This window comes from Hevea brasiliensis, chromosome 2 (assembly GCF_030052815.1).
Source record: "Hevea brasiliensis isolate MT/VB/25A 57/8 chromosome 2, ASM3005281v1, whole genome shotgun sequence".
NCBI lineage: Eukaryota > Viridiplantae > Streptophyta > Magnoliopsida > Malpighiales > Euphorbiaceae > Hevea > Hevea brasiliensis.
In genome coordinates this window covers 122,262,758-122,490,222 of record NC_079494.1, presented here as the reverse complement: position 1 = coordinate 122,490,222, position 227,465 = coordinate 122,262,758, and the positions used below count along the sequence as shown (strand labels likewise).

The following is a 227,465-nucleotide window of genomic DNA, read 5'->3' as shown; positions in this document are numbered from 1 at the left end:
TACTCAAGCTCGGACTTCCACTTAATAACCAAATCGAGGGTCCCAGCGAATTACTCAAGCCGTGACTACCCCTCGAAGGATCGGGTCCCAGCGAATTACTCAAGCCGTGACTACCCCGTCCTATCCATAGTCCACACCACATCACACGCACGCCAACGCACGCACACTGCTCCAAATTACCACAACAACATCCATGGCACATCAACAGTTATGAATGTAACATAAATCGTGCCTAGAGTTTAACTACATAAATATATGCATATAAGTGATGCATGGGCATGCTTGAACATATAATAATATCGAAATTACAATTAAAATTAATATTCTACTCACAGACTTGACGATGGTCATTGAGGCGGCTGGGCGGAGGAAGAAGGCTGTCCCGGCTCACCTGATAATTTTATTACAATCATTTAATAAATTTGACTCAATACAAACAAAGAAAAAGACCAATATGTCCTAAGTTGTGCCGAAAATCCGGCAGAGTCTCCCCTATACCTAGGACCTACCCAACCTGCAAAATGGCTCAAAACACACTTCTATATTCACAATCCATATATCCACAGTTCAATCATATCACACAGCCCCTCCTGGGCCCATCAAATCAGTCATCCATCACAATACGCAAAATTTCAATTTAGTCCTTATTATTGATTATTTTTGCAAAAACTGGCCAAATCAGCTCTAAAAATTCCAAAACTTTGCCCCGCGGTCCTTAGCAATATTACTAAGCTATTGCAAGAAGAATCATAATTTTCTAAGCTACCACGAATATTTTATGGATTTTTAATCTTATTTAAGCACTAGAAAATTATGAAAAAGCAAGGTTCGGGTTTACCTTTGCCGATTCCGACTTCGGGAACGCGCTCGGGACGTCTAACAATGGGGGGCTAGCCAAAACCTCGGTCCAATTCGGAGACTTTTCCGAATCGGTCTCAGATGGCGGAAATTCACGATCCGACAACCGCCGAATTTCCGCGAATTGAGGATACCTACACGAAGCCCAATAATAATATATAAAAATCAGGGGTGTTACATTCTTCCCCCCTTACAGAAAATTCGTCCTCGAATTTTACACAAGGCAGAATAAAGTACATGATTACACATTGAACAGATAAGGGTACTTGCTACGCATGTCCCGTTCTGACTCCCAGGTGCACTCTTCCACTGACTGGCTCCTCCACAAAACCTTAACCATAGGGATCTGTTTTGATCTTAGCTGTCTCACTTGGTAGTCCACTATGGCTACAGGTTGCTCCTCAAATGTCAAGTTCTCTTTTAGCTCTATTACATCTGGTTGTAGTACATGAGAAGGATCTGGAATGTATTTCCTGAGCATGGAGATGTGAAACACGGGATGAACGTGAGAAAGGTTGGGTGGTAGCTCCAACCGGTAGAAAACTGCTCCAACTCTATTAGTAACCTCAAAAGGTCCAATATACCGAGGTGCCAACTTGCCCTTCTTTCCAAATCTCATGACTCCCTTCATTGGAGAAATCTTCAGGAATACATAGTCGCCCACTGCAAACTCTACATCCCTCCGTCTGGGGTCTGCATAACTCTTCTGCCTACTGAAAGCTGTTTTCAGTCGTTCCCTGATTAAAGGAACTATCTCTGAAGTGTACTGCACTAGGTCTACATCATGCACCTTCGCTTCCCCCATTTCCGTCCAACACAGAGGAGACCTACACTTTCTTCCATATAGTGCCTCATAGGGTGCCATCCTTATGCTGGAATGGTAACTGTTGTTGTAGGCAAATTCCACCAAAGCTAGCTGCTCATCCCATTGACCTCCAAAATCCAAGACACTCATGCGAAGCATGTCTTCCAGTGTTTGGATTGTCCTTTCGGACTGTCTGCATGCGAGGGTGGAAAGTCAGATCTGAAGTTCAACTGTGTGCCAAGTGCCTCCTGCAACTTTCTCCAAAACCGAGAAGTGAACTGGGGCCCTCTGTCAGATATTATGGAAGCTGGAACTCCATGCAATCTGACTATTTCTCGAATGTAGAGCCGGGCATACTGTGCCACAGAGTATGTAGTCTTTACAGGTAAGAAGTGAGCTGATTTGGTCAAGCGGTCTACAATTACCCATATCGAATCATATCCTCGCGTGGTACGAGGCAACCTAGTCACAAAATCCATAGTGATCATTTCCCACTTCCATTCTGGGATAGGGAGCTCTTGCAGCTTCCCTGACGGTCTCTGGTGTTCAAACTTCACCTTCTGACAAGTCAAGCACTTGGACACAAAGTCTGTTATGTCTCTCTTCATGCCATTCCACCAATAGCTATCTTTCACATCATGGTACATCTTGGTGGAACTCGGTGACATCAGCATGGTGTAGTGTGCCTCTCGCATGATTTCATTCCTGAGGTTGTCCACATCGGGCACACATATCCTAGAACCTTGCACTAGGGCGCCATCATTGGCAAATCCAAACTCACCACCTTCACCTTGCTGTACTCTTTCTATAATCTTCATCAATTGTTGGTCTCTGTGCTGGGAAACTCTAACTCTGTCCCTCAAGTCTGGCCTCACTGAAAAGTGAGCCAACAATACCCCCTCGTCTGAAAGATCTAGGATTAAACCTTGATCCATCAATTCATGTACTTCCTGAATCAACGGTCTCTTCTCTGCTGAAATGTGCGCCAAACTGCCAGAAGATTTCCTGCTCAAAGCATCTGCCACAACATTGGCCTTCCCAGGGTGGTACTGGATGGTGCAATCATAGTCTTTCAGAAGCTCCATCCATCTCCTCTGTCTCAAGTTTAAATCCCTCTGCTGGAAGATGTACTTCAAACTCTTGTGGTCGGTGTATATCTCACACACTTCACCATACAGGTAGTGTCTCCAGATCTTTAGTGCAAAGATTACAGCCGCCATTTCCAAATCATGGGTGGGGTAGTTCTGTTCATGCCTCTTCAGCTGCCTTGAAGCATAAGCCACTACCTTTCCATTCCGCATCAAAACACACCCTAGGCCAACTCTAGAGGTGTCACAGTACACGGTGTATCATTCACCGCTCATAGGTAGTGTTAACACAGGGGCAGTGGTTAGACACTCCTTATCCTCGTCATTATAACTGACTCTATCAAGCTCTCTTCCTGTCCTTTGCATCTTATCCACTTCCCTTTTCCTATTTTTGGTATTGTTGGTATCTTTTCAACCTGCTGTACTTATTCCTTAATTTTAGTCCTATCTCATCCTTACACCTTTTCCTTCAAAGATGTCTATCCCATCATCAACTTTAACTTTCTTTTTATTTCTTAGTCTTATCTTGATTACTAGTTCCATTACTTCGAAAATTCTAACCTTACGGCTTACTCCTGCCAGCACATTCTTCACCTTTTGTAACACTTATAATTAACCATAGAAAATTCGTTTTTGTAACCCCTTTTCCAACTTAACTATCAGAACATTATCATTCCCTACCAGCCTTAGTAGGAAATTGCTCATCCTGGATGGATAGGAGCTCCAGAAACTATAAGTTCCACCTGAACTAACACGGCTGTGGGAAATGTGTGTCATGCCTTAATTCTAAATAAGATACTTCACGTGTTTATTCTCTTTAATATAATCACATATACTGCCCACAACTTTCCAAACTTCAACCTCAAATTACCCATTAGCAATAATTTCATCTATTGAAACTCATCCACAATTAGTATTTCCTCTAGCTCATAGTTTAAAACAGTTGCAAGCCTTAGTAGCTAACTCAATTTAACTCCTGTCATTACTCTGATCGTCCTTTCATACTTAACACTAGGTATGCACTTACTGTCATTCTCATATCAGGAAATTGTATATGAATTGGTGCCTATCAAAATCTCAAATAACTAGGTCTCCTTGCCTCAGTCTCTGCTCCTTATATAACGCTCTGGAATAAAAAACACGAGCTAAACTTGAAAAGAAAGAAAAATATCCTCTATATTCAACTACGCCCGATTGTCCATATAATAATGTTTAACCTATGTTTCTTAGTTTTTCTCTTCAAATTTCATCATCTCCTAGCACAATTGTGCTCTACCTATAAGGTATCATCTGCATGAACCCTTTACTATACCATCGTCCTTCCTGACATAATATTTTATAATTTATTAACTTTACTTATACTCGACCTATGATTCATATCTATCATCGTTTATATTGTGCCCTTAACCCTTGTTGAATCCTGAAAGATTTCTCTCGCTAATAGATTCTTCAAACACTAATTCCACCCTTATCTATGGTCATTAATTTGATCCTTAAACTTTCTAGTGATTTATTACCATCCATACTTGTCACTTTTTATTCTACCCTCATCGTTGCTCATCGTTATTAAGGCCACCGCAAAGTGATTCTGTGATCACACTAAAAATGTTTGCACGACATTCATAACGAACCTCTAACTACCTTCTCACTATCTCAAAAGTCTAACCTAAAACCTATGTGTCATTATCTATCATTCTTTCCTCTCATCATACCTATTTGATCCCTTAGACTGACTTTTATTCAACTTACTGCTTACTAACTTCTCTTTCTCTACCTATTTAGGTAGTCCGCAATACCATCGCACACCTTCTAACATTTACTCATTATTATTGTATTCCATACCTCCATCACTTTTCTCACTAATGTGGTCCCATTTTGGGTTTTCCATCCTTGTTATTCTCCTTGCCAAGAATAACACTTAGCCTATCCTATATCTTAACTTTGTTCCTTTTATTATGCGCTCTTTAGGTTGTCCTTTCATTTATTTCCTTTGTCTTACCCAAAATAGAACTTGACTATTCTATCCCTGGTTCCATTCTTTTTCCTAACATAATAGCAGTACTTGCTAACTATATCTTTCAGAGTCTCTATCGCGTTATCATATGTCTGTGCTACTCAGATTTGGTCCTTTGACCACTCTAGCTAGTACTTCCACTAGCATTTAGATTATATTGCATCTGCAATCAATTGTCCAAACTTTCATTCTGCACTTTCTTTATCCATTGGCCTTCTGTGATTTATCTTCGCTAATTTATTACTCTTAACACTATTATAATTAGATTATACTATTGTTTTGAATAATTTGAAATTAGAAAGGAACTCAGCAAATTACAGTCATACTTTTATTGTATGATCTCTATTCTTATCCTTTAGCTTACATAATACCCTTACTACCTCGAGAACTAATTTTGCAGTAATTTTATTATTATTATTATTATTATTATTATTTTCCATGTTTACTCAACTAGCCAAAACTTAAGATTCCGGGCACCCAAACCTGTCATCCAATTCAAAGGATTTACATCCATCATGATCTGATTATATATGATTCCTATAATGGAACTTGTATCCTCTCCAGGATACCCGAGCCAACTACTCTCTACCACACTCTACAGTCCCATCTGGGACACTATTCCATAAGTCATCATTATCAGTAATAACCTTCGATCCATTCTGAAAAGATAGGACTATATCCTAACTTGCTGCAACAAGGTACTACATCTACCACCTTGCCAGAACCATGTCAAGTTAATGACTCTTTTATCATATCATAGCTCTATAAATCATCAATTCATAGTTTCGACCTTCTCTAGGTAGTAGAGTTGTACTTTATTCCATACTGATACACACAAGGTATACTATTCTCACTCTATAAGTGTCACCTTTACTTTGCAACTAGTCCGAAACTTCTGGTCCGATGGCAACTCTTGATGTAACTCTAGCTCATGTCAGTAATCGAGTCACTGACTCTAGTTATCACCCTACTGTGACCTTTCAATCTTCGAACGAGAGACTCTTAACTAAGAGTTCCCAACTCCTCTGCAAATACAGAACTCGCTCGCATAATCTGTACCAAAACAAGCCATCTCAAACACCCACATTAGGGAGCACCATGGGCATGCACGCAGCTCTACACAATAATCTCATGTCGATCAGAATCTGCAGCTACAGAGCAGACATCGAGAACATTGTATAGTTACTACGATACGTCCTGACAGACTAGGTCTCCTAATTTCTTATCTCTCCTGAATCTTCTATTATCACAAACTTATTCTGACTGGGTCATCTACTAATGATTGCCAGTAGTGGTATCCTCATCCTTATCTAGGGCAACTGTACTTTTAAGACTCACTTTTATGTACTCGTGCCTTACACGAAATGGACACACCATTTAAACTCATACTGACAAAAATATAACATTTCTTGGAGTACGTATCCTCATGATAGACCTCACATGTCTACTAACTCTATTTCACATTTCTGTGTACTCCACGAAAATCAAGACACTAACTGAGGTAATCTTATATTTCCCGAGGTATAACGTAGAATTTAGAAACAAAGAATTACAGAAAAAGACGAAACAGAATCCTATACTTCGCATGTGACTCCTAGTAGACTCTTCCCAACACTTAGATAATTTTTCCCTATGAATCTGGAGCCTAAGCTCTGATACCACATCTGTCACGACCCAACCTATGGGCCGGACTAAGACTAGACTGGCCAGCCTAAAGCCTCTGAGGCCCGTAGTAAGCCTAACTGTTCATTTACCCAATTCTAAGGCCCATTGGGCCCAATTTCAAGAAAACAAACGGACAGAGTCCGGCCATAAAATGGACTTTCCAACGGGGAGTTTTTGACTCACCCGACCTGTAAACACAATATATAGTCATTTGGGGAGCTCAGCTCACCCTCCACATACTCATCAACATAAAAATAAATGGGAGCTCAGCTCCTCATCCAATCCATCAAACATGCATAGCATATTAAGTTTCTGAGTCCCAAAATAATAATTTAATTTAGACCCAAATCAAATAAACATTTCTAACACATGCGGAAATTCTAAGATTTAACCAGTTTACACAAACATTAATAAGTGCCCTGCGAGGGAGAAAGCAGGTTAACCTCAAAGAAATATCCTCCTGTGGCTCAGAAATTTTTTGAACAGAGTGAGCGTTCGACTCAGAGAGTAAAATATCAATTTTAACCATAATCCCTATAACTATCTAAAACTAATGCACCCTGTAGAATGAAATGCAACATCAGCAATAAATTCACATCATAGCATCAAAAAGGTAATTTGGAGCACTCACACACCCTGTAGTATCAATCATAACATATGGGAGCTGATCCCCTATACAGCTCTCTTAAATCCAACCTGGTGCCAGCGAATTACTCAAGCTCGGACTTCCACTTAATAACCAAATCGAGGGTCCCAGCGAATTACTCAAGCCGTGACTACCCCTCGAAGGATCGGTCTCAGCGAATTACTCAAGCCGTGACTACCCCGTCCTATCCATAGTCCACACCACATCACACGCACGCCAACGCACGCACACTGCTCCAAATTACCACAACAACATCCATGGCACATCAACAGTTTAACTACATAAATATATGCATATAAGTGATGCATGGGCATGCTTGAACATATAATAATATCGAAATTACAATTAAAATTAATATTCTACTCACAGACTTGACGGTGGTCACTGAGGCGGCTGGGCGGAGGAAGAAGGCTGTCCCGGCTCACCTGACAATTTTATTACAATCATTTAATAAATTTGACTCAATACAAACAAAGAAAAAGACCAATACGTCCTAAGTCGTGCCGAAAATCCGGCAGAGTCTCCCCTATACCTAGGACCTACCCAACCTGCAAAATGGCTCAAAACACACTTCTATATTCACAATCCATATATCCACAGTTCAATCATATCACATAGCCCCTCCTGGGCCCATCAAATCAGTCATCCATCACAATACGCAAAATTTCAATTTAGTCCTTATTATTGATATTTTTGCAAAAACTACCCAAATCAGCTCTAAAAATTTCAAAACTTTGCCCCGCGGTCCTTAGCAATATTACTAAGCTATTGCAAGAAGAATCATAATTTTCTAAGCTTACCACGAATATTTTATGGATTTTTAATCCTATTTAAGCACTAGAAAATTATGAAAAAGCAAGGTTCGGGTTTACCTTTGCCGATTCCGACTTCGGGAACGCGCTCGGGACGTCTGACAATGGGGGGCTAGCCAAAACCTCGGTCCAATTCGGAGACTTTTCCAGAATCGGTCTCAGATGGAAATTCACAGATCCGGACAACTGTCGAATTTCCGCGAATTGAGGATACCTACACGAAGCCCAATAATAATATATAAAAAATCAGGGGTGTTACATATATGTATAGTTTAGTTTAAGATTAACTAATATTGATAATATAATATTTATTATTGGCTTATAAATATTATATACTTATTATAATACATAAAATAAAATATAACTTGATAATTGAAAAAATTAATTATAGAATCTAGTTACAAAAGAAGACAATAAAAATAATATAGTTTTTAAAAAAAGGAAATTAATTAACCCTTTTAAGAAAAGCCTAATACTATTTTTATGGTAATAGGTTTGGTATATAAAAATAATGTATATGTGTAATAATTAAATAATTTAAAACAATTAAAATTTAAATAAAATTTGAAATGAGACATGTAAATATTCATTTTTCTTAAAAATATATGTATACATTAATTAACTTAATCTATTATAATATAGATTAAAATTTTATGATGCATGAAAATTTTATTTACTTTATATTTATATTTTTGGAGTCAAGATAACTAATTAAAAGTAAATTAAATTAATAATTTTAAATTTGAAATAAAAAGCAAATTAAATTAACACATGCAAAATAGAGGGAAAAAGAGAGAGAATTTTGTAAATAGAGAAAAAAAAAAAAAAAAAAAGAAGATGTGAAAGGTAAAAGAAGAAATTCCAGTGGAGGAAGGGTAAGGCCTAGCAATCACTATAATACTTAGTTTCTTAAATTGCAGCAAATATCCAAACTCAAAAGAAAGAGAATCTTCAAAATGTAATATGTAAATCTAGAAAGGGCAAAACAACACTTTTATTGTTCCTCCTCATGAATAGTAAAAGTGCTGTCTCTTTTAGTATATATAATAATTCCATTCCTAAAAAAAAGCAAAATTACTATTTACTTTCTTAATTTTAATAAAATTATTTCATATTCTTATTTTTTAAAAATATATTAATTAATTCATATTTTTATTTCATTTACTTTAAACTTCATCTAAGTTTAAATTAATATTTTCCATTAATTAATATATTTATAAGAGAAATTATTAATATGCAAATTAAATAGTTTAAGACTTGAATATAAAAGATTATATAATTTTATTTTTTTTAAATAAAATTTAAATAATACTTAAAATATAAGAGATATAATAATATGTTAGAAAGAAAGTAAAGTAAGATTTTTAAATTAAAGTTTTTTTATCGTTGCTAAACTTTCATAATTAATGTTTGAAAGGGATTGAAAGCTTTTTTTATTATTATTATTTTTATGTTATGTTTGAATTGAGGATTTGACTTTATGAGTTTGAATTTAAATTAAATAATTATTTATGAGTATGCTTTACATTTGTCTTTATTAAAGATTTTATGTAACAAAAAATGTTCAAAAATGGATTTAAATTTGGTTTAAATTTCATGTGTTCATAATAAGTTTAAAAACTAAAAGTTTTAAAATAATTATTTTCATAGAAATTATTTTTATTAGCCAAATAAAATATTTAAAATTTAAATCCTAAATTTTAAAAGCAACTTTGGAATATTTCAAAGATTTGGTAAGTTAAAAAATATAGATTGTTGGAAATTTTTAATGTAGCAAAAGAATATGCTGGAAGCGTGATCACTTCTTTAGTTTGTAGAAGCTCTATTTGCCTCTGATATTCTATGAGTCTCTTCCTTTTTACGTATGGCATTCAAACTTGTTTTTATTAATAATCAATATTATCTTTTCTTTAAAAATTTCAAAAATCTCACTTTGAAAATTACAAACTCTTTGAAACACAATTTTATGATTTTTAAACTTTAGTAAAACTGTCGTTACTTTAGAAAACTTAAATAGTAAAAAATAATTAAGAAGGTAATCTCATTAAAAATAAAGAAACTGTTATAAATTTATATTTATGATGGATGTCCATTTGTATTTTCGATAAATCCATTTATTTTTTCCGTAAATCTATTTAATAAACTATTTAATATTATGTTTCTTAGGATGTAAGTTGTACACTATAAATAAGGTTTTCTTAACCCTATAGTGATTATCTTTCTGGATTCATTTTTCATCTATATAATGAAATTCTCTTCATTCTCTCTTTATATGTTCTAGTCTTTTATTGTTGTTATTTTATAACACATTATCAGCACGAGTTTCTAGCCTCAACCATACATAGGTTTCATGTTTTATTCTCTATGATTTGAAAAGTAGTAAGGCTGGTCAATGGGATAGCTAGAAATATTGTTATCCAAATTAAAATATTATTAAAAGTGCTTTGAGGTAATTTTATTATTGATCTTTTATCAATAATAATTGTTTCTTTATTTCTAACCTTGAATTCTTTATGATAATGTGTCAAATTTGTCAAAATTTGAATTTATGACTTTTGATATTATGGTTAAGAACTATTTGTCATGGATATTATATATTGAAATTCATTCAATAGTATTTCTTTCACTATTATTATTTTTATAAAAGTTAAATATCTTACAACAAAAGACTCACTTGAACTCTAAAAGAGTTTGCAAAAAAAATATAAACATCAAAAAGTGGTATAAGTTAAATATTACATAGTAAAATATTCACTTGAACTCTGGAAGAGTTTGTTGAATATAACTCAATTATAAATAAGTTATCAATTAAAATTATGTAGAGAACAGATTATTTATAATAGAGAACAAATTATTGATCAGGATATGCTAGACAAAACATTTTTAATTTTTCATGCCTCAAATATGTTCCTGTAGTAGTAATACCATGAAAATGGTTTTAAGAAAAACTTTCAATTAATTTATGTCATTTTTGGCAAAACAAAATAATAAAGTTAGTATTGAAAAAGATATCACAACTAGAAGTGGCATAATATTATTGAAAAATCATGAAACTCGTCCATCTGGTTATGCTCCATTCCCTAAATTGAATGCGATAACATTAAATAAAATTTGTGAACATGGTCGTGGCTATGGAAGTGAGTATAGTTGAAATCGACATTTTTTCCACAATCGTGGTAGTCATAATAATTAATATTTTAACTATAATATTACATCTTACTACCATAAGTGGTGGATATGTCTTACTACTAGAAGTGGCAAATAGTGAGAAATGTCAGACACACTATAAGTGGTAAAATTGTGATAAAAGAAATAAAAAAAACAAGGAAAATAAATATTATGCTATGCATAATGATTTTGATCATGATTAAGTTGAAACAACACATTTAGATGTTGATTTTCCCTAAAGGAAATGTACAATACATTTAGATATTAATTTTTCCCTGGAGGAAATATTGACCATATGGTTAATAATGAAAATATTTAAGAATAAACAATTCTTAGGTTTTATTGTTTTATATTACATACTTGTATTATGGTCTTAGAATTTATATAAAATGTTATTTTTACATTAATTTGTTTCCATACATTATTTTATGAGCTTTCTTATTATATTTGTATTTCTCTTGTTTATGAAGAAAATATGCTATCAATGATAAAGATATATGTCTAGCAGATAATATCAATATAATATTTGATAGTTCAAAATTAATTCAAGGCTCTAGAAGATCTATGATCTATAAGAGCTAATATATTATTACCCAGAGGGATCAATGACGCCTTATTCTCTCATAAATTTCAAAAAAATTTACTAAGTTTTAAAGATATACGATTTAACGGATATCATATAGAGTATATTTGTATTACCGTTATTATTTCTGTGGAAGAAATGTTTGTTAGAAAAATTACCATCTTTGTCCTCTAGATCATACTATACAAAATTGTTATGATTGAAACATATACTTGATGTGGCCCAACCGCAAGTGCACGGGTCGTACAAGTAATACAGTAAAGATATCGTTCCCACGAGGAGTTGTGTTAATGATTGAATTTTTGATATAAAAAGTTGAGTAAATTGAAATATTTTTGAAATTAAAGTAATGAATTGATGGGTATTGAGAATGTGAAATCTATATGTGCAAAATTAATATTCTATTCAACAATGTATTAATTAAACTAAAATTGCATCAAATTGAAATAAGCAAGTTGAAATATGGCAAGATTAAAAATGGCAAGTAATTAAATTCGATTAGAAATTAACAATGGTAAAAAAGCGATTCCGAAGTTCGGGATTTCATATTCGAGCTATTTTGGGATTTTAAATTGGTTATCCAATCTTGTGAAACTTATGGTTTTAAGGAGATTAATTCTTAAATCCTTTGAATACCCTTTCGAGTGAGACAAAGAGTGCCTTAATCAAACTAATCCTACTTTCGTGGAGTTAGAATTAATTAAGACCCATTAAGTTCTTTAATTAATCTGTGAATCCTCTTAATCCTTAGTCTATTTCTAGATCTAAGTTAATTAAGTCCAATTCCTTGATTATCTATCACAAGGCCTTCTCCTTTCGGTGCTTCAACCATGGATTAAGAACATTACTTAATGGGATCCTACACTAAGCATGTCATTAAGTACACAAGAAATGAATAAAACTCATTAAGACCACAAAATATGGATTATTCAATCAAAATCCACAAAATATCTCAAATATTACAACCCTTACTCCAGAATCAAAATAAAACTACTCACTATCCATAATACTTACAAGATATATTGAGTTTAAATGGAAATAAAGCTTTAATCTAAGCTAAGGAATAAGAAATTAAACACTAGAAATGTAGAAAAATGTAAGGAAAGAAAGAAATCTGCAAATCTTAGTTGAAAATGGTGTGGAAGGTGAAAGTGACTCTTCAAATTCTGCCTCCCTTCTTCTTTCCTTTTCTGCTCCTTGTCTCCCCCCTCTAAAATGGGAAAATGAGACTATTTATAGCATTTTTCTGACATGGAGCCCTAAAATGGTATGTTCTAGGAGGAATTATTTGAGGGAATCTCCTGCCAGCTCATTAATGAACTCTTTATGGGACTGCATAAGTTATGCAGTCCCTTATGCGCTTACTGAGTCACTTATGCGAAACTTCATGACTTGGTGCATAGGTTATGCACAATTCCGTGAAGGTGCATAAGGGAGGCGAGAATGTGCATAAGCTATGCAGTCTCCTTATGCACATTTCGGCTGGTTCTGGAACAGTGATCTTTCTCCTTATGCAGATCTGCATAGCTTATACGGCAAGTTATGCACAGTTTGGTTAATGCATATTTCAGCTTGAAAACCTGTTTTTGACATCTTTGGCTGTAGAAGACACTCCTCAATTGCAAAATTCTCTTCAGTCCTTCAAAAACACCATTTTTCCTACAAAACAAAGTAAAAATTACAAATTAATGCAAAATTGACAACTATGAAAAACTAACTAATTAACTAATGAAATTAGCTAAAAATGACTAATAATCAAATAAAAATGGTTATAAAATTAGACCTAAATGACTATGCAAAATGTATGCATCAATACTATTGTAAACCTGAAGTTTACTAATCAAACTGACTTTATTGTTTGGCATGACCGGTTGGGCCATCTTGGATCAATTATGATGTGAAAAATTACCAATTCATGTGGTCATTTATTAAAAATCCAAAAGATTCTTTAATTCATTAAATTCCCATGTGCTGCTTGTTTTTAAGAAAAATTAATTATTAGGCCATCACCAATTAAAATTGGATTTGAATCTCTTGTATTTTTAGAATGTGTTCAGGGTGATATATGTGAATCTATACATCCACCATGTGGACCATTTAAATATTTTATAGTTTTAATTGATGCATCAATTAGATGGTCACATGTGTGTTTACTATTATCTTGCAATTTGGCATTTGCAAGATTGTTTGCACAAATAATTTGCTTGCGAGCACATTTTTCTGATTATCTAATTAAGACAATCCGTCTTGATAATGTTGGTAAATTTTCATCTTAGACTTTTAAAGATTATTGCATGTCGATTGGAATAGTTATTGATCATCCCATAACTTATGTTCACACACCAAATGGTCTGGCAAAATCATTTATTAAATGATTGTAATTGATTACAAGGCCATTACTTATAAGAATAAAGCTCTTAGTTTCTGTTTTTGAGACATATTATTATGCATGTAACAACATTTATACGCATCAGGCCAACATCTTATCATAAGTTATCCCCTTTATACTTGGTTTTGGGTCATAAACCAAATATTTCTCATCTAAGAATTTTTGATGTGCAGTATATGTTCAAATTGCTCCGCCACAATGCATTAAGATGGGTCCTCAAAGGAGGTTGAGAATATATGTTAGGTATGAGTCTCCATCTATAATTAAATATTTTGAGCCTTTGACAGGAGATTTTTTTATGGCCAAATTTGTCGATGTCACTTTGATGAATCAATTTTCTCGACATTAGGGAGAGAAAATAAGTAGCTGGATAAGTAAGTTACTTGGCAAGAATTATCATTATCATATTTTGATCCTCGTACAAGGAAATGTGAATTAGAAGTTCAAAAGATAATTAATTTGTAAAATATTGCCAATAAATTGCTAGATGCAATCACTGACCTAATGAGAGTGACTAAATCTCATATACCAGTTGCTAATATTCTTATTAGAATTGAAGTATCTGAAGGATAAACTGCACAAACTACCTATCTACAGCACGCCTGAAGCATGGTAGACCTATTAGTTCCAAGAATAAAAATCCTCAAAATGAAAAAGGAGTAAGATTTCAAGATAGTCAAAACCCCAATGACTAGCAAAGAAGACTCAATAAGAGAACCTAGATATGACTAATAAATGTTTAAAAGAAATTCAGGTACCTGAAAGTAATGAAAATGAAGATATCTCAATAAATTATGTCATGTCAGGACAAAGATGGAATCGATATGCAACAAACGTCAACAATATTTTTATATAATGTAGTGCTCAATATTGTGAAAGAAGATAAGGATCATAAACCTAAGTCTATAGAAAAATGCAAACGTAGAAATGATTGGCCAAAATGGACTAATGTCATCAAGGTAGAATTATATTTAGTTAAGAAACGTAAGTTTTTAGACTTGCAGTCAGGACACTAGAAGATGTCCAACCAATGGGATATAAATAGATTTGTGCAAAAATGAAATAAGAAAATTGAAATTGTGAGATATAAAGCATGTTTTGTTGTACTAGCGACTCCCACTATGATCATTATGTGTATGATACTAAATATAGCTAGAATAATTACATTAATAGTTGCATTGATGGTTATCTTTGCTCACTAATCTGTATTGATAGTTATATTTTAAGTGGCAGTAACAATTACAACGAAAGTCGCATTTATAGTTACATTTGTGGTGAAAGTGGAAATAGTAGTGAAAGCAAGAGTTCCAGTCTAAGAACTAGCACAAGTGGTAGCAATTTAATTATAAGATAAAATTCTAATGATTAACTATGAGGATATATATTTTCCTATAGTGGATGCAATTACGTTTCAATATTTACTTAGTCTGGCAATTCATGAAAACTTTGAAATGTGTTTAATGAATGTAGTGACTGCCTATTTATATAGCTCACTTTATAAAGATATCTATATCAAAATCCCTAAAGGATTCAAGTTGCCTGAACCACAAAAATCAAATTCTTGATAACTTTATTCAATTAAATTATATAGAGCTCCATATGGATTACAACAATCTGGATGTATGTGTTATAATCGCCCTAGTGAATATTTATTGAAATAAGGCTATAAAATGATCATATATGTCCATTGGGATATGAATTTCTCATTGTTACAATTTATATTGATAATTTAAACATTATTACTCCTGAAGAGCTTTTCAAAAATGTAGAATTTTTGAAAAAAGAATTTCAGATGAAAGACTTTAAGAAGATAAAGTTTTATCTCGATCTACAGATTAAGCATTGCAAAAAATGACATCTTTTCCATCAATTAACTTATATAACTACGGTATTAAAACAATTTTACATGCATAAAGCCTATTCATCAAGTTTATCAATGGTTGCGAGGTCACTTGATAAGATAAAGAACCATTTCTGACTTTAAGGGAATGATGAGAAACTCCTTGGTCCTGAAATACTATATCTTAGTGCAATAGATGAATTAATATATCTTGCTAGTCATACTCGACCTAATATAACTTTTTCTATAAATTTATTAGCAATATATAGTTTTGTTCTAACCCGAAGACATTAGAATGGTGTTAAGCATATATTTCATTATGTTCAAGGTACAATATATATGAGTTATTAACATGTTACAACCAGATTTGGTTGGTTATGCAGATGCAGGTTATTTATCTGATCCAAATAATAATTGATCTTAAACAAGCTATATATTTACATATGAAGATACAGTTATTTGATGGTGTTCTACAAAAATAAATTATATCTGATACTTCTTCTAATTATGCAGAAATTTTAACATCTTATGAAACAAGCAAAGAATATGTCTAGTTGAAATATTAATAATTCAACATATTCGAAGTACATGTAATCTATCTGCCAAAAAGGAAGTTCTAATCATTTCTTTATGAAGATAAGACTGCATGATAAATCAATTCAAGAAATGATAAATTAAAGGAGAAAGGACAAAAATATATTTCTCCATAATTCTTCTTACTCATGATCTTCAAAAGAATAATGAAATTAATATTCAATAAATTCACTTAAGAGATAATCTTGCTGATCTACTCACCAAAGCACTTTCAACTGCAAGTTTCTAAAAATTGGTGAATAACATTGGGATGAAAAGGCTTAAAAATCTCAAGAGACGTTTTCATGAGGGAGAGTTAATATGCAATATATTCTTTTTCTTTCTTGCTGTAATTTTTTTTCCACTGGGTTTCTCAATTAAAGTTTTTAATGAGATAATATTCATTGCATATTTTATAAAAGAATAATATACTCTTTTTCTTTCACTAAAATTTTTTTTTCTACTGGGTTTTTGCCTGGTAAGGTTTTAATTAGGCATATTCTTTATGAAATGGACATCCAATCAGAAAGTGTTATAAATCCACATTTATAGTGGATATCCATTTGTTTTTAATCCATTTATCTTTTTCGTAAATTTATTTAATAGACTATTTAGTATTATATCTCTTAGAATATAATTTAATTCTATAAATAGGATTTTCTTGATTATCTTTTTAAATTTATTTTTCATCCATGTAATGAAATCCCCTATTTTCTCTAAGCTATATATTCTTGTCCTTTATTGTTATTTTATAACAGAAGCTAAATAATCATTTAAAAAAAGGAGGTGCGCTGGCGCGCTAAAGGGAGGATGGAAGAATAGCTGAAGTCGAAGTGCAGTTTCATTGATAAATCTTGAATTGAAGCAATGGCTTTCAGATTGTTTCCCAGAGAAAACATGGGGAAAGAAGGTATCAGAGAAGGTGATTTCGCTATGCAATTCTCTTCTCAAGAAAGTAAAGCCACAGTCTTGGTCTCATTTATCGTTTCCTCTCCTTCTCAAGGTCTCTTTACCCTAAATTATTTTCTCTTGTTTCCTTACTGCAATGGAGCATTTGCCTTGTATGATTCGAAATTTCAATTTTATTTCCAAATTTTGATTCATTTTGTTGTGTAATAGATTTTGTTGTCGCTGATGCTTCAAAAATTTCCATTCATTGGGTCCAGATGCTCAAATGCCAAGTGTTGTTGAGGTCTAATTTCGATTGTTGTTGCTTCCATTTCTGTTTGAGAAGTTGTTTCCTTAGGAACGGGGACAAAATGCATTGGGCGCTCGCAATTGAGCACGCAGGGTGACATTGTTAATGTTTCACACGCTAAGATTTTTGCCCGAAGAGCTTTGATGAGGTTCAAAATCCTTTTTTTGTTTATATATTTTGTTGCAGCTTATTATATGAAGCGCATACTTTGTTTTGCTTGTTGGTATTCTTCATGACTTGTATATATATCCCCTCTATTTGAATTAGCATTTGTCTGTCTCATGCTTATTTTACTGGCAGCCTGATGCCATTGTTTGATTGTGTTTCACTGTTAGAATTTAGCTGATATGGCCTTTCAAGATTATAGATGAAGCTATTATTGCCTCCCTCTCTAAGTGCCTGCATGTGCATGTGCTTTGAAATTGAACTAGGTTCTTCTATTCAGAGATTCAACTCCTCGCCAATATTTTAAATAAGCATGGAAATGATAATGGAGGCAAACAACTGCAAAGTGATGATGTCCGAAACCACCTTTCCTATTTGGAACAAGATAGTTCTAGTCAAGGAAAATTCAAACTGAGATCAGGTTGGCAATGATATCTGTACATGTCGCAGCTGCCATGTAATTCTTCATGATATTAGTCTGTTTTATTTAAAAATAAATGAATCCTGTTTGTGTTGATTAGATTTTAGTTTATATCTTTACAATGTTTTGTGGCTTTATTATCTTTTACTCAGTCTTTGTAGGTGGAGATGCTTCTGTTAATTCACCCTTTTTGTCTTTGAGAAACACCTTCCAAAGAGAAGGGGATTCATCATTGCCTCTGGGCAAGCTTGATGGTTCCATAAGTGAGCTTTTTGGGGCTTCAGAAGAGAATAATTGTACACAAGGATCTTAAATGGATTTCACCTTCTCCTTTCCCAGTTTTCGTCCCTCCTAAATAATGTTGTTTCTTCTTTAGCATATTCATTCTGTGGTGAATACTGGGACTAGCCAGGCAGTTTCTTTTAGCCTTTTCTTTTAATATACATATTTTCCCTCCTTTTTGTTAGGTCTACTATTTTTTCTTATCATCTGTCACATGCTATTTTAGCCATCTTATTTGGTCTTAATATCAGCAATCTTTGAATTTACTTTTAGTGTGTACATTTTCAGCCAATGGTTCGCAACACAATTGCATGGTTCAGAGAAAGCCTGGTCATGGTGGCACAACAATTTCGGTTAGCTGCTCTGACAAAATCACTCATTGGAATGTTCTTGGCGTTCAAGGTTCATTATTTACTATAAATATTACTCAAAATAGGTTTTTCTTTTTTCTAGGATAAATAATTTATTTCAATTTGTTCGAAGATGGGTAAGACACATGCTTATTATATATTGGTGTAGTCATGTTCATGAAAGGAGACAATCACGGACTGCTTAGATTTTATGTGCATGGCCCATCATCATGCACATGGCATGTGCTGATCTTTTTGACTTTACAAAATATACTATGGAAAGTTGATAGGAAATGCCATTGGATTAATTAACAGGTTTTCCATTCTCTTATTTCAGGAGCTTTGCTTTCCTACTTTCTACAACCTGTTTATCTTTCCTTGATCACCGTTGGACAATCATCCAACATTTTTGAACGTATTCCTTTGTAGAACCACCTGCAAAGATCTTTGTATGATCGTATCTTGCCATTATCAAATAAATTGATTGTTCCATTCAAAGTAAACAAGGTCCATGAAGTACATGGTATCTTAAATGAATGGAAATTTAGCAGGATTTTTTTTTTTTTTTTTCCGAGGCGCTACTTGCAGCCACTTTTTTTGTGTAGCTTCTGTGCCACCCAAAGAATTTCAGCATGCTGATACTGCTCTAGCCACTTTAACATGCAGGTAAATCAATTTTTGTGTTCTCATAGATAAATTGTTTTATTACTTATTACTTGTCACAGAATTCTTTGTGCTTTAATCCATGGGTACTCTGTATGTTGGAATAAGTCTGGTTTGCGTGAAGTTGTTCTTGGGACCACAGGGAGAAAACAAGGCACCATTTCTGCATCTACTGAGTCATCTCTGTGCAAGTAAGCTAACAAGTATGCCCCAAGAAATTTCGTCAGTGGCATTTGCAATTCACAGTTTTTTTTTTTTATCATTATTATTATAAGATAATCTTTCTTTTTGGTTTCAGAAGGGGATTATACCAACATAAAAGCCCTACCAAAATGATTTGTTATCAAGAACTCAAGGTTATTTGTTACTTGCATAGTATTCTTTCTTGACTTGTTTGAGAAGATAAATTATGGAAATATTTATTTCTTAATCTTTTGCCTACCATTTAATGCTGTCATTATTAATGCGGTAAACATTTGGTTTGACTGACATAGTTCGAGTTTCTACTAGTTCTTCATTTCATATTGGTCAAACTGTAGACAAGTTCTATACCCTAATTGTTTTACAGAATCAGCCAGTATAATGTGGTCTTGTGGTTTTACTGAGAACTGTATTTTGGAAAAAAAAAATACTAGCTGAATTTAGTTTCTGGTGCAAAACAATAATATAAAATTTTGGTTCTTTTTCCTTAATACAGTAAGGCCTAAAATAACTTGAAAGGAAGTAGTATAAAAAAATTTACTATTTTTAGATGTTGATGTGGAATTGATTTCAAACAGAGCTAAATGACAAAAAATTATCCATATAGCCAACCACTATTAGTTTGAGGTTAAGTAATAGTTTTTGTTGTTCCTAGGACAATAAGAATGATATGCAATGTAATGATATGGTATGGCAGCATCTCCCTCTCTTCAGCTCACTGCCAGATCTGTCAGTTGAGGCCTTTGCGCAGCATCATTTGCGCATTAGCCTATCTATTATAAGGGGCCTTTGGGGTACATGTATGAATGGACAATTTTAATATTCATGCTTTTTCTGTACTAACCATGGGGATTACCTTATTGCTAACTGTGAGTGCATAGAACATTGCTCTTACTAATATAGAGTGGTTAATTTCTTTGCAGAATGGTGTTGAGGCATACAGTTTAACTTTAAAAACTTATAAAGGAAGAACACCTTTTAACAATTGGCCATCAAAACCACTGGACTTGGAGGCCTTCTCCATTTTGAGGTAGCAAGGTATATGATATTGAAGCTTTGATGTTTTGTATACAACTTCACCATGTCTCAACCTTTTATTTATTTGTTTATTTTGAATTGCCATGTGTCAGCCAATTGACTTGTAGTTAGCAGGCTGATTGCATTGAATTATGAACCATCAATGCTCCTGCATTTGGGCAGACCAACGACAATCATATGATTATACTCCATGAAGTGGAAGGCTGTTTTTCGAACTGCTGCAGCTCCATTTATACCACTTATTGGATTCTAACAATCCTTACAAGACATCCTGGAAGGCACTGCGTTAAAATCTGTAATCACTGAGGGAGCTTTTGGGGGGAGGCGTGGGAGGGCAGAGGGGTGCCATGGCCCCCCTAGCTGGATAAAAAAACAAAATTTACTCATATTTTTATGAAAAAAATTATAAATATATATAAATACATGTTAAAATTTCCTTTCATATATATTGTCTTTAATGTATGACATTTTTTAATTTTGAGAATGATAATGTATGAAAAATTAAGAGAGAGCGGCAGGCAAATTTTCCTTGTATTTTGCTCTTCGATCGGTTACCGGCTGCCTCCTTTAGGCCGCTAAGGATTGCTGACACGATATAAATCGTTACCATTGATGGCAAGATAGGAAGAACTGTTAGCTGCTGCAACCTTCAAGCAGCCTTCTTATTAGTAGACCTGGGCCAGTGGGCGCTGCAAACTTCAAGCAGCCTTCTTATTAGTAGACCTGGGCCAATGGGAACTGCCTTGTTTCGGTTCATGATGAAGGAAGGCTCTAAATCAAACCGAAGGTCTCTAATTTAGCGATTTTAATTTGGTTTTGATTTAATTTGAATAAAATATATTTTTCCTTTTTCTTGTGCAAGCTTACAGGCAGCAGTCACTTGATTGGAATTTATTTGGTATTATTGTTTAAATTGTTATTAAAATTATAATAATTGGATATTATTAAAAATTAATTTTAAATTACAATTTATATGTTATGATTATAAAAATTTTTAAAAATTTTTTTAATAATATTTAAAATTATATTTTTCAAAAAAAAAAACTTTAAAATAATTTAAATATTTTTAAAATTATTTTATGATCATATCTAAAATATTTTTTTAAAAAATAAGTTGAAACGTTCTTAATCCATGGACGAGTCATGACTCATGGGTCCTGTGTGTCTTGCTACTCAAGTTTTATGTTCTGGCAAATTATATAACATATTCACTGTATTAAAAAAAAAAAAAAGTGTATCATATAATGATAAAAAAATTATTAATATTTAAATTTAAAAAGATAGAATCCGAAGGTGTATATGTAGGAGAGTAAACAATAATTTTCTCTAAATATTGCTACATTTAGGGTTTCAAAAACTATATGCATATGTGTAGACCCTTAATTTGTGATGAGTATGTGCATTGAGGTCGTGGGAAACCCGATGATGAAAAATTATATAACTGTAAGATATAATTGAAGGCATGGAGCTGAATTATTAATTCCGTGGCATGATCTTGAAAAAATAAAAATAATAATAAAGTTTTGGGGAAATTAATTTAATTAAATTTAAATAAAATTTTATTTTGTTTAAATTTAATATGGGTAGTTCTTAAATGGATCTAATTAAGTTTAATTGGGCTCTATGGGCCTAAGAAAGCCTAGTTAGGAATTTTAAATGGGACCCATTTAATTATTTTTTTTAAAAAATTTAAAATAATAAAATATCTCTCTCCTCCTTGGCCCCACTCTCTTCCTCACTCCCTATTGGTGCTTTCCATTTTTTCCTGTCTTCCTATTGGTTGAAACACCTCACCCATATCCCAGTCTTATTCGACTCGCAATCACAGTTGTTTAAGTCATCTAAACTTTATCACCCTAAGACTCCAAATCCTACCACACCTCTTCCTCATTCCCTATTGGTGCCTTCCATTTTTTTCTGCCTTCCTATTGGTTGAAACACCTCACCCATATCACGCCTTATTCGAATTGCAATTGTAGTTGTTCAAGTCATCTAAACTTTATCATCCTAAGACTCCAAACCCTATCACACCTCTTTCCCAAAACCCTATAAATACCCTACTAGAGAAGAGAAGAAGGGGATGATGGGAGGAAAGAGGAAGAGAAAATTCAGAGCTATAAGAAATTTAGAGATATTCAAGACTCTTTGAGTTCTTCCTTATTTTTTCTTTTCTTCAAGAAGATTTTCATACAAGATTTCTAGAAGGTCATTTTTTATTGTTTTCTTTTCAAGATCTATGCCACACAATATTTTAATTCTATGCTCTTTGTCTTCAATTTATTTTATATGTTCATATAGATCATGTAATCATGTTTAATTTGAGGGGATACACAACTCTGCACATGTTTAGTTTCTGTCTCTCGTATTTTTATTATTTTTCTTTATATTCTGAATCTGTAAAAAATTTGTAAAAATTATATTCATATTCTACACGAAATTCCATTAATTTTAGGCTCAAGAATCACTAAAAAAGCTTTAATATTTTGTAAGTTATGGTTGTTTGAAGTTAGGGTTCCTGTAAAATCTGATTTGCTGGATATCCGACTTGTGGAGCCCATATCTCCCTTGTTCCTTAATATTTTTGTGCAAATCTAGTGTCTAAAATTAACTTCAGAATCTTATGAATCTTTTCCAATTGGTTTTGCATTCATATCTTTTGTGGTTAATGAGTTATGAATTTTACAAAAAAGTAGTACAATTCTGTCACTTAGAAGAGTTACGATTTATGTAGATCATTCGGCTAGGGTTTTGTTTGATTTATAAATTTTATGTCATTGTATGATATGTAGGCTATCTTCTGTAATTTTTTTATGATTTTTAGGCATGTTTAACTATTTTTAAAAAATCGAATTTCTTGCTACTGTTAATCTGCCAGAATTTAAAAATTGTATATTTATGCATGTTCTTATATTTTCTTAGGTTTTAATTGATATTTGATCTATTTTCTATATTCTTTTAATTCAAGAAGTGTTATAAAGTGTTTGGATCATGTTAGAAGACTTAGACCATTAGGTAGTTGTAACTAATTAGGAATCTTAACCCTTTAGGAGACTAGAGTTAGAATCCAATGTAAATTGTTATTAATATTTTCTTTATTTCTTTTATTTTCTTTAGTTTCTTTATTTTTTATTACAAACAAAATTGGTAAGTAGCCCAAAGGTAAGTACCAAAGAGGGCATTTGCGTGGAGCTTATATGGAGCTAAACGGGAGTAAGCCCAGTATATCAATGCCATACTAGAAGAGAATACCATTTATAAACTGTAGCTTGCCCCAATGGCAATCGCATTTACCATGATTAAGTAGCTCTAAGACTTCTTGAATAACCATTGGCATGAAACTGTAGTAATAATAGAACTTTTATTTGGTAAATTAAAATTAACTTTGTTTTTAATTTAACTGACTTTTGCATGTAATTAATTTAAATAAATACTTTGTAAATTAAAATTAATCTTGTTTGTAAATTAAACTAATATTGGCATGTAAAATAAATTTAATTTAATACTTGGTAATTGTAAAATAAATTTGCATGTTAGAAATCTTTATTAGGTTGTGATTGTTTGGGACTTATGTAATATTAGAATAAATTACACATGTACATAATTAACTTAGTTCAATTATCCTTAAGGTAACTTGGTGAAAATTAATTAATTAGGTTAAATAGAAACATAGGGTTATTTGAAATTGAATTTGTTTGTAAATTAAATTCCCAATAATAAATTAATTTTAGTCATCTGGTAAATATCATTTAAATAATTAGCAACCCCATAGATAGGAATTACTTGTGCATGAAAATTGTGTGTAAACAACAACCCTTTTTGTGAATTACTTGCGTGTGTAGGATTAGAATTGCATTTTTTAGGATAAAGTTTAATAAAGGAATAATAAACAAGACTTCTAGAAACATTAGTAGAGGACTGGCACTCGAATTAACGAGGTTAGACCAGGCGTAAGGGGTGCCTAACACCTTCCCCTTACGCACCCACTATCCCGAACCTAGACATTGGGCTATGGTAATGATGGTTGTGGAAACTCTGCAAGGAGTAAGTTGCCATCCATGACCCTCGGAAGAAACACAATATGTCCCGGTTATTACCCGGGTGGCGACTCCTGTCTATCTATGCCTTTGTGGCATAAATCCTTAGTACCGTGGTAGTGTTATGGGAAGACGGTACTTACCAGTGGTTTGATTCTATTAGGATTGTATGAAGTGCATGTCTAGCAAATATTATCTAAGGAGGTGATACTTAAGTGAGACTATTGTTACTTCACCATTTTTCCATGCATTACCCGTGCATTTTATATAATTGTAGGGATGATATTTCGCCTCACGCCCCACCTCCCACAGTTTGGCGACTCCACTGGGGACTAAATGGATAGTTACTCCAACATGTTTCTATTAGTCTAATATTATTCCTCTGTTAAACTTTTTGCATTGCACTACACTATCACAAGGATTACCCTTACCCTTTTAGCCCCGTTAGTACTAGCCAAGGAGACCATGGTTCTACTCGAGCTATGACGAATTGGTGAATGCTAGCACCCCATGCCCGTACCTTCGAGTATATAAAAGAGCCACAGCTCCGGCCGTTGTGCTTAATGGACAAGCTCTCGCATGGGTGACCCTTTTCCTACCCAATAAAGCCCATGAGCCATAGATTTCAACCCTAGGTACCCCGTAGATTTTTGTTGTGCTGGATTCATGTCCTTACTGTTCAAACCATAAGTTCTAGTGGTAGTTGAAATGAACCTAGGCCTATGCATAGGCCCAATGTGTGTATAGGCCCAAGTCCATTTCAAAACCTATGTTAAGCAAGAGGATGCTTACTTATGGTTAAACTTTAAGGATATAAATCCTTTGTTTGTGAGGGAAGGATCGTCCTGGACCATCCCCTGTTGGTGTGTCCAGTGTACCGTAGCCTAGGATAGAATTTTTTCTTACCCTGCACGTGAGAGTTGAAGGTATAAGGAGGCGAAGATTCAGTTCTTGAGATTTTTTTTTGTCTTTGGTTTTAATTTTGTCTTTGGTCCAATTTTAGTTCAGTTTATATGGTCTGGTTTTGGTTTAGTTTTGGTTCTATTGGTATGGTTCAGTTTTGGTTTTGTAAAAGTAAAGGCAAAAAAAAAAAAAAAAAAAGAAAAAAAGAAAAAAAATGGTTCATTCATGCATTGCATTCATGTACATAGTATGCTTAGGTTAACTCTTAAATCCTATTTTTTTTTAGCAAACATAGCCTCAAAACACACCAAAGAGACTTCCAATTAGGTCACTTGGGTTAGGGAATGGAAGAAACTAGTAAGGATTTCTCCTGCACTACTTAAGATGGAAAAAACTATGGCCGTGCTTGATGAAATATTGAATGCCAAGATGTTTGAGCTAGAAGAGACAATTGTGGTCAACTTTAGAAAGAGGCCCCGAGGTAGGCCAATTAAGTGGCATTAAAGTTATTGAGGTTCAAATTGTGTCTCACACCCCAAGGAGATTTTTTCCAAATCAGCCAACCCTTATCCTAAGTTTTGGAGCGTCTCAAAGTTCAAGACCTCCTCTGACTCTTAGCACCTGCACCACTACCAAATCCACTCCCACCTAGCTATGATATCAACCAATGTTGCCGGTTCTACCAAGCCCACAATCATGACACCGACTGATGCTTTCAACTTAAGCATGATATCTAAGACCTAATTGATGCCAAAATGATAATTGACCCAGAAAATCAACCCAAAAGCCCCATGCCTAGCTAAAATTTCCACCTACACAAGGTCTCTACATGATCTCCATCACCCCAAAAAACCCTAACAGAATTATTAACTTTATCCAACCCATCCAAAAGCCCAATGAACTTATCCAACCCATCCAAAAGCCCAATGAACTTATCCAACCCATTAAAAAGCCCAGTGAACCTATCCAACCCATCTAAAAGCTCAATGAACCTCAGTCTATAATGGTTGTTGACATTTGTGATAATTCTAGCTATGATGAGGGTCCTTTAGATGTTTGGACCAATTTTGATGAGGAGGTAGTTGCATTACAACTAGATGGTTTAGTTCCACTAGTGTCTGATTTTCAAGTTGTCGAGATCTATAAAAACTAGATGGATCTAAAAGTGGCTACTATGAAGAAAGGGATGGAGTTTTTTCTTAGCACAGGCTTAGAAGAAAGTATAGATGGTCTGGTGACTTTTCTTAAGATGATGGGGCAGATCACGAGTCATGGTTTAGGCTATGAGCTAACAGAAGAGGAAGAAGAGCTAAAGCCTCCTAAGTTCTTGAAAGAGGGGGCAATTACCTTGACATATGATTAGGGGTTACCACATGTGAAATAGCTAAAGCGTAAAATCAGCACCACGATCCGAGGATGCATGAAAATCCAAACACCTAAAGCTACACCCCTATGATTGAGTCTATCTTTGGTAATCCTCAAAGTAGAGAAATTGATGTTTACAATACAGACGTACTTGATAAATATTTCGAGTCCAAGAACAAAAACATTCCCAAATTCTTCCGCTACTTGTTTGATGTTTATTCTAATGGGCATATGCATGGCATTCATGATCATTTAGAATCTATTTTTGTTAATGCATCAAAATCGATCTCTATTAATTTGGGTACACCAAATAATCCTAAAGACATTAAGTTAGCTGAAGATTTAACCCAAGAAGAAAGAGATAAATTTATAGCCTTGTTAACAAAGTACCAAGAAGCACATGCCTCGAGCTTAAAATCAGATGGCCGATTCCCAAGCCACGCTGGTGTCGCTATAGGAAAAGAGTGATCAAAAGTTGACTTAGCCAGTTATCCTAATGAGGAGTAAAATTTTATGCTATGAAGGATTAGTAGTAGCACATGTGGACCTAGAGTGAGAAGGAAAATGATATGAAGACATAAGGAGGTCTCTGGAAGTGAGAGAATACTCGCAATAAGCCTACAAAAGAGATAGAGTAACAATTCATGGATTAGCCACTCAACTTACTTTAGCTGGGGGGCAATTCTACAAACTCTTATGTGTGATAGAAAAACAGGCTGAGCAAATAATAAAAGAAATACTTGCAGGAAATGTGTGGTCCCCATATGAATGGAAATGTTCTAGTTGGGAAAAAATGTTCGAAACATATAAGGATTGGCCTGAAAAACTCCCTTATGTTCTTTAAGAGTATCGTAGTATTACAAGGACATCCACGAGGGCAACCCCATTCTCTTTAGTGTATGGGATTAAAGTAGTGCTATCCATTAAGCAAGAGGTCAAATCCTTAAGAGTGATGCTAGAAGCTAAGATCCTAGAAAATGAGTGAGCCTATAAGAAGAACTAGCTTTGATTGATGAAAAGAGGATGCGAGCCTTGTATCATATGCAGGCTTATCAAAGGAAGATAACTAGAGCCTTTAATAAGAAGGTGAAGCCGAGAAAGATCAAAGAGGGAGATATGGTTGTGAAACAAACTCGGCCCATCCCTTTTGATCCGAGAGGAAAGTTTAAGCCAAACTGGGATGGTCCACACATAGTCAAAAAGATCTTGCTACTGTAAGAATATCAGACCTGGATGGGATGAATTTCAAGAACCAGTCAATTTAGACAGGCTTAAATGGTACTTTGTGTGAGACAGTTCGCTAAGTCAAAACCTGCAAAAGGCGGTCTAGGCAAAAGTAAGGGTCAAAGAAAAAAGAACGAAAGAAAAAAAAAAGAAAAAGAAAAAAGAAAAGAAAAGAAAAGAAAAAAAAGTGCTAGATTGAAAACCTACAAAAGGCAGTCTAAGCAAAAGGAGAGATGAGAGAAGATCTGGATGGAAAACCTGAAAAGGCCATTCGGCAGGTTATAAAGCTTATTTATAACTTTAGAAGGTTAGAAATTTAGCAAAACTAAATGTAAGAGGGAGTAATGGTGTACCTGAATAAATAAAGAAGTTTTTATTGCATTAACCAAGAATATGTTTTATTTAATTATGATTGTGAATGTTTGTGTCTTGAGGGATACATCAAAAGATTAAGTAATTGAACTGCATTGTTTTGATTTAACCTATTGTCTTGTGAGCATGATAGAATAGGTGCTTGATATGAATATCCTGGTGATTGTCTAATTTCAAAGAAAAAAAAAAGAGAAAAAGAACAAGAAAAGAAAAGAAAAAAGAGAGCTCGCTAAGTGGAAAACCCGAAAGGGCCGCTTAGGCAAAAGTTAGAGCAAGCCTGCTGAGATGAAAACCGAAAAAGGCATTTCAGGCAAAAGTTAGGGCACAGAGAATGGAGTTCATGGAAGAGAAATGAGTTAAGGAAGAAACCATAGGGGGAGAGAAGAAAAAGAAAAATCAGAGGGAAATTGTATTGTGACCTTAAGGAAGTCTTTTTAGTGAATGGTTTTTCTCAAAAATTTTGAGGCTAAAAGAAAGTTTTTGCAAAAGAGATCCCTCAGAGGACTATGTTTTTTATAGAATCTCCAATAAAATTTGCATTCTCATGATAGGAAATAGCATACAGGAAGCACAAAAATCAGAGAGAATTTTGAGACCAAGTTATCCCAATTTTTTTCAAATCACGAATTAGATATTTTTTGGTAAGTCCTTAGACGTTGTTTAGGGCGCACGACATAGTTGTGTAAGGCGTAGAAGAACACGCATCAACATGTCACCTGTAGGTGTGTAAGGCGTAGAAGAACATGCATCACCACAGTTTCAAGTGTCGAACTACGAGTGGATCTGATTCTTCCTCAGGATAGCGAGGGGGATACGTAGGTAGTTTAGGATCATGGTCCTAAATACGAACCCACAATATTTCATGACGATGTTTTTTGGTAAGTCCTTAGACGTTGTTTAGGCACATGGCATAGTTGTGTAAGGCGTGAAGAACACGCATCAACATGTCACCGTAGGTGTGTAAGGCATAGAATAACATGCATCACCACGCTTCAAGTGTCGAACTACGAGTGGGTCTGATTCTTCCTCAGGATAATGAGGGGGATACGTAGGTAGTTTAGGACTGCGGTCCTAAATACGAATCCACAATATTTCAAATCACACAGTTGCCATTGTCAAGAGACCATAGCTAGTCTCATGACACAGAGTGTATCGACAGAGCAAGATGCACTCAATTTTCACATGACACAGTTATCACTGTTATGAGACAGTAGCTAGTCTCATGACGCAAAGTGTATCGACAGAGCAAGATACACTCATTTTTCACATGACACAGTTATTACTGTTATGAGACCGTAGCTAGTCTCATAACATAGAGTATATCGACCGAGCAAGATATACTTGATCCTCATAGCCAATGTTTCATAGTTATTAGATTTTTGAGTTTCACTTTGACGAAACTTGAGCAATGCTTTCGCATTGATTTCAACTTTCGCCAAAGTGGGGGGCAAACTGTAGACCCTTAATTTGTGATGAGTATGTGCATTGAGGTCGTGGGAAACCCGATGATGAAAAATTATATAACTGTAAGATATAATTGAAGGCATGGAGCTGAATTATTAATTCCGTGGCATGATCTTGAAAAAATAAAAATAATAATAAAGTTTTGGGGAAATTAATTTAATTAAATTTAAATAAAATTTTATTTTGTTTAAATTTAATATGGGTAGTTCTTAAATGGATCTAATTAAGTTTAATTGGGCTCTATGGGCCTAAGAAAGCCTAGTTAGGAATTTTAAATGGGACCCATTTAATTATTTTTTTAAAAAATTTAAAATAATAAAATATCTCTCTCCTCCTTGGCCCCACTCTCTTCCTCACTCCCTATTGGTGCTTTCCATTTTTTCCTGTCTTCCTATTGGTTGAAACACCTCACCCATATCCCAGTCTTATTCGAATTCTGCAATCACAGTTGTTTAAGTCATCTAAACTTTATCACCCTAAGACTCTAAATCCTACCACACCTCTTCCTCATTCCCTATTGGTGCCTTCCATTTTTTTTCTGTCTTCCTATTGGTTGAAACACCTCACCCATATCACAGTCTTATTCGAATTCTGCAATTGTAGTTGTTCAAGTCATCTAAACTTTATCATCCTAAGACTCCAAACCCTATCACACCTCTTTCCCAAAACCCTATAAATACCCTACTAGAGAAGAGAAGAAGGGGATGATGGGAGGAAAGAGGAAGAGAAAATTCAGAGCTATAAGAAATTTAGAGATATTCAAGACTCTTTGAGTTCTTCCTTATTTTTTCTTTTCTTCAAGAAGATTTTCATACAAGATTTCTAGAAGGTCATTTTTTATTGTTTTCTTTTCAAGATCTATGCCACACAATATTTTAATTCTATGCTCTTTGTCTTCAATTTATTTTATATGTTCATATAGATCATGTTATCTTGTTTAATTTGAGTTGATACACAACTCTGGACTTGTTTAGTTTGTGTCTCTCGTATTTTTATTATTTTTCTTTATATTCTGAATCTGTAAAAAATTTGTAAAAATTATATTCATATTCTACACGAAATTCCATTAATTTTAGGCTCAAGAATCACTAAAAAAGCTTTAATATTTTGTAAGTTATGGTTGTTTGAAGTTAGGGTTCCTGTAAAATCTGATTTGCTGGATATCCGACTTGTGGAGCCCATATCTCCCTTGTTCCTTAATATTTTTGTGCAAATCTAGTGTCTAAAATTAACTTCAGAATCTTATGAATCTTTTCCAATTGGTTTTGCATTCATATCTTTTGTGGTTAATGAGTTATGAATTTTACAAAAAAGTAGTACAATTCTGTCACTTAGAAGAGTTACGATTTATGTAGATCATTCGGCTAGGGTTTTGTTTGATTTATAAATTTTATGTCATTGTATGATATGTAGGCTATCTTCTGTAATTTTTTTATGATTTTTAGGCATGTTTAACTATTTTTAAAAAATCGAATTTCTTGCTACTGTTAATCTGCCAGAATTTAAAAATTGTATATTTATGCATGTTCTTATATTTTCTTAGGTTTTAATTGATATTTGATCTATTTTCTATATTCTTTTAATTCAAGAAGTGTTATAAAGTGTTTGGATCATGTTAGAAGACTTAGACCATTAGGTAGTTGTAACTAATTAGGAATCTTAACCCTTTAGGAGACTAGAGTTAGAATCCAATGTAAATTGTTATTAATATTTTCTTTATTTCTTTTATTTTCTTTAGTTTCTTTATTTTTTATTACAAACAAAATTGGTAAGTAGCCCAAAGGTAAGTACCAAAGAGGGCATTTGCGTGGAGCTTATATGGAGCTAAACGGGAGTAAGCCAGGGATATCATTGCCATACTAGAAGAGAAGACCCTTTTTTAAGGGTAGCTTGCCCCAATGGCAACTGCATTTACCAACAGTTAAGTAGCTCTAAGACTTCTTGAATAACCATTGGCATGAAACTGTAGTAATAATAGAACTTTTATTTGGTAAATTAAAATTAACTTTGTTTTTAATTTAACTGACTTTTGCATGTAATTAATTTAAATAAATACTTTGTAAATTAAAATTAATCTTGTTTGTAAATTAAACTAATATTGGCATGTAAAATAAATTTAATTTAATACTTGGTAATTGTAAAATAAATTTGCATGTTAGAAATCTTTATTAGGTTGTGATTGTTTGGGACTTATGTAATATTAGAATAAATTACACATGTACATAATTAACTTAGTTCAATTATCCTTAAGGTAACTTGGTGAAAATTAATTAATTAGGTTAAATAGAAACATAGGGTTATTTGAAATTGAATTTGTTTGTAAATTAAATTCCCAATAATAAATTAATTTTAGTCATCCGTAAATATCATTTAAATAATTAGCAACCCCATAGATAGGAATTACTTGTGCATGAAAATTGTGTGTAAACAACAACCCTTTTTGTGAATTACTTGCGTGTGTAGGATTAGAATTGCATTTTTTAGGATAAAGTTTAATAAAGGAATAATAAACAAGACTTCTAGAAACATTAGTAGAGGACTGGCACTCGAATTAACGAGGTTAGACCAGGCGTAAGGGGTGCCTAACACCTTCCCCTTACGTACCCACTATCCCGAACCTAGACATTGGGCTATGGTAATGACGGTTGTGGAAACTCTGCAAGGAGTAAGTTGCCATCCATGACCCTCGGAAGAAACACTGAATATGTCCCGGTTATTACCCGGGTGGCGACTCCTGTCTATCTATGCCTTTGTGGCATAAATCCTTAGTACCGTGGTAGTGTTATGGGAAGACGGTACTTACCAGTGGTTTGATTCTATTAGGATTGTATGAAGTGCATGTCTAGGAAATGCTGTCTAAGGAGGTGGTACTTAAGTGAGACCATTGTGACTCCACCATCTTTCCTAGGCATTACCTGGTGCATTTTATATAATTCTAATGGATGATATTTCGCCTCACGCCCCACCTCCCACAATATGTTTATGAACCGACTGGGGTTGGGTGCAATATAAAAACCAATTAATTTTAACTTGTTATATAAATATAATAATATAATCCTTAGGAGAAATGTAGAATCTTGACAGAATATTATGTCCAATTCATAGTTTTATGTTTATTTTAATTATGTGTAAATTCATTATTTGAAACTAGGTTAAGTAATTAATTATTCATAATTTATTTAAACACAGTTGACGTAAAACAAAGAAAACAATTCACTGCTTAATGATTGTCAATTCATTCATTTTAATAGATATAAATTTGAAATCAAAGTTAATTTAAATTTTTATATTTTCAAATGAATTAAGCTCTAAATTGAGAATTTTTAGACTTAAATTAAGAACAGGTGTATAACAGGCCATTGGCTCGGGAATGCTTATATACATTTTTGACAGAACCTGAACCAACCCGACTCTTTTGTATGAAAGATACATAGATAATTTCCACAACATATATAGAATGTTCTGTCTCTGAATATCACTATCGAAACAATTAATATATATGAACTAATTACATAAATAGAGAGACGTGTGATCTGAGGATTCAACTACGAGCCAGCTTAGCTAGTTTGTCCTTTCTATTTAGCATTGAATTGCTGTGAGTTCGAGCCTTAGGTAATTCAGAAAAAAAAATTTATTGCGGAAAGATATATACCTTGGACCAGACTCAAATAAGTCTGCGCTCCATATTAACTCCGTCTACACACCTAAGGCTAATTCATGTAGATACTTCAAGCTATCGGCATGCTCAGTCCATATATATACAACTGAACTGAACTTGAATGAAACCAGCTTATATACATAGCTTTTCAAGGCACAGAGTATCATGAAGGTGAACAATGAGAAATCTCTACGCAGTTTCTGGCCTGCCAGACATTCCACAGCTACCGGATGGCGACGTCCGATAAACAAAAGAGTTGCAACCACTATTTTATTTGTCTTCTTTATTTTCCTTGCCTTATTCATCGTGGGTTGTTTTGATACTGTAAGTTTTATATAACCCTGATTATATATGTCTCTCTACTTTCCAAGTTACTAATGCAGCTGAGCTGATGCTTTTTCTTTTTAGTATATATTTAGGGTTTTTTCCACTCCAGCACCGAAAAAATCAGAATTCCCATGCACTACAGGAAACCTGACGCAAACCTGTCCAGAAGATTACCCATCAATTCACATCCCCACAAATCCATCAACTGTGACCTGCCCATCCTACTTCCAATGGATCCACGAAGATCTACGGCCTTGGAAAGAGACGGGAATCACGAGTGACATGATCGAACGGGCGCGCCCGACGGCGCATTTTAGGCTTGTGATTGTGAACGGGAAGGCCTATGTAGAGAAGTATACCCAGTCTATACAGACCAGAGATAAGTTCACTCTCTGGGGTATATTGCAGCTCCTAAGGTGGTACCCTGGAAGATTGCCTGATTTGGAACTGATGTTTGATTGCGGTGATAGGCCAGTCGTCCGATCGTCGGACTTTCAAGGCCCAAATGCTAGCCCACCACCGTTGTTCAGATACTGCTCGGACCATCAGAGCTTGGATATTGTGTTCCCTGATTGGTCATTTTGGGGCTGGTAATCATTCTCATCTGCTTCTTTCTATTTGTTTTTCTTTTAATTATATTTTTATATTTTTCTTACAAATTTTAATTTAATAAACTTTAAATAACATAAGGCCAATTTGGTATATCAAGCTATTGGATTTGAGGCCATAAGTAAGTATCTATAAGTCTATTATTGGCTCTACGTACCACAGCTTGGTTGACTAAATAATGGCCCATCGTCATTGATTATCAAATTTGACTCTCTTCCCTTCTTGGAATTTTAAATTTGGACTAATTAATATTACTAACAAAAAACAGTCAATTGATTTTACTTCATCTTTAATATATAAAAAATAGAGGGATATTAAATTTGAGTCTTTTAAATTATCTATTTTAAAATAATTTACTTTTATTAGTGATTACCTTTTATTTTATTGAAATAATAAAATTTATTAATTATTTTAATTATTTTTTTAACGAAATTTTACTGTCCTATAATTTCAACTATTTGATAAAACTCCCAACATGAAGTTCTCATTAAGTTGAATAATTAACAATAAATTAATGAACAGTAAAATTTTTAAATTTTAATTAAAATTAAATAAATAAAAAATTCAGTAATTGGCAGTTCAGTCAGTTGACGTGAAAATGAGCTATGTGTATATATATATATATATATATATAAGCGTTTACTGTTGTAGGGCTGAGATAAATGTAAGGCCGTGGAAAAATGTGTTGAAGGACATAAAAGAAGGTAACAGCAGAACCAAATGGAAGGACAGGGTACCCTATGCTTATTGGAAAGGCAACCCATATGTGGATCCAACAAGACAAGACCTTCTCAAATGCAACGTTTCAGACCAAAACGATTGGAACGCTCGCTTATATGTTCAGGTTTTTTTCGTTAATTTCTTAAATTAAAGAAATGTTTACATATATACACTTCTCTTCGCATAACGTTTGGATTTATATAACTTATTCAATTTTGTGGTATGATCTAATCTGTTTCAGGACTGGGAACAAGAATCTAAACAAGGGTTCAAACAATCAAATCTACAAGATCAATGCACCCATAGGTAAATAAAAAAAATGTATAAATCCACATCCGAATTGCTATGAATGTAAGATATAATATATATGATATAATCTATATATATATGATAAATAAATATACATTTCTGTATCTTAAGTAGTTATTCCTCTAATAATTTACAGATACAAGATTTATATAGAAGGATGGGCGTGGTCTGTGAGCGAGAAATACATATTAGCATGCGATTCCATGACCTTGTATGTGAGGCCACGTTACTATGATTTTTATATAAGAGGCATGCTCCCACTGCAGCATTATTGGCCTATTAGGGATGACGCCAAGTGCAGTTCTCTTAAGTTTTCCGTAGAATGGGGCAACAATCACACTCAACAGGCACACTTTTTACTGAAATCCTCACAATTTTTACCTGATTGATTTTCACATTATCAAGATTATGTTAATGTGTACTTGATTGATTTCTCAGGCACAGGCGATAGGGGAGGCCGCCAGCAACTTCATTCAAGAGGATCTGAAGATGGATTATGTGTATGATTACATGTATCATATACTAAATGAATATGCAAAACTGTTGAAATACAAACCCAGAATACCTCCAGGTGCTGTGGAGCTATGTTCAGAATCAATGGCGTGTGCAGTAAATGGTGTCCAAGGGAAGTTCATGAGGGAGTCTATGGTGGTGTATCCTAGCGATACGAATCCATGCACAATGCCTCCTCCATATGATCCTTCTGCTCTTGCAGAATTTTTGAATAGAAAAGATACATCAATTAGGCAAGTGGAGATGTGGGAAAATGAGTATTGGCAAAAATCTAAATAACTAAGGAGCTTGCATCAAAGCTTTGTTTTTGTCAGGGTGTCTGTCTTCCCTGTCTCCTGTGCGTATGTTCTAACCTATTCAAAAAATAAAAAGTGTACGACACGATTACATAATTGTCCTAAAAATTGAAAAAGTGATACTTGGACAGTTGAATCATTCAGCAGATAGTGATTTTGAAAGATTTCGGAGGGCTTGTTACGCAGATCACTCGTCTTGAAATTAAGTGGGTCGGTCCTTGTGTGAAATGAGGACCACCTAGCTTGTCATGAAGATGGATGATACGAAGAATCCTTATTTCAGGCCTATAGGCAATAAGAGGTGCTGGCAATTACTGCGACGCTGCAAGCTGCAAACAAATAAATCCTTGGATTTTCAGGTATTCCATCGTATTTAAGTAGTGCCCTGCAAGCAAGGGACAAAAGGAAAAGGATTTGTAAGGTTTTGCATTTAACATGAGATGAGAGACGAATCGAAGCTCATTGTCATATGTAACTGCAGGAGCAACTATCCTCGTGGACCAGTAGCCACAGCGAACTACCATACCATGTGAGGCCTCAACATCAAATACTACTGGTAAATGTAGAATCCTCGTTTCCCATCAATTTCTCACCAACAACTGGCAAAAGGCAAGGAACATAAATGAGAGGTAGCGAGTTAGGATATTGTCTTACATGGACTTGGGTCTAGTTTCTCTATTTTTTATTATCCAGCCCATCTAATCCCACCATACTTCTTCAAATTTTTTACAACTCCTAAATGGGCTGCCTAATTTTGAGTTTCGAGATAACTATATCGTATGGAGCAAAGGACATTTTAGTACTTTGTACTTTAATCTTTTGAGTATTTAGGACATATATTTTATTTTATTTTAATTAAAGACTGAAACTTTAGTTCAATTTTTATTGTAAGAATAAATTGCTAATGATATTAAATGATATTGATGTGGCACCCATGCATAATGTGGCACTGACATGGTATGATGTTATGCCCCCATGATGGTGTGATGACATGTCATGCCACATTAAAGTTATATTATATATAGGTGCCACATCAGCGAATTTTATGCCATAATTTATTTTGTCACCTAAGTATAAAAAGGTGAAAGTATATATCCTAAATTTTAAAAATGTAAAAATATATGTCCTTAATTGTAAAAAAAAAAAAAGTAAAATTCAAACCCTAAATACTAAAAGCATAAATTTTGAGAATGTCACGACCCAACCTATGGACCGGACCGGCACTAGGACCTGGGCCAGCCTAAAGCCTCCGAGGCCCGTAGTAAGCCTTAACTATTCATTTACCCAACTCTAAGGCCCATTTGGGCCCAATTTCAAGAAACCAACCGGACAGAGTCCGGCCATAAAATGGACCTACCAACGGGGAGTTTTTGACTCACCCGACCTGTAAAACACAATAAACAATCCATTGGGGAGCTCAGCTCACCCTCCACATACTCATATCATCATAATGATAAATGGGAGCTCAGCTCCCTCATCCAGTCCATCAAACATGCATATAATAATTTTACAGGTCCACAATAATAATTTAGTTTACAGACCCAAATCAAATAAACATTTCTAACACATGCGAAAATTCTAGGAGTAAATAAAATTACACAAATATTGATAAACAACCTGCGAGGAAAGGAAGCAGGTTAACCTCAAAAATATCCTCCTGTGGCCTGGAAAAATATTGAACAGGAGTGAGCGTTCGACTCAGAGAGTAAAATATCAATTTTAACCATAATCTCTATAACTATCTAGAACTAATGCACCCTGTAGAGTGAAATGCAACATCAACAACATTTTCACATCATAACATCAAAAAGGTAATTTGGAGCACTCACGCACTCGTAGCATCAATCATAATATATGGAGCCGATCCTATACACCTCTCTTAAATCCAACTCAGTGCCAGAAGAACTCACTTCGGACTTCCACTTAATAACCAAATCGGGGTCCCAGCGAAGAACTCAAGCCGTGTCTACCCCGAAGGACCGGGTCCCAGCGAAGATCTCAAGCCGTGTCTACTCGTCCTATCCATAGTCCACACCACATCACACGCACGCAAACGCACGCACACTGCTCCAAATTACCACAACAACATCCATGACACGCTAACAGTTATGAATGCAACATATATCGTGCCTAGAGTTTAACTACATAAATATATGCATATAAGTGATGCATGGGCATGCTTGAACATATAATAATATCGAAATTACAATTAAAATTAATATTTTACTCACAGACTTGACGACAATCACTGTGGCGGCTGGGCGGAGGAAGAAGACTGTCCCGGCTCACCTGACAATTTTATTACAATCATTTAATAAATTTGACTCAATACAAACAAAGAAAAAGACCAATACGTCCTAAGTCGTGCCGAAAATCCGGCAGAGTCTCCCCTATACCTAGGACCTACCCAACCTGCAAAAGGGCTCAAAACACACTTCTATATTCACAATCCATATGCCCACAACTCAATCACATCACACAGCCCCTCCTGGGCCCACCAAATCAATCATCCATCACAACATGTAAAATTTCAATTTAGTCCCTATAATTGACCATTTTTGCAAAAACTGCCCAAATAAGCTCTAAAAATTCTAAAACTTTGCCCCGCGGTCCTTAGCAATATTACTAAGCTATTGCAAAAAGAATCATAATTTTCTAAACTACCACGAATATTTTATGGATTTTTAATCCTATTTAAGCACTAGAAAATTACGAAAAAGCAAGGTTCGGGTTTACCTTTGCCAATTCCGACTTCGGAAACGCGCTCGGGACGTCTGACAATGGGGGGCTAGCCAAAACCTCGGTCCAATTCGGAGACTTTTCCGGTAACGGGTCGGTCTGGCCGGAATTTCGCAGACCCGGTCAACTGTCGAATTTCCGCGAATCGAGGATACCTACACGAAGCCCATAACACGGGGGTTAGTACATAAATTTTTCAGAATTTTCTAAGCTCATTAAATGCTCGGAAAAACACTGCGAAGTTCTGTGGGACCTACCGAAAAACGGTGTCGGAGAAATTTGAAATTTATGTCGCCGAAAAGCTCTCGACGAGTGGAGCGTGCTGGTACCCTCGGTTTTCTCGTGGGATTCATGATTTTCGAGAAATCTAGCCCAAAAGTCGAAATGGGCTAAAAACTTCCCGAGCAAAAATTGGACAAACCGCTCGATGGATTTCGGCGTTCTTGGTGTCTATGGAAAGCTCTCGCCGAGTAGATGATTTTAGACATAAGACCCGGTCCAATTGGTGGCCGGATCGGCCTGATTTTGGCCGGGAAGTCCACGATCGCGCTACAGCACGTCCGTTCTAAGGCTTTTTCCTGCGTTCAGCCGCGCCGCCGTGGGGAGGGCCGAGGTGGGCGCCGCGAGGTGGGGACGCAGGGGAGGCGGCGGCGCGGCAAGGGGAGGAGGGAGGAGAGAGAAAAGAGAGAGAGAAGAGGAGAAGGTCGACGCGCGCAGGAGGGAGAAGAAAAAGAGAAGAAGACCGGTCCGAGTCGACCGGTCCGATCCGGTCCGATTCGATTCGGACGATTCGATTCAAGATACAAAATTTTGAATTTTTACTCTGCCTCGGGACAGAAAACGAGGTCCAAAAATTCGAAAAAATTTCAGAAAACTCAGAAAAATACGTAGACTCCAAATATATTTTTAGTTTTGCCACGTGGTCTTTAAATTAATTTTTAAAAATCATCAAAGTTTATATTTTCGAAAAATCGAACCCGATTTTTAAAATCCGAAAAATCTCAAAAAAATTCCTAAAATTTAAATAAAATTAAAATACCAAAAATGCTCATAAATTTAAAATTTTTGGGGTGTTACAGAGAATACATAAAAAAAAATAAGGAAAAATAGAGAGATAATAAAAGACAATGTGAGAGAGAGAGAGTGAGTGAAAGATACATATATATATATATATATATATATATATATATATAGAGAGAGAGAGAGAGAGAGAGAGAGAGAGAGAGAGAGAGAGAGAGACTCTCCTATGCGTCTCTCTTCATCTTTCCCTCTCTCTCTATATCTCTCCCTTTCTCTCTTCCTATTTGTCTCTTTCTCTCCCTCACTATTTAAAACTTTCTTGCTTTTAAATGTATATGGAAAAATAAGGAAAAAGAGAGAAGAATAGGGAGATACAGTGAGAGAAAGAGGGAGAGAGAGAGATGAAGAGAGAAGCATGGGAGAGTCAATCTATCTCTATCACTCTCCATATCTTTCATTCGCTTTCTCTCTCTCTCTCTCTATTTTTTCATGTACTTTTAAAATTTTTACCCTTTTTTTTTTCAATTTAGGTTCACATTTTTATAATTTAGGACATATTTTTTCACCTTTTTATACTTGATGAGAAAATAAATTATGGAATAAAATTTGATGATGTGGCACCCATGTATGACATGGCATGCCACTTATCATCGTATCATGCATGGCGCCACGTCATACATAAGTGCCAGGTTAGCCTGCCACATCATTATCATTTAATATTGTTAATAATTTGTCTTTACAGTAAAAATAAAGTTAAAATTTATGTCATTAATTAAAACAAAACAAAGTACATGCTCTCAATGTTAAAAAGCCAAAGTGCAGCGTACTAAAATGTATTTTGCCCTATCATTAAAAAAAAGTCTCAACTTTAGATATATTAATATTGTTTTAATTATATGTTAATCTCATTAATATTTTTTGTCTTTATATATTAGAATGTAATATCCATCCAATTCATTAATAATATATTATTTAAAATTATATTGAAATTTATATAAAATTATTATTATTATTATTATAATAAATAAAAATTTCATAAGATATGACTTATTTTTTAATATATATATATATAGAGAGAGAGAGAGTATAGACGATCACAATTTTTTTCCTTCGAAAATTTTTTATTTACTGTTTTTCTTTTTTGAATATTTTAATATGACAATTAATTTATAGTTAAAAAATGCAAAAAATATTGAATAGAAAGAAGAAAGAATGGCACACAAACATTTTTACATATTTTTAATTTATTTAAGTTTGAATAAATTCAAACTTAATATTTAATCTTATTAATTAATTATTTGGTTTCAATTTCAGTCTGCTAACTTTCTAACCACCAAAAAGTCCAAAAAATTCAACTGGGTTTCCTCTGAATTGCTTCGACTATTATCCGGTGGCATTCGAAGCTCACGAATCTTCAGACTTGCATGTCCGGATTACTTCCGGTGGATCCATGAAGATCTCCGGCCATGGAAGAGTACAGGAATCCCGAAGGACACGGTAGAAAGAGCTAAAGTTATTGCACATTTTAGACTAGTTATTATTAAGGGCGAGGCATGTGTGGAGACATATCGTAAATCGTTTCAAACAAGAGATTTGTTTACTATATGGGGTATTTTGCAGCTTCTAAGGTTGTACCCTGGCAGGATTCCTGACCTAGAACTTAAGTTTATGTGTGATGACAAACCACTAGTCGTAAAACATGACCACCAAGGATCGAATGCCACATCACCTCCTGCAGTGTTTCAATATTCTGGACGTGAAAGACAGATTGGCAATCATGTTCCCTGATTGGTCCTTTTGGGGTTGGCAATGTATTTTTGTAGTTTGGGCCTTGAGGGGTATGTATTTGGAGTATTTTGGGCTTTTTATGTTGGGCCAGGTAACATTATTGTATTAAATTATATACAGCATTGTTAGCATAAGAATTTATAAACTTCGTCTACAAATATATATAATTGCGATTGGTTATATATATATGAAAAGAAAAGAACAACATATCCTAATTAAACACAATAATTACGATCTACCAAAAAAAAAAAAATACAACAATTACGTTTATTAATAATTCAAGCTCAAGTTGAGACCATCAATCATGATAACAGTAAGGAAAAGGAGAAAGATAGCGAAGAGATAATAATGAGTGATTTCTTTCAACTCAGAGAGCTCGACCTTTCACAGTATCTAAGCTCATCTCACTAGGATTAGTTGCTTGCATCTCAAACTTGAATCCCATCCAATTCCCTCTTGAATCTGTGCTTGGAGCGTGCATAATGCATCTTTTGCCTCACCTTGGACGTGTCAGGAGACCTGCAAGTGGAGAATGCATGCATGTTACTTTTGTTTTAGATGATTAGATTACTCTTAATGAGGAAAATGCTCATTACCATGCGATGAAGAAAATCTTGATTTTCTGGCAATTATCATAAGTTGTAAAATCAAAATGAAGAACAGTTTAATGGCACTCATTGGGAGGCAATGAGTTAGTAAAATCATCATATGATGCTTCGTGGAGTACTTCAAATGGATCCACGAAGATCTCCGGCCGCAGAAGAGTACAGGAATCTCAAAAAACATGGTGGAAATAGCTAAACACGTTGCAGATTTTAGATTAGTTATTATTAAAGGCAAGGCATATGTGGAAACATATCATAAATCGTTTCAAACAAGAGATTTGTTCGCCATATGAGGTATTTTGCAGCTCCTGAGTTTGTACCCTGGCATGGTACCTGTCCTTCGACTTATGTTTTGGTGTGGTGACAGACCGCTAACTGTAAAGCATGCCATGCCTGCTAGAGTGTTTCAATATTCTGGATGTAAAGGTGCATATGGCATCATATTCCCTGACTGGGGTCTTTTGGGGTTGGTAATGTTCTTTTCTTTTCAGTCAAAAAGAATACTTTTATGGGTACCTCCCCTTACCATGTATAATGTTGTGGCAGTGCTGGGATCAATATAAAACCATTGGAATGTATGCTAACGAGACTAATAGAAGGTAGAAAAAAAAAATGGAAGGGTAGGGTGTCCTATGCCTATTGGAAAGGAACCCAACCGTATTGTCAAACAGGGAAGACCTTATGAAGTGAAGGTGGGTTTGTGGTGAATCACAATTCTTATTAATTACTTTGGTGTATACCCTATTATACATAAAAATTTTGATAAGGTATTGCTTATTAAAAAAAAAATTACAACATTAGATATAGAAAGTAAAATCATAATATAGAAAGTTATCTTCCCATTTTTCCCAAACTTAGTATGTACATAATTAATTGAGCATAGTATTGATTATATATATATATATATAGAAAGTAAAATCATAATACTATGCTCAATTAATTATGTACATACTAAGTTTGGGAAAAATGGGAAGATAACTTTCTATATTATGATTTTACTTTCTATATATATATATATATATATAATAGTAATTTTAATTAATAAACTTATATTCTTGATAAATTTTTTAGTTTAAATTATAATTGAGTTTTTTTTAATGAGAAATTTCAATTAGAGTTAAATGAATAAAAAGACACACACATATAGCTCTTTCAAGATTTTCTTTTAAATTAATTCGCGATGCCATCATCATTATCATCATCATCATCGTTATTGAAGAGAGTTAGGGGAAAATTTAAAAGAGTAATTTTATGATATCACTGTGATTTCATACAAGTAAATGTACATGAAATAATAAATTAATGAGTAATTTACATGAAAGTAAACATAATTATTTTCACTTATCTCATCTCTTTATTTTAAATACAATTATACTTTTTTTTTCAAATTTAATAATTATTTCTCCTTATTTGTAAATTATTCATTTATTTGTCATTTTATGTAAATATATGTAAATAGAATGATGGTGATTATATACAATTACTCTATTTAAAGCTGGATAAGGAAAGAGAATAAATATTTAAAGGGTAGAAAATTATATTACATTCTCCCTGACGTTAGTAATTCTGAATATGGAAAGAAATGAAATGGAGATGACAAGTGATTTTCTCTCATAATATTTTATAAATTGTGTTCCAAACAGAGTAGTGATTCAGCACAAACCCACCATTACCAGAAACGACTAATGTCTTTGGTAATATAACCCATCACCAAGACAAATCAAAGGGGAAACCAATCTTTTCTCTTCTTTCTTAATTTCAATGGCAGATAAACTTAAGTCCTTGCATGGGCAACTACGCACTCATTTTTCTACTGCTCATGGAGTTGTCAAGAGATGGGCTTCAGCCACCATCTTCCTTTTCTTCATCGTCCTCCTTGTTGTTGCCTTCATTTTCAGGATTAATGACTACCTTGTAAGTCAATTTCTTTTCTAGCTTAAATATTCCACAATATCTTATATTTAATTAATTAATAAGACCGCTAGAAAGTATAAACAAAAGGGTTTCTTGTCACGTTAAAGATCTTCCAAGAGTTTTCATTCATTCCCAACTTCTTCATGGATCTAGTCTACATCGGCCGAGAATTAGTCATGCAATGAAGGGTAGTTCTTCCTTTTAAGCCATCTCCTTGTTCTTTACTGTAAAAGTAATAAAATATCAGAATATGAAAAATAAAAGATTCGAGATCAATATTTTCCTCCTTTACAGATTAGAATCATATACCTCCTAGCTACATATGAGTCCACTTGGAATTGGAAGTTTAGTCATTTGTTCCTTTCCAACCTTTCCTTTTCCCTTTTCGTCAAACTCTTATCTAGTCTTACCTAGTTTGTAGTTCATCTTAGTGGGCAGAAAGAATACAAGTGCAGAACACTTAAAGATAGGCTTAATTGAAACGCTATTTGGAATCGTTTTTCAATGAATCATACTGATTCAGAATGCTAGAATGTATATAAAAGTTGAGTATAGGCTGCAAAGCTCTTGCATTTACATAGATTTATTAATGGCGTTTTTTCAGTAAAGATAAATAAATTTATTGAATGTTTAATATTTTCTAGAAAATTAAAATATAATTTAAAATTTAATAAAGTGTAAATTAAATAAGAAAACTTTAAATAAAAATATAGCTATTTTAATTAAATAAATTTTATGGGCAAAGATATAGAATTTTAAGGTAATTATATACAAGAAATTATTAATTAACTTAGTGACTATATGTCAAAGATATAAAATTTCATTCAGTCATTTTTATTTTAATATTTTGATACACGTACGGACTACATTCTGGACGGTGCGTTTTGGACGCCATTAGGAGAGGAGGACAAGTTTAGGTAACATTGCACTTAACTCAAATTTATACTATTTATTGAATTAAACGATCACAATTCTTTCACTTAAAAGCTTTTTGATGTGGTGATTTTCTTTGTTGAATATTTTAATATGACAATTAATTTATAGCTAAAAATATAAAAATACTAAATAGAACATGTAAGTTAAAAGAGTGGTACACAAACATATTTATATTTTTTAATTTATTTAATTTTGATTAAATTCAAATTTAACATCAATTACTATAAATATTTAATAGAGAATGTAATTGATTGAGCTAAACTCAGAAACTCACCATTTTTTACTGACTAAGGTATTAAAAAGGAAAATTTGAAAGCTTAAAAAAGGAAGACACCAATTTACATTTTATAGAGTTTTAGTTTCTTCATTTTTTTTTTCTTTGGAGGAAATTCATTTTGATTGATTGAATTTTATTATTATTTTTGACATTATAAGTGGCTAGATATTTTACTTAAAAATTTGATGTAACTTGATTTGATTTTAATTTCTAGATTTTGATTTAATTTTTTCTATTTTATAAATAGTTGTTATTTTTTAGTTTAATACTTTTGAATATCTTAACCAAATACTTGAATAATTTTAAATTTATAATCATGATTATAAATTTTATTTAATAACAACTATCATAAATTTAAATTAAGAGTAAAAACTAATATTAGATCTATGGAGTTTTAACAAATAATATTATTTAATACTCTAGCTAATCGAGTAATTCTCTATTAGAAAGTAAGTTTAATTTATTAATTAGAAGGTTCGATGATATTCGGATGAATCATCGAATGTTTTTTATCACTAACTCTCGTAAGAATAATTAAAATTAATTATTGGATCAAGTGAAATCAATATCCTAACCACTTTTTACTTGGTTGTTTTTAATTACTTTTATTAGTTTACTAGGGAATTGTAGGTACTTTCATTAGTTATTAATAATTTTAATTTATATATATATTTTAATTTTAATATATAAAAATAATATAATATTTTATATTTTTTATTATTATTATTTTAATCTAATTTGATAATCTATATATTAGTAAAATAAACATAATTTTTTTATAATTAAAAGCGATTTCTGTAGTAACTATACTTTACTCACAGTTATTACTAATAATACGTGCACTTGAAACTAGTTTCAAGTTTTTGGATATATATATATATATATATATATATATATTGTTGTACTGCTTATAATTACTCATTGTTTTCCCGATTATTTCTCATCTAATTCGTTTTATTTTTTTTTAATTTCAATTTATTAATTAATTGTTTGGTTTCGATTTCAGTTTGTTAACTTTTTAGCCACCAAACATCCCAAAATGTTGACTGGGTTTCCTTTGATTTGCTCCGATGAAAGCTTAGCGAAAACATGTAAGGCCAATTATTATCCACTGTCATTCGAAGCTCGCGAATCTTCAGACTTTGCATGTCCCGATTACTTTCGATGGATCCACGAAGATCTCCGGCCATGGAAGAGTGCAGGAATCTCGAAGGACATGGTGGAAAGAGCTAAAGATATTGCAGATTTTAGATTAGTTATTATTGAGGGCAAAGTATATGTGGAGATATATCATAAATCGTATCAAACAAGAGATTTTTTCACCATATGGGGTATTTTGCAGCTTCTGAGGTTGTACCCTGGCAGGGTACCTGACCTAGAACTTGTGTTTTCGTGTGGTGACAGACCGCGGATTTTAAAGCAGGACTATCAAGGACCGAATGCTACGTTGCCTCTTGCAATGTTTCAATATTCTGGACATGAAGACGCACTTGGCATCACGTTCCCTGATTGGTCCTTTTGGGGTTGGTAATGTTCTTTTCTTTTCTGTCAAAAAGAATATTTTTATATAGCTAGGTACCTCTCGTTATTATATATAATCTTGTGGCAGGCCTGAGGTCAATATAAGACCATGGGAAAGTATGTTAGCGAGATTAATTGAAGGCAGCAAGAAAAGAAAGTGGAAGGGTAGGGTGCCCTATGCCTATTGGAAAGGGAACCCAGCTGTATCACGAAACAGGGTAGACCTTATGAAGTGCAATCTCTCAGACAAGCATGAATGGAATGCTCGCCTCTATGCACAGGCTAGTTCTCTTGGGGCTTGGTCAATGTCCATATTTCCTTGCACATAAATCCGGATACATTTTCATATGCAGGTAAAAAAACTCCGTATATTGTGTATCTGCAGAACTGGCTTAAGGAAACCGAGCAAGGATTTAAGCATTCAAATTTAGAAGACCAATGCACCCACAGGTATATATGTCAATCAACGATTTTTTTTTCCGCATATATATGTATTTTTAATTGTTTTTGCTTTCTGATGAGATTTGATTTGGTCCTGGAAGATACAAAATTCTTATAGAAGGTTTCGCATGGTCAGTGAGTGACAAGTACATACTATCATGCGATTCCATGACTCTGCTCATAAAACCTGATTACTACGATTTCTTCTTGAGAAGCCTGGTACCTATGCAGCACTATTGGCCTATTAATAGCAGAAACAAGTGCAGAGATATCAAGTTTGCCGTGGAATGGGGCAATAGCCACCCACATAAGGTATCGTAAAACTTACAAGAACTGAACCCAATTGTTATTTTCATATATACTTTACCAAGCCACTGAACTAGTAGTGTATTGCATCTTCAAATTACAGGCACAGACCATTGGAAAGGCAGGAAGCAGATTTATTCAGGAAAATCTGAAAATGGAATACGTTTATGCATACATGTTTCATTTGTTCAGAGAGTACGCAAAACTCTTGAAATTCAAACCTGAAATACCTGCAGGAGGGGTTGAAATTTGCTCAGAATCAATGGCATGCCCGGAGGATGGTGAACGGAGAAAGTTCATGTTGGAGTCAATGGTAAAGTCTCCCAGCGATACACTTCCATGCACCATGCCTTCTCCTTTCGATCCCTCAGCCCTTAACGCCCTTTTTGAGAAGAGTGAAAATATTAAAAGACAAGTAATGATGTGGGAGAAAGAACATTGGGAAAATCTGAGAAAGACGCAATCGAGACCTCGCCATCATTAATCTTGTAAAAACAAAAGGAGGTGGTTTTTCATCGTGTCTTTATTGAGCGCGGGAATCTCCAGGGACATGGTGGAAAGAGCTAAAGAATTTGCAGATTTTAGATCGGTGATTGTAATGGGCGCGAGGCCAGGGCCTATGCGTAGGATGTTAGGGGTATGCACTTTGGACCATTGTGGGCTTTTCATGTTGGGGCAGCTTCTACTAAATTTGTATTCATTTTCTTTTCGCATATTAAAAAAAATGTAAAGGTAAGATCATAAAACATTATCAAAACTACATCTATCATTATTATATTAAATTATATATAACATTGTTTGCATGAGAATTTATAAACTTTGTCTACCAAAATATATAATTGGATCATTGAGGTAAGGAAAAGAAAAGAACAACAATATCCTAATTAAATATAACAATTACGTTCATTAATAATTCAAACTCAAGTTGAGACCATCATTCATTATAAAAGTAAGGAAAAGGAAAAAAATGGCGAAGAAATAATAATGAGTGATTTCTTTGAATTCAGAGAGCTCGGCCTTTCACAATATCCAAGCTCATCTCACTAGGATCAGTTGCTTGCAACTCAACTTGAATCCCATCCAATTCCCTCTTGAATCTATCCTTGGAGCTTGCATAAAGCATCTTTTGCCTCACCTTGGACGTGTCAGGAGACCTGCATATGGAGAGCGCATGCATACTCCTAGTTATGCTTAAACAGAAGTGTTTGTTTCAGATGATTAGATTACTCTTAATGAAGAAAATGCTTACCATGCAATGAAGAAAATCTTGCTTTTCTGGCAATTCTCATTAGTAGTAAAATCAAAATCAAAAACAGCATAACGGCACTCATTGGGAGGCAATGAGTTAGTAAAATCATCATACGATGCTTGGGGACTCCCAAGCTTTTCTACCATCACCTGTTGATTTTTCTCATCGATCTTGAAAACAATGAACCTGTGGTTCCTCTTTGCTTTAAGCTCCAAGAACTTGAGCTTGCACTCGTCATCAACTGCCATTCCAGATGCCGAATTTGCCTATCACCACGTAGTTATTGAGACATGCTTGCATATATATTAACTTAACCGCAAAATGAAAATGCATTTTCTTTTCTGTATTGGATCTTTATAAGATTAATTAATTGCACTGCAATAAAAAATATCAATTGATCTTTTGAATTAGAATAAAGATTCATGTAAGGAATTCAATTGCATGCTTGTAATGGGGACAAAACTGGACATTGCATGAAAATAAAGAGATATAGGTTTCATGAACGTAATTGAGAGAGAGATTTGAGAGCAAACATACCATGTTATCCTGAACTTGGCTATAGACCTATTGCAATGATGAAAGGAAAAGAACAAAGAGAATAGAAAAGGGGTGAAAGAAAGAGATCCCTGGTTTTGATAGGGCATGAGAAAAAGAAAGAGAAGAAAGGCAAGGATTGAGAGATTTTTGTGGGGTAAGCTGATCACGTCCACAGCATTCTTTCAAGTTGCCACGTTATGGGGCATTATATATAGATTTTTCTCCACATTTTAATGGTTAAAATTTTCATTAATTGTGCTGTTGAAATTTTTGCATTAAAATTACCATTTTTCCCAATTTAGGATTTCTCCAATCCTTAGTCTTCCCCATGCTTCGATAGTTAGTTGGGTGATCACTCATCAATTATATGTATCCAACTTACCCTTCTTTTTCTTTAGATGGGGACAATTAAAAAACTTATAAATAGTTATATTTAGATCAATTTTTATTTATTAAAATTATTTTTTTATTTAAATAATTCAAAACAAATAATTATAAAATATTTCTAAACAAAATCAATATAATTAATAAAAAAAAAAAGATCTTAGTCAGCTTCATATAATACCAAATTATTAGTTGTCTATGATGTTAGCATTGTCATTGAATATATAATGGATTTTAATTGATCTCTAAATAATTTTTTTTAAAGAAAATTGTAATCAACAAGACTTTACGGTAATGTCTTCTTCTGCCACCTTGAACAAGATGCAAATTAATTAATAGAATAAAATAAATTAAGCACATCTCATTCCAAATGAGTTTGGCTTCCAATCAATTCTAATTGATTGTTTATGACCTCTTTTATGTCTCTCAGGCATTTAAATATTAATTTTAGTTCCATAAAGGTTAGGTAGGATAGGGCTCGATGGATAATTACACCATTTTTTTTTAATTTTTTCCCCAGTGTTTAATTTTTATAATGAAGCTTTGTTGACTTTGCTAATTTAGTAGGAAGAATTGTGATGTCCCTTTACTCCATCATAATGGTTGAAGGTTCCTATCTTAGCTCTATGCAACCAAGAAGCTTATAGAACCCTGCCTGATTTCCAAGAAACTCCTAATTAGGGGTGGCCACGGTTGAGGAACCGCCGGTTACGGTTGAGGAATCGCCGGTTACGGTTTCTGAACCGCCGATTTAAGTTTAATGAAATCATGAACTTGAACCAAACCGTCAGAGGACGGTTCCTGAACCGCTGATTCAGGTTTAAGCCCCGGTTTAAAATGATTTGAAGAACGATTTGAAAAAGAACGGTTCAAGATAGTTTGAAGGACGGTTTGGAAGCAATTTAGGGATGGTTTAAGGGTAGCTTAGACAAAAAAAAATTAGAGAAAAATTTTATTGATTCAAAATTTAAGTTATATTTGTAAAAATATTTTAATTTTTCTTAGAAATCTTTCAATCAAAATAAAATAAGAAAAAAAAAGAAAATAATTTATTTTTAATAAAAATTTAATAAATAAAGATTTGAATCTGATTAAAAAACTAGAGATGAAATTAATTTTTTTTAAAGAAATTAGCAAAAAGTGTATGAACTTAATTTTGTCTAAATATCCCTTTAGGATTTAGAGGAATAAAAATTTTTAGTTCTATTACTTGCCTTTTTTTAAAAATTATATAATAATTGATAATTAAAAAGTATAAAAGAGAAAAAAAAATTAAAATAGAGGGTATTGGAAATTTTATTGAGGATTTAAAGTAATAACAAAGTAATTGAGATAGTATTGAAAATTTTAGTAAGTATATAAAATAATAAAGTAGGAAAATTGAGAGAGTATTGAAAATTAAAATGAGTGTATAAAATAATTATTTAGAGAATTTGAAAAAAATTGAAAAAATATTAAGAATTGAAGAAAATACATAGAATAGTTATGTAGAGAATTAATGATATATATAAATGAATTAGGAATGAGGTAACATATTTATTGAATTTTTTTTATATTTAAATCGCCGATTTAATCCTGTTTGAAATCGCTAGTTCAATCCAGTTCGGAACCGTCGATTCATGATCCTTAAAAAATATGAACCTGAACCAAACCGCAGAAGGATGGTTTCGGTTCAGTTCGAAGCCGATTCCTGTTTTGATCGATTTTGATCTGATTTTGACCGAATCGATTCCGATTCAAAACCGGACCATAGCCACCCGTACTCCTAATATCAGAGAGAAAATGATCACAATACACACATATTTATGTACACGATCAGAATTATATAAAAATTATTTAAAATCATGAAAATCTAAATTGTTTTAATAAAAAATTAATAATAATAATTAAAAAGTAAAGCAAAATTTCGAACCCTAATCTTTTTATGAAAACATATTTGAGTTAGAGAAAAGAAAAGGATTTTCTTCTTTTTTTTTTTGTCTTTTATAAAATTCCTACTAAATTTTGTGGTTTTTTTTTAAAGCACATTCGAATATTCCAAGTGAATACGTTGGGTCAGCAAAAGAGCGGTCAATTGTAAAAATGAGTGAAGAGAAGCCACGGATTGGCCCTAAGCTCACTATCGACGTGGCGTGGGACCACTTTTGTCTTCGTCTTCGTGCTTGTCACACACCTCACCCTCCGCCTACCTCCTTCCGCTAGTTTTCGTTGATCAAAAGGTTAGCTAGACCGGGCCATGCTGATGCTCCTACCGAATTGATTCCATTTAGAATTAAAATTAAATTAAAATTTATTAACTGTTATATTCGGAAATTATTTTTTATTATTGCCAAAACTTTTTAAATAAAAATAAACAATTAAAATTTTATGCTGATAAATAAGATTATTGATAAATAAAATTTTATTTAATAATATATAAATTACAGATTGACTATAAATTTAACAAAATCTCATCCATGTGTTAGGTGGTCCATTGGAAACCTTGATCATTGAAGTTTGACATTTTCTTAAGGCGTAACTCTTTTGAAAATTGCAGTAATAACCGATCAATTAATCATCAATTTACAGTTAGAAAACCGGTATTTAGCATTTACCCCTTTATAATTAAGAATAAAAAATACAAAAATTAATAAAATAATTAATAAACTATACGGTAATAATGCTAAATTATACTATTAAAATAATAATAATAATATATTAATTTATAATTACGTGATAGGCTAATACGTTGTAAATAGTCCTTGTTCGCGCTGGAGTAGGAAAACAAAACAAGAACGATGGTCGGCAGAGTACAGAGAGACAGAGAGAGAGAGAGAGAGGGACAGTATATTCTTTTTTTATTTTTCTTCGTCAATTTAACTCGTTTTGCACGACTTTGTCTTTCCCTCTGCAGTTTCCATTTCTACCTGGGAACCATCACACGAGCCATCCACTATTCTCAACTTTCATTTCCTCCCTCTTCTCCTTTTCTTCTCCCTCTTCTTTTAAGACTCTGTTTTTAGGGCCTTCGTATCTAGCCCTCTACTTTCTTTCTACACCTCCTCTGCTGAACTCTTCAACCTTAGGAACTGGTGCGTATTCTGTTCTTTCTTTCTTTTTTTTTAAGGATTATCTTTTGTGTACCTGTTGGGTTTATTTCGCTTTAAAAAATGAAAGCTGTTTTGTGTTTGCTTCATGTTTAATACTGGATTTTCTCTTTTTAATTTATCTTTTTTTTTTTAATTTTTTCGAAGGAGGGGTGGGGGTTGGTGTTTGAGGTAACAATCTCTTGATCTTTGAAGAGATGTGAGAAATTTTGGTTTTGTTTGTAAAGCTACATGCTTCATGATTGATTGTTTTTCTGTTTGTTTGGAAAGAAAAGTTCTGCAATTTTTTTTTTCTCTGGAAAAAAAAGGCAGCTAGTAGTAGCATATGTTGCATCTAACGTAAATTTTAGACGATAAAAGCTACCCCAATAAATAAAGCCTCTTTATTATTATTATTTTTTTTCTGGCAAATTTGTATTTTTTCGTTTTCTCTGGGAACTCGAGTTAAATAAAATAAATATAAACAATATATTTCCAGATGGTGGAAATCGTTCTCTGTTTGGTGGCTGCGAAAATCTTCAAAAGTAATAGGTTGATTCCAAAATATTCATGTACTCCTTTTTTGATATTGAGAATATGGGAAAAGAAAATTAAATTGAACAGTTACATCATCTGGAATCTAGAGGAGCAAAAAGACTACATGCCTTTCGTTTGCCTATCTTTTCCTTTTTATTTAGTGATTCATTATTTTGGATAATAAGAAGCTAAAGTCTTGAAGCTTTCTGAAAGAATCATTCTTTCTTTCCTTTTATTTTATTTTTCTCTATTTGCTGAGAAAGTCCATTTTATCAAAAACATCTTCTTTTGGTTCTCTCTCTCTCTCTCTCTCTCTCTCTCTCTCTCTCTCTTTTGGGTTAGAAAGGAGGGCTCTTTCTTTATATCAATTAATATATTTGTGAACTGAAAATAAATTTAGGGGGATTTAGTTTTATAGGGTTTAAGTGATAAATTAAAATTTATATCAACCATCAATGAGATTATTACTTTCTTGCTGACGTTTGATGGAGGAAATGTTTTTGCTAGCCATTTTTTTCTAGATTGTAACTTCAGAAGTTCTCGGTTGAAATGCTGAGCATCTGCATGTTTTCTAATGTACTTGGGATTGTGATTGGTTGTCCTTCATGCTATATCATGTTTCATTTCAGTTTCTGCTGAAATTAATTGAATGCGTTGATTGTAATATATTGGCTTCAAGTCATCTTCACTTAGTTGCAAATTTGCCAATGTTCACTTCTAGTTTACTGCATGTCTTGAATTCAAAGCCCTATACTTAATTATTTTCCCTTTTTCATGAAGGTTGTCAAGTAATTAAATCCAGTGTTGGTGTACGTGGATTAACCTTTTGTGCTACTTTGCGGGTATCATTTATTATTGTTGAACTGTTAATTTCTTCCATTTCAGGTACTAGTTTCCTGCCAATTTCTGGAAGTGGCTATTTAATACTGTTCTTCAATACTCCTTTGTGTGTTTGGTTAAAAATTTTCGATGAGTAATCTCAAGCTAGGAGTGGAGGTTGTAAGTGCTCACGACCTTATGCCCAAAGATGGGCAGGGCTCAGCCAGTGCTTTTGTGGAGCTTCATTTTGATCATCAGAAATTTCGCACCACTACTAAAGAAAAAGATCTTAATCCTGTTTGGAATGAGAATTTCTACTTCAACATCTCTGATCCAAATAACCTATCCAACCTCACTCTTGAAGCCTATGTATACAACCATAGTAAAGAAAACAACTCCAAGTCTTTCCTTGGAAAGGTTCGCCTTACTGGAACCTCATTTGTTCCTTATTCTGATGCTGTTGTTTTGCATTACCCTCTGGAAAAACGAGGCATTTTTTCTCGTGTCAAAGGAGAGCTTGGTTTGAAAGTATTTGTTACTGATAATCCTTCAATAAGATCCTCAAACCCACTTCCTGCAATGGACTCCTCTCTGTCTGCAGATTCACGTTCAACCCAAGCTCAAGCACCAGAACAACAGATTCCAAATTCAGTTCCAAAACTGTTCTCCAGTGGCAAGAATGAGTCAAGGCATACATTTCATCACCTTCCAAACACTAGCCAGCCAATGCCACAACCACAGCAACAGCAACAGCAACATGTCCCCGCAGCAGCCCCCCAGCAAACAATGAATTATGGGACTAATGAGATGAGATCTGAACCTCAGGCTCCAAGAATTGTTCGCATGTTCTCTGATTCATCGTCACAGCCTGTTGACTATGCACTCAAAGAGACTAGTCCTTTCCTTGGAGGGGGGCAAATTGTCGGAGGGCGAGTCATAGGTGGGGACAGGATAGCTAGCACTTACGATCTTGTTGAAAAGATGATGTACCTTTTTGTACGGGTTGTTAAAGCTCGTGATCTTCCCACCAAGGATGTGACCGGGAGCCTTGACCCATATGTTGAAATAAGAGTTGGAAATTACAAAGGAATTACAAAATACTTTGAGAAGCAGCGTAACCCTGAATGGAATGAAGTGTTTGCCTTTGCAAGGGACAGGATGCAATCATCTGTACTGGAAGTTGTTGTTAAGGATAAGGATTTGGTGAAGGACGACTTTGTTGGGATTGTCAGATTTGATATGAATGAGATTCCAACACGGGTCCCACCTGATAGCCCATTGGCACCAGAATGGTATAGGCTTGAAGACAGGAAAGGGGTGAAAGTAAATGGGGAGCTGATGCTTGCTGTCTGGTATGGTACTCAAGCTGATGAAACATTTCCTGATGCTTGGCACTCTGATGCAGTTACACCTACTGATAGTTCGTCCACTATCTCTACACACATACGCTCTAAAGTTTACCATTCTCCAAGACTATGGTATGTTCGTGTCAATGTGATTGAGGCTCAAGACCTGGTTATTCCTGAAAAGAATCGGTTTCCGGATGCTTATGTTAAGGCACAGATAGGTAACCAGGTCTTAAAAACAAGGATAGTCCAAAGTCGGACAATGAACCCAGTATGGAATGAGGATTTAATGTTTGTTGCTGCTGAACCCTTTGAAGATCATCTGATCCTTTCAGTTGAAGATCGTGTTGGCCCCAACAAAGATGAGAGCGTTGGCAAGGTTGTTATACCATTAAACTCTGTTGAGAAGCGTGCTGATGATCGAATTATTCATAGCCGGTGGTTCAACATGGAAAAGTCCGTTTCAGCTGCCATGGATGAGCATCTGGCAAAGAAAGATAAGTTCTCTAGTAGACTCCATCTTCGTGTTGTACTCGATGGAGGTTACCATGTGCTTGATGAGTCAACTCACTACAGTAGTGATCTTCGACCAACAGCAAAGCAGCTTTGGAAGCCATCAATAGGTGTGTTAGAGCTTGGTGTTCTAAATGCTGATGGGCTTCACCCGATGAAAACAAGGGATGGAAAAGGTACATCAGATACATATTGCGTAGCGAAGTATGGTCACAAATGGGTTAGGACACGAACCATTATCAACAGCCTTAGCCCAAAATACAATGAGCAATACACTTGGGAGGTGTACGATCCTGCAACAGTTCTTACTGTGGGAGTTTTTGATAACAGCCAGATTGGTGGTTCAAATGGTAACAGGGACATAAAAATTGGTAAGGTTCGGATACGACTCTCCACTCTAGAAAGTGGCCGCGTTTATACACACTCTTATCCACTACTAGTGCTCCACCCTTCTGGTGTCAAGAAGATGGGCGAATTACATCTGGCAATACGATTTTCATACACATCAATGGCAAACATAATGTTTCTATACGCACGGCCCCTTCTACCAAAGATGCATTATGTAAGGCCATTGACTGTGATGCAGCAGGACATGCTGCGGCACCAAGCTGTCAACATTGTGGCAGCTCGGCTTAGCCGAGCAGAACCCCCTCTTAGGAAAGAAGTTGTTGAGTACATGTCTGATGCAGACTCTCATCTCTGGAGCATGAGGCGGAGCAAGGCAAACTTCTTCAGGCTGATGTCTGTTTTCTCTGGATTGTTTGCTGTTGGAAAATGGTTTGGTGAAGTTTGCATGTGGAAAAATCCAATCACTACAGTTCTAGTACATCTCCTCTTTGTGATGCTTGTGTGTTTTCCAGAACTGATTCTGCCAACGGTGTTTCTCTATATGTTTCTAATAGGACTTTGGAATTATCGTTTCCGAGCAAGATACCCTCCACACATGAATACAAGAATTTCTTGCGCTGATGCAGTACACCCTGATGAGCTTGATGAAGAGTTTGATACATTTCCAACAACACGAAGCCCAGAGATGGTCCGAATGAGGTATGATAGGCTAAGGAGTGTGGCTGGGAGGATCCAGACTGTGGTGGGTGATTTAGCTACCCAAGGGGAGAGAATTCAATCGCTATTAAGTTGGCGGGATCCTCGTGCCACAACCATGTTTGTGACATCCTGTCTTGTGGCTGCCATCTTCTTGTATGCAACACCTTTTCAGGTGCTTGCTCTTGTGGCAGGTTTTTACTTTATGAGACATCCCAGGTTCCGGCATCGGACACCATCAGCACCAATTAATTTCTTCCGCCGTCTGCCAGCCAGGACAGATAGTATGTTGTAAATCAGTAATTGGAGTTTTGTGGCAAAGCCTATCTCACCGGTGTGTCAGATTCTGGTTTTGTTTGGTGATGTTTGTAAAGCTTTGTTGTTTTTATATATTTTCTGTTCGATGAATTCTTTGATGCAAATATATACATACTGGTAAATGAAAGCATCAAACCTGCGTGCATCCTTGGAGTGTAAATTTATTTACATCGCTGAAAAGAGAAAAGATGACACCAGAACAACTTCAACCACATATATTTGAAAAGAATATGCAGAGTTTTGCGGATTATGATTGAGCACATAAAACACACCAATCCTCTGGCATTGATAAACTTGCTTTTTCATGGCTAATTTCTCTGCTGTTTTCTCTGTAGTTTTTGACCATGTCCGGTTAGTAGGTCGGTTTTGAAATTTGATAGCTTTGGTAGGCTATAAATAGAAGCTACAGGTCATTAGCATGTGATGTGGTAGCTTTGTAATGTTGATGAGTTTCTTCTGCTTGTCTTAGTTGAATCAACTTCTTGAACATCAGAAATTAAACATCCTTTTGGATGTTATAGACGCAAAGAAAATGTATAAGCAAACATATATAATAACCTAAATGGTTCTTTCAGCTTGTCATAAAATGTGTGAAACCAAGTTTGATGGGGAAATTCCCTCCACCAAAACATGCTCAATTAAGCAGTAACCATGTTGTTGACGTTGCAGCAACCTCAAGCCTAATCCATGTTATTCTCTCATAATGCGACCCAATTATTATGTATGGTAAATACAAACATTTTATTAAAATAATTTAATTCAAATTCCTTCCTTGTCCTGTAAAAAAGCTAGAAGTGTTTGCATGATACCAAAAATTATTAAAATTAAAAATTTTTAAAAAGGACCAACATGATATGGATAGGAGCATAATGGGGAATCTATAAATAAAAAGTTCTCACGCACATAATAATGCGTTTACATGTATCAATCTAGAAACAGTAAATTATTTACATGAGAAAATTATATTATTGGTGTGTATAGTAGCGTACAAGGATCCTCAAGCATCGGACCATTGAATATCCATTTCTCCCACACTGTCAGGATCAGACACTCCCAAGGCATTCCAGACTGCTTTAGAGGCATCCACAATATTGTTAGGGCAGGGAGGCTGGTAATCATGTTCAGAATCACATCCCATGGTAGAGTCACATTCATCTACTACCTTTGCCTTGACGCTTTTTCCATTTCCATGGATAGTAATATAGTTCAAGCACCTTCTCTTGTTGTCAAACCATCCGGTGGAAAGTGCTACCACCAGCTCTTTATCTGAATGGTATTGATTGTCACACTCTGACCGGCCACCACCATCACCACCAGGTGCAAAACTGTTCACTGTTAGCTTTGCTTTTGTGCGGCTGCTGACCGGTGGTGAACATTTGTAAGTTGTGTAAAGCTTGCCGTCTACACAGCAATCTGAGTCATTTTCTTGGTTGCATTGTCCTGGAGGAGGCTTTCTACCTCTTATCTTGCCGCTAGGCTTGCAGGTCTGAGATTCTGCACTGCTTATGACAATAAAGAGAAGACTAATGAGAAGGATGCTAGAACGAACTTGCTTCTTCATTTTTTTTTTCCACTTTTGCCCTGTTAATCTTTCTATTATATTGTTTTGTGATGATTTGGTGTGAAGAAGATAAATTGGAGTAGGAATTTATATAGAGAGAAGGTACTGAGAGTAGCGATTGTTTAATACGAAATTAGCCAATTAGGACAAGTTTGTGATCTTATCGATTCAAATAATCATGCCATTTACGTTAATCTTAACAAAGTATATGGAAAGCAGTGTCACAACCTGGTATGCATTTGTAAGTATTGGGGGAAAGGTGTAGGCGAAGAATTAAGACAATACAGAGTTCAAACTCAAATAGATGCAGCATTTTAAATGTCATTGGGAATTTAACCATAAACTTACGAGCATCATGTGAAAGGAATGGCTAGAGACAAAATAGAGTTAAAAATGAATATAAAATGTTTATATCATCATATGAAATTGCCATCCACAGTTCTGTCTTTATTGGAAAGTTTCCAAGCATTATGAAGAGATAGAGGCATGGATCATTTATTTTGCACGTTAAACTACTCATTGTGTTGAATCAGTAGGATTATGAGCCAAATAAGAATAAGGAAATTTTATATTTGAAATCAAACAACATCAGGCCGTGACATTTATGTTGATAGTGTAGATAGAAGCAGAACAGGGCAAATTGGTTAAGACTTGGTCATGCGATAAATACCCAGACTTTCATCAAACACTTTCAACACAAAAACAAATAGTAGAAAATAAGCAGGCGATGAAGACCTTTAACCGGACAACTTGTATTTCCCTTGTAGCCATTCTCCTTCTCGCATTCTCTTTACGCGTTGAAGCCCAGCAGTGTCGTCCGAGCGGCAAAATTAGAGGAAAGAAGCCTCCTCCTGGGCACTGCAACACAGAGAATGATTCAGATTGTTGTGTGAAAGGAAAGCTGTACACAACTTACAAATGTTCACCCCCAGTGAGTAGCCACAACAAAGCCTACCTCACTATCAATAGCTTTGAGAAAGGCGGTGATGGCGGCGGCCCATCTGCATGCGACAACCACTACCACTCTGATGACATACCAATCGTGGCTCTATCAACAGGATGGTTCAAGAATAACGGTAGATGCTTCCACAATATAACCATTACTGGCAATGGGCGAAGTGTGGTGGCTATGGTTGTGGATGAGTGCGATTCGACAATGGGATGTGATGAGGAGCATGATTATCAACCTCCATGTTCCAACAACATTGCTGACGGCTCCAAGGCTGTGTGGAAAGCCTTGGGCGTGCCTGAAGAGGACTGGGGTCGTCTTGACACCACCTGGTCTGATGTTTAGTTTCATGCTACATCAAATAACACAAACCTTATATGGTGGAATCCCAATTATATGCTTTGATTTTACGTGTATATGAGCAATACTCTGTTGTTTATGCATAAATATCAATATTTTTCAATTTTTCAACCAAAAATGTGCTTCTTTCAACCTCATCCCATCTTCCATTACATTTTAGCCTCGCATGAAACTTTGACCAACACAAACACCAAACTAATTAAGAATACTAGACTGAGACCTTCCATTCCATTCCTCTTGAGTCTTTAACACATTCATGCTTATTAATGCAACCAAGAAAATTGTGGGATGCGATGAGTAGCACCATTATCACCCTCATGTCCCAATTCCTAATAACGTCGACGCAGATGGGAAAGCATCCTCTTTTGATCTGGCGGACTCGGTCACGGTTCGATTTAAAATCAGAATCATAATTGCTTTAATTTGGAATAAATTTTGACAATTTTTTCTGAATTTATCTAGTTGTAACATTACAGTCTCTCAACTTAAAAATGTAATATAAAATCCTATCAACTTTCAAATTTTACACATAAAATCCCTCTAACCTCTAATTATCAATTTTTTAGTTAGACGCTGACCTGAACAGTTCCAGCATAAAGCTTAGTTAGTATTTTTTTCTCTCTCTCAAACTATGTGTAAATTAAATCATTTTCTCTCTATAGACAGAATAATTTTTCATGTGTAAATAAAATAATTTTATACTTTGTATAAGAGAGGAGAGATAAATGTTGACTAAACACCATGTGTGAGCTATTTACATTAGTTTCTAACTGAAAAATCAGTAATTGAAAGTTAGAGATATTTTATTGTGTAAAATTTGAAAGTTTAGAGGATTTTATGTTACATTTTAAAGTTAAAGAACTGTAGTGTTACTATATAAATTTAAGGACAGTTGTTGAAATTTATCCCTTTAATTTAGAATTGAAATTGATCAAAATTAAAATTTTAAATTAGATCCGAATCGGCAAGTTTCAAACTTAAATTAGATTTGTTTTCTTTTAAAAAAAATGAAAAATTTCAAACATTAAATTTTATCAAAACTGTAATTGAAATTAATTAAGAGACCTGCAGTCTAACGTTAGTCCTCCTAAAAATCACTAATCCTATGTCTCATAGGGAAAAGAAAATTTGTCATTTGCTGTGCTTAATCCTAATAGATTAGTGGTGAATTAGCATAGTCCTTTGCTTTAGTTAATAGTTTGATTTTTCATTTTTCTTTCCAGTTCGTACTTGTTCTGTCCTTCATTTATGAAAAAGTTTTGGTATTGCATATCAATATTATGCAGTCAATCTTTGTGGGGCATTAATATGTAGTTCCATCAGAAGAAAAGAAAATGCAATGAGGGGATACTGTCCAAAGCTTAGAAGACAGGTAATCATCAGTACTATTTTTTACTGTAAAGAGGGGGAAAAATCAGATAAATTTTCACCTCCAGGCGGGCTGCAAGCTCCAACTCTGTCCGTATGAGATGTCTGGCAAAAACAACCAGAGCTAAAATCAAACTTACTGAGCTATCTGGTAGCAAATGGCACGACAATGGCCTGATACCACCATCCGATCATTACCATAAAGCAACAGACAGATTATTTATATAAAAAAAAAAAAAAAAAATCTAATGAACTAGGACCAACAGAGATACTTGCAGGCTAACAATGTTTCTGCCTATTGTATGGATGATGAACTACTTGTCAAGGTGTTTCTAATTGCTTTGTGCCATATTTATGTCCCGCCAATTTTTCAAAAAAGGAAAAATGGTAATATCAACATTGAACTTTTGAATACAAGGAAAACATCGACTGTTATTGAATAGCTTTAAGAAGGGAGGAGATGGCTGTGGTCCATCAGAATGTGACAACAAACACCATTTTAAATTTCTAATGACATACCAATTGTAGCACAATGTACTGGATGGTTCAACGAAAAAGGTAGGTGCTTCCACAGTATCACCCACAGGTAATGGGTGTAGCGTGGCGGCAATAATGGTGGATGAGCGTGAATCAACAATGGGTTGTGATCAACCCCATGATTGTCAACCTCCATGTGACAATAACATTGTTGATGCTTCAAAAGCTGTGTGGAAAGCACTGGGAGTGCCGGAAGATGGCTGGGGTGGTCTGGACAATACATGGTCTGATGATTAATGTGCATTCTTGAGGCTTTTCTCGTCCTTGTTTCTTACCCTATAGATATTCATCCTGTTTGTCAATTTACAGTGGCATGAATTCTGAAACAACAAACCAAAAGTGCAATATGAAGATAAATTCAAATTATGATTAGCTGAACCCTAACAGCATGTCTGTTTCTGAAGTACAGTAATGTCCCTATTGCTTGACATAATAGGATCTCAAACAGCCAGCAAATTAATCTAAGCCACGTAGCTTTGGCTAAAAATCTTACCTTTCACGGCAAAACCCCTTCCAAACTCAATCTCTTAGCTTGAGTATTACAAAATTTGCAATTTTAAATCTCCCTTTCAATGACCATTCAGAGCACCTAAACATCATAGGTTTTGGGAAAGAAGATTGGAAGCAACCATTGCTGCCCACTAACGACTTTTAAATTGTCATTGAACATCCTCCTCTGAAAAATTGATGAGTTAAATACACGACCACTAAAATTCTGAACTAATTGTCATCAAGCTGCAAAATGAGTACAATCCATAGTCTGTCGATGTTAAATGAAGTGAGACATTCACGCTGAGAATCAGCTGACTTCAAACCTCATCACTGAACTTCAGGAGATGAGATTCAAGTGGTGCTGAAAACAGCAGAATATGTACATTACCCATGAAACAATCGACAGAATTTATCATCCACGCATCAAATCAATGTCAACATGCGTGTTGCGCAAATCCACAGGCTGTGAACCAGGCCATAAACCAACTGCAGAGGTTGGAGGAAGATTCTGACTAGGTGGAACACTGGTTGGAGTTACTGGATTCTCAACTGTCTGATGGTCCAAGTCTCTGCCACCTTCTGGACCTTCCCCTTTCTTGTTCTTTGTCTTCGAACCACCCCATAAGAAACTTCCCACTATCACCTGAAGCAATGCATTAACAAGAAATCATCATGGAAGACACTGAATCATGTCTAATTCTACCGTGATTTGAGATTAAATATGCAACAGGAAGAGAAGTGAAATAGTTAAAATTTTTAGGTTTACACTCAAGGAACCTCTTGCCAATTGAAATATTGACATCATTTTAATGTTCATCTAACAAGAAAACTAGATTCAGTTGCTGGCCTATGATCAACAGATTTTTGTAAGTGTATGATCAAGAATGTAAAAGCACACAATACCCTACAGGGCGACAAAAGCAAAAAGTTACCTGAGCAGGGCTTGCTGCAATAAGCATTCCCCCAACTCCTCCACCAATTACCCGACCATCAGGACTAGCAAGAGAGACACTCAGCCCACCAGTTCGATTACGGGAACCGCCATTGTTAGTGACCAAGTAAGAGCCTGACAAACATAAAATCTCAAAGCGGCCCTACACATGCAGAACAAAACAAAAGTTTAGATTTCAATTTCAACTGATGACATACGCACAAAAGCTAGAAAAGAAACATTGAATATTTGAAGGCAAACCAGCCTAAAATCAGGGAGCTAATATCCAACATCTCAATAAATAGATCAGGAGGATACTTTTATTTAAAAAAAAAATAATAATACAGGCAAAGCATTTGATTGGGTCAGCATTCCTGCTGTTATTTGTGAAATGGAGGACGATAGCCTGTCTATATGACTGAGGAAAATAAAACATATTGGTTAATCCAGACAGCATATGATTTAGACACAAGATAAATGTTAATTACGATAAAATTTTTAGTTACAAGCTTCTGAGGACTTGAGCATATATGGGTTTCACCTTACAGGCATAAGATTATGCATCACAGCATTTTTACAACATTATTATTCATTTTGATGTTAAAAAGTTAAACCCAATAATATTAGAAACATCTATAACTGAAAAATAGCCCAAAGATGGAAAGAGGAAAAATCAAATGCTCAAACCTCATATGTTACAGTGCCTCCAGAACTTGATGGCTGGCGAAGAGTCACAGTAGAGACAGCACCATTTGCTGACAAAACGCATATAGCTCTTGGTCCTTGCTGTGAGAAAGACATTATTTTTGTAGCGATGTCCTACAGAGAAGTTAAGCATTTTCAATACAAAAGAAAAATATGATATCAACAAACACACGGGTAAATACAAATTGATGACAGTGGCAGATCTGAAGGGACATTAAGAAACATACCAGGCAAAAACCAATTACTTTTTTTTTATGTTATTTTAATGAACAGTTCACTTGTCTACATTCTATGAATGGATAACAAATTATTCTCTTGGAGTTACTCAAGTTTATCTGATATTACAGCATTCAGAGGAAAAAAAAAATCAATGATCATAACACCATCCGAATGGAGATCCTATTATTTTCCCCTTCAAATATTCTTCTCAGATCTTCTTCCTTAAAATAGATTTTAAGGAATATAACGCAAAACCCTTATCTACAAGCTTAAACTCGTAGATTTAGTAATTTTTTATTCTGGATATAAGAACTTCTCAAGCAAGTGGTCCTAAAGTTCAAATCTTGGGTACTCTCACTCTAATGAAATGTCAGTACAATAGTAGCGGTGGGTCTATACTTTGAGTGTCCAAACACAATGAACATTTGAATGAGAGGACACACACACAGTAAAACCTAATCTTCACCCTCACCTACAAAATGAGCTTTTAACAACAGCATCATTAGAAAATCTTGGCACATCCCATTTATTAGTATATTCATGACACAAAGTCAAAGAACATATTACATCTGCTCAATTCTGCCTTCTTCTGTCATATCTTGTCCAACATAAAGAATTGATTGGAGGAACAACTTTTGGCTATAATTTCAATTAATTTGCATTTACTTTATATGGTACACAAACCGACACAGATTCTTAAGTAAAAACAACATACTTCTCCGACTGCAATGGTGATGATATGAGGAGTAAAGCCCATCCCAGCCGAACCAGACAGCCACTCACCTAGCAAAACAATTAAAATTGCGTCATTTAAACACCAAGAATTACAAATGTAGGAAGAGAAATTTACAAGCAATTACTGTTCTAAGATAAATCTACCAGCTCATCTCAAAAGGCAGCATTATGCTCTCAAACAATTAAAAAGTGAGGGTCTAACAAGTAAAAACCTTCATTAGGTACAAATAAAATAGATTTAAGCAAACAAATCTGTACTTGTACAACCAAAAGAAATCAATAATTAAATACAGCACAGCACATAGATGCATACTTATGATAATGTATGCATAAAACTATCTATGGATGGGCATGCTTGTTACCATGGCTACTTATTAAAGTTTTGTGCAATTAATGGTTCACTACCGTTGACCATGTCTAATTATATATGCTTTTAAGTTGACTTCCCAAACAATCACTTCCTGTTAGCATCTACTGCTTATTCTACCTTGAAATATCAGTTCAACCAATCTAACAGATAATAGATTCTATTTAGGTAAGTTTGCTTTGAATTTCTAGAAAGTGACAGTTTCCGCACATCCTGGTGTGCTCCAAACTTCCAATTGCAATGTCCATTTTAACAAACAAACCGGTTATCTAGTAGCAGTAGAAAGTCGATCAATTGACAATAGAAAAGATGCCTCGTAATGGTTCAGAAAAATTGTACTTGAAAAAATGCACAAAGGAAAATCTGCGATCACAATGCAATAATATTTCCACCAAGCTATAATTAGTTCAATCTGATTCAGCTACAATTCATCATATTCTATGAATATATAACATAGAAAGTGACTTTGCCAAAGAAATCTTACCAAGGGAAGCTAATTGTTGCTTCCTCCCAGTCCCAGGTGGCCGCCCTCTACCCCGCTTCTGTGTTGGGGTTATTGTACCAGGATGTGTAGACAATGGAGGAGATAAAGCCAGTGAAACAGTACCATCTGGCCCATATTTTCGGGGTCTTCCCCTTTTCCTTTTCACAGGCTCACCAGATGGTGGCATCGCAGATGGTGCACCCACACTAACACCATGAGGTGGAATTGCTGTTGAAGTTTCTATAGGTAATGTAGATCCCATCATATTGGCTCCAACATGAGATTGAAATGATACGGTTGAACTAGTTAAAGGATTGATGCCCGATGATAAATTTAAACCAGACTGTGCTCCAGACCCACCCATCCCTCTCTGCATATAGAACGAAGCAGAACCCGATATCGCCATAGCATCCCTTCGATCCATGCATTTACTATACTCAACAGTCTGTTTTAAGCAAATTTGAACCCAATTTTCAATTAACTGCAATATTTAGATTCTCCTATCTTCTCGACACCTCAGTCCAAGGGAAAACTCTGCCAAAATGCAAGAATTTAATACAATGCAACTATGTGACCAGTAATGAACAATCCTTTCTTGTACAGGATATGTCTCAAAATCTCCAACGACTATGAAAAGGCATATAAAACAATTATAAGCATTTTAAAATGGATCACACTCTAAACAAGAAAAATGTGCTTGAAGAAGCTAAGCAAGGCTCCAAAAGACGCATTATTTCACGAATGGAGCACAAGGAGACCATAAAAGCACATTCAAAGTCGCACGCGAGGATCCCGAGATCTATATTTGCAAAAAATACAAAGGAAGCAACACTTAGATTCAAAGAAACTTCGAAGTTACAGAAAAAAGAGCTAGTAAAACTAAGTAGATACGTCAGAAAAAAGAAAAGATAAAAAGATGCAACAAAATCAAAGAAAAACTCATGAATCTTAAGGAAGTAAGAAAGCAAGAGAAGAAAAGAAAAGAGTCGAAAAATAAAAAGCTAGGAACTTAAAAGAAAAGACAAAAATACAAGCTATTTTTACAGCTTACCAAACCAAAACCACAACAAAGAACAAGTAAGGCTTGATATTGCAAAATCTCACCAACTCATCACTCATAAACCTTAAACACCAAGCATCTTCCAAGCCAACGCCAACCCTTGAAGACCAACACAAATTAAAACCATAAGTTTGAGTCAATGCCAGCTAAAAACTCAAACCCAGTTCTCAAAGCAAAGCACACCAAACGAGTTTGGAGTTGAATGACGACACCCTCTTTCTCTCTCAAAGTACCATGCTTGAAAGCTAGAAAGCTAAAAGTAATAACTCACACTAATGAAGGGTGTTAAATTTTCAAAACTCGTTCTCACACACTCTGTAAATCCAACTAATCAAGAAGGCACAGAATTGGGGAGGATTGAAAGGAGACGTGAAGAGACGAATAAAGGTCGTACATCTCTGTTAGGAATTAAGGCAAAAACTGAGAAGGGCACAGAGAGAGAGAGAGAGAGAGAGAGAGAGAGAGGAAGTGGGCGCATGAGGGTGTGAAGTAATTACCTGCTACTTAGAGAGAAAAAAAAAATCTCTTTGACACAAGTCCTTATCGGAATGCATAGTTCTAGGGTAGACCTTTCTCTTTTTTTATCTATTTCTTTCTGTATAACTATAGAGCTGTTTATCTCTCTCCCTCTATCTCTATGATATTACAAAACTAAATAAATAAATAAAGCCTAAAGCTTCATCTCTCTCTCTCTCTCTCTCTCTCTCTGCGCCGTGAGTGATGAATGATGATGATTTGCTTTACTGGGTTTTAGATTAGAGAGAGAGGCAGACAGCAGAGATGCTTACAAACAAACAAAAGCTTGAACAGAAAAAAGAGCTTCTTCTTGGATAATACTGAATTTCTCTTTTTTCATTTTCATATTTAATGAAATATGGCCAACCCTGTTTTCTGTACCAGCTCGTTTATGCCACCACACCCTCTCCAACCACTAACTACGGCGCGTGAACTTCTTCCTGTCTTTCTCTCGAGTCTCGCCGTGCTAATTAAATAAATTTAAAAATTTTTAAATATATATATATAAAAAAAAATTAATAATTGTAATGGATGATTCAAAATGGTTGAGGGTCCACGCGCCAGGGAAATTCGTGGGAAGGATGAGGTGTTTGTTTGCATGTGACTTTTCTCTGTTGCCACTAAAGTCTGCCCCAGTGGCCAGCCGTAGCCCATCCCACCTAAAATATCTAGAACTTGACCTGATATTCTCACCCGCCATTCCCTCTTCTACCGTCACCTGCGCCCGTCCATCATTGGATTACCCTTTATTAATTAAAAATTAAGTTTAATATATTTTAATTAAATTATAAAAAAATATATAATTAAAATATATAAAATTAATATTAAACTAAATAAATTTAATGAGTTATTTCCTCAATAATAATATTAAATAAATCATCCATTTTATTCAAATTTGTTTGAAATTATTTTAAAAATATTTATTAAAAAATTTAAAATTTATTTTTGTAATTTACTTTTTGATTCATAAAGATGTTTTTGAACAAGAGTCGTGGTTGACTTTGATAAGGGAACAATCTATAAATTATTGTAATATGGAATGATGTGTATATTTATATTTAAAAAAGTGGATTATATAGAATAATACTTTAGTATTATTTTAATAAAATTTGGAATTCTTTTATTCCTATTTGCAGACATTCTTGGAAGTACCTTTGGAAACCATGTTGTAATATTTTTATTGTTGTCCATCTCCCTCATGACACTTGACAAAGCCAATGCAATCTTGGTCTGGCTTAGATTATCTCCACACTTTGAGGTGAATAAAAAAATAATGATAATAATTATATTTAAAATTTTAAATTAAATTTTTTTAGTTTAACTTTGTTTTTAATCCGATTCAATTAATAAAAGAGTAGGGACTCAACTTGCATCTGTATTTTCAATTACTAAATTAAATTATACAATTGATAATCCTAAATCATGCAATTTTATTATTATTTATTTATTTTATTTATCATAAGCACATACTTGCTTGCTGTGATGCTGACCTTGCATAAAAAATTGACCTTGACAGAATTATGACCACCAAATTGGTTCCATCTTTGAACCAAATGAGACTGGAAAAGTGCTACCAGACGTGAGGTTGTGGTGCTCACTGGCCTATAATGACAGGAGATTTTAAATTGGATCAGATTCTTTCACATATCTTTTAAAAAAAAGAAAAAAAAAAAAAACCCACATGGACAGGGTTGATTAATATAAGATTTACATCCTTATACGTAAATTGGAATACACGTTTGGATCAATAAAAATTCAAGAGAGCAAAGGGAAGTACATGAAATTAATGATGGCCAAAATTAAGGTCCATTATTAATGACAGAACCATACCTACTTATTTGATATTAAGTGATCAATTAGCTAAACAATTTTTGTTATTAAAGACTTATGACCACTTTGTTTTATGAGTAAAGCAAAATCATGTTGGGCTAAAACAAGTTCCATTTCATGATGGGATAAATGAACCTCTGATGCATAAATCAATGAAAACTGATAGGATACCAATACAATCACCAGCAGAGTTTACAGTGTAATTTATAACAGTAAAAAAGGAAAGAGTATGTGAAATATAATGTGTTTAGAAGGATATCCCAAAACCCAAGAGACACAAAATAGCAAAATTTGACCAGGCCTGCAAATAATTGTCATTCATGGAACCCACTGATGAGGAAGCAAACTGAAGGCACATGTACAAGAGCTGACAAATCTACTAGAATTCAAACCATGTGGAAAAACAGTAACTAAAAAGGCTAACACATAGAATGTAATTAAGGGTTTGATTAGGGTAAGAAAAGCCTCATAATTGAGTTGAAAAAAGATTGATTTCATTTTGACATTCAGACTCTGAAAGTGGGAAAGGAATAAGCGGGATTAAAAGAAAATATAAGAAAAAGACAAAAGAGTTGAAAAGCAAAGATGATGTTGGTTGGTGGAACAACCCTCAACCTATATTTGTTGAGGTGTAACTGTGTTTTTAAGGATAAAACAAGTGTTGTTTTGACTAAGAAACTCTACTTGTTTCTGTGTTTGGAACTCTATCCATGAAGTAAGCTGTGAAGTCACCCTTCAAAATATCAACAATCATTAAATATTTGAATGGATAGGAAAAGGAATCTTATGCAATTGATAATTAATAAACCCCCCTACAAAATATAATTTTTTTAATATATATATATATATTTGTGTAGGTGAATGATAAAATAAATATTTTAATGAGAACAAATGGATAATTAATTGGGTTACTGGGATATGGGATTCGGATACAGAATGGTCCCAGGGATACAATCTGCCAATTGCATATAGGATCATAAATGTGCATCACAGCAATGTAAGCTTGTCACGAAGTGGATGAAAGTGACAAACTCGGAAAAAGCTGGGTTTCATAGCAGATGCAAACCTTCTTCGGCCGCACCACCTCCGTGATCTTCCTGGGCCTAGGACGGCCCATTTGTCATGTAAGAGCTCAGGTGAGCGGCAGCTTCGCCGAGTGTGCGCATGACAGAAATGCAATTCTATGCTAAATCTGGGGAATCCTCCACGATAGCAAAAGGACTAATGGCCCTTCCTGCTGAGAATTTATCATGTCACCATGCAGAGGTGATTTGTGTGGTCCTAAAAAATCATTTACAAGGAACAGTTTGAATAAGCGGGTTAATTTGACTTAGACGAACGGGCAATAACAATACAGGAATGAAGTATGAACTATTTCAACATAATCTGATAAATTGATGCATGGTTCTATTTGGTACAATCATGCATGGTTCTATTTGGTACAATCATGCATGGTTCTTCACCAACTCATCTCAGTATACCTCTTTTCAACTAAGATTTCCTTCTCATGTAACCAAAATCAATATGCACGCATGACAACTATGATCCTCAATTTGTTATAGGAAAGCATATTTTAACTTCCCCCCCTGGGAGACTCCCACTCCTTGATGATTTTGTTTATAATTATGATTTCGGTTAAGAAGCTTTGAACTATAAAAATCAACTAATGAAGTAGAAACAGTAACAACAATCTCATTAGGACTCGTGCTAATTATGGTTAATTGCAATAGGACTCGTCAGCAAAAGTTCTTGATAGCTTTCATGGTCTGTCTTGCACATGATAACCTTCTTAGGGTTTTAAAACCCATTAGTACATCTTATTTAGCCGATGCAGAGAATTGCCAAAGACTCTCCTGAGAAAAAAATAATAGATGGAGTATCATTCAAATGATATACATGTAATGTAAATCATCACAACAATGCACTAATCCTTGTTCCAACCATGAAGTTTCAACTCAATTCAACTAAGCCTTTATCCTATATGGATTCTTTTTCTCCACTCTAAACGATTTTGGATTAAATCATCAGAAATGTATAATGCTTATAGATCATATTGTACTACTCTCCTCCAAGTCAGTTTAGGTCCACCCCTTCTTTTCTTTCTATCCTCTAACCTAATGTGCTCTACTTGTCTAACTGGAGCCTTCATATGTCTACGCTTCACATGACCAAACCACCTCAATCTCACTTCTCTCAACTTATACTCAATTAGCACCACTCCTACTTTTTCTTTAATACTCTCATTACGAACTTTATCTAGTTTAGTATAGCCACTCATCCACCTTCACATTCTCATCTCCGCAACTCTCATCTTAGACACATACGGCTCCTTCATTGCCCAACACTCACTACCATATAACATGACCGGTCGTATGGCTATACAGTAAAATTTTCCTTTCAACTTATTGGGAGTTTAAGCAAATAAAATTTCATCTGCAATAGCCTCCCAAAATTCAAGATCACCCATAAAGCCATGTATAAATAGTGCTAAGAAAGCACTAATTTGATCAAATGTAATTTCCTGATAAAATCATTACCTTGCAAAATATACTTCATGCGATTGACTGTTCTGATATGCTACATAAGAGATGTACTTTTCCTACAAAGTGAATGAAAGATGCTAAAAGCTTCAGGAAATCAACTTTTCATAATGTGTTACAAGCATGAAATAAAACCAAAGTTGGACACAATCTAGTAAACAAACCTAACTATTTAATTGTGCAGTTTACTTTTTTTGATTCAGTTTGCTGAAAGCATATCTTCTCCCCCTGCCATGGCAATTGTATTTATTGGCCAAAGGCAGCAAAATCATAGTGATTTACTGATTTTCATCCCCCATCCTAACATAGATAAGAATTATTTTCTCACCCTAAATAGTCTAGTAGCCATAGTTACTTCTATAAATACATACAATGTCTCAAAGTTCAAAATTTTCCAGCAACCACAAAAGTTTATCTTCATAAGCAAATCAATCAGGAACAACCATGTGAATAAATCAATCAGGAACAACCATGTGAATACCATAGACAATTCTAGATAAAAACTTCCTGTCTAAGTTACAACTTACAAAAAAGCTGTGAATTCAACAGCAATGAAATTCTTTAACTTACCAGCATAACAACATAAACCTAAGACATAAAAATTTGAACTTCATTTGTCAACCTCCATTTGCCTGGGCAGCTTTGGCTTTTGTCAATGCAGTCAATTTGGTCTTCACCTTTTTCTTCCTAAGCAAAAATCCACTTGAACCACTCTTTGTATTGTTTTTACCGACAACCTTAACAACAACTATGCTTGGAAATCAGATCAAAACTTCAAACAATAACAAATATAATTTCATACGATAGAAAATGTCTACTTTAAAAATCAAATGACCAATCACCCCATTTTGAAACTAATCACCAGCACTCAATTTTCATTATTGGAACGCATTAGCCAAAACAATAAATCAACATCTTCAATATCCTAAAATTCCGACTTGTGATAAGACAAATTAACACACTCAATTAACGTAAATTCCAGAAAGATAAAAACCCAGAGTTCAAAAGCGTGACTTTTCTTTCCTCAGCATCTCAGCGAAGCCAAAAACAAAAATCAAAACAGTACAAAGTCTGAAGAGAAAAACACTCACTTTCATCTTATTCTTCTTTTCTTGGTGCTTCTTCTCTTTCTTTTCTTTCAGTTCCTTCCCTTCTATAATTAACCAGAAAAACAACAACAGTAACTACAAATTCAAAGAGCTAAACGAAACATATAATAATACAAACACAGAAAGAGATAGAAGAAGATGCAATTATTTTGAAGCTCGAACTCATGCTGTCTCTTTCTGCGAGCTAAATTGTTCTTAGACATTCCGATTGCTCTATTATCAATAATCGGTTTCGGCTTCGACTCTGGCTCAATTTGTATGTTTTGGGAACGCTTAAACCCGAACCTTACAGAAAGAGAACTCTTTTATTTCACCACTAAGAATTGCGGTGCTAACTTCAGTATCAATAATTTTAATTTATATATATATTTTAAAATTTTAATATATTAAAATAATAAAAATTCTTAAATTTTTATTAATTGTTTTATATTTTATTTTTATTATTTTATTTTCAACATTTTTAATAAAAAATTTATAATAAATATATATATATATATATATAATAAAAGATAACTATTAAATAACTTATAAACTATATATATAATTAAAAGATTAATAATTTAATTATAATTTAAAGTAATTAAATTAATAATTAAAATAAAAAATTTAATAAAAAAAATTACATGATGATATAATAAATAATGTCATGAAATAATATTATGAGAAAATTATAAAATTAAAAAATTACTCACATTAATATACGTAATTATTAATAATTTAAATTTATATAATTTTTAAAATTTTAATTTATAAAATAATATAATGCTTAAAATTTTATTAATTATTTTATGTTTTATTTTTATTTCTTAAATTTTATAATAAAAATTTTATAATAAAAATAAATAAAATTTATTTATTGGTCTAAAAGGGGCTAAGGATTTGCAACGGATAACCAATATTATAAATTTACAAGTCCAGAAAGAGATCACTGCTCTAAAACATATCAAAATGATTACAAATAAAATAAATTCTTAAAAAAGACCATGCTTATGGGGTTATGAACCAAATTAGCATAAAAATAAAACAAATTCAAATGAATTATATCATAAATTCTCAGAATAAATTCAAGCAAATTAAAATATCAAAACAAAAATCTCAATCACAAATACTGATCAAATAGTCAAAACTGGAAATGGATTGGTAAGTGTACCTCGAGTAAATGGAGATGAATATCTTTGAGAACAGCACGCATCTTGAAGTAGCTGCAGTCTTAGATTTGAACATAAACTTCAAGCGCTCTCTTTTTGCCTTTGGGAGGGAGAGAAGCAGCTGTTGGAAGGGGTGACGGTGGCGGTGGCGGTGAAGGCAATGTTGCAACTACTGTTGCCGATGACGATGGTGCAGCATCTGTTGTTGCGAGTTGGGCCTGCGGGTAATGGGTTTGAGTTTGTGTCTGGGTTCGAGTCTTGGGTTGGTGGGTCCTGGACTAGTATTGCTTCTTCAATGACTGTGTTGTGTCTTAATTGGGAATTAGAGAAGATGTAATGAATGTAATAAATAATTAACAGTTTTAGGGCTGTCAGTGATTGGTGAAGAGTTAGGGAGTTGTTTGGTTGTGGTATTACTCTAGACTAGGATTGGGACTGTAAAATATGGTGATTTGCAATTAAATCAATTAAAAATTATAAAATTAATTTTTGATATATTTTTTATTAATAATTTAATCTTTAAAATTTAATTTTGTAATTCTATTAATAAATTATTTAAATTGATACCAATTTTATGAAGTGTTTTTTAATTTAAAATAATTAATTTTTAAATTTTTTTATTAATAAAATAATTTTTAAAATTTTATTTTATTTATAAAATAATCTTTATATCTAAACGTATACTCTTTGTCCCATAGTAGTTTATTTTTTTTGCTTATTAATATTATGCATTAAAGAAGAAAATTTTATTAATTTTAATAATAATTTAATAATATGTATCTTAAAAAATAAAATTTATTATTTTAATTATATTAATTATATATTTTTTTTAATTTATGTGTAAATGGAAAGAAATCTATCTTTTATGGGAAGAGAGCATTTGGGTAACTTTTTATTTTATATTTACGTTATTATATAAAATTGGAACATGTGTAAAAATCTCCTTCACAAACAACGTTGCTTCTACTGACCCATCTAGTCTCAGCTGCCACTGCCTTGTTCATGTTCCATTGTCCATGTCCGTGTTCACCTGGACCATATCCTCTCCCTCCCTTCTCTCCCTCCAAGCTCCAGCCTTAACCGTAATATCCACTGCCAATGTCACCACCCACAACCCCCTTCGAATCTCCACTACCCAAATGCTCACTTTCTCCAACTTTTTCCCCAAAATTGTCCTCAAACTACACCCAACTACCTTTCCCTCCAAACCCCAACGACCCGCCCTTTCCTTCAAAACTCTCTGTTCTCACTCCTCCATCCCACCTGACCCCTCTAAAACCGTAACCCTAATCTCCCTTCTCCGCGCAATCCCAGACTGGGCTGATCGCGTAAAAGAGCGAGGAATGCAGCGGAAGCGCTCTCTTTACACCCACAAGAAATGGGTCGAACACAGAAGTTCCCTTCGCCACATCCGCCACTTACTCTCCAGTCTTCAATCGCGGGTCATATTATCATTAATTCCTCCAGTGATTGCCTTCACTTCAGTGGCTGCCATCATAGCTGTCTATAATTCTGTGGTGGAGATGCATTTATTGCCGGGGCTTTTCCCTCTTTTGAGGGCTTCTTCTCTGCCCTATCAGTTGACAGCTCCGGCATTGGCGCTGTTGCTGGTGTTTAGGACGGAGGCTTCTTATTCGAGATTTGAAGAGGGGAGGAAAGCCTGGACAAAGGTGATTTCGGGTACAAATGATTTTGCCCGGCATGTGATGGCTACGGTTGACAATTCTAAGGATGCTGCCCTTAAAAATGCTCTTTTGCATTATATTATGGCCTTCCCAGTTGCACTTAAGGTCAGTTTCTTTTTTGCCAGAGTACAGGGCTAATTCCTCAGTAGCTTGGCTGGTAATAATAGATGTTCTGCTGAACTAACAGGAGCAATTTAATGTTGAGGGGATCTATAATTATATCGTTAACATTATGACTCGTTTCAGATGCTTATAAAGAACTGAATTTGAATGATGGTCCTGTAATTGTATAGATGCATCATACTTTGAATCTTTATTAGTTAAACATGGGGATGAAAACTTGTTTGAGAGGCCTCTGTGTTTGAGAAATAATGAGTCAGATTCGCTGAAATTCTAATTTAATGAAGTTGGTGCAATAATTCAATGACTGAAAAAGTTTTTATTTGCAGTGCCATGTGATTTATGGTTCAGATATTGTCCGAGACCTCAGGAATTTGGTTGAAGTAGATGATCTAGCAGTGGTACTCAATTCTAGGCATCGGCCTCGCTGCATTATTGAATTCATTTCCCAATGCCTTCAATTGCTCAACTTAGAGGAATCACAGAAAAATCAGCTGGTATTTTCCTTGTCAGCTTGATTGACTGTTTAAAGTTTTTCATTCTGATTGGTGGGGTTTCCATACTGTACACCATTAGCTTTCTCAGCCCTGTTTTATGTTAATTCCAAACTATTGGATCGTGTTATCGGGAATTTTGAAAATAATATCAGGTTAAAATTAGTGGGTTCTTCATTCTTTACTTTGCAACAGAAGGGAACATAACCAGACTCAAGTAATAAAATGAAAGCTGGTGAATCTACCATAGTAATTACCAATAAATAATCTTCCAGCAACACTTTCATCATGGTGCAGGAGTCAAAGATCTCATGTTTGCAGGAAGGAATTGGTGTCTGTGAACAACTCATGGGAATTCCCATTCCACTCTCTTACACTCGCTTGACATCAAGATTTCTGGTCCTTTGGCATCTCACTCTTCCTATAATACTTTGGGATGATTGCCACTGGATTGTGGTCCCCGCAACCTTCATCAGTGCTGCTTCCTTATTCTGCATAGAAGAGGTATGTTTTTTACCCCTCTTTGCTATGAATTGTCTACATTAGTTGTTTTTATATGCTGGCATAGTGTATGTGCGTGAAGCAAATATGCTGTATGATTGACTCTCTCCAATCTCTGCATAACCTATGTGAACATTATTGGAGCCAGAATCTTGATATAGAGGGAATGGGTGTGGTGGGGAGGGGTGATATATCTGGCTTCCCTTTCTTATCAACAATTAGTTCTATATTGTGGTGTCCTTGTTAGATAGGTGCTCCCTTTTCCTTTGTACAAAATTTTAACACTTCATTCTTCTTTTGGCGCATAATTTATTTCCATAGGTTGGTGTTCTGATCGAGGAACCATTTTCAATGTTAGCCCTTGATGAGCTTTGCAGTCAAGTTCACAGTAACATTCAGGAAGCAATTGGAACTGAGAAAGTCATCAAAACACAACTTATTGCAAAAAGAAAGAACTACGCTTGTGAGCACTCAACAAATGGTCGGCCCAACTCATAGGACTCTTTAAGCTTTAAATGCCTGATTCCAGAACTAAATGCCAGTTAACTACTGAGATTTTGTGGAGCTTGCAGTTCTCATCCTCTCTTATAAAAGCCTCACAAAGTAGCTGAGGTGAAGCATTCAAATATATACAGAAAGCATTCTCCTTGGAGAAATCTTCTATCCAATGTATGTTCTGTATATAGAGCAATATCACTGTGGATGTGCTAGTCGTATATAGAAGGAATCGTCAACGGCATTTGCATACGGTGAGGACAGTTGTGGCACTGCAATGGATTATATTATACTGTCCGCCTCCCAGTCCTAGGGGATGATAGGCTTGGAGGAATATGGCTACAAATCCATATTGAAGTGTAAATCATACTGCAGTGCGTGTTTCCAAATTCCTCCACATATCTTGTGAATATTAAATAATAATGTGTCATGTAACATAAACTGAAAAAATGTTTCTTTTCTTGGTCTTACAGAAATGATCCTCTATATATTATACCATTTATTAACATATGGTTATATTTGTGGAACGTCTAATGTAACTTCTTCATAGTTGGGCCAATATGGGCTTAGCTTATATTAGTCTTAGGGTTTATTGGAATTATTGTTGAGATTTGATTTAAAGTTAAATTAACTTGTTACTGTTGTACTGTTTTTTAAAATTATTTAAAATTATGATTTTCTAGAAATATGTTGGTATCATAAGCTTGATGAAATGGAAAAATACAGAACACCAGCCAATGTTGTATTAATCTAAGTTTTTTTAATTCTGTTGTCTTCATCCTCCTCCTATACCTTTCACGGTGCCTTTATGTAAGGTTTTGATACTGGTCATCATTTACCCCGTTTAAATTAACGTAAATGGCATGATTATTTGAATTGAAAAGATCACAAACTTGTCCTAATTTCACATTAAATAACTGCTATTTTCAGTACCTTCTCTCTATATAAAGTCATATGCCAATTCATTTCTCTCACCCCAAACCATCATAAAACAATACAACAGAGATAAAAGAGGAAAACAAAAACATGAAGAATCAAGTTTGCTCCAGCATCCTTCTCCTTAGTCTTCTCTTTCTTGTCATAAGCAGTGCAGAATCTCAGACCTGCAAGCCCAGCGGCAAGATAAGGGCTAGAAAGCCTCCCCCAGGACAATGCAACCAAGAAAACGACTCAGATTGCTGCGAAGATGGCAAGCTTTACACTACTTACAAATGTTCACCGCCAGTGAGCAGCCACACAAAAGCAAAGATAACAGTGAACAGTTTCGAAGCTGGTGGTGATGGGGGTGCACCATCTGAGTGTGATAATAAATTCCATTCAGATAAAGAGCTGGTGGTAGCACTTTCCACAGGATGGTTTGACAACAAGAGTAGGTGCTTGAACTATATTACCATCCATGGAAATGGAAAAAGCGTCAAGGCCAAAGTAGTTGATGAGTGTGACTCCACCATGGGATGTGATTCTGATCATGATTATCAACCTCCTTGCCGTAACAATATTGTGGACGCCTCCAAAGCAGTCTGGAATGCCTTGGGAGTCTCTGACCCTGATGATGTGGGAGAAATGGACATATACTGGACCGATGCTTGAGCAGTTGAGCTTGAGGGATCCCTATATGCTTCTCTAATATAATTCTCATTCTCCATGTACTATTCTCTTGTTTATAGAATGATACATGTATTTTATATTTGTACCATATAAATGCATTATTGTGCCATATTTATAAAGACCCAATTATATATATATATATATATATATATATATATATATATATATATATAAACGTTTCCCGTTTCATTCTCGTTGTGAATTCCAAAAATAACCAATTAGAAATTTCAAAACAGACTTATATTTTTTCATCAGTTTGCCTTGCAGATGTGAGACGCGCTTAAATTATTCATCAAACATACAAGTACAAGAAGTCAGGAACAGAACCTCATCCACCAATAGTGATTGATGCCTGAAATATGATTACTGCTTGCAGTAGGTGAAAAGCAAAGTTTACTGATTTTATGATCTGATATAAAAAGTTTTGTGGATGAAAGGAAGTTTAGTCTCTCTCAATAGCCATTTTTCTGTGTTTCTTGAGCTCTAAAGTCAACAACTAGCATCAGCGCTTCTCTGGTCTTTAGAGGGGCTGCGAAAGAAAAACAAGTGAGAAAAACCATCACTACAAAATCCTTAAACACTGACAGTCAATGGCTTCCAGCTGCTCCATAACTCCTTCACCTACTATTTTCTCAGGAGAAAATTACCAAATGTGAGCAGTGAAAATGAAAGCTTATCTCAAGGCTTTTGATCAATGGGATTTTGTTGAGACAGGCTGGGCACCTCCACCTTAGCCTGATAATCCTTCACTTGCTCAAATCAAAATGCATGGTAAGCAATGTGCAAAAAGGTTCAAGGCTTTAACCTCCATACATTCTGCTGTGTCCAAGAATTATGGCTTGTGAATCAGCTAAAGAGGCTTGGGATGAGCTCAAGGAGGAGTTTTTTTGGAAGGGACAAAACCAGGCATATGCAGACTGAATCTTAGGAGATTAAGAGATACTGAGACTGAAAGATTCTTTTTATGAAGGTGGTTAATGAAAGTGGTTGATGGGGTATGAGTTAATAGACAAAAGAATTATAGAGAAGGCGCTTGCAATTTTACATGAAAGATTTGAACCAAAAATGGAGATAAACACTGTTGGCTGGCTTCAGTTATCCTTGACTCCATTTTGCACATATTTTTACTGGGAGAATAAACACCTCCGAAAAGCTGCTGGAGTTGATAATCTGTATCATCTTCTTTCTGCACTTCATCATTACTTCATTTCTGCAGTAGCGAGGAAGCTAGTCACATTTACTCTGGTCGAGGTGCTTCCATCTGCTCACTGTCATTGTCGACTTGCAATGCTTGTTTCCTGCATAATCTTTCAGGCACTTCTTTTCCAGAGTAGTCATTCTTTTCACTTGCAACCTTCGTCCAAACATTTGGTTCAGCAACAGAGATTCCTTCATTAAACCCTTCCATGCTGAATCGGAACTTCCTTATCTGATAAAGATGCCTCGATTGCCATTGGCCCTTCATTGAGCACCTCCATTGGATGAGTGACTCCACCATGTGATGTGATTCTGATCATGATTCCTTGCCTTGACAATATTGTTGATGCTTCTAAAGCTGTTTTGAATACCTTAGAAGTGTCTGACCCTGATAGTGTGGGAGAAATGGATATATGCTGGTCCGAATGCTTGAGGCATCCGCATACACTACACATCTGTAATTTAATTCATGTAATAATTTAATGTGTATAGGTGGATACATGTACATAAAAGTATTATTATGTGTTTAAACTTCTTATGAAGACTCCCCATTATATTTATCTCCGGGGCAGGTCAATGAATTGCCTGCAAAATAAAGCTTTAATGCCCCAGGCATTAATATGGTGAAGCAACCAAAATAAGGCATAAAAGTGAACATATCTCAAGAAAGTTCTCAGTCCAGCTTGTTGTTAACACATAAGCTGCTATAAAAAAGGGAAAATCTCTTCAGGCATCTGAAAATTTGCAAACATAATATTAAAGCAGCGTGCAATCGTAAATGTAGGGAAGGTCAAATTTGTTGGTTCAGGACCTTTCAGGGCATTATGCTACTGTTTCTCCATGTAAGCAAAGGAATAAGGGAAGCATGAAATAAACCTTTCCATTCTATATTTCTATTCTTGAAGCTCCAAGTGAAATGGAGTACATGGTACGCTCGACATGGGCTCTGCTCGAAAATTTATGTGCTGTCTCCTTGAGTTCAGACAACTTGCACTAAAGATAACCCTCCAATATAATGCTCTGATGTGAGATCCTGGGCTGTAGATTATTTACTTTTAGTCTTTTCTGAACTCTCTTCAAAGCCACAAAAGAACTCCTGGTACTATTTTCAACCCACAATGGCAATACTTCCACCATGACTTTTTGCAACGTATTCTGCTCAATACCATCATTAAGAAGTCCTTCAAGCTCATCAAAACTTCCCCTCAAATCCAGTAAAATGCTGCACAGTCCCCGACGCTTACAATATTCCAAAATTTCATTCAAGCATATCCCATCCAATACCACAGTTTCAATTCCTTTTTGAGCTGTTACTGGTTCGACAGTTGTCTCTTTGTCTGTAAATATAATCATTTTGGATGCTGCTTCTTCCCCTACAGAACGGATTTGGATTGGAGAAGAACGAGAAGCTGCAGTTATGACACAAAGGGGTTGATTGGCACCAGGTTCTTGTGATGTAGGAACTAAAAACTTGTCAATTAATGAGCTAGAAACTATAATTGCATCATATTCCTGTAACAATTTTGAGTAGTATCCACCACACTCTGTGACTCCTTCCCCAAGTTGATTTAAAAGGTGGCCATTGACCGAGAGGGAGTATCTACAATTTAGGCAGATGCCTCGAGTTAAAATACTTCAACAATTATATTAGCTAAGAACAAAGTTAATACCAAAGCAGATCCTCAAAGAAAATAAGGGAAAAAAAATATCCAAGCACTAGCATTAACCAACTAAAAATAGTCTCCTTAATATTGGTTATTCAGGATAAATGATTTGCTTAATACTATCAAAGGGAATATAAGGATACCTGAGCGTAACAAAAGGTTTTCCGGTCAGCATTTGATGGATGTAGGCCTCATTGAGCCTCTTGCACAATTCTTCTTCTACACCTACAACTACATCAATGCCTGCATGTCTCAGTTTATCCACCCCTGTTGAAGCCACAATTGGATTTGGATCAACCATTCCAATTACCACCTTCTTAACTTTGGCTTTAATGAGGGCTTCAGTGCAGGGTGGAGTTCTCCCGTAGTGATTGCATGGCTCTAAGCTCACATAAGCTGTTGCTTTCTCAGCCAAATCTCCAGCATCTCTCAGAGCAAATACCTGAACCAAATTATCTGACAACAGTTTGTCAAGAAAAGACACTGATTTGAAAAGTAGACACCATATTGTACAAGAATAGGAAAGATGCATATTAGTTGCATAAGTCAGCAATTCAAAGGTAGAATATACATTTCAAATCGAATGCTTGCTCTTTCTTCATTTTCAAGCTTAAGCTTCAATGTTTGCTCAAAAGAATGCTAAACACATTTCAAATCGAACAACATCAATAATTTAAATCAGGCAAGAATTACCAATCCCAGAGCTTTTATGAAGGTTATCTGATCACCTAAGGTCGAAAGAAGAAATTTCTTCTAAACACGCCCAGACTCCGTCTTGGGTGCCCTGGATAACAAACTCAATACTCGCAATTTTTAGATCCAACCACTATTAATTGAACATCAGAAAACGAGATTTATCCACAACAAAGAGACACTCAATACATGTAAACGAGACCAAAGATCAAAACAATCAGTCAGATTTAATGGCAAACGAAATGTGGAGACAAAAGGGAAGGAACGTGGGGTTACCTCAGCATGAGGCTGACCAGCTTTTGGGTGGAACCCTTCACCAACAATCTTGCCATCTTTGACAATGACGCAGCCCACCATAGGATTAGGGCTTGTACACCCAATTGCCTTCTTTGCCAGTTCCACACACCTCCTCATATAAAACCCATCGTCTTTACCTTCATCACTACCATCATTTGCTAACACTCCACAACTGATCATAACCAATCCACCATATCTTCTCAAAACACCAAGTGATTTGGATAACCTTTTGACTGAATTGCAACACCCAAATTTGGAATGAAATCTGAACCCAGGAATAGAGAGACCAGGAGCTGGTGCAAAAGATGAGCGCATATGAGAATGTGATAAATTGGGCAGTCCAAGAGTGCGATTTGAGAGTGAAAAATATTGAATTTGCATCTTTGTTTGGAGTACTGAAAGATGAGGATGTGAAATCTTAGCAGATTTTATGGGGGTCTATGTGATTCGCCTCTGAAGGTTTCGTTTAAGATCGGAGCGAAAAAGATAAGAAGCATGTCTGAGCCCGGGTTCGAACCGGGGACCTCTAGTGTGTGAGACTAGCGTGATAACCAACTACACCACCCAGACAATTTGTTTCTTCGGTGCTAAATAAATCTAATATCCGTGTAAGATGCTGAGGGAATGATAGCCGAGTCGGAAAGAAAGGGTTTTGTTGAGATGACCATTGATCTGATAAAGAAGAAGGGAATGCTGCTGTGATGAAATCATGATATAGAGGCATTTATGAATCAAAAGGTACTGCTGGCTCAACATTTCTCTATTACAAATAAGAAAGCTGACAGAAACGATTGTTTTGGTGACAATTGCATGTCCTTTATAATTTTTTTTTTTTGGTTTTGGTCTGAATGTCCATTATAATTCTCCAGTATGCGTTTTGTACAAAGGTCATCAGCTGGGAGATAAAACTTCTACCAGGATATTCAGCACTCACCATTACATTCATAATACAAGAAGAAAAGAGAAGACATTATTTCCATCATAAAAATATAAGTCCACATTTTAAAGAAAAACATGCACTAAATACAGCGATCACTGTATGTTGAGCATATACTATATATTAAACTATTACTCATAACACAGTCGCAACAGCCACCTTTAGTTCTCTCATGTCGCATGATGTCTTCGATACTCTCTAGCTTTAAAATTATCTCTTCAAACGTAGGTCGGCATTCAGGGTTCTTGTGCCAGCACTGTCGAAGAAGCCTTAATGAAGAAAGATAAAGCTTAGTCATGAGCAAATCAAGCAAAGTGGATAACAAATACTAAAAGGTTCAAACAAAGCCATCAACAGAAATAGCTCAATAAAAATTCATAATCATGTAGTTTTTCTTTTCAAATATTAAATGTCAGAGCCGCAGGTCTGAATGTTAGTGAAGGAGACACCTCCATCTCCTAAGAAATTTAGGAACAATATACACACGACGCTCTGCATGCAACTAACCATTGATCGAATCTATTTTCAACAACTCAAGAACGCCTCACAGCTCAACAATAGAGGATATCTTTTATAGCCTTCCCTTGCGATGTAAAGAGGCCATTTTCATCAATTGAGCATGTGACATCTATCTCACAATGGAGCAACCTTCCATTTTATACCAAGGCTTCCCCTCTTACAGCTTCATACTTGGTTCTATCCAGTGGCATGTCTTTGCAAATTAAAAGATCCTAAGTACTGCAATTATCTCAATTAAAACTCACATCTTGATTGGTTCAGGGTACACAAATGAGGATAGGGATGGTCGGGAATCTTCATAAGCCCGCTTGTCCGCAACTTGCTCTGGGAGTTCTGCCCTATTCGACGGTCCCCCTTGGAACATCTACTTACACATGCAAACCAATAACATAAATGAGACTGAAATCAAAACTATCCAAAATAGATTCTAAATATGAATTAAGTAATAAACTATGTGATTTTAATTGGTCCACAAACAAGTCCTGGTATTTAGTGCAACTCTATACCACAAAAATTTCTATTGCTAACAGACAAATTTAACCTCATGTACTATAAGAGCAAAGAAGAAGACATCAACACTCTTCCCATAAGATTCTCGGTGATAAACCTCAGGTGCCATGTAACGATCTGAAAATATCACAAGAGTTTCTAACAATAAGAGAGAAGAACTTTACATGAGAGATCTTTACTTTCAATAACAAAGAATATCTTTACATGAACCCGTTTCGCCAGTCATCTTGTAACCAGCATCCTTTTCCTGTGCAATTTTGCTTAAGCCGAAGTCTGTAACCATAAGGCGTCCTGATTCATCTTGCAGCACATTCCTGAGAGTATTCACATAAAGGACGTGAGATTTCTTTCATTCCATTTATCACTTGCTGCTTCTTCCTCGCATGGGTATGGGTATGCAGGAGCATTATTCAACAAAACAACTATAAAATTCTTATGACTTGATCTACAAAGCGGCGTAATCTACAAAGCAGCATAATCAACAGGAGCAGAAGATTCAGAAAACAATACCTTGCTGTCAAATCCTGGTGTATAATAGGACGTGGTTTGTGTTGATGCAAATAATTCATGCCTCTGCAGAGTCGCATAATTAGTAATTGAGGTTTAGCAAATGAGGCTGATTATAACAACGAACTAGAGGTGGTAATAATTATTAATGTGATATACAACAAGTAATGAAATTCCATTCGATCACCTGTACTCTCAGCGTCACTGGCAAATTCAAGGCAACTTTAGAGGCAAAAAGTGACAATATTATCAGAAGGAATTCAAAATCCTCAAAATTCAAATAAGCCTAAAAATTTAGCTAGTTGTGGAACATTTCCTTTGACAAAAATTCAGAATCATGTAGAGAATCTCTAATTATAACATTATAGAATAAGATAAGTATTCTATAATGAATGTAAGTTCAAAATAAAAATAGGTAGAAAAAAAAGAGCAAGCAATGATCTCTCATTCATACACAAATTCTAATTAATTGGGTTCTCTAATATAAACTGTTAAGCATCATGAGTCACTAAGATTGCACGATGTGAGGATAGGCCACATAGGTAAAACTCATTCTTGAAAATTGACTTACAAGGAGAGAGTACTTAGGGACTTATTAACCTCTCACTAAGGTTATTTCTTAACAATGTGGGATCTTCACAATACCCCATACTTGGAGAATCAATATCCTTATTGATCACGGCTATATAGGTCACGATCACGTTGGTCATAACTAGCACCTTACACATCAGACACCTATCCTTACGCAACGGGCCTAGGCACCACTTAGTGAGTCACCACTCCATAGGCCATCACTCCAAGTGTCGAATCTCGCAAGAGGGGCTAGCTTTGATACTAATTGATATAAATTGTTGAACATCACGAGTTGCTAAGGTTGCATCATATGAGGATAAGCTACCTAAATAGAACTCACTCTTAAAAATCAGTTTGGAAGGAGAGAGTGCTTAGAAACTTATTAACCTCTTATCAAGGTTATTCCTTAGCAACGTGAGATTATAAAAATAGCCCACGCTTAGAGAATCAATGTCCTCATTGGTCACAACCATTTTTGTCACTGTCACGATGGTCACAACTAGCACCATACACATCGAACACCTGTCCTTACACAATAAGCTTAGGCCACCACCCCGTGAGCCACCGCTCCAAGTGTCGGATCCTACAAAATAGAGTTGGCTCTAATACCAATTGATATAAACTATTGAGCACCATAAATTGCTAATGTTGCACCATGTGAGGATAAGCCCCATTGATAGAATTCACCCTTAAAAACCGGTTTGTAAGAGGAGGGTGCCTAGAGATTTATTAACTTATTATCAATGTTATTCCTTAGCAATGGGCCTAGCCATCCTCCTTTGCAAGCCGATTTACAATTCATATCATCTTCATAAAAACAAGCTTTCAAGGAAACACATTCAAGGCATGTCCACTAAATAATGCCAAACCTGCAAAGCAATAAACACAATTTTTAGAACTTTAAAAGTAGGTTTCGAAGTGTGCCTTTTCCAGATACATATTATTCATAGTTACCAAAGCTGCCCCAAATCTTAAAACTGAAGGACCAAGTCGATGGTTACCTGTTAATATAAGTAAAAATATTAATTTTTAATTTTCTAAACTATAGATTTATTTATAGATATCTTAATGGTGTTTTAAAAATTTATATAAAAATTGACTTTATTAAATTTTATAAGCAAATTATTAAATAATACTAAGAAATTGAATAAAATAAATTTATTTTCATAAATTATTTAAACATTTTATTAAGATTTAAAATTTAGAATTATTAATGATGTGTAATATAAGAAATATTCAATTAATTTTAGTTATTATAAAAATAAAAAAAGAATTTTAATATATTTCATATATGATAATTTAATTGAATGATACAATATTAATTCAATTATACCTTAGATGATGGCACATGTCAGAAAGACTCTAATCAAAGTGGCAGAATGTACATAGTCTTCATTGCTCATAATTGTGCGACCTAGGAGCAACCTACTCCCCCCAATTACGGCCTAAATTAACTCATGTGGCCCTTATTAACCACTTTCGCTCTTAAAATGACCACTAGTTAGGGAACGACCCATGGTTACCTAAAACGCGATACCCAGCAGTTCGTGATAGGAGAACGGAAATGCGTTATGTCACTCAATTATTTTTTAGGTATTTCGGGGTTAGCATTTAGATCTATTTGATTTAATTATTAAATATAATTAATAATTATTAGTTAATAGTTGTTATGTTAGTTATTAATTGGTATTGATGATAATTATTTTATATTAAGTGTTTTATAAAATTATATTTAATTGTTATTATTAATATGTAAAATGATTAATAATGGTATATATCATATAATTTATTTAATTTTTAAATAAATATAAAATTATAAATTTATTATATTATATTATTTATTTTATTATTAAATTAAATATATAATTATTAAATTAATATATTATATTATTTAAATAAATATATAATTATTAATCTATTATATTATATTATTTATTTTATTATTAAAATAAGAAAATAATTATTTTTTAAGATAATTAAATAATTTTAAAAATATAAATAAAATAATAAAATCATTATTATTGTTAATAGAAAAATTTATAATTAATTTTAAGCTTTTAGATATAAATAAATATTTTATATTTTATGTTATTAATAAAAAATATTTTAACAAAGTTAAAATAAAATAATAAAAACATTAATAATATTAATTTTTAAATTAAATAAAAAAATTAATATGATCAAAATAAAAAATAAAATTAAATTAGTTATCAGCTGATGAGAATGGGTATCATATCAATTACCCATAAGCTATCAGCTCTATTTTTTTAAACTTGTCATTTAGGTGTCCATTAGTCATCAGTTGCACCCAACAGATAAATCAAACATCTCCTAAGTCGGTTCGCTCCTTTAGGATGCTATATATTTAAATAGTATTTTGAATTCATTAAGTATAAAATGATGATTTTTTATATTTTTTATCATTATCAATTTTTTATTTTGTCTAATTTTTATTTAATTTTATTAATTTTTTATTATCTTACACTTTCCTTTTTGAATGCTAATTTGTAGATTTTTTTTTAATTAATGATAATACTAGCTTGTTACCAAAGTTTTATTATAACACCTTTTTAGAATTAAAATATTAATATTATAAACAGTATAAAAAAGAGTCCTACTTACTTTAAAATTAGGTTTGGAATTATTTGTTCAATTAAAATAAAAAGTATTAATTTTAATATTTAATAAATTTCATAATAAAAAATTTTAATTTTTATTTATAAATCATTCAAATTTAAGTGATATTAAAATTTAATATAAATATTATAAAAAAATAAAAGATATATTAATCAGTTCACTGATTTATCAATATATTTATATTTTATTAATAGATTATAGAAATAATAAATTGTTTACTTTTAAATAAATTAATTAATACTTTATTTTTATAATATTTTTTTTAAAATAATAATAATAATTTATTATATGAAATCATTAATTATCTTAAAAATGGGAATCACAATCTAATATATCAGTTTGTTATTTAAAAAAAAAATAAATTATATTGTATTAATAGAATTCAATAACTGATTTTTTAATCAGATTGCTAGAAGGTTCTAAGCATTTACGTGTTGTTTCCATATCCCATGTAAGTTACTGGTTACAGATGTCTCCTATCCATCATTCTCTTCCTCAAAATCAAATCACGCCTTCTCTTCCTCTTTCTCTGCTTTACATCTCATATCGTCATCTCATCTAAAGATTGCTAGAGAATCTAAGAAAGTATGGATCCATCTTCGTCAAAACTAGATTGCTAGAAGCTTCTACTTTCTTCATTTTAATTATCAGCAATTCAATTTTCAAGTTTCTTATCTTTCAAAATTGTTTTTTTGCTGTTTGGTCTATCAAGAAATTTCTTCTGTTCTTCATGTCCTTTCTCATTTTAAATAGTGATTTATTTAGATTTTTACTTCATGATGATTCTGTTGGTTATAAACTTATGATTCTGTCTCTGTCATTTCGTCACAAGCTCTCCCAGCAATGGCAGAAAGCATTTGGCACCCATAGAAATTGAAACTCACAGCACTGAGAATAAAAACAGAAAAAATCAATCATTTGAAATTTTGAATTATAATTCTTTAAATTCATTGTCTCACTTCTTCTTACATTTGTTTTTCTAATTTTATTTTGTGTTCACAATGACAGAGTGTTGAGTGCATGGGTTCACTAGAATTTGACGATTCAGAATGTGTCTCCTAGCGTTTTGGGATGCAGCTGTCTTGCAATCTGGGACTCGCGATCCAAAACGCGGAACCTAAGAGATGTGAACGAATCTGGTAACTATGGAATGACCTTAGGGTTGCTGAACGATTTCTCTATGGTCAAACGACCTTATCAATGCCACTGAAAAGCTCACCTAAAAGCAATTAATACCAAGGATATGATTTATCCACATCAAGCCAAGAGAACCCCATTAAGAAAGCTAAAGAGATATGACTTATCTCCTTCATTAAACGCACGGAAACCCAAATCCACCCTATGTGCTAGTTATTCACTTTTACAGTTGAGTTCCCAGTGGCTATTATCAATCCTAACCTAGTATACGAACCTAACAATCACTACCGTGCTCAGAAGATTATCCCCTCCCAATAGAAACCTACCTCATGTTGGAGAACCTAGGGATTAAGAGGGACATGTGGCTTGTCCTTATTGGGCAATGAGTCTTATATATACCCTGATAGTCCGAGGTAAGTTTTTTCTTCTTAATGAACCTTTTTATCATTTATTACTCGAATCCACTCTATCTAGATCACATTCTACCCTTATTAACTTAGCTATCGAAGTGCTAACGGGGAAAGTTTCTCTTGGCTGTCTAACCTTGCTTTGTGTTGTAGGTTAGGGAGATCTGAAAAGGGTCACCAAGTATAAAAAATAGGTCGCTAGGAGTCGTTGGGCACATTTAATATACCTACAATATTATTTATCCTTATCTGGATACACATGGATATCATCCGCACTTCCCTGGTTTCATACAACATCACTGACAAAGAATAATTTTATAAGAAAATTATGTAATATATATATATATATATATATATATATATATATATATATATAACCCATGATTTCATGTATCACTTGCAATGTCACACCCAATTTAGCTATCTTAAAAGCTGCATATCTTTTGTAATTGCAAGTGTTACATGAAATCATGGGTTCAAATCTTCAAAATTATTTTTCACCGATTCACCAGGTCAACATGGCAAACTTTAATAATATTGATATTATTGCACAAGAACAGTTAATAACACCATAAAGCTTTTGTTTTATACATTTGCAAAAGATGTCTTGTGAATTTTACTCTAAACCAAAAGTTCTTATTTAGAAATTTCAAGTGATCAATAAATGATCTACCTTGCAATATCTAAAGCATAGGCAACTGCTCTTTGCGGATCAAACCTTCTCTTCTTTTTTGGTATGTCATACAAACTTCCCTAGCAAATTTACATTGGAGGAAAAATCAGCAATGAGATTCTTGTTGACACCAAAATCATGACTTAATATAAATACTTACATTGCGAAGATAATCTGTCAGGAAGATTAAGTGGCCAGAGTGCTTTAGAACACCAAGGAACTGCACTATATTAGGGTGGCGCAACTTTTGCCATAAGCCCAGTTCCTTCAAAAAAGTATGCCTATGAAACAATCACATATAGCAAACAAGACATAAGTACATAATGGTTAAAACAGGCAATATTGTTCTATTAGACTTTTCTCCAAACCTAGCATATCCTTGTGCAGTAACATTGATGCTTTTGTTTTTAAAGTTATTTTTCCTTTTTTCTTCATCTCCCTTAGTGCAATGGTTTTATAATATACTGACTTGAGCAAGACAATTACAAACAGTGAGATGATTTCTTTGGATATAATTTTGTGCATGCTTGTTTGTATCAGAGAGGAGCGGGAGCTTTCTACACAACTCCAGATTCCGGATAATAGGACTCACTTCACTTTCTGATTTGATGCAATGGAGGAGCGAATAGTCTTTGCTGCTACTTTTGTACCACGCCACTTCACTAAATAAACTTCACCATACGCTCCCCGCAAGACTTCATGATTTAAGTGAACAGAATCATCACCAATTAATATAATTAAGTAAAGGCACAACTAACAGAGAAGGTTAAATATCTGAATAAACCTCCTACAGCTCTAACACTAAAAAAGTGGATTTCGGTTGCCTTATGTTTCCTGTATAAATAGAGAAAATCAGAAATTACTTCTCCAATAAGTGTTGCATCATCCACGTCCACTTCACTGTAATCGATCTCATAGCATGGTGTCTGGGAATCAAGTCCTACCTGTCCCAGCCGAAATGACTCTGTTAAACAAGAAAGAACGAAAGAATGATTCAGCCTTTAGATCTGTGCACCTTGCTAACGGATGAATTGATGACATGAACTAACTGAGCAAATATTACTCTCATTTAACCTTTACTAACTATAAGCAAAAGCTATAAACTTACAAAAATTCTCAACTAAAGCATTGCGGATGGAAACTAAATGATCACTAGACACGTAGAAAAACACAGTCACCCTCAGTCTATTTAGCTAATTTCTTCATTAGTCAAGATAAATAGCTATACCAGTGCAAAGTGCTGACAGATATGATATAAAAAACCAATAAAAGGTTAACTTTCAACAAGGATGCTCTGTTGTCATGACCCAAAATTCTGAGCCATGATCGGTGCATAATTTAAGTATTTTTAAATCATGCAAGTCTTATCAGAATATCTTGAATAAATATATTGTCACTTACTAATATCAAAAATAGACAAAATTTAAATAAATAAAATACTGAATAAACATCATAAATATCCCATAAGTAATCTGCAGAGTCTCTACAGATTTCAAATAAAAACTTAAACTGTTCAATAAACTAAACTAATTATTAGCCCGATAAAACATGAATTCGGGCATACCATGAGAACAAATTAAAGATTATCCCTCTCCAGAAAATGGACTGAATATTTAGATCAGCTGCAGAATTTTATTGATCTGAAACAGATAATAGACAGAGAACACGTAGTTTGAGCTAAATGCTTAGTGAATGATAATTATAGCACACAAGGGAATAGGTACAGGCAGATGCTTGATTAATTTTACAATAAATTTTCTATTCAATAAAATCATGCTCATGCTGTCAAAATAATTAATAAAATAATTTTATAAAACATATATATAAAAGAAATTAATTCAATAAAAATTTTATGGTACAGTGCACCAAGGTGTGATGATACTCCACATCACCAAAGGCCAGATGGTAAGCGCGCTATATTAGATAACTTCCTCCTCCTTCACAGATAACAATGCATATGATACTAATGCAAACCATAAACTGCAATGATGCATGACTCGACAATGCAACCTAATACCATGATAGTCCACATGGTGGGGCCAAATAACATAAATAGATACTGGGTACACGTATCAATTCAAAACAGAAAATTAATTTATACAAATCAATCAAAATCAATAAAAAATTTCAGATAGCAAATAATAACTGATAGTGCAATTCTAATAGTTTATTTCAATAATTTCAGAGAGTTAATAAGATTAAATCAATCTCAAATCAATTCAGTGTACCACATCGGTAAATTTTATAATCAAATATCAATCAATATAAATACATTAAATACCTGATCCCGGAATCCTAATGGCTCTAATGCAGAGATAGTTGACAAAATCAATTATTTAATCAAAATCAAAATAAAATTCAATAATAAAATAAAACTCTTGAAAATTACATGTAAAATAATTATTAAAATATTAATTTAAAATTTCATTTAATAACAAACTTAATACTAAGAAATTTTAAAATGGACTAAAACGGTGTCATGTACTATAATTACCACTTATCTGGAACTTCCAAAACAATAGCTAGATTCAATAAAAGAGAGACAATTTCAGCTGACAGAATAAATATTTGAATCTCCTACATACCCAAAATATAAAAGAATAATATCAAATAATAATAAAATAAAATAACTTTAAAATATATATATATATATATAGGATTCGGTGAACAGGGATGGAAAATGTTTCGGTGGACGAACGAACAGGACGGCTCTCCCTCTCTTATATATATATATATATATATATATATATATATATATATATATATATATAAAATCTAAATTGAAAGTTACTATCTCACTGTAATCATGATCAACCCAATTTAATACCAATGGTCAAATAGAAAATAAATTTCTAGAGTAGTTGAAACAAATCAAGGAAAAAAAATGAAATCAAATTCACTCATTATTAAATAAAAAATGAGAATTTTTACCTTAAAAACAGAATCAAAAGTGATGAATAGAGAAATAAAATTTTAGGAATTCTCTGCGCACATCAGATTATAAATCGTAAATTTTTATATATTTTTATATATATATATATGTACATATATAACAATAATTAAAAGATAATGAAAATACTTGTTGAGAGTATTTGGTAGAAAAAAGAAGTGACAAACAAGATTTTGAGAGTAAAGTTTAGCAGAAGAGATAATTAGGGAGTTTTATGTGATCGTAAGATTCCCAATAAATTAAAAGGAAAATTTTACCGTACAGCCATACGATCAGCTATGTTATATGGTAGTGAGTGTTGGGCACTGAAAGAGTCGTATGCATCTAAGATAAGAGTTGCAGAGATGAGAATGTTAAGGTGGATGAGTGGCCATACTAGACTAGATAAAGTCCGTAATGAAAGTATTAGAGAAAAGGTAGGAGTAGTGCCAATTGAAGATAAGTTGAGAGAAGGGAGATTGAGGTGGTTTGGTCATGTGAAGCGTAGACATACGGAGGCTCCAGTTAGACAAGTAGAGCAAATTAGGTTAGAGGATAGAAAGAAAAAAAGGGGTAGACCTAAATTGATTTGGAGGAGAGTAGTACAACATGACTTAGAAGCATTACACATTTCTGAAGATTTAACCCAAAATCGTTCAGAGTGTAAAAAGCGAATCCATATAGCTGACCCCAAATTTTTGAGATAAAAGTTTAGTTGAGTTGAGTTGAGTTATCTCCAAAATCAAATAATAATTTTGAACTTTTGACATTGGTGTGGATGTGGTAACTAGTGAACCCCATACAAGGTGCCGAAGTTCGAGTATCAACCACATAAAATGGAGGTTATGTATAGTGTTAACTGCCTAATCTATATGCTAGATTGTCTTCACCTATAAATTGGCCTTGCACCATACCAATCGCATACATTAGTTGCACGTACCAAAAAAAGCTATTGCAGTACATGCCAACTAAAAGTTAAAAAATTCAAGGATGAATGAACTTACGGTAAGACCCCAACGATCTACAGAATTCACATCAGCACCTTTCTCAAGAAGTAAGACCACAATTTCGGTCCAGCCTTCGCAAGAGGCTAAATGAAGAGCTGTTCTCTTATCATAATCAGCAAAATTGGGTTCAACGCCTTTTTCTAACTCTTGCATCACTCCTATTTTGTCACCCTTACATGAACAATGAAGAAGTCTATATGGGCCTTCTGAGTCGATTGTTTGGGGATGCATCCTCTGTTACACATGCAATCATAAAAAATCATTTATTTGCTTGTAATATAAAGGCAACATGGGAATCACCTATGAACGAAGCACAAGACAGATGCTTCTGCAGAATATAATTTCATGTTTACAAGCCTTATTCTACCCCAAATTTGAATTTTGCGCATAAATGCATAAAGAGTCAATGAAAGATATGAGCATGTCATTAGTTGCATATTGAATTTCTGACATCAAAAATATAAAAGGCCAAATACACCATTTCACATTTGAACTTTACCAAAAAATCTAATGGCACCACCTAAAGTGGAGTTAAGATATCCTTAAGATGTATCCAAACTAGAAAATATGAACTCCAATCGCGATAGGATTTGAAGGTATCTTAGTTTCACTTTATAGAGTTAAAGTATGTCATACAGTTTTTACAGGTTTACAGGAATTGAGGCGTGTGTTTTTTTTTGATAAAGTTCAGGTCAACTTATGTATTCGGCCAATACAAAATATATGTTCAAAATCCAGCCTTCATGAACTTTGCGTACCCATCACACACAAAAGTCTCATGCAAATCTTACGATCAGAGCAAATTCTTAATGGAAAAAAAATCACTGGTTATAATGGAAAGAATGAGTAAACTTAAATTATGCAATCGAATATATATATTTCGTTTTCACATATCCATTCTTTTCTTTGATGCCACTTTGTAGAACAAACAAGCAAATAACCTGCAGAGTCTAGAATTGCCGCATTTCAAATTCAAAAATCGATTTCTCTCAATCCATAAAGGAAAAAAATGCAACAACATTATCTGACCAGAGAAATCAATTAAATAAACAAAATTATGATCAGATTAATCTAAAAAGAAAAAAGAAAAAGAAAAATGATACGTATATTTGTTCTGCTTGATGAAACAGTGAAGTGAAAACAATCTAGCTCGAAATGGATGTGGTGACGGTTAATTACGTTTAGATCAAAATAATTATTATAATAAAAATACAAAATATGTCTTTATCCATTCGGAGTTAATACCAATGTTCATCATTTTGTCCGTCTCTTCCAGAAATTTCATCTACAAATATCGTCACTTAGATTTCTTCGTCTCCAGAGATTGGATTAGGGATTTAGAATCCATTTGGGTGCTGATAAAACGAGAACATTGCAACTAATTAAATTTTCTCAGCAACCAAACATCTCTCTTTCTGAACTTTCCTTTCAATTTCGCAGGATAGAGTCACAGAGAAGCTGGTTTTGGCGGGTCTCAATTGCGGAGTTCGCTTATTAAAAAAGGCAGCGTATGCTACAGTTGGAGCGGCGTCGCATAATTTAATGGGCGGAGATTTCCTTAAAGGTGGACCGTTGGATGGTCCTCCAGATGGTCCAATGGTGATACACAAGAAAAAAGGGTATTCTGGGACCCGCAAGGAGCTCAAATATTTTTCAAAATTCAAAAACCCAAAATGCCCTCCAAAATCAGCACCCATCAACGCCCATCTTCTCTACATTACAGATCCAAACATGGACAAAGAAACCCTAGACACAGCTGTTGGTACTACTCGGGGCCCCGGAGAACCCGAATCCATTCCCGAAGTGGAAGAAGAAGAAGAAGAAGAAGAAGTAGAAGTGGAAGAGTTGGAGAAGCTGGAGTCAGAAGCGAAAGAAATGGCGAAGAGGATTCTCGAATACAGAGCCACTCTTCCGGATCAGCTCAAAGCTACCTTAGCTTCAATTCTTTCTGCCCAGAGACCCGTTCTTCCGGAAATGGATTCCGGGTCGGATTTAGGACCTTTCAGCCAGTGTAATCCAGGTTTGTGCGTTTCTCCGATTCTAGGGTTTCGAGTTTTGTTTTGCGCCTAAGGATGAAAATGAGATTTTGAAGATTTGAGTTTCCCTGGTGTTTTTCTGAATTTTGGCAATTTTGGTGGTTGTTACATTGATTTGGGGCAAAACAAGTTGGATTTTGTTGACACTAGTTAAGAAAGGAAATAGAATTGCATTATTCCTTTGACTGAGTAAAATAAGGTTAGATTATGATCAGTAGAAGCGTTAAAGTCTTTTTGGGTATAGTTTATTTTCTATGGAACTAAAAATCCTTTGCAACAGATTTGTTTCTATTCGCAAAATTCCAATATGGGCAGGAATTATTTACGGATTAGTGGAATTGGTTAGCAAAATAATGGTCGAGTGTGTCACTTAATATATAGTTATGAATATCCAAACATTGATTTGGGCATAATGTGATTGTTCTTCCTTTCCTGGAACTACGTTTGAAGATCAAAACATTGTAATGTGGTTGTTTTATGTCTTGTTTTCTGCTCCATAGCTGAAGGAAAAAAATTTTTAGAAGGGTGTTGTAGCAACTCAATAGAGATAGGAAAGCACATATTTTTAATGTGCTTATGACAGCTGCTTTGCACCTTCAGTCATTGGAATGGCATTGCTAAACACGCTGTAAAAATTTTCCTTCTGTTTGCAAGATTTTATACTTGCATGGGGCTAGTGATGCAAGTGATGGGAATGGAAATAGAAATGAGGTTTATGTTTTTATGACTGATGTCTATGGAACTAAAGATAGTCACAAGGTTGGTGACATTTGATGAAGATGATAAGGGCAATTATATGAAAAGATAAAAATTTGGTTGCTTATTGTTTCAGTAGAATTCTTTTCCTTTATATGGCCTTTTGAAGTACTTTCAATCATGAAGTACTTTCAATCATGAACAACTAGTGTGATTCTATTTGATGATGTTTTCTTTCAATGTTCTAATGGTTTCTATGTCCTAATTGCAATGTTGACCATGCTTTTTATCATACAGGTTTAGGAGAACAGATTAAAGCCAGTAAATCAGCATTGCCAACAGAAGGGGACCAAAAGATTGCTGAGAAAGTTCGTTTATTGAAAGATAAAATTTCCAGCAATATCTCAGCCATGCCTATTGTACTAAAGAGGATGAAAGAATGTATGTCTAAGATTGAGAACCTAGATTCCTATGATGGAATCATACATCCAGCTTTTAAAAATAAAAGGACTAGCTGACCAAGTTTGGTTCATGTGTTGCTCAGATTGACTGATGTAGATTTTTGTACAATGGATCCAAACATCAAGCTGTTGAAAGGAACCCATTCACTGACCAAATATTTGTCACCAAAACCTGGACATGGGGATTTGATGTGTATAATGTGTCATTGATAATATTCTGAAAGCAACTCTCGCACCAACTTAATTATTGATTATGATGTAGGAATATATGATGTTGCATAGGATGTATTAATCTTCTCTCTTTCTTATGGCAAGCAATGTTCTGAAATATTAGAACGATTGAAACTAATTTGAGCATGATGCAACATCTTTTATTTTGAATGAAGGTTATGCATTCGTATAAAATGTTGCTTGCACCTGTTCTACACACTGATTTTTATCCTTGGTTAACTAATTTATACGAGAATGCATGTTAAACACAATTTTCTTTGTGGCAGATATGTCATCCTCTAATTAAACTTTTATCCTTTAACATGTTTTCCACCTAGCTTACAAATTTATCATTTCGCTTAACAGAAAAATTGTTATTTCTTGAAAAAATTTTGAGCTCCTGCGGATCCCAGTATCCCCCACCAGTGTTAATAGAAGGTTGGCAACTTAGCATAAAGAGATTATCTCACAACGATAGCATTTGGACTACCTTATCAAAAAAATGATTCAAGCGCAGGTAATTCATGATGCTAGGCATTTACAGCTGATTACATCATCTTCAGAATTCAATCTGGGTATATAAGAGCTCACCATTGCCCCTTCCATATTTCCAGTTTTCTCAATGCCAAATACCACGGTGCTAAGTCCCTTGCCTATGATGAAGAGAAAGGTGCTAGGCTGCCAGAAATCAAACTTTATTGAATGAAGAGGCAAATCTTGGAGCTATAGGCTATATGATATTTTAGTTATCAATACATAATACTGAAACATGATCAATATGGGTCTTGATAACAGCTGCTACTAAGAAAAATAATTAAAAAAAAAAAGCGAAAATTAAGTAATACTGAATTTACAACAATACTTTCACCACGACTTTCGCAGCAAAGAGGTCCCTTCACAGCTTGGACGCAGTGGTTGGGTTTGGTGCTAAAGCTTTCCTAAGCAGACCCTCTTGCGTCAATGATACAACATGCTGCCCATTAATAAATGAACAACTCAGTTCATAGCCAAAGAGATAGCAACATTTATGATTGCACAAGAAGTTTACACGTGACAGCCACATACCTCCCCCTTTCTATTAAACATTTGGCCGGATACAAAGCCACGTGAGTGGGCAGCAGCAGGACTCTTAATCTGAGACACATTGGAAAAATGAACATTCTGACAAGCTCAAACATTAAAAAAATCATATATAAACTATCCAACGCTTACCACAAATAATATCCAGTCATCAGCTCTAAATGAGCGGTGGAACCACATCCTGAGAGGGAAAAGTCCCAAAAGAAAAGGTTAACTATAGCCATAAGGGAAAATGAACACTTCTCAAGTAACTTCACATCCATCACGTGTCAGTGATACAGGCTCAAGAGAGTTGCATATTTGTCATAGACTTTAAACATTCAAATATCCAAAGTTGTAATAATAAACTGCAGTTAGCAAATAACATGATTCACAAGAGCAACACAAACTGAAGAAAATCCACCCTAAACAAATTGACACATGCTGTAGCTACCACAACCTCTGCTTAAGAGCATTGAAATCAAACTAAAACAGAAATTAATAACCAAGCCAACTAAATCATCCACCTTAAAATCAGCTACTCACACAGCTTTTAGCTTTGAATATCTCAAATCACACAAGGGAAGAAACAAATAAAGTGGTTATGGTCAGTACTTTTAATAAAGTTCTATCATATTCATTCCAATGAATACAAAAATCTCCATCAAATAATGTATTTGTTTCACAATGATATCAATATAAAATCAATTATACTGTTAACAAGATACAGATGCTTACGAGTGGTCTAGACTAACAGAAGTTGTCTTCAAATCCTTAGTGCGGTGGGGATTCATACTGACTTGAAGAAATATAAGATCTGAAGCATATGCTGCTACACATCTGCAAAGACCGTTTGACAAATGCTAAAAGCTAACAAATGATTCAGAAAATCTTAGGATTATCACACTTGATTATGTTGCATGGGCATCCTTTACAATCCAACTTTATCAAGTTCATAGGTCACTCACCTATGCAATGCCTGGTCATCTGAAAGTTTTCCTTTTGCTCTAAACCAGTACCTCAAGCTGTGATAAAATTTGACAAGATGGGAATGTAAAAATGTTAATGCACATAAGAACATAACAAAGGCTCATATTTCTGTTGGCATTAAATATGTGCAGGCTGTTATCAAAGATAAGACTATGCATTAAAATAAATACCTTGGAGGAGATTTTGTCTGATTAGTGTTGGTGTTCGGCTCACAAAACCTTATCTCTATGGGCCAAGGGATGAAATCTTTTGAGGCCACCTTGTTCCGATACCTCCTGAAATAGCCAACTTCAACTGTAATTCAAAATCTTATAATCAATTTATATCAAATCTCCAATAGAGAAATTAGCTTTTCCTCTTATTTTTCAAATCAAGGGAAATCTTCATGATTCATGGAAAAACTTGCATGGCAGTTCTTTGGAAAACAAATTAACCCTTCTACACTTCTACAATCTGCATTCTTTGACGTATGGACACAAATGCTGTGTTTTGACATGCTTCCCCCATGCTGGAGAGACAAGCAGATACTGGAATATTGATGAGACGCATGGCTAAAAATAATTTTTGACACTTCAGTTTATATGCTTGAGGAAAGAACACAAGAATGTAAAACATGCTTTTAATCGAATGAACATGCCAAGAAGTTGAATGCAAAAGGAGGAAGAAATCAACCATATTTCAAGGTATCATACCTTGGAAGACGAGGATCAGTTAGACGTCTCTCTCGCAGCTCGTCCAATGACAGAAGCTGCAATAGATCAGATTTCAATAGCCATTGCAGCAACGGACATGGAATAAACAAAATGATGTAAACAAATTATATTTACCATCTCTGGTTCTGGAACATTTGGCATAGTGACTTCTTGGTGGACAAACCCAAGTTGTTCTTTCTGGAAAATTAACATAAAATTACATTCTTGATATTTTGCAAAAAATCATAAATGGCAACCATGTCAGCAGACTCGGCACATATTTGAGAATGCAGAATATTATGCTCATCTAAAAAAAGTTGAATCAGTTGACTTATCTTACATCAATACTTAAACAACAGATAACAGTAATTCCAACAAAACATTCTTCGGATCCTACACAAATAGAAGGAAAGAGTTTGAACAAATAAAGGATACAGTTTTTCTCTTACTTAGAGAAGAATTATATATGGCCCAACAAAAAATGTGGCAGAGGAACTAGATGAACTTGGAATTAATATAAAATCATATTTGATTTGTCCTATGTCAAAGACCCAACACGCTAATCTATTTGTAAGTCTTTTAAAAAGCAAATGAATATTAACTTTAGCCTAAGGTAAGCTTCTTCAAAGCAAATTCAGGCCAAAAGTTACATGATATCAAAAACTGAACTGCTAGGAAGTGTTTCCAGGAATGTTGATTATATGCAAAAGAATGGAAAACTGCAGAACCTGAAATGAAGCGATCAAAGTAAATACAACGGTCCCTTTTTGTATTGCATTAACTCTTCTGGTGGCAAAGCTTTTCCCATCACGTACACGGTCAACTTCATATAAAATTGGCACTGCAAAAAAATATACACACACACGCGCGCGCGTGTACACCATGTACAAAATTAGACATCACATTCAGTTATTATCAATGGCCATTTTACAAGTGCAAGGCTACTCAAAATGCATGTACTCACTGTTGAAATCCCCAACAAGAAGAAAATATGCATGCAGGCTATGAACAATTTTAAGGCAATCAACAGTTTTTGATGCAGCAGCCAGCGCCTGCACATACCATCGCAAAGTGTAGAGAAGTCAAAACCTAGCTATTTTCTATTGCCACTTGCCAAGTTGAATTACTTGACATGTCATGCAAAAGATGAGCAAAAACAAAACTATTTCTTTTTATAAAAGAAGGAAACTGTAAAGTTTATATATTGTGAAAACATCATTTCCCAACCAAAAAAAGAGGGAATATACTGAATAAAAGGAGAGAAGGAAATGAAGTACTCTAATGAGGAAAAATTCCTTTAAAGCCAAGAGAAAAAAGGCAACTATCTAAAACAAAAGGGCTCCACAATTTTAAAGTGTAGTCACACTTGTGATATTGAGAGAATTCAAAGGAGATAGACTATATTAAAAGCCATTTTCAAATTTGAAAAGGCACTGTGGACAAAAAATTGACAAATCAAAAGGATTTTTTGCAGTTTATGACCATCTCATGACAATATGAGAAACATTAATACCATATAGCTTTATAGAAGAATGTAAAGATGTATGTACCATGAAAAGCCAAGAAATGCATTTATAATTTTTAAGCCTCAGAGGACATTTTGAAGAAGCAACTATATGCATGCCAAAAGATTAGAAGAAAACATTCTGCCATCTGCCTGTGTCTACAAGAAGCCTTAATATGCCAAAGTCTCTTGACAATGTTCACCATTCAACAACACTAAACTGTACTGTCATAAGAGGAAGTGGGAGAAAAGATGATTCAGACCTGCCCAACAAACTGTCCCCCAAAGACCTTTCCAAATTTTGGGGCATCTGGCAAGGTAATCCCCAGGAATAAGTTCACCTTCAAAACAAAAAGAAGGAATGCTAGCATAAATCAGATACAAACTCTTCCTTAGGCCTACCGTGTAAACCACTAGAAATAGGGTGGAGGAGAAAAAGATTCAGCAGGCATAGTTCTTCTAGCATGGATAATCATATGATTATAACACACATTCAGTAAACTAAACTTGATTAATTATGTCCTAGTTACACCTCATTTTTTATCACTGCACAAGAGAAATAGAATGCAAATTAAGAAAAAAAAAATTGTTTGCCTAAAGTCAAGTTGCAACTTTTTAACTGTTCCCATTTTGATCAAACTCAAGAAAACGATTATGGCTAATTTTAAAATATTTCTGGAAAGCTTGGGTCAGCTAAGATCTTCAACTTAAAACCACTACAAGGACAAAATATAGAAGCAAAGCAACATGAGAAGAGTTACTAACAGAAGATGATTTCGAGGACTTGTTGAGGGAGGGCTATAGATGGAAGCAGAGAGCTTCATTAACTTTGGAGCACAATATATGATATGATATGCCTTATCAACTCTACTGCATAACAAGATGCACTAGCGCACAGTGATCAAATTGAATTAAAAAAAAAAAAATCAAACAGCATATTCTAGGAAGCAAAAGCAATCCATAAACAACTTTTCACTAAGAAGCACCAAAAATTAAAATAGAAAAATCCAAAAACAACAGCATGAACATACTTCTATTGGCTCCAAATGCAATATACTCTCCACAAGTGAACATGAGTCTGGAGTCTTATCAGCACTCCACATTGATTTTGGCCGAAGTAAAGTGCAATGTTCATGGGGCAGCAACAAGCACGTCAGCTGTAAACGAACGAAATGTTCAGTATCAGTGTTCACTTCGATCCCATTTTGGGATTAACAAAACACAAGTATAATTTATTTTTGACCACAGATAAAGAAACCCAAAAAGGATAATTCACTGTTGTTTGTGTGCCTCATAAACTGCAAGGGTGGATGCTAAGTAGGCATCCAAATGTAGCTGCAGCTATGGAAATGAGGCTACATATGCAGCAGAGATGCTTAGGTGTACAGAGAAGCAAGTTACAAGAGGTGCAAGTGTTGTGCAAAGGCTACAGATACTAAAGAAGAGAAGGTTAAGAAGAACACGTTCCTTTGACCATGTTTTTAGGACTTTCTGTTAATAGTCGATAGGCTGAAATTTCTGTTGCCGTCATAGCTGTTTATGGCTTTTAGTTAGGAGTTTCCGTTATACATGTTAACGTGCAACATTTTTTTAGCAGATTTCCATGTTTTTCAGTTGCAATATATGTATTTAAGAATGTTTGATTAGAAATTTTGCAGTCTATCTTTCTTGTCTTTGTTTATATTTTAATACTTCTTGAATTCCTTCTGTTAAAACAGCTCTTAATAACCAACATTTAAAAAAAAAAAAAAAGCATTCACAGCAACCTTAGTCAAAGCAATAACATCTGCCTGTTGAATGGAAGCGATGACACCTGCAAAAACAAGTTCATATCATTCTTTCAGGCCAATTGATTAAAAGAAACGATACAGCGTAAGATCGCAACAGATGAAACAAGCTTCTCACCATCACCAAAGTAATCATAGCGTTGCAATTGAAACTCAGGACGAGTGACTTCCTCAGCATGAACTGATCCAGATACTTCAGCCTATATTCAAATCAGGGATCAAATTTCATCCACCACCATATAGAGCAAATTAAAAAAAATATTAAAATAATAATTAAAAAAAAAAACCTCTCCTTCCCAGATGAAATAGATTCCTTCCCCAATCTCTCCCTCACGAACAACATACTGCCCTTTCTCTGCAACGCAAAGCATTGAGATAAATAAAATTGGAGCGAAAACAAGAAATTGAAACAAATAAGAAAAGAAATTCGGAATTACCGTAGCTTTTAACAGTAACGAGTTGGGCAATTTTCTTGAGAGACGAGCTAGGGAGCCTCTGAAGCAAAGGAACAGCACCTAAGAACTCGATCACTGCAAAATCAAATAGCTTTAGCTCCAAAAAGAAAAGAAAAAAAAAAAAGACTTTTAGACGTCTAAGCAGCAAATGACATTTGATTTTGTAAACTCGCCTGATTCGGTGTCCATCGCGGACAGAGAAAAATGAGAAAATCAAGCTTGAACTTTCTCCCTTTCTGTTACAGTGAAGATGTTTTAATGATTCGAAGCTGGATGGATTATGGTATGGGAAGGGAATCTGGTGATCCGATGCGCACGATATGGCGGTGTAGCCAACTAAACAGTAATTTATAAAGAAGAACCGTTGGAGTTTGACGTGTGTAATGCCACATGCAAAATTATATATACTAATTTAATTTAAAAATATGTAATAATAAAATATTTAAATTTTAATTTTTGATATAAATTTTTAAAATTTTTAATTTATAATTTAAATAATATAAAATTTTTTTATAACTTCAATAGCTGATTTTTAAGTTATTTTTATTTATTAGATATTTATTAAATTATCGATGAAAATTTTAATTATTTTTTATTTATTTATTTAATACCTCAAATTTTTAAATAATTATTTTATAAGTAAGTATATGATTTTTGATTGATTTCACAGGCTTAGAAAAGGCAATATGATATTATTGTAATATGAGCCTATGGCCATTGGATGTAGAAGTATTGTTTGAATTGCCTTACAGGTTGAATAGATCCTAGATACAAGAAAAATTTTATCGAATTTTCGGTATAAATTTAGGATGTTTTTGACTCTTTAACTTTCTTGTTTTATTTTAATATTAATAAATTCATATATATATTTATTTAGGTGATTCGAGTCAATCATTCTCCTCCGCTCAGCCGCCTTAATGATCTCCGATTAATATGTGAATAGATATTGATTCTATTTATAATTTTAATATTATTATACATACAATGAATGCTCATGCATTTACTTATAATTATATGTATATAGTTATTATAGACACGCTTTATGTTGCCTTATTATTTGATGAAATTGATATGCCTGTCGCCTTAAGGTAATTTAGAGTTGTGTACGTGTGTCGATGTGCGTGAGGTGTGGTACTAAATATGGGTAGGATAGGCAAATCGGCTTGAGCTAGTCTCGCTTTGAGCCCGATCCTTTTTGTGATAAATCAGGGTGAGTACAACTTTGAGTTGATCTCGCTGACCCTTGCATTTGAATTGTTAAGAGAATGTTCGGCTCGAGTTGATCTCACTGAAGAGAGCTATGTAGGGATCAGCTCTCATATATATATATATATATATATATATATAATTGATATGACACATGAGTGTGTGAGTGCTATAAATTATTCTTTGTGTGAATATTATTTGAATTTAGATGAATATGTCAGTATTTGTTGTATTTTCATAATTAGGGATGCATTAGTCTTAAGTAGTTATAGAAATTATATTTAAAATCAATATCTTATTCTATAAGTCGAATGCTCACTCATGTTCACCCTATTTTTTAGATTACAGGAAGATCTCCTTCTTCTAATTAACCTGTTTTATTTCTCTTATGTCTCTTAGTAGTAATATCAGTATTTTATAGTATTAATTAAAAATCTATAGCTCTGCATGTGCTATAAATATTTTATTTAGCTTGAGACTGTAATAGTATATTTATTTTGAAATTATAAATCTATTATTTATGCATATGTGAAATATATGGGATAAGAGAACTGAGCTCCCATTTGATTAAATTGCTATGTTCAGAATTGTGAGAGTAAGCTAAGCTCCCTAAATTGATATATTTTGAGATTATAAGAGCTAAAAATTTTGAGATAGTTCAATTTTTGACCGGACTCTGTTTGTTTATCTTTTTGAAATTAAACTACAGTGATGGGCATTAGGTTTGGACTTTGAATAGTTAAAGTTACTATAAGTTTTGAGAGTTTTATACTGACCCAAGTCTTAGTAACGGTCTGACCTATAATTTGGGTCGTGACATTTTTACTATTTACATTTCATAGATTGATATTTTAATAACTCAAAACTTATTTACCTGAAGCTAATAATTCATGAAATGTATAAATTTTTTAATTTCATAAATAACACGCCGGTAGAAATAACATAGAAACCCACTATTAAAGGTCACATAGATTTTATGCATAGTGATTAAATATGAATCAAATTAGCCGATTAAACCATTAAACTGATGAACTGACCCTCAAACCGATCCGAGTTTAAAATTTAACAAGATAAAAAAATAATTCAACATAACCTATTTGACCTGATGGTTGAACAGGGGTAAACCTATTGACTGACTGATTCAATTATTTAATAACTTTTCTTTTTTGTGTCGATATGAAGAATTAAACTTAAAACCTCATAAAAAAATCTTTAAAATCAACTAGTATGGAAGTTATATGTTTTTTATTTCAATATGTTCATTTTTTTAATATATACTTAATATTTTATGCATTATATTAATTAAATATTTTTATATAAATTTTAAAAATTATATTAAAATTTATTAAATGTAACTTAATAAATGTTAAAAGTTTTATTTTAAATAATTAAATTTAATTAATTATATTTATTTATATTAATAGATATCATATTTAATTAATTTATATATATTTAATTTATTTTTAATGATTCATTATGTGAACTATTAATTTATTCATTTAGTTAATCGTTAAGTTTAATTTAATTATATTAATTTTAAAAATTTTTATATTATAAATTAAAATTTAATTATTTTATTATTAGATATTTTTAAATTAAGGCATCTATGTATAATTTATCTTAACACAGAATGATAAATAAGGAAGACGGATTTGGCTTTTCCAATCTTATTTTTCACGTTAGCATTGGCTAATCACTTAACCCAACCAAAAAAGGAAAAATGGCCCGACCTACCCATACATAAAATCAAAAGGAGAGCAATGTTCAACACTCACACGTGAGAAAGCTCACCCAACAATCATACTTGAACCATCATTGACTCAATGCCTCCAATCTCGACATTTGATTTTCTGCCGGGTGCACAACCATTATTATAATCCATGTTTAGAAAGAGCAGAGCTACAGTAACGCGGCCGCTGCAGATCTCAACAGCTGCTTCGAAATATTTGGCTCCACGAGTACCTACCAATATTGAATAGGCGCGTTTTAGCAGGCCTTGATTCTTAGCTTGAGTTTTACTACATTGTTTTTTTTAAGCTAGGCTGTTTAGAAACCAGGCCTAAGGCTTATTCTGTAATCTGAATCCTAATTGGATCTCTATGTGTAAGTCCTAAGCCTTTTTATGTAACAAAAATTTTCTCTCACAAAAAGGGATAAAAAAAAAAAAAAAAAAGCGAACGCAGACCACTAGAACTGTGCCAACCTTACAAGTTAAAAAATAATTTTAATAAATTTATTTTAATATTTTTATATTAAATTTAATTTTAAATTCATTTATAATACTTTTTTATTAATTTTTAATTTTTAACAATATTTAATAATAATAATTTTGAATAAATAATTTTATATTTTACTGATATAAAAATTTTGAAAAAAATAAAAATATAAAACGTAATTGTATATTTATTTTTTATTTAAGTCAGTACACACAGTACACGAAAGTTGTTGCGCTGCCCTGCTCACGTTAAATTTGGTTTCACGAGTTGCAAGTGCTTGAGCATTCGTCTGCAAAGGTTTCAAGCGACATAAAAACTACAATACATTTCGCAACCACCTGAACACCCTAATATTGGAGCTGATAGCTACCTTTTTCCTTAAATAATAGACAAACCGCTAATTTTAAAACAATTAATTAAATCAATTTAATATTAAATTTAATATATTTTAATAATAAACATTAAAACAATTTTTTATCAAAATTAGTTAATAATTTTTTCCGGGCCCGAATCACGTATTTTTCAGTCTCAAAAGAAAAGCCTAAATGCATACCAACAGAAACATACAAATAAATGGCCAAATTGATTATCAGTAACTGCAACACAATAACACGCTGAATAAATTCTACAAATAGGCATTAACATTTATGATTAGAGTTGAGGAAGCATAAGGGCAAGGGGCATACAATCCTAACTTTTCCATAGAAGCCTCGTGATAGCAGACAACGAAATTTCAATCCCTGTTATGGTGAAGGCCAGATTCAAAAGAAGGGGGAAAATAAAGAAATTGTTGCTCCAATCAGAAAATCAGAGCAAACTGAGAAGATGTTAGGCGGTAGGTTGACAAATACTAAAACACAAATGAAAATCATTACTCAGAAATCCTTTGCATCTGAGAGAATCAGATTCAATAGTTATCTGCATCATCAGCAGATAATGGATTTCATCAGCACAGAAAAGTATAGAGTTTCTCACATCATTTAGGCCCAATAATAATAATAATTGTAATAAGTCCCAGTGTTCCACCAGGGCCAATTGCATCAACTAATATTTGTGCAACGGAACCCTCAAATAATAACTTTATCATAAAAACAAGATAGATTTAACAACGATGCAAAAATATAACCAAGTCACTACTCAATTCAACTCTATTAGCACATTAGGTTTAGATTCCAAACAATATCAAAACTCTTCAACAATATTTCAAAATGATAAGAGACACCACAAAATAAATATCACTAAATGTTGAACGGAAACTCCAAGAAGACCTGTAGCATCTGGGCTAAGCACTCATTTCTTTTTCTCTCCAGCACCCCCGGCTCTGAAATTGAACAAAGAGACCAATAGAATGTTACAAAACCAGAATGGAGATTGGAAAAGAGAGAAAACCAAAAACAAATTTCCACTAGCATAATGCATTTTCGCCTTTAAGCACAACAAATAATTCAATGCTGCAGTCCATGAACATAGAAAGTAAAATACAAGCCATAGGCCAGCCATTACCTCATTTTCCGTAGAACAGAAGACATCTCCTCACGCTTCTTCTTAGCCCTCTTATGAGTACCCAACTTTCTCTTTGCCAATTTTAGTGCACGCTTATCTTTCCCAACCTTTAGAAGCTCAGTAATCCTCTTCTCATAAGGAGCAAAACCAGCCACTTCCCTGATGAGGTTTCTCACGAAACTGACCCTCTTGCTAGTTCTCTAAAAGAAAATTGCAGAATTATCTTAACTCTTAACATTAAAGGTTACACATGGCACATGAAAACGTTTCTAACTCCAAAATCCAATCAAGAAAAAATGATTAGGTAATTAAAAACAGCTGTGTTATGTGAGTCAATAACTGGATACCAAAAAACGAAAAAAAAAAGGTTAGAAAGCAAAAGAAAGCTAAAGTCGACTGCATGTATGAACCATAGTAAATTAACCCACCCCCTTTCTGTCAGAAGGACGTGGAGCCAATTCCTTCTTTGTCACTACATGTCCTTTATTTTGACCCACAAAAAGGCCAGTATTAGGCTGTTTTGGTGCCATCACCTGTAAACATCAAAAACAAAAACAATTTTAAAATCTAGAAGCAACCTATCAAATTTTCTACACAAATTTCAACTTCAAATGCCACAGGACAATCACAGTATCATGCTAAACAAAACAAAGTTTAATGAAAATATAATGCTAAAGAAATTTAATTGCTCTAGTACATGACTAATAAATAAGCATTTTGAAATGGAGCAGCAGCTTTGAAGTTCCCAAATGCTACAGACAGCAGAGATTTGTTTCCAAAGATCAAAAGTCTGTGTGTTTGGGGATGGGGGGAAAGGGAAAGGGGAGAGAATGAGCAGTGGAACCCACAAATTTGTTTCCGAAGATGTGGGGCCCACAAACACATTTTCTCTTCCACTCCCCTCTAAGCCATATCCCAAACACAGCATAAGAGAGCATTAAAATGAGGAAAAAACAAATAGGCCAACAAGGTTTTCTTCACCAAACTTTTCTTTATTAGCGAAACTTTATATGCGACGTCAGCAACAAAAAAATTTTAATGACACCCACAAGAAATGGTACACATTTATGGATCACAATTTCTATAAGACTTAAAATATGATATCCAAAGATACAATTTTCAAACAAGCTAACTTTAGCATACTTGATCTACTAAATGAGACCCATCATAAGATGAGTTTGATCTTATATAGCTTTAAAATGACATGCAACATGAGAATATCAATTCATACAATTTAAATTGTAAGTTGTATTCCCATGAATTCATGTAACATTAACTATATAGATGAATATAGAAACCCACCATATGATGAGTCCCATTTAATAGATCAATTGTACTAAAATCAGCTCAAGTGTACTATATGCTTAATGTACCCACATGTTTTGCAAGGCCCAAAATACTTGCATACATGGGGTCAAACTAGCACTCACAAAATTGCAAACAAGCGCAAAATCAATGGATCAAATTAATACATTGTCATCGAAAGGAAAGAGCAAAGCGCTTGTCTTTAAGATTACCACCTTAACCCTATCAATAAAAATCTCCCTCAAATCAAGTCCCAAACACATTTTGCTCACACCAGCAGGGCACAGGAACCAACAACATAGTCATAATTCAATATGAATGCTCTGAGAGCTAGAAGACTTAAAGCATGTTCAATGGTCCAAAATACATACAGAATAAATATTGTACAATTACAAGCCATCTTTATAAAGCCATAACATAACAAGCTAACAGCAATCTCTTCATGCATTCTAGGGACATGTATTCACATATTGCAAAATGTATACACGCATATTGTGTGACCATATACGTATGTACAAATCGACAATAACAGCTATATTATGGCTATATTGGACATGCCATGTCAATTCAATAAGAATAACTATGCAACCATAAAAGCCTCACTTGGTGTATCAACTGTAATAGAAATCAAATTGTTTTCTATCCAATTTAATATCACAAGACATGAAGCAAAATAATAATAATAATAATAATAATAATAATAATAATAATAATAATAATAATTCAGGTTTAAAAAAGACAAGCTATATGAGATGGCTCAATCTCAAAAAATTGAATTCACATTTATTATAATTTATATGAGGCTTAGTTTTTCCTCAGCTAAAAATGGCATCAGAGCCTGCCAGCGTGACACTAGAATATGCGCACCAAGCATGAACATTCAATACATAAATCCACAAACTTCCATTACTTCACATGCCTAGCCAGTCAAAATTGGGTTAGTACGATCACAAATACATGGCAGACTACTTCTAAGAGAAAATAACATAGGGAAGGCGTGGAGCATCAACCAAAACTGAATGCAAATGGCAAATGAATCAATCACCACAATATGTTGACAACTTTCAGGCTAACTACAGTCCTAGCTGAAAAGAAAATGTGCTAAATGCCGCAGGGTTAAAGAATTGAAAAGAAGCTAGGATGAAAAACTCAGATTGAAACAATCATAAATTTTGGGGATGTATAGATACTAAATGAAAATCACAAACATTAATAAGCAATAGAACATCAGCCAAAACTAAATGTAAATGACAAATGAATAAATCATCAAAATATGCTGACAATTTACAGGCTAAAAACTACAGTCCATGCTGAAAAGAGCAGGTGTTAAATATCACGGGGTTATATATATAGAAAAGAAGCTAGGATGACAAACTCAGATGAAACAATCATAAATTTGGGGATGGGTACCCTAGTTTTAATTCTGCAAGGACTATGACATGTAAACGAAATTTTGATGGAAATGGAGCTACAGCCTATACTGTTAGCATCTGGCAATACCAGATAAAAGAAACATGGAAGATTTTATTATCAACAAAGTTCCGACATAGCAGGGGGAAAAAGAAACAAAATATATCTATAGTATAATGCTAAAACTACAGCTTCACTAACTCCAATGCAAACGTTGGCAAGTTCGATATTTTCAAATTCAGGTAAAATCCTTTTATTGTACATTTCCTCGTCAGTGTAGCAGAAAGATAATCAAGAAGAATCTAACAATGCATGCAAATTTTCTAGGCTCAATATAAAGCGCATTTTTTACTATAATGAGATGAGAAAGCTTCAAGCAACAGAGAAGGAGTTTTCTTACTCACCAAACTGCTCTGCGGAAGATTTTCCTAGAGAAGCTCCGATAAAAACTGCGAGAAAGAATAAGAAAGTCAGGAAACCTAAAATCACTACAAATAAAAAACACGGCTTCTTAGTGTTTTAGAAATCATACTCAACCTTCAGGAAACAGACAGTGCGGCCAAAAACAACCCTAGGGTTTTTGGTGCGCCGGGGTAGCTGGCTATTTAAAGGAGAAATCCGGGTCGGGTTGGTAAAAGGGCGATCGAGTCGGAGAATCGCCATATAGCCGGGTCAGCATGAACAGTGACGTTCAAGGCATATAAAATTGAACCAATAAGAAGTTGCCACATTCCAATGCAGTAAACGGCTAAACCGTTGAGCTGTTAATTTTAATATAATTTAATTATAAAAATTTAAAATTATCTTTTAATAATATTGAAAATATGATTTTAAAAAGAATTTCAATCTTAAATTTTAAATAAATTAATAAAATTGATATCACACATGCTCCATTGATGTTCCTCTGAAATAGGCTAGAGAGAGAAATCACTTAAGATTAATTTAAATAATTATAATTCAATAATTTTTTTTAGAAATATTATGATTTATGATGATTGTTTATAACAAAACAAAAAAAGTTAACTGGGCTAAGAGTTTCATTGGGGCTGCGCTACTGTTATTGATTGTCAGGCCCAAGGGCTGGTAATAGCAACAGCGGGTCGGCGTCAACCAGAATCCGCCAATGACCGAAGGAGGGACATGGAATTCAGCATTAAATAGAAAAATTCTTGCTTAAATTTAGCTTATCATAAATTAAACATAAATATAATATTCAATAGGCCAACTCGAAAGGGAAGTGGGTTTGAGTTTGACTGACTCTGGTTTTATTCTCTATAAGCTATACTCATCTTTTATGAAAGTTTCTTTTTTTTTTTTTTTTAATGAATATTATCAATAAGGTCGAAAGAACCCAACTTTTGCAGCTCAAATACCCACCACACCCCAACTAAATAGCTTGTCTTCTTCTGATTCCAGATGCTGTTTAGTGTTTTCTAGTACTCTTGAAAGTCAAAATTTTCTTTTCTGTTTCGACTAATCAATTGCTCACGCAACACTATGAGCTTATGATAGTTATCAGTTTTGTGTTTAACTATCACTTGTCTGGACTTCTTTTGAAGGCCCTATATTGTTTCCAATCCCAATTTTTCATTGATCATTACGGTCTTCCTTAGGAAATTCAGTCCAGCTTCAAGCCCAACCGGGATATTTGTTTGCACGAGACATGGATGCTAGCTAATCAGTTACTAAAATAGATAGGATATTTCTCAAATATTTTTGAGCCAGATTTAAATATGATATAATTATATTTGAGGTAAATTTGAGTTTAAAATATAATACAATGAATAGCATTTCTGATATAGAATGAACAGCATTTCTCACTGATTTCTTCTTCCATGGCTTCTTCCCTTTCTTTCTAATTTCTTCTCTGAACTCTCTCATGTCTCTAGATTTCTCTCTTTTTCTCTTGAATCCTATTACTCAACCTCTTCTTCTTTATATCCATCAAGAAAGAAACGACCATAATCAGCATGTATATTGTGAGTAACTGCCTCATTACATTGAACTGTATTACTTCAGTGTCACATTACACTGGATTTTACAGACAAAAAAGAGTAAAATTTAACAATATCTTATTAGGGATGTTTAGCCACAGGCAGCAACCCCTGCATCCATCCATCAATGGGGGTTTTGCAATGACTTCCATTCAATTTAGATTGAATTCTCCGACTGCTTCCCCTGCAATTGTGTATGTAAAACAAATTGTTAACTCATCAATTAAGTTCAAATTTTTGTAAAAATAAGTGCATATGTACACAGTCATTGTAAATTTCAAGAAATTATAGTTCATTTAAAATAGAGGAAAAATATTATGATTTGTTGACTTTACATATTTAACTAGTAGAAAGAGAAGAAACAATGTGCATAAGCACATGCCAAGGGCTATAAAAGAATAATCCATGCCCTCACAGAAACAACCACATGCTTCAGAATTCAGATATATATATATCATTCCCTAACCTCACATGAAGTCTACTCGCTATCACTAGCCAAACACACATGAATTTTTCTTTTCTATTGGGAGCATGCATGTAATTAGTAGCAAACTGCAAGGATGGGAATGATTCTAAATTCACTTCATTCAAACATGCGCGCAAACAAAAGATGTACTATCACAATGGAAGAATAATTGTTCTTCTTCAAAAAATATGCAGATGCAGCAAGATGTAAATGTACTTCTCAATACCTCCAAAAGTAGACACTGTACATCACGCATTCCAAAAGACATTCTTTCCATCAAAATATACTAGAAATGAAATACAAGGGATGATAAGGAGAGAGAGAGAGAGAGAGATTACCATGCATTCTCTTGACAAATCTTTCAAACTCAGTAAAATTTTCCCTCTCCATGAGAACAGGGCTGAGCCTGAGATAGGTAAAAGCTGATAAATGCCTGCCATCTGGATCATGCTGTGGTTTGGCATTTTCTAATATCTTGTTATAACCCTCTCTGTCATAGCAAGGAAGAGCATTCTCACTGGCAACTGGTATGCAAGCATCCCACGCGGCATTCAGTACCTGGAAATTAAAAAGATGTGAGAGAAACTAAATGCGACTTTAACATGGTCCATGTAATAGTTGAGAAGCTGAGATTTTAATCCTCTTTCTCAAAAATATCTTTCAATCATAATCTATCCCAAGGACATCAACCCAAGACATTTTTACGCAAAAGAAATGGAATTTTTGTGAAAAAGATTCCAATGTATGTCCTATTTTTAGCATTATCTTTCTCCGCATTTAACTGAATATATCTGTTAATCCTTTCTCACCAAGGTTAAAAAATTTTACACTAGGAAGAAAAGCAGCAAATAGGCATTTCAGCACATGTTGGTGTTACCTGCCAAACTAATCCCTCAGGATCTGCCAGTGCCTCTGGAAAGTCCTCATGCTGATCCAATGTGCGCATTTCAACACATGTGAAGTTGAGACCAACACCATGCTTACTCAACATTGCTGCAACTGGAGCATAGCCATCACGATTTGAAGGGTTGTAGAACCCAGCAGTCAATTCAGCAGCATGACTAGCTGTTTTGTACCACCAATGAATACCTGATATCTGCTCCTCAACAGCAAATATAGCGAAGGATTATCAGCATAAAAAACTCAACTCAACTCAACTAAGCCTTTATCCTAAAAATTTATTAGGGTCGGCTATATGGATTCTCTTTCTCCACTCTAAACGATTTTGGGTTAAATCCTCAGAAATATTTAATGCTAATAATAAGGAATTAGCATTTCGTTGCAATCCTCATTCCCTGACATCAAAATTACTTTAAACTGAAAAGAACAGAATTCCATGCTAATGTAACCCACCTTTGCAGAAATGCAAGTGCCTTCAAAAGCTAAATTGGCCAGAGCAAGTACACGATCACCATGATCAATTAAAACTCGAGAATACCAATTCAGAAAGAATCTACCATAGTAGCTATCATAATCACCTCCATCACAGAAAAACCTTGTCTCATGTGGTGCAGAATTATAAGAACTTGCATTATCTGGACCTTTAGCCCAAAATGAGTGTCCTCTCACTTCTGCAGCTTTGCTCAGACTCTTCATCAAGTACTTATCATAACACTGAGCTGAAAAGTGTTGCATCAATTCATAGAAAAATGCAATGGTTGTAACAAAAATTATTAAGAAAAAGGAGATGGCAAGACAAAACCATATCTATTAGATTACCTGAAGCAACTAAATATGGGACAACGGCCATCATTTTTTATGTAATATCAATTATCAAACATCCCTACAATTGCAATGATGAAAGCCAATTTATTTACCAGTTAATCAAAAGATACCTGGAATTCACCAATACCAGGATATTTCCACCCATTCTCTGCAGGATATGAGGGATAACGTAACTCTCCACATGGACCTAATCCAACTTCAATCTCAGAGATGATTCCACCCTCAAAAAACTCATCAAATTCTACTCGAAAGCTTCTCATATAGTCAAAGTAAGCCTGCACTTGTTTATCAAAACTAGAAATTTTCAAATTTAAAATCGTCCAATTCCATTTCTAGCTACACACGTAAGGACAAAATATACTATTGACAAAAAGAGGCTTAACAAAGAATCTTGACAGCATAACCTTCAAAAGCCATTGTAAATTAAACAAGTACCATAGAAAAAGTTGTTCTATATAATATAGAGACTACTAGGTGGAATAAGAAGGTGAATTCTGGGTGTAAACATGGACAAATTTTTATAAAGCATGATCACTTTTGCAATATGTTTAAAGTAAAACATGTATGGTTACATGTATTTTCATCTTTGATATGACCGAAATGAATTGCATAAATCTTATATGGCTTAACAAAACAATACCTCAACAGCAGTCCTGCCTTTCAAAACCCGTTCTTTATCAATTCCCCATGTGAGGCATTCAGTATTCCGTCTTCCTTTTCTATCTGTAAAATATATGTCAGGATTGGTCTGACCAATTTCTGTCACCCATTCAGGGAGTGGAATATGTACATTATCACCAACATTGCCTCCACATTTATGAAATGACATAACAACCTGTACCCACATAGAATAAGGAAATATTAATGCAATTAAACATGCATTTCTGTAAAGATAAATAGCAGCAAAATGGGAATGATGCAGAAAAGAAAAAGAAAAAGAAGGAATCATCCAATCTAACTCTAAGGGCAAGGGTAGTGTATGCAAGAACAAGCATATCAACATTGGATATAAATAAGCTCACCTGCAATTTGAGCTTATGTTCACGCACAATCTGAAAGAGTTTCTTGTACCCACTCCAGTTATATACCTGCGGAGCATTACCCTCTACTATTCCCCACCAGCAATCAACCATAACGCCATCAACATTAGCTGATTTCAAGATCTTTAACTCATTTCGAAGACCTTCAGGATCAACCAACTCACAATTCATGTTGATGACACCCAGCTGCCATGCCATTTTCCACCCACCCATCCCCCAAAATATGTTATTAAGACACAAGAACAACTTGTAAAATTATATATTAGCAATTGATAAGCAAGTGGTATCCTCTGAAAATTGGTATTCAACCAATAAAAACAAAACTGAATTACTTGAATTTTAAGGTTCCAAATTTCTTTAAGGACAAACTGAGTTGATACGGAAGATATCCTACTTAAGATGAAAATGTATCCAATAAAACACAATGAAAGAACAATAACAGAAAGAGTAAACTAACAGGTAACATCACGTATACAGGAACATAAGCTGTGCCAGTAAAATCACGCTCTTGCACCTGAGGACGTATGTCTGCATCCTACCAAAAGCACCAAAAATTACTAAATTAAGTATTTCATCTTCCATTAGTTTCGTATGATCAGATTAACATCCCCAGCCACATACAACCAACTTTTCGAACATTTTATCAAACAGTTCGTTAAAAATTTAAATGCTACCGCTTAGAAGCTCCAATAGAAATGTAAATTCATTCAACTGCAAATTGATTATAAAAATGTGATCATACTCTTACCTGCTCGTCTTCAATATCATCCATAGAATCACCAAGAATATGATCATCCTCAGTTCTCAGTCCTCTGTCTCTCACCTTAGCAAAATTTCGAGCCCGAAGAGCACTAAACGACACGATACCACCACTAAAACAGCACAAATTATACTCGGATGAGGAGCCCCGAAATCTACTCATGGAAGCTACAAAGGATTGGGTATGTGATACAGACGAATTCACAATCACATTAAAGGCCACATTGCGAGGCCTCAAGCAGCGTGCGAGCCGAATGGACGAAACCGCCATTTTAAATTCTATCTCGGAGAATAAATTGTAACTTCTTCTTCAAGTTTACAGTGTAGAAATGAGAGGTTTTCACCGTTTATATCTCGGAATGAAGTAGAGAAGTATTCTTTCAAGCGGCGTAGAAAAACTAGGAATTAGGATGCTTTTTTCTATTTCTATTCGGTTCCTTTTATTTATTGTTTTTTTCCTTTCTCCCGAATCCTGCCGGCAAAATTTCCCCCAGTTTATGGGGAACCAAACAGATGGAATGCAATGGAGAGGAGACACTGGCGGGGAAAGGAACCCCGTGACCAGTTTATGGATCCGAGACCACGCAGATTAAAGGGAAAAATCTGGAGCATTTTTGCCTAGGTGGAATAGAACCCACCAATCATCACCGTGCACGCGGATAATGATTTTTTTTTAATCATCACCGTACTCGCGAATAATCGTATGGGTTTTGGGGATTTTTTTTTTTTTTTTGTGAAATGAAATTTCATTAAAATTAAGGTTGGCTATGATGGGCCCAAGCAGTAGTCAAGCACAACAACAAAGTACAACAAACTAAAGCCTAGAAGTAGAACTAAGGAACCCAGTCAACTCAAACCCATGGATCTCCATGTACCACCAATGGAGGAGGCCCCCAGAAGACGCTACCAGAGTCCCACTGCAGCTTTCAACAGGCAGATGTGAGTAAGCTCCACAAGCACTTTTGACCAAAAAAAGAAAAAAAGCTCCACAAGCACAGCACCCACAACCACCGTCTGCCACTCTGCTAAAAAGAACACCTACCATAGTCCCAGCCAAAGTAAGCACAGAAGACAACTCAACAAATACCCAGACCCAAAAAGGGACGCTCTAATGGCCGAATCAACGTGATAATATTGCCTAAGACATAGTCAATGCTCGAGTTAAATTATCTAACGAGACAATTAAAATGTTAACACTCGTTTAAAGAGTCAAAATCAAGTGAAAAACTGTTTAACTACATAAATTGAAGAGTTTTGATTTGAACAAAAGATAAGTCGATCTAGGCTCAGACAGAATAATAATATTATCACTCTCCTAATTAGTTGAGCAAAACCTGCACAAAACAGAAACAGCATCAAAGAATAAAAAGTTAAATTATTAAGAAGTAATATCAGAATGTCAATTTGAGATATCTGTATGATTAAGGCAATGACTATTTTTTTAATCAGAAATAAGATACCCATATATTTTATCTAAATCAATACAATAATATTCTATTATCCTCTCACACGAGCAATATTACTAACTTAAAACATTGAAGTGAGTGATAAAGAGCCATCGACCTCACTCTTTATTTGTTTTACAGATCCACATGACAAATGGACTGGACGTGAAAGCTCATGACATTATCACTATACGTCCTCTATCGCCTGAGAAGACAATGAGCCCAACTCCAAATCCAAATAGCCAAAGCTGAGCCATCATGAAAATCTCCACCAAGCGAGAACAACGGAGTCGATCTCCAAATGGTGGAGCTGGACGACACCAGACCTACCACCTTCAACATTTTGACCCATGCTAGACGCTATCCTCAAAAACAGCTCAAGTCTCCTTCATTCTGCGTCGGCCATGGCTAGCTTCAAGCCTAACAAACACGAATCTTCAAGAAATCCTCACTAAAAGCACATAGATTTGCACAACACACTCCAAAAAGAAAATATGCACTCAACCAACAGGTGGGGAGAGCGAGCTCCCACTCGGGCCCAGAGGAGGATAGTGAGGCCCACAACGGAAGAAACGCTTGCTGAAAACAAGAGGGATTTCGACTAGACAAAACAGAGAAAAGGGGCACTTTTTTTTAAAAATAATTTATAGTAGATTAGTGCTCCTCTCTTATAAAAGTATGAATCATTCTTATGATGGTGGGAGTAAATTTTATATAATTATCTTGATAAAAAAATTCATAAGAGAATGTAAAAAATAAATATATAATAAAAGTTATAATTAAATATTGAAAAAAAATACTACAAATAAAAATATAAAATTAATAATTATGAGTTTATAAACTTTTATATATATATATTATTTTTATTAATTAATTACTTTATGTAAAATTATTGTGATAATATATAATTTCTTAGACAAGCCTAAGGCCCGTTGAAATTAAAGTTTGAAATCTAGAAAAGACATTTTATTAAAAAGCATTAATTTAAATATAATTAAAAAATTATTTAATTATTTTTAATTATAATATATTAAATTAAATTTAAAATTTTAATATATATATATATATATTTTTTTTTAATAACAAGATCACAAATCCACGTGCGGAAATCATCTTTTGTCTTGTGCTCCACTTCACGTAAAGAACAGAACATGTGCCAATTTGAAGAAACCTGCACACCGTTGAAAAATAATATATTAATTGTATTTAGTTAAATGAATGTAAAATTTATTTAATTTCAATATAAATTTATTAAAAATATTTTTAAATACATTTTCGCATCTTTTTTTTTATCATGAAATAAAATTTCATTAAATTTTAAGAATTACAAGAGATGATTTGTGGCCCAAAACTCGAACAAACAAAAGCAATTAAAACCCAAAACTGTCTCAGAAGCCTAGGTCCATGAGAAGAAAAAATTCAGAAGCCACCAGAGAAAGCCTAACCAGATATTTCTCTCCCAAAAAACCACTGCAGGGCACCACACCACTAGCTAAAACAAAAGCACCCACAGCACAAATCCTGTTCCATCGATGCCACCACATAGCAACTTTAAGACAGAAAAACCATAACCCCAACCAAAACAAAGCAAAGAGCAGCAAAACTAGAAAACTTAGAAATAAACCGGCGCTGGATGGCACCGGTCCTACCTCCTTCAGCATGATTAACCCTCGTCGGATGTTGTCCTTTAAATCAACACAGGCCTGCTCTTTACTCCGTTCATGGCCTACCTCCAAAGACACGCAATACCGCAGGTCTCTAATGGTCCTTCTCCAATAAGCTCAAATCTGTTACTATTACCCCAAAAGAATAATATAAACACCCTACCCAATAATAGGGAAGGACTGCCTACTCACTAGGCAGAGGAGAGGGAAGAAGGGAGGGCCTTCTCCTGCCTAGAGGGGAGAGAAAGACCCTCAAAAGGGAGGCTAGCTCGATGATACTAGAGAGAAATAGAGAGAAACTTTAGATGAGAGAAAAATTTGTTTGGAAAGCTGTCTATGTTGACTTACATTTTCACATCTAAAATCTTATATTTAATGGTAAAATAAATTTTACAATTATAACATCATTAGTTTATAACATAGTTAAGTTGCTAAAAAAAAATTGTTATGTTAATATTTATTTATGAATTTTATTTTTTTTAATATAGCACGAATTATTAGAAAACCAAATTTCAAAGTTATTTTTGCATAATAATTATTTTTAATAGTAAATATAAAATACCAATGATTTTTTTTTTTTAAAACTAGCTGCATTAAAAATTTAATGAAATTTGATAAATCATACATACTAATTTCTCTCTCCTCTTTCTCCACATTTCTCTCCAATTTCAAACCCACTCTGCGACTGTGATTTTTTAAGCCCACTTTATATATATTATATATATTATTAATTTATTATTTCATGTAAATTGTCACTTACAAAATAATAGATGTATAATATAATTTCTCCAATAGTTAAAAAATGAGGTGGCTTATGGCACAAGAGACGAGTTATTTTCACGAGTGATATATAAACTAAGGGCCTTAAAATAAGTTGATATTTAAATTTTATTTTATAATATAAAATTTTCTAATTTTAATTTAGGTAATGTTTAGTATAAATAAATTTCATAAAATTTTATAAAATTTATTTATAAAATTAAAATATTAGTTTTTAGTTCAAATAAAAATTTATTTAAAATTCTTGATAATTAATTTCATAAAATTTATTATAACTAAGTCAAATCGATAGAATCTGTAAATAAATTTTAAATTTAAAATTATATATATTTTAAGTGAGAAAATTATTATTTTATTATATAATATATTATTTTATTTTATTTATTTAAAACATAAAATTTATTTCATTTAAAATGAATTTTATACTTAATTTAAAATATATTAAATAAAAAAATTTATTTATAAATAAAATTTATCATAAAATTTATTTACAGATGAAATAAATTTTATGATAAAATTAAACTAAATAAAATCTAATGCATATAAAGCAATTTTTTACTTACAATAATCGATTTTTCAGCTAAAAAAAATATTAATTTTATCCATAATATTTTAACTTTAGGATGTGATGGTGTGGTATCTCAATGTGACAACATTAGCTCTTTTTTAATCGAGAAGTTAATATTTTAATTTTTTATTTAACAATATTAAAAAAATAAAAAAATTGCAAATTCAATTCCAAATCCGCCCATGATAATAATATTTAATAAATTTTATTATATTTTTAATTTAATAAAAATTTTTTTTTTTTATTTTATTTCAAATGCTATGGGAATGCATTTGCCAAGTAATTTTTTTTTATCTCTCTTTTATTTTTTTAATTAATAAAGTAATTCTTTCATATCAATGAATTTTTTTCATGAATTTGTGTTGTTTCCTCTCCGTTAGTAGAGATTTATTTAATGTTTACTTAGTAGAATTTCATAATTTAAAAGAAAAGTTATCTATATAGATTTTTAAAGATTTTTGCCCACTAGTACCAATGCTACCGAGAAAGCAAACGAGAAACTGTGTTATAAATTATTTTTTCAGATTTGTTAGAATTAATAATTTATTTTTAATTTAAAATAACTTTTTTTTTAATTTTTATTCTATCGGAAACAATTAAAATATCATTAATGGATAAAAATTATTATTTTATTTTCATAAAGCTAAAATGATTTCCATTTATTTGTTGTTATACATGAGGATTATTTTTTAAAATTAAAAAAGAAATTATTTTAAAAAATTTTACTCCTTTACAAGTCAAAATTTTTAAAAAAGAAACATTGGCTACCCAAACAATGAGCAAGGGGACAATAAAGGGATAAAAGCAATGGACGGCCCCATACTTGAAAATTTTATTCAATTTTAATTTATTTTTTAATATAATTAATTTTAATTTATACTTAAATTTGAAATCTTATAATTTTATATAAATTATTAAATTAAAATTTATTAATAATTATTTTTAAAATATATTTAAATAATAAAATTTCTCGATATCAACCACATCAATAATGTGAAATACGGCTTTAATAGTGAAATTCACATGTGGGTTGTTTTTTCTACCGTTTGGCATTTTATCATTGATCAAGAGGAAACCATATGCACGAATTATTAATTAAAAAAATTATTATTATTGAGTTTCTGATTAAAAAAAAAAAGAATTCAGGGTCCGTTAACAATATATTTAGATAAAGTAAAAAAGAATATATTTTTTTTAAAATAAAATGAAATAAAATATTAAAATCTCTTAAATTCATCAATTTATTAGATTAAAAAAGCCAAATTTTTGGAGAAAAACCTTACATGTAAAAACCTCATCTCTTATAATGTAAGAACAAGAGGAATTTTTTTTTTAATTTTTTAAAAGGACAAGAGGAGTTATTATAATGAAGCCACAAGCAGTAGTCCACGTCACGGTCCTTCTCATAACTTTTTTTTTTTATTTTAAATTTAAATATTTTTAATTATACTATTTTTGTGGAGTTAATTAAGGTCAAGTATTAGATATTTAAGTGTAAAATTGCCACTTATAAAATTATAAATCTTATATTTTTAAAATTTAAAAATAATTAATTTTTTATTAGTAATTAATGTATATTAAATATATCTAATAATTTGTTATTGACTAAAATAAGAGCCATCTTTATTTTTTTTACAATTGCAATTGATGAATATATATATATATATATATATATATATATATATTAAATATATTAGCCAAAAATATTAACATTAATTTAAATTTATTTTAATTATAATAATATTTAAATAATAAAATTATTATTTATATTTTTCACAATATTATCTCAAATAATATTATTCTAAAAATAATTTATTTATCATAAAACTCCATGCTAAGTGACCTATAATCACTTCATGCTCGGTGGAGATAAAAAAATAATAAAATTTATTATTATTATTATTATTATTATTAATAAGGTAGAAATTAATTCAAAACATAAATATCTTTTCCTAATATTTTATAAAAAGTCAACGGGCCAATATGTGGTCCAAATTTTGGCACAAGATTTAAGAAGATAATAAGAAATTATAGAAGAAAAAGGACGCATATGCGCAATTGGAAAAGATTAATTGCCTTGTCCTATATTATTCATACACGTTCATTTCCTGTTCATCAATGTAATTTCAGTACATACTGTACAGTTACAAAACCATAACCTTCTATTGTTTGTGTAACTAGAAGATGCAGTTTCTTAAGAAAAAACAATGCCAAGCCCAACCTTCCATACAAAAAACTCCCAGTCCCACTTCCCTTCTGGTATTTTTCTGGTTTTCTGACTCAGAACAAAACAACTCTAGTAATATTGATGATGTGAGCCACGCTTGAATTGTCACTGAGAATCAAAACCTGGGTTCTTTTTTGCTCTTTGCTCAAAGCAAACATTTTTCTACTTCTAGGTTTTCTTTAAAAAGTCTAAGTCTATGCCTTTTTCTTGAGTGATGTATTATTAATAGGTGTTTCACTTCTGCGAGTTGCTATTCAGGTATATATATATATGTGTGTTCTGCAATGGCTAATACCGTGCAAAGCCAGGGGGTGGTGGCAGAGAACTTCATGAAACAGCTTGCAGTTGCTGTGAGGAGTATCCAGTGGAGCTATGCAATTTTCTGGTCACTGTCTACTTGGCAAAAAGGGTATATATAGTTACTTCATTTATTCAAACTAATAATTCTCTGCAGTTAATGTTATCGTTTCTTGACTTATTTCATGTCTGGGTGAAATGCTTTTTAGCCTCCCATTTTTAATATGACAAGCAATTTTTTTAAGGGTTTAAACCCACTAACTCAGATTTCTCCTGATAGAAAATGGTACTTTGTAATCTTTATTTATTTATTTTTTCCAAATAAAAACAATCTATTGATCACAGGCCTTTTCCTTTTATCTTTCTTTATGCTTGTATTGTGGAAAATTTGATGTCAATGATATTCTTAAGGGTACTAGAGTGGGTGGATGGTTACTATAATGGAGACATCAAGACGAGGAAGACGGTACAAGCTATGGAGCTTAAAAATGACAAAATAGAGTTACAGAGAAGTGAACAACTGAGAGAACTTTATAAATCTCTTCATGAAGGTGAAATTGACCAACAGGCTAAGAGGCCTTCTGCTGCATTGTCTCCAGAGGATCTTTCTGATGCAGAGTGGTATTACTTGGTTTGCATGTCCTTTGTTTTCAGTCTTGGTGAAGGGTACTAATCTCTCTTCCAAGTTTGAAATCTTCCTTCGTAGTCTTGTTATATGAACTAAAATATCAAGATTATAATTCTGATATCAAACTGTTGCCCAGTTTGCCAGGAAGAGCATTAGCAAATAAAGAAACCATTTGGTTGTGCAATGCTCAATATGCAGATAGTAATTCTCTCGCTCTTTGCTTGCCAAGGTTGGTTTTTCTTGACTAAGATATCTCTTAATTGATGTAATCTGTAAATTTCATGCTGGTGTTAAAGCCATATCATATTAGATGCAGAGATGGAAAACTAACATTTTTCCATTTTGGGCCATTTTTTTATGTAATTGGACATCAACACTGCCCTTAGAGTGCATCTATCCAAGTAAGAAAATCTCTTTCTATTACAAATAGCTGATCAACACCTATAACTTCATTCTCAGATCACCAAATTCAGATGGTTTGTTGTGCTCTGAAATTGATGTTCAAAAGTTGCTTGTGAATTTTATTTTGCAGACAGTGGTATGTTTTCCCCACTTTGAGGGAGTAATTGAGCTGGGTGTAACTGAATTGGTAATTCCCTTTCTGGAATTTTCAGAATATATGAATAGAGTCATAGAACAACTTATCAATGCATTAAATGTGCATTTTTTTTTTGGCCACATCCTAAGGTTGCCGAGGACCCTAATCTCATTCAACGCATCAAGGCTTCCTTATTAGAATTCTCGAAGCCTGTTTGTGCTGAAAAATCTTCGTGTGTTCCTCATGGCGTAGATGATGATAAAAGACCCAGTATGCGCTCAAGTTGACTGTGAGACAGTAGATGCATTAGCAGCTTTGGAGGACCTGTGCCACCCCACAGAAGATATCATGTTTAACCAAGAGGGAATTGATGAATTGCAAGAAAATATGCATGAAGAATTGAACATGGACTCTTCTGATGATTGTTCAAATGGCTTTGAGAAGAATCATCAGACTGAAGACTCCATTCTCGAAAGTTTGAATGGTGGGACCTCTCATGCTCAATGTTGGCATTTCGTGGGTGATGAATTAAGAGGTGGTGTTGAAGTCCACTCCAGTGATTGTATAACTGAGGATATCGCAAGTGAAGAAAACACTCTCTCTTGTCCTAAGGACAAAAATGTTAACCACCTTCAGTTGAAAGAACTTAAAGAAGGCAACCACAGCAAATTGAGCTCTTTGGATCTTGGAGCCAGTGATAACTTGCACTACAAAAGAACTCTGTCTACAGTCCTGGGAAGTTCAACCCAGTTGATTGCAAATTCATGTTTCTGCAGTAGAAATCAAAAATCCAGTTTTGTTAATTGGAAGAAAGGAGCATTTAATGGTCATAGGCCACAATTACAACAAAATATGTTAAAAAAAATTTTATTTACGGTCCCTTTGATTCACAGTGGACACTCTCTTAGACCTCATATAGAAAATGGAGGGAAAGATTGTTGTAGGAAGTTGAAAAGCAATGAAATATGCCGGGGACTCAAATTAATGATCCATTCTGTTGGTGAGGTAATTAGTCTGCCTTTGTTGCAAATTTTGTCAAACTTGATAGTGACTGGAAATTTCATGCTTCATATATTACAAGTTTCTTATAAATATTTTGATATTGTAGTGATTAAGCTAATGCGCATTATCATGTTCATATAGATCAACAAAGCATCAATCCTGGATGACATGATTAGATACTTAAAAGAGCTTGAGGCAAGAGTTGAAGAATTGGAATCTTGCATGGACTCTGTGGAGTATACAGAAAGACCCAGAAGGAATGATTTTGACATGGCAGAGCAGACATCAGATAACTATGAAAACAAGGCGACTGAAAATGGCAAGAAGCTTTGGTTAAACAAGAGGAAGGCCAGTGACATCTATGTAACTGACCCAGAGCTTAATGAAATGGTAACTGATCAGGATGGCTTGATGTCAGATGTTAAGGTCAGCATGAGGGAGAAGGAGGTTCTGATTGAGATGAAATGTTCTTACAGGTAGTACATATTGCTTGACATCATGGATGAAATCAACAATCTTCACTTGGATGTGCACTCAGTTCAGTCATCTACTATTGATGGCATTCTCACAGTGACCCTAAAGTCTAAGTTTTGTGCTGAAGGGCAATCTAGGAAGAGCCCATTTACTGCCTTTTCTTCTTATTTTATTGTTCACAATTCACATAAGCTAAAATCTGATGAACTTCATTTCAGTTTCAAGGAGCAGCAGTTGCACCTGCTGGGATGATCAAACAAGCACTTTGGAAGATTGGCAGTAATTAAGAGTTGGAGGTGTTAGTTTCAACTTATCCCTGTTCAGTAGAGAGTTGGCTTCTAGTTCTAGATAGTTGTGTAATTTGTAGCTGTAGCTGCTTAAAATTCAAACTACTTCCTAACTGATTTCTGTAACAATTGTTTCGACTTTAGCTGATCAACTGCATCCATAATTATGCCCCACATTTGCAGCATGAGCTTTGACCAAGAAACCAAAACTTCGTTGAAATGAAATTGCAAAAAAGAATGATGATCATAACTAATAACTCATTACATCACACTTAAAATTCCAGCCAATTATAATTTCTTATTTGTATCAGTTTTTTTGACAAGCATCTTTTTTGACATCAGATGCTCATAGAATGGATGATTTGCAATGATAAAACCATTAAGGGAAAAAAAAATTGTAGATGCTTTGGGAAATAGCTTTAAACTATTATATCCCATCCATTAATAAACACATAATTACACAAATGATATTATATACAAACATGTGAAGTTGGAAGTTGATCTGCAACTGTACGGCCCTTGCACTATTAAGTATTTAACTGCCTAACATGCCAAGGCTCCCAAACTCAACTAACCCAACTCTTCAACTTTACAAACCATAACTTGCCCATCTTGAAGGTTATCTAACTAGCTAACATAAATAATATGACCAAAGTCCATGAAGAACAACTATTTCAACTTGGATTTTCCAGCCATGACTTCAGAGATTTATCCCAGCGAAATCTCTAACAGTGAAGCCAACCTTTTCAAACTTCCCTCTCTCACTGCTCTCTCTGAATTTCAAATAATCTGAACAGACAAACGGCTTGTAAATTCTTGCATATCCTTCTCCAACTACTTCATCTGGTGCAAAGATCACCTTCTCATCCTCAAAGCACCAGAAAAAAGCAAGAGAGAATCGGTTAACTGGTTTTTTCAAAATAACTCGATGTTCTGATGATCTAAATTTCTCATTGCTCCAAGCTTGCAACATATCTCCTATGTTCACCACCAAAGTTTCCTCACAGGGGTTTATGTCCATCCACTTCCCTTCCCTAGATTTCACCTGAAGCCCGCCAATTTGGTCTTGGTAAACAATCGTTACGCAGCTCATGTCTGTATGCATCCCGAGGCCCTCAACCTCATCATCCAGACATTTTAGAGGTGTGTAGTTTATAATCCTCAAATATCCATGGCCATTCTTGAATTCAGATTCATAGTATTTCTTATGATCAAGACCATCTTCCAAGCTTCGCAATAGAATCTCAATGATTCTTTGGGATAGCTTTGTCATCTTGCTCCCATATTCCTGAAGCGCCTTGCTTTCAAAAGAAACAAAAACGCGTTATATCTCAATCAATATGAACAGAAACAGGCACCATATGAAGAAAAAAAAAATCAGCATAATTAAGGCAAACTGAATTCGCAACTCGGCTGGTTAAAAAGGATGTTTGCAGAACTCCGAGCAGATGCAAAGAAAATAGGTCCTCAAACTCGGAGACTCTCAAAGAAAGGGGATGATTTTTAAAAATTAATTTAAAGAACCAGTAGTAAAAACTAAAAATATATTTGAACTCTATGAATTTTTTTGAGTTTTCTAGAATTTTTTCAAAATTTTTGGCATCATTTTCGTTCACAAGGCAGAGTAAAAATACAAAAAAAATTTGTATCTTGAATCGGACCGGCCAAATGAACCGGACTGGATCGGACCGATCAAATCGGACCGGCCTTCTTCTCCTTTTTTTTCTCCCCCGCGCGTTCCCGTCGCCCTTTCTCTCTCTCTCCCATTTTCTCTCTCCTCCCTCCTCCTCACGCCTCTCCGCCGCCACCCAGCCCTCCCCACCTTGCCAAAGACGCCGCCTAGTGCCTCCCACGCTGCCGACGTCTCGTGCAACGGAAAAGCGCGAAACCCACTACGCGCGTGCTTCTGTTTCCACCAAAATCCGGCCGATCCGGCCACCGTTTGGGCCGGGTCTTGTGTCTAAACTCATCTACACCTCGAGAGCTTTCCATAGACACCAAGAACACCAAAATCCATTGAGCGGTTTGCCCAATTTTTATCCGTGAAGTTTTAGCTCATTTCGAGTTTTAGGCTAGATTTCTCGCAAACCGTGAACCCCACGAAAAAACCGAGAGTACCAGAGCGCTCCACTCATTGAGAGCTTCGCGAAAATATAAAATTCAAAATTTTTTGACACCTTTTTTCGGTGGGTCCCACAAAACTTCGTAGTTTTTTCCGAGCACTAAATGAGCTTAGAAAATTTCGTAAAAATTTTGTACTAACCCCCGTGTTGTGGGCTTTGTGTAGGTATCTTCAATTTGTGGAAATTCAACGGTTGCCTAGGTTTGCAAATTTCCGGCCAGACAGACAGGCTACCGAAAAAGTCTTGAAATTGGATCGAGATTTTGGCTACCCCACTGTTGTCAGACGTCCCAAGCGCATCCCCAGAGTCAGAATCGGCATAGGTAAACCCGAACCTTGCTTTTTTATAATTTTTTAGTACTTGAATTGGATTAAAAATTCATAAAATATTCATGGTAGCTCAGAAAATTATAATTCCTTTTGCATTAGCTTAGTAATGATGCTAAGGACCGCGGGGCAAAGTTTTAGAATTTTTAGAACTCATTTGGGTAGTTTTTGCAAAAGGATTAAATTATAAGGACTAAACTGTAATTTTACATATTGTGATTGATGACTATTTGGATGGGCCCAGGAGGGGCTGTGTGATGTGATTGAGTTGTGGGTGTATAGTTTGTGGATATAGAAGTGCGTTTTAAGCCCTTTTGCGGGTTGGGTAGGTCCTAGGTATAGGAGAGACTCTGCCGAATTTTTGGCACGACTTAGGACATCTTTGATCTTTTTCTTAGCTTGTATTGAGTCAAATGTACTAAATAATTATAATAAAAATTGTCATGTAAGCCGAAACAGTCTTCCTCCTCCGCTCAGCCGTCACAGTGACTTCGGTTGAGTTTGTGAGTAAAATATTAATTTTAATTGTAATTTCGATATTATTATATGTTCAAGCATGTCCATGCATCACTTATATGTATGTATCTATGTAGTTAAACAATAGGCACGTTTTACATTGCATTCATAAATGTTGAAGTGCCATGGATGTTGTTGTGGTAATTTAGAGCAGTGTGCGTGCGTTGGCGTGCTTGTGGTATAGTGTCGGATATGGACAGGACGGGTAGACACGGCTTGAGATCTTCGCTGGGACCCGGTCCTTCGGGGTAGACATGGCTTGAGTTCTTCGTTGGGACCCCGTATTTGGTTTATTAAGCGAAAGTCCGGCTTGAGATCTTCGCTGGCAGAGGTTGGATTAAGAGGGCTGTATAGGGGGATCAGCTCCCATATATGTATTGTTTGACAGTGTTGGGTGTGTGAGTGCTCCAAATTGCCTTTTTGATTTGATTTGTATGAAATTTATGACGATATTGCATTTCACTCCACAGGGTGCATTAGCTTTAGATAGCTATAGAGATTATGGTTAAAATTGATATTTTACTCTCTGAGTCAAATGCTCACTCCTGTTCAGTATTTTTCCAAGCTACAGGAGGATTATTATTATAGTTAACCTACTTTTCTTCTTCACAGGTCGTCTATTAATGTCTGTAATATTTGTATAATTCTGTTAACTTCTAGAATTTTCACATGTGTTAGAAATATTTATTTGATTTGGGTCTGTAATATAATTTGTCATGTTGGACCTGTAAACTTATTAAATGCATGTATGTTGGACTGAATGAGGGAGCTGAGCTCCCATTTGACTTTATGTTATTATGAGTATGTGGAGGGTGAGCTGAGCTCCCCAATTAATTATATATTATGTTTACAGGTCAGGTGAGTCAAAAACTCCCCATTAAAAGGTTTATTTTATGGCCGGACTCTGTCCGATTGAATTCTTGAAATTGAGCCCAAATGGGCCTTAGAGTTGGGTTGAGGAATAGTTAGACTTACTACGGGCCTCGGGGGCTTTAGGCTGGCCCAGGTCCTAGTGCCGGTCTAGCCCATAGGTTGGGTTGTGACAAAACCCCATTTTTTGTAGGCTTCAGCAAGTGAGGACAGAGAGGATGGATGTAATAATGGCTTGGAAATGTCAAGAATGGGAAGCTCAACAGATGTTTGACAGTCAGGCATGGTTGTTACAACACAGCAAAAAATAGAATGAGCTATTAAAGAAGTGGTTGGTTAATGGCTAGATGTATTTAAGCATGCAGTTAAGGATAAAAGAATAAAGAGAAATTTCTGCTTGCAGTCAGAACATATTCTTGCACAAAGTGAATTGTGTATGGACACAGAATGTTATATGAGTTTTAGGCCTATATATAGATGTTTCAAATTGAACAATCATGAGAAACCCAATTGGCTTTAACAAAATCCATAGCTGAGTAACATAGTGCACATATATTGAATTTGGGGGAATTTAGGTCCCCTCCCTACATATGTAATAAAAAAAAAAAATCAATGAAGAAAAAAAAGAGCAATCAACTATGCCAGGGAACAAGCAAGAAAGAAATAAAAATCAAATAATCAAAGGCTCTGTATACTCTCTAGTCATTTGTGTAATGCTAGTAAAAAACTTAAGCAAATTGTCAAGCCCATGCTGGGTGTGTAACTTAAGTTGACTATATATATATGTGTGTGTGTGTGTGTGTGTGTGTGTGTGTGTGACAACTAGCTTGGCTTTCAACTATTCTTCAGACATCACCATTTTAATTAGAAATTGTTGTCGCTAAGCAAGTGATGAAGGAATTTAAGGAATGATGCAGCACGTCTCTCCACACGTGTGCCCAAGAGAAACCTTAAGTATGCTGATTAAGTGGCTATCGTGGTCAAGTGGAGAAAAGATTGCTGTTAGTTATTTGCTTATTTGTCTATCTCTAGTTGTGGTTCTATTTTTCAGGATCATGTATGTAGAAATAGGAGTAGTTATTTGTTTTCAACCCACTCCTCAAGATCATGTGCGAGGAAGTAGGGATGATTGTTGCATTTCTTTTGTATTTAATTCTGGTTCATCATGAATGAGAAAAGAGACTATTTCCAGAACAGAACTATGGTCCTATTCTCACCTGAAGCAGAATACCAAATTGAAGCTCTCACTAGGACCTATCATTGGTATCAGAGCTATGACTACCAAAAAAGAATGCATTGAAAACCTGGAGTCTGGTCTTAGTGGACTTCAAAATGATTTCGCTCGAATAGAAGGAGGTTTGAATGACAAGCTGCATCAGTTAGAAGCAGCTATCAACAAGATGTCTGATTTAATACTCTCCAACCAAGCAACGCCTAACCCTTCACTTTTCGAATCTACAACCCAATTAGCTTCTCCAGTCATTCAATCAGCCGACAAAGCATCGTAATCTCATTCAGAAGGGGGACGACAATTATTCTTCTCCAAATTGGCTAAGCTGGAGTTTCCCCGATTCTCAGGAGGAGATCCAACCGAATGGTTCGCCAAGGTCGATCAATTCTTTGAATAACAAAACACCATGGAATCACAAAAAATACCATTGGCCTCTTTTCATCTTGAAGGAGAAGCTAATCAGTGGTGGCAATGGCTTCGTTGTAGTTTCCAGGAAGACCAACAAGAATTAATGTGGAAGTTATTTTAGGAAGAACTTTGGGCCAAATTTGGGCCAACTGATTGTGAAGATTTTGATGAAGCCTTATCCAAAATTAAGCAAATGGGCTCTCTACGTGAGTACCAGCAGGAATTTGAAAGGCTGGGGAATAGAGTCCATGGGTGGTCTCAAAAAGCTCTCATCGGCACATTCATAGGTGGTCTTAAACCAGAGGTGGCTGAAGGCATAAAGATGTTTAAACCTAAGACTTTGAAGGAGGCGATTGGTCTTGCACGAATGAAGGATGAACAACTGCATCGCCACCAGAAATCTACAAGGATGGGAGGTCGAAACATTACTGACTCACTCCTTTGGCAAAAACAAGATCTGCAACCACTTTCAAACGGCTGTCATGGGAGGAGATGCAAAAACTGCGAGCTCAAGGGCTGTGTTTTAATTGCGATGAGAAATTCTCCCCTGGGCATCGATGTAAGGACTCTCAATTGCTATTGTTAGAAGGATATGAAGAGGAAGAGGATGCAGAAAATTCATTACCAGACCAACCAGAAATATCACTGCATGCAATTAGTGGGTGGAGCGCTCAGAATACTATGCGGTTCTTAGCAAAAATTGGTGCTTATGAGCTGGTAGTCCTTGTCGCAAGGGTTTTGCGGTCACTTGGACGAGCTTTCATCGAAGTGAAAAAAGTGAGGAGTCGCCACTTTAATTTTAAGGGAAATTAAAGAAAACCATTTGTAAAGGTAAATGAAGAAGAAACCACTTCAAAAACATATATTCTAGGTTCAGAGTCCATATACGAGTGGGGAAGGTGTTAGGCACCCCACCTCGTCTCTCGACGAGGGTAAACAGATTTAACATTATGTTCTTCATAACTTAAAACTGATAATTAGGGGGTGGAGTGGAGTGACGATGTTAATCCTTGGTATGAATAAAAGGAATGTTTGATATTTCACTATTCAGGGTTGCCCAAGAACATGAGTGTATGAGATGACCCTTAGTGAGTAGGTGTCGGGTAGCGGATTTTTATTTAGGGGGTTACTTTGTGTATTGAAATTGTGGTATTTTAATTCAGGTTTTAGTTAAGAGAATTCGGGTAAGGACTCTCTCCCGATCCCTTGATGTATTAATTTAAGTGAGAAGTTTCGGATAAGAACTCTCCTCCGATCTCTACATATATTTTTTATGTTTTGGCTGAGAATTGGGTAAGAACTCTTCCCTGATCTCTTAAAGTATCCTGTTCAAAGTTTTAAGCGAGGGATCTCGGATAAGAACTCTCCTCCGATCTCTATATATTTTATTGAAATTTTGGACGAGAATCGAGTAAGAACTCTTCCCCGATCTCTTAAAGTATTATGTTTAAAGTTTTAGCGATCCTTCGATCTCCATATATTTTATTGAAATTTTAGACGAGAATCGGCTAAGAACTCTCCCCCGATCTCTTAAATTATTCTGTTTAAAGTTTTAGCGAAGGATCTCGGATAAGAACTCTCCTCCGATCTCCATATATTTTATTGAAATTTTGGATGAGAATCGGGTAACAACCCTCCCCAATCTCTTAAAGTATGTTCATTAGAATGGAGTTTTGTAAGGATTTAGAACAAAGGATTCTAGTAAGGAGTCTTTCTGGACCTCTTCTTTTATCGAAATAGAGTACCGAAGACACAGGAAGTCCAGGTAAAGCTTTTCCTAGCCTACGAGATCTTATAACTAGATAGTGGACAAAAGACCAAACTCTTTGCTGATCTTCCACCAAATCATTTTATTAGAACTCTTCGATTAGAGATATCCGATCTCTTTTGTCACTAGTCCGAGATCCAATCTCACCTTAATTCCTGATCTATTGTATTTTCGCCTAGTTTCGTTCTAAGGCTCGATCTCATAACTTGTTTATTTGACCTATTCTTATTTCTGATCTATTCGACCTTTTACTACGCCTATCTTTTGTCACTTTTATTCATTCAGGCCCGAGGCTCTCTTGTTAAGATACTTCTACCAATATCTTTTAGATTATCTATAAGTTATCCATGACCTAAACATCTATTCTCGAAGGAAATAAAAACTAAGAGGAGATAAATAGAGTTTATGAATGAATAGAAAAAGAAGACTCGGGAAGTAATTATTAGCTTGGATAGTCTACTTTGGGATTTTAGTGCGACTGAACATAAAGAAATTTTAAGAATAAAAATGAAGAAAATAAAGCACAAGTATTGGACAAAAGGATAGTCTAGGCAGTTACCTGTGAGAAGTTGAGGAGATCAATGAGCTAACTCTGGTGTCCACAAATCTTATAGAGGTGAAAGCTGACGGCCAAAAGACTAATACTTACCCAAAGTAACGAGAATCAGGTCAGAATGAAGTTGAACTTTGGAGCATAATGTACTGATATTAGGGCAATGAGAATGAAACTAAACAAAGAAAATGGCCTTACAGAGTAATGAACAGGCACTGAAAATGAAAATTTCAGGGTTTAGAACTCCTTCGATGAAGATACTTAAGAGAACTGGTTTCTGAAGTTTCTCAAAATCTTAGAATGGCAAAGTAGCAAGACTGAATCAAATTTTAGAGTCCTTTCACTATAATCACCACCACCTTTTTTTTGCCCGTCCCTTCTATAGTATTGCATGCAGGTATTTATAGAGAACGAATGCTCATCATGGAGGGTCAGGATCTGAATAGGGGAAACGGAGGGTTTAGATTCAAAAGGACACAATCCGATGCCTGAGAATTAAAGCGAATCAAAATGGAGGGTTGGGATTTTATTCAGAATATTCGTCCTTTCTTCTTTTAATCCAACGGCTCAGGGTCTCGCCTTACAAGATGAATCCGAAGGCTGGGAATAAAAAGTTCTGGACTTGTCATCTGCTTTTTGATCCAAGGGCTCTGGGTCCATCCTTACAATTGTGATAATCGGTGGAGATCAAAATGTACAGGACTGCCAGAACTATTTTGGCGTCTGTCAGCTAGGTAGGCATTTCTGCAAATGAGGCGTGTGGTGAAGATTTGATCACACCTGCAATGCTTTAACTAACTTGGCTCTGATTATAAAGAGAATCGTTTGCAAGTTATTCAATCTCTCCTTGCTTTCCGATCTCTATTCCTTTCGATCTCCCTATCATGGCCCTCTCCTTTTCGATCTCTCTCGTATCGGGTCTCTTCTCATTTCCCAATCTCTCCCATTCTAGATCTTTCTTCCTTATCTAACTTGCCTTGGTCAACGCAATTAATTCTTCATTTACCGATGCATCTGCTTCGGTTTCTGTATGCAATAAATGCCCAGCCCCTATACATATGCACCAATGGGGAAATCCCCTACACACTTCACTTTTCTCCTTCAGTTTTTTTTTTCAATGCTCTTTTCCTCCAATTCAATCTTTTTCAATAAAAAAAATTCTGATTATGGCCGCTTTTGATCTTTTCCTGACTGTTTTCTTCGCCCTTTGCCTGAAATTTTATGACCCCGGCAATCGGAGAACCATAAGGACGTTATCTGATGACAGTGATAGAACTGGACTAATTTACCGATCAAGATCAAAAGTGACGAACATGCTGATCTCGAATTGGTCTACCAATGTAATGGGTGGACCGATCTCGGGCAAGAGGATTGCTAATTTCAATCTTAATGTCGATGACCACCACTTGAAGTTCATTTGGCCCCTCACCACATCGGGCGTCCTGACTGCAGCTCGGTTCTGGTCGATGACATCGACAATGACTTCGCTCAATGTCATGAGAGTCATAGTCACCCCATCTGAGCTGGACATCTATCCAACCTCCGCGGTTGGCTTTCTAATCAAACACATATTTTGATTCAGCCACAAGACTAGGCTTTGACATAGGCCTACTCTTTGAACCTCGGAGTAGTCTTAAGCTACGTAGGATGTAGTGATGATCTTTAGAGATCACCCAAATAATGTAATCCGGTCTTTAAAGATTCCCCAATGATGTAATCCGATCTCTTGAGATCGTCCAAATGATGTAATCCAATCTTTTGAAAATGAAATGGAATTTTATTTAAAGGTTTTTATTTTATTATTGCATTAGTCATTTTTTCGATCTCTGATATGCATGTCTGATCTGATCCCTAAACGAATCGCCATTAGCCAATCCATGATTTAGGAAGTTCGTTCAATCAGAAGACCTCAGCTAACTGATCTCATTTATTTGATTTTTTTTTATGTTTCTAGAACCTACTTGCAACGTGTCGAGAAAGCGGCCGGTTCTGCTAACTGATGCATCGCTTGGGACTTCGCGAGCATTTAATGCTCAGATGGGTATAAATAGAGATGAGGTGAGTCAATCCTTTCCTTATGTCATTTTCAGAACCTCTCTAGCAATCCCAGCATTTTCTCTCATTTTCTCAAGTTTTTTCGGCACCGATCACATTCCGGTAAGGATTTTGATTCTTTTCTTGGTTAATTTCTTTTGTTTTCCTGAAAATGAGCGGCGCCGAAGGTCAGAGAGCTGCGAGCCCGCCTTCCGTCCATGTTTCGTGGACCTCGGAATAGGGCGATGTGATTAGATCAGGCGGTCAAACTAGCACAGCCATCATTCCGGTTACTGGACCGCCTATCGGACCAAGGCGAGGGGCGTCTTTGAGGAGAGAAAACCTGCCAATTGATGAGTTGTTTTTGGTCCTGAGAGAAATCGATCTCCAGTCTATAAGTCAGGAGTACAACCTGCGGATCGACTCATTTGAACTGATCAAATGCCAAGGCGACCATCGGGCCGATCACTTCTTTGATGAAAGCGATCTCATCATGGTATATGAAGAGCAGCTGAAGGCCGGGCTCCATTTTTCTTTAGACGAATTTTACAAGGCCGTCCTAAAGTTCTACCATGTCTCGGTAGCTCAAGTGCATCCGAACTGTTGGTGGACTTTGGTAGCCTTCCGGAGTCTTTGTCGAGCTAAGAGACTGGAGCCCACAGCTAAAGTCTTTGCCAAGCTGAATAGGCTTGCCCGAAGAAAGGATGACGAATTTTGGTTCTTTCAGGCAAAGCCAAACTGTCGTCTCTTCACCGATCTCCCTTCTTCGTTGAAGAACTGGAAAAACCGGTTCTTTATATTGAGGAGCAAGATTCGGAATGGCTTTGAGGGTATCCCACGGAGTTGGCAACACCTGGTGGCTTCGATCCCGAAGAAGATCACCTTAAATAAGGGCGAAGACGCTATGGTGAAAGAGTTAAAGTCTTAGGCGTCCACCCAGAAATTCTCATGCTTAGATGCGGTTATGGCCGAACTAAAGTATTGGATGATGTGGTTGATCACCGACGAAGACTACGAGCTTCAGTTCTCTGACCTCAGCCCTGGTACTATCCATATCTCCGGCCTCTGAATCTTAGCGAACTCACTGACTCCTTTTCTGTGCAGGTATGGCAGGAGGCAACACTTCCAAGGAGAGCCGCAAGCGAAAGAGGGAGGTCTCCCGAAAAGTGCGGGCGATGAAGGGGGCTACCGTTACTGATGCTCAGACCCCTCGACGTGAATCGGTAGAGGTGCCGAGCTCTCCTCCCTGACCTCAAGAGCAACCGATCCCAGAGGTAGAGGTCATTGCTCCTGCTCCTTAGCAGGTCGAACTTCCGCCTCCCCCACCTCCTCCGATCTCTTCCATTGTGGAAGGGGAGTCCTCGGGTCCTATATTTAGGACACTTTCCCGGGGTGCTCAACTTCTGATCTAATCGTTGGAAAAGAACCGCTCTACCAGAGGAAATCCCGGCCTAGCCAAAGTCATGGGAGCTTCCATCTGCTTCCAAGAAGATCGAAACAGGTTGGCAGAGGAGAGCATCGATGACATCTTAGCTCAGACAATGAGCTTGGGCTTGGAGGCCATCGCGAATCAATACGTAATCAGAGAGAAGGCCCACGCCTTAAGGAAGGAGATCCTTAAGGTGGTCCAGGACGCCTCAGCTGCACAAGCTCAACTCTCCTCTGCTAATGACTACATTGCCGGAATGGAAGATCGGATGAAGCATTATGAGGAGAGGATAGCGGAGGTGGAGTGGGAACTTGAAGACTCCCGGGCTAGTCGATCTACCGATCTCGCTCGTTTTGCTGAAGACCTTCGAGCGAAGGAAGAGGAGCTCCGAGCCAAGGATGAGGAACTCCGAGCTAAGGAAGAGCAGAGCACCACAAAAGAGGCCAGAGCTTATGTGAAAGCCCATAATGACCTTCTGGCCGAGTTGAGGAAGCGATATCCTGAAGAAGACTTCTCCTGGATGAATGAGCTCGCCCCAGAGGCCGAAGAGGAGAGTGATGAGGAGCCGGAGAGAGAGAGAGAAGGAGAGAATCAGAGAGTGGAGGATGTACCTAGGGAGCAGGCTGGGGGTGACCCACCTGCTGAGTGACTTGTATATTATTATTTTTTTTTGAAATGAATGGAAATCTTTCTTTTTAATTTCTTGATGAGATCGACAAGTGTCCAAATTGTATGAGTTACTATCACACCTTACCCCTCTGTAAGGCATAACATGATCCCGTAGAATACCTAATGAACTACCGAACTTCACCTACCGATAATTCATTAAGTACACTACAAGGGATTTTAAAACAATTTTCTTACATTTTGGAAGTGGTGAGCATTTTGATAGGAATTAAAATCATTTATTCAAAGCTTATAAACTAGTAAGAATTTTTGTCCATTTGAATTTTACTGTAAATTTTATAAAAATTTTGACAGAGTTCTGTCTGTATTTTGAGAAAACAATTCTTCAAATACCTGTGAAAAATACTTCCAATAATTTTACACAACTCCCAACCACCAAATAATTTCAAGTCAACTCAAAATTTTGAAAACAAACCATTTCAAATAATTCCATCAACATTGTATGCACAAATTAAATTTACAGATATAAAATCTAAAAATAATATTATTATAATTTATTATACAACTGCTCACTTTACATTGATACTTATGACATTACAGTACTTACATCAAAATAATTACAAGGGTATAAAACAATACCCGCACAAAAGTGTTCAAGAGTTCTTGTCAATCCCGCAGCTCACTCTGCTGCTTTCTCTTTGCTCTTATCTGCGACAGCAAAATAAGCTATCGCTGAGTATAAAAATACTCAGTGGTGCACAATAAAAATTTAAAATATAATACATAAATCATTCATTATCAAATCACAATTTAAATATTTCTCAATCACATTTCACAGGTTACTAAAATTCATAATAACACAATTTGGTCAAATAGTTCAATAAACACAGTGTTGCCAAATCATACACAACTTAAGCCAGGACACAAAATTTTCTATCAATGCCGTGTTGTACATCACGACAAAGCAATCTACAACCCCACTAATCAAAATCAATGAGGGAGGTGGCTAGCTAGCTAATGAGTACTCATCCGATCTACAACCTCAACTAGTAAACCAGAGAGGGAGGAAAATAATCGATCTCACCCCATAAATGGAGGAGGAATAATAAGGCACTGTCATGCTAAGTGTGAATCAAAAATCAATTTCAAACATTTTATTCAAATGATTCGTGAGAAATCTAATAAATTTTCAAAGTCATAATTTCATTCACAAGATGGCAACACAATTCATAATTAACTTCAAATTTTCATAAATCACACTAAATCAATTTTTCATTGACAAAAGGTTCAAATAAGGTTTATTGTGCACAAACCTGACATGAGTTGCCTCTAGGCCTTGACTCAGTCTCTCAGAGCTTCCAAGTCTTTTTCAGCTGAAACACACAGTTTCACAGTATTTCAGTACCATAACTTAGCATAAATCCAAAAATAAATTTAACTTCACTTTTACCTAGCTCTAACGTGCTAAATTCGACGTTATCGAAATTTTTGTTTTTCGGGTTACTATTCACTACACTATTCAAGTCAAATTTTTGACTTTCTAAGGCTTAATAGGTATGGGAATTCCAACTTCACCTACATACCACATTTTGGTCACCAAACTTGTTGGTTTTAGTCATTTTCTTAACACTTGAGTCTTTTAGGCATAATTGTCAATTTTCAGTTTTTGGTGTCTAGGTTGCACTGTTCCATTGGTCATTTTACTGTTGGAATTTGGCAAAACTTCCTTCATAGAAAATGTTCACTATTGTCTTAAGTTTATTCTCCTTTTTGAATCACTCCAATTGGAGTTTTTTAGCTCAAGTTATATGCAAATTACATTTACTGTTCATGCTGCAGAATTTTGTTTTGGCAGATTATTGATTCGAACTTCGTTCAGCAATTTGATCAAGTTAGGTCCATAATTTGGTCTAATTTTCTTCATATGAAATGTTCTACTATGCCTTAGGTTTCCATCAGTTCAAGAATCACCTAAATCGGATTTTTCTAGAGAGAGTTATAGCCATTGAAACTTTACTATTCATATAGTAAATCTGCAGTTTTGCAAGTTCAGTGATCCAACTTTGCTCAGTGATTTGAATGGGTTATTGGAATAATTTGGGTTTATGTTCTTCATGAAAGTTTTAGATCTATATCTCATCTAACCACTGGTAAAATTTCAGGTCATTTTTACTTGCCTAACTCGAGTTATGATCAAATGAACAAACACTGTGCATTTAGTAAGTTTGTGCAGGGCAGCCTACAATTTTTTAACTTTAGTCAATTTGTTCACTAGGTTTTAGTCACTTTTTGGGCATGCTTCCTAAATGAAAATTGTGTCATTTAGTGCCTATTTTCATCCCTAATTGGTCCCATATCCATTGGACTTGTAAAATTCCATTTTTGGTCCCTCAAAGTTGACTTTTGGTCATGGTGCATACCCAATCCGAATTTGACTTTAATTCCAACACTTCTAACACACTTAATTAGGTCACAAATGACCATTTCTCACTTCACATTAGGTCAAAGACACCATTTACAAGTTTTTCTCATTTTTGGTCTCTAAACCCTAATGTCTAAAACCCTAAGTTACATATTTGCTCCATTCATGAATTTAAAGTGTAGCACTAACACCTACTCACTTAGATTGACTTGCATGCATGATTTATTGAAGTGAAACATATCATTTTCCCCCAACCCTCATGGCTGCCAAATTGTTTGTCCTTTCATAACTTATCATTTTCTTTAACTTTTCATGCAATTTACACTCATCTCAACTTAATTTCAAAGCTTAAAGAAGAAAAGAAAGGGAAACAAGTACTAACCTCACTTGTCAAATTTTCTTCAATTGCCAAGCTTGATTTTCCTTCACTTTTCTTCCCTCCAATTCTTCTTTAATCTTCTTTTCTAGGGTAACTTAGAAGCTTTTTAGGGTTTAGGGTTGAAATTTGTGGGGAAGAACTAAGTTTTTCAAGCTTTAAAAGCTTGTTATTGGAGGAACCTTGGGAGAGAAAAGTGAGAGAGAGATAAGAAAGTTTTTTTTGAAGAAGAAATGATTTTCTTTTTTTTTTATGAATTTTTAAGTCTTATGGAAGACCAAAAATGTAAATAAATAAATAAATTAATTATATTCTTTATGGCATCAAGCATGAGGTCATGCATGATGTCATCACCTTTTGACTTTTCCATTTTCCTTTTTTTTTTCTATTAGTTCTTTAATTTAATTCTCGATTTCGAAATTTTCTTTTCTCCGATTTTATTTGACAGTTAGGTCAGGAGTCAGCTCTCGAGGTCAAATGACCAATTTGCCCCTCGCCGGTTCATCCCGGTTTGCAATTACTTCTATATTTCTTTCGGCTCCCTGACCTAATTATTTGACTGGCTTAACAGTTCTTTTTCGTTATTTTCTCTTTTTCACTGTGTTTATTAGGGTCCTAAGGACCGCAACGTCACATTTTACGGTTCGAAATTTGAGTTTAAAATGACTTCGTAGTCGTTCCCAAGAAGGTTACCCATCGCTGTGACTCTCGGCTCGTTTAACTTCTTATGTTCTGTTTTTCTTGTTTATACTTAACTAATTGGACATTACTAATTATTTGTGTTTATGGTTTATCTAGTTGTCTTAAGTATGGTTCTAATCCCCTTAATTGTCCGGACCGACTCCGGTCACCGGAACAGTGAAATATACCAGGCTATACAAATAGGGGTGTTACAGTTACTTAGTTGTTTGAACTTATTGGAACATTAAACTTGAAAACAACCATTAAGTCAAGTATAAAAGATCGGAAAAACATTATACGTAAGCATGAGATCGGGCTAAGTCATGATTAAACACCGGGTAATACTTAAGAACCTTAGAATCGGAAAGACTTGACATTGATTTGGATTCTTAAGATCGGGATCGTCATTAAACCGGATAGAAACCTTAACTTTATTTTAAGGAATATCTGGGGCATTCAAGTGAGAAGCCCGATCATAACATTAGTGAAATGAAGTTCCATAATATTTGTAAAGAGAGATCGGAGGTAAGACAGGATGGTCCAGAGACCCATCATTGATTCGAACCCATCTAATAAGAGATCGGAAAACAATTAACTAAGTATGGGATCGGTTTATTCCATGGTCAAGCTATCGGTGAGTTTGGAAAAGTCATTTGTGACCGAGGGACATCGGCTGAGAGCGGATGATAAAGTTGATTTTGAAGTCCCTTGATTTTGAAGATCGGCCAAAATATGGTGTCGACAGTCCTGATTGATAGCGGGTCTACGCACAACTTTATCAGTGAAAGAATCGCCAATATTCTTCAATTACCTGTCACCCCCACAGCAGCCTTTGATGTTAAAGTGGCTAATGGGAAGACATTGAAATGTCAAGGGTGATTCAATGATGTTAAAATTCTCCTCCAAGGTATTCCCTTTGTTCTCACATTTTATGCTTTGCCTTTAATGGGGTTGGATGTGGTTTTAGGGATTCAGTGGCTTTCACAATTGGGGACGGTGACCTGTAATTGGAAACAACTGACCATGGAATTCCAGTGGAATAATCGTAATTGTCGATTACAAGGGGAAAGCGCACCACTAATTCACTCAGTGTCGACGTACACCATCTCTAAAGATGTGGGACAAAGCAGTTCCATAATTGCTGTTTGTCTCCAAGCCATCGAAATTTCAATGTCGACCCATACGAACCCTGATATGTCTGCATTACTGAAATGTTATAAAGACCTCTTTTCGAACCCGTCATAACTTCCACCACAGAGAGCAATCGATCATTGGATTACTTTGAAGGAAGGTACAGAACCTATCAATGTTCGACCTTACAGGTATGCCTATTTTTAAAAAGCTGAAATTGAAAAACAAGTTCAAGATATGTTAAATTCGGGGCTAATTAGACCTAGCACGAGTCCTTTTTCATCTCCTGTTTTATTAGTAAAAAAAAGGATGGGTCATGGCGTTTTTGTACTGATTATAGAGCACTTAATGCTGTTACTATAAAAGATAGATTTCCTATTCCCACTATGGAAGACGTGCTTGACCAACTCCATGGAGCTATCTACTTCACTAAACTTGATTTAAGGGCTAGATATCACCAGGTACGAGTTCATCCTTCTGATACACATAAAACTGCCTTCCGTACCCACAATGGTCATTATGAGTATCTGGTTATGCCCTTCGGCCTTTGCAATGCCCCTTCTACATTTCAGGCTCTTATGAACTCTATCTTTCACCCTCACCTCCGTAAATTCATCCTAGTTTTTTTTTTTATGATATCTTAATATATAGCCCCAATTGGACTTTGCATCTTGAACATGTTAAAACAGCTTTTGATATCTTACGGCAGCACCTATTTTTTGTGAAATTAACAAAATGTGCCTTTGGGTTGCAAGAACTTGAATATTTGGGTCATATTGTTACTCCTGATGGTGTTAAAGTGGATTGGTAGAAAATTCAATTTATGGTGAATTGGCCTACGCCTGCTGATATTTCTGAGTTGCGCGGATTTTTAGGCCTTACAGGTTACTACAGGAAATTTGTTCGCAACTATGGCCTTATTACCCGCCCACTCACCAATCTCTTGAAGAAGGGTCAATTCCGGTGGACTGAAGAAGCAGAAATTGCTTTCGCTGCCCTCAAGACAGCCATGACCACAACACCAACTCTTGCCATGCCTAATTTCAATGAACCATTTATCATTGAATCTGATGCTTCCGTTGATGGTATTGGTGCCGTATTAACCCAGCACAGCCGACCTATTGCATTCATGAGTCGGGCTTTGGGTGTTGCTAAGAAGTCTTGGTCTGTTTATGCTAAAGAAATGCTTACTATTGTTCATGCAGTTTGCACTTGGAGGCCTTATTTGCTTGGAAGAAAATTTTATATTCATACTGATCAATGCAGCCTTAAGCATCTTTTGAACAGTGAATTGTCACTCCGAAACAGTAGAAATGGGTGGCAAAATTGGTTGGGTATGAGTATGAAATTAGGTACAAACTTGGACATGAGAACAATGCTACGGATGCACTTTCTCGGGTAGTGGGGAGCCCATGCCTTAAAGCACTTTATGTCTCTCACACTTCATTATGGGATGACATAAAAAAAGAGGCACTCCATAATCCATACATGCAACGAATTAGACAACAAGCTACTCATGGTCCTGGACAACCTTACAGCTGGCATAATGGTTTATTGTGTTATAAAAATAGAGTGGTGGTGCCTCCTCAATCTCCTATCATTCACCAACTTTTGAAAGAGTTCCATGACTCACCAATTGGAGGCCACTCTGGGATCCTACGCACTTATAAGAGATTGGTACAGCAGTTCTATTGGCCTTCCATGCATCGGTCTGTCAAATATCATGTTGCTTCATGTGAAGTGTGTCAACGCACTAAGGTGGAGACTTTAGCACTAGCTGGCCTTCTTCAACCATTACCCATTCCATGTCAAGTTTGGGATAATGTTACCATGGACTTCATCAATGGCCTGCCTACTTCGCATGGTATGAACTCAATATTGGTTGTCGTTGACAGGTTAAGCAAATCCACCCATTTTGTGGCTTTGGCGCATCCTTATACAGCAAAATTAGTGGCTGGAAAATTCATTGAATCTATTGTGAAGCTTCATGGCATGCTTAAATCGATTATTACTGATAGAGATCCAATTTTTGTTAGTCGATTTTGGCAAGAATTCTTCAAAATGTCGGGCACCTAACTTAAGATGAGCTCCGCCTATCATCCGCAAACAGACGGCCAAACGGAAGTGGTGAACAGATGCATTGAACAATATTTGCAGAGCTTCGTGTATCAACATCCTCACAAATGGCATTCTTTCCTCCCATGGGCTGAATTCTGGTAAAACACCACCTACCATGCCTCCACTGGTATGACAACTTTCCAAGCACTCTATGGCAAATTTCCCCCCACCATTCCTAACTACAATGAAGGTCTATGTTCCGTCCATGAAGAGGATTAGCATTTGGTAGCAAGGGATGCATTGTTGCGACAACTTAAAATCAATCTTCATGCAGCAAATAATCGCATGAAATAGCAAGCTAATTCTAAAAGGCGTGATGTTGAATATCAGGTGGGTGATCTAGTGTTTCTTAAATTGCATCCTTACCGACCGCATTCAGTCTTTAAGCGGGCCTATCAAAAACTTGCAAGTCGATTTTATTGTCCTTATCCAATCCTAGAGAAAATTGGAAACGTAGCTTACAAACTCCAGCTGCCACAAGGTTCTCGCATCCATCAAGTGTTCCATGTTTCTTTCCTTAAGAAAAAAATAGGTACCACAATTGCAACAAGTTCAGACCTTCCACCTATGGATGAGGATGGCGTTGTGATGGTGGAACCTGAAGCCATACTAGATACTAGATGGGTCAAACATGGATCAAAGTTTGTAATTACCTGCTGAAGATGCCACATGGGAAGATTCACAACTTATCAAGGATCGCTTTCCGATTCTCAAACTTGAGGATAAGGTTGCTGCCACAGGGGGAGGTATTGATGCAGCACGTCGCTCCACACGTGTGCCTAAGAGAAACCTTAAGTATGCTGATTAAGTGGCTATCGTGGTCAAGTGGAGAAAAGCTTGCTGTTAGTTATTTGCTTATTTGTCTGTTTCTAGTTGTGGTTCTATTTTTTAGGATCGTGTATGTAGAAATAGGAGTAGTTATTTGTTTTCAACCCACTCCTCAAGATCATGTGCGAGGAAGTAGGGATGATTGTTGCATTTCTTTTGTATTTAATTCTGGTTCATCATGAATGAGAAAAGAGGCTATTTCCAGAACAAAACTGTGGTCCTATTTTCACCCGAAGCATAATATCAAATTGAAGCTCTGATTAGGACCTATCATGGAAAGTTATTAAATAGTACTCTTGAAGCATGACAGGCTGGTAAGAAGGTTCTCTCTGGGAAAATATGGGAATTTCTTATATTCGTTATGCTTCAATTCTAGAGCTAGAATTCCTGCTCAGAAAGTCTATATACGACCCCATATGATGCTTGATCACAAAGCGTTCGTTAGAATTTTATGGGTGGGCCAGCTTCTTGTTAAAGAAGCTTTTAACTTTTTGCTGAGGCCTTATTTAATGAATGTGAGTTTTGGACATTAGGCTAACTTCTTATTCCAATATGGCCGGGTCTCCATATTTGAACGCCCATTTTTGTTTTGGCGATGTGGGACTTCTCCTCCACTGTGCGTCTAGACGGAGATGTTTCTTCCCCAGCTTCGAGCGTTCTCTCCTCCTTCGCTTTACAAGTAGTCGTTGAAAACTCCGATGTCTGTTTTTCACCGTCGTCTCACAATCAAGCGTGTCCTTGGACATAAAACGGTCTTTGGAATTACAGAGGCCTCTTTCATTGCCAAATCTCACTGAAAGTTTCTAGTATATACCTTTCACCTCACGCTAAACCTATATGATTAGTATGTATTAACTTCTAGAAAAAAGCACACCAACTGTTCGATGAAATGAGCAAACGAAATTATCACATAATAAGCTCCATATATTGTTTGTATTACACCTCTATGCTCCATTAATATTTACACTTCTTGGCTTTTATTCCATATTTGATATTGGAATCGCGTGGAATTTATTTGATAAGATACTGCATTAAGGATGTGGTATTGTGGAGTGCGATGGTTTTGGCTTGCGTTAATAATGAGAAGTATAGGGAGTACATTCTTTATTTTAGGAGAATACTTTACTATGGTATAGAAGCTAATAATGTGATTGTTATGAGTGTTTTGCCTGCTGGTGCTCATCTTGGTGTGTTATGTTTTGTGGATCAGAATCATGGGTTTTCGATGAAAAGGGTATTTTTGTTCTTTTACAGATGTTCAAAACTCGCTTATGGACGTGTACACAAGATGTGGGGAATTGGAGGCTTCCGTTTCACTTTTCAATATTCATGGGAGAAGGATTTGGCTTCATGGACTATGATTTGCTCGTGTATTGAGAACAAATGTCCTAGAAAAGGATTGAATATTTTCTTGAAGATGCGAGGTTCTAGCATTGAACCAGATGAAATCATTATCGGGGATACAATTCTGGCATCATTACAAGCAAATGAGCTTAGCTTGATTGATTTTTTCTACAAACTTGGAAGGATAAAGCGAGGGAAGACTCTTTTTGATGAAATTTCCACAAAAAGATCTAATATTTTGGAGTTCCATGATTAGGGGATATGGGTTGAATGGATGTGGACTTGAGGCCTTTGAAATATTTTCAATCATGTTGAATTGTGGGGTCAAGCCCGATGATGCCGTTATCCTATTTGTTTTATCTACTTGTTGTCAATGTGGGCTAGAACATGAAGGTTGCCAGTGGTTTTATTTTATGCAAGAAAAGTATGGAATTACTCCAAAATACTGGCACTGTGCTTTCATGTTGGATTATCTAAGTTTCCAGGAGCAATATTAAGGAAGCTCTTAAATTTTGTAAAGGAAATGCCACTGGAGCCTGATAAAAGAATCTGGGGAGCTCTTCTTGCTGGTTGTAGATCAAAACGTGATCGGTCAATTGCGGTGGCAAAGTTTGTGGTCCAACAGCTTACTGCCTCAGACACAGAAAACACTGGCTATGACTTTATTAGACATGTATGCAGAAGGGGATCGATGGAAAGATGTGGAAAGACTTAAATGGTTAGTGGATGAGAGGGGATGACAAAGAGAACAGAAATGGAATCAAATTATTCATTATACAGTATTTTCAATTCCCTAATCACGAGAGCTAATGTTTCAATTAGGCTTTCTACTACTTATGTTGTTTTACATCAGCAATTAACTGTAACATCCATAGTTGCTAAGGAATGAGAGTTTGATAGTTCTTTTTGTCACGACCCAACCTATGGGCCGGACCGGCACTAGGACCTGGGCCAGCCTAAAGCCCCCGAGGCCCGTAGTAAGCCTTAACTATTCATTTATCCAACTCTAAGGCCCATTTGGGCCCAATTTCAAGAAAACAAACGGACAGAGTCCGGCCATAAAATGGACTTACCAACGGGGAGTTTTCGACTCACCCGACCTGTAAACACAATATATAGTCAATTGGGGAGCTCAGCTCACCCTCCACATACTCATATCGGCATAAAAATAAATGGGAGCTCAGCTCCCTCATCCAATCCATCAAACATGCATATAATTTTACAGGTCCACATGACAATTTATATTACAGACCCGAATCATTTAAATATTTCTAACACATGCGGAAATTCTAGGAGTAAATAAAATTACAAAACTATTGATAAACAACCTGCGAAGGAGAAAAGCAGGTTAACCACAATAAAATCCTCCTGTAGCCTGAGAAAAAATATTGAACAGGAGTGAGCGTTCGACTCAGAGAGTAAAATATCAATTTTAACCATAATCTCTATAACTATCTAAATCTAATGCACCCTGTAGAGTGAAATGCAACATCCACATCATTTTCACATCATAACATCAAAAAGGTAATTTGGAGCACTCACGCACCCTGTAACATCAATCATAATATATGGGGCCGATCCCCTATCTGACTCTCTTAAATCCAACTCAGTGCCAGGAAGAACTCATTTCGGACTTCCACTTAAATACCAAATCGGGTCCCAATGAAGAACTCAAGCCGTGTCTACCCGAAGGACCGGTCCCAGAAGAACACAACCCGTGTCTACCCGTCCTATCCATAGTCCACACCACATCACACGCACGCCAACGCACGCACACTGCTCCAAATTACCGCAACAACATTCATGGCACTTTAACAGTTATGAATGCAACATAAATCGTGCCTAGAGTTTAACTACATAAATATATGCATATAAGTGATGCATGGGCATGCTGAACATATAATAATATCGAAATTACAATTAAAATTAATATTTTACTCACAGACTTGACGGCAATCACTGTGGCGGCTGGGCGGAGGAAGAAGGCTGTCCCGGCTCACCTGACAATTATATTACAATTATTTAATACAAATGACCTAATACAAATCAAGAAAAGACCCAATACGTCCTAAGTCGTGCCGAAAATCCGGCAGAGTCTCCCCTATACCTAGGACCTACCCAACCTGCAAAAGGGCTCAAAACACACTTCTATATCCACAATCCATATATCCACAACTCAATCACATCACACAGCCCCTCCCGCCCATCAAATCAATCATTCATCACAATATGTAAAATTTCAATTTAGTCCTTATAATTGATCATTTTTGCAAAAAGCGCTCAAATAAGCTCTAAAAATTATAAAACTACGCTTGCGGTCCTTAGAAATATTACTAAGCTATTGCAAAAAGAATCGTAATTTTCTAAGCTACCACGAATATTTTATGGATTTTTAATCCTATTTAAGCACTAGAAAATTACGAAAAAACAAGGTTCGGGTTTACCTTTGCCGATTCCGACTTCGAGAATGCGCTCGGGATGCCTGACAATGGTGGGATAGCCAAAACCTCGATCCAATTCGGAGACTTTTCCGGTAGTGCATGCGGCCGGAAATTCACAGATCCGGACAACTGTCGAATTTCCGCGAATTGAGGATACCTACACGAAGCCCAATAATAATATATAAAAATTCAGGGGTGTTACATTCTTCCCCCCTTACAGAAAATTCGTCCTCAAATTTTACACAAGGCAGAATAAAGTACATGATTACACATTGAACAGATAAGAGTACTTGCTACGCATGTCCCGTTCTGACTCCCAGGTGCACTCTTCCACTGACTGGCTCCTCCACAAAACCTTAACCATAGGGATTTGTTTTGATCTTAGCTGTCTCACTTGGTAGTCCACTATGGCTACAGGTTGCTCCTCAAATGTCAAGTTCTCCTTTAGTTGTATTAAATCCATGTAGTACATGAGAAGGATCGGAATGTATTTCTGAGCATAGAGATGTGAAACACGGGATGAACGTGAGAAAGGTTGGGTGGTAGCTCCAACCGTGAGCAAGCTGCTCCAACTCTATCAGTAACCTCAAAAGGTCCAATATACCGAGGTGCCAACTTGCCCTTCTTTCCAAATCTCATGACTCCCTTCATTGGAGAAATCTTCAGGAATACATAGTCGCCCACTGCAAACTCCACATCCCTCCGTCTGGGGTCTGCATAACTCTTCTGCCTACTAAAAGCTGTTTTCAGTCGTTCCCTGATTAAAGGAACTATCTCTGAAGTGTACTGCACTAGGTCTACATCATGCACCTTCGCTTCCCCCATTTCCATCCAACACAGAGGAGACCTATACTTTCTTCCATATAGTGCCTCATAGGGTGGCATCCCTATACTGGAGTGATAACTGTTGTTGTATGCAAACTCCACCAAAGCTAGCTGTTCATCCCATTGATCTCCAAAATCCAAAACACTCATGCGAAGCATGTCTTCCAGTGTTTGGATTGTCCTTTCGGACTGTCCGTCTGTCTGAGGGTGGAAAGCCGTACTGAAGTTCAACTTTGTGCCAAGTGCCTCCTGCAACTTTCTCCAAAACCGAGAAGTGAACTGGGGCCCTCTGTCAGATATTATGGAAGCCGGAACTCCATGCAATCTGACTATTTCTCGAATATAGAGCCGGGCGTACTGTGCCACAGAATATGTAGTCTTCACAGGCAAGAAGTGAGCTGATTTGGTTAGGCGGTTTACAATTACCCTTATCGAATCATATCCTCGCGTGGTACGAGGCAACCCAGTCATAAAATCCATAGTGATCATTTCCCACTTCCATTCTGGGATAGGGAGCTCTTGCAGCTTCCCTGACGGTCTCTGGTGTTCAAACTTCACCTTCTGACAAGTCAAGCACTTGGACACAAAGTCTGCTATGTCTCTCTTCATACCATTCCACCAGTAGCTATCTTTCACATCATGGTACATCTTGGTGGAACCTGGGTGGACACTGTACAGTGTATAGTGTGCCTCTCGCATGATTTCATTCCTGAGGTTGTCCACATTGGGCACACATATCCTAGAACCTTGCACTAGGGCGCCATCATTGGCAAATCCAAACTCACCACCTTCACCCTGCTGTACTCTTTCTATGATCTTCATTAATTGTTGGTCTCTGTGTTGGGAAACTCTAACTCTATCTCAAGTCGGCCTCACCAAAAATGAGCCAACAAGACCCCCTCATCTGAAAGATCTAGGATTAAACCTTGATCCATCAACTCATGTACTTTCTGAATCAACGGTCTCTTCTCTGCTGAAATGTGCGCCAAACTGCCAGAAGATTTTCTGCTTAAAGCATCTGCTACTACATTGGCCTTCCCAGGGTGGTACTGGATGGTGCAATCATAGTCTTCCAGAAGCTCCATTCATCTCCTCTGTCTCAAGTTTAAATCCCTCTGTTGGAAGATGTACTTCAAACTCTTATAGTCGGTGTATATCTCGCACACTTCACCATATAGGTAGTGTCTCCAGATTTTTAGTGCAAAGACTACAGCCGCCATTTCCAAATCATGGGTGGGATAGTTCTGCTCATGCCTCTTCAGCTGCCTTGAAGCATAAGCCACTACTTTTCCATTCCGCATCAAAACACACCCTAGGCCAACTCTGAAGGCGTCACAGTACACGGTGTATCCTTCACCGCTCATAGGTAGTGTTAACACAGGGGCAGTGGTTAGACACTCCTTATCCTCATCATTATAACTGACTCTATCGAGCTCTCTTCCTGTCCTTTGGATCTTATCCACTTCCCTTTTCCTATTTTTGGTATTATTGGTATCTTTTCAACCTGCTGTACTTATTCCTTAATTTTAGTCCTATCTCATCCTTACACCTTTTCCTTCAAAGATGTCTATCCCATCATCAACTTTAACTTTCTTTTTATTTCTTAGTCTTATCTTGATTACTAGTTTCATTACTTCGAGAATTCTAACCCTATGATTTACTCCTACCAGCACATTCTTCACCTTATGTAACACTTATAATTACCCATAGAGAAATTATTTATATACCCCCTTTTAGCCAACTTAACAATCAGAACATTATAATACCCTACCAGCCTTAGTAGGAAATTGCTTATCCTGGATGAATATGAGCCCCATAAACTATAAGTTCCATCTGAACTAACACGACTGTAGGAAATATGTGTCATGCCTTAATTCCAAACAAGATACTTCACGTGTTCATTCTCCTTAATATAATCATATATACTGCCCATAGCTTTCTAAACTTCAACCTCAAATTACCCATCAGCAACAATTTCATCTATTGAAACTCATCCATAAATAGTACTTCATCTAGCTCATAGTTTAAAACAGTCGCAAGCCTTAGTAGCTAACTCAATTTAACTCCTGTCATTACTCTGATTGTCCTTTCATACTTAACACTAGGTATGCACTTACTGTCATTCTCATATCAGGAAATTGTATATGAATTGGTGCCTATCAAAATCTCAAATAACTAGGTCTCCTTGCCTCAGTCTCTGCTCCTTATATAACGCTCTGGAATCAAAAACACGAGCTAACTTGAAAAGAAAGAAAAATATCCTCTATATTCAACTACGCCCGATTGTCCATATAATAATGTTAAACCTATGTTTCTTAGTTTTTCTCTTCAAATTTCATCATCTCTTAGCACAATTGTGCTCTACCTATAAGGTATCATCTGCATGAACCCTTTACTATACCATCGTCCTTCCTGACATAATATTTTATAATTTATTAACTTTACTTATACTCGACCTATGATTCATATCTATCATCGTTTATATTGTGCCCTTAACCCTTGTTGAATCCTGAAAGATTTCTCTCGCTAATAGATTCTTCAAACACTAATTCCACCCTTATCTATGGTCATTAATTTGATCCTTAAACTTTCTAGTGATTTATTACCATCCATACTTGTCACTTTTTATTCTACCCCTACTGTTGCTCTGTCGTTATTGCGTCACTGCAAAGTGATTCTGTTGATCACACTAAAAATGTTTGCCTGACATTCATAACGAACCTCTAACTACCTTCTCACTATCTCAAAAGTCTAACCTAAAACCTATGTGTCATTATCTATCATTCTTTTCCTCTCATCATACCTATTTGATCCCTTAGACTGACTTTTATTCAACTTACTGCTTACTAACTTCTCTTTCTCTACCTATTTAGGTAGTCCGCAATACCATCGCACACCTTCTAACATTTACTCATTATTATTGTATTCCATACCTCCATCACTTTTCTCACTAATGTGGTCCCATTTTGGGTTTTCCATCCTTGTCATTCTCCTTGCCAAGAATAACACTTAGCCTATCCTATATCTTAACTTTGTTCCTTTTATTATGCGCTCTTTAGGTTGTCCTTTCATTTATTTCCTTTGTCTTACCCAAAATAGAACTTGACTATTCTATCCCTGGTTCCATTCTTCTTCCTAACATAATAGCTGTACTTGCTAACTATATCTTTCAGAGTCTCTATCGCGTTATCATATGTCTGTGCTACTCAGATTTGGTCCTTTGACCACTCTAGCTAGTACTTCCACTAGCATTTAGATTATATTGCATCTGCAATCAATTGTCCAAACTTTCATTCTGCACTTTCTTTATCCATTGGCCTTCTGTGATTTATCTTCGCTAATTTATTACTCTTAACACTATTATAATTAGATTATACTATTGTTTTGAATAATTTGAAATTAGAAAGGAACTCAGCAAATTACAGTCATACTTTTATTGTATGATCTCTATTCTTATCCTTTAGCTTACATAATACCCTTACCACCTCGAGAACTGATTCTGTAGTAATTTTATTTATTTGTTATTATTATTATTATCCTTGTTTACTCAATTAGCCAAAACTTAAGGTTCCGGGCACCCAAACCTGTCATCCAATTCAAAGGATTTACATCCATCGTGATCTGATTATATATGATTCCTATAATAGAACTTGCATCCTCCGCAGGATACCTGAGCCAACTTCTCTCTACCACACTCTACAGTCCCATCTGGGGCACTATTTTGTTGGTCACCATTATTAGTAATAACTTTCGATCCCTTCTGAAAAGATAGGACTATACCCTAACTTGCTGCAACAAAGATACTACATTTACCACCTTGCCCAAAACCATGTCAAATTAATGACTCTCCTATCATATTATAGCTCGTGAATCATCAATTCATAGTTCGTACTTTCCCTAGGTAGTAGGGTTGTACTTTATTTCATACTGATACACACAAGGTATACTATTCTCACTAAGTTCTAACCAAATGTTTGTCATACTGCAAAAACTATCCAAAATTCCATACTGAATACTAGATAATCTCACTCTATAGGTGTCACCTTTACTTTGCAACTAATCCAAACCTGCAGTGTCCGATGGCAATTCTTATTGTAACTATAGCTCATGATATGTTAACTGTGTCACTGACTATTGTTATCACCCCACTGTGACCTCTCAATATTCTAACTCTAGACCCCTAACTAGGAGTTCCCAACTCTTCTGAGATATAGAACTCGTTATGGTATTCTTGTACCAAAACAGTAGATCTGCAACATCCTCATCATAAGCACTACAGGGAAGTACGCAGCTCTACACAATAATCTCATATCGGTACTATAATCTGCAGCTTACAGAGCAGACATCGAGAACATTGTATAGTTACTACGATACGTCCTGACAGACTAGGTCTCCTAATTTCTTATCTCTCCTGAATCTTCTATTATCACAAACTTATTATGACTGGTCATCTACCGATGACCGCCAGAGTGGTATCCTCATCCTTATCTAGGGCAACTGTACTTTTAAGACTCACTTTTATGTACTCGTGCCTTACACGAAATGGGCACACCATTTAAACCCATACTGACAAAAATATAACATTTCTTGGAGTACGTATCCTCATGATAGACCTCACATGTCTACTAACTCTATTTCACATTTCTGTGTACTCCACGAAAATCAAGACACTAACTGAGGTAATCTTATATTTCCCGAGGTATAACGTAGAATCTAGAAACAAAGAATTACAGGAAAAGACGAAACAGAATCCTATACTCCGCATGTGACTCCTAGTAGACTCTTCTCAACACTTAGATAATTTTCCCTATGAATCTGGAGCCTAAGCTCTGATACCACATTTGTCACGACCCAACCTATGGGCCGGACCGGCACTAGGACCTGGGCCAGCCTAAAGCCCCCGAGGCCCGTAGTAAGCCTTAACTATTCATTTACCCAACTCTAAGGCCCATTTGGGCCCAATTTCAAGAAAACAAACGGACAGAGTCCAGCCATAAAATGGACTTACCAACGGGGAGTTTTCGACTCACCCGACCTGTAAACACAATATATAGTCAATTGGGGAGCTCAGCTCACCCTCCACATACTCATATCGGCATAAAAATAAATGGGAGCTCAGCTCCCTCATCCAATCCATCAAACATGCATATAATTTTACAGGTCCACATGACAATTTATATTACAGACCCGAATCATTTAAATATTTCTAACACATGCGGAAATTCTAGGAGTAAATAAAATTACAAAACTATTGATAAACAACCTGCGAAGGAGAAAAGCAGGTTAACCACAATAAAATCCTCCTGTAGCCTGAGGAAAAATATTGAACAGGAGTGAGCGTTCGACTCAGAGAGTAAAATATCAATTTTAACCATAATCTCTATAACTATCTAAATCTAATGCACCCTGTAGAGTGAAATGCAACATCCACATCATTTTCACATCATAACATCAAAAAGGTAATTTGGAGCACTCACACACCCTGTAACATCAATCATAATATATGGGAGCTGATCCCCTATACAGCTCTCTTAAATCCAACCTGGTGCCAGCGAAGAACTCAGCTCGGACTTCCACTTAAATACCAAATCGGGGTCCCAACGAAGAACTCAAGCCGTGTCTACCCGAAGGACCGGGTCCCAATGAAGAACTCAAGCCGTGTCTACCCGTCCTATCCATAGTCCACACCACATCACACGCACGCCAACGCACGCACACCGCCTCCAAATTACGCAACAACATTCATGGCACTTTATGATTATGAATGCAACATAAATCGTGCCTAGAGTTTAACTACATAAATATATGCATATAAGTGATGCATGGGCATGCTGAACATATAATAATATCGAAATTACAATTAAAATTAATATTTTACTCACAGACTTGACGGCAATCACTGTGGCGGCGGAGGAAGAAGGTCATCGGCTCACCTGACAATTATATTACAATTATTTAATACAAATGACCTAATACAAATCAAGAAAAGACCCAATACGTCCTAAGTCGTGCCGAAAATCCGGCAGAGTCTCCCCTATACCTAGGACCTACCCAACCTGCAAAAGGGCTCAAAACACACTTCTATATCCACAATCCATATATCCACAACTCAATCACATCACACAGCCCCTCCTGGGCCCATCAAATCAATCATTCATCACAATATGTAAAATTTCAATTTAGTCCTTATAATTGATCATTTTTGCAAAAACTACTCAAATAAGCTCTAAAAATTATAAAACTCTGCCCCGCGGTCCTTAGAAATATTACTAAGCTATTGCAAAAAGAATCGTAATTTTCTAAGCTACCACGAATATTTTATGGATTTTTAATCCTATTTAAGCACTAGAAAATTACGAAAAAACAAGGTTCGGGTTTACCTTTGCCAATTCCGACTTCGGGAACGCGCTCGGGATGCCTGACAATGGTGGGGTAGCCAAAACCTCGAACCAATTCAGAGACTTTTCCGGTAGTGCATGCGTAGGAAATTCACAGATCCGGACAACTGTCGAATTTCCGCGAATTGAGGATACCTACACGAAGCCCAATAATAATATATAAAAAATCAGGGGTGTTACACTTTTTATGTGTTCAACCTTCTCAAGTCATGATTTTTGTTTGGACAATTATAGAAATGATTAAATGATGATCCTGAATTATGAATTGCAATGATGGACTTTAGTTCACTTGTGTTAGTCCTGATAAATTTGAAATGGCTGTTGAATTATGTTATTTTAGTGAGCGAATTGCCAGTTAGGAGTTAGCCGTCTGGAAAGGAGTATATTGGTAATATGGAAAGGATGAATGAATCTGGAATTTAAACTAAAAGATACTTGTTGATCCACTTGAGTTTTAGTTGACACTTGAAAAAAGTTTGAACTTTAAGACGCCACTCTTTTTGTGCATTTTTTTTTTTTTTAATTTCTTGATTTTATAACTTGTATGGAACATATATAATAAAATTCTGAATCTCATTAAAGATGCAATTAGATGAAGTTCAAGACACCAAGCCATGCGAAGAAAGCTTGAATATGTAAATTTTAACCCTGTAAAAAGCTGATTTTTTTTTCTTTCTTTTCATTTCACTCTTAGAACACAATAAATTATCTGTTGTAATATGATCTTGTAATAAAGATGTATGTAACTTATGTTTTTATTGCTTTAAAGTAGATTAATTTTGGGTTCATTTAAATTAGGTTTAATTACTTATTTAAATCTCTTTTCATATGACAGCTTTGAATTCAGATACCAATGAAGCAATTGTTGAATTAAATGAACCTTAGAAACTCCCCTGTAATTAATTTCTTAAATCCAATATAGCTCCATGGCCTTTTCTTGTGAAACCACATTCTCCTTCTCTTTATCCCTGGCAATCACATGAACAGTTGCTTGCTGTTACATGCATGCCGGGTGTAACTGTTCAGAAATGGAAAAAGGAATCCTTGAAGTGCTACTTGTTCAAGCCAAAGGCATTAGACACACAAATCTTGTTGGTAACTCTTTGTTCTTGCTTCCAGCTATGATCTACAGTGTTATGTTTTCTGATGGATCTTTCTCCCTGAAAGTTGCTAGAGTTTCCTTTTTTCTGAAATATGTGTTTGTGATTACGGGTTGTCTCAGTTTGATCATTTGTTATAGGAACACCAGCCTATTATGTCATCACACAATGTGGAAACAAAGTACATGAAAGCAAAGTATCATCAGGTTTACATCCTGTTTTTCATCTTTGGTTTATTTACAAATAACTCCTATAGCTTAATTACTAGTTTGTTGACGCATCCTAGTGCCTGAGTTTCATCATGCAGGTAAGGACAAACAAGCATGGTGGAATGAGAAATTCAGGTTTGAATTTCCACTAATTGATTGGAAACACTTGACCCATCTAAAATTCAGAATCATGGATAAGGAATTCTTCACATATGGCGGATTTGTCGGTGAAACAATGTAAATATTAAATAATTCTAATCTAGAATTTATTCTTTGGTACTTAAATTTTGAAATCTCGATATTGTAAAATTGTTGTTAAGGGATTATCAAGCACAAAGAAGACATTGCCAAATCAGATTCTTGAAATTTGATATTTCTTTAAATTTTATGTGGAACAAGAAAATCAATATTCTAAGTTTTAAACTGGACAATGATATCACTCTTATGTCTCGAGGTTATGAAATGGATAGAATTAGAGGGAAGAGAACCTGTGAGAGTGATTGTTCTTACACAAACGTATTTTGCAACGTACAATTCATTTCATAATAATTTCCTGTAGGTGTAAATAACAATGTAATGATGAGTTTCTCATCTCTTTTTAAACTTTTGCTGTTATATATTTTTCAGTTTAGCAATATTTTTTTTGTGTGATTTAGAATTTACCTTGGAGGAATAATAGCTGATGGAATTGATAAGGGAATTCTAGAAGTAAAACCAGTTCCATACAATGTGGTGCTTGAAGATGACACTTACAAAGGAGAGATAAAAATTGGACTCAAATTCATTACCAATGTAAGTTCCATGTTTATGAAATTTATCAAAATTTCTGATGTTTGTAATGTGGTAGTGGGTTGGCTCGCTGAAAGAGGATATAATCACCATATTTACAGAAAGAACTGCTTATGGAGACAAGGGCGTTCATGGCGCCAGTGAATGAACCAAGACAATCATTATGCAGATGTATTATCAATCACTTGAAGTCTTCATGGTCAAGGTTGTATTTTTATTGTAATCAATTGATATCCAAGAGTAAGCCAAAGGAAAATTAGAAGGCATTCTAATGAGAAGCTAAACTTTGTAAAGAAATCAGCAAAGATAGATTCTACCCTTGAGATTAGGATAACATTTTGCTTAAGACTTGGCAGAGTAGAATTTATTGCTTATAGGCCATAGCCTTGCCATACATAGAATTTTAGGTCTGTTAATGTGATTAGACAACAGGGGGTATACTATTGACAGACACTTGATGGCTCAGACTCAATAAGACCAACCAGCTGAGTAATGTATTCTCTTCCCATTTGTTATTGGCCTAGAGTGAAGCTCTTGAATAATCTATTTCTGTTGATCCTTGTTTGGAACTTAACTTTGTTAGGTAACTGTATGGGCACAAGACTTACAATTGAAGAGTCCTTGAATGATTGATCAACTTTGCTCAGTAACTTCATGGGCAAGAAGATATATTGTTTTAGTAATTGTTATGGGTGAGTAGACTTACTATTGTTTTGCTACATAAAAGTTTGTTCATGCATTTGCTTCATAGAGAAATATTTGATCTGAAGATACTTCTATTCTTTATTTCTATTATTTCCCCACCCTATCAAACTTCCATAGGCAAATTGAAATGAGCATGAAACTCTAATTTGGGAAAAGGGAAGCACGTCTATGTCAGTAGCTATTTTCAGAAATCACTTGATTCTTCTAAATAATATTAGCAGGAAACTGACTTTCTCTTCAACTAATATTTTTTCTTTGAGAATTTGTCTAAAATGAGAGTTAAGAAGTCATCATCTAAGCCAACCCCCCACCAAGCTAACCACTGCATCTAATTAAATTCTTGAAACATGAGACCTATATTTACACGTTTGGCGATTTTTCAATTAGGTTTGAGCAGTTAAACTTGATTTTAGCCTCCCAATGGCTTATTTAATTTATAGTTACAATGAGCTGCAATGTTTAATTTGAAATTTGATTCACTGGTCCTATCAACTTAGGAAATAAAGACGAATGTTCAAGTGAATTAGATCATTTTGTTGCTGAAAACTCTCCGATTCATAACACCTATAAAGTGACTTAATTTTAATCCAGTAATGCTCATGGCTCACTTACATCTTGGATTATGATGCCATATATTTGCCAAATCACTGGCCTAAAAATTCTATTAATAGGTAGTTGTAATTCTTGATTAATGAATTCACTCCCTAATGCATCCCTTGTCATCTAGAATAAATTTCTCTAATAAGGTAGGCAAGTCTTGAATTCCATTTCTCCTCATTTCTAGTTTATTCATTGCCCCCCAAATGATACAGCCAATGGTTCATCCACCAGTGTACTTCGGAAAATTACTAATTACATTGAGAATATTAAAAAATAATATTTACTTAAACATAAATACTCATCTTTTCTATGTTTATAGAAATTAGAACTCATGTATTTTTGCTAAGAAGCATATGCCAAAAAACACCTAGTAATACCTCATGTTGAGTATTAATTAGATGGCTATGATTGACCAACCAGGTCCTCACAAAGCATCACAGCTGCTAATGCGAATCAAATGATATTAGTAGGTGCTCAAGAGGGTTGATTTCCAATTAAAATAATTCAAATTATTTGTTGAATTTCCTCTATAAAAATATATTATTTCTCACGTAGTCATTACCCGCGTACAATAACGATATAAAACCCCACTAACCCACTAATGTTCACGTCCAACTAAGACGAACTTCTGCATGTTCTCTGGTGAAACACTGCCAATTCTGCAACTGGGTCTTCCCTTTCCATCTTTCTTGTTCTGAGATCAGCGATCCACAATCAGACGGCTGATAGCTTTCCATTTCTTTGATAATGGCGATATGGGTTTGCTCAAAGAAAGTGTTTCTTTTGGAAAGAAAAGGTTACATGAGAGAAAGAGAAGCATAGGATAGGAGGAGGGAACTGTTTGTAACGGTAATCAGCCACATACCAGCATCAACTGCTCAAATTCAAATCTTGTGCACATTAAAGGTAAGTTAAAGGAATTAAAGGAATGTTAGACCGTTGCCTTAAGATTTTCAATTTCTGTTTGCCTTGTTCCAAAAAGGAATTATTAATTTTACCAAAGACTGCTTTCGCTTATGAACCTTTCAGTGTTTTCAGTGAATTATTTGCGTTTCTGAAAACAATAACGACCTATGAGTAACCCCTTTTGCTTTTTGTAGCAACAAAGATGAACACTTCTTTTTCTTTTCTTTTCTTTGATAATGTCTTTTTTTCTTCTCCCAGTAGTGAATAAAATTCTGCAATTCAAGCCAATTCCCGGGCCAAAGTATCAGATTCGACTACTCAATTCCCACCATTCTATTTTATTTCTCTATAGATCAAAAAGAGGCTCCACCAACAAAATTTGTGACACTTCTATGATTATCTTCTCAGAGTAGAGAGTTCAGCAAGTAGGCCTCCACTGACAATAATTAAGCCTCAAATGGAATCTTCATCGAATTATGATGATAGTTCTGATCTGGGTTATCATCCTTCACCTTCTTCTCTGGATCAAACTGAAACTTCAGGGTTCTCAACAACCAGTGGCGATTCTTTCTTCTTTCGCCGGATTTATTCAGTGACCTCGGCCGTCTCTGACCCTATAGACGATAGCAGCTATTCAAGTGAACCTTCTCCTTGTCACTGGCCGGCAAACAAATCCTCACCACATAATCAGCCTGTGCTTGGAAGGCTAGGTATGAAGCAACGAAAGCAAATTATCGATGATCATGAATCAGTAGATCCAGGTGAGCTTACATCTGCAAAGTTTGACCCTTTTTTGGTGGCACATGGTTCTATAGGTAATGAGTTTTGCTTAGCTATAATGAAAAAATCTGGCAGAACTAGAGATGATGAAAGAAAGATTCGCAAAACTTTTGCTTGGTGAAGACATGTCAGGAAGTGGCAAAGGCGTCTGCACGGCAGTCACAATCTCAAATTCCATGACCAATCTCTATGGTATGTATATTTTAAACACAACGACAGTAAACCATGAAAATAAAAGGTTCTTGTTTTCCCCTTCTGTTATTGCTAAACTGTTTTACTTTCCGCAGCAACTGTGTTTGGACAGAATTTGAGGTTAGAGCCACTGAATCCTGAGAAAAAGGCCATGTGGAAGAGAGAAATGGACTGTCTTCTTTCTGTTTGTGATTACATTGTAGAATTTATCCCCAAGTCGCAGAATCTAAAAGATGGAACAGCTCTGGAGGTATAGTTTTGTAATCCGTAACCGAGAATTCAAGAATTTATTATGTTCTCTTGTTTCTAAAATGATTCATTGGCTTTTAAGGTCATGGAGAGCAGACCACGATCAGACATTTACATCAACCTTCCCGCATTAAGAAAGCTCGACTCAATGCTCATTGTAAGACGTACTTTCTTTTGCTCAGTTTTCTTTCAAAGATCATAGGTTACAGTAACACGCATTGTCTTTGTTTGACAGGAAATATTGGATGGTTTCCAAGATACAGAATTCTGGTATGCAGAACAGGGAAGCATGTCATCAAATTCAACTCTTTCAGGTTCATTTCGCAGAGTTATTGTTCAGCGGAAAGAGGAGAAGTGGTGGGTGCCAGTTCCATGTGTTCCTCCTAGAGGTATCTCTGAGAAGTCAAGGAAGCACTTGAGACACAAACGTGACTGTGCATATCAAATTCACAAAGCGGCCATGGCCATTAATAGTAGTATTCTTGCTGAGATGGATATTCCAGACACATATATGGCATCTCTTCCGAAGGTTAGCCCTTCCCTGCTTAATCAAATCATTGGCACTTTGGTCTTTATATAAACATTGCTGATCCAGTGTTTTGACAATTTGTCCTAATGGAAATTCAGAGCGGAAGAGCGAGTCTCGGGGACATAATTTACCGATACATGTGTACAACAGACAAATTTTCCCCTGACCATATTCTTGACTGTCTCAATATAGCATCAGAGCATGAAGCACTTGAGCTTGCAGACCGAGTAGAAGCTTCAATGTACACATGGAGACGTAAAGCCTGCCTAAATCACTCAAAATCATCTTGGGAGATCGTGAAGGACCTAATGTCTGACATTAATCAGACTGACAAAAATCATGTTTTAGCAGAAAGAGCAGACAGCTTGCTCTTCTGCTTGAAGCAGAGATATCCTGAACTTTCACAGACATCCTTGGACACATGCAAGATACAGTACAATCGGGTAAGTAAAGTGAAATTTCATTCCCAATTTCCTGTACATCAGTGATGAATCTAATAATGGGAATGTAAATATTGCAGGATGTGGGACAAGCAATCTTAGAGAGCTACTCAAGAGTTTTAGAAGGCCTAGCATTCAACATGGTTGCTTGGATTGAAGATGTTCTTTTTGTAGATAAATCAGTAAGAAACCAAGGCCAATAGAAACCTCAAAAATGAGTTCAAACATCAACAAGGGGTATCTTAGTCCAGGAGTTCTCCTCCTACCACCAATGAACAACTTTTGTAGAATGCAAGTTTTATGAGGAAAAAAAACAGGTAGATGAATCTGGGAAATTTTATTTACTAGCTTCTAAAGTTAAATCAGTATTTGTTATATCTGTACGAACTAAATTATTAGTTCAATCAACTGATTTTAAGTAAGATCTGTACATTTTCCCCCAAGTGAAACAACCTAAAGCTTCCAAAACCAGAAAAGTTGTCCTCAACTGAGTTGAAATCAAATCCAGAAAGGATCTGAGAACAAACATATTAATGAAAACACATTTTTGCTATGCTATCAATACTTGTATTTGCTCTGCTGTGCTGCCCAAGCCTGGCTTAGGAAGAGTTAGGGGGTAAGGGGAGTACCCAAAAAAAAAAAAAGGGATTTAGTCCAAGCATATTATATTAAAAAAGTAAAAGTGAGAACATTTTATTTTGACAAAAGACCCATATCCAAGTTCCATTGCATTGAGTGCACCATCTCAATTATGATTTTCCTACCTTCTCAAGGAAAGGTCCTTCCCTTTTTGGCAGGTTGTGGGCGAGGACAGATTCAAACCAAAGTTATAGAGATAAAAGAAGTCTGTAGGAGCAAAAAATACACATGAACCTATCAAGTATGATTTTGTTGGAAATTTTGAAGGTTAATTGTTCTACTAGACTGCAAAATTCAGCGGGGATGCACTCCTTTAGGTGGATTGCAGAAAGGAGAAGTTTCTACTTACCAGACTGCAAAATTTATTCAAGTGTTCATTTTAGTGTATGGATTATGGACATAACATGAAAGAATCGTCTGCAGTCTGCAGAATGAATTGTGCAGCATGTGAAAGTAGTATTAAATATAAAAAGCCAACGGATTTGGATTTTGTTTTTCTAATGGATTGAACTACAAAATACTGGTTTGTCAAAACAGAAACATAGAACCCTATTTGAAAATGACTCAAACCACAAGGGATATTAATGATAATAATTGATGGTTGATCTCTTGTTCTCATATCCATTTTATCTTTAAGTCCTTTGTTTGTGCAGTGAGGTCCCAGTAGCGAGGCTGCTCTTAAAACCAAATAGAATGGAACCATTTCTTTTACGTAAACTATTCAAGTCTAGATGCCCACGATGGAAGTGAAAGTTTAAGGAAACAAGGAATTACCAATAGGCTAAAGATGATGCAATGATCTCCAGCAAAAGCTACCTTCTGAACTTGAAGTCATGGTGCTATAGTTGTCTGCTATGGCTTTAGATGGGAGATGTGTGATGCACGTTCCAAGTCATAGTTAGGAAGTGTTTGAATTGAGGGATATGTTAATTCAGTGACATGTTCAATTTGTTCTTCATTCATTTTATCAAGGTTGAGTTTAACAATTTTGTCATTCTTCAAAAGAAAAGAAAGGAACCAAAAAACATAAAAAAAGATTCTATTTAACAGAAAAGAAATCAGATCCAGAGACATAAAAGAAAACCAGAAAGGATAAGAGGAGCAAAAAATACTCATTAACCCATAAGTTACCATGCATTACCAGCGATCCTGACTGCTTCAAAGGTCCAATTCATACAGCAATTACATAAAATAATTATATAGATTAATAGAAACACTAAAAAAAAATGAAAATGATTACCTGTACTTGCTTCAGATATCAGTCAATGAACCACTCCTGAGCCTTAAAGGAGGCAATTGTTTTTCTTGGATTGGAAATAGAAGAGGAGGAAGAATCGAAACAATCAATCTTGGACTTGCATTTATTATGATCTCCTTTATTTTTCCCCAAGCACTTTTTGAGAGCTTCAGTTATCATCTTTGAGACATTATCCTCTGCGTGCCATTACCGCTGACACCCATTTCTCCCTTCTCATTATCCATGGCGAATTGGTGACTAGTACCCAACAATTAATAACTTAAACTGATCCTCCAAAATTCTATGCAAAGAATATTATTATTATTTTTTTTATCTAGTTTCTTTTTCCAAAAGCCTAAAACCTAGTCAAGAATTGCACAAGATTAAGTACAGAGAAAACTAATCATGAAGGAAATGATGATGATCTCGCTGAATATTTTAAAAATCAAAACTGAACCGCACTTATTACCTTTAAAATCAAATTGATTATCAAACCAAATCAAATTAGAATATCCAATTCAATTTAATTGGATTATTTTTTTTAATATCAATTACGTTCAATTTTCTAATATTAATAATTTTAAATTTAATTTTTTAATTCGATAATCAAATGTAACTATTAATATTGTAGAGATTGCAAATGAACCAAACTATTTATAGGTTGCTTTAATTCAGTTAACCTCGTTTAAAAAATGGGCTAAGCTCGAATTTTATAATATTCAACTTATTAAGGCTCGTGACTCGTGAGTCAACTTTATTTATAAGCTTGTAAGTCACTCGCACGCAAACTCATTAAATAAATCTATAAACACTCATTTATAAAAATATTTATATTAATTATTAAATTTTATTATATTATAAATATTTATTATTTTATTTTAAATGTTCTAAAAAATAATATATTATTCAAAATTTTAATATAATCAATACATAAAATTGTATTTATTAAATATAGTTATTTAGAGTTTTAATTTAATGTTTTAAGTTTTTTTTTAATATACGGGAACTAGTCAAAATTACATATTTAAATTTTGTAATTCTAAATAAAAAATTTACTTTGTAAAGTGAATTAAGCTACTCATGAACTGCTCAGACTTAATCGATAAAAAACTCAGCTTGATAAAATTCATTTAAAATTTATTTTCTGAACGAATTAAATTTAAATTTATAAATATTTAATTCCAGCTCAAAAAAAGTTTAATAAATCAAAGCTCAATTCAATTAGATTTGTTTACATTCTTAGTTGAGGCCAGCCTTATGTTTGCAATGATTCATTGATGATTGATATTCCTTGTAACATGAGTTGCCCTCCAACTTGAAAAAATTTTAAATTAACCAAATCTTAACTCTTCAAAATTGGTAACAGCTACCAGTCAATGGTTTCATGACCACTGCTATTTTTTTATAATTATTATTTTCATGTTTGAAAACCTTTTAGACGGTAGAATGAATCAAATGAATCCGGACGAAATGCAAATATGAATTTATATATTCCCCCATTTGGTCAGCATCATAAAATTAAAATTTATTAATATTTAATATTGGTATTTTATACATTAAGAACTTGAATTCTCTAAATTAATAATTTATAATGATGAAAAAATTTTTCAAAATTATTTACTTTTAATATATTATTTGCTGCGAGAGAATATATTTTTTTTAAAATAAAAAACCTAATTTTTATGCTTAAAAATACTCCGATTATAAAAAATTAATACAACTCAACTCAACTAAGCCTTTATCCCAAAAATTTGGGGTCGGCTATATGGATTCGCTTTTTCCACTCTGAACGATTTTGGGTTAAATCCTCAGAAATGTGTAATACTTCTAGGTCATGTTGTACTACTCTCCTCCAAGTCAATTTAAGTCTACCCATTTTTTTCTTTCTATCCTCTAATCTAATGTGCTCTACTTGTCTAACTGGAGCCTCCGTATGTCTACGCTTCACATGACCAAACCACCTCAATCTCCCTTCTCTCAACTTATCTTCAATTGGCATCACTCCTACCTTTTCTCTAATACTCTCATTACGGACTTTATCTAGTCTAGTATGGCCACTCATCCACCTTAACATTCTCATCTCTACAACTCTTATCTTAGATACATACGACTCTTTCAGTGCCCAACACTCACTACCATATAACATAGCCGGTCGTATGGCTGTACGGTAAAATTTTCCTTTTAATTTATTGGGAATCTTACGATCACATAAAACTCCGGTGGCACGTCTCCACTTCAACCATCCGGCTTTAATCCCATGACTAACATCCTCCTCGCATCCCCCATCTACTTGAAAGACTGAGCCTATATATTTAAAGTGATTACTTTGGGATAGTACCACTCCATTCAAACTGACTCCTTCCCTATCACCAGTTTGGCCTTCACTGAACTTGCAATGCATGTATTCTGTCTTCGTTCTACTTAACTTAAAACCCTTTGACTCTAGAGTACTTCTCCAAATTTCTAGCTTTCTATTGACTCCTTCTCGTGTCTCATCTATCAGAACAATATCATCCACAAACATCATGTACCAAGGAATACTCTCTCGTATATGTTTCGTCATTTCATCTAAAACTAATGTAAAAATGTAAGGACTTATGGCTGATCCTTGGTGTAATCCAATTGAGATCAGAAAATCTCTTGTATCCCCTTCCACTGTGCGCACAATAGTAGTTGCTCCTTCATACATATCTCTCAATACTTGTATGTACCTAATAGATACCCTCTTTTGTTCTAACACATTCCATAAGACCTCTCTTGGAACACTATCATAAGCCTTCTCCAAATCAATAAAAACCATGTGTAGATCTTTCTTCACATCTCTATATTTCTCCATCAAGCTTCTAATGAGAAAGATCGCTTCCATAGTTGAACGACCGGGCATGAAATCAAATTGATTGAGAGAGATAGAAGTATCATGACGTTGTCGATACTCCACAATTCTCTCCCACAACTTCATAGTATGGCTTATGAGTTTAATTCCCCTATAGTTTGAGCAACTCTGTATGTCTTCCTTATTTTTAAAAATAGGTACTAAAATATTCTTCCTCCATTCATCAGTCATTTTCTTTGAGTTTATAATCTTATTAAATAATTTAGTTAACCATGCCACTCCCATATCTCCCAAATACTTCCACACTTCAATTGGTATTTCATCGGGTCCATTGGCTTTACCCACTTTCATTCTCTTAAGTGCTTCCTTTACTTCTAAAGATCGAATCCTTCTAGTATAATTCATATTCTTTTCTATTGTTCTATAATCTATATTTACGCTATTACCATTTTGACTATTATTAAAGAGATCATTAAAATAATTTCTCCATCTTTCTTTAATGTCCTCATCTTTCACCAACACTTTTTTTTCTTTATCCTTAATGCACCTAACTTGATTGAGATCTTGACATTTCCTTTTTCTACTCCTTGCTAATCTATAAATATCTTTCTTCCCTTCTTTAGTTCTAAGTTTCTCATATAACTTTTCAAAGGCCTGTGCTCTTGCTTGACTAACTGCCTTTTTTGCCTCTTTCTTTGCTATCTTGTACTGTTCATATGCCTCATTATTATCACATTTAGGTAATTTCTTATACCATTCCCTTTTTCTCTTCACTGCCTTTTGTACTTCCTCATTCCACCATCATCTCTCTTTTGAGAGTGGTCCATGTCCTTTAGACTCTCCAAGTACTTTTCTAGCTACTTCTCTAATCTTTGATGCCATCTGTATCCACATATCATTGACCTCCATATCCAGGTTCCATACTTCGGACTCGAGAAGCTCATTTTTGAACTTCACTTGCTTTATTCCTTTGAACTCCCACCACTTTGTTCGAGCTACACTATTTCTTCTGACCTTGCTTGAATTGTTCCTAAACTAGACATCCAAGACCACAAACCGATATTGACTTGTTAAAGCCTCTCCTGGAATGACCTTGCAATCCTTGCATAGAGTTCTATTTGTCTTCCTGGTTAAGAGGAAGTCGATTTGGCTTCTATGTTGCCCACTTTTGAAAGTCACTAAATGTGACTCTCTTTTTATAAAGTAGGTATTTGCTAGTATTAGGTCGTATGCCATAGCAAAATCCAGGATGCTTTTTCCCTCCTCATTTCGACTGCCAAAACCAAAACCTCCATGAACATTCTCATAACCTTGTCTATCACTTCCTACATGTCCATTCAAATCTCCACCAATGAAAACATTCTCTTCATTCGGTATGCTTTGCATTAAATCATCCATATTTTCCGAAAACCTTTGTTTACTCTCACTGTCTAGTCCTATTTGTGGCGCATAAGCACTAACTATATTTATTGTTTCTCCTTCTAGTACTAGCTTTACCAGTATAATTCTATCTCCTACTCTTTTCACAGCTATTACTGCGTCTTTCAATGTCCTGTCTATGATTATACCCATTCCGTTCTTGTTTCTCTCCTTCCGGTAAACCACAGTTTGTACCTTGAATTACCCACTTCCTTACTTTTCTCTCCTACCCATTTAGTCTCCTAAATGCAAGCAATATTCACCCTTCTCCTTTCCAAGGTATCCACAAGCTCCATTAATTTTCTTGTATGATCCAACATTCCAAGTACCAACCCTGATCCTCCTCCTATCTTGCTCCTTCCTAATTGGTCTCCTTCTATGATATCTTTTATTATTTTCTATGTCTATCTTGTGTTCTGTTCCACTATTTGTTCTACTATCTGTCACATGGACTAACTTCTTTACCCACACCCGTCCATAATGTGGAAACCCTTGCTCACTTAACACCACACCTGGGCACCGGCATGGCGCGTCGCTTTCGGTGAACACCCTACACCCTTGCATATTTATCACTACACCCGAGCTCCGATGTAGCGCGTCGTTAGTAGAGGACGCCCCAACGTTTATATCATTTAAATCCATATCATAAGGTGTGCCAAAAATTTTTACGCTGGTTGTCACCTACCGCAACCCTCCTCCTTTATCCGGGCCTAGGACCAGCTAAGCGCAAACTATTTAGGCGAAATTCCGATTATAAAAAATTAATAAATACATAAAAAGTTTAATTATATTAGAGATTCACATTCAAAGAAAGAACCAAAGAGTAGATGCAGGATATGATTGTTACTTAGCTAAAAAAATATACACTCATATACATTATCAATTCTTCAAATCTATATAAAAATTTGATTCCGAAATTTCCAAGCAGCCAAAAATCACATCCAATACCGGAAAGGAGTTGGCAAAAAAAAATTTTATGAAAGCCGAAGCACTACTGATAAATCTCGAGTCAATAGTATGCTCCATACAAAATGGATTCAAAATTCCTCACAGGTTCGAAGAAAATAAACGATTAGCAAGGCAATTGGGTCGAGCTTCTGGGTAACATTACAAGCATAGTACATATTGTATACTGTTTAACATTACAAATCCCAATAAATGAAAGCTTTTAACTCCAATACTGCCTTTCACTAGCAAAATCAAACATCTCATCCAATACCCGCATTATTTGCTGTATCATTAGCAAAAATATAATACATGCATTCTGATTCTATCATTCAACATCATCACCCCTCTGCTGTAAATTATATTTCATTTTAACTTTAACAAACCATAGTCCATATATCAATTAATTACGAAACCAGGCCACTATCAAACAACATGAGAGGAAATAATGTGGCATTTGATAAATCAACAAATTCCTAAGCCTACCACCATGAAAAGAACCAGACATTCATGCATTAAAACGTCAGGCACTCACATCAGCATGCACGCGCATGCACATTCAAGTGCCACAAAGAGAGAGATAGAGAGGATGTAACAATAAATTGATGTACATGAAACAGATACAAATCATTCTTGAGATATTTTACCCTGAAGAATTGATAAAGTAAAAAATTATCTCTATATATACAACAAGCCTCCGAACTGCACCTGGAGTACATAGTCCAGATGGGCGGTGATCAAAATGTTAGTAGTCAAGCAGGCCCCAGATTTGGGGGGCAGGCTGTGTAACCTTTCTTTCACTACCTTCACAAGACTACATGGCCCCCCTAAGAATGTCCCTCCCAACAGCTCCCTCTGCCATCAAAGGCAGGAACGGCAAGAACAAGGTGGAACCCTGATGCCAAATGTGCATTATAAACAAAAACATTACCTGTTGAGGGGATTGTTCACTCCAGGCCAAATCAAGAATGAAAGTTAATAACTTAAATCAGCTGTCATCATCCACAGCCCCAATATATGTGAGGTCTGTCCTTCTGACCCTTACAGCCCCTTTAAGCCAGCTGGAGGCTCGAAGATTAGCATGGTCACCACTGCCAATCACAGCAGTGTTACTCGAAGATGGGCCTGATCCTGTACCATCTTCCAACAGTGTCCATGGGTCAATTTCCATATCATTTTCCTGTTGCAATGGCAATGGCAATGGCAATGGCTTGGATTTCCCCGGCACATTTGTCGTAATTCGTGCCAAAGGGAGAGGATTTTTCTGAGAGACGTTTCCAGAGTAAGACCCAGACATTGTGATACTAGGTTGAAGTGAAGCAACAGCAGCAACAGGAACATATGGTAGCTGGCAAGAGATGGACCATCTTACTGAAGGAAGAAGAACTGGCATTGCAGCTTGGATGCGCCACCGAATTGAGCCAGGGAGCTGCATTCGATCTAAGTCATTCTGCATTCATAAAAGAAGTACTAGTTTAGTACAGTGAACATACATCTATCATTCAGTCGAAACTCAAAACTAAGAGGGAGATATATGGGATGGAAGTGAACAAAGACAGGAACCTACACCCTAATTTTTTTAATATATGAGCATATCAACCATTAAAAATAAATTAGTAACTGATCATTAATTTATTTTCTGTCCACTTAATAAGATTTAGTTATTGACAATAGAGCAAAACTGGGGAAAAAAAAAAGAAAGAAATTCAAATAATTGCTAAATACGCAAAGTAGAAAGGAAACTCAAAATAAATTCAAATTCTCATAGCCCTATGTATCACTTTTCTAGCTCCACCTCTCTCCTTTCAAGCGAAGATATATATCATCAAGTAAATCAGATATTCCATTAAAAGTGTAATTGTATGGAAAACATATTAATTCAATACTCTAGCACGAAAATGTGACAAGGATTGAAGGGCATCTCAACTCCAATGAACGTTGAATCAATCATTCTTATACCATCAGATCAGATTTATAAAGTGAATGCATTTGGCAACACTTAAAATTAAGTATACACAACCAGATCTCGTTGGTGGCATTGCAATAGAGATGCCCCACATATTTCTTTTATTCTGATTTGGTGAATATGCTGATGAATTCATGCAATTAGATTGTTCCCTAAAAATTTTCATAGGGCATCAATTAGGGTTCTCCATGACAACTATGCCTCACAAACACAGACAAACAATTAATGGTCAAATAATTCACCCAAATATGGTATCAGATGATGATCTCTAGTAACATTCATAAAGCACTCACCAAGAAAAAGGTGGGTTTGCTAATAGCAAAACAATTTTAACTCAAAAAGTACATCAAAGAACAAACCTGTAAACTCTCCACCACCTCACGATCAAGTCCAGCAGTGTCCCTAGAAAATTCATTCATTAACTTGGAGGGAGACCTCGACTTCAACCAACTTGGCTGGCTGTTACTTAACAATCCATGCAGGACCAACAGTAGCCGATCAAAGAGACTTTCACCAGACAAATCCGTAGACACAGTTTCCAGTGGTGACTCCACCTCCATCTTGGATTGAGAGCTTTGCACTGGAGAGAATAATAGGTCTGCATCCTCATGCACAATCCGATTACCAAGGAGACGAAGTATGACAGATGCAAGTGTGTGCCTCATGTTCCGGCCAGATGGCTCCCTGACAGATCCAGCAAGTGAAAACATAAAGCAAAACTGAGTATTTGTCATTGCAAAAAATTTTTAGTAACAGCATCAAGGAGTGCAGTGTATGCTGTTGAAAATGTGTGTTTGTTTGTGCGAGAGAGAGAGAGAGAGAGAGAGAGAGAGACTATAAATAAAATCATCTACATAGATTCACCATCATCTTGCTTCTGATGCCTCTATATGCTAGGCTGGAAAAATACAATATGAACGTAAAATTCATGTTGAGTGATCCCAAAATTATTTGGCATGGCCGGAGATATAGTGCCTTGCCCACTCAACCTACAAAATTAAACCTTTGTGTTGCATTTTTTAACATAGTAAAGAAGCCTGTTTTGGTGTTTCATGTTTGGATTAGATGTTCACACAGTATACCCTTATAGCTATAGAGAATGCATATAAAACCTAACATAAAAACAGCGCAGCACTTTAGCTGAGATGGCACAACTAATGAATATAGAACACCAAAACATCCACACAACTAATAAGTGAACATGAAAGAATAATTCATAAAAATGTAAAAACGTACAGAAGATTAAGATTTTAACAATACAAGTTAAATGAAAGACAAATAATGAAATATGAAAATATTTTAACAATTACCCATCTGTGCATATGATAGGAAGCAATCTCAGCAATAATTGCAACCGCAGTGACATTGAAGCTCTCAAGGCAGCAGGGGGTGGCAGAGCAGAATCAGCAGCTCCTCCTGTGGTCCTTCTATTCATTCCTGGACTACCACCTCTCATAACTTTGCGATTGCTACCCTTATTTGCAGGACCTTCCAATCCAGAAGAAGTTGACCCTGACTGCTTGCTTGCACCATGAGTAACCATATTTATCTGTTGCTCAATATTATTCAACTGCTTGATCAAATCACTAGCAAATGTATTGCGTGACTCATCAGAACCTTGATCTATGCAGGGAAGAACTAGTTCAACAAGAGCCCTTTCAGTTGTGTATTGTTGGCTCATACTGAAGCCTTCAGAATTAAACATTTGAGTTGATCCTTTTCCAGATCTTTTTGTGTCTGTGCCATCTTCAACAACCTCCCCTTCTTCAAGGGAGGTGACCTCAAACTTCTTCTTGTCTCCTCTGCTTGTCATAGGATCAAAACCTGATCTACACCAGCCCCATGGCTTCCAAAACTGAGACTTGGTTGAAAGATTTTTACTATCTGCAATATTAATAAGACGTTGTCTAATAGTTTTTCGTCCCAAAAGAACATCTTGGCCTCTCAAAAACCATTTAGCCTGTAATAACATTGAATCTTCTAGTGACTGCCCAAAAAGATGAACCAACTCTGAGAAAAGCGGTGCAGCATCAGGCCTGACCAATAATCTTGTGAGTATGATCACAATGAAATTGTTCTCATTTTCAGAAGCAGTGGCTTTTTCAGGACCAGGGGAAGAAGAACGGATAGCATCTGCTAGAGGCATATCATGGGCCTCAAGCTTTTCAACAAGGGCTTGTTCATTTAAAAGTAACCTGAGTTCAACCCACTGCCAATGGAATTTTGCAGGCTGTAGAGTATCCAACACATTCACAAGCTTATCCAGAAGCTTTGTTTCGTTCTCCATATGTTGTACTTTAGATCCACCAAGTCCAGAAACTCTATTGTTGTCATCCTGAGTGGACACAGACTCGGGCATTTTACAATCAATGATTGCATTTAAAAACAGCCTTCCACGAAGGGGAACAAATGCTGCAGATTTAGAGTGCATGTCCAAACCATTTAACATAGCAGCAAACTCAGCATCACTGGCATCTGCAGCTACAATATCATAAAAGCCCTGACTGTCCCTCAAACACACATCACGAAAAGGCAGGTGCTTTACGGCATCACCTATGGCCATTGTCAAAGATTGATACAATTGATTTATGTCTTCTCGATTTGTTAGGTCTTTGCTAACAATAATTTGTCTCCATATAACAAAGGCAAATATAGAATAGGCAGGTGGAAATACCAAACTAAGAGGGAGTATTCGCTGCATCCTTGAAAGAGCAACTATAGATGGTTCACCAAGGAGTTCCACAATTAAACCATCAGATAAAGTTCTGCAATTCCCAACAAGCAGCCTAAACCAATGCACATAAACTTCTATTGAGTTATCCACCTTAAAAGCTGGAATCGAACGGGCATTTCCATTTGAATAGGATTTTGTGCTCCGTATAAATTGAATTACATCCAACCCTTCCTTTAATCTGAAGACAGTTACCATTCTCTCCAAGCTCGTAGCACCATGAATAACAGCCCCAACAACAAGTGCAGAGATTGCAGCAGCACTTCTTGTTACCCTTCCAGATCTTGCAGAATTGTTCAACATATCAATGTTCACATTGGAATCTTCAGGAGACAATTGAAACTGACTTCTAGAAGCCTTTCCTGGAGCAAAAGCTGTAGCAAGAGCAGAAGAGGCTTCTGTTGCAAGAGCAATCTCAAAAACCCGGCACTGACGCTCTCCGAGGGCTTCCTTAAGCAGACAAAGGCAGCTTATATGGACGCGCAAAATACGCCTCGCAAAACTTAATGAAGCCATAGCAGATGAAGAATTTGAATGGTTAGAGGCCACAGTAAAATCAGGCATTTTTGCTATAGTTGGTCCAATATTATTGACTATAGCAGATACAGCAGATGAGACCAAAGAAGGGTCACCTTCTTGAGCAGCACCACCAGTCTGCCGAAAGCAATCCAGCAGTCCCACAATTATTTGATGAGCTATCTGGTAACCATCATCAGATTTTTCATATCCAGGACCTTTTTGTGTACCAGCACCAAAGAACTCTCTCTTTTTACCAAAGAAATAGTGAAAAGCATCATCGATGTGCCTTTGAACTATTTCTTTCATGTTGATACCAGCTCTGGTTATCCGATTACCACTTATCTTTTGACGGAGAAAATCATCAAGATCTTCAACTCCTGCTGGAACTCCAAGTGGAAGTCCAAACTCTCCATCCAGTGATCGACTGGGTTCAAGTTCAGAAAGAAGTCTCTTATCACAAGTTGCTTTAAAACTCTTATCCCATTCAAAGACTCTCGGCACATTGGCATATTTCTTCAACAAATACCGAGAATAAGTTAAGACTGCTGAACCTGAAACCCTTCCACTAGAAGCCAGAAGTGCTGCAACACGTTGCATTGCAGCTGTCAAGACTTCAGGAATAAGATCAGTTGCAACAAGTATGTTCTCATACCTGAACAACAACCATTGCAAGGCACATAAGAGCAGCTTCAAAATTTCTTCATCAAATTTCTTTACTATTATGCAAGCCAAGAAATGGAGAAAATGATAGAGAGAAGAATGATATGCATATGAAACAGCATATCTTACAAGAACAAACAGTTGGGTCAAGAAGTATGTGTTGACTGATGCAATTTCTGCAGACAAGCTGCTGTAAAGTTGTAAGAAAAAGTACATATAACAAATTTAAAGAATGATGCTTTCTAAGAAAACATAATTTACCACTACCGACAGAAGAAACAGCATTTTTTTTCAATTCCATGGGAAGAACTTATCCCACAAACAGAAGTGGTGAACCTAATAATTCGAAAATAACAATGATGTGTTCCAGCAAATTGTTCAATTATAACTAGCAGTTTCAAACTGTACAATAAGCATACACAAGATAGCCACATGATAACAAAAAGTGAACCCACAAATGAGCCAAGATATAAATTACCAAAAATAACAGTTGAACTAGTAGCATAATAAAACAAATTCAGAATTTTAATGATACAACAATAGTGACAAGCACTTCCAAAAATAAGAAGAAATAAGAAGAATTACAAGGAAAAGCCTTTTAAACAAAACAATCCCCCGAAAAAAAAAAAAAAAAGAACATTGATGTCATTTAATGGTTAGCTTAAAGGCATTAAATTTGTATTCAATCACCGCCCTCCCATGTAATAGTCACTCTTCTAATTTCCTATCTGCCAATCAATTCATTAAACAAATTGGTGAGACTCGTTTGTCAATGTAGCACTACTCAGCACAAACAAATTCAAAATATTTTTGATATAACAAGCCAATAAGCATGGATAGGTAACAAGAAATAATGAGCTTAAAATATAGTGTCAGCCAAGAATAGAAACTTCACAATTAGGCAAAATGTGAGAGCTCACCTTCGGAGGCATGATAACACAAATGCCTCTCCCACTTCACACGCATGGTTCTCCACATTTCTTTGGAGCATCATAATGTTCCTCCCGCTATGGATTGTAGGACTCGGATTGGTGACTACCTTTGGAAACAACCAGAGCAGTAACTTGGATGCAGAAACTAAATCATTACAAACATCCATCAAATACAATATAACGGAGAGCTCATCCTCACCAAGCTTCCATCGAATGGAGCTTCTATCATCAGCTGAAACAAAAGGCCTATTGAACTGGTTGGCCTTGGCAACATTCCTTTCAGTCTCCTCAACAAGCTGTTTAACAATAGTTAGCAACCAAAGAGTAATGGACCTCTTCTCTATAAAACGCAAATGCTTTAACGCTTTTGCAATTGAAACAATATCTCCACCATGCAATGTTCTGATTCCATCCACTGACTTGATAGTTTCTCCTTCTGTTCCATTTCTATGGTGAGGGCAGCCAACCTTGTTATCACATACATGACTAGTAGAAGCTCCCTGGCTACCCTCAATCCTAGCAGCTGTCAACTGAGCTAGACTTTTACGCACAACCTTTTGCCTACCCTTAGGGACCTGTTTGGATGACTTCAGTGGCAGATCAACTTTGGATGAATCGGAGGATTTGGGCCCCTTACGCATCCACCATGTATCTTCATCATCTGATATTGGAGAATGACCCTGAAAGCAAGAGCTCTTTTCTTCATTTAACTTTTGTCTCTTTGCCCTCGTACAATCCTCACACCCAGGTGTACCTTCTACTAAATCCATTTTGTTGGATATTGACTCAACAGCCCTCTTAACACTCCCTTGAGATTCATCGAGTCCTGTGTCTGAAGATATGGACAAGTTAGGAATCTGTAAGAGTAAAGAAATGGAAGCCTTCAGTTCCTCAATGTCAGCATTGGACTTGACTTTTTCAGAAATCAAAATACTGGAACAGGACTGGATAATTTTCCACTGATCAAAAGAAGTTGTGGAACCACCATCCTTTACAGAGGTTAGATGATGCTTTTGCTTCTGCATTGATATATTTGATTTGAATGAATTTTGATATTGTTCACAAAGGACCCCACCAAGGAGAAGGCGGCGTTCATTTGAGTAGACATGCATGGCCTCCAGTAATTCTGACCCTTCTGCAATCCTCGCCTCTTCCAAAACATCATGGATGAAAAGCCCAGGTAGTTGTTTCAGAATTTGATAATGTCTCCTCCGTCTATTAAGGTCACCTACAGGCCCACTTGTATCCATAATTCCACTAATTATCAGCTGCCTTACATAAGACTGGGGGTAGAAAATCCCAGATCGTATGAGTTCCACTATGAGCAGCTGAAGACGCTTTAAACCTTCTCCTTTTTGAACTTCATGTTGATCAATCCAACACACAATGATATCATGTAAAGGACCCGGGCTCTCAAATATATCTGATGAATCAGCATTTTTTCTATTCACATTTTTTGAGTTACCCTTATTTTCATACCCATTAACATAATTATGCCGACTGAGACCTTTGGTAAGACTATTGATTCCAAGGGATCTCTCATTCTTCTGTCGAGGCTTACTTTGCAAATCTCTCATCGTTAGCTTAAGAAGCCGACTTGCAATATGAACTTGAGAAAAATCCTTTCTACCACTAAACTTCAGATCATGAGGCGGAGCAGCCCGAAAATCCCTGTAGTCACATGTTGCCCACTCACAAAGGAAAAATACAGAGCAAACAAATGACAAGCTCACAGTCCCTATCCATTTCAATGATGATCTTAGGCAAGGACTGACTTCTTCAATCCAACCTTCATCAACAGCTCCATCATAAAAATTTTCAAATAGAAAACTATAAGCCTCTCTAATGTCTCCCTTTGAAAGGGATTTATCCAATGCTTGTACAGCTTTTGCTACACTATGAACCAGATAGCCAGGACAAGCAGCCTTTGCAAGATTATCTGCCCGTTTCTGAATGGATGAAACAACCTGATCAAAGGAAAAGGACTGATATTGGGCATCGAGACCTTTATTTCTGAACATACAGACAACACCAGCTGAATTATATTTGGTCTTTCTTGCCTCCTCAGATACCTTTGACACAAAAGCCCCATCATTTACTGCATAAGACAATACGCTTGGTGGCAAAGGAAAGCAATCCAAAGCAACAAATGTATCTGGAACAGCCAAAATCAAGTATCGAAGCATCTCAATTAGAGCAGACATTGTATAGGCCCTTCGAGAATTATCCACCAGATCTGATCCACCTGGACAAGGTTCACAAATGTAACGAACTGCTATTCCCGCAAGAGTGCGTACACAAGTTTGAGATAAAACTATGCTATCTAAAACACCATATATGATTGGTAACAGCAACTGTAAAATCTCAAGTATGTCCTTTTCCTGAAAAAGCCCAAATAAAAAACCAGAAGCAAAAAAATCCAATTAAGTAATGTCATTCAATCCTGTGCAGAAAAATTTTACTCTCATCTCAAAAGAACTAGGAATAAAGAAATTAGTACAATAAACAGTACCTGCAGTTGACAAAGAACCCAATCAATGATTGCAGAAGGAAGAAGCAGCCCTTCAGCATGGTGCCAATGTAAGAGCCGTACCACGTACCACCACTTAAAATGTAGGGAAGGCTCCTCACCATCAATAAACGCTGGTGCTGGATCACTCCTGTGATGAACTGACCCAGCATAAAGCATTTGAGGTGATCTATCCCTAGTGTGCAGAGCAGAATGGGAATTATTTCTGGAGAAAAATTCATCCAGTAGTATTTGCAAGTACTCGATAACATCTTTTGTCCAAAGCTCTGTCCGAGATAACTGAGTTTTATCAGGTGTGCCAGATGAAATACTAGCAGAACTGGGACGAACCTGCAAAAGACAACCATAATATGCTATTAGAAGTAGTCATCTATAACAAAGGGCATCCACACACAAACGAAAGTATTTAATCGGCTCTACCTGATTGAGATAAGTTACTTTGATAAACCAAGTTGCTCTTACTAATGGAACATTATTCCTGATAAGAACTTCAAAAAGGGATTTCCTCCTGTACCCATGAGGCACATGATCAGCCAAAGATCGCAATCGCTTATGGGATTGTGATAAACCCTGGCATACAAGAAGAAACATAAGGGAAAAATTACATGGAAAAATGCAAAAAGGAGCAGAATGAAAATCACCCACAAGTATTTATTTTTCTGCCATAATATCTCATCCAGTACATTTTTCATAGCTAAAATTAAAACACATTATATAGTATGCAACAAAGCAATAGGCTTCCATGGTCATAAAAAGGCATTTTATTAAATACATTGCTTCACTAAGTCGGTCTAAACTCTCGACAATACCATCTTCAAGGTTCCCAGAATTTACCTCATAACTATCATGTTTTCTAGACCCAGGACCAAAACAAAGAAGTTACAGAGTAGCAATAACCTATGTTACTCGGACTCGGGTACGGGTGTCGGAAATGGATACATATCTGTGTCCAACAAGTTAACTTCCTAAATAGAAAATACGGGGATATAGATCCAAATTTAGACACGAGTGCTTGGATATGGATCCAAATTTAGACATGGGTGCTCGGATACGTTACGCAAATAAAACAAAATAAAAGATATAAAATTATATAATAATAACCATTGTCTAGATAGATCATCACTATCCAAAATACAATCAATTGTAGCTTAATATAAAGAACTATATATCTAATATAATTTGTATTGGCTAAGCTAATCTATATTTTTATCTAATTAAGCTACTTAAATTGAATTTGGTACAACTTTAATATATCATCTCATTTATATAATAAAATTGATATCTAATGCATCAAATTTAATTGAATCTTTTATTTAACAAAATTAGTACATGATTATAATTTAATTTACATGTTATACTTTTATATTTATTTGAAATTGAATGTCACTTAACTAATATGCATCTCTTCATTTAAAAGTTAAACACTTAGTTATATATTGGGTACTTTGAGGGTAGGTTCAATTGGTTCGCTCTTGCCGGACGTAGTACGTTTAAATAATATCTTGGGTTCGTTAAGTGAAAATTAATAATCTTTTTTATTAGTTATAATATCTTATTTTGTATGTTTTTCAACCTAATTTTAATAATTTTAAAAGTTTAATAGGCAATAGATTAGTTTAATAAAATAGACAAAAAAAATAAAATTTAATAATAAATTTCATTCTTAAAAAAAATAAAATGATTAAACAGATTAATTGGAAAAAAGTAAACTAAAAATAAAAAAAAATTAAGATCCATGCTGATAAAAGAATAAAATTATATGAATATATATATTTATTAACATTATAAACATTAAAGTGGTACTATAAATAACAACAGCTGCAGTTATTTTTTTATATGCGCCAGCTGTATATTTTTAGGTAAAATGTGCCAACTGCAGTGGAATAATTAAAATAGACAATTGAAAGGTCTGCTAGTTGTAGGCTTTTCTCTTTACGTTTTTTTTTTCTTGGTTTTTACATCATATTCTTCAGCTTTTCACCTTCTTCTTCTGGGCTTCTCTTTTCCTTCTCCTCCTCTTTGGTTCTTGCTATTTTTAAGTGTATCTTCTTCTTCAATCTTCGCTATCTTTCTCTATAATTTTTGAGGATTTATGGTAGCTCATATTGGTGACTCAGTTTACGTACCCTAACGAATCAGTACACAAACGTCTCGCGAATTGGGACGCACGAATCAAATCGCGGAACTCAAGGGTTTATAGCGAATTTGGTAACTATGCTCTTAATAAGCGTGTCCAACTTTCTGAAGGTGTGTCAGACACTTATTCTGTGTCATGTCCCATGTCATGTCCTGTCAACACGGGTACGGAATGGCTAAGGGTTTCAGAGTACCTAGCCAATATGGGACATAATATTTTTAAATAATGGCCGTAATTTACAAGTTTTTAGTGGTAACATTACTGATACCTCTTTTAAATAACAGCGGGAAAAAAATTGTAACTTATACACATGGGCAAATAGGGAGTTTTTTTTTTTTTAATTTGTGGTGCAGCAAGGCACAGAACTCATTTTGTTTTTAGATTCTACATTTCTCCAGCTACGTTTCTCAAATTTCTCATCTCAAAGTTTCCATCTATACAAATTTTCATTTCTTGAGCTAGGATTATCAAATAGTGAAAGTTTATTTGAAGTGAATAAGAGCAGTTAATCTACACAACTAAATCCATATTCTCCTGACCCATTCAAAATCCTACTACAACGAGCCACACTCCATCCTAGTTATTTAGTTTAAAATTGATTAATGTTAATGATGTCTACGAATGATGGATTTAATTTCTTTATTTGATGTATTTATACTTATCAAATTTCTCCAAAAAAATTGCGCAGCAACAGGATGTTAACATTGCATTATGACTGTTACAGGCCTATTTCCATTACCCAAGACCGCTATTTAAATCCATAATTTTAAGTGATTTCATTACAATTACCAATTGAAAGTGTAACCAGTTAAGAACTTTTCATTATAACCAAATTTTGAACTTAGGACGAAAGCGGAACTCTAATCATCATGCCAATACAACATAACCAAATCCATTTAGCAACTATATTTTGGCTATTAGGAAGTGATTTCAATCAGTTAAGTTCCCTAGTAATGCAGAGATGTGAAAATGCCCTTTTCCAATATGCTTTATATATGCACTACTCTTACAAACCCTTTTCAGTTTTCACCTAATCCAACATGCATAATTACAGAACAAACACACAGTTACACAGAATGAGTGAGCAAGCGAGAGAGACGTATTACTATTAGTTCATCATGACATAAATGATATTTTTTGTCCAACTTGAAAAGAATAAAAAGAAGCATGCTACTATCAGTTTAGAACAGAAAAACAAATTGCACAATTAGTGGAACACAAAAGAATATTATACCTCTATCCATTTCTTCTTGAAGTCTTCACCACATGCCCTTTGCTCAGGAAATACAGCAGGCTTAGTTAATAATGACCCAGAAAGAGGCACACCATAGACTTGACCGGCCTGTGACATTAAGAATAAATGGATAGGTTTACATTCATTGATGAGATTTTTCAAAAAATAAAAATGTGCAGATTTGGAAAAGTTTTTTAAATGCAAAATTGGATCAGCATAAAACTACAGAGGAAGACAATTTTCTTTAGGAATTAATGCCCAAGAAAGGGGAAGACAAGGTGCTGTGCAGTGGGGATACCACCTATAATTAGAAAGAATAAATGGATTACCTTGCGCTTTTGAGCACGAGACTCATTAATGGCCCTCAGACATTTTCTAATTGCCTGCAGTGAGAAGCAAAGGCTCAACTAAAATTAAGTGCAAGTCATTTTTTATGATGTAGTTTTCTTTTAATTTATATTAGAAAATAAGGAAAGAACATTATAGATTCAGAAATAAAAATATTCACCTCTCTGCATCTTATGACAACAGGCTTAGTAAAGATTTGAACCTGAGTCAGTAAGATTTCTCTAGCTTCCTGACAACTCAGCAAGTAAACTAATGTAAGAATATGGCAAACTGACAGCTTGGATCATTTATATATTTCCATGAAATAACCCCTTTAACAAGCACTATATAGCCAATGGATTCCCAAAACAAATTGAACAATCCAATAAACACTTCCTTTTCAGGAACAACAGATCTAAGAAATAAGACAACACAATCAAGTAAGGAAGTATTGTATTTTTAGTAAATGGTAAAATCAATAGGTAAATAAGATAATGGTTGCCACCCAACTATTGCAGTACGTTATAACTTCAGTATCCACAAATCCACAGAAAAGCAACGAACTTTAATCAATAAAAACATACCTCAAGTCCTTCAACTGTCTCCCTGTATCCAGATTGCACATATTCTCTGGTGAGAGTCTCCTCAGGGCAATTTGGAGTCTGGGGATGAAAGTCAGGGGGGCCAAGTCTGATATTTAAAACATAACCGTGCATAACATAGATAAGAACCATATCCATATCCAGGAAAATTGCAATACCACAAAAGACAAACAGCAAAATAGAGAGCAAATAAAAATCATTAAAAAAATGTTGCATTCTATTAAATTACTAACTCAATCATTCAGTGCAACCAAAGAATAATCAAACTGAACAAAAAATCTAGACTAATGGAGACTTTACCGGGAATTCAAGGGCTCCTTATCACACTTCAACTTGTATGGAGTTAATGGAGGCTGCCGCCTGCACCACACATAACAACTGACTGAGCTATAGCATCATAAACAACAAATTAACCATCTAGAATGTTGCAAATATCACAACTCTTCGAGATATTTTAAAGAAAAAAAACACCTCTTCCCACTTGAAACCAGACAAGAGATGGAATGAAAAGACAACCTCCATCTACAGCAAATAATATTCAGCTTATGGAAATACAAGACAAAAAGGCCATGCAGGCTCCTTATTCTATGTTAGACAAGGAAAACACATATATACGGACATTTTGGACATTGCAACACAATTTCAACAGATAGAATACTAGAAACATAAACTACTATAGTATCTACAAACTCCATATACAAACAGAAAGAATCAAAACACATATGGATTTAGATTTTGGACACAATTAATAATAACTACAACAACAAACTGAGTGCATACAGAGATTCAACACTTTTAGCTTCAGAAAATATTAATGGGCTATTGCTTAATAATCACCACAGAAAATGAACAGGCTATTACTTAATAATCACCACAGAAAATTAACAGGCTATTACTTGATAATCGTCACAAAACAAGGCATTTGCATTATGGCCATTAAGTAGCTACAAAATGAAAATTAAAAAAAAAAAGTTGGTTGGGATCACAGATTGGAAGCTGGAGTTCATTATTTGCATATTACAGCACATGAATGATGCAACATTAACCAATTTACCTAGAATTAACAGAGAAGTTAGCTGGCAATGAAGATGAGTCAGCCCTGCCGGTATCCCTAACAGATGCCCCACCAATTGAATTATTAACTGCACCAGTGCAGCTGGCAGTATGATACCTTTGCATTTCTCCAAGCTGTCACCGGCATACTGCTCCCAACATCAAACCACTACAAGAAGCTACACAAGCTAAACTGCATTCAGAAAATATGTTTATTTAATGTTCGAAACTGAAGTCAAAATAAATAGACATGAATAGCATCCCACAAACAGGAATTACAATTGCTCATTGCAAGCATGAAAGATAAAAGCTAATATGATAAATTTCCGTCAACTACCGCACAATGTGAATTGAAAACTCAGTTCCTCTCAAATACTACATTCTTAGACACCAAGAAGAAAACCAATTATGCGGCATTGCATGCTCTAATTGTCTGACATGTTGAACAATAAACAAAAGAAGCAATATGTCATGGAATCAAAAATAAGCAAGCACAAAGAAACATGGAAAGGAAAAGATGGTTGGTCAACAAACCACCACGATAAAAGAAAATAAAAAAAATTTAAAAAAAAAAATTCATTGGACAAGTTAAAATCAACAACTTTCAAGTTTCCAATAATTAACAAAATTTTTATGAATATAAACTTTAAGGCTCTGTTTGTTTCAAAAAAAAAAAAAAATTTCCTGGAAAATATTTATCATGTTTTCTATAGTTTGGGAGCAAAAAATAAAAACATTGTAGTACAATCATTTTCCCAATCATGGGAAAATGCTCTTTCAAGTTTGGGAAAATGACTACCTATTTCAAGCTTGGGAAGTCATTTCCTCAATGCTTACTTGACTATTATTGGTCCTTTTTTTTTTGTTTTCATTGTTGTGGGCCCACTTAGGCTTTCGGATCACTGGGACTAGTGACCAACTAGTACAACTCAACTCAACTCAACTCAACTCAACTCAACTAAGCCTTTATCCCAAAAATTTGGGGTCGGCTATATGGATTCGCTTTCTCCACTCTAAACAATTTTGGGTTAAACCCTCAGAAATGTATAATGCTTCTAGGTCATGTTGTACTACTCTCCTCCAAGTTAATTTAGGTCTACCCTTTTTTTCCTTTCTATCCTCTAACCTAATGTGCTCTACTTGTCTAACTGGAGTCTCCGTATGTCTACGCTTCACATGACCAAACCACCTCAATCTCACTTCTCTCAACTTATCTTCAATTGGCACGACTCCTACCCTTTCTCCAATACTCTCATTACGGACTTTATCTAATCTAGTATGGCCACTCATCCACCTTAACATTCTCATCTCTGCAACTCTTATATTAGACGCATACGACTCTTTCAGTGTCCAACACTTACTACCAAATAACATAGCCGGTCGTATGACTGTACGGTAAAATTTTCCTTTCAATTTATTGGGAATCTTACGATCACATAAAACTCCCGTGGCACGTCTCCACTTCAACTATCCGGCTTTAATCCTATGACTAACATCCTCCTCACATCCCCATCTACTTGAAGGACTGAGCCTAGATATTTAAAGTGATTACTTTGGGACAGTACCACTCCATTCAAACTAACTACTTCCCTATCACCAGTTTGGCCTTCATTGAACTTGCAATGTCTTCGTTCTACTTAACTTAAAACCCTTTGACTCTAGAGTACTTCTCCAAAGCTCAAGCTTTCTATTGACTTCTTCTCGTGTCTCATCTATCAGAACAATATCATCCGCAAACATCATGCACCAACTAGCGTCTTTTTTTTTTTTTTTTTGCTTTTCACTTTGTTTTTGACAATGAATTTAATTATTTTTCAACTGATTTTCAATGTCATATCAAACAACAGAAAATAATCTATTTTTTCATAAAATATTTTCCACAAATAAATTATTTTCTGTAAAGCAAACGGAGCCTAAAATAGAATTTTTAAAGGCCTTTCAAATTGAAATAAATATTTGAATTCTAAATTGCTCATACTTAAAGATCAATAATGCATTCTAAACTATACTTTTCATCATCCATTAAACTTAAGCATATTTTGGAAGATAACATTTTAAAACTAAATAAAAAGGTATGCACACAGACATAAAATTTTAAAAATGGTAATTCAGCAGTTATTGGAGTAAATCATCTCATGTCATTTCACTAAATTTGAGGCTGCCAAACTCATCTCAGCAAATTTTTTTTTATAAAATTTTTTTTTTTTAAAAAAAAAGAAAGAAAAGTAGTTTAGAATAGGTTAGTTTGAAACTATTAACATCTATTAATTTAAGTAGTTATTCCCATAAGCACAAACAAAAATGTTAAACATTTTGAAATAACTCAAAGAATAACCTATGTTTAAGGATTGAATGTCAACAAACTTTTAAGCTATTATATTATTAATGTTACGCCTACAAGCAACATAACAGTTTGGATCTTGAAGTTGCTTCAGCCTTAACTTTGCTGTAGCTTTTGTAAAATTTTAAATTATGAAAAAATTAAAAGAAAAATACGAGTTTAAAGCTGCTAATAGTTAATATCATAACCCTGGAAAGAGCATAAGTGAGGTTACAAGGATCAATGCTGCAAACAAAAAATTTAAATTGATAGAATACTTAAGCTAGAATATGCAAAAGCCCATCACTCTAGAGTTTTTAACTTTTCATCATTAAAGTTTCAATCAAACACCAAACCGGCTGCCTTCATGACAAATAAGACCATTCAGTAATGATATTACTTTGATCTACACAACCTAAGAGTAAATATCATCAACCATAACTCAAATTTCAACATTTTTCCCCTCCAAACCTAGCAACGCATACAGCTGAGAACTTGACACAAATTAATCAAAAACCAAATGCAAATAGCACAATATCCATACGCCAAAACCATAAATATACTGAATCAAACAAACACCAAATTCTAACAATACCCACCCAGTATCCAATATCAAACTAAACAAAAATTCCCACCTAAAGCCGCCAAATCTAAAAGAAAAAGTGTCATAATTTATCACAAATCAAAACTAGGGCTCAGACCGAGCTCTGATTCCCAGCTCAAACGTAATAAGCAACCTACTAAGAGCGACGAGATTGAGCTTCAAGCATGATGGGAAGCTAGGGTTTTGATGCCAAATTCGCAAATTAGGACCTAATCTTTGGTCGATAACGGGAAACCCCAAAATTAAAGATTGCGATTTGAGAGAGTGATAGAGAGCAAGCTCATAGCCTTACCTTGAAGGAATTAAGGATTCGAATAGAGAAAAACCTGTGTAGAAAGAAAAACAAATGAAGGAAGAGTACGTCTTTTTTCGGAGAGAGAGAGTGGGCAGGAGAAGGGTCTCGGACTATGAGGGCTTTGACTCTTTAGCTTTGATGATGATGATGACAATGATGATGATGCCTCTGTTACCGCCTGTGTTAGAATAAAACAGAAGGTGGGAGCGATCTAATCATCTTTTTAAAAAGTAAATAAATAAATAAATCCAACATTTTTTGATGTCTTTGTTCCCATTTTGCCCTCAAATACATTCTCCTTTCTGCCATTGGACATTTGAATTGATGATAGTGAGGGGCAAAACGGTAAAAACGAATGGATATGCCAGATTAATGACAAGTCTAATACCGGTTTTTGGTTATAAACAGTATTTAGTAAATGTACTATGATCCTCTTTTAATTTAAGGCTGACTTCATCCTTGGTTAAACCCATTAATTATTTGATAAATGTCTTGCTTTTTTTTAATAATATTTTTTTTTAAATTAAATCTGAATTATTCTTTTAATAATAAAATAAATCTTACCACCGCAGCCTACACATGTTGATATGAGTTTTCCTCCTTTTGAGTGGATAAATAATGAAGTGGTAATGGTTGAACTGGAGCTTGACTTTTGACATAGGTGAAGATGAATTTCATTTTGGTCATTTATAAGCTTTGAAGTGACATTATCTGTTGGAGCTATATGCATCTGTATAAAAAAAAACAAATAAGTCATGCCAAAGAGGAGGAAAAGGGTCACATTGGTCATGTTGGGTAGGCTAGGCTAGGCTAGAGTTTTTGTTATCTTTCTATGGATGAATATAATATAAAATTCATTAAATATTTACATTAAAGTTTATGTAAAATTAATTAAAATATATATATAATAAAATAATTAGTGTATAAATTTTAGAATAAATATTTAATTTAAAAATTATTAATATTATATTTATATGAAATTAAGTTTATAATAATTGAATTCTTTTTTATTTATTTTTTGTCTTTTAAATTAATTATATTTTACGGCTAATTTAACCTCAAAATCCACTAACATGAATTTATAGGTTTCATCAACTTTCCTTTTGAGTTTGAAATTTTTAATCTAAATAATGCTTTATATTAAAAAAGTGTTTGATTTAACTTATAAGTTAATTAAACCTATTTACAAGTAGAAAGTTAAAAATAAATTAATATTTTATTTTACTTATAAATTAAAAAATCTACTTAAAATAAATCAGAAGTTATAACTAATGATATTTTACTTATGACTTATATTCTTATTTTTAAATATTAACATTACCTATTTTAACAACTATAATACTTAATTACATATTATTTTATTTGTAATTTTAACTAATTAAATTATTTTTAAACATCTTTTAATAAATACTTAAACTATTTAAAAGTTATTTTAAAATAATTTTACTAAATAATTAATTATTTATTTTTATTTTGACTCGTAAATTAAAAAATATATTTTTAATCAAAAGTTAAAAATAAGTAGTCAAAAAACACCATCTAGGATGACATAAATAATTATGTGATTTTATCTATATATTAATTCGTGGTAGAGTTTTATTTGTGGTTTTAATTTTTAAATATTAATTAAGAAAATAATATAAAATTAATTAATAATTAAAAAACAAACAAATAGAGTTATAGAAGTACTTATCTATTTTCATGAAATACACTTTAGACTTATTTAGTATTACCGTTTAAATTATTGTTAAGAAAAATATTTTTTAAAATATATTATTTAAAAAATATTAAAAAATAAATTAAGACTATATTCGATACGTTTTAATCGTCATAATATTAAAATAATAAAAATAATTTTTTTTTAAATTATTTTTTTAATAATATTTAAAATAATTTTAAAAAAAAAACAGTTTTGACCTCAAAACTTAATGTGAAACAGATACTCTCCAAAAAAATCTTAAAAAAGATCTATCCAACAAATGGAAGGATTCATTTTTTTTTTCTTTATCTTTTTACCTTTTAATTAAAAATTTTCTCTATCACTATTTATAAAAAAAAAAAAAGTTAAGTTGCAATTTCCTATTGAAATTTTTTTTAAAATCATAATTTAAATATTTAAAGTAATATGCAAATATAAACCTAGAGTAAAAAATAAATAAAAATTAAAGTAAGCGGCATGCTGATAATAGGTGGCTCAATAAATTTCAATCAAAATAAAAATAAAAAATAAAATATTTTATATTTAAAAAATAATAAAACAATTTTTTAAATTATTTTTTTAATAATATCTAAAATAATTTATTTAAAAAAAATAATAATGTTAACCTTTAATCTTAATGCTGAGTAAGTACTCTATTTTTTTTAATAAATTACTAAAATCTTGAAAAGAAAACTATCGAAAAGAGGGACAGATTCAGAGATTTTTTTTTCTTTACTTTCCTTTACCTTTTTTATCTTTTAATTAAAAAAATTCTCTATCACTATTTATAAAAAAATGACTAAGTTGCAATTTCCTATTGAAAACTTTTTTTTAAATCATAATTTAAATATTTAAAAGTAATATGTAAATATAAATCTAGAGTAAAAAAAAAATAAAAATTAAAGTTAAGTGGCATGTAGAAAATGGGGCACTCAAAAATTTTCAAAAAAACATTAAAATAAAAAATAAAATATTTTAAATATTGAGTGAACAATGTAATCCACTCATTACATTAAAATTGTTTCAATAAAATTTAATTTAATAATATTTAAATTATTTTCATAATTGTAGAATTTTAAATTCAAAATTTGATAAAAAGTTAAGTAAAAAATTACCCATGATTGAAATTAATGATAATCAATTAATATTGTGATTAAATTTGAGTTTGCTAAATTAAATAATCATAATAATAATAATAATAATTTTCAGTTATTTTTTTAATAATATTTATATTAAAAAATAAATGAAGAGAAAAAAAAAGGGGAATTATTATATTATACTAAAAGATGAGACACTTTTACTATTTTTAAGAACAGTAAAATTCCTCTTTGCCCTTATTTTATTAGAAGAAATATTATCACCATCAAATTTCTATTTATGAGTTTTATTTTATCAAATGAGTTTTCAAAATTTTTATTATTATAAGTTTTAAAATTTTAAGTATTTGTATACAACTCAATTCAATTAAATTTTTATATTAAAAATTATTGGGGTCGACTATATGAATTTTCTTTTTTCGCTCTAAACGATTTTAAGTTAAATCTTCAAAAATATGTAATACTTATAGGTTATATTGTACTACTCTCTTCCAAGTCAATTTAGGTCTACCTTTTATTTTATTTCTATCACCTAACCCAATGTGCTCTAATTGTCTAACTAGAGCTTTCGTATGTCTACGCTTCACATTACCAAACCACATTTACCTCACTTCTCTCAACTTATTTTCAATTAGCACCACTCCTACTTTTTCTCTAATGCTCTCACTACAAATTTTATTTAGTTTAGTATGATTACTCATCCACCTTAATATTTTCATTTTCACAACTCTTATCTTAGACACATACAACTCATTCATTGCCCAACGCTCATTACCATATAATATGACCGGTCATATGGCTATACAGTAAAATTTTTCTTTCAACTTATTGGAATCTTGCGATCACATAAAACTCTCCATTTCAACTATCCAGTTTTAATTTTATAACTAACATTCTCCTCACATTCTCCATCAACTTGAATAATTGAGCCGAGATATTTAAAGTGATTACTTTTGAGCAGTACTACTCTATCCAAACTAACTCATTTTCTATCACCAATTCAGCCTTCACTAAACTTACAATGCATGTATTTTATTTTCGTTATACTTAACTTAAAGCCCTTTAACTTTAAAGTACTTTTTAAAAGCTCTAACTTTTTATTAACTCATTCTCGCGTCTCATCTATTAAAACTATATTATCCGTAAATACTATGCACCAAGGGAAAACATCAGGCATCGAGGGAAAATGTTTGTATATTAATTCAAATTAGTTTTTTAGTATTTTATTTTTTTTATCATTGTCATTTTAATCATTCAATTTGCATTAATTATTATTAAATCAATTTTAATAAAATTTTACTTTATGATATATATAAATCTCACTTTATATAACATTATATTAATTAAATATTAGACTTTCATCTCATTATAAGGAAGAAAGTATAATAATCTATTTTAGCAATATTTTTTTTTGTAATTTTTTTTCTATAAACACTACTTTAAAATATTAAGATTTTGATTGACATTATTATTTTCTATTATTATAATTTTGTAATTATTATTGTGATCTAAAAATAATATTTATAGGCTTTTCATAACATTTATTTAGAATTGTTAGTCTATTAAATATGTAAATTTGGTTTACAAATAACAAAAAATTAAAATTGCTTTATTTTTAAATTTTGATATAATTTATAATATATTAAATTTAAATTAAAAAAATGTTAAAATGTTGTGCATATAAATATAAAATTAAACCTATTACTATAAGAACAGTGTTAGACTTTTTTTAGATGGGTTAATTAATTCACTTTTTTAACTAATATTATTATCATTATTATGTTCTTTTATAATTAGACCTCATAATTAAATTATTTGTATTCAATATATTATAATAACTAATAATAAATATTATATTATTAATATTAGTTGGTCTTAAACTAAACTAGGTGCACATCACTAATTTACAATATAGTAAATGATTAAAATTTTATTTCAATTGTATTGATCAAATGATTTTAATAATTATTGATGGCTAATAATTTTATTTATAAGTTATAAAATAATATTTTATATTATTATAAAATAAAATAGTATATATTTTCAATATAAATATTTATTTATTAATTATATAAATATAATAAATTAAAAAAATTAATAATACTGCAGCATCGCGCGGATATTTATGAGCTTGTAAAATGCAATTTTCCAATATATTAGCAATTATTTGGATATTAAATTTATTTTATACGGAGGGGTCCACCGCTCATTCCCAACCAATCCATTGTATTTGCCATGGGTGGAGACGGACAAAATGGACAATTTGTTGGTTATTTGGCTTCATATAATCACATTATTTTTTAAAAATATAATTCCTTAAAACTAAAGGGTGAATTAAGACAACAAAAAGAAATTGAATTCTAATTACTTATATGCCATTATTAACGAATTCACTTTATTGAAAAAAAAATCAAAAGTATTTGTTTCATAGATAACAACAAATTTATTTATTTTTTTAATTAATGAGAACATGCGGTGATGTGACTAATTATTGCAAGTAAATTCTTCATAATTAGAATTTTATATTTTAAAAAGTAAATTGAAGAGTGAATAAAAATTATAAAGATTTGATAAAACTTGTATATTAATTTTTATATTTTTAAAATTCACTTATTTAGTATTAATATTTTAATAAATTTAAAAATTAATTATTACTATTAAAGTTACATTTAAATTCTTGTTAATTTTAAGAGGAATGATAAAAATATTATTTACTATATTTTCTATTTGAAATAATTTAGTCTGTAAAATTAGTAAAACCTATAAATTAATTTAGGGGTTTAATAAAACCTATAAATTAGTTTATATATTTTTAGAACCCACTTATTTAGTCGTTTATTTAGAAAACTTATAAATTAGTTCCCTTTCAAATTTTCTTTTAAATTATCATTAATTAAAATAAATAAAAATATCTTTTATTTGTGAATTTCAATATATATATAAAACAAAATAATTTTAGAGAATTTGTATTATTAGCAAAATAGTTCCTGATATAGCAAAATTAAAAATTTTAATTATTATAATTTTTAATTTTACAAATTAAAAATTTGTAAAGTATGTATTAAATTTTTAACATAATTAATATTTAATTTCACAAAAATTAATTACAAAATTAACTATTAATTAATAGGGAAATTTGATAAAATTAACTATTAAATTGTATTTATGCTTAATATTGTATTATTAAAATGTAAGCATGAACTTATAATTAATAAAAATATTAATATCTTAAAGTATTTGATTCATACTTTAATAATTATAACTATTTACAAATTAATCCTCGTATCTTTATTAATTGTAAAAATATGAGAGTTTATTGTAAATACTTACAATGTTTAGGGATCATTTTATGAAATATATGAATAATTTTATAATTAATCAAAATTTTTAAGAACCTTAAGTTAATTAATCTATATTTTTAATAATTATAACTTATAGGGATTAATTTAAAAATTTTATCAAACCTTAGATACTAAATTGTTTTAGATAGAAAAATAATAAAGGTATTTTAATTATTTTTTCTAAAATTAACAGTAATTTAATTAATATTTTAACGATTGTGATTAATTTGTAAATTTATCAAAATATCAATGATTAAATAAGTAGGTTTTAAAAATATAAAAATTAATTTATAGGTTTTGTCAAAATTTAAGTACTAAATTAATTATAATGTATCTTATATTAAATTTACATTAATTTTAATATCATATTTTTTTTATTTTTTTTAATTTAATTGTTAATGCTATTTACCCTTATCCAACTCAAGAAAAAGTTGGCCAACGCTATTTGGATCCAAAGTTTGCTCTTTTACATTACAATTTTTTAAAAGATAATAAAAAAAAAGCGTAAAAGTTTATTCGAGGAGAATATATTTGATAAATTGATATTTTACTTTACAGTAAATAAGTTTATATATTTATTTATTATTTATCCATTATACAGTAAAAGTGTGACCCAGTTCCCAAAGCCAAAGGAGGATGAAGAGCGCTAGTTCTTTAGGCTTGTTCGAGCAGCAATCGTGGGGTGGTCCAGAAATGAGAAAATTGGATCTGAAACCGTGAAATAGAACAAGCAGCGAAATTTGAAGAAGAAGTTCCATTTTGGGCCAAATGATGTCAGAAGAAAAAGAAATACTGATAACCCACATGGATACTCTTCAGAACAAGCACGCAGTAGCGTCTGTGGATGAAGGCATCAAATACTGTTTAATTCCTCGAAATACTTCTGGCATTTCTTTCTCTGTGAGGTGTTGGCCAAATGAAACATAATGTTGGATTTATTACTCATAATTCTAGTGAAGATTTGGAGAAACTTTCTTAATTAGAGAGTGAAAAAAATATTTTCTCTATAGTAATTAGGGTAATAGGTAGTAAATTTTTGAACCTATAATAATGATTTTATTGAAGCTAAGGGTGATCATTCGGTCAAATCGAATCGAACCGAATCGAATCGAATTAAATCATAAAAATTAAATTACTTATTTTAGAAATCGAACTAAAATAGATGAAAAATCGAATTGAACTGAATCACTCTATTTCGGTTTAGTTCTGTTCAAATTGATCGGTTTTTATTTTTGATTGATTTTTTTAATTTAGACTTGATTTTCAAGTTATTTGATCTAATTTTGACTTTGGTTTGAACCTAATAACTATTAATCAATGAAATTAAATAATATATATATATAATTCATGAATTCTCCATAAAAATAAATCAATTCAAAAATCGATTCTATTCGAATTGGTTTGATTTGAATATATAAAATTACTATTCAGTTTGATTCGGTTTAACTAATTTTTTTCTCTTCAAAATCGAACCGAATCGAATGGTAATTTTATATATTCAAATCGAACCAAATCAAACCTAACTGAACCAAAATAATCAAAATTTTTATAATATAAAACCAAATTGAATCGAACCGATTGAATTTTAAAACGAATAAATTAAATCGAATTGACTCGGTTCGATTCAATTTTTTGATTTTAAACCAAAATCTGCTCACCCTTAATTGAAGCAAGTGGAAGAAAGATTTGTTCGTAAATATAGCATTATATTAGAAGAGCGAATTATGTAACTTTTATTATCGTAAATATTTTTTTCCGTTATAATTTACATGTTTTCATTATGCACAACATATGAAAAATAATCCTCACCTGCTTGCTTTCTCTTAAACCTTTGTCATCTTGCATTGGAATAGCATCAAGCCCACACTCACCCATTATCCTACCAATGCAAAATGGCAGACACAAGGAAACAACTATTGACAAAATTTCCAACAAGCTTTAACTCGGTGCACATTTGTTTAATAAGTAAACACTTTGTTGTTTTCTCTAGAGTTTCAGACTGTGATAGCGAGTTTACAATATAAAATATAAAAATGCATTGAGCACACTAATATTAGAATAAATAAAAAGAAAGAGTGCAAGGCTATCAAAGGGTAAGAAAATGAGTCATGTGTGATTAATGGGCTCCATCTCCATATAGTGGTAGCTTACAAGCTCCAAAATATTTGATAATCTGAACGAGGAGATAATACAAACTGTAATCCATCAAACTTGTACTTGGCTTTAAAGATTAAAGAAGATATTATGTTATCTCTAACACGTGTATTCAGGATATTTTGGGCCTAAACAATAAAAAAAAAAATGGAAAAGTACTTTGTAATCCTTGAGGTATGCCACAATTAATATATATGTCTCTCAATTTTATAAAAATCCATACAATTCAAGGTTTATCAGTTCATATTTTCATCAATTCTTCGTTAATTGAATTAAAAAAAGACCAAAATACCCTCCTTGATAGAAGGACTAGTGTTGAATCAATCAAAACCATTGAGTTTTAAAAACTAAGAGGCATGTGTTAATTATACTATATATTTGGAACTAAAAAGTAATTTTTCTAAATAAATATAATAATAATAAAATAAAATATTTACTTTAAGACTATTTTGGCGATTTCCAAATTAATTAATAGAAGGAAAATTGGATGGAAAGACTTAAGCATTGAATTAATCAAAACTTGGGTACAAAACCATTGAGTTTTAAAAATCAAGAGACATATGTTAAATGTGTCGTATCTCAAGAGCTAAAAAGTAATTTTCCCTTAAAAAAAAAAAAAAACTGTTGAAATAACAATTAGTAAGTAATCTATGTATTAATTATTCAAAAATCAGAGCACAACAAAAATAGATTGTTAATTGCACTCGTGTAAAATCACCTCCTATAATACATCCAAATAGTCACATACTCGCAGAAACCCCAACTTCATAAATGAAAAAGAGAGGCAAAAGAAACAAAAACTTTGATAGGATAATGAATGAAATCAGGGCGAAAAGAAACAAGAAACAACACAGCATCCTTAAACTGACACGATCAGCACCTCATAATCTACAAATTCTAAAATGGTAACACCTCTATTGTCAACTGAGTGTAAGGCGCTGATCCAGTCATGGTTGAAAAAATTGCCGTGGAAATCAAGTAGTCTTTGTTTGATAGCAAGAAGCACTTGCCTGATTGGGCTCCTGATTTTCATTTGAGGACTTGTGCCAGCAGAGCTCCCAAGCTCTCAGGGTTTTACAACTTCAGAACTGTTTGAAATATATATGATCTCAATGGCAAAGTCAGAAAAAAAAGTCTCTGTCAAATCTGTCCAGGACATTACCAAAGGGCCATATGAAGCCTTCTGCTGAGATGTAACTGCTCCTCCTGCCCCACAAGCAAAGGCTTGCTTTCTTTCCTTTCCAACCAGAAACAACAGAGGTCAATTATTGGTATGAACAAACAGAAGTAGAATGTCATTTACAAATTGATGCCAATCTGTTCCTTCAGCTCCGCTGCAATTGAAGGATTTCCACTTTCTGAACTTCCATTTACACAGCTTAACATAGTTTCTTCCATCAGATCTTTGAAAATGGCATCCCCAATCTCAATAATCATAGCTTCACTATCACATCGAAGGTCCATCCATGTCCCAGTTTTAGCCATATCTTTCTTGACTTTCTGTTCTAATGTATGAGGCAGTGGCAATGGGAGGAGATACCAATACACTCCTTCCCATACCTCATGAATAGCATTCTTCATGTCTGGAGCAGGTCGGACAGTAGGCTTCGCAAATGATAACCCAAGGGGGCAACCAAAATATCTCCCATATACCTCCATGAGAACTTCATTAATACAATCAAAGAGAAGTTTATTGTCATAGCAAAGCTGGTTGGGAAAGAACTCTACCTCATCAAATATTGATGGGTCGAGAAGCGGGTCAGAAGAACTGGACATGATATAAAACTCATCCCAGTTCTCTTCAGAGGCTTGCACTACTGCTTTCACATACTCAAATATTGATTCCTTCTCTGCTATATAAGCTTTCAAAGGAGTCCCCATATCTGCAGTGGAAGAAACATGCTCTTCAAACTGAATTCTTCGTGGTTGAATTGGCAGTTCAGCTGAAGATAAATGAATGAACAGATATGTTAGCTCAAACATCACTTTGATTTTAAAATCCAAATCAAATATTTTAAGTCAATGAACTTTGGCATGATTTCCTACCAGGTTGGAATCTGGTGCTTGCTGGGCTGACATCCTCCTCTGTGAAAAGTGGCTCAAGAACAGATACAGGACTTGGACGCTCTGATACTTCTACAACACCTTCTAGATTGTCATCCTTCTTGGTGATTGAAGAGGTGGATGGGGATGTTAATGCAGAAGATGGAGATTGGTTCTCTTCATTCAAATCCTGGACAAGGAACAATAAGGTTGTTAGGCTTAAAATGTTACAAATGCAGGAGGAGGAACTAGCAGGGACGGAAAACAGCAAACAAAAAACAATTACATGTTTCAAGCGGTCGGAATATCTCGTTTCATCACAAACTTCAAACATTTCACCATTTTGGTCATCTCTAGTCCCAGAACAGTTGATTGGTTCAAAAAGAGTATCAAAGGTATTGCTGTCTTCTTGCACTACAATTTCAGCTGATTTTACAATATCCACATCACCTGCATAATTTATGGAAGGTCAAATATGAAGGAAAAATGTGGGCACAATAATTTATTCATCTATATTTCGCCATAAATAGAAAACTGAGAAAGTAATACCTTCTGAAGTCATCCCATCTCCAACAGAACACAAGATTTTCTCCACTTCATTATCCTGGGCAAGTTCATTTGGTGCACTTGAATTTGGGTTTGAAGGAGCTTTTGCTTCATTATCAGTGCTGTCATCAGGAACACACAACTCAGTCTCTGAGTTTAGTGTCATTCGACCATGATGGCTAACATTTTCTTTTTTCTGAAACTTGTTATTGTTAGAAAATCTCATCTGTGCAGTAACAAAGCTTTCCCCCCAATCTCTTCCAGGACTGCCAGTAGGAGAAAAATTGTACTCAGGAAGAGAGAGAATCCTCCCAAGGGTTTTTGGAGCCTGTCCGCTTGAAAAATCAACATCCCCAGTCTCACTGGTAAGCATCTCAGAGAGATGCTTCTTGGCCTCAACGTAAATGTTAGATATTCTTTGCTTGGGGTAAGTAGCAGTTTCCTGCTCCAAACCTACTTCATGTTCTTTCAACGTGTCAGTCTTCTCTCCTTTTCTGACACCAGTTGGAGGCCTGGCAACTTTTTCAATAAAGAAGTGGTCCTTACTTGGAGAATTTCTTCCAACATTCTCTTTATATCTTTTGTCACCATCTCCCCTAGCTTGATGCTTGTTGGGAAATCTCTTTGGAACACCATCAGGAGAGATCTCTTGTTGCTCTTTGCCCATAGCTTTTTTTAATCTTCTTTTAATTTCAGTAAGAAAAAAGTAGGAACCAAATCCTTCATTTGGTCCCTTGTTTCTTATGAGAATTTGAGATTCTGGTGACGACCCAAGGCTTCTTTCATTTTCAGGTTTTTCCACGCCTATAGGTCCAGGCTTTAAAATAACAATCCTATTTGAAGCTTGAGAAGCCTTAGATTCCTTTGATGGGTTCTTTTCCAGAGATTTGGCCTTCCTCCTGAAAAACTTGCGCTGTTTACCATGGATAACCTCATCAAACCGTTTCAAGCCATCATTCTCCTGTTCTGACAAGTTCAATCCTACAAGTGGCTTGGAGACTTTATCTTTCCCTACATAAGCATTACACAAGTTCTCAACATATTTGACCACTGCAGACTTTGGACCTTGTAAGAGTTTCAGAGATAATTCCTTATCAGAACTTAGAATCCTGAGTGCATCCTTAAGCTCTTCAGAAGGGTGAGTTTCTCCATCTCCTGTGACATGTTTCGCATTGATGAGCCTCTGACTTAAAAGTTTGATTGCCTCACTCAATTTCTCTTCAAGGTCAGGATTCTGCAGGTTTGGTTGGTTGTGAACTTCATCATGCTCGTCATGCTTTACACAACTAATGCCATGGATCTGGTGGCAGAACTCTTCCATGATGTCATCCATTTCAATAATATTAGTAGATTGCTTTTCTGAATTCGGAAGGCAAGGCTTTTCAGGTTCCAAGCTTTCAGAAGCGTCCAGATCTTCTATGTATATCTCACAACTTCTTGAGCGACTTCTGTTTGTTCTTTTGTGGTTTTTCCTTTTACTGCCTCCATATTCTGAAATAGACTGTTTTGCTTCCACTTCAACACTGTACATCTCCTTCATGAAGTCTTTCTTACAAAACATCTCTTCTTCCATGAGTTTCTTCACACTTGGCTTACCAGCATCGACTGCTGCTATTGTGCTCTCTTCACCACCCTGATATATTTGCAAAGGAGTAAATATTAAGTAACAGACAAAGAGAGCAGCCTATCAATTTCATGGGTTAAGGTCACCACAATTATAGGTGACTTCATCACAAGGAACATTATCACAAGAAAAATTTTAGAAAAGAGATTCAGTTTTGGATGTATGAGTTGAAATGCTTACAATGATGCCTTGACAACTTTCTTCAAGATTGGTCAACAACACAGGCTTATTCGTTGCAGTCCCAGTTGCTGCAGAAGAACAACACAAAATTATGTAGAGCATTATAAATTTTGTGAACTTAAGTAACTGTAGTAAAAATTCATCTGTTAAAAATGCCCAGGATTTAGACTATCATGTTAACTAGAACACTGTCATTCAATGATAAGTACAAAAAACATTCACAGGTCATCTATGCTTTCTGAATTCACTTAAGTCTAAGGAAGATTGGCAACAAGAAAAAAAATCATAAAAAGAGTGCTGATGCTGCATATACCATCCCTTTTGCCCGAAGGGATTCTCCCACTGCATGTGTGTGTGTGCGTGCCTATGTTCTGCAAATGTGATTAGTTTTTCAGATTCATCTGAATCTAGAAGAAAGTTCTTACCAACAGCATGCCTGGGCCCACGTCTCCTATCTGAAAGCAACTTTTGAGTTGATTGACCATGGCGGAAGTCAAACATACCAATTAAACCCCACATACAGCCAGGGTGGTCTCCTTCATGTCGCGCAGGGTGTCTCTGAGATTTCTTTGCCATGATGAATGTTTGATTTCTTGCTATGCTTTGTTCATACAAATTTTTGCACTAGTGTTGCTATCTTGAAATCTGATAAACAAGGGGAAAAAGTAAAGAAACAGCCATTGAAAGGATAATAATTACAAATGCTTCTAGTTCAAAATTCCACAAATATGGACTAAGAGATACAAAAAGGTTTTATCATCAATAAAAGTCTGAAAGGAAAACAAATAGAAATAAACTGAATCATGGCACTGATTGCTTGGAGCATAGGGGAAACTTACACATCTAATAAGAACATATAATAAAATTGGATATTAACAAACTGCCTCAACTGTCCTACATCCAATCCACATGGTAATACAAATTAGCGGTCCTCCTATTACATATCTAATGGTCTGTGAGATATCAGCATCAGATTGCAAAATAAGAGAAAAATGGGAAAAAAAAAATGATGTATAAACCAATATAAAAGCCAGTTAAATCGTTTTGAAGCAATACATTATCTAGCTTTCAACTCAATGATAAAAAGAAGCATGATTTTTCCAGTCACAGCTTTCCACTGAAGATCATAAATCCAAGAGAAATAAACCCACAAGGACAAGTTTACCAGCCAGACATTTAAAAGAACAATTTAATATCCATTTTGTTCCAAAAAAAAGGGTTGAAAAGGGGGACAAGTGTGTGGGGAGAATATCGAGAGGTTCTAATTTCGGACATTTCTGCATTTAGCTGAGTTCTCATTCTTCAAACAGGAAAAATTAAAAGAAATTCTGTGGTGAATAGCTAGAATGAAGTAGAATCGACATAATCTAATGTCAATCAACAAGTTTCTATTTTGCATCCTCACAAGAGCACTGAGAATATTCTATTGAGGATGATCTAACTCAAATCACTAGTGCCTCTCAAAGGAAGATCTGATGCCAGTGGCTCCAAAGTCCCGACAGTAATTTGACGACATCTGTTCAGCAATATTACATATTCTTTTATTTTCATGATCATCCAAAAAATTCAGATACAAAAGCACTTGAAACATCAATTTACAGTACAAAAATATGTATGAAAAAAAGGAGGAAGGAGAGAAAAATAGTCCTAAACAGTTTATGGAATGGCATATAGATTTTGACGATAAAGAAATGGAATGGAATGAGCAACATAAATACCTCAAAATCGAAGAGGCCAAGAAGGACAACAATGCGGCCGGGGGTACTAGACCAAAGGAAATTGGACAAAAATTCCAATTTGAACAACTGAAGCTTCCTCAGACGCGTCAAGCTCAGGATAGCCTCAGCTTTCTTTGGATTGCAAGGTATTGAAAAGCTTCTTTTTTCCTCCACAAGCCTCCTTAACCAGCGCCTGAAGTTCCTCACTTCCTCAAGCTTTAGATATTTTGATCTTACGTTTAACGGAAAGAACTGTACCGTTTCAAGCTCAAGAGTGGGTCACGGGTGAAGAATTCGGCTTCACAATTTCACCGATCAGCAAAATTAATTAATATTTAGAAACTTGGTATCAAAGTTTGCCTTCGTTTACACCATAAGACTCAACTTCAAAGCAGGGACAATTTGACAGTTCCAGAAACTGGCATATTTGCCTTCTGGCTTTATCAGCTGAAAACTTGGTTTTAATGTTAATATCTGAAACTCCTAATTACAAACTTGATTTTCTGCAATTGGCAGTCAGCACCGATAAGCCAACCTTTTCTTCAATACCCAAATCAATATTTCACCAACTTATTAGAGAAATGCATCAATCAAAAAGGGGCAAATCAGAGAATTATAAGGAAAAAAAAATGGTCAAGTCTGCCCGCAACAGTAAAGATTGCGAAACAGAGACCGCAATTGTCTCCAGTTAACGGATAAAAAATCCCAAGAGAAATTAAAAAAAAAAAACTGGCGGAAGGGGAAGAAAAAAAAAAAAAGAAAAAAGAAAACCAGATTAATTTTCAATGAGTTCTAATATATGAGAAGGTAAAAACAAGGACTTTTATTTTCTTGAAGGGGTGGGTGAGTGATTATCTTTTGACAAGAAAAGAGGAGGAATAGAAGACTAGAATGCCTAGGCATATAGCACCGACCAAATATTTTTTAAGCGAAATTCTTCTTGTATAGGCAGGCATTAAAGACTGAAAAAAGTGGGGGAAGAGAGGCTGTGGTGAAAGTGAAAGTGAAAGTTGATGGCTTTACAAAGTTTCTGCTGGCAAGGGGAGGAGAAAGAGAAAGAGAAAGGAGCAGTGGCAGAAGAAGAAGAATACGTGACAGTTGGGTTTGCGATTGCGATTGAGATTGATGATGGGCCCATTTGCAACGAGAAGGAGAGAGCTTTGCATTGAAGAAAAAGCTTTTCCTGTCTCCATTTTCTCCTCTCCTATGCAGTTCCACGTTCTCTCCCCCCCTCTCTCTCTCTCTGTCTCTCTCTCTCCCTTAAGCTCTCTTTTTGTGTCTCTCTCTCCCCTGGAGCTTTGTGGTGGTGGAGAGAGAAGATGCACGGTATTGGCTGGGCCCTTTCACCTTTTCTTTTCTAGAGAGAGATAGGGCGGGAGAGAGAGGGGGGTACATTTGTAATTTGGTAGGGGAATCAACCACTTTTAACGGTTTCTTCATTTTCTTTAGCAAAATGGTTTCTTCATATGATTTTTTTTTTTATAAAATATAAAAGATAAACTATATATTTATATAAATAAAAGAACATTATTTTAAATATATTTAATAAATTTTTTAAATAAATAGTCTCATATTACATTTTTTATTTATAATTTTTTTAAAGAATTTATTAAATTATTAATTAAATTACTAAATTTAGTAAAATTAAATTAAAACAAATAATTTAAATTTACAGAACCTGTTGATAAATAATTTATTTTATAATAATAAATACAGTTCGTTATTTTTCAAATAAAAAAGGAATGATTCTAACACATGCTCATTTTAATATTATTAAAAATAATATGAATTTTTTTTAATTATTTTGTATTACTTTTTATTTTAAATTATTTTGAGAGCACATGTTAGATATATATATATATATATATATATATATATATATATATATATATATATATAATTTTTTAACAAAATTATTATAATTTATTAAGCAGCAAGTAACATTTATATATTTTTATTATTTATTAAAAATATATGTAAGGATTATAAAGTTTAAACTTATATGAGAATAATTCATCGATGAATTCATATATTTTATATATTTTAATTAATTTTATGTATATTTAAATATAAATATTTAATTTAATTATTATTAAACTTATTTTTATTTAAGTTTAAATTTAAAATAGATACACTCATATATAATTGGTGTTTCTTAAAAAAGAAATATAATTAGTGGCTTGTTAATGAGCAAAGCACTTTTGGTGAAATGCTATTATGGTGGTAATGATGGATGGTTCCTTTTTGAATTCAAATCTGAAATTTGCCTTGAATTTAAACACCTCCTCTTAAAATTTTCCATTCACCTTCACTTCTAGTTTTCCTATTTTAATAGAAACTATTCATGAATTGAAACCAGATAAAAAAAAAATAGTTCTATTAAATTAACATCCCTTATTTTGTAATGCATAAATATTCAAAATATTTGTGTTTTTTATAATTAATAAATTTTAATTTAATATTTTCAAAGTAATTTTTAAAATTTTAAGTTTTAAATTTGTGTTATATATATATATATATATCCTAAAATTTTACCGTTAACAAAAAACATTAAGGACAGGCTTGCACGGGAAAGAACGACAGAGAGACACAAAGGCATGCAAAAATATTGGCAACAGCTTGCCATTGGAAGGTTAGGCCTCAGGTGATTTAATGGAGTTTCAGTTAGTTCCCCACCCACTAAAGCAATATTTTTTATATATATATATATATATTGGGTTTTAAAATTAATAATAAAATAATTATTTTAATATTTTTATAATTAATATATAAAAATTGGGTCCACTCATTTACCGACTCCAATGGCGACTCGTTGGGGCCAGGCCCATATGAGACAATTGCTATGCTAACCTCTTCACTTTCAGATGCTCCCATCCCATTCATCCATGTTTTTCCACATTCTCTTATTACTATTGTTTTTTGAATTATTATTATTATTATTAAGAAAAATATCAGCTTCGAAACAATTTAAAATATTTTTTCCACTATTTAAAGAAATAACTTTTAAAATATAAATTTAAACTTCAATACCAAACATATATATATGGTGGAGAAGAGAATACAACAACTAAGGGTATAGAAATCTTTAAAATATCTTTTTTAAAAGGTGTAAAAATATATTCATTAATATTTATTTAATGCATCCTATTTAAATGAGAAACTACGATTTGTAATTTATTAAACGAATTTGCACTCATTTATTACAGTTTTCTATATTATTTATTTGTCATTAAAATTATAAATTTTCATACAAATAAAGTATGTTAAATGATGTATATTTGTACCCATTAGAAAAACTGTATTTGAAATTAGGATACCCAGTAGTAATGATTATTATAACAATTAGGGATAATATATAGTAGGACAATCAAGTATGAAATCTAACATTATTTGCAAGTAGGAATGAGTTTGCAAATTGGGTTTATGTTCAAAATACGGAATCTAGAAAGAGTTATTGGTGAGTGTGTTATGGTTCTACAGGCAAAGGGAACAAGAATTCTTTTTTCAGCCAGTAATGGAGGACTACTAATTTGAAACCTAGTCTTCAATATTATACATATTATTTTTGTGCAGCCTGCTAGGACATTGAAACATATAACTTACTGTCTCACCATTATATTTCAATTTACTAACTACAGTCTACAGATTATAGATTGCTAAACCAGGGAAACTAAAAGACAGTTGTTGCATATTTTTTCTGAATATTAAGAAGAAGAAAATAATTATGTGAGTAGCTGAATGTTAAGAATTTTATTTGGGGTAAGGGTGGGGAGGAGGAGCCTTATAAAGCTTTAGCATGCTAACATTTAGGCAGGCATCTTTTTTGTTGCTTTCCCTTGAAGATAATCAATATTATTAAAGGCAGAGGGTCATAGAAATGGGGAATGGACACAGAAGACCACAGCAAGCACTCATTTCTAATCCAATCGTTTTCCACCAACTTTCCATCTACATGCAGATGGAGACAATGGGTGTAATGCAGATGAAAAATATCAGTGACGATTACTTTAACCACCATGGAATATAACCATGATTGTTCATAAATTCATCAGTTGGAGACCAAACTCCATAAATATCATATATTTTAGTGTAATTCAAGTTACCCTATTTTATTCTCTATTCAGCCAGATCTAACCCAATTTAATATATATATATATATAGCACAAAGTTGGTTGAAATCCTATTGTCAGATTAGGTCATTACATTACAAAAATCAAAGCATCCAACATTAATTTGGTGATTGGTGGTTCTCAATGTAAGGTCTCTCTAAATGATGTCATCTATCCAGGTGATCCAATTTGGTAGGACGGCAAATACTAGAAGCTAATAGTAGTTAAGTGAATATACAATAAATTAATTCCTTAATGAAAACCGAAATGTGGTTTTGAGGGTATGTGATGTTCATCCATCAGTAATAGCCAAATGCGCTTCATTTTCATCCTTGAAGCTAATTATAATTGATTGTTTATTTAAGTTAGTGGCAATGATCATAATAAAGCCAGTTAGGATACTAAACTTCATTGATACAACTTATCTGACCATGGCAAGTTAACTTCTTCAACTAATGTGAGTGGGTAGGTTTTGATTGTTTCTCCAATATATGAGTTTTGGCTCTTTCCACTCCAACCACCACCACTCTTTTTAAGCATTGGATTGGATGCTCTATCTTTTGATGAAAACCCATCATCTCAAAATTGAATGAATCCCATCCAAAAAAGAGGTGAAATTGTATTGCACTTAGAAAGTGGATAAAAAAGTGGATAACTTTTAATAGTTGTCTCTGAATTTTAAAGGATATAATAAAATTATTTTTAAATTTAAAAATATAATATAAAATCTCTTAAATTTTAAAATTGTATACATTAAAATCCTTTTAACTCTCAATAGTTGATTTGTAAACAACATTATGATGTGGACAATTTAGAACGATAGTGACATGGATAATTTTTTCTCCTTTGCGTGATGCAAAATCAGCTATAATTTTCTTTATATGTGAAGTATGAAAGAATTCAACCGTACAAGATATTGAAGTATTAAATGTATAACAATTGATTAGAGGGATTTTGCCTTCAAAAAACAATAACAATTATTTACGTTACCATCATTCTGGATTGTCCACATCGACGTGTTACCTATAAACTAACTATTAAGGGTTATAAAAATTTTTATTGTGTAACATTTCAAAATTTAAAGAATTTTCTATTACATTTTTAAGTTTATTTTTATTACAACTTCTAAATTTTAGGGATAATCATAAAAATTTATCCCGCGTTATGGAGGTGAAATCCACTTTAATACATGAGGAAGGATTATAAGTTGGCCAACCTAAGGAATTAGTGGAATCATGATAATCAAAATGGTAGAACAAATCCATGATCAACAACAAACTCTAACTAAAGAAAACAAATATATATATATACTTTAGGGCAAAAGATTTTCAATTTTTTCTTTTAGTATAAAGAATTTGACTTACAAATGCCGATTAAACTTGAAGTATGAATAAATATAAATTTATTTTATTTTATGTTGAAATTTAATTAATAGAGACCATCAGAATTAGATTTTTTAAATATTTTGATTTGAAAGAATTTAATAATAATGTCAATAAACTACTCAATTTAAAAGTTTAAACTTATCGATAAGGATTTCAAAACTAGTTTTACATCCCAACGTAATCTCACCTTCAATTTTGTAAGTTGAAAATAAAAGAAAAATAACATAGAAGAAATAAAAAAAGAAAGGAAAAAGAAATACAAAACAATTCATATTTGTATTGAATTAATAATAAAAATTGTAAAATATATAGATTTTTGTTAACAATTCCAATTTGAAGGAACATATAAAGGGTTGATAAGGATATGATATAAGGCAATGAGGTCTTCGTTAAATCATTGAAATTATAGGCATTTCTTATATCTTCATTCCCTAATAAGACAAGAAAGCTTTCCTCTTTGAGAAATAAAAAAGGCATTTGATGGGCAAGTAACATTCTACTAATCTAATCATTAGTTTAATGTTGATAAACATATAAACAACCTCCATTACATTATCTGTGCAAGAACTTGCCTCATAAGCAACACTAGAAAGTGAAACTTCTTATATCAAAAACATAATTACATCAAAATTTAATTAGTTGCCTCTACAACAAAAAAAGAGAATCGTTAAAACAAAAGAAGAAGAAGAAGAATTGTCGCTTTACCAACTTGTGACTAAGGGCCCAAATCCTTTTCATTATCTTTTGCTCATGGATATATAACAATAATGATTTATTTATAGAATAAGGAATGTGGATGTGACGCAGGTGTTAGTTTTTAATGGTCCGGAGCACGGAATGCAAGGTTCAAAGCCCGAAGCAGCAAATTTCCAAGCCTAGTAACTGTACAAGGCCACTGCGCAAACATAATGGATCCTAATAATTCTGTAGCTTAGCCTACGAGAGAACAGGCCCAACCCAACAGCAGAATCCTAGGCTAATCGTTTAGCAATCTGAACCCGAAAGAGGATCCGCATCTTCAGAGCGCTACAGCGTTGCACTTCACACATAGCAAGGGAATCCTTCTACGACGGCCATGCAAAGGAGAAAAACCCAATCTCAGCCACAACAACCATCACGAAGTAGCCAAGCAAAGAGCCAAGTAAAACACTGAAGAACCCAAAGCCATGCAACCCAAGGAAAACTGACAAATAAAGAGAGCGAAAGGTAGAGCTCAACCAACAATCTCAATCTCCTTTAGCTGTTTAGGGTTGGTGACCATCAAAGTTGGCTGCCAAAAGCACCCATAAAACACCATTCCCAAGGCTAAAACTAGTGCACCCTCTTGCATGACTCAGAACCAACAGAACAGTACTAGCCTCGTATGACAAAAGAAACTTTAGAGAAAAGTCTCTCTTCAGAGACTAGAGAGAGAATGGTCTATACTATCTTTATATTGAGGACTCTCAGTCCCACAACGCATTGCCGACAGTCTTACAAAGCCTCCAAATTATGCATTCCCCATTTATAAAGGTTATAGAAGCATATTATACAATTCCTCCTAATAAAGGCAATACAGGAATGGTTATTGTACATTCATTTTTTTTTTTCACAAAAAAGGGAAACATGCAACGTAAGCAATTCAAAAATACATTTTTAATATAATGTAATTTACTTATACAATTCTATGGGAGATGAAAATAAGACTTCCGACTTCTTAAAATGGGGATTCATGATTAGGAGAATAGAACTAATGACGGTCTGTTTTGAATTTAAAACCGAGTTGAAATCAATCTTATTTAATTTGAGGCTCAAACTGATTTAAATTGAATCTTTTTTTTTTCTTTTTTAAAATTTAATCAAAACTAATGAGCTCAAATGGATTTTTTTTTTCCTTTTAAAAAATAATCATTAAATTAAAATCGAATTAAAACTGAAACCGCAAGAATGACCACCCCTAGGAGAGAGCCACCGAATTTTTATCGCATAGGCCATGCACACAGTCCTCCGCATCTTTTAAGCTGTCGTGCCCAGCATTACCCACGAAAGGCGCATTTGGGCTTTGAAATGCCACAGGATGATAGACCCAACTCGAAAATTTTCAGCGGACAAGACATGCTCCTTTCCCTTGAGACAGATCCAACTGTTAAACATCAAGGATGTGTGCAATTACCTCGACAAAGCCTGTCTTGTGAGGTCATCCCACCCCTCTTTGTTTCTAGCATGCGTGCAATTATTCATGAACAGCTTATTGATAGTTACATCACATGCTTCTTTTAGGTGAACAATTCAAGCAATGTTTAGCGTTTATTGATAGTCGTTCGAATTAAGCATTGGTAGTTAGCTTCCAACTCAGTTTTAATTGCTTTTCTTTTCTCCTTTCTTGGTAAGTTTATTCATGGAATTAACCGTGGCTTGTGACACATTTCTCTTCCTCAAGGAAAGGAATTTAAGCGGGAAAAGACTATCAAGGGCATGATATAGAAAGGCACCCTTCTTCCAAGCACATGTACTGGTCATACTGGTTATTAAATCAGTAGTCTAATAGGCTAATAGCTAAGTGCTTACTTCCTAATCCATGAGTTTAAAAATTAAATTCTTACAACTCAATCCCCTTAAAATTTTTAGAATACCAACCCAAAAAAAAAAATCTACTGATCATACCGCTAATTATTGCACATACACCTCAGATATTTGGTCACCTATTTTTGAAGTAAAGATACAGGGGAGCGTCTCAATTTTGGAAAAAAATGCTAATCTAATCAAAGCTCATAAAAAAAGCTTACCTGGGACAAATGAATTAGGGACATTGGCAAGAATTCATTCAAAACCGTCAATACTTCATGAAAAGAGAAATCTTTCATCTGCACAACTAGCATAGAAACACATTCAAATCAATATGCATTTTACATTCTTGGTTTTAGTAAGCTATGTTTAGTAGGCTATAATACAATCAAATATTCTATTGAATTCAATTAAAAATTTAATTAAATTACATTGCATTATTAGAATTCCTCAATCATAGGGAGTTCAATCTATTAAGGCAAGATTTATAAGAAACTTCAGAGGGGCAGCGGAGAATAAAGGAAATGCAATGGGTGCAGGCATACCTTCAATTAATAATTATTGGATTACAGTATTTTCTCTTTTGCCTCCTTGCTCTTCTCAGAATTCGCTCAGACTCTTCTGCTGCTTCATCAATCATGTAGTTTCCAATGCCTTGCCCGAGGAAACAGGTAAAGTTTATAGCAATAATAGTGCTCCACAACCCCACCCCACCCCCCCCCACCCCCCCCCACCCCCCCCCCCCCCCCCCCCCCCCCCCCCCCCCCCCCCCCCCCCCCTCACCCCCCTCCTCAAAAAAGAGAAAAAAAAAAGTCTGAATCTTCGGTGAGTGCATGTGTCACTGAATTAATAGACTCAATTTAAAACTTCAGGATTGCAGCTAATAGCTCTTCAAAATAGCTCTGTAAGCATGGCTAGTGAATGTATAATGTTCTCTGGGCAAAAGAATAATCCAAAATATGATCCTTTTATATACATAATGCTAGCTAAAAGTTTCGTCTAATTATAAAACTATCCTAAAAACTTCTATTGAACATTGCAGTTGCAGCATGTACCCTCCCTAGGAAATTTTTTGAACAGAGACGACAGAGTAATTATCAGCAATAATAATAAACCCTAAAAAAAAAGGCTTCATTAAATACCTGTTTCCTTCTCGTCAATTAAGCAGGAAAAACCTCCATCAATCTCCTCATCTGATTCAACGATAACACTACATTGTTTTTCCTGCACAGTGGAGTACCATCTCAAATAGTTAATGAAACAAACTGTTTAAATCGCTCAAAAAAATTTGTAAGCAGAAATTCTTTTGAAACTAATACAGTAAAAGATGAGTTTTTGCCAATCAGTTTAAGGAATGCAACTTGGTTCAATTCTGTAAGATGCAGAAATATCAGACAACAAAGTACTTTCATTGAACAAGGATACAAAAAGCATGTACACACACATGTTAACACGAAATAAGAACTACCTTCTGAAAGGAAGAAACTCCTTTGCGCTTCTCCTCCTTGTGGGATGCCCTTTGTGTGAATGTAGCTTGCTCAGGCCTTACAGTGTTCCAAGCTCCCATTTCTATCTTTGGACACACTGTTACTTGCCCACAGGCCCTTCGAGGCATGGCTGGACTGAAATAAAGAAAAAGCATTGACAATTCTCAAGGGGTTAGGTGCTGTGATAAACGTAGCAAAGCTTAAGAACTACAGAACTTACATATATGAAAATAGGAGATCTAATTTGGACAGGTAATCAATTCCAAGCAAACAAATGCAAGCAGCCAAGCACCATGAAACATATATATCTCATGTGTGGGCATTTGGCTGTTTTTTATTGCATGAAACATCTAGAAATTAGGATAAAAAGATATAGAAAACAGACATTTGTGGGAGCATAAAAACTGAGTTACACAAGTCAAACATACTGAAAAAATTTCTAGTCCTTTAACTGCAGATACATTGATGCAGATATTAGTCCTCAGAGATCAACCATGATTTGCATCAATCAAAATATAAATTCCTTCCTGATTTCTTTCCATGGTTCATATATTTAACTCAACTCAACTATGCCTTTATCCAAAAAATTTAGGGTCGGCTATATGGATTCGCTTTCTCCACTCTAAACGATTTTAGGTTAAATCCTCAGAAATGTGTGATGCTTCTAGGTCATGTTGTACTACTCTCTTCCAAGTCAATTTAGGTTTATCCCTTTTTTTCTTTCTATTCTCTAACCTAATGTGCTCTACTTATCTAACTGGAGCCTCCGTATGTCTACGCTTCACATGACCGTTTCACCTCAATCTCCCTTTCCTCAACTTATCTTCAATTGGTACCACTCCTACCTTTTCTCTAATACTCTCATTACGGACTTTATCTAATTTAGTATGGCCACTCATCCAACTTAACATTCTCATCTCTACAACGCTTATCTTAGACGCATACGACTCTTTCTGTGTCCAACACTCACTACCATATAACATAACCGGTCGTATGGCTGTACAGTAAAATTTTTCTTTCAACTTATTGGGAATCTTACGATCACATAAAACTCCCGTGGCACGTCTCTACTTCAACCATCTGGCTTTAATCCTATGACTAACATCCTCCTCACATCCCCCATCTACTTGAAGGACTGAGCCTAGATATTTAAAGTGATTACTTTGGTACAGTACCACTCCATTCAAACTAACTCCTTCCCTATCACCAGTTTGGCCTTCACTGAACTTGTAATTGCATGTATTCTGTCTTCGTTCTACTTATCTTAAAACCCTTTGACTCTAGAGTACTTCTCCAAAGCTCTAGCTTTTTATCGACTCCTTCTCGTGTTTCATCTATCAGAACAATATCATCCGCAAACATCATGCACCAAGGAATACTCTCTTGTATATGTTTCGTCAATTCATCTAAAACTAATGTAAAAAGGTAAGGGCTTATGGCTGATCCTTGGTGTAATCCAATTGAGATCGGAAAATCTCTTGTGTCCCCTCCCATTGTGTGCGCAATAGTAGTTGCTCCTTCATACATATCTTTCAACACTTGTATGTACCTAATAGATACCCTCTTTTGTTCTAACACATTCCATAAGACATCTCTTGGAACACTATCATAAACCTTCTCCAAATCAATAAAAACCATGTGTAGATCTTTCTTCATATCTTTATATTTCTCCATCAAGTTTCTAATGAGAAAGATTGCTTCCATAATTGAACGACCGGGCATGAAATCAAATTGATTGGGAGAGATAGAAGTATCATGACGTAGTCAATGCTCCACAACTCCATAGTATGACTCATGAGTTTAATTCTCCTATAGTTTGAGCAACTCTGTATGTTTCACTTATTTTTAAAAATAGGTACTAAAATACTCCTCCTCCATTCATCATCATTTTTTTTTTTTTTTAGAATATTATTAAATAATTATAATAAAAATGTGTCTCTCTCTCTCCTCAAACACTTCACACACTTCAATTTTTTTTTCATCGTCCCACACCTTTTTTACTCTTTCTCTCTTTTTCTTTTTTTTTTTTCTTTTAATTTTTTTTTTTTTTTTTTTTTTCTTTTCTTTTTTTTTTTTTTTATATTATATTATATTACATTTTATTTTTAATTATTATTAAAAAGAAAAATAAAATATTCTTTCTTTCTTTTTTTCATCTTTTATTCTTTTTTTTTTTTTTTTTTTTTTCTTTTTTATTCCTTTAAACTTGAAGATTTTCTCTTTTCTTCTTTCTCTCTTTCTATAATCTATAATCTTCTTTCTTCTTTTTTTTTTCTCTTTCTCATATATTTTTTTCAAAGGCTTTACTTTTCTTTTACTTTTTTTTTTTTTTTTTTTTTTCTTTATTGTTTTATGCATCATATATTTCATTATTATTTTATTTATTTTATTTTTTTCTCTTTTTCTCTTTTTCTTTTCTTTTTCTTTTTTCATTTCACCCATTTTTCCTCTTTCTTTTGAGGGTGGTCCATTCTTTTAGACTCTCCTTTTTTTTTCTTTTTCTAATCTCTCTTTCTCTCTTCTCTCCATCATCCATCTTCATATATCATCCTTCTTCATACCTTCTCTTCATACTTTTTCTTTTTTTTTTTTTTTTTTTTTTTTTTTCTTTTTTTTTTTTTTTTTTTTTTTTTTTTTATTTTTTTTTCTCATTTTTTTTCTTGATTTGATTCCACTTGACAACAACACCACCAACCCCATGTTGACTTGAAATCCTCTCCATCCTCTGCTTGCATTCTTCTTGCAATCCTCTTTGTCTCCTATTCTTGCATCTCTCTCTATTTTCTGGCTTTTCTGAAAGTCTCATTAGTTAAGATATCTTTTGCACTTTTTTTTTTTCAAAGTACTTTTTTTTCTTTTTAGTTTTTATATAGTAGTAGTACTAGTATTATTTAGGTTATTAAAATTCATTTTTCAATTGCAATTTCACTCCTCAAAATCAAAACTAAAATAAAATCACCATAAACATCCTCATCATCATGTCCATCTCATCATCATTCAAATCACATCTCCATTCAAATCTCATTCAATCAAATTCATCTCATCTTTTAAAAAATTTTTTTCTTCCTTTTTTTCTTTTTTCTTTTATTTGTTTTTCTCTCTTGTTATTTATACTTTCTCTATCTAATATTAATTATTTATATTTATTTTTCTTCTATACTACTATATTTTTACTATCTATCTCTATCTTCTCTATACTTCTTCTTATTTTCTATTTATCATTATTCTTTTATATTCATATATTTATTTTTTTATTCATATATTTATATTTTTATTATTCTCATTATTTAGACCTCAACAAAACCATTACAGATGGAATACAGATCCCCATTAGTATACACTGCTAACTATCAACTATATATATATATATATATAACTAAATAGAAATAAAAAAGATCACTATAAAGATGCAAAGAACAAAAGAAAGAGAGAGTTCTGCATACTTCCCAGGGGACTCCTGCTTTCTTTGTGGAGCGGTATAACAGCCAGTAACCTGCAAAATTTACAAGGGTAAAAGGTTTTCTGAGAATTTATGCTCTTAAATGTTGACTGCTTGGAAAAGTTATTACGTTGTTTGTTTAGAAGAACGAAATACCTTTCGTGGAAGCACAGCAATTGACGGGCTACTTTGGTTGAGGGTTTTCAGGTTGCAAGCTGTTACCTGCAAGGATGGAAATGATGAACTAAAAAGCTATGAACAAGCTGAGAAATATTGCAGTACTTAAAACAGCAAGTTGTAATCTCTGGTAAGGTGAGAAATTGAGAATTTTTTTGTTAAGCTAAGAAATGGAGTACAAGTTAATATTATATTTTTCATATTTGCAAGAGTTACCACCATTATTCGCAAAACATCATACATGCCTGCATTACTTTGGTAAAGGTCATGCGGAGGTCATTATGTAATTTCAGCAGAGAAGCTTCCATCTGCTTTGATAAGGCAGAAAGCACCGAGAAAATCTGTTGTGATTTATCTTGATACATATCCTTGCTCAGTTGATCAGATATAGATTTCAAGTTCCCATCAAGAGTAAATTTAGTATCTTCTTGTCCCTTGATCTGGTTTTCAACACCTCAGTTACGTCATAAAAAGTTCACTTTCATTGACACACTGATAAGAAGGCAGGCAGATGTTGAAAGTCAAAAGGCACAAAAGTATACTGCTGTTACCATTAGCTGCAGTGAGGTTTCAAGGACAATTAATTTCTGTCGTATGCCTTCCACTGCATGACAATTGTACAAGAAATTATAACTTAAAATTTTGTGCTAAAGGTTCTTTACATTATAGCAATGAGATCAAAATTGTCAAACAGTCACTTTATGTTTCCTTTTGATGATCATTTGCCATGAGACAGCTGGGAAACTATTAGAAAAATGGTTTGACATTCTATCTTTTGAAATAACAGCAGATGGAACATGAATCACATTTAATAAATAAATAAATAAAAATATTCAGTTGATTATTGAACTGCGTTCAACTTCAAAATTATGGAAATTTTAAAATCCTCAATAAGGTTTTGTGACAATAGAACCAACTATTGTCACAGAGCTAAAATTTTCCTCCAGAGCTCCTACCATCCAATATATCAAAGACTTGGGTTACTCACTCTCCAGTGATACTTCTTTTGTTCCCTTGTTCACTTGCATGACATCACTCTGAACGGAACCCAAGATCATTCCAAACTTGTTTAATGAAGTTTCCATCATTCCAATCCGGTGCTCAAGTTCTTCCAGTACCTGACCTGCTCAAGTAAATACAAACTTGGTATACCATTCAAAGAAAGCCACTAAGCACTTTTCATTATAACTTTTTTTTCCACCCTAAAGTGAAAACTTACATTTATGATCTGGAACAGATATTGGATTCCATTTACGCATTAAATTGGAAGTAGATCTTGAGATCGGCATTTGGCTTTCTTCACGTGCATAGCTAACTAGGGGCAAGCAAGATGTCTTCTTCACAGAGTTCTCTCGCTCTTGAGAACTAACTCTCTGTAAATAGTAAATGAACAAACACAATGGAGAAGGGCATAACAATGAATACACTTTATTTTATTTTGGTTTAGTTCACTTTTGATCTATCAATAATAAAAATGAAGATAATATCTTTCAGTTTTACATTATTAATGCCATAGGTCTATTTTCAATGTTTGGCAAAGATGAGATAGGAAAGAATTCGGACTAGGAAACTGCCCAGGAGAAGGAATCTAAAAGAAGTTGTAAAGAGGCAAAACTCATAATCTCAGGGATTTTTCCTCCTTCAAAGTCTAACGACTAGAAAACATCTGCTACTGGGGGGAAAAAGCAGAATGCCAATAGAAAGACACCTAAAATAAGAACAGTTCTCTTTCTTTCATGGCCAATGATCAATGAGTAATGCAATGTGAGAAAATTAGATCTTCATACTTTATAATGACCATACGAACCTAAAAAGGATCCTGTTCATGAAAATTACATTCTACTTTTGTCATTTTTGTAGAGAGATAGAGAGAGCAAATCTACATTTAGTTTTCATTCATGGGTCAGAACACCCAAAGCTTTCAAAATACTCGAAACTCATTTTCTTGCTTTAAATTTTGTCATCGACTAAAAGCAGAAATGAGATTCAACCTGGTCATTTGTCAGAGCTTCATCAAAAGAGGTCTGAGATAGCTGAGAAAACATGCCACGCTGCGATGAAATTCCCTGTGAAAATGATTGCTGTGATGTTTGCGATCTAAGCTGTGATGCTTGTAGTCCAGTTGGAATAGCACTCGGTCTCCTTTATATGATTAATAAAACAGAGTAAATGACAAAGCACAACATTTTCAAAATAAGGCCAACTTTCTGTACGCATGCTCTCATATCTAGCAGAATTCCATACTTTCCCAGGTCCTAAATTACAATGTTTCGAAGTTCAAAAATGTTTCTCTCTCTCCCTACGTCATGAAATGAACCAAAGTAGAGGCATGACATGGGAAAGGAAAAAAAAAAAAAAAGATATGATCCCAACAAATACACATAAGTGAAGAAATACAAGAATAGTCCAAAACAAACAGATGCAATTTTCATTTCCTTTGTTCGGTTACAGAGTAATAATGGAGAAGAAGAAGGAATTAAATTAAATAACTAAAAAATAAAACCATGACATATAGTCTTTATAGTTTCAGCAGAAATAAATAATGAACTCATAAGATTAGGTCTAAATTCTGAGTATTTTTCTCAAAGTAGATAGCATTCAGCCTTTAGGAAAATCACAAAAGCCAATGACAGAGGTGAGAAGAATCATAGTGGAAAAGCAGTTTATGACTGGCAATTTTTATTTAAAAAAAAAAACAAAAAACAAAAAACAAAAAACTAAGCTAAGAAGCTATTAAAGGCCATGTTAGACTAAAATATTCTACAAGGACAAACTTATGCTGAGAAATAAATGAAATTATCTAGATTTTACAGCAAACAAGCGTATCTTACAGAGAAATTAATAAAATTTGATATCCTTCAAATCATGTCCAAAACATTCAAATTTCAAAATGCGAAGGAAAATGCATGCTTATGGTCTATGTTTGGCCACTGAGAAAACCGAGAAAAAGTAAAAGATGACAATTGAATTTCCTGCTATTTGAATTTCTGAAATCTGGAAAGCTTACTCAACAAAACCATAACAAAATAGCTTAAGACTCCATAGAGTGAAAATGTGAAGATTTTTAGAGCTCAGAAGTTGTTGAGATTTCGTGCACTTTCTGAGAAAACAAACAGAAAGAGTGACGAAGTGAAATCGAACCTTGATTGAGGAGGAAGGACCGAAATAGAGTTGAGATCACAGGCTTTGTTGATCTTCAACTTCATTTCAAAGGCGAAGTGAAACCCTAAGTTCCGATGGCAGAGAATAAATTGATTTTTGAATTGAACAATACTATGGTTTGAACTTTGAACTTCTTAGGATGAGAGAGAGAGAGAGAGAGAGCTGTTAGGAGTTGGGACTTGGGAGCTGAACAAAAGGAGCTGAACAAAAAACAGAAGAGTGAATCGCCGCGGTTAAAAATTATGGGCGGCATTGGGCATGGCGGGAATGGGACTTTGCACTTTAGGACTCATGAGCTGAGCTTCGGCCCGTTGGGTAACGTTTTTTTTCTCGTGGGCCATTATTAGGTAAGAGGGCCCTGATTGCTTTAGCCAAGCCCATATTCCTTTCTATTTTTGTTCACTGGCGGGCCTAGCAACAACGATTCCATTCATTGTCTTTGTCTATTTATGGAAGTTACTTTCCAATTTGTAGTTGATACGATATGTTTGCACAACAATTTAATTTTAATTATTAATTATAGTAAATTTTGTATGAGTCTCAATAATTAATAGTAAATTTTAAAGAAATATCATGAAGGAAAATACATATTGCATTCCATGCATTTGTTTCTCATAATAATATGAGATTTATTTAATGTCTTTTTAAAATAGTTTATTTTGAATACCCTCTACTTAATGAGTCTCAATTAGTAGCTGAAAAGCTCTTATTCATTTTAGTTGTGTATTAATGGATCCTTTATCCAAAAATTAAAAAAAATAATAATAAAATAAATTAAGAAGAAGTCATCCCCAATAGCAAATAATATATCTTTAGACTATGTCGCATGCTGGAATTCAAAATGTAATTAAAATCAAACGTAATTTTCATATCTGTTATGTTGAAATTTAAAATATATATTTAAATTGAATTCATAAAAATATGTTTGGAATAAATGTATGATTGAAGAATGATAAACTATCTTGCACAAAATTTATGACATATAGAAGAATACTAGCAAGCCCCAACATTTATGCAAGATTGATTCAATCATCAAAACATCCAGTCATCCGCAAAAGAAGACTAGTAAACCGCCAAGACCCAATCATCCCCCAGATTTGGAAATGCGCCAATCATCCTATAGGAAAGCTGTAACATATGTGGTTCTCTATCTAATAAGCACTGTGAGGTCTAAGAAGCACTGTGAGGCGAATGAGAAACAGAAGCACTGTGAGGTAGAATTAAGAACTCAGAAGCAAAAGCAAATGCTACAAATGTGAGGCTTCGAGGTTGACTAAGAAGTGAAGAGGGATGGAAATGGGTAGATTGAAGGAGATGGCGATGGGTATGTTGCTATGGGATTGGCTATGGCTGGTGGGTTTGTCAAAGGGCGTGGCATGTGTGGAGAAAGAAGAAGAGGAAGAATAAAAAGAATGAGAGACAGATAATTTTGGGGGTGGGTCATGGGTGAATTGATGTTTGAGGCAGCGAGGGTGAATGCGGTTTAATATGATTGTAGTAGAGCAGGTGAAATGTTGATACATGCATTGTGTAAAATGATGCGTTTTATAATTCGGTCAGTTCAGTTTTTTTTATTTTTTTTTTCTATTAAAATTAAATCAACTTTTTTTAAAAAAATAAAATAAAATTAAATATAATTTAAAAAAAAAATTCAGTTCAATTTAATTGCTATTCAGTTTAAAACAAATTATGCATATATTAATAATAACAACCATAATGATGATGGTTGTTGAGTGTTAGAGGTTACGATTGAGCATGTTGATGGATTTTATGATTGGATGAAGTGTTAATGACCATGATAAAAGAAATAAATAAAATAAGTAATTATAATTATATATATATATATTTTATATACAATAACTATGATATTGTTTAAACTATAATTAGTTATATAATATAATTACTATTTTATTACATGATATTTTTAAATAATTAAATAAAATTATAAAACATATAATATAATTATGATTTCATTAATGATCTTAGACTAATGGCTAATGTGGTACAGGATATGGACCAATAATTAAATTTACAATGTTATCATATGAATTTCCCATTGAGTTCGTAAGTGGCCAATCATAAATAGGAGAATTTTTGGTTGGTCAGATTGAAAGAATTTTCAAATGTTTAGATAGGCTAGGCTACTGGGCGTCATCTCAAAAGCACAATTGATCATCGCCTTCGAAGACCATTGAGAGAAGGAGAGAAGAAAGGGGAAATTTTGTAGCATAAATAATCGTATGTATATTTTTATTTATGAGTTTTTTTATTTAAATTTAATTTATTATAAATAAAAAATAAAAAATATATAATATAATTTATCTATTAAATATATAAATTTTATATATTTATATTTTAAATCTATAATAAATTAATTTTTATTTGATCCAGTGGTATGAATTTGGGTATTCTTACTTTTTCTTCATCCTATAAAATAGAACCTATAACTTGGCCATTCTATAATTCTAGTCTACAGAATAATTCTAGAGTATTCTCTCCATTTTCTATAGAGAAAAAAAAAAAAATAAAGAGTAGGTATATTTAGTTGGACTTGAAAAATCATAAACTTTAATCTTCATTTTAATTCAATTAGTAAGTAAATTTATTTTTTATTATAATTTAAATTGTTTATTAATTCATAAAAATATATATTTTTAATCTCTTAATCATAGCATTAAAATTACATTTAATAAGATAAAAATATATAACAATAGAATATTTTATAACTTAATCTTTGAGATATATGATAAATTATATTGAATTTTTTTTTAATTTTTTTATAAAAAATAATTTGATCTATTGTGTATTTTATTAATAAAATAGCTATTTTATTAAAATTTATTTTTAATTAATTATAATCAGAATAATTAACTCAAATATAAATGATCAAACTGTTGTGAATATATAAACATTATAAAATGTATTTGAATAAAATATTATAGTTTTTAATTTATTAGTAATGTCACGACCCAACTTATGGGCCGGACCAGCACTAGGATCTGAGTCAGCCTAAAGCCACCGAAACCCGTAATAAGCCTAACTATTCCTGAACCTAACTCTAAGGCCCATTTGGGCTCAATTTTAAGAATTCAACCGGATAAAGTTCAGCCGTAAAATGGACCATTTAATGGGAAGTTTTTGACTCCCCCGATCTGTAAACACAATATATAATAAATTGGGAAGCTCAGCTCACCCTCCACATAATCAAAATGTCATAACTCAAATGGGAGCTCAACTCCCTCATTCAATCCTATCATGCATACAATTAATAATTTTACAGGTCCAACATAACTTTTATAATACAGACCCAAAGTAAAACTAAGTGCTTCTAATACATGCGGAGTTTAAAATTTAACTCAATTGTATAAAATACATTAAATACTATCAATGGACTTGTGATGAAGAAGAAGAGCAGGTTAGCCATAACAAATAATCTTCCTATAGCCTGTAAAAAAATAGATGAATAGGAGTAAGCGTTCGACTCAGAGAGTAAAATATCAATTTTAACCATAATCTCTATAGCTATCTAAAGCTAATGCACAATGTGGAATGAAATGTAACATCGTCATAATTTTTAGATCATAACAGCAAAAAGTCAATTTGGAGCACTCACATACCTAATACTGTCAAACAATACATATATGGGAGTTGATCCCCTATACAGTCTTTTTAATCCAACCTCTGCCAGCGAGTGTCTCTCAAGTCGGACTTTCGCTTAATAAACCAAATGTGGGGTCCCAGCGACTGTCTCTCAAGCTGTGTCTATCCCGAAGGACCGGGTCCCAACGAGTATCTCTCAAGCCATGTCTACCCGTCCTGTCTATATCCAATACCATACCACACACACGCCACGCACACACACTGCTTCAAATTATCACAAACAATATCCATGGCACTTCAACAATTATAAATGCAACATAAAATGTGCCTAGTGTTTAACTACATAGATACATATTTATAAGTGATGCATGGGCATGCTTGAACATATAATAATATCGAAATTACAATTAAAATTAATATTTTACTTACAAACTTAACCGAAGTCACTATGGTGGCTGGGCGGAGGAGGAAGGCTGTCCCGGCTCACCTGATAATTTTATTACAATTATTTAATACATTTGACTCAATACAAACTAAGAAAAGATCAAAGATGTCCTAAGTCGTGCCGAAAATCTGGCAGAGTCTCCCCTATACCTAAGACCTATCCAACATGCAAAAGAGCTTAAAACACACTTTTATATCCATAAACCATACACCCACAACTCAATCACATCACATAGCCCTCCTGGGCCCATCCAAACAGTCAACAATCATAATATGAAAAATTATAATTTAGTCCTTATAATTAACCCTTTTGCAAAAACTATCCAAATGAGTTCTAAAAATTCTAAAACTTTGCCCCGCTTTCCTTATCAATATTACTAAGCTAATGTAAAAGGAATTATAATTTTTTAAACTATCATGAATATTCTATGGATTTTTAATCCAATTCAAGCACTAGATAATTAAAAAAAAGTAAGGTTTGGGTTTACCTATACTGATTTCGACCCCGGGAACGCGCTCGGGACATCTATTAATGGTGGGGTAGCTAAAATCTTGACCCAATTTCAAGACTTTTTCGGTAGCATATCTGTTCGGCCTGAAATTTACAGAAGGGGGCATTCGTTGAATTTTCACAAATTGAAGGTACCTACACGAAGCCCACAACACGGGGGTTAGTATATAATTTTTACGAAATTTTCTAAACTCATTTAGTGCTCGAAAAAACACTACGAAATTTCGTAGGACCTACCGAAAAATGGTGTCGAAACATTTTGAAATTAGTATTTCCGCAAAGCTCTCGACGAGCGCAGCACTCCTGTACTCTCAGTTTTCTCATGGGGTTCACAGTTTGCGAGAAACTTAACCCAAAAATCGAAATGGGCTAAAACTTTCTGGACAAAAATTAGGCAAACCGCTCGATGAATTTTGGTGTTCTTGGTGTTTATGGAAAGCTTTCGAGGTGTAGAAGAGGTTTGACATAAGATCCGGTCCGATTTGTGGCAGGATTGGCCGAAATCGGCGCGGAAAGATGAAACGACGCTCTGCGCGTTGGGGCGTCTTCAAGCGTGTTTTTTCGGCGCCTCAGGCGACGGCCAGCGAGGGAGACGGGCTGGGGCGATGACGGCCCGGTGAGAGGAGGAGAGAGGAGAGAGGAGAGAGAAAACGGGAGAGAAAGAGGGAGTGTCAGGCTAGTGCGCGGAAGAAAGAAGAAAAATAAATGGCCGGTGCAATTTGGTCCGGTTCGATTCGACCGGTCCGATTCAGGATATAAAATTTAAATTTTTACTCTGTCTTGAGACCGAAAATGAGTCCTAAAAATTTTGAAAAATTTTTAAAAAACTCAGAAAAATTCGTAGAGTCTAAATATATTTTTGATTTTATCAGGTGGTCTTTAAATTAATTTTTAAAAATCATCAAAGTTTTATATTTTTAAAAAATCAAACTAACATCTGAAAAATTCTAAGTAACTTCTTAAAATTTAAATAAAATAAAATATAAATAATTATTCATAAAATAATAAATTTCAAAATTAGTGGTGTTATAAATAATAAATTAAAAAAAATTATTTAATTTATAAAAAATATATATTTTATAAATTAACTTAATTTTTTATAAAAAATAAAAATATTAAATTATAATTTTTATCATATTTTAAAAAATAAAGCAACCTTTTGCAACCTATATATATATTTTTTTGGCTATTTGGCACATCAATAATAATAATAATAATTATTATTATTATCAACAGAAATTTGGCACATCAACGGTTTGACTATGCTGAACATATAAAGCCGTGAATTTCTTTCAACAACTAGGCACGAGATGTGACCCTAACGCAAATCAAAATCCAGTCACATCATTTGCGATTGCTTCCGTGCTATTGATATGATGAAAATCACCGCAAGTCGGTGTAGTTCTACTGGTTCAACCAGTAAATGAAACAAGCGTG

The 227,465-nt window shown here is 34.3% G+C and overlaps 22 protein-coding genes, 2 long non-coding RNA genes, 1 other non-coding gene and 3 pseudogenes across 65 annotated transcripts; 14 read left to right on the top strand and 14 right to left on the bottom strand.

Annotated features, from left to right (window-relative positions):
• Positions 1–17,185: 17,185 nt before the first annotated feature.
• LOC110669461 (tRNA-specific adenosine deaminase TAD1-like) lies at positions 17,186–21,293 on the top strand. Of its 20 annotated transcripts, XR_009146798.1 has the most exons (8): positions 17,187–17,444; positions 17,561–17,787; positions 18,071–18,225; positions 18,796–18,909; positions 19,195–19,723; positions 19,819–19,876; positions 20,645–20,759; positions 20,852–21,293. XR_009146798.1 is itself a non-coding variant. In XM_058142046.1 (6 exons), exons 2-5 carry the CDS (start codon positions 19,390–19,392, stop codon positions 20,753–20,755), a joined length of 432 nt encoding a protein of 143 aa, XP_057998029.1. In that variant the 5' UTR covers positions 17,511–17,787; positions 18,071–19,389; the 3' UTR covers positions 20,756–20,759; positions 20,852–21,293. The 20 variants fall into 20 exon arrangements, 1 of the variants encoding a protein (XP_057998029.1); XR_009146806.1 differs by lacking the exon at positions 18,071–18,225 and having other exon boundaries at positions 17,186–17,444; XR_009146781.1 differs by having other exon boundaries at positions 17,188–17,444; positions 18,796–19,723.
• Positions 21,294–33,843: 12,550 nt separating this feature from the next.
• LOC110669455 (uncharacterized) lies at positions 33,844–37,293 on the top strand. The gene is made up of 6 exons (XM_021831137.2): positions 33,844–34,103; positions 34,188–34,696; positions 35,367–35,559; positions 35,677–35,741; positions 35,881–36,091; positions 36,183–37,293. Exons 1-6 carry the CDS (start codon positions 33,945–33,947, stop codon positions 36,534–36,536), a joined length of 1,491 nt encoding a protein of 496 aa, XP_021686829.2. The 5' UTR covers positions 33,844–33,944; the 3' UTR covers positions 36,537–37,293.
• Positions 37,294–40,944: 3,651 nt separating this feature from the next.
• LOC131177994 (uncharacterized) lies at positions 40,945–43,390 on the top strand (annotated as a pseudogene).
• A 996-nt stretch (positions 43,391–44,386) lies between these two features.
• LOC110669489 (uncharacterized) lies at positions 44,387–48,803 on the top strand. The gene is made up of 6 exons (XM_058143190.1): positions 44,387–44,619; positions 46,839–47,359; positions 47,442–47,634; positions 47,739–47,803; positions 47,896–48,106; positions 48,204–48,803. The coding sequence occupies exons 1-6, from the start codon at positions 44,467–44,469 to the stop codon at positions 48,582–48,584; spliced, it is 1,524 nt and encodes a 507-aa protein (XP_057999173.1). The 5' UTR covers positions 44,387–44,466; the 3' UTR covers positions 48,585–48,803.
• A 181-nt stretch (positions 48,804–48,984) lies between these two features.
• Positions 48,985–50,053, bottom strand: LOC110669524 (actin-depolymerizing factor 12-like). Its single transcript, XM_021831226.2, has 3 exons — positions 49,887–50,053; positions 49,350–49,615; positions 48,985–49,254 (listed from the first exon to the last, which is right to left on the bottom strand). Exons 1-3 carry the CDS (start codon positions 49,887–49,889, stop codon positions 49,104–49,106), a joined length of 420 nt encoding a protein of 139 aa, XP_021686918.1. The 5' UTR covers positions 49,890–50,053; the 3' UTR covers positions 48,985–49,103.
• Positions 50,054–53,041: 2,988 nt separating this feature from the next.
• LOC110669467 (multiple C2 domain and transmembrane region protein 5) lies at positions 53,042–58,057 on the top strand. Of its 2 annotated transcripts, XM_021831149.2 has the most exons (3): positions 53,053–53,341; positions 54,653–54,681; positions 54,758–58,057. In XM_021831149.2, exon 3 carries the CDS (start codon positions 54,842–54,844, stop codon positions 57,887–57,889), a length of 3,048 nt encoding a protein of 1,015 aa, XP_021686841.2. In that variant the 5' UTR covers positions 53,053–53,341; positions 54,653–54,681; positions 54,758–54,841; the 3' UTR covers positions 57,890–58,057. The 2 variants fall into 2 exon arrangements, with proteins under 2 accessions (XP_021686840.2, XP_021686841.2); XM_021831148.2 differs by lacking the exon at positions 54,653–54,681 and having other exon boundaries at positions 53,042–53,341.
• A 710-nt stretch (positions 58,058–58,767) lies between these two features.
• LOC110669473 (kiwellin-1) lies at positions 58,768–59,972 on the bottom strand. Its single transcript, XM_021831161.2, has one exon. It carries the CDS (start codon positions 59,471–59,473, stop codon positions 58,910–58,912), a length of 564 nt encoding a protein of 187 aa, XP_021686853.2. The 5' UTR covers positions 59,474–59,972; the 3' UTR covers positions 58,768–58,909.
• Positions 59,973–60,200: 228 nt separating this feature from the next.
• Positions 60,201–60,900, top strand: LOC110669476 (kiwellin-1). Its single transcript, XM_021831163.2, has one exon. It carries the CDS (start codon positions 60,201–60,203, stop codon positions 60,765–60,767), a length of 567 nt encoding a protein of 188 aa, XP_021686855.2. The 3' UTR covers positions 60,768–60,900.
• A 2,405-nt stretch (positions 60,901–63,305) lies between these two features.
• On the bottom strand, positions 63,306–68,467 carry LOC110669472 (AT-hook motif nuclear-localized protein 9). 4 transcript variants are annotated; one of them, XM_058142000.1, is made up of 6 exons: positions 67,672–68,467; positions 66,621–67,419; positions 65,750–65,817; positions 64,798–64,929; positions 64,112–64,273; positions 63,306–63,822 (listed from the first exon to the last, which is right to left on the bottom strand). In XM_058142000.1, the coding sequence occupies exons 2-6, from the start codon at positions 67,042–67,044 to the stop codon at positions 63,592–63,594; spliced, it is 1,017 nt and encodes a 338-aa protein (XP_057997983.1). In that variant the 5' UTR covers positions 67,045–67,419; positions 67,672–68,467; the 3' UTR covers positions 63,306–63,591. The 4 variants fall into 4 exon arrangements, with proteins under 4 accessions (XP_057997983.1, XP_021686847.2, XP_021686852.2 ...); XM_021831155.2 differs by having other exon boundaries at positions 66,621–67,154; positions 67,725–68,467; XM_021831160.2 differs by having other exon boundaries at positions 66,621–67,154; positions 68,178–68,467.
• Positions 68,468–70,888: 2,421 nt separating this feature from the next.
• On the bottom strand, positions 70,889–74,008 carry LOC110669477 (uncharacterized). Of its 5 annotated transcripts, none has more exons than XR_009146768.1 (4): positions 73,658–74,008; positions 72,731–73,314; positions 72,564–72,625; positions 70,889–71,307 (listed from the first exon to the last, which is right to left on the bottom strand). It is a non-coding gene; the product is annotated as an uncharacterized LOC110669477 (long non-coding RNA). The 5 variants fall into 5 exon arrangements; XR_002497709.2 differs by having other exon boundaries at positions 73,137–73,314; XR_009146769.1 differs by lacking the exon at positions 70,889–71,307 and adding an exon at positions 71,314–71,879.
• Positions 74,009–75,768: 1,760 nt separating this feature from the next.
• Positions 75,769–78,760, top strand: LOC131176973 (voltage-dependent chloride channel 1, chloroplastic-like). Its single transcript, XM_058141988.1, has 4 exons — positions 75,769–76,613; positions 76,958–77,125; positions 77,420–77,626; positions 77,945–78,760. The coding sequence occupies exons 1-4, from the start codon at positions 75,840–75,842 to the stop codon at positions 78,119–78,121; spliced, it is 1,326 nt and encodes a 441-aa protein (XP_057997971.1). The 5' UTR covers positions 75,769–75,839; the 3' UTR covers positions 78,122–78,760.
• Positions 78,761–78,865: 105 nt separating this feature from the next.
• LOC110642532 (kiwellin-1-like) lies at positions 78,866–79,864 on the top strand. Its single transcript, XM_021794616.2, has one exon. The coding sequence runs from the start codon at positions 79,145–79,147 to the stop codon at positions 79,706–79,708; it is 564 nt and encodes a 187-aa protein (XP_021650308.2). The 5' UTR covers positions 78,866–79,144; the 3' UTR covers positions 79,709–79,864.
• Positions 79,865–81,561: 1,697 nt separating this feature from the next.
• LOC110669470 (riboflavin biosynthesis protein PYRD, chloroplastic) lies at positions 81,562–84,130 on the bottom strand. Its single transcript, XM_021831151.2, has 3 exons — positions 83,557–84,130; positions 82,731–83,029; positions 81,562–82,523 (listed from the first exon to the last, which is right to left on the bottom strand). Exons 1-3 carry the CDS (start codon positions 83,956–83,958, stop codon positions 81,917–81,919), a joined length of 1,308 nt encoding a protein of 435 aa, XP_021686843.2. The 5' UTR covers positions 83,959–84,130; the 3' UTR covers positions 81,562–81,916.
• Positions 84,074–84,147, bottom strand: TRNAV-CAC (transfer RNA valine (anticodon CAC)). The gene has a single exon. It is a non-coding gene; the product is annotated as a tRNA-Val (tRNA).
• Positions 84,148–84,596: 449 nt separating this feature from the next.
• LOC110669492 (serine/threonine-protein kinase VIK-like) lies at positions 84,597–99,424 on the bottom strand (annotated as a pseudogene).
• On the top strand, positions 89,702–91,119 carry LOC110660650 (uncharacterized). Its single transcript, XR_009146745.1, has 3 exons — positions 89,702–89,845; positions 90,269–90,810; positions 90,958–91,119. It is a non-coding gene; the product is annotated as an uncharacterized LOC110660650 (long non-coding RNA).
• On the top strand, positions 96,839–98,955 carry LOC110660649 (uncharacterized). Its single transcript, XM_021819012.2, has 2 exons — positions 96,839–97,433; positions 98,443–98,955. Exons 1-2 carry the CDS (start codon positions 96,956–96,958, stop codon positions 98,661–98,663), a joined length of 699 nt encoding a protein of 232 aa, XP_021674704.2. The 5' UTR covers positions 96,839–96,955; the 3' UTR covers positions 98,664–98,955.
• A 66-nt stretch (positions 99,425–99,490) lies between the features above and the next one.
• Positions 99,491–105,632, bottom strand: LOC110660648 (acyl-CoA hydrolase 2). Its single transcript, XM_021819011.2, has 17 exons — positions 105,477–105,632; positions 105,286–105,378; positions 105,136–105,203; positions 104,967–105,048; positions 104,828–104,874; positions 104,093–104,218; positions 103,325–103,402; positions 102,522–102,609; positions 102,286–102,398; positions 101,693–101,755; positions 101,558–101,613; positions 101,036–101,140; positions 100,844–100,900; positions 100,614–100,715; positions 100,029–100,077; positions 99,882–99,950; positions 99,491–99,789 (listed from the first exon to the last, which is right to left on the bottom strand). Exons 1-17 carry the CDS (start codon positions 105,490–105,492, stop codon positions 99,712–99,714), a joined length of 1,290 nt encoding a protein of 429 aa, XP_021674703.2. The 5' UTR covers positions 105,493–105,632; the 3' UTR covers positions 99,491–99,711.
• A 4,215-nt stretch (positions 105,633–109,847) lies between these two features.
• LOC110660646 (60S ribosomal protein L36-3) lies at positions 109,848–113,589 on the bottom strand. Its single transcript, XM_021819008.2, has 5 exons — positions 113,481–113,589; positions 113,348–113,392; positions 110,657–110,761; positions 110,229–110,428; positions 109,848–110,046 (listed from the first exon to the last, which is right to left on the bottom strand). Exons 3-5 carry the CDS (start codon positions 110,756–110,758, stop codon positions 110,016–110,018), a joined length of 333 nt encoding a protein of 110 aa, XP_021674700.1. The 5' UTR covers positions 110,759–110,761; positions 113,348–113,392; positions 113,481–113,589; the 3' UTR covers positions 109,848–110,015.
• A 1,080-nt stretch (positions 113,590–114,669) lies between these two features.
• Positions 114,670–119,503, bottom strand: LOC110660645 (beta-amylase 2, chloroplastic). 3 transcript variants are annotated; one of them, XM_021819006.2, is made up of 9 exons: positions 118,917–119,503; positions 118,626–118,703; positions 118,151–118,354; positions 117,769–117,963; positions 117,239–117,403; positions 116,757–117,017; positions 116,281–116,499; positions 115,742–115,961; positions 114,670–115,121 (listed from the first exon to the last, which is right to left on the bottom strand). In XM_021819006.2, exons 1-9 carry the CDS (start codon positions 119,196–119,198, stop codon positions 115,090–115,092), a joined length of 1,656 nt encoding a protein of 551 aa, XP_021674698.2. In that variant the 5' UTR covers positions 119,199–119,503; the 3' UTR covers positions 114,670–115,089. The 3 variants fall into 3 exon arrangements, with proteins under 3 accessions (XP_021674698.2, XP_021674699.2, XP_057997933.1); XM_021819007.2 differs by lacking the exon at positions 118,626–118,703; XM_058141950.1 differs by lacking the exons at positions 118,151–118,354; positions 118,626–118,703.
• A 5,989-nt stretch (positions 119,504–125,492) lies between these two features.
• On the top strand, positions 125,493–129,022 carry LOC110660644 (transcription factor EGL1). The gene is given in 9 exon segments (XM_058141927.1): positions 125,493–126,020; positions 126,320–126,574; positions 126,673–126,737; positions 126,740–126,765; positions 126,923–126,937; positions 127,069–127,125; positions 127,224–127,334; positions 127,336–128,079; positions 128,218–129,022. Coding segments are annotated over 9 exon segments (1,983 nt in total). The 5' UTR covers positions 125,493–125,895; the 3' UTR covers positions 128,803–129,022.
• Positions 129,023–129,105: 83 nt separating this feature from the next.
• Positions 129,106–130,972, bottom strand: LOC110660599 (gibberellin 20-oxidase-like protein). Its single transcript, XM_058143189.1, has 2 exons — positions 130,956–130,972; positions 129,106–130,138 (listed from the first exon to the last, which is right to left on the bottom strand). Exons 1-2 carry the CDS (start codon positions 130,970–130,972, stop codon positions 129,538–129,540), a joined length of 618 nt encoding a protein of 205 aa, XP_057999172.1. The 3' UTR covers positions 129,106–129,537.
• Positions 130,973–148,600: 17,628 nt separating this feature from the next.
• LOC131176913 (pentatricopeptide repeat-containing protein DOT4, chloroplastic-like) lies at positions 148,601–150,530 on the top strand (annotated as a pseudogene).
• A 9,983-nt stretch (positions 150,531–160,513) lies between these two features.
• LOC110660597 (uncharacterized) lies at positions 160,514–162,153 on the top strand. The gene is made up of 4 exons (XM_021818945.2): positions 160,514–160,592; positions 160,694–160,832; positions 161,252–161,387; positions 161,486–162,153. The coding sequence occupies exons 2-4, from the start codon at positions 160,786–160,788 to the stop codon at positions 161,642–161,644; spliced, it is 342 nt and encodes a 113-aa protein (XP_021674637.2). The 5' UTR covers positions 160,514–160,592; positions 160,694–160,785; the 3' UTR covers positions 161,645–162,153.
• Positions 162,154–163,263: 1,110 nt separating this feature from the next.
• LOC110660643 (rop guanine nucleotide exchange factor 3) lies at positions 163,264–166,325 on the top strand. Its single transcript, XM_058141933.1, has 8 exons — positions 163,264–163,595; positions 163,854–164,356; positions 164,451–164,567; positions 164,663–164,817; positions 164,899–164,973; positions 165,052–165,345; positions 165,444–165,788; positions 165,866–166,325. The coding sequence occupies exons 2-8, from the start codon at positions 164,053–164,055 to the stop codon at positions 165,986–165,988; spliced, it is 1,413 nt and encodes a 470-aa protein (XP_057997916.1). The 5' UTR covers positions 163,264–163,595; positions 163,854–164,052; the 3' UTR covers positions 165,989–166,325.
• A 7,114-nt stretch (positions 166,326–173,439) lies between these two features.
• LOC110660642 (mediator of RNA polymerase II transcription subunit 12) lies at positions 173,440–190,956 on the bottom strand. 3 transcript variants are annotated; one of them, XM_021819000.2, is made up of 13 exons: positions 190,766–190,956; positions 187,551–187,742; positions 186,797–186,856; positions 186,479–186,584; positions 186,076–186,144; positions 185,897–185,950; positions 185,568–185,675; positions 182,617–182,766; positions 182,179–182,526; positions 179,655–182,047; positions 176,135–178,726; positions 175,184–175,508; positions 173,440–174,308 (listed from the first exon to the last, which is right to left on the bottom strand). In XM_021819000.2, the coding sequence occupies exons 2-13, from the start codon at positions 187,673–187,675 to the stop codon at positions 173,847–173,849; spliced, it is 6,792 nt and encodes a 2,263-aa protein (XP_021674692.2). In that variant the 5' UTR covers positions 187,676–187,742; positions 190,766–190,956; the 3' UTR covers positions 173,440–173,846. The 3 variants fall into 3 exon arrangements, with proteins under 3 accessions (XP_021674692.2, XP_057997907.1, XP_021674694.2); XM_058141924.1 differs by having other exon boundaries at positions 187,551–187,737; XM_021819002.2 differs by having other exon boundaries at positions 187,551–187,728.
• An 8,739-nt stretch (positions 190,957–199,695) lies between these two features.
• On the bottom strand, positions 199,696–206,511 carry LOC110660641 (uncharacterized). Of its 2 annotated transcripts, XM_058141912.1 has the most exons (8): positions 205,171–206,511; positions 204,858–204,968; positions 203,878–204,097; positions 203,453–203,520; positions 201,652–203,281; positions 201,389–201,552; positions 201,106–201,292; positions 199,696–201,002 (listed from the first exon to the last, which is right to left on the bottom strand). In XM_058141912.1, exons 3-8 carry the CDS (start codon positions 204,026–204,028, stop codon positions 200,359–200,361), a joined length of 2,844 nt encoding a protein of 947 aa, XP_057997895.1. In that variant the 5' UTR covers positions 204,029–204,097; positions 204,858–204,968; positions 205,171–206,511; the 3' UTR covers positions 199,696–200,358. The 2 variants fall into 2 exon arrangements, with proteins under 2 accessions (XP_057997895.1, XP_021674691.2); XM_021818999.2 differs by lacking the exon at positions 204,858–204,968.
• Positions 206,512–211,139: 4,628 nt separating this feature from the next.
• On the bottom strand, positions 211,140–221,629 carry LOC110660640 (putative recombination initiation defects 3). 9 transcript variants are annotated; one of them, XR_009146712.1, is made up of 13 exons: positions 221,453–221,629; positions 220,303–220,453; positions 219,531–219,684; positions 219,300–219,434; positions 218,863–218,915; positions 218,566–218,751; positions 218,291–218,356; positions 218,139–218,188; positions 214,677–214,830; positions 214,351–214,432; positions 213,754–213,862; positions 213,430–213,507; positions 211,140–212,204 (listed from the first exon to the last, which is right to left on the bottom strand). XR_009146712.1 is itself a non-coding variant. In XM_021818997.2 (12 exons), exons 1-11 carry the CDS (start codon positions 221,515–221,517, stop codon positions 213,756–213,758), a joined length of 1,203 nt encoding a protein of 400 aa, XP_021674689.2. In that variant the 5' UTR covers positions 221,518–221,629; the 3' UTR covers positions 213,138–213,515; positions 213,754–213,755. The 9 variants fall into 9 exon arrangements, 3 of the variants coding, with proteins under 3 accessions (XP_021674689.2, XP_057997862.1, XP_057997878.1); XR_009146704.1 differs by having other exon boundaries at positions 211,141–212,204; positions 213,430–213,515; XR_009146717.1 differs by lacking the exon at positions 211,140–212,204 and adding an exon at positions 212,538–212,786.
• Positions 221,630–227,465: the final 5,836 nt, after the last annotated feature.

Bases quoted from the DNA above. Each gene is read 5' to 3' on its own strand.
- LOC110669470 (XM_021831151.2), bottom strand. From the start codon at position 83,958: ATGCAAATTCAATATTTTTCACTCTCAAATCGCACTCTTGGACTGCCC. The intron at 83,030-83,556 runs GTAACCCCACGT...AATTTGGTTCAG, and splicing joins CTGGTCAGCCTCATGCTGAG to GTATTTGCTCTGAGAGATGC. The intron at 82,524-82,730 runs GTATCCTTATAT...CCTAAATTGTAG, and splicing joins AAACCTTTTGTTACGCTCAG to ATACTCCCTCTCGGTCAATG.
- LOC110669461 (XM_058142046.1), top strand. From the start codon at position 19,390: ATGAATGGAAATTTAGCAGGATTTTTTTTTTTTTTTTTCCGAGGCGCT. The intron at 19,712-19,818 runs GTAAGCTAACAA...TTTTGGTTTCAG, and splicing joins ACTGAGTCATCTCTGTGCAA to AAGGGGATTATACCAACATA. The intron at 19,877-20,644 runs GTTATTTGTTAC...ATTTCTTTGCAG, and splicing joins TTTGTTATCAAGAACTCAAG to AATGGTGTTGAGGCATACAG.
- LOC110669467 (XM_021831148.2), top strand. From the start codon at position 54,842: ATGAGTAATCTCAAGCTAGGAGTGGAGGTTGTAAGTGCTCACGACCTT.
- LOC110660648 (XM_021819011.2), bottom strand. The intron at 105,204-105,285 runs GTAATTCCGAAT...TTTGCGTTGCAG, and splicing joins CGTTACTGTTAAAAGCTACG to AGAAAGGGCAGTATGTTGTT. The intron at 99,790-99,881 runs GTATGTGGCTGT...ATTAATGGGCAG, and splicing joins TGTTTAATAGAAAGGGGGAG to CATGTTGTATCATTGACGCA.
- LOC110660645 (XM_021819006.2), bottom strand. From the start codon at position 119,198: ATGGCGGTTTCGTCCATTCGGCTCGCACGCTGCTTGAGGCCTCGCAAT. The intron at 116,500-116,756 runs GTGGGTTACATT...GTTGAGGAGCAG, and splicing joins GCACTTGCATTTCTGCAAAG to ATATCAGGTATTCATTGGTG. The intron at 115,122-115,741 runs GTAATCTCTCTC...ACACAATTGCAG, and splicing joins ATTTGTCAAGAGAATGCATG to GGGAAGCAGTCGGAGAATTC.
- LOC110660641 (XM_058141912.1), bottom strand. From the start codon at position 204,028: ATGGCAAAGAAATCTCAGAGACACCCTGCGCGACATGAAGGAGACCAC. The intron at 203,521-203,877 runs GTAAGAACTTTC...GTTCTTCTGCAG, and splicing joins TGGGCCCAGGCATGCTGTTG to CAACTGGGACTGCAACGAAT. The intron at 201,003-201,105 runs GTAGGAAATCAT...ATTTATCTTCAG, and splicing joins AAGCACCAGATTCCAACCTG to CTGAACTGCCAATTCAACCA.
- LOC110669473 (XM_021831161.2), bottom strand. From the start codon at position 59,473: ATGAAGAAGCAAGTTCGTTCTAGCATCCTTCTCATTAGTCTTCTCTTT.
- LOC110669476 (XM_021831163.2), top strand. From the start codon at position 60,201: ATGAAGACCTTTAACCGGACAACTTGTATTTCCCTTGTAGCCATTCTC.
- LOC110669472 (XM_058142000.1), bottom strand. From the start codon at position 67,044: ATGGATCGAAGGGATGCTATGGCGATATCGGGTTCTGCTTCGTTCTAT. The intron at 64,930-65,749 runs GTATGTTGTTTT...ACTTCTCTGTAG, and splicing joins TCACCATTGCAGTCGGAGAA to GACATCGCTACAAAAATAAT. The intron at 63,823-64,111 runs GTAACTTTTTGC...GCATTGCTTCAG, and splicing joins TTGCAGCAAGCCCTGCTCAG to GTGATAGTGGGAAGTTTCTT.
- LOC110669489 (XM_058143190.1), top strand. From the start codon at position 44,467: ATGGCAGATAAACTTAAGTCCTTGCATGGGCAACTACGCACTCATTTT. The intron at 44,620-46,838 runs GTAAGTCAATTT...TTTCGATTTCAG, and splicing joins TCAGGATTAATGACTACCTT to TTTGTTAACTTTTTAGCCAC. The intron at 47,360-47,441 runs GTAATGTTCTTT...ATCTTGTGGCAG, and splicing joins GATTGGTCCTTTTGGGGTTG to GCCTGAGGTCAATATAAGAC.
- LOC110660649 (XM_021819012.2), top strand. From the start codon at position 96,956: ATGGGCGGAGATTTCCTTAAAGGTGGACCGTTGGATGGTCCTCCAGAT. The intron at 97,434-98,442 runs GTTTGTGCGTTT...TTTATCATACAG, and splicing joins TTTCAGCCAGTGTAATCCAG to GTTTAGGAGAACAGATTAAA.
- LOC110660643 (XM_058141933.1), top strand. From the start codon at position 164,053: ATGGAATCTTCATCGAATTATGATGATAGTTCTGATCTGGGTTATCAT. The intron at 164,818-164,898 runs GTATAGTTTTGT...TTGGCTTTTAAG, and splicing joins AAGATGGAACAGCTCTGGAG to GTCATGGAGAGCAGACCACG. The intron at 164,974-165,051 runs GTAAGACGTACT...TTTGTTTGACAG, and splicing joins AGCTCGACTCAATGCTCATT to GAAATATTGGATGGTTTCCA.
- LOC110660640 (XM_021818997.2), bottom strand. From the start codon at position 221,517: ATGAAGTTGAAGATCAACAAAGCCTGTGATCTCAACTCTATTTCGGTC. The intron at 219,685-220,302 runs GTTGAATCTCAT...TACTATTTACAG, and splicing joins AAGCTCTGACAAATGACCAG to AGAGTTAGTTCTCAAGAGCG. The intron at 218,752-218,862 runs GTAACAGCAGTA...GTTGAAAACCAG, and splicing joins AAACCTCACTGCAGCTAATG to ATCAAGGGACAAGAAGATAC.
- LOC131176973 (XM_058141988.1), top strand. From the start codon at position 75,840: ATGTCCGTGTTCACCTGGACCATATCCTCTCCCTCCCTTCTCTCCCTC. The intron at 76,614-76,957 runs GTCAGTTTCTTT...TTTTATTTGCAG, and splicing joins CCTTCCCAGTTGCACTTAAG to TGCCATGTGATTTATGGTTC. The intron at 77,126-77,419 runs GTATTTTCCTTG...ATCATGGTGCAG, and splicing joins AATCACAGAAAAATCAGCTG to GAGTCAAAGATCTCATGTTT.
- LOC110660646 (XM_021819008.2), bottom strand. From the start codon at position 110,758: ATGGCACCAAAACAGCCTAATACTGGCCTTTTTGTGGGTCAAAATAAA. The intron at 110,429-110,656 runs GTGGGTTAATTT...ATTTTCTTTTAG, and splicing joins GTCCTTCTGACAGAAAGGGG to AGAACTAGCAAGAGGGTCAG. The intron at 110,047-110,228 runs GTAATGGCTGGC...GTTCAATTTCAG, and splicing joins TCTGTTCTACGGAAAATGAG to AGCCGGGGGTGCTGGAGAGA.
- LOC110660597 (XM_021818945.2), top strand. From the start codon at position 160,786: ATGGATAAGGAATTCTTCACATATGGCGGATTTGTCGGTGAAACAAT. The intron at 160,833-161,251 runs GTAAATATTAAA...TGTGTGATTTAG, and splicing joins GGATTTGTCGGTGAAACAAT to AATTTACCTTGGAGGAATAA. The intron at 161,388-161,485 runs GTAAGTTCCATG...CCATATTTACAG, and splicing joins GACTCAAATTCATTACCAAT to AAAGAACTGCTTATGGAGAC.
- LOC110669524 (XM_021831226.2), bottom strand. The intron at 49,255-49,349 runs GTAAGCATTTTC...CTCCATATGCAG, and splicing joins AAGATTTTCTTCATTGCATG to GTCTCCTGACACGTCCAAGG.
- LOC110660642 (XM_021819000.2), bottom strand. From the start codon at position 187,675: ATGCAAAGGTATCATACTGCCAGCTGCACTGGTGCAGTTAATAATTCA. The intron at 186,585-186,796 runs GTAAAGTCTCCA...TTTAAATATCAG, and splicing joins AAGGAGCCCTTGAATTCCCG to ACTTGGCCCCCCTGACTTTC. The intron at 182,767-185,567 runs GTATAATATTCT...CTTGTATGCCAG, and splicing joins TCAAGAAGAAATGGATAGAG to GGTTTATCACAATCCCATAA.
- LOC110669455 (XM_021831137.2), top strand. From the start codon at position 33,945: ATGAAGGTGAACAATGAGAAATCTCTACGCAGTTTCTGGCCTGCCAGA. The intron at 34,104-34,187 runs GTAAGTTTTATA...TTTTCTTTTTAG, and splicing joins TCGTGGGTTGTTTTGATACT to TATATATTTAGGGTTTTTTC. The intron at 34,697-35,366 runs GTAATCATTCTC...TTACTGTTGTAG, and splicing joins GATTGGTCATTTTGGGGCTG to GGCTGAGATAAATGTAAGGC.
- LOC110642532 (XM_021794616.2), top strand. From the start codon at position 79,145: ATGAAGAATCAAGTTTGCTCCAGCATCCTTCTCCTTAGTCTTCTCTTT.